This window comes from Taudactylus pleione, unplaced genomic scaffold, assembly GCF_031769625.1.
Source record: "Taudactylus pleione unplaced genomic scaffold, aTauple2 ptg000201l, whole genome shotgun sequence".
Classification (NCBI taxonomy): domain Eukaryota; kingdom Metazoa; phylum Chordata; class Amphibia; order Anura; family Myobatrachidae; genus Taudactylus; species Taudactylus pleione.
In genome coordinates this window covers 61,993,713-62,255,906 of record NW_028284603.1, presented here as the reverse complement: position 1 = coordinate 62,255,906, position 262,194 = coordinate 61,993,713, and the positions used below count along the sequence as shown (strand labels likewise).

The window sequence follows — 262,194 nt, the reverse complement described above, 5'->3', positions numbered from 1 at the left end:
GATTTTCATTCAGATATGAACGACTGAACGATTTTTAAATCGTTATCGTTCATATCTGAAGGAAAAATCTGATCGTGTGTATGCACCATAAGACTGAGCAAAACTAATTATGATATCAGTTTCTAGTTCTTAACTATCAGCCTACAGTGTATCAATAACAAAAAGCATCTAAAATCCATATATTAAAAGAAAAAAAATCAGTGGAACTCAATGCTAGAGACATTTATTCATAATGATACCTGGGTTATGTTTAATATGTTACATTGGTTCAAATATATCCTTTCATACCATAATAATCTCTTTCAAAGATGATAAGTACTATGTGGAAAGCTAAAGGTACGTATGCATGGGCTGTAGAAAAGCAACCTTCAGAACATTGCTTTGTACTGTATTCACCTCCTGGTATATGTGCTATTCCTCAAAATAACAATTACAATAAGCATCATAGTACTGACTGCAACCACCAAATGGGATGTAGTTAATAGACCGGCGGACGCAATGCCGCCAGTCTAAATCCCGACACTACCTGCCCGACACGGGACTTAAGATAGGCGTTGAAATACCGACGCCTATCTTAGTCCCGACGCCGGACCACAGACCCTCGCTATCCCGATCGTCGTGTGTCGGGTAAGTATAACATTTAGCCCGGGGATGGAGGGGTTAGGTGTAGGCACCACCGGGGGGGAGGTTAGGGTTAGGCACCCCCCTGGGAGGGTTATGTTTAGGGTGCGGGGAGGGGGGGTTAGGTTTATGCACTCCCTGGTGGAGGTTAGGGTTAGGCACCCTTAAGGGACAGTTAGGGGGGGAGAAGGGAGGGTTAGGATACTTACCACTGGGTGTCAGGATCTCCTCCTGTCGGCCTTCCACTGTTGGAATTTGAAGCAGCAGCTGTTGAGCCGTCGGTATTTCAATCCCATTCCCACCAAATGTACCCTAGATGCAGCCAAATGGGGCAATGTACCACAGGCAGCTCTACAACAGCCCATGAATAGAAGACCTTAGACTGCACTGTTCCTCTATGACAGCATCTGATTATGGGTGGGTGTGGCAGAGTGGGTCTCTCCCACATTCTGAGGAAAGGGTTAACCTGTAGCCAGGGAGGAACCACACCCTTACCTCAATTAAGACCAGCTAAGGTATAAAAACCTGGTTGAGTTAAGGTGAGTACACATCTGACAGATATATCTGCAGATGATGGTCGTTCATACACACTAAACGGCCACCATCTGCTTGTGCCCTCAGGTCTCGGTGGGTGGGTCGGTGAGTGTGTATGAGCGGTCTGCCGACATATCTGTCCATCGGCTGTGCAGCACAGCCAATGCGATATGTCAGTGAACGACGACATTCACTGATATATCACAGGTACACACTGGCCGACGTGCAACAGATATATTGGCCGATCAATTGATCGGCCAATGTATCTGTCAGTGTGTACCCAGCATTAGTCAGGGGGAATGTGAGGGAGAGATTGCACCGTCAGCAGCTCTCTCTATGTTGGACAATCTGAACCCTGACTGTGCTGTGAATACTCTGTTTGTTTGAAGTGCTGTCTCATGTAAGCTGAATTATTGTTCCTGAACTGTTTTCCTTATGTAAAAAGTCATTACACTGGCTCTGCCTTTTCAAGCCTGGAATAAAAGCTTACTTGCTTGCAACATCTCAGTCTCCCATTAGTTGTCTGGAACTTACCCGCTACATTGTGGTGTTAGAAGTGGGATAAAGTGGGTTCTGTGCCAGGGATCCTAAAGAGACCACCATGGAAGCCGTTTTGCAACAAATGCTGGACTTCTTTAAACAGCGGCAAGTAGTGGTACTGCTCCAGCACTCCCCAAAATGCAGGCCTCAGATAATGTGGAGGCCTTTTGTCAGGATGTGGCCTGGGATTGGCAACTAACCGCTGCGCCGGCGTCCTTGAGCTTAGATGTTCAGTCTCCTCGGGGTGGAAGTGAGTGGTGGGCTCAGTATTCTCCCCAGGGTCTGCTAGGGCTTCCATGCGTGCGTCCTGGTTCCCGTGGTGGCGGTAATGGGCGCAGCCATGTTGATCCGGATCACCCGACTATTCTCTCCCAATGGTAGTCCTGTGGTCACTCAGCTGATCTTATCCAATGACCAACTACCTGTATTTAGTCTGACTCCAGGACCAGGAAGCTGCTGTTCAACTTCAATACTCCCAGTCAATTCTAGCTGTTGCAGCTTTCCAGCTTACATGTTCCTTCCTACCAGTGTTATATCCTAGTGTCTGGATTCACTCCTGGCTTTCTCCTATCTAGTTTTTGGTGACTCCAACCAGTGCTTATCAGCATCGGACTTCTCCGTGGATTCCTCCCGTACTTGTCAATTTGCTAACTCCAGTTAACAACTTTAGCACTAATCTTCATCAGACTTCTCCAGTGTTTAATTCAGCACCTGTGTGTGCTGAATTCTAGTTATAAATCCTGTGTCTGTGTCTGAATCACCAGCATGTGTGCTCAGTACAGCCTCTGGTCAGGTCGAGCCAACACCTGGGTTTGACCAATAAGAGTACATTATTATTAACACCCCATCAGTTGCCTCCTAGCTCCCTAACCCCCCGGCTTCCAGTCCTCCAACTGAGGAATCCCTTGTAGCGGACCTTGACGCCTTTCTTTCTACTTTTGAAAGGGTTGCTACCTTGCAAGCATGGCCCAAAGATTCTTGGGCCGTACGCATTGCCTCTCTGCATACGCCACCCTCTCCCTGGAAGATGCAAATATATATGACCGAGTGAAGGCTGCCATAGCGGATCGGTTTGGCATCTATCCAGAAGCATACCGGTGGAAATTCATGTCTGTGTCCTATAATTTTGATGGAAGGCCACGCGTCCTGGCCCATAAACTGGCCAACCTCACTGTCAGGCTAGTGGAAAATGCCTTGCTGGCGCAGGATTACGCCGGAGTCTCACCGTCTGTCTCCACAACGGCATTGTCTCGGGATAAGGTGCACCACGTATGGATTGGGATAGGCACCAGTACCCTCACAGATGATGGCTCTGGGAAATTGAGGCCCACAGGTTTGCCCTTCTCTTCATGTAAAGAAGGTTTTTGGCTCAGAAGTCATTATGGGGAGGGTGGTGGCCGCACGTTTTCCCAGAAGTTGAAGGTCCAGATTTGAGGACTTCCCCAGTAACTCCAGCTCAAGTGTGTTCTTCATATGGCCAAGAAAGGCATCAAGAATGGGCGTGTCCACAGATGGATTGCTCTTTTTTCGTTGTCTTTACAGCTGTAGAGACCTGTCCTCTTCCGCCTAGAAAACAGGTACGTGTGCAAGTCGGGAATAGACTGGTCGAGGGCTTGGTGGACTCTGGCTTTGCTACTATGCTGATACAAAAGGATGTGTTGTCCCCAGAGTTGTTGTTGCCCCATTAACTAGCCTGTATCTGTTGTGTGCATGGAGATGTTCAGGCCTTTCCTGTTGCCATGGTCCCTTTGATAATCAGAGGAAAGACTGCCAAACTATGTGTGGGTATGTGTCCTTGGTTACCAGCCCCTGTGCTAATAGGTCGTGACTGGCCTCACTTCCAGGCTCTTGTTTTGCCAGCGGAACAGGTGCTTGCAGCAACCCTTGGAGAGACATTTCCCTTCTCCCCTGATTTGTTTCTTTCTCGGGTAAAGGCTCCTAAATCTAAGAAACAAAGGAGAAGGTATTACAGAGACTGGCTTGCTCGTGATGTTTTTTTGGGACAAAAGGTATTTCCCCATAATGCTACTGCTCGCAATGCTGATGCTCCTGCTTATGTCAATGTATCTGATAATTCTGATGAACCTGTCATTACTAATGGGCCTATGCATGCTGATGTCCCTGGTATTGCTGAGAGGTTTAGGAACAGTGATATGTCTAGCAGCCCGCCTAATCCTCGTGGCATGGGGTATAATGCTGAGGTTCAATTAAGTAGTAATAATGAAGAGGTCTTAACACTTCCCCTTGCACCTCAGCCTGATTTAAGAAAGGCCCAACAGGAAGATCCTGCTTTAAAAAGGGCCTTTGAACAGGTTCTTTGATTGGATGGTGTTCTATTATCACATGTAACAGAAGTAAAATATCCCAATTTTGTGTTGCTTAGAGGGGTTTTATATCGACTAGACAAGCACAAACAACCGGGGAAGGTGATTTGACAGTTGGTGTTCCCGGGCCCTTTCAGAAAGCAGGTTCTGGTTTTAGCCCATGCAGTTCCTTGGGGTGGTCATTTGGGATGGGATAAGATGCTGAAGAGCATAACCTGCCGATTCTATTTGCCATGTGTTTATGCTGAGGTCTCACAGTTCTGTTCCGCTTGTTCAGAGTGTCTAAAGACAACAGTAAGCCGACCATCTCCTGCCCCGCTGATCCCTCTCCCAATTGTAGAGTTCCCCTTTGAAACAATAGGGGTTGATTTAGTGGGTACCGATTGAACTGCCGTCTAAAGGCTGTAAATTCATTTTAGTTATGGTTGACTATGCCACCCATTATCTGGAGGAATTTCCTTTAAGGGTCGCTACAGCCAAACAGCAACTAAAGCCGCGTATACACTTGCCTATCACACAAAGCGATTGAACGATAATTACATTGTTATCGTTGAATTGCTCATTAATCGTGCATAAATCGGGCATGAAAATGTCGAAAATTATCAGCGATGCGCGCTCCCGCTTGTCGTTTTCGCCACCAATCATCTGAACATGCCAGTCAATCTGCCGATAACAACAGATTGGGCATGTTCGGTGATGAGGGAGGGTGCCTGCATTGAGCGACATATCGTTCAGTCTAGGCAATACAGGGGAAGAGAAACAACTGTACGATTACAATGTTGTAATCGTACTGTCGTTCCAAGATCTTCAAGTGGATACGCAGCTTAAGTTTTTACAGCTGTTTTCCAGGGTTGGATTACCTTAAAGAAATTCTTACCGACCAAGGGACAAACTTTATGTCCAAATTAATGCAGGAGGTGTTAAAGTTGTTAAAAAAGTGCCCCTGGCTTTGCCCCTTTTAAGCTTCTTAATGAGAGGACCTTCTCATTAAGACTTTCTGCGGGAAGCATGGGAAGAACAACCAAAGAGGGCGAAAGCTTCCTTCAATATGTGGTCCAGATGTTTAATCACATAGACCTACTAGGTCAATTGGCTCGGGGAAATTTAGCAACTTAGACAGGAGGCTCAAAAATTTCTCTATAACCGTAATGCCCGAACTCGACTTCATTCACCTGGGGATAAAGTCCTTTTGTTTTTACCAACTCATGGAAGCAAATTACTAGCAAACTGGCAAGGACCATTTGAAGTCATTAGAAAGGTTGGCAAAGTAAATTATGAAGTCTCTCAACCTGACTCCCGTAGAGTTAGGCAGATCTACCATGTTAATCTGTAGAAAGCATGGAAGGATCAAGAGGTGTTTTTTGTAGACCCTGCTACCGGCCATAGTGACCTTGGTCCACAGATTCCCCAGTTCGATGGGGCCTCTCTACTCTTTGAATTAAGACCAGCTGAAGTCTCCCTTGGGGAACCTTGTTAAAGAATTCTCAGAAGTTTTTTCTGATAAACCAGAGAGGACCAATTTAGTCTTACATGACATTGTAACCGCACCTGGGGCAGTAGTTCGACACAGACCCTATAGGCTTCCAAGGGAAAAACAAGCGCAGGTAAGTACAAGAAATGTTGAAATTAGGGGTAATTGAGGAGTTGTCTGGCGACTGGTTTAGCCCCATTGTCTTGTCCCGAAACCAGATGGTTCTACAAGATTCTGCATAGATTTACGTAAAGTTATGGGGAACAAAATGAATAGGGTTCCACCGTAATTTAATAACCAGCACCAGGCAGGGCCAGACCTGGTATTAAATATACGTAGAAAAAAAAAGGCGTGAAGTCCCCCGTATATTTAAAACCAGCTCCAGACTCTTTCTAGCTGGGGACCGATGCCACAGCCAGGGGAGCCCTTTCCCCCTGCCCCCCAGGCGCAGCATTAGCCCTGACCGCTATTCAGCCCAGGCCAGGGATCACTGGGGAGTTGGGGACCCCTCCAATAAAGGGGTCCCCCTCTCTAGGGCACCCCTGGCCTAGGCTGATAGCCCAGGGCTATCCCCGGCACCCTAGGGCGGTGGGTGCCGGGTTGATAGCGTTAGTGTGTAGTATAAAATCAATGGTTAAATATTGTCTTTAGTTGTGGAACTACACATACCAGCAAGCCTCCCCCGCATGCTGGTATTTGGAGAACCACAAATACCAGTATGCGGGGTATTACAAGCCTGCTGGCACTTGTAGTTCCACAACCAAAGCAATACGTAAATGAACACAACATACACCGTGAAAGTAAAATTTTATTATAACATACATTCACACTCACTATTACACTCACTATCACTCATACTCACCTAGTATCTGAGGTAATCCATAGGGGTACCTATAAAAAAAAAAACATACTCCCCTCTCCTAAACGTAGGTCACGTCCTCTTCTCCAAGTAGGCATCCAAAGGGTTAAAATAAAAACACGAGTATACCGTAATCCAAGCAGACTGAGTAAAGGTATGTGTGTGTACACATACCTTTACTCCGCGCAAATGGCCGGGGCACACGTGTCCCGTCATTGAAGGAGCCGCCAGCCAATCAGCGGGCATCTCCGTCGGAGCAGCTCACTGATTGGCTGTATGCGGTCAGCGTGTCTCCCCATAGACTTCAATGGTGAGAAATCTTCATTGAAGTCTATGCTGGGACCCGCTACATTGTATTATTGATGTAACCACAAGTTAAAACACGATTAACACACACATACCTTTACTCTGTCCGCTTTGATTCGAGCACACTCGTGTTGAGGGGGGGGACCCTATGTCATTTTTCTTTTAGATTATTTAACCTGTTTTTTACAGGTCTTAACACACAAGCAGCTTACACATATGTCACTGATATGTGCAGGCTGCTTACTCGGGTGAGTTTGGAAGAGAAACACTGCAATCTCGGATGAGTAATCTCATCTAAACTCTCCTCTAAACTCGCAATTTGGAGGAAAAAACTCGATCTGCTTCACCATCAAAAAACTCACTTTCACCTAAACTCACTTCTTAGTAAATTTGCGAGTTGTTAAAGGGAAAACTCACCCGAGTTTTGGTGAAGCAAAGTGAGTTTAAAAACTAAAAAACTCGACCAAACTCGATTCTTAGTAAATTTACCCCCAGGACTCTTATTTAGAGATTTTTATTTTCATCCACTGCAGGAGGTGAGGGACGCCCACCTCTCATTCCCCCTCGTTTGGGAAACACACGCATTTAGAACTGTATTTGTTCTTACCCATCCACAGCAGCTGGACTTTATACCATTATAACATTATTCATTCCCCCTTTATCCTTTTTCTTTAGTTTTGATTATATACGCATTTTGCATTTTAACTATGTGGAGCATTGTCTCTAATAAACATAGTCATTTCATCATACACTGCACCACCTCTTTATTGTCTCCTATTCTTTATTTTATTGTAACAAGCATGTTCAGTATTTTTCTTTGCAGTCATCACACCCCTTTACCAACTATTAGTATTTAATCTGTCTACATCCATCTGCTCTCCTATGTTACAGAATCGCTGCATTGTTACAGTGCCATAATCCTACAGAATTTAACCCTACCAGCACTATGATTCTCCTCAAATCCCTTGGTTTTCTCTATTTATCAGTGCCATCTCCACATTACTTCATATTCAGGCGCAGATTTAACCCTCCTATTATTTATTTACGTAGTGAGAGACTGGGACCTCTCTGATCAAATCTGCTGCCAACCCCCGCAGTGAGCGTTAGGTACAATTTCCAGCTTGTTTCATCAGAGTACAAATTGTATTGTAGTAATATAAAAGGTATTTATCCTAAATGAAACTAGTCAATTGCTAGTGCAGAGGTTCCCAAATGCAGTCCTCAAGGCTCCCCAACAGTTCAGGTTTTAGAGATAGAGAAGCACAGGTGGTTAAATCAAAGTGACTGAGGTACTAATTAAGGGCCTGATTCAGAGCCGCTCGTTAGCAGCAGTACGCTCGTAGCGTTCCGATGTTGTGCAACCACGCATGCGCTGGTGTTACACAGCGCATGTGCATACGGCTGATTGCGATCTTTTTTTAAGTCGTTCGTCGAATAGCGAACAGGAAGTGACATGTCAAATGTGATTGACAGAACAGGCCGTTTTTGTGCGGTGATGGGGGTGGAGATGGGAAAACGCAGGCGTGTCGAGGCATTTTGTGGGCGTCCCTAAATTATCTCATGCGAACGGCAAATGTGATCGGAACGAGTCATACGTCACTGTCTGATCCACTTTCCGTTCAAACTGCTCGCACAGCTTGTGGTCTGGTATACTCTACCACAATGTCGATGGTCTCGTCCTCCTCCCCGTGCCTCTTCGATGTTTCATCGATTTATCAATTTTAGCCAGAAAAGCAATCAACTTTGATTAGAAAACTTGCTTGTAATGTGTTTAGCAACTAGTTTTTTTTTTGTAGCACAAAACCGTACGCAGGTGAAATACTCAGCTGCTAATTTCAGGATTAGACAATCAATTAGCGTACCATTTTTTTTTTTTAATTTTAATTTAGATTTTTTATTTTGGTTTTCTGTTATTGCAACAATATTGTCATCATGTTTGTGTTTTTGCCACATTTTTAATGTTCCCGGAAATTTCACATCCATTTTGTTATGGAAAAGTGTTCCTTTAAACTCCTAAATGGTTTTTAACCCTTTGGAATCTGAATTAAAAATTATTATTTATTTTTTTTGTTTTTTTGGGGCCGGGATTACCTAAAAACCATTTTTAGAATAATGTCACAATACAATGGAGAAGATTTTGAATTGTTTTTATTTTTACACACATTTTTAGATTTTCATGTGCATTTGCCAGTTTGCAGGTCTGGCTAACGTAAAAAAAAATGACATAATTAACTAAAAAAGAAGAGTGGCATTTGGCCAAAATAAAATAACACACATTAAAAACAATTCACAAGAAAGGAGAGGGAAGTTTTGGCCCTTAAGGAATATGGGGCAAGCACAGAAGGATTGTGGGAAAATTAGCCAGTGCTGTCATCGCTTTTTGCCCCGTTTGGCTGGGGTAGGGTGGGAGCCTGACCGGGGCCGGGATGTCCTTTGGCTGGCCTCTCCAGAGGAAGATGTTGTGGCCCCTGGACTAGGCAGAGGGCTAGGCACATTTAGAGGGATGGCTGTTGTTGTGCCAGAGGTGGATGATCCTGATGTTCCGGCAGGAAGGGAGGCCGGCTCCACCATGTGCTGGCGAACGAGCTGCTCCAGGGCATTGGCAATTCGGATGTTGGCCCTGGTATTTTCCGCCAGGGCCTGACCAATGGTCACGTTGGCCGCAGCATTTTGCTCCATGGCCTCCGCCACCCGTAGCAGACTGGCGTCCATCCTCAGCAGAATCTCTGTGTGGTGATCCGATTTAAAATTGAGATCCGTGAGGAGGGCCACTGCCTGCGAGGAGGATTGCCCTGGACTGGCTTCTGCAGGGTCCCCAGCCGGATCTACTGCTTCCTCCCCTGCAGAGCCAGCACAAATTCTGTGGCCAAGGCTCCCCTCTGGAGCAGACTCATCCGCCTGTGTCTCTGTGAGAAAAATTAGAAAAGAGGAACATTACAATCTACATATTGTCACAAACACATTTCTGAGTTGGTAACATAACAACATTTACCTGGGACAACATGAGGAGCCGCAAAGTCTGGCATGTCCGTATCCATGTTGGACACGCCGAACACCTCCTCATACTGCACACACCCCTGTGCCAGCTCTTCCAAGTCATTTAGCTCCAATGACACAGGGGTGGGACCCCCACCTGTCCCCCTTGCATGCCTAGCCCTCTCTGCCAGTTTTTGTTTCAGCCGATATTTATAATCGGTCCATCTGTGGGCGAAAAAAAATGCATTATTCCTGCAGTATTTGGGCCTGTAACCACTTATATTAAAAATGTAGTTTTTACGTAACGGCGTTTGACATCCCGGGCTAGACGTTCAAACTCACCCACCCTATTGACAGCACTGGCTATCTCCTCCCACATTTTCCACTTCTGGCTTGCACCCATATTCCGATCTGCCTGTGGCAGGGTGTCAACACACATTTGTACCAAAACCACCATCTCCTTTCTTGTGAATTGTGGCTCCCTTTTTTTTTTGGTTTCTTTTGTTGGCATACTCGGCCCAGCAGCCTCTTCCATGGCATCCTCCACACCTTTTTAAAAAAACATTTTTTACATTTAGATGTCCAACTTTCTCTAAATTCGGGTTCTAATTAATCCTTTAATCAGAAAGAGACAGGTACTTACCGGGCGCCTCTTGGCCATCGTTTTGCTGGTCTGTAGCCATTTTGATCCAAACAACTTGAACTACACCAGACCGTTTTTGATTTTCCGTGACGTATTTATACATGCGTCCTTATTTTTGGTACACATCATTGATTGTGCGCTCCTATGATCCGTCCTTAATTTGAGCGGGAAAATAAAGACTATTTATGGCTATGGGCGACTCGAGTCGAGGTGGCGGGTGTTGATTGTTGGACGTATCGTGTTTAGTAGTGGATTGTTGGCGAGATTAGTGGTTGTGTGGCGGATTTTTGGAGGAGGAGTTGGTGATAGTTTTTTTTTCTATTTTCCGTTGTTTTTTTTTTTTGCGGATATTTTGTTTGTTGGTTTTTTTTGGAGTAAGTATTTTTTACAAGTCCTTTTAAAAATAAGGGATCTACAAACCGAATTTCTTCATTTTTATATTTAATTTTGTTTTTTTCAGTTATTTTGGCTTGGCCCCATTGAACTTTTTGGACTGTGACTTATTGTTCGACTTTTGGTAAGTTTGTATTTTTTCATTATTTTCTGAATTTGATGTGTTGGTCTTCGCATATATTTTGAACATTAATGTCTTATTTATATTTTTATCTATCATGTATTAACACTAAATATAGCGTAAGGTTTTGGCAAATATATTTCCTTGGTTTTTCCATGTAAAAATGCGAACTATTTAGCGCACTAATGTTTCCTTATTCTCCATGTAAAAATGAGAACTATTTTGCGCAGTAATGTTTCCTTATTCTCCATGTAAAAATGCGAACTATTTAGCGCACTAATGTTTCCTTATTCTCCATGTAAAAATGCGAACTTTTTAGCGCACTAATGTTTCCTTATTCTCCATGTAAAAATGCGAACTATTTAGCGCACTAATGTTTCCTTATTCTTCATGTAAAAATGCGAACTATTTAGCGCACTAATGTTTCCTTATTCTCCATGTAAAAATGCGAACTATTTAGCGCACTAATGTTTCCTTATTCTCCATGTAAAAATGCGAACTATTTAGCGCACTAATGTTTCCTTAGTCTCCATGTAAAAATGCGAACTATTTAGCACACTAATGTTTCCTTATTCTCCATGTAAAAATGCGAACTATTTAGCGCACTAATGTTTGTTTGGGTATAAATTTGGCCATTCTTGTTTGTCCTCTCAATGTAGGGTGCATTTTCTAAATAATGTGTGCTCCCCCCTATCTTTTAACGCATTTTTGGTTTTTTAAAAGAATCAAATATGGCCCTCAAAAAATCTAACCTGAATTTCAAATTTGGAAATGTAGGTTGGTGCACTCATGACAATACCCCGGCATGTAAGCATCTTTGGATTTTTCTCCTAAGATAAGTATATTTTTGAATTTACATTTTCAACAAACATTAACTACCTGGCTTCCCATTTCAGGTTGATGTTGGTCGTATTGTTTTGGCCATGCTTCCGGAACCCGACCAACCTCAACCTCGTCCCAGGCGTAGGCATCATAGGCGTGCAAGGCCCAAGATATTTAGAACACGTGTCACCCTTTTTGGAATGCCCGATGATGAGGTTTTAAGATGATACCGTCTTCCTCCACAAATCATCATAGACACTCTCTCATTAATAGAGAGTGATCTGGAGCGGCAAATTGACAGTCCTACAGCAATACCACCACTTGCGCAATTAATGGCGGTGTTACATTTCTGTGCCTCAGGATCCTTTCAAACCACGGTGGGAATAGTGGCCGGAATCTCCCAATCCTCATTTTCAAGGTTCCTAAGGGCAGTGATGGAGGCCCTTTTCAAGCACCTCCAACATTTTATTAACATGCCATTGGATATGGGTTCCCTTAGTGTGGCGAAGGCCAATTTTTACCAAATAGCTGGCTTCCCACACATTATAGGGGTTGTGGATGGTACTCACATACCACTTCAGCCTCCAGCACGGCTGGAGGCCATTTTTAGGAACCGAAAGCACTATCACTCACTGAATGTAATGGTGGTATGTGATGCCTCCTTCCAGATCCTGTCCCTGAATGCTAAATTACCCGGGAGTGCACATGACTCATTCGTCATCCGGCAATCAGGGATTTGGCATAAATTAAACAACCTACAAGCTGGTGATGCGTGGCTTCTGGGTAAGTGGAGACCTTTAGTTGAAACCAATGCAAAGCTTGATACACAGTGGTCCTGATTGTTTTTGTTTTTTCACAGGAGACGGCTACCCTTGCACGCCCTGGCTGCTCACTCCTTATTTGGCTCCCACACAAGGGCCACAAAGTGAGTATAATTCCGCACTTACAGCCACCAGGCAGGTGGTGGAGTGCTGTATCGGCCTTTTAAAAGGCCGATTCAGATGCCTCCACCGCTCTGGTGGCGAACTCATGTATTTGCCGGCTATGGTTTCGAAAATTGTGGTCCTGTGTGGGATCTTTCACAACATCGCCATAAGGAGTGGTGTCCCAATGCAGCCAGAGGATGCCTTGCCTGAGGATGGCCCCCTCGAGGTTGGTCGGAGGTCAGTATGTGGGGGGGCCATACGCGATGATGTGGTGGCCCGTTTTTTCAGGTAATTATTGTCAAACATTAACTTAATTGACACAATGTCGACATGTACCATTGTAATGTTCCTTTTTGAAATTCATTTTTTAATTTTAACTTTTCTTGTCTTCCTTTACACACCTCGACAAAACGATGCCTACTACCTGCTCCACTACATTGTGTACATGTGGCCACATTGGATCTTACTTTGGAAACAATTATTTCATCGCCTCATTTGTGGCTTTATGTTGTCCTGCTACTTATTTCATCAGTTCTTGATTGTTTTGTTTTTTTAAGGATTTTGGTGTTGGGGTTTTTGGGGATTGTCTTTTCACTGTGTGAATTGCTTGACACAATTCACTTTCTGTATGTGTTTGGTGTGTATTAATTTTTTGTTTGCCATTAAAAAGACTGTTTTTCACTAAATTCTAGTCACGTGTAACCTGGCACAAAAAAGGCCAACTTTCGTAATGCCTTATCCTGTAATGTCTGAAATGTTTCCGTGTTTGAACCTGCTTTTTGGCTTATCCAAAACCTCAAAGGTATTATGTTGAATCAGTAGGTTTAAAAAACTAGGCCTAAGCTGTTTTTAGGAAAAAAAAACATTACCCACCCAAAGAAAAACAAGAAAATGTTTGATTTGGTAATAACCTATTGGTATGTTGAGGTGTTTAATGTGGCAGCTTACATACTTCCTAGCGCTTTGTACAATATAATTTACCTTACTTTAAAGAACATAATCAAATAGTGGACTTATGGAAGGTTAAACAATGTAATTGTTTCAGACAATGAATGAGACTCGTTAAAATACAACAAAATTTAATTTTACAAACAATAATTTGGCCCAAAAAAACAAGGAAAACAAAAAATTAGCGCCGAAGGGCCGCCGCCATGTGGTCAAGGACCACTAACATGGCAATCATGTGGCCACGCAAGGCGGCCAATCCTTCCTGGATACAATGCATCCGCCTCTTGTCCTCTGTTGGAAAAAACAAAGAGAAAAAAACAAAAACCTTACATTAGAAGTTTAAAAAACCAATTCCGCCCAAATAAAAAGTGTAAACAAAGATCCAGTTGTGATGAAAAAAACAAAGTAATGGAAAATGCAAAGATGGCAGAAATTCTAAATTACAAATGAACACACAAAAAGGCAACCACAAACAATAAGAAGTAGCCTTGTTAGGGTAAACAATAACTACCCAAGTATGAGTGTTTGGACATGTGTGATATGTATCATGGCTAAAAAAAACAATACATTGTCTATCAAAATAAAAAGGTCAACACGACAAATGGAAAAATTTATAACAGGGAAACCTACCGGTCATCGGGAATTGGGGGTTTGTAGGCCCAACATCCTTCTCTTCCTCGGAGGTGGGACAGTGACATAGGCTCCATGGAGGGGAGATCTGGGAGCAGGTTGATGGCAATGAAAAGCGCCGGGGGGGGAGGGGAAGGTGAAGAAAAGAGAAGGGGGGCGAGTGGAGTCGGGAATTTGTGGGGGGCTCCAAATTCCGAGGGAGGTGCCTCAGGAAGTGGCCGGTCAGGGGTGGAGGGGGAATTGGGAGCAAATTGAGGAGTGTCTGCTATGCTGGGCGTTGGACTGAGGGCCCGAGCCCGGCGTCTGTGCCTGCGGCGATGGCGGATTCTGCGTTCAGCCCCTAAATGAGTAGCGGAAAATGTTTGTAATTTTTTTTGGGGTGGGGGGGTTGGGCCACAAATTAACAACTACACAAATGTTAGAACATTTTAAAAATTGAAAACATGCACATGCAGTCCTTTCCAAAAAATCACAACAGGGCTAGACTGAAAACATGCACATGCAGGCCTTTCCAGAAAATAACAGGGCGAGAATGAAAACATGCACACGCAGGCCTATCAAAAAAATTACAACAGGGCTAGACTAAAAACATGCACACGCAGGCCTACTGCCTAATCCTAACTCTCCCCCCCCCCTCCCGCCCACAGCCTAATCCTGATCATCATCATAACCGTCGACATGTCATTGTCAAACTTTTGGTTACATCCCTGCTACAATATATCCTTGCTGAGAATCATTTTGGCTTTTGCAGTATGCTATGCTGCCAGTGTGGTGAATACCTAGCATCGTGTTAGTAATGGGCTGATTCAGGGTTGGACGCTATTGTTCCCGCAGCTGCAATTTTTTTTCTCTGAGAATGTGCGAAATTCTACTAATGGACCAGCTGCCGGGACTGTACTGAGGTACCCACCAGATCGTTTGTAAACTGTCTGCAACTGTGTACACAAACGCAGCATTGGACGCAGGTCATGCAATTATCGAACCCTTGAGTAAATCTATAGTCACTCAGAATGGCCGTAACTGAGACGTCGGTGCAAAGTTTTCAGCGTTCGGGATCGCAGATGCAGGATGTGACACGCCCCCGAAACAATCGCGTTACGTCTGCGTTTTTAGCTGACACTCCCCTTTGCCTCCCCCTAAACGCTCCCTGCTTGTCAATCACACTGCGAATAAAGAATTGCAGTGTGTGACTAAAGTAATGTACCTCGATAAACGCAATTCAGACGAATGCAGTGTCAAAAAAATAATAATTTGATTTGCGAAAACATCGGCATTGCGTTCAATCTGAATCAGGCCCTGTGTCGGCTTGGTGCTACAGCCATATCCAGAGCGGGGGAAACAGGCCTCGCCAGTGCGCATATGATTGGGAAGAGGCAACAGGATGTAGGGGTCGTGCACTCAAGGCTGTTCTCCCGCCCTTGTTATATGCACCAGTTTTGCTTTATATTACAAATACATACCCCACATTTCTGTACAATCCTAGAATGTTCGTTAGGATCAAACTTGCTACTTTCCCAAAACCTGTGGGAGGTTCCCGATTTTTCAGGTAATCCCCCTCCTGAACCCCCGGAAGTGGGAGCTAATTTATGCACGCCTGCGTTTCACCGACCACCCCCCCGTCACCACCCAAAACACTCACTTCCTGTCAATCACTCTGCGATAGGTCTGCATAGTGTCTACAATCGCAGTGTGATCGCATTGAGACCTTCGCGCACGGTCACTGCGATGCATGCGCAGAAAGCAATGATCGCCCATCTGCATACTGTGATAGGATCACTGGTAAAGTGGTCTGTGACAGGGATATTGATCCCAGATTCCTGTCCTATGTGTTTAAAATCCCCAGGAGAAAGTCTGCAGTGTAGCAGGCTTGAGTTTCGGCTTTTTGAAAAGCCGGTTTTGGGACCTGGGGGTTGTGGGTGAGAGGAGAGGGAGGGCTCCACCCACGGTCACTCCAGGTTTTGGTTCTCGCAGCCTGGTACAGGCTTGTTAGGTTTTCCACCTGAGAGTGGCCAATATAAGCCTAGTGTGTTGAGGGCTGATTGTCTCACCTGGGAGAGCAGACAGGGAGTTTTGCTCAGAGACACTTGGAAAACCTATCTGTAAGTACTGTGCTGTGCTTTGCTGATGGCGAGGGCATTAGGCCCTGCCAGGTTCTGGTAGTGAGGGAACTACCTGTGAAGTCAGTGCCCCGACAGGGCTAGGATTTATGTTTATGTTTTCTTTGTGTTATTTCTGACATTGTACAATAAAGACTGGCGCCGACTGGTGTGCTGCTTCCCTGCTGCTGTGTGTGTGTGTAAGGAAGGAGTCCTCTACCCAGGAGATGGACCCCCTAACCTAACTGTGTCACAATACGTAATCGTAGTTGTGATGGGTAATGAATCAAGGCCCTAGTTAGCAGAATAAACTGTCACAGTAATGAGCAAGCGGATGTGCTGGGTTCAGTAGTCCCCCAGACAGGTTCATATAACAGGCCAGAATATGTGGTAATGAATATGTGAAACAGTTGCTGGTGGTGGTTAGTCCACTCATAGTACAACTGAGCCAGTCTAGCTGTACTACGGCACGTCCTAGTGACCATCAAATCAGCCTACCACACTGATTGCATGAGATTTTCATACCTTTTGTGCAATGCAGACAATGCTGTTAGGATGGCCTACCAGCAGCATCAAATCATAAAACAAGCAGGGGGATAGAGGCACTTAACAGAGAGGAAGATATTACAATACACCGAGCTATAAGCATTAATTTGAGCCATTGGTTTACATTTCATTTTTTGGCATTCAACACATTGAGTAGCTTGTGTATAATCTCCTTCACCCCTCCAATCTTCACTACTAAATTTAATTGCCACTACTCTATTTTTATTCTCGTTGACCTCATGGCTGCCTTTGACACTGTCATCCCTCTCCTAAAAATCCTCCACTCCCTCCATTGGCCTCTGTGACACCGCACCCTCATGTTTTACCTGTTATCTGACCAATTGCTCAATCTCTGGGCCTGATTCAGACCCGCTCGCAGGCGCTGAGCGCTCGCAATCGGGTCGATGTTGCCCAAGTGTGCGCATTCGCACGACGGAGCCGCGAGACCCGAATAACGACGGCCAAGCCGTCGTTATGGGTCTCGCACCAAAGGGGGCATGCTGTCGATGGTGATTGACAGCACGCCCCCTTTGGTGGGCGTGCGGGGGGCGTGGCTGCCCAGACGGAGACGTTCCCATGGGAACGCCTACCGTCTGGGGCCGGCCCCACTGACATCACTAGTGATGTCAGTGGGAGTGCTTTTGGCTCTGATAAAGCCAAAAGCACTCCAGGGCTTGCGGCAGCGAGACCCTACCGCAAGGGTCTCTTTGCAAGCCCGATGGTCTTGACCATCACGACCATCATTTGGCCTCTCGCTATAGCTGTGGGTGGTCACCCACAGCTATGCGAGCGGCCAGGAGGCCGCTCAAAAAAGTAAGAGGGCCGGCCCTGATTCAGAGCGAGCGGTCTGTCAGAGCGTCCGGCTCTGAATCAGGGCCACTGTCTCTACATCTGCATCCATCTCTCCTTCGCTCCCCATTCCTGTCCTTGGTCCCCTTCTCTCTAAGCCTTTACCCTCTGATAGCCCGATGACTCAATTTTAGATCTTCTCCCTGGAAATTCTCACCCATTTATTCTATCCTATATCTCCAACTGCCATATCGACCCACAAATTGGTGAAGCGTAACATCTCTAAACCTGACCTCATTGCATCTGACTCCCACCTCACCCCCCCTCAAGGTCTTCATCTCTCAAGACTGTTTGGCTGTCATCCTAGTCTCCTTGCCTTTAAACATACCCAGAAAACGCACTGTTTCACTGTAGCCTACCATCCTTCCTCCTTAGAATGTAAGCTCTTGTGAGCAGGTTCCTCTCTCTAAATATTTTCACTAGATGATTATGTAATTTGTAATTATCTAATGCATCGGTCCAAACGGTTCGCCTTGTACCTTTGTAGTCCTGAATGTTCTATGTAGGGCCGGAGAGAGACATCCCTGGCCCAGGGAAAGTGGGTGTAGCCTAATCATGGGAGGCGTGGCCACTCCCCCTTAGAAAGAAAACATTTTGGATGTGCTGTGAGCCCCTCAGCTCGGTGCAAACACAGGGAGGGGGCGTGGTCAGTGTGATCGCTCCCCCTTAGAGGAGACTGTTGCTGCATTGCTCAGCAGCAGTGAGCAGTCTTTCACTTCAGCTCTGCACACAGCAGCGTGGGCTGGGCTGCTGACTGGTAGGAGGGATGGGGGGGTGGCGTCGGACCCGGGACACCGCAGGGCCAGGGTAATTAGTATGGTAGTGTATAGATCCCCTTCAGTAGATGTACCTGGAAGTGACGTGGAGTGAGGGCGGAAGTGCGGTTCCATGCCCATAAAGGCCACCAAAAGAAGAAATATGGGCCTGATTCAGAGCCGAACGCTCTGACCAGAGCGCTCGCTCTGAATCAGGGCCCTCCTCCATGAAAATGGAGCGTCCTCCTGGACGCTCGCATAGCTGTGGGTGACCACCCACAGCTTATGCGAGCGTCCATGATGATGGTCGCGATGGTCAAGACCATCGCGACCATCAGGCTTGCGACGGAGACCCTGCGGTAGGGTCTCGCTGCCGCAAGCCCTGGAGTGATTTTGGCTCTATCAGAACCAAAATCACTCCCACTGACATCACTAGTGATGTCAGTGGGGCCGGCTTCAGACGGTAGGCGTTCCCATGGGAACGCCTCCATCTGGCAGCCACACCCCCAGCACGCCCACCAAAGGGGGCGTGCTGTCAACATCGACAGCATGCCCCCTTTGGTGCGAGACCCGGAGTGACGGAGAGCCCGTCGCTATCCGGGTCTCGCGCATGCGCAGTGGGGCAACATCGACCGCTTGCGAGCGTCCTGCGCTCGCAAGCGGGTCTGAATGACCCCCTATGTCCCCTCGCATGCTTGCTTCACTTGCCATGCTTCAGTCACAGTGGCTCACTTCGCTAGCCGCAGATTTATATTCCCCACTCTATGTCCACGTTGATAGTAACTAATGGCGTTGTACAGTATCTGATGATGTCAGGGTACATCTACTGAATGAGATCTATCTACTACTTAATTAGTAGCCGCTTCCCCCCCTATCGGCGCCCTTGGTTCTATGCCCATGTACACAGCTACTGAACCCTAAGGTTACCATATACTGTAAATAAAAGATAATAATAACCTCACATGATGAACATGTTATTGTAATTTCAAGGGCTAATATATTGCAGTCTAAACTAGGTATCAGCATATATTCAAGAGATTTTCATAAAGACTTATATGTAATTTGTCAACATTCATAATGTCGACATTGTCATAATGTGGACATGCTTGGCATGTCGACACTGAACACGTTGATGGTCATCATGTCGACAATGATTAAACAACATGATTACAATGTTGCCAAAGCTTCCTGGTGGTCTAGTGGTGACTTACCTGGTATGGAGACTCCAGTGACGTCTTCTGCGTCTGGCGGTGAAGTCGAGATGACTTGCGGCGTATTCTGCGAAGTTTCTGGCGGTAAGTATGACTAACCCTATGCCCTAACACTCTCCCTAGTGCCTAACCCTCCGCTCCCGTAGCCTAAGCCTAACCCTCCGCTGCCCGCCTATGCAGAATGTTGGCATTTCACATGTCGACATTGTGAAAACGACAACATTCTCCAGATGCTGACATGTTAACAATTGACACACCTTGAGAAAGGCCAGTAAATGGTTGAAACGCGTTGGTGTATGATCTTGAAGTGCTGCTATCCAGAATCCATTCCTAGGATGGTACTGCTCAATAGGTGGAGCATCAATACCCCTACCTGTGTTTTATTGTACCTTTCAAAAAAAGAGACTGATGGTACGCGGCCATTTTGTTGTGTTTTTATTACATTAATAAATGTTTTTGATTTTTACACTATATTGTGTCCCCATACCTTGTCTTTCATTTGCCAAATCGGCTACGTTGAAACTGTAGTGTTGGGACTGTAGTGTTGAACTGCATTCATTTGAATGGAGGAACCAGGTTATTGGACACTTCAACTTAAGAAACCAGATATCTTAACAGAAGCAACTGGGATTTCAAATTAAAGACGTAAAGTTTTCAGAAAAGTGACTATATCTTACAACTTGATTTTGTTACATCTTCAAGAGCCTAATTTGCATCATTTCGGGACTAATTAACCTGTGTACTGTACCTAGAAAGAGCTCTTGAACTGTTTTTATTCTTTGGTCTATGAGTTTACTGTGATTGGTGATAGTCACTTTCTGTTTAAGATGCCTTGTGGAGCGCAAACGTGTATTATTTTTGTATTGTCTGAAATTTTAACAATGTCTACATCATAACTGCTGACATTATGTTGTCAACATTTTGAGTACATCCTAATTAAATAGCATTGCCATTTTGCCTGCAGTTTCACAATATATAAATGCATCTCATAATAACATTTAATCTCATAATTTGCTGTCATTTTTGAAGAGGAAGGTAAACGATATAGGGCCTGATTCAGAGCCGGACGCTATTTACGCTCGCTCGTCCAGAAAATAGGGGTGGCTATTCAAATGAACCGTTCGCTGTTTGCGGTCTGTTCACACCTCTAGGTCTGAACGAGCGAACAAAACTTGCAGTCGTTTTTTGGGAAACTACGCCCCCTGGCCGCTCGCATCCTACGTCATGTCCGCTATTTATTAGATTAATCGAGTACATCGAACAGGGTATGAGCTGCTCGCTATTCTTGTGGTTGGTTTTTGCTACCACAATTTTGCGAGCAGTTCTGGCTAAAAAATAACCCAGTGACGTGGTCAATGACGCTGCTGTTTTAAATATGCACACCCATAAAACGCCCGTTTTGACCTTTAAGCACGCCTGCGATCGGATCTCCACTCCCCGTTTTCAAGCACCTTCCCCTGTTACCACCCACATACGCCTCATCCTGTCACTCAAATTAGCAGGCATTCGCTATTTTGCGAGCACATGAATTTCGGCCGCACTGACTGGTTCGCGCATGCGTATAACGATCCGTACGCATGCGCAGTTGGGCAAACATCGCTCCGAGCGAACGAGCTGCCGCTTACGAGTGGCTCTGAATCAGGCCCATAGAGGCTTGATCCATCGTATTTCTTTTTATTACACATTTACCTAGACACCAGCTTTCATATATGTCCCCCAATATGTTGCCTGATGCCTGTTACATTAGTTATAATAGGTGTCATTAGTGACCTTTCATATTGCTTATAGGGCAGAATAATATTGTCAGGCAGTCAATCCTTACAGAGGTTTCTTAGGAATTCTGCTAATGTGTGCATAGAATACGATATACGTGTTAGAAGGAATAGAATATTAGTGTACTTCTTATAGATAAACATGTACTTGAAAAACTAATCAAGCCTTAGATACAATCAAATCAGTGACAGATGTCAATAGATTCCTGTACATTACCTTCCTTGCTAATGAAGTAAAGAGTCTCTTGATACCTTAATTAAAAGCAGTTTCCATTATTGTGGTTCCAGCAAATAGCTGCTTATTTCATACATTTGGCAGAATTTATGGATCTGAAATAGATTTTTTTCCCTTTTTTCTTTAATGAAGGAAAAAGTTTGCGGTACCTCTTGTCACAGCAAATGGTGTCAGTGACTACATAGGCACAGCAAGCATCACTGGTTTCTTTTCAATCTAGTCAAGCAGAATTTAATAAGCTATGTGAGAGATGTCACCGCTGATCAAAGTTTGGAGCAATGGGAGCTCTAACAGTGGTGAAATAGCATCAACAATGTGTAATAAAAGACCTTTGTAACGTTCTTTATATTTCAGCTAGAACCTGTGAAGGCCTCACAAGTAATCTTTAGAAGATGGTACCTGTAATAATCAATGATTATTTTATTTTTGTATTTTATATCTTTACTTATTTGATGCTTTGTATTAAACCGTGGTTCATTATTCCTCTGTCAACAGGCTAATTTAGGGGATGCAGTCAGGAAGCCGACGGTCGAAATGCAGACCACCGGCTTCCCGACTGTCAAATCCCGGCAAGGTACTAATGACAGGCGACAAAATCCCGATGCCTGTCATTAAACCTATGCCGGGAGCCTGACGCCTGGCATACCGAACAAAGGTAAACCGGGCACCAGGCGCAGACAGCCGCGGGGCTCGATGGGTTAGGTTTTAGGGCTCCCGGGGGGATTTAGGGTTAGGCCCCCCCGGGAGGGTTAGGTTTAAGATAGGGGAAGGGGGGGTTAGGCTTAGGCACCCCCGAGGGGAGGTTAGGGTTAGGCACCCCGCCGGGAAACTTAGGTTTAGGCTGGGTGGAAGGCGGGGTTAGTTTTAAGCACTTAGAGGGGAGTTAGAGTTAGGCACTACGGATCAAGGTTAGGGTTAGGCACCCTTAAAGGAGGGTTATGGTAGGGGGTAGGGTTAGGGGTATTTACCTAATTTAGTGATTGGGATCTTCACCCCTGCCGGGCTTCCACTGTCGGATTTTAGAACCGCCGACCGCATGCTGATTTCTAATTTAGAGCTGCATATAAGTCCATTTGTATCACATAACAATGTGATTTGAGAACATATTTGCCAACCTTTTGGTCAGGTCGGCACTGCGGGGAGCAGGGGTTGACAGAGTTGGGCGAGCCTGAAGGTGGTAGGGGTGGGTCTCAGCTGAGGTGGGCAGGTCTGAAAGTGTGAAGACGCGATTGCTGCAACGTAGCCTCACCACCACTATACAATGCCAAGATTCCTGGCTTTGTGGAGTGCGGGGGGGGGGGGGGGGGCAGAGTCATGATGATGCAATTCAATGCGTATTGCCTCATCAGCCACATGTGTCCCCACCACCGGGAGACTTGTCCACCTTTCTGTATGGCCGGGAGCGCCACCCCATTTTTGGGAGCCTCCCAGCCGTTCTCGGGATGGTAGTCAAGTATGCTTCAGAAGAATTAGTGGAAAGCTTACAGCCTTTGAGTTAAGTGTATTTCATACTAGCAATTGCTTGGAGAAAAATGAAAAAAAAAAAAAATGAAAAATGAACAAAATGCTTATTGTGCTGATTTTTGGGGGCAGAAAAACAAAGTTTTTTTATGTAAAGCTGCAGATAATAGTTGGTCATACACACTGAACAACCATCATCTGTCATCTGGCACTGGTCCCGCTGGCCGGCGGGGCATTTTGCACCCCCCTCCTCACAGCCTCTGCAGCAAGTGTATGGGCAGTCGGCTGACCGCCCATACACACAGCACGATGTCTCCATATATCTGCAGATGTATCTGCCATCGGCTGTGCAGCACAGCTGACGCGATATGTCTGTGAACGACATCGTACACAAACACAGGAGACATATTAGTCGATCAACTGATCGGCCAATATATCTGCCAGTGTGTACCAAGCATTAGTCACCATTATTTGTTTACTAGTAAAAGACCTTTCTTACAAATATTTAGCTTTCTTATAAAAATAGAAATAATTATCACCACCTGTGGATCTTTTAAAATGTTTCAGAGCCAGTAATGGATACACTTATGCTCCAACTAGGAGATATGGAAAACATGCACTGTTAGGGAACCCTGAGGGTTGAGTTTGGAAATCACAGCTATAGTGCTTATTATTAATACTGTATTACATACACTATCCCAGTGCTTAAAGTGGTCCTAGAGAAGTGGTAGCTCCCCCCCCCCTCCCCTTTCCCCGGCGCTTTTTAATACAGGGACAGTGTGTGGCGGGAAAAGGTAGTGTGGTCTCAAAAGAAAGGGGCGCGGTCACACAATAGTATTTCCAAGTCAAATTATGCCACACAGTAGCACATTCTTATTCACATTACACTGCACATAGTGCCCCTGATTCACATTACACCACATAGTAGTGTCCCTTATTCATGTTATGACACATCGCAGTAGCCCTTTTACACAATGCGCACATTTGTGCCCCTTATACACAATGCCCACAGTAGTCGTGCCTCTAATACACATACTGCCCACAGTAGTAATGCCTTCTATACAATGCCCACAGCAGTAGTGCTCCTTACACATTATGCCCACAGCAGTAGTACCCCTTATGCATTGCCCCCAGTAGTGGTGCCCCTTATGCAGTGCCCACAGTGGTAGTGCCCCTTATGCAGCGCCCCCAGTAGTAGTGCCCCTTATGCAGAGCCCACAGTAGTGGTGTCCTTTACGCAGTGCCCAAGGAGTGGTGCCCCTTATGTAGTGCCCCCTGTAGTAATGCCCCCAGTGGTAATGCCTCTGTAGTAGTGCCCCCTGTAGTAATAATGCCCCCTGCAGTCATTTCCTCAATAGTAATGCCCCCTGTAGAAGTAATGCCACCTGTAGTAATGCCCCCTCTATTAATGCCCCTACAGTAAAGCCCGCAGTGGTAATGCCCCCAATAGTAATGCCTTCTGTAATAGTGCCCCCTGCAGTAATGCCCGCTGTAATAATGCCCCTGCCGTAATGTCCCTTGTAATAGTGTCACACTCACACACACAAAAAAAACAACACAATACTTACCTTAAGCCCCGCTCCTGCGTCCGTAGCTGTCCGGTCTGACAGGCTGCTCCTCGGAACTATGGGAGAGACGTCATGACGTCTCTCCCATAGTGCCCACTGCGGAAGCCGGAGCTCAGGAGTCAACTCCAGTCTTTGTGTGCCGCTAGCTCTGCAGGGAAGTAGACGGGCGCCCGCTGCTAACAAAATTTTAACAGGTGCCCGGCAAATGGAGCCTCCCTGCGGTACCAGGCTGAGGTGGGCCGGAGGTGGCGGAACTGGTTCCGTCTCCAAATAGAAGTGACGGAACGCAGTTCTGCCCCGTTCGAGCCCACTTTAACCCCTGCACTATCCATTGTATAAGGAGACCAAAATGTACATAACATATATCTTCAGGGCCAGTGCTAGCTTCTCCTGCTGCACCCCCGGATACTCCAATGCTCCACAGAGCAGAGGACTTGGATTGTTGAATGATGCCTACATCTGGAAAAAATGTATTCAGCTCAGACAGGCTGGGTATACTGTCGCATCTAGTGCTTTACATATGTATTCATATTATATTGTTTATATATGTAGAAGTATTACATACAATGCAATTTGTATGAGGTAGACTATAGCTTGTTACCATAGCCTTAACTGGGCACACCAGTATCCTGTGCCAGCCCCGCCCACTTAGCGCATGACGTCATGGCGTTGCACAAAAAGAGGAGTACCCGGCAGCTTCGGTAAGTGCAGCACTGACTGGCTGCATATAGTGTGCAGGGTTCCAGTCTGGAGAGTCCACAGGATGTTCTGCGGGTGCTACAGCAGTAATCCTGGCTGCCGGCAGGGATGTAGAGAGGCCAGTCAGGCCCAGGTGAAAGTGGGCGTGGCCTAGTCGTGGGAGAAGTGGTCACACCCCCTTAGGATTTTTTAAACGAAGATTTTTGCAGCGTCGAATAACGGTGCTGCGCGCTGTGGAGCAGCCCGGGTAATTAATACCCTTTCCCCCCCCTCACGGCGTCCCTGGCTGCAGGTTGCCGTTCTGGGTACCTTGCTAGCCAGGGGCAACGGCATTGGTTGGCAGTGGTCCTGCCCACAGATCCTCTGCGGTCTGTGTGACAACACTGGTCGCCCATAGCTAGTTACGGCCCTGCTTGTTGCATGCTAATTATGCCCTCCTCATTGGCTGGCCACACTCGCTCTAAAATCAAGCATTTGGAGACACCCCCTCTCCTCCAAAAAAAAGCTGCTTTTGCCCCTGGGGTCAGTGTCCTGCCCTTTTCCCTGGGTTCAGTTTACAATTTCTTCATCTTTGACATTATTAGCTCCTATATGACTTCTCATATATTCCTGACCAATATATATTACTTCATCTTTGAGAAGGACACAGACCCAGACTATGTGAAAGCGGGGATACAGGCATCAGAGCCCAGTAACTTTACATCAGCATTTTAGGAGTACACAACTTATTTTAGAGGCCTCTCAAGACTTGTAGCTTTAATTACATGTAGGCTTACTAACATAGATATGTCGTGCCTAGAACAAATCATTCACTATTAAGCCTTCACTGCAGACATACAGTATATGTACAGTATACATTATTTTAACTATTTTGTGTTTGTATATAATGTTGTAATTTTTTATGTATTTAGTCATTTATTTATTATTCTTTTTTTTTTTATACAGACCTACTAAAATAATAACCATGGTAAGGTACAGGTCATTGTTTAAGTCAGTTATGCATCAGTTATGGAGCATGTATATGTAGTGATGCTGGCAGGTCAGAGCACTGAGTGGTGACTGCTGAGGGCAAAGGTGTGGTGCAGTGCAGCAACAATGAGGGAGGAGGTGGGAGAGGGGTGGGGGGGGGACATCTTCATCTGTATAAATCTCCTACTTAGCATCTTAACCAGCCTTAGCTTATAGGAATTACCACACTACTTACTATGATTTGTATCATAATGTGGACAGATGTCTAAATATAGTATTTATAATATGTACATAGATTCATAATGATCTATCTATCTATCTATCTATCTATCTATCTATCTATCTATCTATGTCTGCCTATCTTTGTGTGTGTGTTTGGGTATCTATTTATCTATATAGATATATACATATACACAGACACATAGTCCTACATATATTATATGTGCGTGTGTATGTGTATAGCAGTGGCTATCACATCATCAATTATGTGTTATGTAGCATTGCCTGGCATGCTGGCATAATAGTGTTAATACATTGCCATTAACTTTCCCAGGACTCCTTACTTTGGGGAGTGAAAGAAAGAGCAGTCTCCCTCAATGCCTGTATTCTGCTGCCTCCTGAAGTGAGCACATCGCTTTGATTGCTGAGTCTGAAGGTTATGTAACAAGAAGAGGAGTGCATTATTTCCTCTCGCCTCTAAAACCAATGACTAGCTAGTGACAGTTCTAGCCCAGGAGCACTGAGCTGAAGGAGGGCTGCAGTCCTGCCATTCTCCTTACATGCACCTCCAACTGAGACAGAGCTGTCCTCACAGACGCTCTATAAACCGCACAGAAGAGACCTATGGTGAGTTCACCTTTTGGCAATATTTTATTTCAATTCAAACCAGACTTGGCACCCATTATCATTTTGGAGTATTCTTGTTTTAGACTATTGTACTTTGTGGTATTTCCTAAGCAAACTATTTACATTGAAGAGCGTGCATGTACACATGCTGCAGATAAAAATAACACATAATATAATAAAAATGTTGAGTGTGTATATATGTATAAAAAATATATATATATATATATATATATATATATATATTGTATTATTGACATGTGATAAGGTGTCATCAGGTAAAATATCATGTAGACAAATGATTGTTACAGAATGCTCTCTGGACACAGCTGAGTTAGTTTTGAACTCCTGCCAAACTACAGAGGGTCTTCCCTGGTCTGCATGTGTTGTCTCCTGGCCTCCCTGCTTTCTTGCTATTGGGAAGGAGGGGGGTCAATAATTTTTTTCCTGTATTGTGAAAAGTAGATGTCAAGTTAGCACCCAGTGCTGTTTGGTAAGTGCATAGTCATAAGAAGAAATTATGTCTAGCTTTACATTGTCATTGAATAAACTTATTTTAAATTTGTTCATTTATTCAATTTCAATGTCACTATCAGTATCCAAATAAAGCATTCACACTTTGAGATTATATGATGGGTTTATGGATGCACAGTGGAGAATGAACGACCGAAATATCCAATTATCTGCCTTGTGGATACAAAATGGTAAAAGTCAAGACAGTACTTTAAATACGTTTTAGAACCTGACCTCTATAACTAGTTAAAACTCCTGATATGTGATGTAATATTATAGTGGTGGGTCATTCCTGTTCCTATATTAAGGCAGAGACTAATAAACTAAATTTCTACCACAACCATTTTGTCAGGGGGTAAAACATGTCCTTTGGCGGGATAGCTCAAAAAAGTAGAATAGTTACTGAGCTGAAATTAGACATACCAGCAAGAACTATCTGTTTCAAGATTTTTGAGAAAGTACGAATTAATTATATTAATTTCGAGACCATTTAAGATCAGTGGTTTTTTTTCATTAGTCTATTTGTTTGTATTTTTTCCGTTACTATGCATTTATTTGTATTTTGTGCCTTCTAGTGGTGTGCTTTTTTTTATTCTGTAAAAAATTTCTAAATTTAAAAGATTGTAAAAGTCATACAATGTCGTACATGTCTACTAGCTTTGGTGAGTGTATTGTAGCTGGCTGCAAAAGTGAGTTATAATGTATTACTTTGCTCTACTTTATCCTGCCTTGAATGAAGGTGAATAAGCCATATGTGTGGGCTAAAGAGGGGCTCGGTGTATAGGAACTAATTAAAAAGTTTAACTCATGCATCAGTAGCGGCTGCTAAACCGCTTGCGAAAATGTACAAGTATCCTCTCTGTATGATAAAAAAGATACCGTGCTATAGGCATAAAGTGGAGAAATTGGGTATTTTAGGTAACAATCCACCACAGGATACCCAGTGAACAAGTAACTTTGTAGGAAATGCAAAAGGCTCTTTTTACTGTAATACATGAGCCCATCACATAGAGCAGTGCTAAGTGCATGAACAGGGAACGTTGTAGAAGTGTAGATAAAGCTACTTTTTACTAATTTATCAAGCAGTGATAAGCTATATTGCCAGTAAAATTGGTAGCATCTGGAATATGGCTTGCTCTTGCTACTCTGTATTAAATTGTTGGCACATTTAACACATCTGTGAACTGTGCTAATTAATCAAGTGGGGAAAAGGTTCACTTTTGGCAGCTTGCATTTAAAACATAATCCCATCTCATTGTCACAATTTACCGTCTTCTCTTCCTTGTCCAGGCAGGCTGTAGACGACTCTCTGTCCATGCTGCTGTATAGTAGGCCAATTAGAGTCAGAGAATTAGGTGCCGATTAATAATTGAATATTTGTGGTATATTCCTCATAAATACATATTTTTTGGGGTACCTACAAATGCTAAGTATCCCCCGAATGTATCTACGGGGAACCACAGCAGATATCTCTGACCCTCCATTATTTATCACAAGAGCTCTTGTAGAAACCTATGGGGGCTGCTTATTTAACAAATTTACCAAGCTTGGCCCTGATAGCTATTACCATCCAGATGGTGTTATCCGTTGTAGCCTATGGACTACAGATAGCAAAAGATACCTGAGAGTGCGATAAGAAATGAACATTATTGTGTCTATAACCCGATAGTTCATAAATATGCCCCATATTAAGCAAATGCAGACTTAATGGCTTGTGCAAGACCAAAACTCAAAGGCTGGAGGAGGAAAATATTGTATTAGCATTAAGCTGATGCAGAAAGGTGAAAATACATAGCCGGAGAGGTGGGTTTGTACAAGACCTCTCAGGCCAGTAAGAATTTAATAAATTGCGATACAGAATATGTATATGTAGTGTACAGAAAAGTTAAAGGTTGACCAATATTATCCTATAAGTGTGTGAACAAATTTGGGGTCCCAGAATAGTGGACAGGGATCCCTAAAGACAATGTCTATTATATCAAATAACTAAAAATGAAGATAACACACATGATTTAAAACACTCCCTTGCCAAAGTACAGATGCAAAATGGTAAAGAGGCCACAGTGAGAAAAAAAATAGTGTTTGGTGGCTAATGGGTGTGTTGGAGAGTCCAGACTTTTACTGAAGAGCGTGCCTATAATGATAAAGGGGCTGATGAAGAGTTAAAAGTCAGTTTTGTGGATGGATCTTGCGATTGTTAATGCTACATTTGAGCTGAGTATATGCAACTACGGGCGAAGAGTCATAAGCAATCCGGTTGCATCTCCACTTGCGGCTACATTGATATATACAGTGGTCGAAGTAAGAATTTTGAAGTGGGGGCATGGAAAATCTAAGGTTGCACGTACCCGAAAGGGGGCGTAGCCACTCAAAATGGGATGTGCCCTTAAGACAAGCTCCTTATTCACCAGTGTAGTGTACCACACCGTAGTATCCCTTATACACTTTGTCGCACAATCATAGTGCCCCTTATACAGTGCCCACACTAGTGGTGCCCCTTATACAATGCCAACAGTAGTAGTGCCCTCTATACAATGCCCACAGTAGTAGTGCTCCTTATACAATGCCCACAGTAGTTTTGCCATATGCAATACCCACAGTAGTAGTGCCCCTTATATAATGCCCACAGTAGTAATGCCCCCTATATAATGCCCACAGTAGTATTGCCCCTTGTAGTGTCCCCTATACATTGCTCACAGTAGTAATGCCCCTATATAATGCCCACAGTAGTGCCCCTTATACATGCCCACAGTAGTAGTGTCCCTTATATAATGCCCACAGTAGTAGTGCCACCAATGCAATGCCCACAGTAGTATTGCCCCTTGTAGTAGTGTCCCCTATACATTGCTCACAGTAGCAATGCCCCTATACAATGCCCACAGTAGTGCCCCCTATACATTGCCCACAGTAGTTGTATCCCTTGTAGTACCCCCTATACATTGCCCACAGTAGTTGTATCCCTTGTAGTACCCCCTATACATTGCCCACAGTAGTAATGCCCCCTACACAATGCTCACACTAGTAGGGCCCCTAACACAAAATTACATACACACACAGAACACAGAATTTACCTGAAGCCCCCCTAACCCCGCTACTAACCTTTGAGATTTTGGCGGCTGGAATGCCAGCGCTGGTATGCTGACAAGTGTCGGGATTCCGGCGCCGGCATTCTGAGAACCGGAATCCCCATGGTCGGGATATTGACCGCATCCCTACACAATGAAATGTACCATCCATCGGGCATCTACTGTCATGCCGCATTCGAACTCTGATAATTCACATCGCTTTACCATGAGCAGCCTACCAGTGTTCCTACTGACTCGAGATGTCAGACTACAACTGATGTAGGCCTGGGCATTTACAAGATGTCACACTACGATGGCACCACCTACCATTACATACTGCTATCCCATGACTTTTAGGCACTTCAGTGTATATATATTTATTAAACAGAATATATATATATATATATATATATATATATATATATATAAAATCAGTGGTTAAAGTGGGCAGGAATGGGTGGAACTGAGGGCCTGATTCAGAGCCGGACACTATTTGCGGACGCTCGTTCTAAAAAAGGGTCCGGATATTTAAATTGAGCGCTCACTCTTTGCGATGTGTTGACGCCTCTATGTCTGAGCGAGCGCCCGAAAAATGCGCTTGCCGTTCGCATCACACGTCATCGGTATTTATTGGATTAATCAGGAACATTGAAAGGCGTCTTAACTGCTCGCAGTGCTTGTGGTAGGATTTTTTTCCCGCTATCACTGCGAGCAGTTCAGGCTAAAAGACAACCAAGTGACGTGGTCGATGACACTTCGTTACTAATTATGCACTCCCATTAAACGCCCTTTTGACAGTTAGGCACGCCTGCGTTCGGATCTCCACTCCCCCGTTTTCAAGCACCTTCCCGTGTTACCACCCACAAACGGTACATTCTGTCAATCAAATTAGCAGCCCCTCACTGTTTTACGAGTGCACGATTTATGACCGCAATGACTGTTTTGCGCATGCGCATTACAACCCATATGCATGCGCAGTTGTGCGAACATCGCTCAGAGCGAACGAGCGGCCGCTTACGAGCGGCTCTGAATCAGGCCCTGAGTTCCATCACATATAATGGTAGGCGGAACTAGTTCCGCATCCCCCATGTCCCTGCATTTCCAACTACTCGGTTTCCAGCTCCATATTCCTCCTCCTCTGCCCCTCCTGTCACTCACATTGTAGGACTGCGTCCTGGCGCCTCTTTTTGCGGCACAGCGTATGTAACGTCATACCGTTGCCGCTGCTGCATAGTGCACTGAGCAACCGTGAAGAGGAGCAAGGGCCAGGGCAGGCATGAAGGTGAGCTGCTGCTAGAGGGACATGTGGGGGGATAAGTGCTGGTGGGAGAGGAGACACAGGGGCAGGGAGCTGCTGGTGAGGGACACAGGGGCAGGGAGCTGCTGGAAGGACACAAGGGGATAAGCTGGAGAGACACGGGGCTGGTGTTGGAGTGAAGACATGGGAATGGCGCTGGTGAAATGCAGGGGTGGCTGATGCTTATGAAACACAGGAAGATGGTGCTGAAGAGACTGTGAGGGGATGGCATTGGAGAGATGCAGAGGGGATGAAGCTGATGAGATGCAGGGGGGTGAAGCTGGTTAGACGCAAGGGGGATGAAGCTGGTGAGATACAGGGGGGATGGTGCTGATGAGTAGCAAGGGGGCTGGAACTGTAGAGATGCAGGGGGATGACGCTGGAGAGATGTAGGAGGATGCTGTCTCTCCAGTGTAAGTGTTACACTGATGACATAGAACATTTTTTTCCTTTTTACCTAACATTGTAGACTCAGTTGATGTCAAGAGTGCTAAAAAGCATCCAAATTGTATTTCTCACTGTCATACGCCCAAACCTTAAGGGGGCCAAGGCTACCGTTTCCTATACACAACAGTGTGTGTGTATGTTTGTGCGTGCGTGTGTGTGTAAAGAACAGTTTTCACAGTTCTGGCCTCTCAGAGTAGCTCCGTCTATCGTGGGAGGGGGAGTAGACGGAGGGGGAGATGAGTTCCACCTCCTCTCCAGGACCACTTTAAGCCCTGTATATAATATGTTTGATTAATATATAACATGCACACTAACACATACATACACATATACAGTACACACTAACACAGACATATACACACTAACACATACATACACACTACAGGGCCGCAACTAGGGGGGGGGGGGCTGGAGGTGCACGTGCACCATGTGCGCACGTGCACCAGTGTCCTCCAGCCCAGTGTCGCAGGGAGGCTCCAAGCTGGACGCCCGCTGAGATTTTATTACCAATGGGCGCCCGGCTCCTTCCCTGCAGCGCCGCGGTAGCCGGAGGCTGGAGCTCTCTCCTAACCTCCAACTTCCGGCTCTCCCCATGGGCACTATGGTAGAGACGTCATGACGTCTCTCCCATAGTTCCGAGGAGCAGCCGGGCGGAACTATGGGTAAGGTGAGTATTGTTTTTTTTGTGTGTGTGTGTAAAAAGCAGCACTAAAGGTGCATTACTATAAGGGCACTACAGGGGCATTACTATAAGGGTACTAAAGGGGCATTACTATAAGGGCACTGCATGGGCATTACTATAAGGGCACTACAGGGGCATTACTATAAGGGCATTAAAGGGGCATTACTATAAGGGCACTATAGGGGCATTACTATAAGGGCACTACATGGGCTTTACTATAAAGGGACTACAGGGGCATTACTATAAGAGCACTACAGGGGCATTACTATAAGGGCACTACAGGGGCATTACTATAAGGGCACTACAGGGGCATTACTATAAGAGCACTATAAGGACACTACAGGGGCATTACTATAAGGGCACTACAGGGGCTTTACTATAAGGGCACTAAAGGTGCATTACTATAAGGTCACTACAGGGGCATTACCATATAGGCAGTACAGGGCATTACCATATGGGCACTACAGGGGCATTACTATGGGAGCATTGCCATATGGGCACTAAAGGGGCAGTACTATGGGGGCATTACTATATGGGCACTAGGGGCATTACCTCAGGGGGAATTACTATAGGTGCACTGCTGAAGGGAACATTACTATAGGGGCACTGCTGCAGGGGGCATTACTATGGGGGAATCACCAGGGGGGCGTCAAATTACTGTCTTGCCCCGGGTGACAAAAATCCTAGTTTTGGCCTTGCACAGTATAACAGTACACATACATACTTACACTTTTGTTACAGCAGCTGCTGTAGGTTGCTTATAGGAGCGGACACCTCATATCATTAGGTCCCTCGACATTGGGGTGTTTGCACATAAGTTAAGTGTACTGAAGGTGTGTCAGTGTAGACAGACATCTTGGGCTATGCTGAATTGTGCATACGGTCTGATTTCAGATAAATCTCACACATCAAGGATAGGGCTGGTGCAAAGTGCAATAATAGTGATGACGGCTACTTGAATTAGTGTATTTGATAGGAGCGGTGCGGCTGCATGGTGATTACATATGAGGGAATATCCCTTTTACATCTGAGAATGCATTGCGCCCATACGTGCGTGCATCTCTACATCAGCACTATAGTGCCTTATTTAAAGTTAAAAATTAAATTGCGATTTACCGTTTTGCAGTTGTATTTTGAAGTGCACATATCTTAATTAAAAATATGGGCACACATGTTCGCTGAAAGAAGTTTTCTGCAATTTACATTTTTATGTTGCACAAGAGGAATTATGTCATTCACTAAATTAGACTCATGTGTCTCTAGCACTGAAACAATTTGCCTGCTCATTACAGTGAAGGGAGCATTGTAATTTGTTTTCTTGTAATTGTAGAGCATAGATTGCAAGCTCTTCGGTTAAATCCAGTAGTTGGGTGAGTAGTTATAAATCACTCACTATTTAACCCTTAGGTGTAAATTTACTAAAGTGAGAGCTTTTAGAAGTGAGTTTTAATAGAAATGTTGCCCATAGCAACCAATCAGATTCTACTTAACATTTAACTAGCACCTTCTAGAAGATAATAGCTAGAATCTGATTGGTTGCTATGGGCATCATCTCTTCTAAAACTCACTTCTAAAAACTCCCACTTTAGTAAATTTACCCCTTAATGTTATTTTCACTGCCCCCATGGACTAAGGTATCAATTTACTAACGGTCGATTTAGTGTTTTTGCCTAATTTCCAGTTGGTTTTGCAATTTGGAAACTTACATAAGATCAAAACCAATGGAATTCAGAGCAGCAAAAAAACAACAGACATAGACGACGGGTTTCAATAGAAGATAAAGCCCTTCGGATGATAAATTTCCATTTTTTAGACAGCAACACGCCGTCATTAGCAGCCAGTTTCCTGAAACCGACGGCAAACCAACCTTTAGTAAATTTACCTCTAAGTGTGGTCACTAGACACTAATGTTGCTGACAGGCTACTTTAAACTCCTTATCCATCTATTATATTTAACCCAAGAGTTTGTAACCTTTAAACATAAATTATAATACACAGTTTACCATTCATTAAAACATTTTTTTTTATTATTTATTGATACTGGATAAAATTGAATGTTGGCTTTGTCTTCAAATGCGTAATTGCCTATTTCATCCCTACCATACCCAGATAAATGGATGTGAGCAGGTGCTAAACTGTTAAATATCAGCGTATGATGAAAAAAAAGTGTAATAATAAAATTTGATAATAATCTAAAGGGTCATGAAATCTGTTATATAATTTTATTTAAAAATAAATAAATCTATATTTAAGTTTAATGATGTTCCCACCAATTATTAAACAATGAGTTAGAAGTATGTGAATAGATTAATGCTTAAGTATTCTATAATGTCAAAATATCATATTTCTAGTATAAATTCTAATTAAGTCATACGTAACAATAATGAATACAAAAAATAAACTATTTGGTCTATAAGAGTCACATACTACTGTATATTTAACCACTTAACTGACAATTTTTTTTTTCCAAAATTGTCGGGGGTTTTTTATGAGTGGATTAGGTGATGAACATCCATTTTATCTTATCCAAAATGGTTTCATAAAAAAAAAAGTTTTTTTTTTTTTCAAGATTTGTGAAAAGAAAAATTATTATTTTTTTAAAAATAACTGAACATCGGAAACATCGCAACCATCACGACGTTCAATTAGAGATCGGATACAGTACCCAGGTATGTCAGGGGCATTAGGGGGGCGGTTAAACTTACTTTTCCCCAGAGACTACTCAGTTCTGCAGGCGCTGGGTAGGGGGTCCTGCTTTGCTGACCGATCAGCAGTGATCGGCAGCACAGCAGACAGAGGGGGAGAGGGTGCTGGCAAGCAGAGGGACCGGAAGGTCCCTCTGAGAGCAGCAGCTGCGGGAAGATTCTCTTCCTGCAGCCGCCCTCATGTTTATCTGTCTGGACGAAATTTTACGTCCAGTACAGATAAAGAACTGCCTGGTGTGGACAGAAAATTAGGTCCATGCCAGGCAAGTGGTTAAAGCATCATCATATACAAAGGTATGGCTTAAGCTGGCCACACATCTAAAGATTATCTGTCCAACCAGCCAACTTGATTGGTTGGAATGAAAATGTGGTAAGGATGAAAGCAAATGACAATCAGCAATTTGCTCCCAAACGCCAGAAAATGGACAAAAACTTGTGTTTGAACAAATTGTTTAGATCAAACATTTAACAAACTTGTCTGACAACCATTTTCATCTGTTTTCTGGCATTTAGAAGCAAATTGCTAATCAACAGTTACTCCCATCCGTTACCATAGTTTCATTCCAACCAATTAACAAGTTGGCTGCTTGGATGTAAGTTGGTCTAGTGTGTGGCCAGCTTTATACGTTTATTAAGAAAAATAACATTCTCTCTATCTCTCTTTAAAGCTTTGCTGCAATGATTGTTTATAATTATGATCTTATGAGAGCATTCTGCACAGTACTGTTTGTTTGTGGCTGCAGAACAAGCGTCACTACATTCAGCTTGATAGTGATTGCTCCTATACTGACTCATTTTACGCATACTAGACTCCCAGTGACACAGAAGAGTATAAATAAAACACCATGTGGCATGTCCTTAATCGCTCTCCAAGATCCGTAACAGACATCTATGCACATTCACATTAGCAGAGTGAGCTTATTTTGCAGGTCCTGAATTTTATTTAATCTTTAGTTAAAGCCAAAACTCTAAATCCTATTTCACAAATATAAATACATATATTCTAGGAAGAAGATGAAAGGAGCACACATTGTAGAATCAAATCAATCTTTATATAAATAAATGCATAAAATCACGTACATCTCAGTTAAAACAACAGCATGTAACATCACCGTATAACCACCGAATCTCGTCACCGCTGGAACTGTTATGTGTCAATACCGAGTCCTTAGATTGAGAATCATCTGCTTATAGCTGACTCTCTCATGGACATCCAGACCCACCATAAACCAAAGCTCCTGCCTTGGTGATAGCTCACTTGGAGTGAGTGATGAATATAGCAAGTATTGAATATATCACAAGGATGTATCAAAAATCGCATGCAGGCACAGAGGTGGCCAGGGGCGGATTAGGTCAAAAAACCAGCCCGGGAAATTTCTGGAAGCAGCCCTAATGGGGGTGGGGTCTATTGAGGGGTGGGGACTGTCGAGGGGCGGAGTCTGGTGACGGGGAAGGATGCTGTCCTCAGAATCAAGAGCTTTGCCAGAAAAGTAACTGCCATTGTTTGTTATATTATATAACATGTTTCAAACAAAAAAAGTTTCAGGGCACAAACCCTTTGATCAAGGTCTTGATAAAAGGTTTGCATCCCGAAACATTGACTGACTCCCTGAGACCTGAAGATTCTTTATTTTTTGCATGACGGACCCAGAGTGCCATCCATGTTTACACCAATATATATATATATATATATATATATATATATATATATATATATATATATTAGGGATGTGCAGGCTCGGATAGGTTCGAGTTTGCACGTGGAGTTCAGATTTTTCCCTCCAAAAAAACGGAACTCAGAAAGAGGCAAAACGTCATCTTGCACGGACAAACATCATCATTCCTCAAGTGCAGGAGAAAGATCTTTTGATCTCTCCCTCACAGACCCCGGCCGGCTGCAGAAGCTGACGAAAGAGTGTGAAAGATTTCTCCTAATGCCGGGGATATAAGTCGCAGGGCAGCGAGTTCCTGGTAGCACATAGCCGGGATATTTTTTATTAAAAATTAAAATATTCCTGGCGCGTTAGACCGTTATTATTAATACATAGACCCATAAATGTGCACCTTATTTGAGCATCGCTGAAAGGGAATGGGTATGATATTCTGGCTGTTGGGATGCCGCTGGTCAGAATACCGACAGCGGCATCCCGAGAGTCAGAATCCTGACACCCATAGCAACTAATAATAAGTATTTTCCTACCCCCTACCCTAACCCTCCAGTGCCTAACCCTTAGCTTAACCCACTATTGCCTAACCCTAACCTACACCATTAGTGCCTAAACCTAACCTTCCCCTCCTCGCACCCTAATCCTCCCTCCCCGGTGCCTAACCTCCCCCTAACACCCCGATATCTACCTTCGGGATGCCGGCGTTCGGGATACTGGTGCCGGAATTTCCACACTGGTATTCAGAACATCGGCATCCCGCACGCCGGGATGCCGACTGGATACCGTCGAAGGCACCAGGCAAAGCAAATCTGTGGAACTTGAGTGCATACACCACTATGCATTATATATATATATATATATACATACACACACCTGATAAGTTTTCATAATGCCTCCTATTCTTCAGGATCCAGGACATGCAGCTTTCACATTGAGTCTCAAAATAACTGAGGCTCTCAGTCAGGGGGGTGCACCGCGCGACATCCTCCTGCTTCCGTTCTGTGCTAACGCGCTGCTCCTCCTTGGCTGCATCGTGACGTCATCACGTCACATTCCATAATTATCCAGTCACAGGTCAGTTGTATAGAGCCAAGGGAGGAGGCGGAGCTTTAAGGTGTCCTTGACTACTTACAAGTTACTAGGCACGGCACGGCAGACAGGCCGCGGGCACCACTTCGTTTCACCCGCACAGCGGCAGCTGGCAGCAACAAGAATTTTCTCAGCAGCAGCTGCAGGGAGAGCGCCTCTCCAGCCTGGCGCCTCCCTGCAGTGCAGGAACTGCTGAGCGGGTTGCACCGGCCTTGGCTGCCTGATCGGAGCTATGCTCCGATCGCGGCAGCCCGGCCAGCTGTAGTGGAGTAGGGGTGAATGAAGGGCGGTAGCCCCTAAAGGTAACAATGTGGCCGGCCCAGCGGGAAATGGCCCGGTGTCCCGGCGGCCCAATCAGCCCCTGGAGGTGGCGATAAAGCTCTACCCCTGTGAATCCACTCCACACACTTTTCACTCTATTCTTTACAAAAAATATAGTGAGAAACTGTCTGCGCATGCGCCGTGGGCTCACCAAAGACCCCCATGACCATGATCCCACCTCCCTCTTCAGCTTACAGTTACCTGCCCGTGATTGGTGATCCGGTGAGGTCCTCTATCTGAGGCTCTGGTCTCCGTCTCCTGCACTGTGACCAAGTCAGCTACTGTATGCAGGGTCACATTGCAGGAGCCCGGAGACCATTTCCCAATTTTTTAGCAAAAATAATATTGATAAATAGGCCCCTTAGAACCATTTGATTACAGTGAATATTAATGTGTATTTGGGCACCTGTTTGTGCCTAACCCCCCTCCCCACACCCTAGACCTAACCCTCCCAGGGGGTGCCTAACCCTAACCACCCCCGGGTGGTGCCTGATCCTCCCCCCTAGAGGTGCCTAACCCTAATCTCCCCCCAAACCTAACGCTAACCCTGCTAGAGCCCCTATTCCTAACCCGCCCCCTCCGCGGCTAATGCTAAGGGCGCCCCGGACTTCCCTTAGTTCGGGTTGGTGTCCTCGACGTTCTGGCGTCGGGATTAACATAGTAGTAGTGCCACTTATACAATGCCCCCAGCAGTGGTGTCCCTTACACAATGGCCCTTGTAGTGGTGCCCCCTATGCAGTCCCCTTAGTAGTAGGGCCCCCTATGCAGTGCCCCCAGTAGTAGTATGCCCCCCATTAGCATGCCCCCAGTAGTATGCCCCCCAGTAGCAGTGCCCCCATTAGCAGGCCCCCAGCAGTAGTGCCCCCATTAGCAGGCCCCAAGTATATGCCCCCCCTTAGCAGGCCCACAGTAGTAGTATGCCCCCCATGAGCAGGCCCCCAGTAGTAATATGCCCCCCCTTAGCAGGACCCCAGTAGTAGTATGCACCCCCGGTAGCAGGCCCCCAGTAGTAGTATGCCCCCCCGGTCTGCCCTACACTAGAGGAGCCCTGACGTCGGATTCTCTCGTGAGAATCCGACATCAGGAGGCTGCTGCTCGGCCTCGAACGGGGATCCGAGTCAGGCAGGGAACATCCGTACCGCTCACCTCTAATATATATGGAGTAAAATCCAACATGCGCAGCAGTCCCTTTCAAATATATTCAGATTTTGCAGTTCTTTCGTGCGCCTGTGTCCCATAAGTAAAGGGCCGGATGGCTCATCTCTTAAAGGGTGGTGTAAGCCCCCAAAGTGCACTCCAACAAAAATAAAAAATGATTTTCTGTGTTTGTGATTTGTGTGCGCTGTAGCCGCACGTCCATCAACAAAGGAGCAGTGCCAAGCGTGCGCCTGTGTCCTATAAGTAAAGGGCCAGCTGGCTCATCTCTTAAAGGGTGGTGTAACCCCCAAAGTGCACTCCAACAAAAATAAAAAAATCTTCTTTTCTGTTTTGTGAATTGTGTGCACTGTACGTGCATCCTCAAAGCAGCAGCGCCAAGCGTGCGTCTGTCCGTTAAAGGGTGGTGTAACCCCCAAAGTGCACTCCAACAAAAATAAAAAATTCTTCTTTTCTGTGTTTGTGAATTGTGTGCACTGTACGTGCATCCTCAAAACAGCAGTGCCAAGCGTGCGTCTGTCTGTTAAAGGGTGGTGTAACCCCCAAAGTGCATTCCAACAAAAATAAAACATTTTCTTCTGTTTGTGAATTGTGTGCACTGTACGTGCATCCTCAAAGCAGCAGCGCCAAGCGTGCGTCTGTCTGTTAAAGGGTGGTGTAACCTCCAAAGTGCGCTCCACAAAAAATAAAAAAATTATTTTTTTTCTGTCATTGTGAATTGTGTGCACTGTAGCTGCATGTGCATCAACAAAGGAGCAACGCCAAGCGTGCGCCTGTGTCCCATAAGTCTGGTAAAGGGTGGTGTAACCCCCAAAGTGTGCTCCACAAAAAATAAAAAATTCTTTTTTTTCTCTCTTTGTGAATTGTGTGCACTGTAGCTGCACGTGCATCAACAAAGGAGCAGTGCAAAGCGTGCGCCTGTGTCCCTTAAGTCTGTTAATGGTGGTGTAACGCCCAAAGTGCTCCAAAAAATAAAAAACAATTTTTGTACTGTTTGTGACTTGTGTGCGCTGTTGCTGCACTTGCGTCAACACAGCAGCAGCGCCAAGCGTGCACCTGTGTCATAAGTCAAGGGCCGGTTTGGACATCTGGTCCGGACTGAAGGACGTGCCAACAATTTCTGACATGTTTGCTGTCACTGCATATGATACTGTCACCACTGACAGAATGATGGAGGATTACATTGGTTACAGCATCCAAGTAGGGATGTCAAACAGTCCGTACCTGTACTGGCAGGAAAAAGAGGCAATTTGGTGGCCCCTGTACAAACAGGCTCTATTTTACCTGAGTTGCCCCCCCTCCAGTGTGTACTCCGAAAGAGTGTTTAGTGCAGCCGGGAACCTTGTCAGCGAAAGGTGTAGGAGGTTGCTTCCACAAAATGTGGAGAAGATGATGTTCATAAAAATTAATTATCAACTCTTCCAGGCTGTTGGGATGCCGCTGGTCAGAATACCGACAGCGGCATCCCGACAGTCAGAATCCTGACACCCATAGGAACTAATAATAAGTATTTTCCTACCCCCTACCCTAACCCTCCAGTGCCTAACCCTTAGCTTAACCCACTATTGCCTAACCCTAACCTTCCCCCTTAGTGCCTAAACCTAACCTTCCCCTCCTCGCACCCTAAGCCTCCCTCCCCGGTGCCTAACCTCCCCCTAACACCCCGATACTTACCTTCAGGATGCCGGCGTTCGGGATACTGGTGCCGGAATTTCCACACTGGTATTCAGAACATCGGCATCCCGCACGCCGGGATGCCGACTGCATACCGTTGAAGGCACCAGGCAAAGCAAATCTGTGGAACTTGAGTGCATACACCACTATGCATTATATATATATATATTATATATATGTGTATATATAAAACTATATATATATATATATACATACACACACACCTGATAGGTTTTCATAATGCCTCCTATTCTTCAGGATCCAGGACATGCAGCTTTCACATTGAGTCTCAAAGTAACTGAGGCTCTCAGTCAGGGGGGTGCACCGTGCGACATCCTCCTGCTTCCGTTCTGTGCTAGCGCGCTGCCCCTCCTCGGCTGCTCGGCACTTACAAGTTCTTCTTCACCACAGGAGGCAGGCAGGCACACACACTGAACACACGCCGCGTGCATCGTGACGTCATAACGTCACATTCCATAATTATCCAGTCACAGGTCAGTTGTATAGAGCCAAGGGAGGAGGCGGAGCTTTAAGGTGTCCTTGACTACTTACAAGTTACTAGGCACGGCACGGCAGACAGGCTGCGGGCACCACTTAGTTTCACCCGCACAGCGGCAGCTGGCAGCAACAAGAATTTTCTCAGCAGCAGCTGCAGGGAGAGCGCCTCTCCAGCCTGGCGCCTCCCTGCAGTGCAGGAACTGCTGAGCGGGTTGCACCGGCCTTGGCTGCCTGATCGGAGCTATGCTCCGATCGCGGCAGCCCGGCCAGCTGTAGTGGAGTAGGGGTGAATGAAGGGCGGCAGCCCCTAAAGGTAACAATGTGGCCGGCCCAGCGGGAAATGGCCCGGTGTCCCGGCGGCCCAATCAGCCCCTGGAGGTGGCGATAAAGCTCTACCCCTGTGAATCCACTCCACACACTTTTCACTCTATTCTTTACAAAAAATATAGTGAGAAACTGTCTGTGCATGCGCCGTGGGCTCACCAAAGACCCCCATGACCATGATCCCACCTCCCTCTTCAGCTTACAGTTACCTGCCCGTGATTGGTGCTCCGGTGACGTCCTCTATCTGAGGCTCTGGTCTCCGTCTCCTGCACTGTGACCAAGTCAGCTACTGTATGCAGGGTCACATTGCAGGAGCCCGGAGACCATTTCACAATTTTTTAGCAAAAATAATATTGATAAATAGGTCCCTTAGAACCATTTGATTACAGTGAATATTAATGTGTATTTGGGCACCTGTTTGTGCCTAACCCCCCTCCCCACACCCTAGACCTAACCCTCCCAGGGGGTGCCTAACCCTAACCACCCCCGGGTGGTGCCTGATACTCCCCCCTAGAGGTGCCTAACCCTAATCTCCCCCCAAACCTAATGCTAACCCTGCTAGAGCCCCTATTCCTAACCCTCCCCCTCCGCGGCTAATGCTAAGGGCGCCCCGGACTTCCCTTAGTTCGGGTTGGTGTCCTCGACGTTCTGGCATCGGGATTAACATAGTAGTAGTGCCACTTATACAATGCCCCCAGCAGTGGTGTCCCTTACACAATGGCCCTTGTAGTGGTGCCCCCTATGCAGTCCCCTTAGTAGTAGGGCCCCCTATGCAGTGCCCCCAGTAGTAGTATGCCCCCCATTAGCATGCCCCCAGTAGTATGCCCCCCAGTAGCAGTGCCCCCATTAGCAGGCCCCCAGCAGTAGTGCCCCCATTAGCAGGTCCCAAGTATATGCCCCCCCTTAGCAGGCCCACAGTAGTAGTATGCCCCCCATGAGCAGGCCCCCAGTAGTAATATGCCCCCCCTTAGCAGGACCCCAGTAGTAGTATGCACCCCCGGTAGCAGGCCCCCAGTAGTAGTATGCCCCCCCGGTCTGCCCTACACTAGAGGAGCCCTGACGTCGGATTCTCTCGTGAGAATCCGACATCAGGAGGCTGCGGCTCGGCCTCGAACGGGGATCCGAGTCAGGCAGGGAACATCCGTACCGCTCACCTCTAATATATATGGAGTAAAATCCAACATGCGCAGCAGTCCCTTTCAAATATATTCAGATTTTGCAGTTCTTTCGTGCGCCTGTGTCCCATAAGTAAAGGGCCGGATGGCTCATCTCTTAAAGGGTGGTGAAAGCCCCCAAAGTGCACTCCAACAAAAATAAAAAATGATTTTCTGTGTTTGTGATTTGTGTGCGCTGTAGCCGCACGTCCATCAACAAAGGAGCAGTGCCAAGCGTGCGCCTGTGTCCTATAAGTAAAGGGCCAGCTGGCTCATCTCTTAAAGGGTGGTGTAACCCCCAAAGTGCACTCCAACAAAAATAAAAAAATCTTCTTTTCTGTGTTGTGAATTGTGTGCACTGTACGTGCATCCTCAAAGCAGCAGCGCCAAGCGTGCATCTGTCCATTAAAGGGTGGAGTAACCCCCAAAGTGCACTCCAACAAAAATAAAAAATTCTTCTTTTCTGTGTTTGTGAATTGTGTGCACTGTACGTGCATCCTCAAAACAGCAGTGCCAAGCGTGCGTCTGTCTGTTAAAGGGTGGTGTAACCCCCAAAGTGCACTCCAACAAAAATAAAAAAATTTCTTCTGTTTGTGAATTGTGTGCACTGTACATGCATCCTCAAAGCAGCAGCGCCAAGCGTGCATCTGTCTGTTAAAGGGTGGTGTAACCCCCAAAGTGCATTCCAACAAAAATAAAACATTTTCTTCTGTGTTTGTGAATTGTGTGCACTGTACGTGCATCCTCAAAGCAGCAGCGCCAAGCGTGCGTCTGTCTGTTAAAGGGTGGTGTAACCTCCAAAGTGCGCTCCACAAAAAATAAAAAAATTCTTTTTTTTCTGTCATTGTGAATTGTGTGCACTGTAGCTGCATGTGCATCAACAAAGGAGCAGCGCCAAGCGTGCGCCTGTGTCCCATAAGTCTGGTAAAGGGTGGTGTAACCCCCAAAGTGTGCTCCACAAAAAATAAAAAATTCTTCTTTTTTTTCTGTCTTTGTGAATTGTGTGCACTGTAGCTGCACGTGCATCAACAAAGGAGCAGCGCAAAGCGTGCGCCTGTGTCCCATAAGTCTGTTAATGGTGGTGTAACGGCCAAAGTGCTCCAAAAAATAAAAAACAATTTTTGTACTGTTTGTGACTTGTGTGCGCTGTTGCTGCACGTGCATCAACACAGCAGCAGCGCCAAGCGTGCACCTGTGTCATAAGTCAAGGGCCGGTTTGGACATCTGGTCCGGACTGAAGGACATGCCAACAATTTCTGACTTGTTTGCTGTCACTGCATATGATACTGTCACCACTGACAGAATGATGGAGGATTACATTGGTGACAGCATCCAAGTAGGGATGTCAAACAGTCCGTACCTGTACTGGCAGGAAAAAGAGGCAATTTGGAGGCCCCTGTACAAACAGGCTCTATTTTACCTGAGTTGCCCCCCCTCCAGTGTGTACTCCGAAAGAGTGTTTAGTGCAGCCGGGAACCTTGTCAGCGAAAGGTGTAGGAGGTTGCTTCCACAAAATGTGGAGAAGATGATGTTCTTAAAAATGAATTATCAACTCTTCCAGGCTGTTGGGATGCCGCTGGTCAGAATACCGACAGCGGCATCCCGACAGTCAGAATCCTGACACCCATAGGAACTAATAATAAGTATTTTCCTACCCCCTACCCTAACCCTCCAGTGCCTAACCCTTAGCTTAACCCACTATTGCCTAACCCTAACCTACCCCCTTAGTGCCTAAACCTAACCTTCCCCTCCTCGCACCCTAATCCTCCCTCCCCGGTGCCTAACCTCCCCCTAACACCCCGATACTTACCTTCGGGATGCCGGCGTTCGGGATACTGGTGCCGGAATTTCCACACTGGTATTCAGAACATCGGCATCCCGCACGCCGGGATGCCGACTGCATACCGTTGAAGGCACCAGGCAAAGCAAATCTGTGGAACTTGAGTGCATACACCACTATGCATTATATATATATATTATATATATGTGTATATATAAAACTATATATATATATATATACATATATATATATACACACACACCTGATAGGTTTTCATAATGCCTCCTATTCTTCAGGATCCAGGACATGCAGCTTTCACATTGAGTCTCAAAGTAACTGAGGCTCTCAGTCAGGGGGGTGCACCGTGCGACATCCTCCTGCTTCCGGTCTGTGCTAGCGCGCTGCTCCTCCTCGGCTGCTCTGCACTTACAAGTTCTTCTTCACCACAGGAGGCAGGCACACACACACTGAACACACGCCGCGTGCATCGTGACGTCATAACGTAACATTCCATAATTATCCAGTCACAGGTCAGTTGTATAGAGCCAAGGGAGGAGGCGGAGCTTTAAGATGTCCTTGACTACTTACAAGTTACTAGGCACGGCACGGCAGACAGGCCGCGGGCACCACTTAGTTTCACCCGCACAGCAGCAGCTGGCAGCAACAAGAATTTTCTCAGCAGCAGCTGCAGGGAGAGCGTCTCTCCAGCCTGGCGCCTCCCTGCAGTGCAGGAACTGCTGAGCGGGTTGCACCGGCCTTGGCTGCCCGATCGGAACTATGCTCCGATCGCGGCAGCCCGGCCAGCTGTAGTGGAGTAGGGGTGAATGAAGGGCGGTAGCCCCTAAAGGTAACAATGTGGCCGGCCCAGCGGGAAAAAGCCCGATGTCCCGGCGGCCCAATCAGCCCCTGGAGGTGGCGATAAAGCTCTGCCCCTGCGAATCCACTCCACACACTTTTCACTGTATTCTTTGCAAAAAATACAGTGAGAAACTGTCTGCGCATGCGCCGTGGGCTCACCAAAGACCCCCATGACCATGATCCCACCTCCCTCTACAGCTTACAGTTACCTGCCCATGATTGGTGCTCCGGTGAGGTCCTCTCTCTGAGGCTCTGGTCTCCAGGCTCCTGCACTGTGACCCAAGTCAGCTACTCTATGCAGGGTCACATTGCAGGAGCCCGGAGACCATTTCACAATTTTTTAGCAAAAATAATATTGATAAATAGGCCCCTTAGAACCATTTGATTACAGTGAATATTAATGTATATTTGGGCACCTGTTTGTGCCTAACCCCCCTCCCCACACCCTAGACCTAACCCTCCCAGGGGGGCCTAACCCTAACCACCCCCTGGTGTTGCCTGATCCTCCCCCCTAGAGGTGCCTAACCCTAATCTCCCCCCAAACCTAACGCTAATCCTGCTAGAGCCCCTATTCCTAACCCTCCCCTTCCGCGGCTAATGCTAAGGGCGCCCCGGACTTCCCTTAGTTCGGGTTGGTGTCCTCGGCGTTCTGGCGTCGGGATTAACATTGGTATTTCAATGCCTGTGTTAAATCCCTTGCCAGGATTCCGCTGTCAGGATAGAGACTGGCTGCCATGCGGCTGCCGATCTCATAACTACATCCCCATGCATATACAGTCAGGTCCATAAATATTGGGACATTGTCAGAATTTTCATATTTTGGCCTCTATTCACCACCACAATGGCTTTGAAATGAAACAAACAAAATGTGCTTTAACTGCAGACTTTCAGATTTAGTTTGAGGGTAATTGCATCCAAATCAGGTGAACGGTGTAGGAATTACAACGGTTTCTATATGTGCCTCCCACTTTTTAAGGGGCCAAAAGTAATGGGACTATCAACTCAAAAGCTATTTCATGGACAGGTGTGGGCTATTCCCTCGTTATTTCATTGTCAATTATGCAGGTAAAAGGTCTGGAGTTGATTCTAGGTGTGACATTTGCATTTGGAATCAGTTGCTATCGACTCTCAATATGAGATCCAAAGAGCTGTCACTATCAGTAAAGCAAGCCATCATTAGGCTGAAAAATCAAAACAAACCCATCAGAGAGATAGCAAAAACATTAGGTGTGGCCAAATCAACTGTTTGGAACATTCTTAAAAAGAAAGAACGCACCGGAGAGCTCAGCAACACCAAAAGACCCGGAAGACCACGGAAAACAACTGTGGTGGATGACAGAAGAATTATTTCCCTGGTGAAGAAAAACCCTTCACAACAATTGGCCAAATCAAGAACACTCTCCAGGAGGTAGGTTATATGTGTCAAAGTCAACAATCAAGAGAAGATTTCACAAGAGTGAATATAGAGGGTTCACCACAAGATGTAAACCATTAGTGAGCCTCAAAAACAGGAAGACCAGATTAGAGTTTGCCAAACAACATCTAAAAAAGCCATTACAGTTCTGGAACAACATCCTATGGACAGATGAGACAAAGATCAACTTGTACCAGAGTGATGGGAAGAGAAGAGTATGGAGAAGGAAAGGAACTGCTCATGATCCAAAACATACCACCTCATCAGTGAAGCATGGTGGTGGTAGTGTCATGGTGTGGGCATGTATGGCTGCCAATGGAACTGGTTCCCTTGTATTTATTGATGATGTGACTGCTGACAAAAGCAGCAGAATGAATTCTGAAGTATTTCGGGCAATATTATATGCTCATATTCAGTCAAATGCTTCAGAACTCATTGGATGGCGCTTCACAGTGCAGATGGACAATGACCCGAAGCATACTGCAAAAGCAACCAAAGAGGTTTTTTAAGGCTAAAAAGTGGAATGTTATGCAATGGCCAAGTCAATCCCCTGACCTGAATCCAATTGAGCATGCATTTCACTTGATGAAGACAAAACTGAAGGGAAAATGCCCCAAGAACAAGCAGGAACTGAAGACATTTGCAGTAGAGGCCTGGCAGAGCATCACCAGGAATGAAACCCAGCGTCTGGTGATGTCTATGCATTCCAGACTTCAGGCTGTAATTGCCTGCAAAGGATTTGCAGCAAAGCATTAAAAAGTGAAAGTTAGATTTAGGATTGTTTAGTTTGTCCCATTACTTTTGGCCCCTTAAAAAGTGGCAGGCACATATAGAAACCGTTGTAATTCCTATACCGTTCACCTGATTTGGATGTAATTACCCTCAAATTAAATTTGAAGGTCTGCAGTTAAAGCACATCTTGTTTGTTTCATTTCAAAGCCATTGTGGTGGTGAATAGAGGCCAAAATATGAAAATTCTGTCAATGTCCCAATATTTATGGACCTGACTGTACGTAACAATTCATATTAAGCATAAACATAAACTTTATATAGAAAAAGAAGGAAAGACTAAAGGAACAATGATGGCAGGGGAATGAGAGGGGGCAGAAGCTGTGAAGTTAGGGTAGGCCACCAGGAGAGGTCACGCATTTACACTCAATACATCATGTTATTAAAAATTAATAATAATAATAACTATAATAATAACTATATATCTACATACTCACCTTTTGGAAAATATATTTTGGCCTAGGACCTTACTCTAAGGGGAGCTGTATTTGGTTGTCACTATGCAAGTGAAGGCTTGATTGCTTGAAAAAGGTCCGTTTGGGGACCGAAACGTTGCCACCTGTATGTAAGCCTATGATTGATTTATTGGAATAAATAAGCTGCATTTATGCTGGTGAGTGCCATCTTCTTTAACTATATATATAAATATATATATATAGATATATATGTATATATATATATATATTGTGATAGGATCACTGGTAAAGTGGTCTGTGGCAGGGACATTTATCCCAGATTCCTGTCCTATGTGTTTAAAATCCCCAGGAGAAAGTCTGCAGTGTAGCAGGCTTGAGTTTCGGTTTTTTGAAAAGCCGGTTTGGGACCTGGGGGTTGTGCGTGAGAGGAGAGGGAGGGCTCCACCCATGGCCACTCCAGGTTTTGGTTCTCTTAGCCTGGTAACAGGCTTGTTAGGGTTTTCCACCTGAGAGTGGCCAATATAAGCCTAGTGTGTTGAGGGCTGATTGTCTCACCTGGGAGAGCAGACAGGGAGTTTGCTCAGAGACACTGGAAAAACCTAACTGTAAGTGTTGTGCTGTGCTTTTGTTGCTGGTGAGGGCATTAGGCCTTGCCAGGTTCTGGTAGTGAGGGAACTACCTGTGAAGTTAGTGACCCGACAGGGCTAGGATTTATGTTTATGTTTTCTTTATGTTATTTCTGACATTGTACAATAAAGACTGGTGCCGACCAGCTTGTACTTGCATCCAGACTGGTGTGCTGCTTCCCTGCTGCTGTGTGTGTGTGTAAGTAAGGAGTCCTCTACCCAGGAGAGGGACCCCCTAACCTAACTGTCACAATATGGTGTAGAATGCGGGCAACCACACACACTCAAGTTGCAGCGAGAGGAAAACTTTCAGTTTAAAAATTAAAGGGACAGACACCCAATTGGTGAGTGTGGAAATAACACTGTGTCCTTGGAGTCCCATAGAGGAGGCGTCAGCCAATGCTCAGAGAGGCAAGGTTCAGCTTCCAACCTACACCCCAGGACAAAATGGAGGACATTATTAAGGCCTTGCTCCAAGCTACAGCAGCTCAGCAGGAGACAAACAAACTTCAGCAGGAATCTACCAGAGCTCAGCAGGAGACAAACAAACTTCAGCAGGAATCTACCTGGGCTCAGCAGGAATCTACCAGGGCTCAGGAGGAATCCACCAGGGTGCAACTGTTGGCCTTGGAGACAGCCCAGAGGCAACAACAGGTCGCCATTGAGGAAACCCGCCAGGCCTTAGCGGAAAACAGCCAGGCCATAAGAGAGGTGGTACAGCACCTGGTCGCCCGGCCCAGAGATGTTAATACTGGTCCTCCCACCACCACTCACTCCGTACGAGCCAGTCACTTCCTCCAAAAGATGACTTCGGGCGATGATGTGGAGGCCTATCTCGCCGCATTTGAAAGAATGGCCGAAAGGGAGAGTTTGCCCCAGGAGCAGTGGGCAAGTCTGGTGGCACCTTTTTTGTCTGGGGAGCCACAAAAAGCATATTTCGACTTATGCCTGGCTGATGCCAAGGACTATAAAAAACTAAAACAGGAGATCCTAACTCGCTTGGGAGTCACCACCTTTGTTCGTGCCCAACGGGTCCACCGCTGGGAGTTCCATAGGGACAAGCCTCCACGTTCACAGATGCATGACCTCGTCCATCTGTCCTCAAAATGGCTACAGCCCGAGACACTGACGGGACCACAGATCGTGGAAAGGGTCGTGATGGACCGGTACCTGTGATCATTACCCGCGACTCTGCGCAAGTGGGTGAGCCATGCAGACCCTAAGACCGCGGACCAGTTGGTCGAGCTAGTGGAGAGGTACATGGCGGCTGAGGAGCTGAGGAGTATGCCCCACCAAGCCCCGATGGCGCACCGGCGAACTCCCACAGACACTGGTAAGACTGTTCCAGGGAAGAAGGGTGCTGGGCGGTGGGATGTACCTAAGACTGAGGGTGTAGAACCTGGAGACAGGCCTGCCAGGCCAGGAAGGTTCTTGCCCCGTAAACGACTAGACATTAATATGATTCAGTGTTTTCCGGTGTGGTGACTTCGGCCATATTTCCGCTAATTGTTCACTTACAACTGAACCTATGCAATGTGATACTGCTCATGTCTACCGCAGGGGGTCTTTCTTTGCACAGACAGCCTGTACGGCTGACCGGCAGACTGAGTCTGATAAGCACATGTGTGTACTCACTGTAGATGGTAACCGAGTAGAGGCACTGTTAGACTCTGGTAGCTTGGTGACACTTATAAAAGCTGAGCTGGTGAACCCCTTGAGGCATACAGGGAAAACTGTTGGTGTGACCTGCATACATGGGGATACTCGATATTATGTTACTGCCGAGGTGAACATCGAGATACCATGTGGTTCGGCTATAGTTTCTGTGGGTTTGGTGCATGGTCTGATGTGCGATGCAATATTGGGGAGAGACTTTGCTCACTTCTGGAAGTTGTGGGAAAGCCGTTTTGTTCCAGAAGTGAACAACCCCGATCCATTTGAGAAGGTTGTCGATGTAGTGGAGGAGGGAGTTTCTTCTGAGTCAGAGGTACTCCCTTTTTCTACTATGATTGGCGAACTAGAGAATACGGAGCGTGACGGTGGCCCGCCAACTGATGTGCCTCCCATTGAGGTGGGAAGTGTTGTTGGGCCAGTTGATCGTCTGCCTGATTTAGAGGTCAGAAGAGAGGTCTTTGCCATGGAGCAGTTGAAAGACCCTTCTTTGGTAAAAGCCAGGAAGAATGTAAAGGTAGTTGATGGTAAACCCGTAGACCCTGATAGTCCTTTGTCCTATCCCCACATGGCAATGTGTCAGGATTTATCCTGCCCTGAGTGTCAGTATCATGCTCCCAGACCACATTTTAAGGGTCCACTAGTTCCATTGCCTATTGTAGAGGTGCCAATAGTGAGAGAGCACCTGAAACAGGCTCAACAAGCACAGCAGAGGGTATACAACCGCAATGCTCGGTTACGCAACTTTGCTCCTGGGGACAGAGTGTTAGTGTTGGTTCCCACTGTGGAAAATAAACTTTTGGCTAAATGGCAAGGGCCCTTTGAAATCTTAGACAGAGTGGGACATGTCAATTACAAAGTTTACCAGCCGGGGAAAAGAAAGCCGGAACAGATATACCATATAAATCTGTAAAGCCCTGGAAAGATAGAACGGTACTGTCGGCCGTCCGAGCCCCTCCAGTAAGTCCAGGGCCCTTAGTTCCCGAAGTGACAGTGGCAAAAACCCTGTCAGCAATTCAACAACAAGAGGTCAAGGAGTTTCTGGTTAGAAATAGGGTGCTGTTCTCTGACGTACCTGGGAAAACCTCGGTCGTTAAACATGACATCATCACTGGTTAAAGTTAATCTAAAGCCCTATAGGTTACCAGAAGCACCAAGAGCATCGGTGTCGAAAGAAATTAAAAATATGCTAGAGTTAGGGGTTATTGAAGTATCACATAGTGAATGGTCAAATCCCATTGTGTTGATTCCAAAGCCCGACGGGAGTGTGCGTTTCTGCAATGATTTCCGAAAGTTGAACAGTGTTTCAAAATTCGATGCCTACCCGGTGCCACAGTGGAGAAGGAGGCATTGGCCATAAAGTGGGCGTTACAAACTTTTAAATTTTCGGTGGAACACAGGCCAGGGGGCCTGTTGTTTAAAGCAGACGCGTTGTCACGCGTTCATTGTTTGGGGGCTTCAGTTGTTCCGCCCCATAGGTCGAAACAAAGGGGGGGGATATGTGATAGGATCACTGGTAAAGTGGTCTGTGGCAGGGACATTTATCCCAGATTCCTGTCCTATGTGTTTAAAATCCCCAGGAGAAAGTCTGCAGTGTAGCAGGCTTGAGTTTCGGTTTTTTGAAAAGCCGGTTTGGGACCTGGGGGTTGTGGGTGAGAGGAGAGGGAGGGCTCCACCCACGGCCACTCCAGGTTTTGGTTCTCTTAGCCTGGTAACAGGCTTGTTAGGGTTTTCCACCTGAGAGTGGCCAATATAAGCCTAGTGTGTTGAGGGCTGATTGTCTCACCTGGGAGAGCAGACAGGGAGTTTGCTCAGAGACACTGGAAAAACCTAACTGTAAGTGTTGTGCTGTGCTTTTGTTGCTGGTGAGGGCATTAGGCCTTGCCAGGTTCTGGTAGGGAGGGAACTACCTGTGAAGTTAGTGCCCCGACAGGGCTAGGATTTATGTTTATGTTTTCTTTATGTTATTTCTGACATTGTACAATAAAGACTGGCGCCGACCAGCTTGTACTTGCATCCAGACTGGTGTGCTGCTTCCCTGCTGCTGTGTGTGTGTGTAAGGAAGGAGTCCTCTACCCAGGAGAGGGTCCCCCTAACCTAACTGTGTCAAAATATATATATATATATATATATATAGTAGGGATGTGCGCAGGACCATTTTTGCCGGATTTGGATTTGGTTCTAATTCGCCGTCCGGCTTTGGATTTGGATTTGCCAAACTGTGGTGACTGGCTTTGGATTTGAATTTGGATTTTTTTACAAAAATTGACAAAAAAAGCTAAAATTACATAAATTGGTCCTTTTTTTCTCCTTAGAATATCATTAACCTCAATAACATTAATTTCCAGTCATTTATAGTCAATTTAGATCACCTCACAGCTTATAATATTGTTTTCAACATTATTGGCCAAAGGTTTCAGTGAGCTGACTGGTTACTAAGCGACAAAGCAGCGGCGCAGCGGCACAGACACTACAATTTAAAGCACATCTCTGACACATTGCCACACAGCAGTGGCAGAAATGAAAAGTAGTGCACCCACCCAGTGGGGTACGGCCAGCAGAATCACAGTACTTGTTTACATAGTGGGCTACGGTCCTAGGAGTCACAGTGCACAATCTTATTCACATTCCATCACATAGTGCCCCTGATTCACATTACACCATAAAGTAGTGTCTCTTATTTATGTTACGACACACAGTAGTGCCCCTTTTACACAATGCCCACAGTAGTGCCCCTTTTACACAATGCCAACAGTAGTGACCCTTTTACACAATACCCACAGTAGTAACCCTTTTACACAATACCCACAGTAGTGACCGTTATACACAAAGCCCACAGTAGTAATGCCCCTTATACCATGCCCACAGTAGTAATGCCCCTTATACAATGCCCACAGTAGTAGAGCCACTTATACAATGTCCCCAGCAGTGGTGTCCCTTACACAATGGCCCCAGTAGTGGTGCCCCCTATGCAGTCCCCTTAGTAGTAGGGCCCCCTATGCAGTGCCCCCAGTAGTAGTATGCCCCCCATTAGCATGCCCCCCAGTAGCAGTGCCCCCATTAGCAGGCCCCCAGTAGTAGTGCCCCCATTAGCAGGCCCCCAGTAGTAGTATGCCCCCCCTTAGCAGGCCCACAGTAGTAGTATGCCCCCCATTAGCAGGCCCCCAGTAGTAGTATGCCCCCCCTTAGCAGGACCCCAGTAGTAGTATGCCCCCCCTTAGCAGGCCCCCAGTGGTAGTATGCCCCCCTTAGCAGGCCCCCAGTAGTAGTATGCCCCCCTTTGCAGGCCCTCAGTAGTAGTAGTACCCCCCCTTAGCAGGCTCCCAGTAGTAGTAGTAGTGCCCCTATTAGCAGGCCCCCAGTAGTAGTATGCCCCCCCTTAGCAGGCCCCCAGTAGTAGTATGCCCCCCACTAGCAGGCCTCCAGTAGTAGTATGCCCCCCATTAGCAGGCCCCCAGTAGTAGTATGCCCCCCCTTAGCAGGACCCCAGTAGTAGTATGCCCCCCCGGTAGCAGGCCCCCAGTAGTAGTATGCCCCCTCGTCTGCCCTACACTAGAGGAGCCCTGACGTTGGATTCTCTCGCGAGAATCCGACATCAGGAGGCTGCGGTTCGGCCTCGAACGGGGATCCGAGTCAGGCAGGGAACATCCGTACCGCTCACCTCTAATATATATGGAGTAAAATCCAACATGCGCAGCAGTCCCTTTCAAATATATTCAGATTTTGCACTTCTTTCGTGCGCCTGTGTCCCATAAGTAAAGGGCCGGATGGCTCATCTCTTAAAGGGTGGTGTAAGCCCCCAAAGTGCACTCCAACAAAAATAAAAAATTCTTCTTTTCTGTGTTTGTGAATTGTGTGCACTGTGCGTGCATCCTCAAAGCAGCAGTGCCAAGCGTGCCTCTGTCTGTTAAAGGGTGGTGTAACCCCCAAAGTGCACTCCAACAAAAATAAAAAATTTTCTTCTGTTCGTGAATTGTGTGCACTGTACGTGCATCCTCAAAGCAGCAGCGCCAAGCGTGCGTCTGTCTGTTAAAGGGTGGTGTAACCCCCAAAGTGCACTCCAACAAAAATAAAACATTTTCTTCTGTTTGTGAATTGTGGGGGTCATTCAGACCCTCTCGCGAGCGTAGGACGCTCTCAAGCGGGTCGATGGTGCCGAATTGTGCATGCGCACGACGGAGGGAGCTCCGTCGTGCGCATGCGCGAGACCCGAATAACGACGGCCAAGCCGTCTTTATTGGTCTCGCACCAAAGGGGGCGTGCTGTCGATGTTGATTGACAGCACGCCCCCTTTGGTGGGCGTGCCGGGGGGCGTGGCTGCCAGACGGAGGCGTTCCCATGGGAACGCCTACCGTCTGAGTCCGGCCCCACTGACATCAGTAGTGATGTCAGTGGGAGTGATTTTGGCTCTGATAGAGCCAAAGTCACTCCAGGGCTTGCGGTCACCGAGATCCTACCACAGGGTCTCGTCGCAAGCCCGATGGTCGCGATGTTCTTGACCATCGTGACCATCATCATGGACACTCGCTATAGCTGTGGGTGGTAACCCACAGGTATGCGAGCGTCCATGAGGCCGCTCCAAGTTGAGCGAGGAGGGCCCTGATTCAGAGCGAGCGCTCTGGTCAGAGCGTCCGGGTCTGAATCTGGCCCTGTGTGCACTCAAAGCAGCAGCGCCAAGCGTGCGTCTGTCCGTTAAAGGGTGGTGTACCCCCAAAGTGCATTCCAACAAAAATAAAACATTTTCTTCTGTGTTTGTGAATTGTGTGCAGTGTACGTGCATCCTCAAAGCAGCAGCGCCAAGCGTGCGTCTGTCTGTTAAAGGGTGGTGTAACCTCCAAAGTGCGCTCCACAAAAAATAAAAAATTCTTCTTTTTTTTTCTGTCTTTGTGAATTGTGTGCACTGTAGCTGCACGTGCATCAACAAAGGAGCAGCGCAAAGCGTGCGCCTGTGTCCCATAAGTCTGTTAATGGTGGTGTAACCCCCAAAGTGCTCCAAAAAATAAAAAACAATTTTTGTACTGTTTGTGACTTGTGTGCGCTGTAGCTGCACGTGCGTCAACACAGCAGCAGCGCCAAGCGTGCATCTGTGTCATAAGTCAAGGGCCGGTTTGGACATCTGGTCTGGACTGAAGGACGTGCCAACAATTTCTGACATGTCTGCTGTCACTGCATATGATACTGTCACCACTGACAGAATGATGGAGGATTACATTGGTGACAGCATCCAAGTAGGGATGTCAAACAGTCCGTACCTGTACTGGCAGGAAAAAGAGGCAATTTGTAGGCCCCTGTACAAACAGGCTCTATTTTACCTGAGTTGCCCCCCCTCCAGTGTGTACTCCGAAAGAGTGTTTAGTGCAGCCAGGAACCTTGTCAGCGAAAGGTGTAGGAGGTTGCTTCCACAAAATGTGGAGAAGATGATGTTCATAAAAATGAATTATCAACTCTTCCAGGCTGTTGGGATGCCGCTGGTCAGAATACCGACAGCGGCATCCAGACAGTCAGAATCCTGACACCCATAGGAACTAATAATAAGTATTTTCCTACCCCCTACCCTAACCCTCCAGTGCCTAACCCTTAGCTTAACCCACTATTGCCTAACCCTAACCTACACCATTAGTGCCTAAACCTAACCTTCCCCTCCTCGCACCCTAATCCTCCCTCCCCGGTGCCTAACCTCCCCCTAACACCCCGATACTTACCTTCGGGATGCCGGCGTTCGGGATACTGGTGCCGGAATTTCCACACTGGTATTCAGAACATCGGCATCCCGCACGCCGGGATGCCGACTGCATACCGTTGAAGGCACCAGGCAAAGCAAATCTGTGGAACTTGAGTGCATACACCACTATGCATTATATATATATATATATTTATTATATATATGTGTATATATAAAACTATATGTGTATGTATGTATATATATATATATATATATATACACATACACACACACCTGATATAAGGTGAGTAGTGTTTATTGTTTGTTCATATCCCTGAGTAAAATGCAGTAAAACATTGAAACATCGGAAACATTCACCTGGTGTTGATTGTCTATTTATCTGGATCCTGAATGCCGCTTCTGTGGATTATGGGGCATATGTATCAAGCCGATTTTTACATACAATTATGCAGAAACCGCAGTTTCTGCATAATTTTATGTATCGATCCTATGTACTAAAGCACAATGCAGGAGATTTCACAGAAATCTCTGGCAAAGTACTAATTAGCACTGCAGATCGCAGTCCCCATTACTATCAATAGGGACTACGATCTGACTCCTATGTACTAAACTCCAAAAAGCGAAGTTATTCAGATTTTAGCACCAGTAGTTTACACTATCTTCAGAAGTTGTAAACTACTGTAAGCCTATGGAGGCTCCAAGTGCAGGAGAAAGATCTTTTGATCTCTCCCTCACAGCCCCCGGCCGGCTGCAGAAGCTGACGAAAGAGTGTGAAAGACTTCTCCTAATGCCGGGGATATAACTCGCAGGGCAGCTATTGCAGCAACCGCTGTCCCTGCGAGTTCCTGGTAGCACATAGCCGGGATATTTTTTATAAAAAATTAAAATATTCCTGGCGCGTTAGACCGTTATTATTAATACATAGACCCATAAATGTGCACCTTATTTGAGCATCGCTGAAAGGGAATGGGTATGATATTCTGGCTGTTGGGATGCCGCTGGTCAGAATACCGACAGCGGCATCCCGACAGTCAGAATCCTGACACCCTTAGGAGCTAATAATAAGTATTTTCCTACCCCCTACCCTAACCCTCCAGTGCCTAACCCTTAGCTTAACCCACTATTGCCTAACCCTAACCTACCCCCTTAGTGCCTAAACCTAACCTTCCCCTCCTTGCACCCTAATCCTCCCTCCCCGGTGCCTAACCTCCCCCTAACACCCCGATATCTACCTTCGGGATGCCGGCGTTCGGGATACTGGTGCCGGAATTTCCGCACTGGTATTCAGAACATCGGCATCCCGCACGCCGGGATGCCGACTGGATACCGTCGAAGGCACCAGGCAAAGCAAATCTGTGGAACTTGAGTGCATACACCACTATGCATTATATATATATTATATATATGTGTATATATAAAACTATATATATATATATATATACATATACATACACACACACCTGATAGGTTTTCATAATGCCTCCTATTCTTCAGGATCCAGGACATGCAGCTTTCACATTGAGTCTCAAAGTAACTGAGGCTCTCAGTCAGGGGGGTGCACAGCGCGACATCCTCCTGCTTCCGTTCTGTGCTAGCGCGCTGCTCCTACTCGGCACCTACAAGTTCTTCTTCACCACAGGAGGCAGGCAGGCACACACACTGAACACACGCCGCGTGCTTCGTGACGTCATCATGTCACATTCCATAATTAACTAGTCACAGGTCAGGTGTATAGAGCCAAGGGAGGAGGCGGAGCTTTAAGGCGTCCTTGACTACTCACAAGTTACTAGGCACGGCACAGCAGACAGGCCGCGGGCACCACTTAGTTTCACCCGCACAGCGGCAGCTGGCAGCAACAAGAATTTTCTCAGCAGCAGCTGCAGGGAGAGCGCCTCTCCAGCCTGACGCCTCCCTGCAGTGCAGGAACTACTGAGCGGGTTGCACCAGCCTTGGCTGCCCGATCGGAGCTATGCTCCGATCGCGGCAGCCCGGCCAGCTGTAGTGGAGTAGGGGTGAATGAAGGGCGGCAGCCCCTAAAGGTAACAATGTGGCCGGCCCAGCGGGAAACGGCCCGGTGTCCCGGCGGCCCAATCAGCCCCTGGAGGTGGCGATAAAGCTCTGCCGCTGCAAATCCACTCCACACACTTTTCACTGTATTCTTTGCAAAAAATACAGTGAGAAACAGTCTGCGCATGCGCCGTGGGCTCACCAAAGACCCCCATGACCATGATCCCACCTCCCTCTTCAGCTTACAGTTACCTGCCCGTGATTGGTGCTCCGGTGAGGTCCTTTCTCTGAGGCTCTGGTCACCTGGTCTCCAGGCTCCTGCACTGTGACCCAAGTCAGCTACTCTATGCAGGGTCACATTGCAGGAGCCCGGAGACCATTTCACAATTTTTTAGCAAAAATAATATTGATAAATAGGCCCCTTAGAACCATTTGATTACAGTGAATATAAATGTATATTTGGGCACCTGTTTGTGCCAAGCCCTCCTCCCCACGCCCTAGACCTAACCCTCCCAGGGGGTGCCTAACCCTAACCACCCCCCGGTGGTGCCTGATACTCCCCCCTAGAGGTGCCTAACCCTAATCTCCCCCCAAACCTAACGCTAACCCTGCTAGAGCCCCTATTCCTAACCCTCCCCCTCCGCAGCTAATGCTAAGGGCGCCCCGGACTTCCCTTAGTTCGGGTTGGTGTCCTCGGCGTTCTGGTGTCGGGATTAACATAGGCGTCGGTATTTCAATGCCTGTGTTAAATCCCTTGCCGGGATTCCGCTGTCAGGATAGAGACTGGCTGCCATGCGGCCGCCGATCTCATAAGTACATCCCCATGCATATACGTAACAATTCACATTAAGCAGAAACATAAACTTTATATAGAAAAAAGAAGGAAAGACAAAAGGGAACAATGATGACAGGGGAATGAGAGGGGGCAGAAGCTGTGAAGTTAGGGTAGGCCACCAGGAGAGGTCACGCATTTACACTCAATACATCATGTTATTAAAAATTAATAATAATAATAACTATATATCTACATACTCACCTTATGGAAAATATATTTTGGCCTAGGACCGTACTCTAAGGGGAGCTGTATTTGGTTGTCACTATGCAAGTGAAGGCTTGATTGCTTGAAAAAGGTCCGTTTGGGGGCCGAAACGTCGCCGCCTGTATGTAAGCCTATGATTGATTTATTGGAATAAATAAGCTGCATTTATGCTGGTGAGTGCCATCTTCTTTAACTATATATATATATATATATATATATGTATAAATATATATGTGTATATATATATATATATGTATATATATATATATATAGTAGGGATGTGCGTCGGACCATTTTTGCCGGATTTTGATTTGGTTCTAATTCGCCGTCCGGCTTTGGATTTGGATTTGACAAACTGTGGTGACTGGCTTTGGATTTGAATTTGGATTTTTTTTACAAAAATTGACAAAAAAAGCTAAAATTACATAAATTGGTCCTTTTTTTCTCCTTAGAGTATCATTAACCTCAATAACATTAATTTCCAGTCATTTATAGTCAATTTAGACCACCTCACAGCTTATAATATTGTTTTCAACATTATTGGCCAAAGGTTTCAGTGAGCTCACTGGTTACTAAGCGACAAAGCAGCGGCGTAGCGGCACAGACACTACAATTTAAAGCACATCTCTGACACATTGCCACACAGCAGTGGCAGAAATGAAAAGTAGTGCACCCACCCAGTGGGGTACGGCCAGCAGAATCACAGTACTTGTTTACATAGTGGGCTACGGCCCTAGGAGTCACAGTGCACAATCTTATTCACATTCCATCACATAGTGCCCCTGATTCACATTACACCATAAAGTAGTGTCTCTTATTTATGTTACGACACACAGTAGTGCCCCTTTTACACAATGCAAACAGTAGTGCCCCTTTTACACAATGCCCACAGTGCCCCTTTTACACAATGCCAACAGTAGTGACCCTTTTACACAATACCCACAGTAGTAACCCTTTTACACAATACCCACAGTAGTGACCGTTATACACAAAGCCCACAGTAGTAATGCCCCTTATACTATGCCCACAGTAGTAATGCCCCTTATACAATGCCCACAGTAGTAGTGCCACTTATACAATGCCCCCAGCAGTGGTGTCCCTTACACAATGGCCCCAGTAGTGGTGCCCCCTATGCAGTCCCCTTAGTAGTAGGGCCCCCTATGCAGTGCCCCCAGTAGTAGTATGCCCCCCATTAGCATGCCCCCAGTAGTATTCCCCCCAGTAGCAGTGCCCCCATTAGCAGGCCCCCAGTAGTAGTGCCCCCATTAGCAGGCCCCCAGTAGTAGTATGCCCCCCCTTAGCAGGCCCACAGTAGTAGTATGCCCCCCATTAGCAGGCCCCCAGTAGTAGTATGCCCCCCTTAGCAGGACCCCAGTAGTAGTATGCCCCCCCTTAGCAGGCCCCCAGTAGTAGTATGCCCCCCCTTAGCAGGCCCCAGTAGTAGTATGCCCCCCTTAGCAGGCCCCCAGTAGTAGTAGTACCCCCCTTAGCAGGCCCCCAGTAGTAGTAGTGCCCATATTAGCAGGCCCCCAGTAGTAGTATGCCCCCACTTAGCAGGCCCCCAGTAGTAGTATGCCCCCCACTAGCAGGCCCCCAGTAGTAGTATGCCCCCCATTAGCAGGCCCCACTTAGCAGTGCCTCCAGTAGTAGTATGCCCCCCAGTAATGCCGCTTTACACACACACATTATAAAAAATAAAAACTTACCTGAATCCCCGCTCCCGCCGCCGTCCGTTCTGCTCTGCTGTATAAAGCGCGGAGGGAGCCGGAAGACGGAGGTCATGAGTGAGCTCCAACCGGCTCCCTCCGTGCAGCAGCCAATGAGAGTCTGTGTGACTCTCATTGGCTGCTATTACAAACACACAGCTGCCGCTGGCGGCTGTGTGTTTGATCTGTGTAGGGCAGACCGCTATCACAGCGGTCTGCTCTACACTAGAGGAGCCCTTACGTCGGATTCTCTTGCGAGAATCCGACATCAGGAGGCTGCGGCTCGGCCTCGAACGGGGATCCGAGTCAGGCAGGGAACATCCGTACCGCTCACCTCTAATATATATGGAGTAACTTCCAACATGCGCAGCAGTCCCTTTCAAATATATTCAGATTTTGCAGTTCTTTCGTGCGCCTGTGTCCCATAAGTAAAGGGCCGGATGGCTCATCTCTTAAAGGGTGGTGAAAGCCCCCAAAGTGCACTCCAACAAAAATAAAAAATGATTTTCTGTGTTTGTGATTTGTGTGCGCTGTAGCCGCACGTCCATCAACAAAGGAGCAGTGCCAAGCGTGCGCCTGTGTCCCATAAGTAAAGGGCCGGATGGCTCATCTCTTAAAGGGTGGTGAAAGCCCCCAAAGTGCACTCCAACAAAAATAAAAAATGATTTTCTGTGTTTGTGATTTGTGTGCGCTGTAGCCGCACGTCCATCAACAAAGGAGCAGTGCCAAGCGTGCGCCTGTGTCCTATAAGTAAAGGGCCGGATGGCTCATCTCTTAAAGGGTGTTGTAAGCCCCCAAAGTGCACTCCAACAAAAATAAAACATTTTCTTCTGTTTGTGAATTGTGTGCACTGTACGTGCATCCTCAAAGCAGCAGCGCCAAGCGTGCATCTGTCCGTTAAAGGGTGGTGTAACTACCAAAGTGCACTCCAACAAAAAAAAACATTTTCTTCTGTTTGTGAATTGTGTGCACTGTACGTGCATCGTCAAAGCAGCAGCGCCAAGCGTGCGTCTGTCTGTTAAAGGGTGGTGTAACCCCCCAAGTGCACTCCAACAAAAATAAAACATTTTATTCTGTGTTTGTGAATTGTGTGCACTGTACGTGCATCCTCAAAGCAGCAGCGCCAAGCATGCGTCTGTCTGTTAAAGGGTGGTGTAATCTCCAAAGTGCGCTCCACAAAAAATTAAAAATTCTTCTTTTTTCTGTCATTGTGAATTGTGTGCACTGTAGCTGCATGTGCATCAACAAAGGAGCAGCGCCAAGCATGCACCTGTGTCCCATAAGTCTGGTAAAGGGTGGTGTAACCCCCAAAGTGTGCTCCACAAAAAAAAAAAAATTATTCTTTTTTTTCTGTCTTTGTGAATTGTGTGCACTGTAGCTGCACGTGCATCAACAAAGGAGCAGCGCAAAGCGTGCGCCTGTGTCCCATAAGTCTGTTAATGGTGGTGTAACCCCAAAGTGCTCAAAAAAATAAAAAACAATTTTTTTACTGTTTGTGACTTGTGTGCGCTGTAGCTGCACGTGCGTCAACACAGCAGCAGCGCCAAGTGTGCGTCTGTGTCATAAGTCAAGGGCCGGTTTGGACATCTGGTCTGGACTGAAGGACGTGCCAACAATTTCTGACATGTCTACTGTCACTGCATATGATACTGTCACCACTGACAGAATGATGGAGGATTACATTGGTGACAGCATCCAAGTAGGGATGTCAAACAGTCCGTACCTGTACTGGCAGGAAAAAGAGGCAATTTGGAGGCCCCTGTACAAACTGGCTATATTTTACCTGAGTTGCCCCCCCTCCAGTGTGTACTCCGAAAGAGTGTTTAGTGCAGCCGGGAACCTTGTCAGCGAAAGGTGTAGGAGGTTGCTTCCACAAAATGTGGAGAAGATGATGTTCTTAAAAATGAATTATCAACTCTTCCAGGAGACCAGCCTCCAGAACGTACAGAGGGTCCTGTGGTGGTGGATTCCAGCAGGGATGAATTAATACTCTGTGAGGATGAGGATATACACAACACTGAAGAGGGTGAAGAATCAGTGGATGAGGAGGATGAGGACGACATCTTGCCTCGGTAGAGCCAGTTTGTGCAGGGACAGATTAATTGCCAGCTTGTTTTGTGGGGGCCCAAACGAACCAATCATTTCAGCCACAGTCGTGTGGCAGACCCTGGTACTGAAATGATTGGTTTGTTAAAGTGTGCATGTCCTGTTTATACAACATAAGGGTGGGTGGGAGGGCCCAAGGACAATTCCATCTTGCACCTCTTTTTTTTTCTTTGCATTATGTACTCTTTGGGGCCTAATTTTTCAAACTAGGGGCCTAGTTTTTCATCCTGTCTGCCACTGCAGTGTCACTCCTAGATGGGCCACGTGTTTGTGCCGCCCACTCGTGTTGCTTAGCATAGTCATCCAGCTACCTCGGTGCAACGTTTTGGACTAAAAACAATATTGTGAGGTGTTCAGAATAGACTGGAAATGAGTGGAAATTAATGTTATTGAGGTAAATAATAGCATAAGAGCAGAAAAACCCACAAATTCTGTGATTTTAGCTGTTTTTATGCTTTTTAAAAAAAAAAAGCAGATCCAAAACACAAAACCCAGATCCAAAACACGAAGAAAGATCCAGATCCAAAACACGAAAAGTGACCGGTGCACACCCCTAATTTAAGTTAGAAGTAACGATCTTAGCCGTAGACAATCTCCTGTTGCCCGACAGTCATTGTCCACCATGTGCAGAAGCCGACCACTTATAGATCACTGCCTGCTCCGGATACCAGCACACGTCACACGCGTCCACGTCACTAGCCACGCCCCAACGCGTTTCGTCATTAATTGACTTTGTCAGGAGGTGTGGCTAACTCTTATCAGTGCTCAATTTTATACATAAAAGCGACTATTAAATTAATTAAATTAAAATACAATTAAAGTAAAATACTAACAGCGCTATATTTACACATAATATATATCTCATATGGGAAACATCTATTTATAAAACATATATAACTCCTAAAAATCTATCAATTAACAATTATAAAAAGCCATAATGCATTCACTACTTAATAGTGTGATAATCGGAAAATGTTAAAATCAATTAATATCAATTCATACTAATTAACCAAAAATTATATGTGTCAATAGAAAATAGTAAACATACGTAGATTAATTAGCTAAAAACATACATATAAAGAATATAATTTATTTATCATCCGATGTTCACCTCTATCATACAAAATTTATATGAAACCGAAAGGATCAAAATTACATTACACATAAAAGAAGATCTTAATAACACATTATACAACAAATTAAATAAGGTGCTCTCCCTCTAAAATACCTAATAAAATTGACGGTGTACAAATGTATGAATTGGGATGACACAGCAGTTATTGCACGCCTAATAGCGTGAGCGGGCACCATATAAACATAGATATATATATATATATATATATATACAGTCAGGTGCATAAATATTGGGACATTGACAGAATTCTCATGTTTTGTCCTCTATTCACCACCACAATGGCTTTGAAATGAAACAAACAAGATGTGCTTTAACTGCAGACTTTCAGATTTAATTTGAGGGTAATTACCGTACATCCAAATCAGGTGAACAGTGTAGGAATTACAATGGTTTCTTTATGTGCCTCCCACTTTTTAAGGGGCCAAAAGTAATGGGACAAACTAAACAATCCTAAATCTAACTTTCACTTTTTAACACTTTGTTGCAAATCCTTTGCAGGCAATTACAGCCTGAAGTCTGGAACGCATAGACAGAGTTTTTTTTAAGGCTAAAAAGTGGAATGTTAGGCAAAGGCCAAGTCAATCCCCTGACCTGAATCCGATTGAGCATGCATTTCACTTGATGAAGACAAAACTGAAGGGAAAATGCCCCAAGAACAAGCATGAACTGAAGACATTTGCAGTAGAGGCCTGGCAGAGCATCACCAGGGATGAAACCCAGCGTCTGGTGATGTCTATGCGTTCCAGACTTCAGGCTGTAATTGCCTGCAAAGGATTTGCAACAAAGTATTAAAAAGTGAAAGTTAGATTTAGGATTGTTTAGTTTGTCCCATTACTTTTGGCCCCTTAAAAAGTGGGAGGCACATATAGAAACCGTTGTAATTCCTACACCATTCACCTGATTTGGATGTAATTACCCTCAAATTAAATCTGAAAGTCTGCAGTTAAAGCACATCTTGTTTGTTTCATTTCAAAGCCATTGTGGTGGTGAATATAGGCCAAAATATGGAAATTCTGTTAATGTCCCAATATTTATGCACCTGACTGTGTATATATATATATATATATATATATATATATACACACACACTATATATTTATACAGTATGTGTCAATATAAATGGAAAGAGGGCGCTCCATAGTGCAAATAAACACTTATTTATTTTGAAATAACATCACTTAAAAAACCAATGCATATGGTACAGTGCCGCTCGTACCTATTCAAAAAAGGTGTGGGCTGTTTACCACATGAATTGTTTAAAATACTCCACCAGGCTATCTCCAAACAACATCCCAGGATCCTCTCGGGCTCACACACCCTGTCATTGGACACCAATACAGCCGCTGATCGGACCGCGTCAGTCCCGCACACTCTGTGGAGGTAGCCGGGAGTGTGTAGTGTCCACGTCACGAGGCCCCGTGTAACGTTTTTCATCAGAGACTTCGCCAGAGGGCTGTGCTTCTTGACGTGGCTTGCTCCTTATAAAGGTCACAGATATCCAATGAGTATAGTAAGTTCACTCACACCTCCTCGCCTACCAATCAGCTTCAACTCATGTATATATAAAAGACGATGCACCAATAAGAAACTGGGAGGAAGATCTTGTAGGTAATCGAACATCTGGTCTTAAATTAAAATCTACCTATTATCCAGAAGAGTCCAAAGACCCATACATCATGGAGATGTTTTCCCAAATGGTGAAGCAGGAAATAGATAACATCAAGGAAAATAGTACAATAAAAAATAAAAATCTGAGTAAGGCAGAATTTCAGGCATTGAAAGATCTTTCTGAAAATAAAAACATTGTTATAAAAAGTGCGGACAAAGGATCAGGGGTGGTCATATTGGACCGCGATTATTATGTTGATGAAGCACTCAGGTTATTAGGTGACGCTATTTCATATAAGAAATTGGAGGGAGACACAACAACAATGTATTTAGATGAACTAAGGGCCTTATTAAAAAAGGGTATGGATGACAAATATATTTCTTTAAAGGAATATAAATATCTACTAAATGAGACACCGAGAATCATTTAGTTCCACCATATCCTCAAAATCCATAAAGATAGTGTCAGACCCCCAGGGTGCCCGATCATTTTCGGGATTGGGTCCCTTACCTCCAGGATTTTCAGAGTATGTGGACATATATATCAAGAAATATGTTCCCAACTTAAATTCTTATGTACAGAACTCCACTCACATATTACAGATAATTAACAACCTAGAATGGAAACCAGAATACAAGTGGTGTACGGTAGCTGTACAATCCCTGTACACTGCAATCCCTCATGAAAAGGGGGTTGAAAGTGTAAGGGATTGTTTAAAAAGTGATCCAGAAATAGAAACAGAGTTAATGGATTTTATATGTGGGTGTTTGGAGTTTGTGTTGAAACACAACTATTTTACCTTCCTAGAGGAGTGGTTCATGCACACGTGCGGGACGGTGATGGGCACGATTTGCGCATCGAGTCTAGCGAATTTATACATTGGTGCATGGGAAAGGGCTACCATCGAAAAGGAAGGTTTTAATTCATTTGTTGTCTATAAGAGATTTATAGACGATATTCTGATTGTTTGGAGCAGGGACAAAAAAAAATGTGAAAAGTTTAAGAAAGAGATTTATGTGAATTCATTTAATCTAAGATTCACTCATACTTACAATGAAAAACAAATAGAATTCTTAGACCTTGTGTTGTATACTACTGTAATGTGTCCATGCGGATATAGATACATAGGGAAAAAAAAAAAACGTCTTAAAGATCCGGATCCTTGAACACACACGAAATATAAGAAATAGAATAACAAACAGTAGCCTCCCGATACACTTCCAAGAGTGTCAGAATAGTAATCCTGAGAGTGTGTGGTTAAAGGTATAGAAAAATGAAACACTATGGACAGGGGTGAAGATAGGGACAAAGAACTAAAGAAAAAGGGAAACATACTGGATCTTCGCATTAGATACACTGATACCGAAAGGGTTAAATGAGGGTATAGAGATTACTCCATATATAAGAGACTGTTAAGCAGTCACATATACCAGTTATGCACGTGAAGCTGTCTATGCAAGATCTATTGTAGGATACATATGACAACAAAAGCTTTGAATGGAAATTCGTTATTGTTGTATATTTGGTACCTCCTATTGGTACCTCCTATTGTCTAATTGTGAACAGTGGCAGGCTGGGCCGGGGGGCAGGGTGCCATGTGCCCCCCGGGCCGCAGCGACATGCGGGACGTGGGCCGGTGCAGTCTGTGTCACTGTGACACAGACTGCACCGCGTGTGTAGCGCTGACCGGACGGAGTCCGGTTAGCGCTACACAGCACAAACACACAGCCGCCGGAGCCGGCAACTGTGTGTTTGCTGTAATCAGCAGCCGCTGAGAGTCTGTCAGACTCTCAGCGGCTGCCGCTGCTCCCACTGCGGGAGCCATCTTCCGGCTCCCGCAGTGGGTAATGGGAGAGACGTCGTCATGACGACGTCTCTCCCATAATGCAAAGCGGCCAGAGGAGCCGGTGGAAGCGTCGGGACCAGGAGCGGGGTTTCAGGTAAGTGTTTTTTTTTTATTTTTTTATTAAGTCTCTCTCTACTATGGGGGCACTACCAAGTGGGGGGATTACTATGGGGGCACTACCAAGTGGGGGGATTACTATGGGGGCACTACCAAGGGGGGGATTACTATGGGGGCACTACCAAGGGGGGGGTTACTATGGGGGCACTACCAAGGGGGGGGATTACTATGGGGGCACTACCAAGGGGGGGGTTACTATGGGGGCACTACCAAGGGGGGGACTACTACTACTGGGGGAACTACAAGGGGGGAACTACTACTACTACTGGGGGCACTACAAAGGGAGGGGACTACTACTAGGGGCACTGCATAAGGGGACGGGGACTACTACCAGGGGCAGTACATAGGGGGAGGGGATTACCACTGGGGGCACTGCGAGGGACCACTGCTGGGGGTACTGCATAGGGGGGAGACTACACCTGGGGCCACTATTTAAGGGACATTGCATAAGGGTTACCACTATTGGGGGCACTGCATGGGGGGGTGGACTGCTACTGGGGGCACTGCATAGGGGGTACCACTATTGGGGGCACTATATAAGGGGCCTACTACTGGGGGCACAAGGGGCACTGAACAGGGGGGACCACTACTGGGGGCACAAGGGGCACTGCATAGTGGGGGATCACTACTGGGGGCACTACTGGAGGCCTGCATAAGGGTGTTATCTCCTGTGGCACACGGGGGCACTGCATATGGGCACTACGACAGGGGGCTGCCCCTAATCTTTATTTTTACCTTACATTAATCCCATATGGACCCGCCTCCTCCCTGAAACACTTGAGGGGGGGCGGCGCCGTAGCACGCACGTTCTTCGGGCACCGTAGCTACACGCTACTCCTCTGCCAGGGCCGCCTGCATGCATTTGCCCCCCAGGCTAAAAGTTGCCAGCCAGCCCCTGATTGTGAATAATATGTATGAGATGTAATCGGTCTCCCTGATTGTCACTTTCTGGTGGGACAGTGATGTATTGAATAATTTCTACAATCATTTTTGGGGTTGAATTCTATGTGCATTGTGTGTATTTTCCCTGCTCGCATCATGCTATAAAGCTGGGTACACACCTATAGAATCATCGGGCCGTTCATCCAATATCGAGAGAATGTCTGTTGGATTGTATAGGTGTGTACGGTGTCCCAATGCAGGAGCATTAGCCGATGAACGGCTTTTAAAGCTCCTGCAGCGGTCGGGATCGGAAGGTCGCATCTTATGTACTGTTTAATATATATCGGTTCGATCTCCCGATCCCATAGAGGCCTGTACACACTGTGCTATGTCTGCACAGTGTGTACGCGGCTGACAGGGGGTCACACTGGGGACAGACTGCACGGCTGATCGGGACAGTTTTACCCGATCAGCCTGCAATCGAGAAAGTGCATACCCAGCTTAAGGCTTTGCTCTACTAGAGATCCCTAGGCAGCATTCCCTTATGTTCGTGGGAATATATACACCGGGATTTCTGGTATGTGATATACATGAGTTGTAGCTGATTACTAGGCGGGGAGGTGTGAGTGAACTCGCTATACTCTTTGTATATCTGTGCCATTATAAGGAGCAAGCCACATCATGAAGGGCACCCCTCTGACGAAGTCTCTAATGAAATGTGTTAGGATGGGGTCTCGTGACGTGGACACTACACATTCCCGGCTACCTCCACAGCGTGTGAGAGTGTGGGACTGACGCAGTCCGACCCGTAGAGGCCTGTATTGGTGTTCAGCGGCAGGGTGTGTGGGACGTTGTTTGGAAAATGCATGGCGGAGTATTTTAAACAATTCATGGGTTAACCAGCTCACACCGTTTTTTAATAGGTAGGAGAGGCACTGTACCAATTGAATTGGTTTTTTAAGTGATGTTATGTCAAAATAAATTAGTGTTTATTTACACTATGGAGCGCCTTCTTTCTATTTTATATTAACGGATTTATGGACCTGGACTTTGGTCTTTTACAAAAGGGGAGTTGTGGTCCTTAGAAAAAGGAGCAGGACCTGATGCTAAAAGGAGATTTCTATGTCTGCTGAAATTATCTCAGGTTTTGCTGGACTCAAGTGAGATTAATTTGTGGTACACAGCCCAGGTGTTAATAAGCGATATATACTGTATATATATATATATATATATATATCTGTGTAATGGTTAGTGTTACTGCCTCACAGCACTGAGGTTGTGGGTTCGATTCTCACTACGGCCCTAACTGCGGAGTTGTGTATTCTCCCTGTGCTTGCGTGTGATAGGGAACATAGGGCCTGATTCAGACCCACTTGCGAGCGGCTGTCCGCTCGCAAGTGGGTCGATGGTCTGCACTGAGCATGCGCACGACGGAGGGAGCTCCGTCGTGCGCATGCGCCAGACACGACGAGCGAAGGACTTTCCTTCGCTCGTTGTGTCCGATCAAAGGGGGTGTGCTGTCAATGTTGATTGACAGCACGCCCCCTTTGGTGGGCGTGCCGGGGGCGTGCCTCCCTGACGGGGGCGTTCCCACGGGAACGCCTCCCGTCAGAAGCCGGCCCACTGACATCATTAGTGATGTCAGTGGGAGTGATTTTGGCTCTGATAGAGCCAAAATCACTCCGGAGCTTGCGGTTGAAAACCACAACCGCAGGCTCCGGCTCGCAATTTCGATGGTCGCGATGGTCACGACCATCGCGGCCATCAAAATGCACGCTCGTATAGCCTGTGGGTGGTGACCCACAGCTATACGAGCGTCCAGGAGGACGCTCCATGAAAATGGAGCCCGGCCCTCATGCAGAGCGTGCGCTCTGCTCAGAGCGTACGGCTCTGAATGAGGGCCATAGATTGTAAGCTCCACTGGGGCAGGGCCGAACATTCTCTGTAAAGCGCTGCAGAATATGTGTGTGCTATGTAAATGACTGGTGATAATTATATATATATATATATGGTCCCCATCTACAGATAGTGTTGCCTAATGGAAGCCTTTGGGCTTAGTTTCAGAGTTTTCCCCGAGACGGATCCAATAGGTTCGCTCCCATGGTCCCCCGCGGCTCGTGCATGTGCAGTAGGACACCAGAGGGACTTCTGTGTAATAAACTCGGAAATCCCTACACCGCAAAGGAAGAGTTGTCCTTTGCTTAAATGTTCATGCATGCCGCGTTACTAAACACCGATATGCATGCGATCAGTAGCGGAATGCATCGCATCCAAAATGCGATGCTTAATACATCCCGCCCTATTTATTTTATTTTCTACACAAAAACTATAAATCGCTTTTTATGTGATGACTGGATAAAGGAAAGATTTTGGATAAAGGCACTCCAGTGAATTTTCATACAGCTAATCGCAGATGACCATTTTTATTATAGAATTCCAGTACACATATTACCTGATGGTCACAGGTTTGTTTGTTTTTTTGCGGGCAACATTTTAATTCTCTACAATACTACACTAGATTTGTTCTCTCCTTTTCCTAGCATATATGTAATAGATATACAGCCAAGTGCGTTCAACCACCCGAGGCGTGCTTATATCAGAGTGCAACCGCACACCCAGGTGTGGTATATCTATACCATACATGCCGATGTTTCACTCCCTCCTTCCGGGAGGGAGCTGTCGGGCTTTCTCGGCGGGGGGCGGGTCGCGGCGAAAAGGGGGCATGGCCCGGCGGTGACGTGCATTTTGGGGTGGAGCATGGGGGTGTGTCATCGCGATCGCGTCATCGCGGCTCCACCCCCTCTTTACAATGCCGGTTTTAAAGGCATTGTGAGGCAGGGGGTGGGGCCATGATGACGCGATTCAGCGCGAATCGCGTCACTGGCCCCTCCGCTACCGGGATTTTTATAGTAAGTGCAGGGGGGCGGATGTGTCGCTGATCGCGGGAGGCTTGTCTGCTTTCCCGGGAGGTCGGGAGCGGCACCCGATTTTCGGGAGGCTCCCGACCAAATCGGGAGGGTACTCAAGTATGATCTATACAGTATCTTATAAAATGGTCCCTGTTGTGATAAAATATGTCTGTGCAGATAATGTGGGAAAAAATCTAGAATAGGAGATAAAAAAAATTGTTCAGAATAGGATGTTTAATTTGAATTATTTTTATTGAATAAACGTTTAACAGGATAACAGTGTATGTAAATAAAACACTAGATTATTCAGACTAGCCTGTTTAAACAGTTGAACATTAATGACTACTGTCACTTTAAGAGTGGTTCATTTTGAAATAAAGCCTGTGTTGAACAGTAAATTGTACTGGCAGGAAGTGCTTAATGCTTCTGCAGGTCCAAGGCTGGCATGTCTACTCACTGTTTGCTGTGCTGGATTCTAAAGTGGCTGCTCAGGTAAGTCCTGTTCAAGTTCTTTGGTGATGACTAATGTCAGGTCCTTTGAGTTATGAAGTAATTTGGAATTTTTTTTCTGTCAGAAATATGGATTTTAGTGAGGCAGTGATGTGCTGCTTTTCTGTGAGCAGTATCTCAGTGAGAGATGTTATTGTTTACGCTTGTGGAGTGATAAAGTTGTGGCTTCGTGATGAGGTTTTGAAAACAATGGGAAGTTCAGGTGTTAGGAGTGCGATCATTTGGAAATAATGCACAATCATGTGATCTAGTGTGTCCAATCATGTCAATGGGATCTGTCTCAATAACACCACTATATCAAATGGAACGCAGCCGCGAAAATATGCTAATGCGCCACCACTACTGCTTTCTTACAGCCGTCCACTGTCCCTCTTCTACGTAAACATTGGTACCATTGACACACATCGACCACTCATGCAGCATTTATACCAGGTCTGACCTGCCGTAGACACTAAATGTCTCTTTACACGCAGTGGGCTCTCAAGCTGCGTATACAGTTGCAGTGACTAATTTATGCATGCCCAAGCACCGACGTTCAAATGGACAGGCAAATCTGCGTTTTTCCAACCACTCCCCCGTTACCACCCCTAAATGCTCACAGCCTGTCACTCACTCTGCAATGGATTCCTCTGTGTGTGCGTAATCGCAGTACGATCGCAGTGCACACGCAGTGTGACTCATATGCATGCGCAATGTCTAACAATCGCTCGATCTGCGTGTGTAGTTGCATTTGCGATCGTTGCTGAATCAGACCCTATGTATGCAAATATATGAGCGACAGATTTCCACCTTGTACAGATTATGAAGAAGAAGGTTCGACTCCTGTCCCAAGGTGATGTAGATGAAATTAGTGAATAGAGAGATGAGTGAACCCCACTCACAATATTACTCTGTGCAGTACTCATAAAGGTATATTTATATCCTCTACATGTGCTTCAGCTCCCTGTAAGGTTTTTCTGATAAATCTTGAAGGAATTTATCTATTTACCTCATGTTTGATGGGAACTATTAAAAGAAACCCCAGACCAGAACACATTGAAGGGAAGAATGGATGAACGATTCTGCTGTTATTGTTTGTCTGTATTGCCCCATTTTGTTTGTATGTCATATTAATTTTGGAATATGGTGAAATTCCTTTTCGGGGGTTTGAGATTGTAAAGAGGCTGCTTTGCACAACCAGTAAGGACCCTACACACGTTTTATTTTTATTAATTTGCAGTAAGAATATTATATTTTATTTGTTTAGTTGGTTAACTAAGTTTTATATTATTTTATATTAGGGAAGTGCGCCGACCCATGGTTTTGGGTCTGTATCGTCTTGGTGTTTTGGATCTGGATTTGGTTTTGCCAAAACCGCGTGTTTTGGGTTGTGATTTTGGATCTGTATTTTCTTTAAAAAATTGATGAATACTGCTAAAATCACATAATTTGGCTTTTTTTTGTTCCTACAGTATTATTATCCTCAATAACATTAATTTCCATTTGTTTCCAGTCAATTTTGACCACCTCACAGCTCACAATATTGTTTTCATCCAGTTTAGGCCCACAATTTGCACCAAGCTAGCTGGCTGACTAAGCTAAGCATCAGCAGCTGGTGGCACAAACACGTGGCAGTTCAACTTCCAACAAGGCACATATGTTTTCATTAATCAAGAGGCCTGAGGGAGATGGAGTATGTATGTAGTTGAAGGCAGGGAAAGGAAGGGTTGATTCATAGTAAATTTAATTTAAGTTTTTTCTATTCCAAAGAAAATGCATAAGGGAGGGAGGTGGGGAGTCATTTTCAAAGAAAATTCATTCACATCTGTCCTTGCCCCAGTTGAGCTCTTGTGGTGGTCCAGTATTTTTTTTTTTAAATGAACGAGGCATGCACGAGGTGTTGTCTGTAGCAGCACACAACGGAAGCTCTGAACAGGAAGGGGGCAGAGGGATTTTTAAAATCTGGTACTAAACATCTCTTATCACTGTGCTTCTGGGATTATGGATAGGAGGCTGGAAGAGGAGAAGAGAGAAAATCTCCAGATACCATCACAAAATAGCCTTTCCATTTGGTGTTTGAGTTGCATCTGACCAAACATGGCTGTTATGATCAAGGAAAACCAAGCCTACCAGGTTGAAATCTACAAATCAAGGTTGAAAAATGGCATAAGAGTATTTTGCAAGTATACCTGTTAGTGATTTTAGTTGAAATAAATACAGTATGAAACTATAAAAAAAACTTCCACCCACACTTATGTTTTATATAGAACATGCACAGTTTAACAAACCAATCACTTCAGCAACATAGACTGTAAATTGTGGCTGAAGCGATTGGTTTGTTTGGGCCACCATAAAACAAGCTACTAATGGGCAGCTGACATTGCTGGCAATGATCTCTCTGTGCACAAACTGGCTTTACAGAGGCAAGATGTTGTCGCTATCATCATCCGATTCCTCACCTTCATCAGTGTGTACATCATCTTCACACAATATTAATTTGTCCCTGTTGAATCCACCATTACAGCCTCAGGTGCTTTTGTAAGCTTTGGACATAATTGGCGGTAAAGGTCTTCCTCGTGGAATTTGTAGTTCATATTGATGAACATCATCTTTTCCACATTTTGGGGAAGCAGCCTCCTACGCCAATCGCTGACAAGATTCCCGGCTGTGCAAAAAATGCTTTCTGAGTACACACTGGAGGGTGGGCAGCTCAAGTAAAGCAAAGCCAGTTTGTGCAAGGGCATCCGAATTGCCATTTTTTCCTGCCAGTAGTCAAACGGACTGTCTAACATGCCTATTTGGACGCTTATATAAAAAATAGTCCTCAACCATTCTTTGGTGACCGTATCAGATGGAGTCACGGTAGAGGTCTCATTAATTGTAGGCAAGTCTTTTAGACCTGACCAGATGTCAAAACTTGACTCATCTGCATCACCAGTGGGTCTTTTGGGAAAGTTTAGTTTTTTCTGGCAGCCGCACTTGCTGGAGAAACTGAAGGAGAAGCCATCGCCACTTGTGATTACAATTTGCTTACCAACAGCTCTTTGCATCTCTTCAGATCTGTATCCGTTGGGAAGGTAGACACGATGTATGACTTTAAACCTTTGATCGGACACGGTCACCAAAATGTTTTGCTCTGATTGGAAGATCCTGACAACTCTTGGATCCTGGTGAAGCGAATAAAGGACTTGATCTACAAGTCCGACATATTTAGCGGAATTGCTTCATTTCAGCTCCTACTTCAGTTTCTTAAGCTGCTTTTCAAACAGTTTAATGAGGGGAATTACCTGACTCAAGCTGACCGTGTCTGAACTCACTTTACAAGTGACTACTTTGAAGGGATTAAGCACTCTGCACAACATGAAAAGTATTTTCCACTAAGTTTGAGTAAGGTACAGTTCCCCTCCTCTTCCTATGTCATACTTTGTTGTGTGGCTATGGATGGCTTTTTGCTGTTTCTCCATCCACTCAGGCATATAAAGGGTGGAGTTCCATCTCGTAACTACCTCTTGTTTCAGCTGATGACAGGGCAAATTCAACATTTCATGCAGGTGCTGCAATCTTCTGCATGCACCTGCTGAATAGCGAAAATGCCCAGAAATTGTGCGGGCGACAGAGAGCATCCTCTGCATGGCCCTGTCATTTTTAAAAAAAAGATTTGCACCACAAAGTTAATAGTGTGAGCAAAACATGGGACATGTTGGAATTCACCCAGCTGTAATGCTCTCACAATATTGGTGGCTTTGTCATAAATCACAAATCCTGAGGAGAGTCTAAGCGGGGTAAGCCATTTTGCAATGACTTTCCTGAGTTTTTCTAAGAGGTTGTCAGCAGTATGCCTCATAGTGAAACCGGTTATACACAGTAGCCTGCCTCTGAATAAGCTGCTTTTTCTTAGATGCTGCTACTGCTGTGGGTGCCGCTGAAGGCAATACACACACCCAGTGAGCTGTTACAGTCAAGTAATCTTGCATAGCTGTGGTTAAGTGGACAGTGGGTACAACGGCATTTTGGAGTACACTAATTAAGTTTTTTTTAATGTCCCTGTAAAGGCTGGGAATTGCTTTTCTAGTGAAGTGAAACCTAGATTGGATTTGGTAGCAGGGACAGAGGACCTCAATTAACTGTTTAAACCCACTGCACCAATGGCGGATATCGGATGCACATCTAATACCAGCATAGATGTTATGGCATCAGTGATCTGCTGTGCAACTGGGTGACTGCTGTCATACTTGCTCCCCCTTGCAAAGGATTGTTTAACAGCCAAATGTTTTTTTAGAACTACTACTAGTAGTCTTCCTGGTCCCTTTCTGGGATGAAGATCCACTCTCAGCAGGGAGGTCTGAGTTAGCCTTATCAGATTGGATGTAGGACTACTTCCGATCGTGATTGAGGATATTGTTGATGAAGGTGTTGGTGGTGAAGATGCCAGGTGCTTGCATCTAGCAGAGAGAAGGGAGCTAGCTGATGCTGGACTGCTTGTAGTTACTTTTTTAGCTAAAGTTTCTGAATTTTGCCAACACTTTTCATGGATGCGCTGTAGATGACATAACAGGGAGGAGTTTCCTAGATTGTTAGGGTCCCTTCCTCTACTTACTCTGGCATCTCAACGGGTACAGATGGCTTGACACTTGTCCGGATTTGGGGAGAAATTATTCCACATATAAGAAGTGGATTTTCTTTTTTTATGCCCAGACATGACAATAGGCTATTCCTTATCATGGGCAACAACATTCTGCTGGGGCCTGATTTACACAAACAACATCCTCATCATCAGCATCCTCATCATCAGCATACTCATTAGCGTCAGCTACACATATATCCTCCTCATTGGTGCACTTCCACAGAAGCATCCTAGATTTCTATGTCAGCATGTTGACTTGCGCTGCTCATCCCCACATTTGCAGAGGATGCACAACTGGTGGAAGGAGGCTCCTCTTTGAGTACAGTATTGGAAAGGTCAGGCTCACACATGGCACCCGCTAACACACTTAGGGGGTCATTCAGACCCGGTCGTTAGCGCTGATGTGCTCGGACCGGGTCGATGGCCCCCCACAGAGCATGAGCACGACGGCGCCGGTGCCGCCGTGCGCATGCGTGAGACCCGCTACGACCGACAGCGCCAATGTTGATTGACAGCACGCCCCATTTGGAAGGCGGGCCAGGGGGGTGGCAGCCCAAACGGAGGCGTTCCCATGGGAACGCCCACCATTTGGGGGCGGCCCCACTGACATCACTAGTGATGTCAGTGGAGAGCTTCCGGCTCAGACAGAAGCTCTCCGGGGCTTACGACAAGGGAGACCCTACCCTAGGGTCTCGTCGTAAGCCCCGATGGTCGCGATGGTCTCTGACCATCGAGACCATCACCGGAGCGGTCGTTAGAGCAGTGGGTGTTAACCCACAGCCTAACAACCGCAACAGAGGCGGCCGGTCAGGATGCAAGTGGCCGCCCAGTTTCTGAGCGACCGCTTGCATCCTCCGACCGCCTCTGAATGAGGCCCTTAGACTCTCAGGGATTTGTGACATTTCTGAGCGCACAGTTGGTTTCTGTGCCTTAATGATTTTACTGTTTTTGAAAGTCTACAGGGAGAAGGGTTTACATCATCATAAGAGTCAAGGCCTTAGCCTTTCCTTGCCACTTAGTGTGGTGAAAGGCATATTGACAATTTTATGTCTTTCTGCAGCTAACTTTCCCTTTGATGTTTTTCTCTTTACCAAAGTAAAAGATTGGTTCTTTGATTTTAGATGCCCTGATTTAAGCCTTGTATGCCCTTAGGCATCGGCTTTAGTAGATGATAAAGACGGACTAGTATCAGTATGACTGGTGGCACTTGCAGCAGCTCCAGCACTTGTATGTGGTTCCAGCTCTCCTCTCAACTGATCATTCTCCATATCAACAAAAACGAATGAAGTTGGGGTAAAGCACACACGTCTATTTGTACCAATTTTAAACATTACACAGCGGTATCAATGACATACAGTGTCACAATATTTTTATGAATAAGAATAAGACACTGCGCTATCACTTACAGTGTCACAAGATTTTTTATGAGTAAAAGACTGTATTATCACTTACAGTGTCACAAGATTTTTTAGAAGTAATAAAAGAACACACTGCGCTACCACTTACAGTGTCACAACATTTTTATGAGTAAAACACTGCACTACCACTTAGTGTCACAAGATGTTTTATGAATAAGAAAAGAATAACACACTGTGCTACCAATTACAGTGTCACTTATGAGTAAAACACTGCGCTACCACTTAGTGTGACAAGATGTTTTATGAATAAGAAAAGAATAATACACTGCGCTACCACTTACAGTGTCACAACATTCTTTATGAGTAATGAACGAACACACTGCGCTACCACTTACAGTGTCACAAAATTTTTATGAGTAAAACACTGCGCTACCACTTAGTGTCACAAGATTTTTTATGAATAAGTAAAGAATAACACACTGCGCTACCACTTACAGTGTCACAAGATTTTTTATTAGTAAAACACTGGGCTACCGCTTGCAGTGTCACAAGATTTTTTATGAATAAGAAAAGAATAACATAGGTCTTGATTCAGAGCCGGACGCTCTGACAGAGTGCTCGCTCTGAATCAGGGCCTACCCTCTTACTATTTGGAGCGGCCTCCTGGCCGCTCGCATAGCTGTGGGCGACCACCCACAGCTATAGCGAGCGGCCAAAATGATGGTCGTGATGGTCAAGACCATTGTGACCATCGGGCTTGCGACGAGACCCTTGCGGTAGGGTCTCACTGCCGCAAGCCCTGGAGTGTTTTTGGCTCTATCAGAGCCAAAAGCACTCCCACTGACATCACTAGTGATGTCAGTAGGGCCGGCCCCAGACGGTAGGCATTCCCATAGGAACGCCTCCGTCTGGGCAGCCACGCCTCCGGCGCGCCCACCAAAGGGGGCGTGCTGTCAATCACCATCGACAGCACGCCCCCTTTGGTGCGAGACCCATAACGACGGCTTGGCCGTCGTTATTCGGGTCTCGCGCATGCGCATGACAGAGCCGTTTTTCCGTTGTGCGCACTAGAGCAACATCGACCCGCTTGCGAGCGCTCAGCGCTCGCGAGTGGGTCTGAATCAGGCCCATAGTGCGTTACCACTTACAGTGTCACAAGATTTTTTATGATTAATACACTAGCACTAGTGCACTAGCACTTAGTGTCACAAGATTTTTTATGAATAAGAATAACACACTGCGCTACAACTTATATTGTCACAATACGTGGATGATAAACTGCAGTCTGGCTAGCAGTGTTTTATTTTATTTAACTTTTACTTTTTTTACACTGGGTAAGAGCACTCCCGGACAAGGCAGCAGACCCTTGATGAACAACACAGTACCCCTTTATGCACAACAATGCACCCCTGCGGAGTACGGACGGACCACCTGCAGAGTGACAAATACGTGGATGATAAACTGCGGTCTGGCCGGCAGTGTCACTGAACAATATTTTTTTTTTTACACTGGGGAAGAGCACCCCTGGACGGGGCAGCAGCCCCTTGATGAACAACACAGCACCCCTTTATGGACAACAAAGCATCCCTGTGGAGTGCGGATGGACCACCTGCAAAGTCACAAATACGTGGATGATGAACTGCGGTCTAACCGGCAGTGTCACCAAACAATAATGTTTTTTACACTGGGGAAGAGCACCCCTAGACGGGGCAGCAACCCCTTGATGAACAACACAGCACCCCTTTATGGACAACAAAGCACTCCTGTGGAGTGCGGATGGACCACCTGCAGAGTTACAAATACGTGGATGATAAAATGCGGACTGGCTGGCAGTGTCACCGAACAAAAATAACGTAGCTAGCACACACGCAAAAAAATCAATACACTGGGGAAGAGCAATCCTGGATTGACAGAGCACCTGTGGACGACACAGCACCCCTTTATGAACTGCAGCCCTAGCCCCTTGATTGACAGGACAACAATGACACAGCAACACCCCCCACTTTATGCACTGCAGCCCCAGCCCGACAACACTGCACCTTTACAACAAAGAATAACAGAGCCCCTTGATTGACAGGACAACAGTGACAGCAGCACCCCCCACTTTATGTACTGCAGCCCCAGCACAACAACACTGCACCCTTGAACAACAGAGCACGTCTGTTCTGTACACTCTCCACAGCCAGAGTGAAAATAGCGCTGATCACCTTTATAGAATCCAAAACCCGTGAGAATCTGACAGCGGAATGATGACGTTTTGCCTCATTTTGGATTCCGAGTTACGCGGGAAAACACGAGCCAGACCCGGATCCTACTCGGATCCCCTATGTTCGGGTGGGTCCGGTTCTCCGAGAACCGGACCCGCTCATCTCTATTTTATATACAAAGTGCAGTAAGACTGTTGCTTAGATTTTATGAGTTCCTTATAACATGCAGCTAATCCTAGTGTCCCGGTTAGATGCAAAGTAAATTTTTGTGCAGCTGATGCGAGTAATGGCAAGCCAGCAGAAACCAAGCCTTCAAAAACTGTGACAGAGTGAGGACTAGATAAAAATGCCAAAGGTCTGGACAGATGGTCAGGTGTTGGATATCTGACAAGTTATACAGACTACAGCACAAGTATCAAAGACTCAGGCACATTGCTGCATGCTGATCACACTTTTGAACCTGGCACCATATACATAAAAGCACAGAATACCTGCTGCACACCTGAGCAGGAGAGGAACACAGCCAGCAGCACGACTGGAAGATCATCAGGGGAAGTCGCAGAGGATGGCAGTATAGGGTAATAACAATGGACAGGTTCAGATCACAGGAGTTTAGCTCAAAACACAATTAGGCTTTTGCACAGTTGGACCCATTTGCAATCTGAAGGTAAAGAGGAAGAGACACTCACATGAAAAAGTTAATTTAAGTTTATGTTTTCAGTTGGATTAATCTCATGGTATATCCAGCATGTAAGGTACAGCTATAGTGTAGAGAAAGTGTAGAGATGTGGCTGACATTTAGGAGCTGATTCAGCATTGCACGTATATGTGCAATGCTGAACGCAGATTCATGATTATGGGGAATCTGCTGTCGAAGCTGGATAATTGGCTGAGACAAGATCAGTTTAAAATTGAATCGCGGCGATGCCATCTTGCGACTGGCCGCAAGACGCCATCCTGGAAATGAGATCGCAAGACGCCATTTTGCGAATGGCCGCCCAAGCGCCATTTTAGATAAACTCACAATTAAGTACATATGGCGATATTACTATTAGCACCATGCGATTGTATCTTCCATCATTTCTCATATACACATTAATACGCACAATTGTGCTGTTAACTAGTCACATATTAGCGAATGCATAAGATCCTATATGAATTAGTAGCTAAATGCGCACGCATCTGTCCCCAGTTAACTAGCGTCTTTATATCAAACCCCGTATACTCACACATTACATATCCACATACAAGGTTCCATAAGCTTTAAGGGATAACATTTAAGGCCCTGATTCAGAGCCGGACGCTCTGACCAGAGCGCTCGCTCTGAATCAGGGCCCACCTCCATTAATATGGAGCGTCCTCCTGGACGCTCGTATAGCTGTGGGTCACCACCCACAGCATATACCAGCGTGCAAAATGAAGGTCGCGATGGTCTTGACCATCGCGACCATCGGAACTGCGAGTAAAAGCCTGCGGTTGGGTTTTTCAACCGCAAGGCCAGGAGTGATTTTGGCTCTATCAGAGCCAAAATCACTCCCACTGACATCACTAGTGATGTCAGTGGGGCTGGCTTCAGATGGTAGGCGTTCCCTTGGGAACGCCTCAGTCTGGCAGGCACGCCCCCGGCACGCCCACCAAAGGGGGCGTGCTGTCAGTCACCATCGACAGCACGCCCCCTTTGATGAGACACTCCGAGCGAAGGAAAGTCCTTCGCTCGTCGGGTCTCGCGCATGCGCACGACGGAGCTCCCTCCGTCGTGCGCATGCGCAGTGGGGACCATCGACCCACTTGCGAGCGGACAGCCGCTCGCGAGTGGGTCTGAATGACCCCCTAAGTTCGTTCATTTAGTATAAATGCTGTGAAATAAAGATTATTTGGTAACTAAGGTTTTATACATGATAAGTAAGCCGTGTTTGGTTTTGTACTGATGCGTACTCTTTCCACAGTTTTCCGGTATCGTCAGTGTGGAGATCGCATAATGCATTCACAACTTATGGACCGCAGAGCCTTCAAGCAACAAAATGTATATAATATGAACAACTGGATGTTGCATGAGGCGGGAATCCAGAGACCCCTAGTTGTTAGAGGCTAGGTTGGGTCTATTTGAATCAGCCTGTTAAACGCTCTGTAACAGATGTATTCCCCTTGGGAACCAATGGCATCAGCGCTGGGTTTTTAGTCATCTATTGTTCTGTCTATTCCTGGGGGGAATAAATATGTGTGCTCCAGCGCTGGGTTTCTAGTCTTCGTGCTGAATGCTGATTGACGAGGGGTTTCTTGCTGATGCCTAACATCTGGTCCGGAAGCGCTGCGTATGTATACTGTACTTGGGTCTGTATAATTCCTTTGCGCCAAATTGTGTCTGGATCAATAGCGTGTAACTGACTGTACTTTTACTTGAATAATACTTTGTGCTTTGGAACCACATGTTCTAAGTCTGGAGTCTCTATTTACTGTATGACTGCGTACTCAAAGTAGCTTCATCCTTAGAGGTTTATAGGTAGGATATTAGAAGGTATAGGCAGGGGTATATAGAGGTTCTAATTCAGTATCGTTACTGCGCATGCACAGGACTCGTTCTGCAAATGTGCAGAACGGGTCCTGCATGATTGCACGCAGCCCCTGCTATGCTTCTGCAGAGGCATTTAAGAAGCGGTGCGGGGGCAGGGACCGCCCCATTTTCCCGGGAGTGACAAGTCCAGGGGCTACATCCTCGGTTGCAGTTTCCTTGCATCGCAAGCCGGCCAACCTGAGTAGGCTGAGGCTTACTTAGCTGCCCGAGGTCTCCCATAGATCCTAGTCTGCAACCTAGGTCGCAGTTCTGGGATCGCAGATGCAGCAGGGGGTGTCATACTCCTCTGCTGTATTTGCATATTAGCAAGGACAGAATTGCAAAGCTGCACACAGAGGTGCCGAGAGGGGGGGGCGGGTACAAATTACCCGGGCCTGTCTTGCTGGGGGCGCCCGGCGGGTGCCCGGGTCCGGCACCGCTCTCCCCCCTCTTACATCACAGCGGCCCAGCAGATGCTGCATGTGCTGGGCTGCACTGGGAGACTGCTCGCTGCTGCTAAGTAGCAGCCAGAGCAGACTCCAATACCTGTGGGGGAGCGATCAAGCTAAAGGGGGCTCACAGCGCCTCCCCCCCCCACACACACGCAGACCTTTTTTATTTCTACCTAAGGGGGCTTGGCCATGCCGGGACGATTAGGCCATGCCCCAGCGTGGCTCTTGGCGGGCATGGCTGCACACAGGCAACTTTGGAATTCCGTCCTAAGCTGAGTCACCCCCTCAATCAATTAGCCGCAAGCTGCCACAGGCATGCGCATTGACCTTAGACCCAGAGGGGATTTTCCAAGGTCTCTCCAGCTTCACAAGTCTCCCAGAGATGTGTATAGTGTTATTACCCAATGACAAAAAGCAAAGCTTTTTGTTGCTTGCTAAATTGCGGTCAGAGATCTATTTGAGACGGTGGTAGGCAGCGAAACATCACAGAAATCTCTGATCTCTCCAAAGTTAACCTGATGGTAAATTGAGAAAAGTTTAGAAAAGCTCTTACTCCAATGAAAACTATTAGCAGAGTGACCTGGGGATCAGGGGCACCGAGAGGGGGAGGGGAGCGGGTACAGATTGCCCGGGCTTCCTGAGGGGCCCGGCGGGGGCTCGGGTCCGGCGCCACTCCCCCCTCACAGCAGCTCAGCACACAGCGTGTTCTAAGCTGCAATTGGAGACTGCTCGTGGCTGCTGAGCAGCAGCCACAGCAGTCTCCTATGCCTGTGCGGGGGAGTGATCACACTGATCGTGTCCCCCCCTGGCTTTGCGCCGTGCTGAGGGGGCTCAGAGCGCCCCCCATCCCCAGCGTGCAGCGCGCTCCAAATCTTTTTTTTTTCTCGGCGAGGGGGTGTGGCCACGCCTCCCGCGATTAGGCCACGCCCCCTATTACCAGGGGGCCCTCCCCTCTTGGCGGGCCTGCTGGGGCATTTCTGGGCTGGATGTGCAGTGGATGTGCGAGTGGTGGTTAGTCCACATAACAAGTAACTTAACCAGGTGGAACCCCTTTCAGACATACGACCCAGGAAATTTCCTGCTCAGACATGGGAATTTCTCCTGTGCAAAATCCCGGGTATTTGGTCGAGACCCCCCTTTCACACTACAGCTTCTACCCGGGAAATTCCCAGGTAGACCCCTTTCAGACATAAGCCAGGTTTTTCTGATTTCCTGCCTCTCCTCTGCCGTTTTCCCCTCCTAGCCTATCCCCTCTCCAGCTGCCGCTGATGATGTAATTAAAATGCAGCAGACAGCCGTCCAATCACAATCCAGCCATTTTTTATTAATAAATTATTTGTTTTATTCCCTTATTGGCCCCCCCATCCCCCCCGGGGAAGAGATAGATCCCCTTCCGTAGATGTACTGCCCTAGTGGTCCAGCGGGAGTGCGGGCGGCCCACTGTGGCAGAGACCTGTCGGCGGTCTCCAGGTCCGACGGGTGTCCCCGAAGTCCGGCTGGGGTCCTCTGTGTCGCTGACTCGATCTACAGTGACACAGCCAGCGGCGCAGGGGGTGGTGAGCGGCAGCGCTGAGCGTCCTATAGGACGCTCTGCGCTGCCCACTCAATGTAAAAGCTGCTTGGTGCAGCCTGTGAGTAAATTCCTGGGTAGCACCATTCTGATATGAGCAGGGTAATTTCCCAGGGGGTGTGAGCTGAAATGGGTGAAAATTGACCTGTGCGCCCAAACGGCACTTTTCGTGAAAAGCAATAACTATTGAATAGCGCCCCGCGATCTCCCGCCACTTTACATGGGAGATCCGGATTGTAAAAACAATTGAATAATAATTGAATAATCAACTTTTTTTGCCATAAAATTATGTAGAAACTGCAGTTTCTGCATAATCTTTTGTATACCCACTATGGGGCATATTCAATTAGATGCAAAAAGTACCGGACTTATCGCCGACATCACTGGTTTTCCATGCGGAAAAGTTTTGTTCTCGTCCCCGCTTATCCCCTTATTCAATTCCAAATCAGCGAAAACAGAACCTGGCGAATTCGAAACCAGCGAAAAGTCCTTTGGGGAAATCAGCTTGACACCCCCCAAAAGATGCACTGACATTGGGGATCACTATAGATACCTCCGAATAGCCCTGCTGAAGGTATTTGGGGTACTTAAACCATCTCAATAGCTGCTATTTAGCATCTTTTCATAAGTGGTGAAGAATAGCATTTAGCATTTTCTTTTGCAGAAAATAAGTAGTCCCAGCAAATTTGGGGTACATGAAAATGGGTGCTAGCATATTTTGAAGTTGCTAAAGTGAAGTTTTGAGAAACTTAAAAAATCCACCTGCCGCAAACATCTGCAATCTTAAAAACACCTGGGGCATACTTGGGGACCCCCCTAGAGTCTAGTTCGCTACTTTTTAAGTTTGTCCCCCAACTTTTTGTTTTTTTTCGCCCCCCAAAATGAAAGTACTATTTTGGGGTATTCTTTAGTTTTCTTTTTACTTTTTTTGACACAGTTTACCTTTGGGGGGCTGTCCCAAGGGTGCAGGGTGGTTTCCGCAAGTTTGCACCCCAAAACCCCAATTCTGCACTTTTTTTCGACAGCTTTCATAGGCGAATCTTTTTTGCCTATTCCAATGCATTGACTTTTCGCACCGGCGAATAGTCTTTGGAATTGAATACGGGGATAAGTTTTCGTCTGGCGAAATGAGGTCACCGGCAAAAACTTTTCACCGAAAACGGCTTATCGCGGCTAATTGCATATGTCCCTATGTGCCATACTTACTGACATATTTATTTACCTATACGCGGCATGTACTAAGCTCTGGGAAGTGATAAAATGGAGAGTGATCAACTACCGACTAATCAGCTCCTAACTGGCATTTTTCGAGCAGCTTGTAACATGACAATTAGGAGCTGAGTGGCAGGTAGTTTATCACTCTCCAATTTATCACGTTCCAGAGCTTAGTACATCTCCCCCTGGTCGCGGGCTGGAGAGGACTTCCAGGTGGGCAGTGATGGGGGTGGGGCCGGAATGTTCACGTCATTAGGCCCCACGGGGTAATGTCTGACCGTTTGAATGCCATTTCATGGCCGCGTATAAATTAGCCATTGCGATCTCCTTCGCAGCATGAGAGCTCTCTGTGTGTCAGGAGAGACGCTGTGTTTGAGACAGGTCAGACTTGCCGTATGTGCTGCATGGCTGCCCGATCTGCGTCGATGTTATTGATGTTTATGCTGGTGCACAATGTCAGACGGATATGAGAAGGCAGCAGTGGGTGTCCCTATGCACAGGCAAGCTTTGGAAACATTAGCATGTTTTCGCAACTGGGAACCGTGTGAAATCACAGTTGTGATTGCATTAGCTTACATCTCTGAATCAGGCCCACAGTACACACAAGCACAAAGCCCTGAGTCAGCTGCCTAACAGAAGTGACTAAAAATCGATCTCATGCTGTGTATGGAGTTACTACTCCGGCAGGTTCAGCCCGGTGCTGGTTAATTGAAAATAACCCACGTTGGTTTTCCCCCTGATTTTCCATGACCACAACAATATAGGCTGGTTATGGAATTAGGGGGTGACCCTACAACAGTCCAGGGCTGGTTATGGAATTAGGGGGTGACCCCGGGCCCACACCATTTTTTTTATTTTTAACTATTTCAGTTCTTTTATCCCTAAGACTGCATACATGCCTATAGATATATCTGTCCAATTTGTCTGGTGGGAAGGAAAATATGATACGTTTCCAGTGTTTGAGAGCAAAATAATTTTGTTATTTGCTCCCATAAACTCTCATATATTACCAGATTTTCCCTCCCACCAGACAGATTGGACAGATGTGTCTGTAGGAGTGTATGCAGCCTCAGAGTAGAGTGGTATACCATCGTTTTTTAGGTTGCATTTACACCTGTAAAATTAAACTGATGTTGATTTTCAAATCAAATTCCAAACCGACTGTTAGTAAATCTGCAATTTAGACACTAAAACACAACGTTGATATGTGTCTATTTCAGCCGATATTAAATCGATAACAAAATCGACCTATAGTCGACCTAAATTGTGGAAGTATACTTTAATTCAAGTACAGCTGAAATTTTTTCCAAGGGAGGGCAGTAAAAAGTAGCTTTAATGTTTAATCCATGAGTCTGCAATCGCAGAGTTCTTTGCATATACTTTTTCGCACACGAGGCATGTCTTCTTGGGAGAACTGGAAAGGCTGTTCTAGAGCGAGGCACTTGCAGTACTGGAGCATGAACACACCACAGTCACTGTCATTCTTCTGTTGTGGAATGCACTTGTTAACAGCAGTCTGCCACCCCTGAAGAAACTCTTCTTGATTTTTCTCCTTAGCTTCTGTAAGTAAGTACTGTATACTCCTAACTATATACTGTATATCTGTATATAGAAATGAGCAGTTCGGTTTTAGCGTTCCAGAATGAGGCAAAGCATAATTTTTCTGAAGTTGGATCTCGTGTGTTTTGGATTGCATATAAAAGTCCCTCTTTCGTGATCAAGTGCCATTTCACACAGGAGAGTGGAGGGAGAGGTTGTGGAACTGTGGACTGTGTACTGTAAATGCCATCAGCACACAATCTAGGCAGAAAGAGTTGTAGTTATAGAATATGTTGATTCAGTAGGTGTGTGAAGGGTGACTGCTGGCATCGTTGTCAGTGTATGTGTGTTTGCCACACATACTCCATACTCACACACTGCAAACAAACAGGCTACTGTGTGTGGTCGTGCAAAAAAGTAAAATAGGCTCTTGATTGTTAAAGTGAACTTTTACTATTTTTTTCTCAAGAAATTCTTTCACTGCAGTATATTGTTTGCCACTTGTGTATGAAGGCAGAAACAGTGTTGTTTTCAAGATTATCTGTCCAAAAAATATTCTGCTGTGTCTGTGCTGCACCCCTAGAAGACCTCTTTTGAGTTTTTCCTGTTAGAAAAAAAAAATATTGTAAAAGAAAAACCTAATTTTGTACCTTAGGCACAGTGGAGAATACTCTCAATTTTATGGAAGCTACTGAAATCATTTGAAATTGTAACCAATGAAGTGAAATCAGACATTGCCAGTCTGTCAGGTGATACCCTTAATTAAACTACTGGAAAAACAGATAGAGAAGCTTAAGAAGTAGATGAAATTAAGCGATTCCGCTAAGTATATTGCACTGGTAGATCAATTTATTTATTCGCTTCACCAGGACCAAAGGGGTTGCAACATCTTGTAATTGGATCAGTGCATTTTGGCAACCATGTTTGATCCCAGGTTTAAGTTGTACGTAATGTTTCTTTCCAACTGACACAGAGCTTAAGAGATGCAAAAAGCTCCTTGCAAGCAAGTTGTCAGCTCAAGTGGCACATGACACAACAATGTCTCCTGCTTCAGTGCTCCTGCAATTGCTGCTGCCAGGAAAAAAAATGACCTTTTTCAATAGATACACTGATGATGTAATGATGATGATGATGATGATTTAAATCAGTGCTCCAGAGGGAAACATTATGACATATGGCCAGGCTTAAGAGAATTGCCTACAATTATTGAAGCCTCTACCATGACTCAATCTTATACAGTAAGCATCAATAGAATGGTGGAGTATTATATTAATTACTATGTACAAATTAGCATCTTACAAAGTCCCTTTGAATACTGGGGGGAAAAAAAGGCAATTTGGAGCCCCTTGTACAAACTAGGTTTGCTTTACTTAAGCTGCCCACCCTCCAGTGTGTACTCAGAGAGAATGTTTAGCACAGCTGGAAACCTTGTGAGCGATCGGCATAGGAGACTACTTTCAAAAAACTTGGAAAAACTGATGTTCATAAAAATGAACTACAAATTCTATGAGTAAGACCTTTTGGCGCCAATTACAACAAAGTACAGATATTAGCAACCTTAAACCTATCGGTAGCTTGGTTTTGTGGTGGCCCAAACAAACCAAGCACCTCATCCACAAACGTGGCAGTCTCTGTCGCTGAAGTGCTTGGTTTGTTAATCTTAGCATATCGATTTTTTTTAAACAAGTCATAGAAGCTTACAACATAGTGAACAATATATACAGTATATGTGTATATATATATATATATATATATATATATAAACATATACTATACAAATAAGCAGTATAGAGACTGAAAATACGATATACATAGAAACATCCCTTTGTTGTGCCAAATGATGTATATTAGCAACAGCTCACCAGGACTGTACGTAAATTAGGCTGTTAGAGTGGTCCATGCTAATTTATTGGCTGGTGCTTAGGAATAAATAATCACAGATGCTCCTTTAAAAAGTTGTCTGGAAGATCTCAATTCTTTGCCAGTATAAAAGGCACAATCAGTGCGGCCACCAGTGTGTTATGTGGCATTTGCCTTCCTTGGTCTCTTTGTAGGTGTTCGAGGGGCCTCTTGCCCATATGCATTGTCAGTGGGCCTTGGTTTTCTTGTTCCTATATTACACAAGTATCAATTATAAACACAGCAAGTGTATTGTGCGAGGTGATCCTCCTATGTTTACTGACAGTTATCTGGTACATCACAGGACTTTATTACTGCTCAACACATATAAGGTAATATTCTACAGGATATTTTACATATAATAATGTATTAACTCCAGTAGTGTCTGACTGTTAGGGTTACACACACCAAGGATTTTCTATTTATAAAGTTATAATGTGATGTTATGCTGTGACAAATGGGTGTATGCTGCCTACCGCCCAAACCGTCACTCACCCAAAGTTAGTGATGTGATTTGTACAATGTGGCTCCTGTCCTGATTGGGGCCTATGTACAATTTGGATCTCTTTCCCCCCAGCAATGTATTAGAATATTGCAGCATACAGTCACACTTAGGAATATAGAGAATTAGGTCCAGAGAACTTAGTGGTTGCCTGAGCTTCGGAAGAGTCATTATGTTTCTTACCTTAGCAAGGGGGCTCCTCACTTTGTGGATTTCTCCTCCGCACACCTCTTCATGTACTGACCACCATCTCGCCCTGGAATATGGAGGCCGGTTGATCGTACTCTTTAAATAGAGGTGACTCCGGTTACATTGTGAGCAGTGTGTTTTTAGTGGTTTTCTCTTCCTCATAGAAGTCATGGTAGATCTGATGAAATAGTAGAAATAAAATAAAGCAAAGATACCAATCTCCAGTTTATATATACAAATGGTGACACGGAAGCATTTTAGTGATTGATTGCATGAAAAATCTCTGTAAAGTCTCACGTCCTGTACATAATTACATACATTATAGGGATACGCAGAATAATACAGGATAATGTTATGCTGTGTAACATAGGAACAGGCAAATGGACTCCTAATGGGGTACAGACAGTAATACCCTCTCAGTCCATGCTGCACCCATTGCTTAACCCACTCAACACTTCACCCACTCAATGCATCACCTGCTGGTGCTTCCTGGCATGTCACCAGCTTGGTGGGTAACAGTGCCTGGACCCCAACCATGATACATCCTTATGTCACCAGGTTACAGAGTACATCATAGAAGCCTGGTGTGATTAGTAACTGTGATGCTGAGCAGCTACACCTGAGCCATTTCTCCCCTGCTCCCCAGCACTTCAGCATATATCCTCCTCACCCACCCACATACTGTGACACATAAGAGGGCATTTCCTGCACTTGTATACAGACTCCTCTAGGATGAACTTCACATACTGATGTGGCCCATTGCTGAACAGTAGGTGGATTGCGGCCATCCCTCTATGTGCTTGCCACGTACTGGCACGATAGCTCCTGTACAGCAATGACTGTATGTTTACGCCCAGACCATTTGTCAGCCCGGCTGAGAATACTGATTTTGGGATGGGGATCCACACTAATGATGTATGGCTCTAATGTTACTCAGAATAGTCATGTAACTGGCTGCAGTAGTGGAATAAATGCTGTGTGGTATGTAACCTTATGGTAACATGTGTGCCAGGCCTAAGGGAACGTTATGTAAGGGACTATATAAGCCCACTAGTCACCAAAATTGTAAATGTCACATCAAAGTTCAGTCTCCTCATTTTTGTGCCTCGCTTTTAAGTTAATAAAGTTTAGCAATATAGTGTTTGGGTTTTTTTGTCTAAATTGCTCAAAATGCACTTTCGTGTTTTAACTTCTCTTTGTGCATTTAAAAGTTAGACATTGCGTGCTTGAGAATTGCTGCCTGTATTCAGAGTCTACACCTTGGGTGCATTTGGACATGTACGCACAGGACCAAGACCTTTCTGTTTTCCTGAAACAGTGCCCAAAACATTTATATTTATTTTATATGCATTTATACTGTATATACATGTATTTCAATTTCTTATACATTAATACATTTAAATTCAGCAGAGGGCTCCTATATTTAGGTCTAGCGGTGGTTCTTTCATGTTCCAGTCACTGGTCACTTGACAATGATGCAATGTTTGCTTATAATATACACAAATGACATCAGGGCACTCACATGCACGTATAATGTGCTGGAAGCATTGATTTGTGTGAAAGTGCCCACAAGCAGGTACAAAGACACCAGTAACATGCATTTGTAACTACGGTATTGTACACAACACATGGAAATATGGAAAGTGTAGTATACATTTTCATGGTGGATCCACTCTGGTTTTTCTCATAACCTATAACATTGACTGCCCCTGATGTAGAATACAACTTTAAATCCATTCATCAGCATGTCACTGCATGTGAGTTCAACATCTTCATCTTCTACATACAGACTCTCAATCAATGCTTTATACTCTTTCTGAAAACAGGCATTGGCCGTCATGAAGCATCATTGAACTCACATGATAGTTACTGCTGTCCCATGAGATGCACTCAGAGAACAGAATAGCACTGTGATGTGAAGGGTGATCTGTACTTCTTCAGGACAGGGCAAACAAGCTATGGACTCAAACAAGCAAGAAGGTAACCTCTTTCTGACTACCGCTGGGTGCGTCCTAGCGTGGTGGAAACAATAGGGGGGAGATTTAAGTTGTTTAACTCAGTGTTGTTATTTTTTTTCTTCAAAACATAAAAGTGGTTGTGTTATTTGCATGTGTTGTTGCATGCTCGCATAAGACTATGCTTAAATGGCAATTCAGTGTTTAACTTTATATTTATAACACTTTATATAACATAAAACTCAGGGCTCTATTTATTAAAATTATTTTTATTAAAATAAAGAGAAAAAGGACGTTTTCACACCCTTTTCACATTATTTTAGTTTCACCTACAGTTACTATAGGGCAATTGGAGTAGAATTCGTAAAATTCTACTCCAACCCCTAAGCATCACTTATTTTTAGTAATCAGATCGTATTTCCCATAATTGTAATGGGAAATGTGATCCGACTAAAGTTACTAAAAATAAATTGTAAAACAATATCGGGGAAAGCCCTGTGATAATAACGCCACCTGGCAGAGCAGAGCCCGGAGCCGGCCCCAGTGATCAGCTGTGTGGTCTAAACAGACCGCAAGCTGGTCATTGCAAAAAAAAATAAAAATAGTAAAAAAAAAATAATTAACTTACCTGACTCCATGGACCGGTGGTCAGGGCTCCGGTGATGACTCCCCTCCGGTCAGCTGGTCTCCCATGCTGCACTGCGGCCCAGTCATCAGCTGACCGGGTCATGGTGCAGGATGGGAGATCAGCTGACCAGAGGACATGGAAGACATCACCGGAGGCCGGATCATGCAGGTAAGTGTAATTAAGGGAGAGGGGGGGTCACGGGGGCTCCGCGGGGCTTAACGACGAGGGGGGCGGGTTTAGCGTTGGGGGGGTAGCAGCGGCGGCTGGTCGGCGCATGCGCGGGGCACTAGTCATGGTATATTTTTGCAAAAATACCGTGACTAGTGTGCAGAGGGGATTCTCAGGGACAGAGCTTTCTCGCAAGTTCTGTCCTTGCAAGAGATTCGTAGTAAATCCCTGTGATATTGCCTGAATTCGCAATGTGAATTCACTCGGTAATATCACACTACAATCCGCATTACTAATTCGGTTTGTAGTAAACGGAGCCCTCAGAGAGTTCAAGTCAAACTAACTTTATATCTTGGGTCACTGATATTTACATTTAAGCCAACAGACATAGGAAAATTGTGTAGGAATGGGTAAACAGAATTATAATGTATAAGGATAGAAAAATGTTTGGCTTTTGTAGTTTACACTTTAGTGTTTGCAAAAGGTAAAATAATTAGTAAATAACAAAGGTGAGTAATTGACTAAAAATGTTCTGATATTTACACACATGGTTATGTAATACATAGATAGAATTAATACTAGTACTGTTATATGAGGCTGACTTTCAAGTAACATACCCTCTTATGTATAATTTGTGATAACCATGCAAGTTAAACTCTATGAGGCATATTTATACTACAATATTTGCAGGATATCCCCCGAAAACGGACGTTTTCTGTGGGGTACCCACAAATATTAAGAATACCCCATATGTACAGGCCCGCCAAGAGCTGTGGCGGGCCCCGGTAATAGGGGGCGTGGCCTAATCACGGGAGGCGTGGCCACGCCCCCTTGGTAACAGAAAAAGATTTGCAGCACCGCTGGGGAGGGGGGGGCGCTCTGAGCCCCCTCAGCCCGGCGCAAAGCCAGGGGGGGCGCGATCAGTGTGATCGCTCCCCCCACAGGCATAGGAGACTGCTGTGGCTGCTGCTCAGCAGCCACGAGCAGTCTCCAACTGCAGCTCAGCACACGCTGTGTGCTGAGCTGCTGTAAGGGGGGGGAGCACCGGACCCGGGCCCCCGCCAGGCCCCTCAGGAAGCCCGGGCCCAGGTAATCTGTACCCGCTCCCCCCCCCTCTCGGCGCCCCTGCATATGTACCATATATCGCTGCAGATATTGCCGATATTAGCTGCAGTCCCCACATTTCTGACCGCAAATACAGCCCCCATATGCTGCCAGATTTACCAATGCAAATCATTCTGGAGCTTGGCCTGATAGCGCTAGCCTATAGTAAACTATGGCTACTCCGGATCCCTCTCCGACGCCCCCAGTGATGCATGTGCCGGTCAATGGCTGCGCATGCGCATTGGCTGCCAGGGACCCCAACCAGGAAGCAATGTGATGTCGTATGCTATCCCTCTGCTTCCAGCTCTTCACCAGGACAGGCTCTTATCGGAGCCCACCTCCCGGCAAAAGCTTAATTACAATTCTTTGTGAAAATATTAATTTTCACATTGTGAATGTATATAATGCATTTATCACATCCACATTAAAATGCAGATATTGATATATACAGTGTATGTATATATATATATATATATATATATATATATACACCATGCAATCCTTTGACACATTACGATAACAAAAAGGCGTATAGCCTAACTGACTCTGGTGCCCTCCTGATGGGGTCAGCGCCCCTAATCAATATCCTCCATAATGACAGGCGGCACTCAGAGACTTATAAATCCAAACACCCTCTCCAGAGGGGTTTATTAATAACAGTCAACGTTGTCCTGAGGAAGGGGTGAGGGTATTTGGATTTATAAGTCTCTGAGTGCCGCCTCTCATTATGGAGGATATATATATAAAGTAAATCGTCCGGCACTCCACAAATGTGCATCAAATACCTGCCCTGGTGCCCTCCTAGGTGTTCCTTAGAACAACCATACATGCAACACAATGGGGTAGAGAGGCTGCACTTCTAGGGTCTTGTAAGAAAAGAATCAATACAGCACCTTTGTCTGCTTGTTCAACGTTTCAGTCCACAATGACTTTTATCAAGAACACCTGTTCTTGATAAAAGTCATTGTGAACTGAAACATTGAACAAGCAGACAAAGGTGCTGTATTGATTCTCTTCTTACAAGACCCTAGAAGTGCCGCCTATATATATACTGTATATATATACTGTATAATATATATACACAGTCAGGTGCGTAAATATTGGGACATTGACAGAATTTTCATATTTTGGCCTCTATTCACCACCACAATGGCTTTGAAATGAAACAAACAAGATGTGCTTTAACTGCAGACTTTCAGATTTAATTTGAGGGTAATTACATCCAAATCAGGTGAACGGTGTAGGAATTACAACGGTTTCTATATGTGCCTCCAACTTTTTAATATTATATATATATATATAATATTAAATATTAATATTATATATATTTATATATATATATAATGACGTCAGAAGTTGCACATTAACATAAGAGTAATCAGACTGATGTCATGAAGAAGTTAAAAACAGAGCCAAACATTAACTCTTTACTGGCTGAGGTACTTAATGAGCAGAAAGATTATAGCATGTTACTAAGTGTTGACTAAATAAGTCTTTGGGCCTGATTCAGACCCACTCGCGAGCGGCTGTCCGCTCGCAAGTGGGTCGATGTTATGGACTGAGCATGCGCACGACGGAGGGAGCTCCGTCGTGCGCATGCGCCAGACGCGACGAGCGAAGGAAAGTCCTTCGCTCGTTGTGTCCGATCAAAGGGGGCGTGCTGTCAATGTTGATTGACAGCACGCCCCCTTTGGTGGGCGTGCCGGGGGCGTGCCTCCCTGACGGGGGCGTTCCCACGGGAACGCCTCCCGTCAGAAGCCGGCCCACTGACATCACTAGTGATGTCAGTGGGAGTGATTTTGGCTCTGATAGAGCCAAAATCACTCCGGAGCTTGCGGTTGAAAACCTCAACCGCAGGCTCCGGCTCGCAAATTCGATGGTCGCGATGGTCTCGACCATTGCGACCATCACAATGCACGCTCGTATAGCCTGTGGGTGGTGACCCACAGCTATACGAGCGTCCAGGAGGACGCTCCATGAAAATGGAGGCCGGCCCTCATTCAGAGCGTGCGCTCTGCTCAGAGCGTACGGCTCTGAATGAGGGCCTTTATTTGTTAAATATCTTGGGTACGCAATTTCAAGCGCAGCCGCATGTCACGATTTTTAGCAAACTGTGCATTTGTCGCAGTGACTAAAGCAATTTGCAGCAGCTACAAGCAATTGTAAGGTGGATGCAGGGCCGTAGCTAGGGGAGTACGGCCGCAGAGCGCAGATATATATATTTGTATATATAATATATATATATTTATATACTATATACATAAAATTGGTTTTTTATAGATCCACCCCTAGTTGCTCCACCCACAGTTCCTGAACATATTTTTCCTGACAAATTAGACCTGCTTACCACAATTACTCTCAAGATTATTTTCAAGCAATTAGTGTGAAAATTTTATTTATTGTGCTCCTCTATATGTAACGTTATTTTAATACCTAATGTATAATTGTCTTTAATTTAGGGAAAGTTAAAGGGGCTAGAATTGTTTTTGTTTAAACATAAAAATGTTCTTTCGTTTTTAAATTTCCAACTTTTTATTTTTAATAATTTTTATTAGAGAATTCCAAAAGATACAACTGGGGGCACCAAATATAATTTGTTTTTTGTTATAATTCTTAGATTCCATGGGGTATATTTACTAACCGACGGTTTTGTAAATTTGGTCGGTTTTCCATTTTTTTTTGCAAACCTGACGAGATTCTAAAAAATTTCGTCTTGTAAAACACTTTAGAACATTGGACGCACAATCAATAGTTTTATATAGACTACTATAGAACATACTTGCCGACTGACACTTCCTCCCCGAAAGGAGAAAGCCGGGGAGGAGAAGCAGGTGGGCTGTTTTGAGGTGCGGGGCTTGACAATCCGTGTCATTAAGCCCCACCCACTCACTTTAAAATGCTGCAATTCCCGCATATTTGAATAGGGGGCGGGCTAAATGACGCGATTATCAAAGAATTGCGTCATTAGGCTCCGTCCCCTACTCGCGGACCCGCCGATACGCGAGAAAATGTTCCCCATTCTGCCCACTTTACTAGGAAGTGGATAGAATGCAGGAGAAGTGTCAACTTTCCCCGGGGGTTACCCGAAAAATCGTGAGCCTCCCGCAACTTCCAGGAGAGTAGGCATGTATGCTACGGAAGCACCCAGATTTACTAATGGTCGGTTTGTAAAACACCCCAAAAACTGACCAAAAAACATGCCCAAATAATAGACCAGTCTGATGCAGCCGATTTTGGGAGAAGCACGTTTGATCTGTGCAGGCTTCTTAGGGTTACAAGTAAAGACAAAGTTTTCAGGGAGGGTCGAAGCCAGGGCATGCGCCAGTGGATGCAGATTCCTGGCCTCGCAAGTGACCAAGACCCAATGGTAAGCTTCAGCCTTCGCGTCTTGGCCAAAAGGGGCAAGCATTGCATCTGTAACGAATTATATAAATGATGGTTGGCTGCAATAACTGAAATGTGTGCTTCAACTGTATTCAATGTATTGACCAAATACTTATTAGACGATTAAATTTCATTTTTTTTTTACATTTGTATTCCTTTCTGGTTTATTATTATCGGCCATGTTGAGGGACTGTGAATATAAATATTTCTCATTGTAAAAAAAAATAAACGTTTTGCCCTGCGAAATGCTTTATGCTGCCCATCCACTAGGCGATTAAACCTAGCGATGGAGCGATAACGACGGTCGTTATCGCTCCATCGCTTGGTAATAGCTTGCAAATTGGGCAGTAAAAGGTTAAAAACGACCAGAGATGCGCGCGCCCGCTGGTCGTTTTTAATATCTATCATTGCCCGAACATGACAGTCAACCTGACGACCGCCGTCAGGTTGCCATGTTTGGGGATGAACCCGCCACCATATAGCAGAGTGCCAAGAGCGCCGTCACTCACCTGTCTAGACACTGCTGTCATGGAATGTCTGCTGCTGGGAGCCGCTGAGGAGGGGGTCCTGCAGCCTGCCGGAGACCAGTGCCCTGCTGACTCTGCCCGTCACCGCTGAGGACTGCTGTCGGTCACCGCCGAGGACTGCTGTCGGTCACCACCGAGGACTGCTGCCCGTCACTGCCGAGAACTGCTGCCCGTCACCGCTTAGGACCCGGGAGGAAGACCTCTCCAGACTTCACCCCGCGGGAGACGATGGCGTCGTAATCGTGCCGTCGTCCCCGCATCGCCTAGTGGATGGGCACCTTAAGTATGAAAATAGGAATGGAGTCTGAATATTTTTTGCAGTCACTCAAGCACCTACTGTTTGTGCAGTCACTTCTGACCCTATTCGGCATTGTGCCTCTAGTCCCCAGGCTCTTTTGACCCATGTTGACACCAGTGCTTCCCTCTAGGGCTGGGTGTGTGGCACTGATTGTGTTGCTGTCATATGACTACTGGAGATAAATTCAAATCTATTGCTGTCTATATAAATCCATTCTGTATGCCATTTGGTGCCAGAGTATTAAGTTTCTTTCAGTACTGCAGCATTCTGGTTTCTGTGCCTTGTATTTCATATCTGATCCTGATCATTTGCTATTAAACATCTGTGCCTGTGACCCTGGCCTCCACCTTTACTATTGTTTATGAATCTGTGGCTGTCAGTCTTTGCTACAACTGACCATTCTCTAGTATTGTGATCCTGTATCACGCCACCTACCTTTTCAGCTAGTCATGCCAATGTTAGAGGGACGCATACTAAGGAGGTATGTATCTGTAGAAGCAAAGACATCTAGCCGCCATGGTGAAGACAGGCATCTCTGTTAGACTCCTGCCCTTGACACAAGTTCCAACACTAAACTGACAAATAAATCCTTGTAGGCAGTCTGCTGGGGACCCTATGTTTACATAAAAAGACATGCATATGGAGGTTATTTACTAAACTTGCACAAAGGGGCAAATCTTTGATAAAACAATTACAAACATTCCAACATTTTTGCACTTTCTGATTGGTCTCTATAGTTCCAGTGTAGGGTTTCATCAAACTAGAATATGAAAGTTATGTCAGATAGAGATATGCAATGGCAGAAGTATTGTCTTAAGGGGCCTATCCATTACACGACTTTTAGAACGATCCGACCAAAACCAGAGGTTCAGAAAGTCGTGTAATGGATAGCCGGCAAGGACCAGTGATGACCCCAACTATCTACGGAACATGCCCATCAACCTGACGACGATCGTCAGGTTTGACATGTTCAGAGATAGGAAGTTGGACTCCTGCACTGAATGACGTTCAGTGAATGCCGTTCAGTGCAGGCACCGCACCTCGGCGACCTGAAGGTCTGAACGCTAGCTGGATAGACCCCTTTAGGGTAGAACAGTAGGCAGACAGCAACAATGTGATACAGTATAAAGAAGAAAATTTTGCAACTTGCTACATTTTACTGAAGGTAACTGCCTGCTTTGTAACAGATAGATAGATAGATATGAGATAGATTGATATTTGATAGATAGATATTAGATAGATAGATCAATTGATAGATATGAGTTAGATATGAGATTGATAGATAGATAGATAGATAGATAGATAGATATGACATAGATCGATCGATCGATATTTGATAGATAGATATTAGATAGATAGATATGAGATAGATAGATAGATAGATATGAGATAGATAGAAAGATATGAGATAGTGTAAGAGGGGTGCGGTGCAGTGCCTGCTGCCAAGCAGGTGTACTTCTGTTTCTTACCTTGCGTCGCACCCTCTCACCTTCAGGCTGTGTGTTGAATAGACGGTCCTGGAACTCCCAAACAGAACACGGACACGACGACCTAGGAGGAAGGAGATTATGTGAGTACCGTCCCTCCTCACGTCGACTGACACGCCCTACCGAACCGAGGAATAGAATCAGGTTTTAAGTGAAGATCATCACTGGCACTTTTGGCCTCAGATCCCGAGTTCTCACCTATAGGTACTCGTGCACCAGGTGAAGACTCGCCCTTGCACCGGGTTGCAAGGTTCACTGTCTGCCCAGAAGGAAGGAAGGGAGACAAACAAAAAGTGAGAGACCGTACACACAGATCGCCCTTAACCTACAGTGTGTGTAGTGCGACATGTATAACAATAACTAAACTTTTTCCCTGCACGGAACAGCAATCACAGACGGAAATCACGCAAGAGTAAAACACAGTGCTGTCCTTTTAAATGCTTGCTACCTGCCTATCCAGAGCTGGCCAGCTCCTCTTCTTAGTGACTGGGTGGCATCCTGACAGCTGTCCATGGGGGTTCCACTGAGGGTGAGAGTCGCACAACTGCTCACACCTCTAATCAATTACACAGGGGGCTACCTACTTGCTGTATCAGTGGTCTGAGCCTACTGCCCAGAACCACTCTCAATAGGCTCAGGGCCTAGCGCCCAGGGTCTTACCAGCGGCTCAGGCTTTTAAGCCTGCCTAATGCAGGGCATAGGAGGGACTTGGGCCTACTGCCCAGAGTCCCCTTTATGTTACCTCAGGCCTACAGGCCTGCCTAATGTAGGGGGCTCAGGTAGTGACCTGGGCCTAATGCCCAGGGCCACTTTATATGTGTCTCAGGCCTGTGGGCCTGAATAAATGGTGGGCTCGCTTAGTGGCCTGGGCCTAATACCCTGGCCACCTTATGGTTTGTGCGGCTCGGGCAGGCTGCCCGCCTACTTTATCTATTAGTGACCTGGGCCTAGTACCCAGGTCACTTGTACTTAACTGGGGCAATTGAATCCCCATAGGGCCTAGTGCCCGCTACTGCCCCCAGGTCTTGTGCCTGCCTATATGGCCACAGGCCTAATGCCTGGATGTGCCCCCGGGCCTAGTGCCCGACAACTCTGGTGGTCTAGGGAGGGGATAATATAATACCTGCTCCACAGGAAGAGGCTGCGGGGGGGGGAGCTTTCGTTAGCTCTTTTTCTTTCCACCCCTGCAGTCCTCTCCGGTCCTCAACCGCATTCTGCTGGCCTGTGCTGGCCAGCAGCGCCGCCTCTTCTTCTTTCAGCCGGCTCTGCCTGTCTTCTTTCTTGACAGCGGTGTGTTCTGGCCTCTTTTCTTCACTCCTCCCACTCCGGTGCTGAAATGAGCTTTCCCGCTAAGTGGCGTTTGATACAAGATGCCGTGAGTGAGCAGGGCTATGACGCGGTGAGCCACGATTGGCTCGTCGCATCAACCTCCTATTAGCTGCTGGCCCCCGAGCCGTGTTTGGCTCACGGCCAGAGCCAAACACCCGCCGCTGTAACCAGGCTGCCAGGCGGCGGGCTACAGCAAGCCTGCACGCGGAGACAAGTTTGCTCTGCCGCACCCTGCGCTTGATCGGTGCTGGGAACAGATACTCTGTCCCAGTGCTGGCTACCCGCCACCTGCGCTTCCCCGGCGCTGGGAGCAGAAACAGCATCCCAGCACTGGACGCTGATGTGTCCCGCAGGGGACACATCTCCTCTTGCTGTGCCGATGTTTGGATCAGCCACTTGATCCCAGCACGGCTTTCCACATTAGATAGAAAGATATGAGATAGATATGAGATAGATTGATATGAGATAGATAGATTACAGTTTATGAAGTAAAACAATGGCGATAATTTTGAAAATGCAAACAAAAGGCAGTTCAAACAAAATGGGTGACACCTAGGCAAGGGATAATATATTGTATGTCATTTAGTATTCAGCACGGGGAAAGTAATGACCCTTACATTATTAGTATTGACCCTTACACCTATAGTACTCAGTGCTGCAGGGCCGGCCCTAGGCATAGGCAAACTAAGCAAATGCCTATGGCATTTGGAATGCCTAGGGACATCCAAGCCCACCTAGAGCCGGTGGAGGTTTGGGGCAGGGACAGCTGCTGGCTGGTTGGAGACTCTGGCAGCTACTAATGCTGCTGTGCAGCGTCAACGATTGGAGCTCAGCTGACAGCAACAAACAGTGAGCGGGTAGCAACAGAACAACAAACTGCGGTTTGCGGAGACGGGGCTCTTGGAGGCAACTGGCCGTTAGCTCGGGGCCGGCATACACCGTGATGCAGCCTGCCAGACTGAGCCAAGAAAAGCAAGTCCGCTGCCCACGGCTTGCTGTACCTTGACTCGGGCGGCTTTGCAGCCTGCACTCAAGTAAAGTAAGTTTGGAACTGGGAGAGGGCCGGGGTGCTGTGGTGCTTACAGCTGGACGCGGGGTGCTTTGCTGGGAAAGGGGTGCTGGGTGAGGGTGGGTGCTGATACGCTGCTGTGCTGGAAGAGGGGGGTGCTGTGCTGGGTGAGGGCCAGGGTGCTGGGTGAGGGGTGTTGTGCTGGGTGGGGGGGGGAGTGCTGTACTGGGTGAGTGCCGGGGTGATGAGTGTTGTACTGGGAGAGGGGTGATGGGTGCTGTGATCTGTACTGGGAGAGGGGGGCTGGGAAAGGAGTGATAGGTGGTCTGCTGTGTTGGGAGATGAGTGCTGTGATTTGTGCTGTGCTAGGAGAGGGGTAATGGGTGCTGTGCTGGGTCATGGGTGCTGTGATCTTTGATGTGCTGGGAGAGAGGTTCTGGGTCAGGGGTGCTGGGTGCTGTGATTTATACTGGAAAACGGGTGCTGTGATGGTTGCTTGGAGCACAGCACAATGGGGGAAGGGGCCACAGCACAGAAAGATCACACTCCTTCCATGAGGCCACACCCCTTTTTTCAGGATCCCATGGGGGGCACCACCCAAAATCTTGCCTAGAGCACTGATCTGCTGTGCTGGGTGCAAAAGATCCATCAGAAAACCTCTTCTCCATATGCATGCCTCAGACTAACATGGAAGTCTAGTTACAGACCCACAACACTACCATAAAGAGACTCATCTTTTCCGTGCTCCACAAGGTAGCTGCCTAGTTGCCACCCAGAACTACCCATTTTGTAGATGGAATGGTCTGGCCACGCACAGGGCAAACCTCCTGCTCCCCGTATCCTCTGTCATGGCGCTTATGGATGATGCAGGGCATGCGCAGTCTACAAATGCAGTCTGTGGTGCATGCACCGTCTGCTGCTAATAGCGAGAAGCATCCTCATCCGGATGACTCAGAATTAGGCCCTAGACAGACATTAAAGCGACTTTCCTCAACTTCCCAAAATTCCCTTCTCTGTCTGCAGAGAAAGCATCCATATACACAACACCACTCAGACACTCTCCTTCTACTCTATCACTATCTCTCTGTTCCGCTTTAGATCCCTTTCAACTCTTTTCTACTAAACCCAATGCCGGCATCCCATACCCGACCGGTGGCTGACAATAGGGTCTGTGCAATGGAGCTGGTAATCTGATTCTCTATGACAGTGTCTTATTACAAATGTGTCCTCATACAAGTAGCCTCAATACGCCATGTGGCCGCCGCCATTTGCTCTCTGGAGCAGTGGCGTCACTATGGGGGTGCGGGCCGCACCTGGGTGTCACCATTGGAGGGAGTGACACCAAAATGCTGGCTCCTCCTCAGTGACAGAAGCTGGGTGCTGCAGTGTGACATTCTCCCGCAACACATGGCTCCTGTCACAGATGAGACGACAGTGCAGTCACAAGTGCCCGGGGACAGCCCGGCATCTCCAGGGATGCGGGGCACGACCCCTGACTGATGCAATCAGGTTTTCCCACTAGGCCAAGCCCCCTTTTTGGATGGGGGGATACGGGTGTGTCACCAGACCTGCTCTGTAGACTGCGGAGCGGTTAGTATATGGGTGCATGGTGTGCGGTGTGGGCCCACCTGGACCCAGGGGCCTGTGTGCACTGCACGTCCTGCACCCATTATAGAGACACCATTGGCTGAGATCTTGACATAGTTAAAATGCTAATTACACCCTAAAGCAGCATGTTTACAGTTATAATCTAATGTCTGCATAGTAAAAATGTTGTGTATAGCTATTTAAACATGTTGGGATCCCGGGGCCGGCGTTCTCGTGTCACAGTCCTCATAGTGACTGTTCACAATGTGGTTTAAGTGAGGAGAGAGCCCATGTGTAGGCCCCATGAGTGACATCCACACTGCATCCCATAAAGACAGCCCTGATGTCTGTTTACTCTTTCATCATTAATTTTAGTACTTGAACCTAACCTAAGTATATTTGGAGAAAAGAGGGAAAGTTTGAATAAATGAAGGCGGTGATCCTGAAGTGTTAGTAGGTTAGATAATAATGCGATTTTCAAGGTGGGTCCCAAACATGCAAAGCTCAGCGCTGAGTTTTTCCATAGGAAGATACGGGGATCATAGATGGGTTTGCACCTTGTAATGCGCTAGGCGATGAAGTGGCCGCACTTGTAGTAATAAAGAATCAGTGCAGGGCTGTGTGGTTCACAGGACCTGATACAGCAGCGATCACTACTGTGATCGCAGCTGCAAATTCGCATGGAACGCAGCTGCGAAAATATGCTAATGCCTGCCAAAGCTCAACTGGTATAAAGACGCCCACTGCTGCTTTCTCATATCCGTCCAATGTCGCTCTTCTGCATAAATATCGATACCATCGACGCACATCGGGCAGTCACGCAGTATCTACAACAGGTCTGACCAGCCGCAGACACTGAAAGTCTCCTCGCACGCAGTGAGCTCTCATGCTGCGTATGCAAACGGCGTACAAACGTACAGACACGCCTGCATTTTTCTGACCGCTCCCTGTCACCACCCCAAATGCTGACAGTCTGTCACTCATTTTGCGATGGTTTGCTCTGTGTGCCTGTAATCACAAAACAATCACTACGCACGCACAGTGCGGCTTATAGACATGCGCAATGCCAAACAATCGCTCTATGTGCGTCCATAATCGCACTGAATCAGGCCCACAGTTTGTAAAATAGTCTGTCAGTTATGACATATTTAATGTCAGAAATATTTTATTTTGATGGCGTGCTACAGTGCAGGAAAGCCCAGAGGTATTCAAGTGATGTCTTTATCATCTACCATATGTTCCAAATATGTGTTATGGGCAATGTGTGTTTTATAGGTCACTGTCTCTGTTTCTCATACAGGAGAGACTGAAAATGTTTCAGTAAGCAGTCTGCCAGCACAGATATATCAGGTAATACTGAATGTAACTAAACTATAGTGTAAACATATTGGGGTAAATTTAATAGGGTTCAAGTTTTAGTGAAAATCCAACTCACACCTTCTCGCATCTTTTGAAGGTGCGAGTTGGTCCCGGGACTCGCAAATTTAATAGCCTGCAAACTTTTGAGTTTGAGGCTACTACACTATGTGAATGTGTGTGAGTATTTCCCTATGTAAACCCACACCTTTTAATGCAACTAGCATTAAAATGTGCGAGTGATACAGAAGACTTCACAGACCAGTGAGATCCATGAAGGCTTCTGTCTGTGTGTTAAAAAAAAAAGAAGTGCACCCCATCCCCCCAGAAGCATAACCAGCCCTCTGTACTGCCTGTGCTGGTTTACAGAGGAAAAAATGTGTGGGGGCGCTGTATTTTAAAAACCAGTTCCGGGCTATTTAAAGCCTGTCCTGGTTCTAAAACTTGTGGATCTACAAGTACCAGCATGCGGGGGAGGCTTGCTGGGACATATAGTTCCACAGCAAAAGACAATATTTACAGTTTTATTTTTCACAACACATTTACACTATCAACCCGGCACCCATCAGCCCAGGTCAGGGGTAATGCTTTGGCTGGGGAACCCGGTGAAAGGGTTTCCCTGGCTGTGGCATTACTCTCCTGTTACAAAGAGTCTGGTGCTGGTTATGGAAACTACAGGGGACCCCTACATGTTTTGTCCCCTGTTTTTCCACAACCAGGACCTGATCAGAAAAGCCCTGTGCTGGTACTTAAAATATAGGGGCCCCCTACGTATTTTGACCCCTGTAGTTTAAAAAACAGCACAGGCTGTACAGAGCATGCGGGGGAGGCTTGCTGGGACATATAGTTCCACAGCAAAAGACAATATTTACAGTTCTATTTTTCACAACACATTTACACTATCAACCCTGCACCCATCAGCCCAGGTCAGGGGTAATGCTTTTGACTGGGGATCCCGGTGAAAGGGTTTCTCTGGCTGTGGCATTACTCTCCCGTTGGAAAGAGTCTGGTGCTGGTTATGGAAACTACAGGGGACCCCTACATGTTTTGTCCCCTGTTTTTCCACAACCAGGACCTGATCAGAAAAGCTCTGTGCTTTTACTTAAAATATAGGGGCTCCCTACGTATTTTGGCTCCTGTAGTTTAAAAACCAGCACAGGCTGTACAGAGCCCGGGGCTGGTTATGTTTCTGGGGAGGGGGTGCACGTCATTTTCTTTTATAATAAAAAGTATTATCATATGTACATGGATATGTGCATGTTTCTGTGTTACTCTGACCTACTCAGGATAAACTCGCTATCCTGAAGCTGATCTATTGTTTTTGTGAGTTCTCAGGCAGTAATTTGTGCTAGTGAAGCACTCGCACTCTATTATATTGCCCAAGTTCTATGAGAATGGGAAAACATCTGGATGTGAGATGTTTTTTTTGCGAGCTATAGTAAAGCCCTAAAAATGCAAATTTCACTATAGTTGCACCTTATTACATTTGCGAATGAGTAAAAAAATGGGAGTTTAGCGCTAAACTCGCATTTGTAACAAATTTGCAACCTTATATATTTACCCCATTGTGTTTGCAATATTCAAATATACAGGTTGAGTCTTCCATATCCAAAATGCTTGGGACCAGGGGTATTTTGGATATCGGAATATTCCGTATTTTGGAGTATTTGCATAATATAATGATATATCTTAGGAATGGGACCTAAATCTAAACACATAATGCATTTATGTTTTACAGTATATACTGTGCACCTTATACACACAGCCTGCAGGTAATTTTATACAATATATTCAATAATTTTGTAACCCAAACAAAGTTTGTGCACATACATGAAATTAATTTATGTTTCATATACACCTTATACACAAAGCCTGCAGGTAATTTATACTATATTTTTAATCATTTTGTGCCTTAAACAAAGTTTGTGTACATTGAACCATCAAAAAGCAAAGTCATGCTAAAAAAAAATCTGTATTTTGGATGTTCCATATTTCGGAATATTTGGATATGGGAGACTCAACCTGTATAATGAAACAATTAATAGTAGTTTTGCTTTCTGAACTGATTTATTTGCATTAATTATTAGCATTGTTGCATGCTGTGTTTCTTAATAACGATTTGCTTCTTTTCTTACCACATTTATGTTTGTTTGTTTTTTAAATTATATTTCTCAACATTGCAAAGCTGGGTACAAACCTGGGTACCATAGTTGCCTAGCTTTTGCTTCTCCTCCCCAGGAGAAGCCTGGGGAGGAGAAACAGGTAGATTGTGATGGGGGCGGGGGCTGACACTTCGTGTCATTAAGCCCCGCCCCTTCACAGCAAATAGCCACGATTGCCTTAAATTTAAATAGAGGCATGGCTAAATGACGCAATTCATGGAGAATCACGTCATTAAGCCCCACCCCCTACACTGGGACCCGCGATCGCTGCGGAGATTCTCCCCATTCTGCCCACTTCAGTAGGAAGTGGGCAGAATGCGGGAGAAGTGCCTACCCTTCCAGGGGTGCGGTGGGTTACCCGAAAAATCGGGAGCCTCTCGCGAAAACCGGGAGGGCAGGCATGTATGCTGGGTACTCACCTATACAATCATCGTTCCGTTCACCTGATATCAAGTAATTGCACTGATGATTGCATTGATTGTATGCAGGACCGTTGTAGAAGCGTTAGCTGTTAACCACTTGCTGGCATGGTCGTATCAGATACGATCAGTCAGAAAAGCTCTGTGGGCGGCTACTGGAAAATCATTTTCTAGCAACCACCAATCACAGAAGGACCTCCTGGTCACTCTGCACAATTTGTCCCTCCCCGTGGGCCGATCACTGCAATGATCGGCCAGTCCAGCGCCGGCGCACCCACCCCCCAGCGGCTGCCGAGAGGACAGGGTAGAGAAGGCAGCACTGACAGCGCTGTCCTTCTCTCCCTCCTCCGGCTAGCAGCAGCGGCTGCTGACAGGGCAGAGAAGGCAGTGCTGACAGCGCTGTCCTTATCTCCCTCCGGAGGATAGCAGCAGCCCGGCGGCTGCTGACAGGGCAGAGAAGGCAGCGCTGACAGCACTGTCCTTCTCTCCCTCCTCCGGCTAGCAGCAGCGGCTGCTGACAGGGCAGAGAAGGCAGTGCTGACAGCGCTGTCCTTATCTCCCTCCTCCGGATAGCAGCAGCCCGACAGCACACTGTCCTTCTCTCCCTCAAACTCTGGCTAGCAGGAGCCGCCGGGCAGAGAAGGTAGCGCTGTCAGCGCTGTCCTTCCTTCACTCCACCCCCGCTATCAGCAGCCCCCATTTTTGAAAGCCCCACCCCCATGAATAAAGCAGAGCCCTGGCCATAATATATATGTGTGTGCATATATATATATATATATATATATATATATATATGCATATGTATGTATATATATATGTATGTGTGTGTATATATGTATATGTGTATATATATATATATATATATATATATATATGCACACGTATATAGATGGCAGCCCCCAACCGATGTTAAGGAAACATCGGCAGCTGTGGGCACAATCGATGTTTCTATTGATGGCCATCTCTACTATATACCATAAAAATTGCCATTTTTATGGTATACAGCGTTGAAAGAAATATATTTTTTTTACAAAATCGTGTTGGATAAGTTTTAAAAAGCTGTTCCTGCCCTAATTCAATCATAAAAAAAAACGACAATTTCAGAGCAGTTTTTGCAAAAAGAATTAGTTAAGTGGTTAAAAAGCTTATATCGCTCCTCCAACGGTCGGGAACAGGAGGTTCCATCTTATGGGCTATTTAATATTTGCCCAAATACATAGAAACCCGTACACACAGAGTTATACCAGCACAGTGTGTACAGGCCTCGCATGCAGCTAGCAGGGGGTCAAGCTGGGGACATAGCACTCGGTTGACTGAGAGCGTTTACCCTATCAGCAGAGGGATCAAATAGGTGTGTAGCCAGTATGTCTTATTCACAGTTGGACGCAAATGGACTTTCAAAATACATCTGAAAACAGTTGCATCTCAGTGCTGCAAATCCTGAGCTGCGCCTCCCTCCCCTTGGCTGCGGCTCTCGTTCATGCTGTACCTGGCTGAGATGAGACTGGATTGAGATTGGAGGTGTGGCTTCACTGTCATTACAGAAAATGCTGAAAATTGCACATTACAGCTAATAGCCAGATAGAGCAGATAATAAGTTCCCAAGTGGATTGGTGCATCAGCAAAGCTTAGCGAAGCACACGCAAATATATAAAATTAATTTTTTTTTTAATGACAACAATTTGAAATATATGTGCAGGATCCCCATCCCCACTGGAGTTTGATGGATTATTTATTTGTTTAAAACGAGTGTGTATTGCATTGTAAAATCACTTTTAAACACGGCTACATCAGTTTTAGAGGTTGTGCATAAATGGGCATGTTTTCACCATTTGCGACCAATTGCATGCAGTCGTCAATATCAACTTAACACTTACAGCAGGGTCAGCTGACGCAGGGTCAGACTTTTTGGCGGCCATGTTGGTCCTAGACTTCGCACCGAGAACACGTCCTTGCTGTATATGTTCGTTGCGACTGCGCGTCCATTGCAGTCACATTCACGCCCACTTCACCCGATTCCACACCCATTCCAGGCCCGGTCTTAGGCCCCTAGCCACAGAGCGTTAGATTTCAGTTGAGAACAGTATTTGTCAGGGAGGATAACCTTTTACTACACTATTATTTTTTTCCGTCTAGATTCAGACAACACGTGCTTCCACTGTTAGCTGACAGTAGATTTATATCATCCATCTTTTTCTCTTCTGCAGAAACTGTCCGAACACAATTATAGGGGCTGATTCATTAACGGTCACAACTGCGATTACGCACACAGACGGGCGATTGTTGCGGTCTGCGCATACATCGCAATGTGCGTGCGCGAAGGTCTCACTGCGATCACACTGCCATTGCAGACACTATGCAGAGTGATTGACAGGAAGTAAGCATTTGGGGGTGGTGGTCGGCGAAACGCAGCCATGTCAGTGTGTTTGAACGTCGTTACAGGGGCATGCATAAATTAGCCACAGCGATGGTATACGCAGCTTGAGCCCCCACAACATGCGATGAGGTTAGCAATTTGTAAGTAAAGTCAGTGCAATTGTGCGTGAGGCTGCAATGGTACTCGATGTTACCGATGGTTTCGCTATTTTATAAGTATTACGGATGTGAATAAGGGGATGAGGGCGTTCTTATGTTAGCCTGCGACGGCATTGCCATTGCAAACATTACCGTATTTTTGCAGTGGGTCTGCGTGCGTAATCGCAGCTGCGATTGCAATAGCATTCCGTAATGAATCCGGCCCATAGTTAGAATCAATTTTAGCTCTGAAGATCTAGTCAAGTGCAGTAACTTTAATACACTGTGTGGTCAGCTTATTAGGTGCACTGGCATGTCCTATGGCATTTGCTGCTCAATTAGTAACAGCTATTTGCAGGAAATCAGTTTGTATCTGCATAAAGCTTTTAGTCAGCTACCAGGGGATTTTGCATGTGTCTTTGTAAGTGGTATGACAATGAGCTCCAGCAGCTTCGGCCTCAGTATATCTGGAACAGCAGACAGTGTCATGTGTGTATGGACAATAGCACACAATTAAAATAATATCCAGCTAATGGAGGGCCAGTGGTCAGCAGTTGATGGAAGCAGACAACACAAATTCTTCAGATTCATAAATTGGTTTATGTATAACTGTATTCCCTTCACAAGAATTTCATTAACATACAATGATTACCACTATTGCGGCTCTAATTCCATTTGTAAGCGGCTGCTACTCTCATGTTCTCCTCTACATTCACGTGATTATATTTTCAAGTACAATACTTATTACACTAATAATGATGTCTACACTCACAGCTCTCTGCAGCTCGGAGATCAACACATTGTAAAGAATCCAAAATAAATATTACATTTGTGCCAAGAACAAGAAAGGCCTATGCTCCACTCCTGTCCTGGACAATAAGCTATGACTGCCAAACTGACACCTCTCAATCGTTTTAGATCAACATAATGCGGAGACTCTGTTTGATATATTACGTTTTTGTAGTTGCAGATTTTGGCTTCTGAACTTAAGACAGGTTTCACGGAGGCCATGCAAGAGTTGTCCCGTATACAGCATGGAGAGTATGCCCTGGAGGAGAAGGTGAAGAGCTGTCGCTGTACTATGGAAGAGAAGGTGACGGAGATGAAAAATTCACTCAACAATCTAAAGGTGATATACCTTACACTACTTTGGGCAATAAACTTGTGTTATATTTTCAGTCAGTCGCTACCAGTGGTGGCTCCAGAGGTGGGGCTGCAGCGCATCCAAAATTCAGTTAGGGGAGCCACGCCAACTGGCGGTGATTCCCGGCCGGCGATGTTTGGCAGCGTTTGGAAGGGCAGTTGGTATGGCTCCCCTATTTGAATTTTGGCCTGCGCTGCAGCCCCACCTCTGGAGCCGCCACTGGTCGCTACATATGTACACTAAAGTACAGGTCAGGTTACCCAGGGAGATCACATAAAAAATTAGAAGCAGGGTCAAAAAATGTAAACTTTTCTTCATTGAGACAAACTACACCTGTATCTTGATTGTGCATCATAATTGTTCGGTCGTCAGAGACAGACGACATAAAGTGTTCAGGAGCCGGAATATTTGGAACATTTGCCCTCGATGTGGCTCCCACCAAAGGGTCTGTGTGCACCGTAAAACCTGCACCCATCGTAGATACACTAATGATACGATTTTGTATTTTGGGGGTAACCATTCACAGATGTGGCACCACCAGTGCTGCAGAAGGGAGTTCATCACGTTGGGTGTGTAGCTGTGTCTTGGCAGCTGTGAGTGTTTAGGCCCTGGTACTGTATACAGTGGGTATTCTTGTGCACAATACATTTCAACTATTGTAGAAAATAGCCACTATGTATGACATCTGTACCAAACAGCAACGGGTATTTATTTTTTGTCTAGTTTTCATAACCTTTTGGATTCTGGGTTTCCAGCAGGGTCGTAACTAGGCATTTGTGGGTCCCATAACAAGATTTTATAAGTGTCCCTTAAGGGTTAAAAAAACATATAAACACAAAGGGCATTGATATATTGTATATGGCTTTGGATATGGTCCCCCGAGTAGTGGGTCCTGCACCCTCTACTGCTATCGTATTTACATCTCTGGTTTCCAGATAACAGATCTAGGGCTCCGTTTACTAACGAGTCTGTGTCTTAGGCCGGGATGTACTAAAGGTAAAATGCATTTTTTCATATGTACTAAGCCCCGGCCGCCCGATTTTCGATACGGAGGGTAACGCCAGATTTTTCTATAGAACGTAAGCACAAAACAAATGGCTTCGGCGCTAATCTAGCTTTTAGAAATCTTTACAGTTGTTTTACTGTGTAGCCGAACCTAAAGAAAAAAACTTTAATTACCATATCAGCTGCAAGTGCAAGAGCTGTCATTTGCGATACTAATTGCATATGTTAGTACATATGCAATTAGTTTCTGTGCGATGACTGGTGAGATGTACACCGCAAGGTTAGTACATCCCAGCCTTAGTGATATTAATCTTCTTCGTTCTCTGTGTTTTTTTATTTTACTATTAATATTTTTTAAAACTCATGTCTGGTTTGAGCGCTAATGAAGAAAGCTCCTGTCAACGCTAGTTTTCATATGTAGATAGCGCTGCCGAATTATTATTTTTTTACCCTTCATTCTTGCACATGTGCACAGAGGTTCTAATCTGGTACATGCGCAGTGTCACTGTTTGGAACAGTTTACTGTCAAATAATGACTGTTTTGTAATTCAGTCATATGGATAATAAAAGCCCAGTTGTAACCATTAGAATAATTACCCAATCCCCCCCCTCCCCTCAAAAAAATGTTTACTTTTAAGGGCAGCCACTACAAATAGCATTTATTCAGTACATATATTAAAATACAACCAGCAAAGGAAAAAGATAATAGGATTCCGGTCAGACGGTCTCTGCTTTCACACAGCCTCTCAGAACACTTCGGGCTGTTAACAGAAACACAGTGGCCACAAAGAATTATGGGTAAAGCCCCAGATGCCGGAGCTGCCAGCCGGGACCTCAGCACCCGTAAGCGCTGTTAACAGATGCCAGCACCTGGGGAATTCATTTTAGAAAAACGAACAGTAAGTTATCATTACCGTTCATTGATAAATAAAGGTTGCCATCTGATTTCATGGGGAAACGCTAACAAATCGCGTTATTATAACCCAAACCATGCAGTTATAAATATCAGGAACAGTTGTTTATTATCCCTAACGCAGCTGAAACTCGTTAGTAAATGGAGCCCCCAATACCTGTATTGATATTGAAAAATCTGAAACAAGTAGAGTGCTACATTATACAACAGTGTGTAACCGGTGTTTACCCTCTGCCCCTAATTTTGTGTTTCCCATAGGAAGAGGTCAACACAGCCATGGCAATGATTCATGCCATAATCGCTAAGCAGGAGGAGATGCAGCAGAAGATTGAACAGCTCCAACAAGAGAAGAGGAGAGAATCCCGTAAAGTAAAAAACAAGTGAGTTTCTCTTGTCTAAATTTTAATCAAGTGCATTTAACAATTAAGTTTAGCTGACAAATAGTTCAGTTTATTGTTTGATATTTATCAACACATATAGAACAACTCAGTACTTGGCAACCCTATGTAACAAACAACTGAACAACAGGGACATCTTAGTTGAATCAGTTTTTGCCTTTAGGAGTGATGGAAGGGTTAAACCTCTGGCCTGGGGTGCACTGTAGGATTAATTAAGTTTTTGTCCTACAGTTGATTCAGGGCAAGTATATCTATAATGTCGACTAGTACAATATTTAGATAACCCAAATGTCGACATAGATTATATGTCGACAATCAATATGTACACAGTCAAAATGTCGACAGGGACATTATGTCCTCAGGACCCCAGACAATGCATGTTTTCCAGGTCTCCTCACAGAATCATAAGTGAGTTAATTAACTCCACCTGTGGATCTTTTAAAATCTGTCAGTGAGTAATAAATACACCTGTGCACCTGCTGGGTGACCTGGAAAACATGAACTGTTTGGGGTCTTGAGGACCGAGTTTCAAAACCACTGATGAAGACAATTAATATATAGACAGGTTGAAATGTAGACAGTCAAAATGTGGACATTTAAAATATAGACAAATAATAAGGTCGAAAAACAACTTGTCGACACAGTCAGGATTGGCGGCATCCTAATTGCTTCCTCTTACCTTTTATATGTTTTACAGTAAAAAAAATAAATATGTATACATATATATATTACAAGTAGATAAATGTTGATGGGAAAAAGCACAATTAATATGGTACAGTGTTTTGGAAGGTATAAAGTAGCTGAGGATGAAGTCAGGATTTAGACAGTCAAAACTTAGAAAATCTTGGGGTAATATTTACTAAGCAGCGGGTTCTAAACCCCAGCAGATTGGTGGCGGTTTTGCTATCCGCAGATTTACTAATGCCAAAACCGCTGCAAAACCACTGAAAAACCGCCGTCAAAACACATTTTAGAATAGAATAGAATAGGGCTGTCATTTAGAAACCGCCACCAAATCTCCGAGGTTTAGAACCTGCCTTCAAACAGCCACCAAACCTCCGGGGTTTAGAACCCATCCGCTTAGTCAATTTTTCCCAAAATGACAAAATGTTGACATGGTAAAAATGTTGACAACCATGATATGGACAAAAGGTTGACAGGGCCATAAGGTCGACAGTCAACATGTAGGCATTGTCAAAATGTTTGAATTTGTGGAAGGCTGTGCTGGGATCACGAGTTTGATCCCAGCATCAGCCGACGTGCAGGGGCAGGCAGGAGGGATGTGTCCTCTGCGGGACACATCCGTTGCCGGCGCTGGGACAGTAATGTCCCTAGCGTCGGTGCAGATACCGCGGGCACCTGGTGAAGGGACCGCCTGGTCCCTTTCACCAGTGCCGGCGGTACTGTGGCGCCGGGAGAAGCTTGGCTCCGGGCGCAAGCTCAGCGGAGCTTGGCGCCCGGCAGCCAAGAGGCGGCGGGTAGCCGGCGCTGGGAGAGAGTACTTGCTCCCAGCGCCGGTCAGGCGTTGGGCGCGGCGGGCGTTTGGCAAATCTGGCTCGCGGGCCAGCAGCCAATCAGAGGCGGACGCGACGAGCCAATCGCGGCTCGCCGCGTCATAGCCCCGCCCACTCGCGCCGTCTTGTATTAGACGGCGCAGAGCGGGAAAAGTTAGTTCGGCGGCGGAGAGGGAGGAGAGAAGACCTCCCGAAGAGTGGAAGATCGGCGCGGCAACAGGGGCGGCGGCCGCGGAAGAGGCCAGAAGACGCCGCTGTCAAGAGAGAAGACAGGCGGCGCCGGCTGGAGGAAGAGAAGAAGAGGCGGCGCCGCTGGCCAGGACGGGCCAGCGGCAGAAGAATGCGGCTGAGGACCGGAGAGGACTGCGGGGGTGGGAAGTGAAAGAGCGTCACGAAGCTCCCCCCCGCAGCCTCTTCCAACGTAGCAGGTAGGCCCTCCGTGAGGCCCACCATATACCCCCTCCCTAGACCGCCAGGATTGTCGGGCGTTAGGTCCGTGGAGCGTTGTCGGGCACTAGGCCCGTGGGTAATTAGGCGGGCACAAGGCCCGGGGCACTATAGTGGGCATTAGGCCCTATAAAAGGATTGGCCCGTAATAAGGTGTGAGTGGCCTGGGTATTAGGCCCAGGCCACTAAATGATCAAGTAGGCGGGCACTAGGCCCGTGGCCATAAATCAGGCGTAGGCCTGTACCCATACAGGAGGGCACTAGGCCCTATATTTGAGCCCCAATAAAAGTGGTCTGGACATTAGGCCCAGGCCACTACCAGAGCCCACCGTTAGGCAGGCCACTAGGCCTGAGCTGCAAAATAGAGCGGGACTCTGGGCAGTAGCCCCAAGTCCCTTGAGTACCCCACAGTAGGCAGGCATAAGCCCTGAGCCGCTGGTAAGACCCTGGGCGTTAGGTCCAGGGCCCTGAGCCCATTAGGTAGCCCCCGCATAGATGATTAGAGGTGTGAGCAGTGGTGGAGAGCTGTACGGCTTCCACCCATGAGGTAGTGGTTTCCCCAGTCACCGAGAAGAGGAGCTGGCCAGCTCTGGATAGGTAGCAGACATTTAAAGGGACAGCACTGTGTTTTGCTCTTGTGTATTTAGTCTGTGTTTGGTGTTCCGTGCAGGGCAAATGTTTAGTTTTGTTATATCTGTCGCACTACACACACTGTAGGTTGAGGGTGATGCCGTTTTAGTATGTGTAGTTGCTTGACATAGGTTTAGGCCCTGCACGGCTGTGTTGTGTATCTCCTTACAGGGACCTGTAGGTGAGTGAGCGGACGAAGAGCAAGAGTGGACACGGTGAGAAATATCTGTGTGTACTGTCTCTCCCTGTTTGTTTGTCACTACCTATCTCCTTTCTTCTGGGCGGACGGTGAACCTTGCAACCCGGTGCAAGGACGGATCTTCACCTGGTGCGTGAGTACCGATAGGTGAAAATTCGGGATCTGAGGCCAAAAGTGCCAATGATGATCTTCACTTAAAACCTGAATTTATCCCCCGGTTCAGTAGGGCGCGTCGGTCGACGTGAGGAAGGACGGTACTCACCTCGTCTCCTTCCCCCTAGGTCATCGTGTCCGTGTTCTATTCGGAGGTTCCAGGACCGTCTGCTCAACACACGGCCTGAAGGTGAGAGGGTGCGACGCAAGGTAAGTAACAGACGTACACCTGCACGGCAGCAGGCATTGCACCGCACCCGCCCCTCACATTTGGCGTAGTCGGCAGGATCACGGACACGATGTGGACCACCGGCAAGAGGACCCCCCTACGGACAGCTCCGGAGTGGAACCATCCCCGGGCGTATGAGGACAAGAGTGACTGGATTACGGTGTCGGGAGAAGACATCATGAAGATGGTGCAGCGGTCGGTACAGCGCGGCAAGGAAGAGCGCCGGGAGAAGGGGCGCAAGAAATCAGCTGTGACCCCCTGCAAGACGTGTCAGCGGCTGGGACATGATGCCAGCGAATGTCCCTGGCGTGAATTTAGGGCGACAGAAGAGGAAGAAATGTCCCCGTTGGAGATCACACAGATGGCCCAGCAAGCGGTCCAGAAATGTGGTCAGAAGAACTCTGTGAAGAAGAGACTCTGGTGTATGCTCTGCGGAACCTACAGGCATGAGCATAATAGCTGTCCACGTGATGAAGAGTGGCACCAGGAGGATGAAGAATTCCGGTGTGAAGGATGTGGAGATCCAGAGCATGAGCTTCGAGATTGTCCGTGGGACGAAGACCGGATGATCTTGAATGCCAGAGCCCAGAAGTGGATAGAAGAAGCCAGGGAAGTGGAGCAGAAGAGCCTGCTGGAAGTACGTTCGCAGGTGCCCATTGTCCCTGAGCAGGAGCCGAAGGGTAGAGACCCCTTTGTGATGAAGATGGCAACAGCACCCCCGTGCTGGAAGTGTCGGCGGCAGGGACACTTGGCCCATGAGTGTCCCTGGGAAGATGCAGTGGCACTGTTATGCCCCGAAGAGGTCCCAGTGAAGAAGGATCCTTGCCCGCAGAGGACAGATGTGGATGACTGGGAGGTGAAGATGCCACGCTATAAGGAAGAGCGTGAAGACCCAGTGGCAAAGAAGTCTAGGATCTCCCCATGCTGGAAGAGTCCGAGACCTGGATACCCGGAGATGTCAGCGGAAGAGATGGAGTACGCTGAAGAAGGAAAGTGTCGCTTGCTGCAGGAGTCTGTGGAGAAGAGTCCAGACTCATGGAAAATGTCGGCGGAGACCCGGGAGGAAGAGGATGCCCCGGAGGAATCGACTATTGGGTGGTGGTTAGTGCCACAAGCCTGAATTCAGTGAAGATGCCCCAGACAAGTTGGAAGAAGAGTGGGTGGCTGCGGCACCCTTAGAAGAAAATTCCCCATGGTGGCCCATCGTGAGTGGCACTTCCGAGTTGCCACTCCCACAGAGGATCCGCAGAGTGAAGTCAGGAGGTACGAAGATGGAGAGCCCGGAGCCAGTGGAGAAGGAATGTGGGGTCATAGTCGGTCACGGCTGGGCCCTTGAACAGATCCTCGCTGGAGGGACCATAGAATACCCTGACCCGCGGACGTTGGAGATGGAGGCTTTGTAGGGACTACAAAGGAAAAAGGGGGCGGAAATGTGGAAGGCTGTGCTGGGATCACGAGTTGACAACCATGATATGGACAAAAGGTTGACAGGGCCATAAGGTCGACAGTCAACATGTAGGCATTGTCAAAATGTTTGAATTTGTGGAAGGCTGTGCTGGGATCACGAGTTTGATCCCAGCATCAGCCGACGTGCAGGGGCAGGCAGGAGGGATGTGTCCTCTGCGGGACACATCCGTTGCCGGCGCTGGGACAGTAATGTCCCTAGCGTCGGTGCAGATACCGCGGGCACCTGGTGAAGGGACCGCCTGGTCCCTTTCACCAGTGCCGGCGGTACTGTGGCGCCGGGAGAAGCTTGGCTCCGGGCGCAAGCTCAGCGGAGCTTGGCGCCCGGCAGCCAAGAGGCGGCGGGTAGCCGGCGCTGGGAGAGAGTACTTGCTCCCAGCGCCGGTCAGGCGTTGGGCGCGGCGGGCGTTTGGCTCTGGCCGCGAGACAAATCTGGCTCGCGGGCCAGCAGCCAATCAGAGGCGGACGCAACGAGCCAATCGCGGCTCGCCGCGTCATAGCCCCGCCCACTCGCGCCGTCTTGTATTAGACGGCGCAGAGCGGGAAAAGTTAGTTCGGCGGCGGAGAGGGAGGAGAGAAGACCTCCCGAAGAGTGGAAGATCGGCGCGGCAACAGGGGCGGCGGCCGCGGAAGAGGCCAGAAGACGCCGCTGTCAAGAGAGAAGACAGGCGGCGCCGGCTGGAGGAAGAGAAGAAGAGGCGGCGCCGCTGGCCAGGACGGGCCAGCGGCAGAAGAATGCGGCTGAGGACCGGAGAGGACTGCGGGGGTGGGAAGTGAAAGAGCGTCACGAAGCTCCCCCCCGCAGCCTCTTCCAACGTAGCAGGTAGGCCCTCCGTGAGGCCCACCATATACCCCCTCCCGCCAGGATTGTCGGGCGTTAGGCCCGTGGAGCGTTGTCGGGCACTAGGCCCGTGGGTAATTAGGCGGGCACAAGGCCCGGGGCACTATAGTGGGCATTAGGCCCTATAAAAGGATTGGCCCGTAATAAGGTGTGAGTGGCCTGGGTATTAGGCCCAGGCCACTAAATGATCAAGTAGGCGGGCACTAGGCCCGTGGCCATAAATCAGGCGTAGGCCTGTACCCATACAGGAGGGCACTAGGCCCTATATTTGAGCCCCAATAAAAGTGGTCTGGACATTAGGCCCAGGCCACTACCAGAGCCCACCGTTAGGCAGGCCACTAGGCCTGAGCTGCAAAATAGAGCGGGACTCTGGGCAGTAGGCCCAAGTCCCTTGAGTACCCCACAGTAGGCAGGCATAAGCCCTGAGCCGCTGGTAAGACCCTGGGCGTTAGGTCCAGGGCCCTGAGCCCATTAGGTAGCCCCCGCATAGATGATTAGAGGTGTGAGCAGTGGTGGAGAGCTGTACGGCTTCCACCCATGAGGTAGTGGTTTCCCCAGTCACCGAGAAGAGGAGCTGGCCAGCTCTGGATAGGTAGCAGACATTTAAAGGGACAGCACTGTGTTTTGCTCTTGTGTATTTAGTCTGTGTTTGGTGTTCCGTGCAGGGCAAATGTTTAGTTTTGTTATATCTGTCGCACTACACACACTGTAGGTTGAGGGTGATGCCGTTTTAGTATGTGTAGTTGCTTGACATAGGTTTAGGCCCTGCACGGCTGTGTTGTGTATCTCCTTACAGGGACCTGTAGGCGAGTGAGCGGACGAAGAGCAAGAGTGGACACGGTGAGAAATATCTGTGTGTACTGTCTCTCCCTGTTTGTTTGTCACTACCTATCTCCTTCCTTCTGGGCGGACGGTGAACCTTGCAACCCGGTGCAAGGACGGATCTTCACCTGGTGCGTGAGTACCGATAGGTGAAAATTCGGGATCTGAGGCCAAAAGTGCCAATGATGATCTTCACTTAAAACCTGAATTTATCCCCCGGTTCAGTAGGGCGCGTCGGTCGACGTGAGGAAGGACGGTACTCACCTCGTCTCCTTCCCCCTAGGTCATCGTGTCCGTGTTCTATTCAGAGGTTCCAGGACCGTCTGCTCAACACACGGCCTGAAGGTGAGAGGGTGCGACGCAAGGTAAGTAACAGACGTACACCTGCACGGCAGCAGGCATTGCACCGCACCCGCCCCTCACAAATTGAATAAATAATCGTCAACTGTAATAGTGTTGATAGAGTCAACATGTCGATAGTCATAATAAAATAACCACCAGTGAGAGCCGCCAGTTTAGATGCTGCTAGGAGCAACAAAATAGTTATATTTTAAAAAAAAATATGTGTGGTCCCGTTTCCAGCTCCATAACCAGCCCTAGACTTCTGAATCTGGGCTGGTATTGGAAAATCAGAGAAAAAAACAGTGATAGGTTCCCCCTATTTTCCAATAACTAGCACCAGGTTGAGCCAGCTGGGAAGGGGGGGTAACGCTATAGCAGGGAGAAAACCAACGTGGGGACCCCCTTGCCGTAAAGTTAACCAGCCTCCAAACTTAACTATCCAGGGCTGGAATCCCTCGGATAGTCAAGACTCTCCAAAAAATGAGGTCCCCGCTCCCAAGGGGCAACCAGCCCTTGGCTTCCCCGCACCCCTGGGCGGTGGGTGCGGGGGTAATGGTATTCAAATAGTTATTATTGTTCTTTGCAGGCAGCAAGCCAGACCCAGCATAATGGGTGCCAGCATGTCAGGACATTAAGGGACTGCTGGCACTAGTAAAGAAAATATTAAAATAAAGACAAGACACAGACATTGCATGTTTTTTACCTTTATTAAGAAAACACTCTTGCACACAGCCCTCGTTCACCACACTAATGGTGCATACACACGTAGCGATCAGCCAGCGATACGATATCGCTGGCTGATCGTTATGCACCCTCCCTGGTGTGCTGGATGATCAATATCGATAATCCAGCTCACCACCTACTTAACGACGACTGTAGCGAGTGGGTCCCTATAGTAACCTACTTGATATTGAGCAAGTTGACCGGAATGGACGGCCGATGGACGATATCACTATCGTCCATATGTGGCCGCGCATTGCTGGTCGATGGTAAGTTAGTAGGGACCGTTTAAATGAGCAATTTGAATGATAACGGTAACGATATCATTATCGTTCAAATTGTTCTTTTAAATCGGTACGTGTGTACGCACCATAATACTCACAAAATCCACAAATCCAGGTTCTCTTCATTCCATGTAGGCATCTTTGCAAAATACAACAATGGACTGTTTCTATGGACAGTCCCATAGCGAATGACAGGGTCATTCGGGGACACTCCATAGAAATGAATGGGGAAGCGTCCCATGCCAATCAGCAGTTCCCCATTCATTTCTATGGAGTGACTGTGAGTGACCTGGTTACACTGCTGTGCAGTCCTTTACAAGGGCTAGTACGTTGGCTTGTTATTTTTCCCTGGATGCCTACATAGAATGAAGAGGATGAGATCCAAGGGCTTTGGGGCCTATTCATCAACACTAAAATAACGTTTTTAAGGACATTTTCCTTAAATAACGTTATTTTGGTATTCATGTAGCCACTTAGCACAGGAGATATCACAGATATATCCTTGCTAAGTTCCCCTGCATTAATTTCCACACTCCCCATACATTAATATGGGGATGTGGAAATTGTGGTATTCATTAAATTCCGAAAATTTAGAGCACAAGAAAGTTTAGACAAAAAAAAAAAAAGTTTTTTTTTTTTTTTCTAATATGTCATGTGGTCTGCTGGGAAACCACATGACAGACCAGCAGGACTGAGCCGGAGGCTGCTGCGCGGACAGGTAAGTCTGGGGGGTGGGAAGGTGAGCGGGGGGGGGAGGGGGGTGGTCGGGGGGGGGTACGAAACAACGCATCTGTAGGCAGTGCTGCGCATGCGCTGGTTTTACAGATGTAACAGCGCATGCGCAGCACTGTTTCCAGATGCGATAAGGTAGTGTAGAGAGGGAAAAGTATCTATTTCCCGAAAAGCTGTCATCGCAAAAATGACAGCTTTTCGGAATAGATACTTATGGAGAGGTGGAATGATGAATTCCACCTATAATTAGCTAGAACTCCATGAGAGTTCTAAAGCTAATTATCTCCAGAGAATTTTTATGTTTAATGAATAGACCGTATTGAGTTGGAGAACGAGGGATGTGTGGGGAAGTGTTATTTTCAATAAAGATGTCTGTGTCTTGTCTTTATTTTAATATTGTCTTTACAGGTGGACTACAGGTTCAAGGGGGCCCTTATTGTCTGGGCATACTTGCACTTGTGGTTCCACAAGTGCCATCATGCCGGGCCAGGCTTGCTGGGGTTTGTAGGCAGCCTAAAAATAACAATATTATTAACTATTTCATTACTATTAACCCCTGCACCCACTGCCACCAGAGGTGTGGGGAAAGGGCTGGTTGTCCCTCGGTAGCGTGGATCCCATTTTTTGGGGGGTCCATGACTTTCCGAGGGATGATCAGTTTGGTTAACATTATGGCATGTAGACTCCCACACTGTGTGTCTCACTGCTGTAGCGTAACCCCCTGACATTTGGAACATGCAACATTTTGTCTGTCGACATTTATTAATGCAATGCCGACATGTCTACATTTTATCTGTCAACCTTATGACCCTTATATAATTTGCCTTAATTGCGCTAATAAAAATGAGCCACAGGAGGTCTATTTTGGGAAATCACAATGTTTAATATGTAATACTCTAAATTCTCATATAACATATGTTATTGTGCCAGACATATATAATGCACAGAAAAACAACAATACACATAATAATATATGATACAGTATATGATGTGAAGACAAGGAACCTTTTAAAATCAGAGTCATAACTCTTTTTGCATGGAGTTATTACTCTGATTTTAAATGGTTCCTTGTCTCCATATCATATATTATTATGTGTATTGTTGTTTCTTCTGTGCATTATATATGTTATAGTATTACATATTACATATTAAACATTGTGATTTCCTATAATAGATCTCATGTGGCTCATTTTTATTAGCGCAATTACGGCAAATTATATTGGTATTTTTTTTCTCTTCACTTATATAGTGTGGTGTTTGGGTGCTATCACAAGGCACTCAGCTTAATTGCAGCTATTATATTATAGTTATATCTTAAAGGCTTTTTTAATCCATTTATATGAGCGTCTAAATTTCTTTTGTATAACCTTATGATGACCCTATGGACCTTATGTCCTTATTATGGTTGTCAACATTTTAATTGTCTAAGTTTTGACTATGAATATTTTGACTACAGCCCCAGCTACTTTATAACTTCCAAAACACTGTACCACATTTATTGTTCTCCTTCCCATTAGCCTTCATCTACTTATAATATTTTTTAAAAAATGATAGTGTAAAAAAAGATATCTAAAAGGTAAGAGGAAGTAATTGGGATGTCGCTAATCCTGAGAGTATTTTTAGACTAATTATGAAAAATGGGCATTATTCCTCATAATCAGGTCACCCTGTCTCCAATTAGAAGGAATTCACACTGTAGGCATAAGAGCATTTGATTTAGGGAAATGGGAATTATAAGCTAATTATAAACTCAAACTTTTACATTTCTAAAGTGTCTTACATATTTTTTTCAATAAGTTCTATAGACAGCTATTAAACACTTTTTTCACTAGAACCATAGGACTCGTTAACACTGAGGGCCTGATTCAGCAAGGAACGCAGTAGCATATATGCACGCAATCGGTTGGTTAATACGCACTGCGGCATCTGTATGCATCGCAGTGTGTCTGAGCAAGCCAGACGCTGCATTCAGAACTACGTACGCAGAGGCTACACAGACCCATGACATAGTGAATGACAGGAAGTGCCGTTTGTGGGCGGTGACGGGAGGGTGGTCGGGCGCATGCAGTCGTGCCAGTGCATTTAAATGCCGTTGCATGGGTGTGTATAAATCAGCCACAGTGATACCAGGCGCCTCCTGACGTCTCATAGCGTGCGCTTTAGTTAGCAATACCTGAGTGAGGTCTGACCTGCTTTAACTGTGTGTATGGGTCCAATGTTTCTCGATGTTACCGACTGTTTCGCTATGTTGCCCTAGTATACGGATGTGAGTAAGGGGAAGTGGGCGTCCTTATGTCAGGCTGCGATCGCAATGAGAATGCAAACATTTACATATTACCGCTGATATTAGAAATGCAGTTGCGTGCGTATAGGCAGAATAGCAATCTGTAGTGAATCAGGCCCTGAGATACTGTACAAGCAGTCTCATTGCTTTATGGTCAGTCACATTGGGATTTGTGCTCCTCTTATGGATCCCTTTTCTGTCTCTCTCTTACATGCCTCCTGCTCAGTTCATATATACAGACACTGGGCATGAATCAGAGATGTATGCTAATGCCACTCCAAGGTGCGAATATGTACGCTGTGGCTGGGCGAAAATATGCAAATGCAAAAGGAAACATTTTTTTCTACTTCAGGGTCCATAGGGTATCCACAGGATACCTTGGGGTATAGGTGTGACGTCAGTCGCAGGGCACCAAAGAGTTAAGCTTTCAGCCTCCCAGGATGCACTAGGTCCCCCTCCTATACCCCGCCCCCGGGCCAAGGCACCCCAGTTTAGTTTGGTGCTCAGCCGGCGTCGGGTGCACCTGTCGGAGTGGAGGCTAGAAGAGCCCCTGAAGCTTTCTTCAGTGCAGCTGTGGCTGCACATCTGGATGTACAGCATGGACAGTCAGTCCTGACGTCCATGCTGTCTTCCCTACACCCCCGCCGGTACCAGAACGCCGGTACCGATCCGGGGATGCTGGTGAGCATCTGGGGTCACAGCTAGCGGTGACCCCAGATGTTCCGGACCATGGCCGGATCCAAGGGGGACAAAGGTAAGCAGCGGGGTCCCGCGGTGGGTCCCCGCTGGTCACATGGTCCTAAGTCCCCAGGCAGGGGGCTCCCTGGGGACTGGCTGCAGCGTGGAGCCAGGTACTGAACCTGCGCTTTCCACTACCCCCTGGGACAGCGGACCGCAGCAGAGCGGTAGCGCTGCGGCGTCCCAGGGGTTAAATGCATGCCAGGGGAGCGCGCCTTCCCTGTCTCACAGCCGGCGCCTCCCCCGCTGCACACAGCCCTCTCTGCACTGCGCTGACTGGTCCTGTGTCAGCGCTCCTCCCCCAGGCCAGCTTCTCTCTGCTCCTCGGCGGCCATCTTCTCTGCAACGCATGGTGAACGCTGCTGGAAGTCTGGAAGGAAGCATCGTGGTCTGGGTCCCCCCGCATACCTCTCCTCCGCTGTGGCTCAGGTCTGTGTATGCAGCGCTGTGTCCTACCAGGCCCTGTGTCTGTGTAGTTGAGTGATCAGCGCTGTTAGTGCAGGAATTGTTATTTCTCTGCATTGTATGTGACTGTGCTAGCGCTGCCTGTAACTTTTCTTCTCTAAAAACTGTCAGCTTTATTACTGTCCCTGTTTTTTCTGCTAAGCCCTTGCGGTGCGGTGCTGCAGGGTGGTCTCTCGCCTATTTAATACTTAATTGGTGAGAGAGGTCACATACGTGGTGCCATCATGTCTGAAAGTGATTTTCCCCTCCGGCTACAGTGTACCACGTGCAAAGTACCGTTAGCGGAGGGGGAGGGTAGCGCGGAGGGCCTTTGCCCGCAGTGTTTGTCCATGGCGCGGCCTATTACGGTTACAGCACCGGTACAGGAGCCGCCCTGGGCTTGTTTCGCTCAGGCGTTAACAGCTTTAGTGGGCCAGTTAGCTCCGCAGCCCGCGTTTACTCCAATGGGTTTGTCCCAGCAGTCTGTGGTGTCGTCACCCATGCAGGGGTTCCCACGACAATTGGTGGTACCCCACAGTCTCCCTATTTCCCCGCTCCCGGGTTCTCTGGAGCCAGCGTGGGTTAACTCCCTGACGAGTTCTGTACAGCACTTGTCGGATGTGTTGCAAGGGGAGTCTGTGACGCTTCCTCATAAAAGGCCGGTGGCGTCTCTGTCCGCTCCTTATGAGGATGACGAAGGGACGTCTGATGATGGGGAGATTCTGGATCCTTACGATCAGGAACCTCTCCATACTAAGGACGCTGATACTAAGTCCAAAGTATATATTCCTGGACTTATGCGGGCGGTCCGCACAGCCTTGGTGATTGAGGACGAAGTTCCCCCAGCGGCTAAATCTAAGTATGCCTTTTTCAAAGATGTGAAGGGCGATGCCACAGTCTTTCCTCTTTCGGGTCAGTTGGTGGACCATTTAGAGGAGGCGTGGAAACAACCTGGCAAAAGATACCAGCCGCAGAGACACCTGGCGGTGGCTTATCCGTTCGCGGATAATTATTTTGCTAAGTGGGAATCCCCTCCACAGGTGGATTCTCACGTGACCCGTCTTGTCCGTAGTGCCACATTGCCGATGCCATCCATGTCCTCCCTTAAGGATGCTACGGACCGCAAGGTAGAAATCTGCCTGAAGTCCGCTTATTCCCTTGCAGGGGGGGCAGCACGGCCGGCTATGGCCATTTGCTGGGTTGCCAGAGCGATGGAGCGCTGGGCGGATTCATTAGAGGCTTCTTTTGAATCCGACTGTCCGGCCGAACAGGCGGAGTTGATTGGCAATCTCCGTGATTCGGCCACCTACATCAACGAGGCGGCTCTAGACATTAGTACTCTGGTGTCTAGAATTTCTTCAGCAGCGGTAGCTGCTCGTCGCACCTTGTGGCTGCGATCCTGGAAGGCGGACGCAGATTCCAAGAAAGGTCTGGAAGCGTTGCCGTTTACCGGAGAAGTTCTCTTCGGTCCGGATCTGGATAAGACTGTGGCCACGCTGGCGGCAGCCAAATCTGCTTGTCTCCCGTCGGCCGCTGCTCCTTCTGGTTCTGGACCATCGTCCTTTCGGTCATCTAGGGCCCAGGGCAGGCCCAAACCACAGTCGTTTCCTCGACAGGCTGGCCCTAAGAAATCGGTCAAGCCCCGGAAACAGGCATGGAGTACCAGACGTCCGGCCCCCAAGCCAGATGACAAGCCTGCGGCCTGACGGTCCGGGTCTCCCCTTGGGGGATCCCAGGGTGGGAGGCCGCCTGCTGCAGTTCTCCCGGTGTTGGTCGTTCACTACGACAGACACTTGGGTTCTGGAGGTGGTCTCCCACGGGTACGCCCTCTCCTTCCGGCACAGACCCCCGGCTCGATTCTTCACCACGGGTCTACCATCAGACCGGAACAAGGCTACGGAGCTGCGGAAGGTATTGCACACTATGCTCCAGGCTGGAGTTATAGTGCCTGTTCCATTCTCCCAGAGGGGCCAGGGTTTCTATTCAAATCTTTTTTTGGTACAGAAACCCAATGGGTCATATCGTCCGATTCTCAACCTCAAAGCACTCAACAAGTCTTTGCAGGTCCCGAAGTTTCGGATGGAGACCCTACGGTCCATCATTCTGGCACTGGAACCTGGGGACTACATGGTGTCCTTGGACATACAGGACGCTTACCTGCATGTCCCTATTCTTTTGCGCCATCAAGAGTTCCTTCGGTTTGCAATCCGCAGCGACCACTTCCAGTTTCGGGCGTTACCTTTTGGCCTGGCGACAGCACCACGTGTTTTCACCAAGGTGATGGCGGTCATGGCGGCTTCTCTGCGGCTGCAAGGAGTCCGCATGTTGCCGTACTTGGACGACCTGTTATTGGTGGCAGGATCTCCAGAGCTCCTGTTACACCACTTGGACCTGACCATTGCACTGCTGCAACGGCACGGCTGGCTAATCAACTGGCAGAAGTCCACTCTAATCCTGTCTCGGAGGATTCTGCACCTTGGAGCCTTATTGGACTCGGGACAGCAAAGGATCTTCGTGACGGAGGACAAGATCTCTGCTTTACAGTCAAGGGTGCGCAGTTGTCTGCACAGCCGCCGGGTGTCCTTACACTCGGCGATGAGGCTACTGGGCTCCATGGTGTCGGTGTTCGACATGGTGGAATACGCCCAGTTTCACTCCAGACCTCTGCAGCACCTGATCCTGTCCAAGTGGAACGGGCTGCCTCAGTCTCTGAAGTTCCAGACGATTGTGCTCACCCCGGAGGTTCGCCTGTCCCTTGCGTGGTGGTTAAAGACGACCCACCTCAACAAGGGACGTCCGTTCTGGGTTCCAAATTGGGTCCTGTTGACAACGGACGCCAGTCTTCGGGGCTGGGGAGCAGTTTCGGGTCCACACTTGTTCCAGGGCAGGTGGACGCCGACAGAAGCGGAGCTTCCAATAAATATCTTGGAACTCCGTGCGGTCTTCAATGCTCTCCTGCAGGCACAGCGGTTTCTCCAGGGTCACCCGGTGCAGGTCCAGTCGGACAATGCTACCACCGTGGCCTACATAAACAGGCAAGGAGGAACTTGCAGTCGGGCGGCTCTCGTAGAGGTCTCTCGGATCCTGGTTTGGGCGGAGCGCAATCTTCCGGCCATATCAGCGGTCTTCATCCCGGGAGTGCTAAATTGGGAGGCGGACTTTCTAAGTCGCCAGGACGTTCATCCAGGGGAATGGTCCCTGCACCCGGACGTTTTTCAACTACTGGTGGACAGGTGGGGTCTTCCAGAAATCGACCTCATGGAGTCCCGGCACAACAACAAGTTGCCGGTGTACGGGTCTCGCACAAGAGACGAAGGGGCGTCTCTGGTGGATGCTCTGTCCGTCCGGTGGACGTTCAGGTTCGCATACCTGTTCCCTCCGGTCTCCCTTCTTCCACGGGTAATCCGGAAATTCAAACAGGAAGGAGGGACGCTCCTGTTGATAGCTCCCGCGTGGCCCAGACGGCACTGGTTCTCAGACCTTCAGGGTCTGTCCGTGGACAGTCCTCTGCGGTTGCCGCTATGACCGGACCTTCTGTCTCAGGGTCCTTGTCTTCACCCGGACCTGACTCGGCTGTCTTTGACGGCGTGGCTGTTGAGACGGCCATGCTGAGGTCCCGGGGGTTTTCCAGCTCTGTGGTGCGTACCATGTTACGAGCTCGGAAACCGTCTTCCGCGAGGATATACCATCGCGTGTGGCATACGTTCTTCCAGTGGTGTCGACCGAGAGGTTATGCTCCGCGGGAGTTTCGTCTGTCTCGGATTCTCGCCTTCCTGCAAGCGGGACTAGATCATGGGCTTCGCCTTGCTTCTTTGAAGGTACAGGTTTCGGCCCTATCTGTCTGGTTTCACCGTAGGATTGCTACAATCCCGGATGTGCGCACCTTTATGCAAGGTGTTCTCCGTATTCAGCCGCCCTTTGTTCCACCTGTGGCGCCTTGGGATTTGGCTGTGGTCCTGAGGGCTCTCCAAGGACCGCCGTTTGAACCACTGGGCTCAGTGGATATTAAATGGCTAACAGCTAAGACTGTTTTCCTTCTGGCCATTGCTTCGGCCAGACGTGTTTCTGAGTTAGGGGCTCTTTCTTGTAGACCCCCTTTCTTGGTTTTTCATGGGAACAGGGCAGTGCTCCGCACTCGGCCCGAGTTTCTTCCCAAAGTTGTTTCCCAGTTTCATGTTAACGAGGAAATAGTTGTTCCGGCCTTTAACTCACCCGGTCTTTCCGTGGGTGAGGCCTCTTTGGATGTTGTGCGGGCCTTAAGGACTTATGTTGACCGCACTTCTTCGTTTAGGAAGTCGGACGCTTTGTTTGTCCTCTATGGCTTCCGTAAAAAGGGTTGGCCTGCTTCAAAGCAAACTTTGGCAGCCTGGATCCGTATGGCTATTTCTGAAGCTTATCTTCATGAAGGCCTACCGGTCCCTCCTTCTCTGAAGGCTCATTCCACTAGGTCTGTGGGTCCTTCGTGGGCAGCTCGACGTGGTACCTCGGCAGTTCAGATCTGCAAGGCTGCTACGTGGTCTTCTGTCCATACCTTCGTGAGGTATTACAGGTTTGACACCTTCGCCTCTCAGGATGCTTCCTTCGGGCGGCGGATTCTCCTTTCTGCACAGGAGCGTCCCCACCCTTAAAGGATACTGCTTTGGGACATCCCCAAGGTATCCTGTGGATACCCTATGGACCCTGAAGTAGAAAATATGAGATATGGTAAGAACTTACCCTTGTTATCTCTATTTCTACGAAGTCCATAGGGTTCCACAGGACTCCCGCCCTGTCGCACCTGTGCTGCAGATAGGCTTTGCTCTGGTCACCGGTTTTCCGTCTCCCTCTGGTGAGAATGTGATTCTTGTATGTGTCCAGATCTTTGTTCTCTCTCTTCCTTCTCCTCCTCCGGCGTATGGCTCAGTTACTAACTGAGGTGCCTTGGCCCGGGGGCGGGGTATAGGAGGGGGACCTAGTGCATCCTGGGAGGCTGAAAGCTTAACTCTTTGGTGCCCTGCGACTGACGTCACACCTATACCCCAAGGTATCCTGTGGAACCCTATGGACTTCGTAGAAATAGAGATAACAAGGGTAAGTTCTTACCATATCTCATATTATTATTTCCTCTAGATGTTTCCCCTGCATGATTATTCTCTGTGTGGAATAAGTATTAAAAATATTAGTTTTACTGGTATGCTAGATGACAGACTGTTCTTAGCAGGGTATTGATTTATATGAGACTACAGAGAGTGTTAAGCTGCCCATCTACTAGGCGACTTTGACAGGCGATTGCACGATAACAGCAATCGCTTGCAAATTGTCCGCAAATCGGGCACTTTAAAGTCGGAAACGACCAGCGATTCGCACGCTCGCTGGTTGTTTCAGACATCAATCATCGGGCAAACATGCTGGTCAACCTGATGATAACGTCAGGTTCAGCATGGTGCCAGATGATTGATGAGCCTGCACTGAACGACTGCTCGTTCAGTGTAGGCTTATCACAGACATAGAAATGACAGCACTATTACAATGTCGTAATCGTGCTGTAGTTTTTATGGTCTGCTAGTGGATGGGCAGCATTAGGTTTCCCATTTGGATTTTCTAATATAAAATGTGTTCTGAGCTTTTTTGATGTTCCCAGAAGGATCCAGAAAGAAGAGCAGACAAACCAAACACAAGCTCCACAGAATGGCACCTTCCAGACAGCCAATCACTCTGAATCACTGATGGTCAATCATCATTATAACAACCCAGTACAATCATCACCATATGAGAAAGGTACTGTGAGGTTTACAGTGTACTTGTATCTAAGTATATGGCATGTGTTCTGGCTATTAGTGTTTCCTATAATGAGCAATGTTTTCTGTATGGGTATGTGCAAGACTGGATTTCCAAAGCGATACAGGGCTGAATTATCCATAAAGCAGCCTGTGGTCCCTGCCTAGGGCACAATATGCACAGAGGGACCTGGATTACTCCAACCAGTGGCGGATCTTACCTAGGGGCTGCAGCCCCCCAGTAAAGGTGCCCATACACGGGACAATTTTTTACACGATATGGCCAATTACGACAGGTTGGACAGACCAATCATGTGAAGATAGGTGTATTTTGTGTGTTCTGCGACCCCGATGCGCATCCCCGCTGTCCTCTAGTTGGAGTACAATCTTTGGAGTACAATGTGATACACTTATATGCATGTACACTCCTATGATCGTAACGATCAATCGTACACCATTTGACCACATCTTATGAAAAATTTCAAGGGAAGAATTTCAAGGGCAATCGTACAAATTGTCTTGCCAACTTTGAATCGCACCGTGTATGGGGGCCTTAAAATCCTCCACTGTTCAGTGAGCCAGTGCAGTCCGTGACTGTGCTGGCTACACTCTGTGACTGGAGGTGGCTTCCTATTGGAAGCGCCACCTGCCAGTCACGCTGAAGACAGGCAGCCAGGGGATGGTGTCTCCTCCCCCTGGGACTGCCAGTCCAGGCTGCCATAAGTAGAGAGCGGCTTCCAGCTGCTCTGCCTTTCGGGCAGCTCTACAGGACTTCTCGTGGCTGCAAACAATGCAGCCCCAACAAACTGGTGTTAGGCGTATGTATGTGCAGCGCCACCGCCGCTCATGTGCATGCGCAGGTCCCGACGCCTTCTACATTCATTGAGCAGGCACCGGGAGCCAGGCAAGCAGCAGCAGCGGCAGCCCCCCTTCATGTAAGAGGGCAGGAGACACTGCTGACTCCAACCCATTTTCATGTGACTTGTTTATTAAACAAGGAGGGGGAAAAGGGCCCCATGTAGGGAAGCCAACCCGGGATTTAGAGCGAGATTTCAATTCCGGCATTGGTGCCTCCAATCTCGGGATTTTGCGCCGCTTGCCTTAGCCTGGGGGAAGCACTGAGTACTAAGTCCATCGGCTATGACGCTGCCCCCAGGCCTCCTATGGCCGTGCGGCTGCGTGTGACATCATAGAGGTCACGATTCGCAGCCGTACGACAGCCTGCCCCCTTGCGAACCTGGACTAGAAGGCTCTGTAGAAGAGGTGACGACAATGCAGCTGCAGTGTCCCAGCCCTTTAAAGTTGTCCATACTGCACCAGTCAATAGCAGAAGTCCGAAGTCTTAATGCACAACTACAGCAGATACAGGTGGCCATGCAGTGGCGTAAGTTCATCCCAGACGCACGGAGGCAAGTTACAATTTTGTGCCCCGCCCGTCACAACTGCTAACACTGTAATGTAACAATTCACATGCAGACAGGCTATAGATAGACAAAGGCAGCAGCTGATGGTCTGACATGGAGCTCTCCGCTAGTGTATGGTGGCTTCTCAGGTGCCTGGAAGGGGTGCCATGTATTGGGCGGCCGTGACGGTACACTCAGGGTACATAGTTACAGCCCTAAGTGGAGTGAATATGTTGTGCACAATGGAGGAGGTGCCCCTTCAGAGCTGGAGCCCAGCAGCAGGCACCTCCATTGTATTTTATAGTTCTGCTCCTGTGGCCATGGGAGATAAGCTGAAGAGCGGATCAAAGGGCAGTAAATATCTGCAAAAACTTAATAGCCGTTTCAATGAGTTTAATGCCTGTGTGCTGTGGGCGGCTGCATTGATCAACTCAATCCCAGGATTTTTTCAATCCAGAATCCCGGGATTCAAAAATGAGGCAGGATTGGCCTTCCTCGCCCCATGGGATGTTTAGGTTCTGTAGAAATAATACTGTCAAATCACATATTTACATTATGTTTTATGTTAGTAGATTTATTTGTACTCCTTCTGTGGTTTCTGTTATTGGGTCCATACATCAGAAATCACACAAAATTATTCACAGATTCTGCATTTTTTTCCTCAATTCTCCAATCCACCAATATGTGCCCATACATTCCCGATATGCTGTGACTTGCAACATTTTTTCATCCAAAGATCAGAAATGCCAATCACGTGCCAATTTTACTAGTAAAACACTAGTACCATGCTGCAAATTAGCTGATTGTTACCATACAATAGCAATCTACAGCCAAGTGATCCAAGAGGAGGAGGAGCAGGTACTCTTTACCTGGGCCCTGGACAGTTGTAGGGGCCAGCGGGTCCTGCAGCCCCCTTAACAGGATGCAGCACTTCAGTCAGGGAGAGAGAGGAGAGCAGAAGCTGCTGTGTCCTGGGCTAGGGAGAGAGGCTGCTGCAGTAGCACTGCAGTCAGACCTCTCTCTCCCTGCCTGATGTGAGGGGGGGAGGTATCGCACTTGCCCTCCCCCCCCCACTGGATCTGCCACCTTGCTGAGTTGGCAACCCTGTCTACAGTCCCAACTTCTTCGGCAAAATCCAACATGTTGGATTTCTTGATTCATCGATTCTGATCCCTTTTTGGAATTGTTAATCTGTGAACCCCATACAGTGATGATTGTTTTTACTCCTGCTTACCTTCCTTTTGCGGAATGGCCCGCTGTCCCCATACACTAGTATGGGGACAGAATTCATCAAGCTCCGAAAATATAATATTTTCGTAGCTTGTGTGCGGTAGCATTCGCCATCTTTAGATGGCGAATGTTTCTGCTCCGTGCTCGCAACCCGTTCCTTCCTTATGGGAAGGAGGTCCTGGTTGTGAAGAGGGATCCTTTCAGATCCCTTCGCCTCTGTCCGGACGTCGGGGCTCTTTTGCGCCTGTGTGACCTGTAGGTCGCACATGCGCACTCCCGTCACTGCTCCAAAAAGGAGCAGTGAAGCCACTGGCGGGGACAGCTGATTTTGTATCAGCTGTCACCGCGCCGGAGCAAAGATGAATTGCTCCAGATTCCGCATCGAGGTAGTATGTTAATTATAGTGGTCTGTTCGGACCATGATAATTAACATAATGAATAGGCCCCTATGTCTTATATTTTATTATTGGTGTAATGGGAGAGCTTTCCGTCAGATCCAATTTTATGTTAGTGTATTGTATGCGGATATTTGGTGCTTGTTAAGTGACCTTTCCCCCAAATCGAGGCGTTTGACTGATTTTGTGAAATCTCTCCCAATGTTGATCATCACACATAGATTTTAATGCTGGAACCGGTAACCACTATTGGGGTGTAAAACTAAATTGAGGAGCTGGGTAGGTTGGAGCAGTCCTTCCTTGACCTAGTTAAGTACCCACATGCCAAAGCGGGATTTCAGTTGTGGCATTTGATTATTATTATCATCCTTTATTTTTTATGGTGTCACAAGGCTTCCACAGCACCTTACATATTTTATTTATATACAATGGATGGAGCAGTAGCATTTAGGAGGACATTCCTTGTTTAGCAGGGTGCAGAGCCTCAGAATATTTTCCTACGTGTGTGTAAGATATATTTTTATGATGCTTTTGAAATCCAGGCCTCAGCTTATATTTTTAATGGAATCTCTTTTATAGTTTCCAGGAACATTTACTATGAGAAACTGCAGTTATAGCCATATTGTTGTAAATCAGCACAGTAAAGTGCTAAAAAAAAATTAGAGGACATTCAAGAAGCATAATAATGAACATCACACGTAATAGGCCTAAAAATGTATCACAGCTGCATGAGGTGGGAGCAGATAAGGTAGACAGCAGGAAGCTGGGGCCTGATCATGAAAGCTGACAATCTAAGGGATTTCGGCCTATGTAATATAATCATTAAACAGATAAAAGTGACAGTCCCATTAGTCATTCTCATAATTAATTTGAGTCTGAGACATGAAATGAGGCTAAGCCCAGCAATATTATACAGTAGGGGAATGGTGGTTCTGTAGTGACAGTAGGAAACAAGTGTCCTTTCTACTTTTTTGTATCATAATAATATCCAGTCTGACCTGCAAAATGTGATGCTGAGAACCTTTACAGAAGCAGTTTTAGAAAGAAGACGTGCTGCTGTCATGCTTTATGTTATGTATGAGGCAGACAAGTAGGCATGTGGTTACAGATAAGAATGTATCTCTGTACATTTTATGGTTCATTATACACCATTTGTAAATGGGATTACTAGGAGACAGATTACAACTAACTATTCTATCTGACCCATGTTGTTCATTCCATTCTTTCTGTGTAATGTATCTTCTAATATTTGCAGTCTGGACATTGGGCCTGATTCAGACCTGCTCGCGAGCACATAGCGCTCGCAAGCGGGTTGATGGCTGGGCAGTGCGCACACGCGAGCCCCGGAGCGAGTGAGAACTTCACTCGCTTGCACAGCAAAACGGGGTGGCTGTCGATGTTGATAGACAGCTCGCCCTGTTTTGTAGGCAGGTCGGGGGGGGTGGCTGGCCAAACGGAACGTTCCCAAAGGAACATCTGCCGTTTGGGGGCGGCCCTACTGACATCACACGTGATGTCAGTAGTGAACTTCCTGCTCTATTAGAGCAGGAAGTCCACTGGGGCTTGCGGTGGACCAGCCCCTACCACAAGGGTCTCGTCGCAAGCCCGATGGTTGCAACCATCGCCAGGCCGCCCAAGTAGCCGTGGGTGGTCAACCACAGCTTAGCGAGTGGCCTGGAGGCCGGTAACAATAAAAAAAACGGCCCGTCCTGATTCAGAGCGAGCGCTCACAAAGAGCGTCCAGCTCTGAATCGGGGCCATGGTCCTTGCCCGCCAAACCAATTGGAGAGCAGTGAGATCATATGGTGGCATAAATGTGTTTTTTGCTGGTATTAAAATTGATTTATAAAGGCAAGTTGTTACTTTTGGTGATCAGTGACATTGATGCTATTGCAGTGAGCTGCGTTTCCTCTCTCATACTGTACTTTACTTCAATGCAGCACCGGTGTCCAGGTCAGTAAGCGCTGGGAATGAAATCAATATGGCGGTTACCAACACAAGTGAGTAAAAAGTCTCTTTGTAGTCTTGGGATAACAAGAACATTTTCCTCACTCATTCCACCATAACAGGTCGTCTCTTATTACATCTTATTGAGCACTATGTTATAGTGACTGACCTGCTGGTATGTGGAAGGCTCAGAATAGATGACCGTCTGATCACATAAGAACTGTGGCACACAGGCTGATAACGCACTGTCAGGATTAGAGATTAATGAATCCACAGATTTTGTTTTCTTATTTCCATTGTTGCCATTTTTCTTGAACCAACAATGAAAAACAAGAAGCTTAGTAAAAAGCAGCATATCAGACAGAAGGGTGCAGTACGTACGCTAATTCATCACTTCCTGTTCCATGCTATAGCAGCAAAATATCGCATTACCCAGCATTCCAATGGGCTAATTTTTTTTAAATCACATGTCATCCAGTAACATTGGTTTGAGCTTACAGTATTCATCCAAAACCTGAAATAGTTCTTGCTAGTTTTCTTCATTCTAAACAGGAGCATATCACACATACTTCTCATGTAATAGCTATATCCATATTTCCACAGGTTCACAGACAGCCTAAAAAACATATTGGGCCAATTGACATTTAGAAATATTTACAGAATGAATAGAACATAGTCTTACACATAGCTGAGACACACTTGTGACTGAAAACCATTAACCAGAGTCCTGATTATGGGACCAATTTACTGTTTTACTATGGCTCCCTGAACCTGGCTCAGAGCATACATGCCTACTCTCCCAGAAGTCGTGGGAGCCTCCTGATTTTTCGGGTAACTCCCCGCACCCCCCGGAAGAGTAGGCATATCTCCCGCATCACGGCCACTTCCTAGTGAAGTGGGCAGGATGGGGAGGTTTTAAGGGGAATTTTCGGGTCCGCGAGTAGGGGGCGGGGCTACAATGATGCAAATCTTGTCATTAGCCCTGACCATTGCTCGCGGACCCGCAAATCGCTGCCTTTTTCCGGCGGTGGGCAGGTCTAATGACATATACAGTCCGGCCCCACCCCCCGAATCTCCTCTCCGAGGCTTCTCCCAGGGAGGGAATTTAGAATGTCAGCAAGTATGGTTCAGAGATTATTGGCAATAGTGGTGCGGGAATATGCAAATGCTAATTTCAGCTTCCCTTTTGTGCGATGGAGTGTACGAGCAGTGAGAGACACCCTTTTTCAGGCTTTGTGGTCTGTGCATTTGCGATGTAGATTGTAAACACTCCAAAATCACAGCAACATCTGTCTTACCATCTCCATTTCCAGTAACCTAGGGTCTACTCTAGCTATTCTTTTCAAAGCCAACTAACCATGGCCTCTGAAGCTGTGGATTTCCGATTGAGAATGCAGTAGCGTTCTCAGACATGCCCGTAAAACTCCCATAACACGCCCATGAAACAGACCCTTTTTGTGATCACTTTAGGTCACCTCCAAGTCTCCACTCTGAAACGCACAGTGACCGCAAACCCCTTCTCAAATTTTAGCGCTTCCATATGCAATTGTGAACGCCATTGTACACTGTAGCAAAAAATCGATCAACTGCGGAAACATCAAAACTGTGTCTCCATCTCTGAATCAGGTCCACTGTCTGGTAGCAATAAATGAGTATCTAGGCAATGGGAAAAGTTTTAGTCATTTCATCGATTAGTTGCTTACCTTACGAGTGTGATTGGGGAAAGGTAGATTGGAAACTCCTATGAAGAAGAGTGGAACATTCCACTTAAGCCTTTGTTATGTTAGCTTACACATATAGCAATGCTGAAAACAAAACGAATAAGTATGCAACAGTACATAATGCCACCCCATGCTTACAAGCTCTGCGGATTGAAGTCTGTCCTGCATCATGACGCTATGAGCCCCATTTATTAACAAATCTAAATACCAGTAGTATATTTTGTTTAGTATCACAGGTATACAAATGAATATGCCACTGGTATTCAACATTACTTACATCGCTGGCGAGGTCCAGCGACGTCCTCCTCGTTGGCGGGGTCCTCCGCTCAGCTCCTGGCAGCCTATTGCTGCCAGCAACGGGCACCTATGTCATGCGTATGTGCATGACTGTTTAACCCGAAGGAGACCCGGCAGTGCCAGGAAGGCTTTGCTGAAACCGAAAAGGCTGCTGCTGTTCTCCTTTGCCTCCAATGGGGACTGCATTGCTTTTGCCATCTATAGATGATGAGAAAGATGCAGTGACAAACAATGGTTTTCTTAGATTACTGCTGTTTGTTGAATATTAAAAGGATGACATAACCCCTTTAGCAAGTGCTAAAGGGGTTATACATCATTGCTAAATGGGGCCCTATGTACTTACATTAGACAGTCTACATAGATTTTCTCTTCCTATATAATGCTGATTTGTTCTTCTAAGCAGCCCGGGCAACTCACGAAGAAACAGATGAGAGTTTCAAGTCTTCAGTGTCAATTGAAGCACAGTCCAGAGTGTACATGCCTTCTCTTATCTGGAGACAGCCCAAAGAAGGGAGGGAATGGGATGAGGAGAGTTCTTCAAAGGAACAAACAGACAGGCTAAGAGAGCCATTGCAGAGCAGCAGAAGTGCCCCTTTGGAGAACATCCTAAGCGAGCCCAATATCTTTGGTAAAACAATAATAATAGTTAATAATAGCAACAGTAATTGATGTTACGTATAATGCAATTTATTTTCTTTTGAGTGTGGGAAAAACCAGATAGTCTCACACAAGACAGGGTGCATCCCGCCACCCTTCGCAAGCATAACGGCGTTTATTAACGCTGTATGCCTGAAAACAATGTAAAGATGCCATTGCCCACCGCATCCAATACCCGGAATGTATTGCATTCATGAGTTTGGTGCATATGCGGTGAGTGTCCAAACCTCCGGTGGTTTGACTGCAATATCTGCAATAATGGTGCATACCGCCATCAGTGTCAATGCTTGGGATAAAGTGAAGTACCTTGTGTTTGGCTGCACTTTGCAGAGGCAGCAAAATAACATTCTTATAACAGCTTGCTCCCCCCTCTCATTACAGCTGATGTATCCCCATGTGCTGGATTGTAGTAAGTGAGTGTGCTTTATTGCCTACCTCTCTGCACTTACCTGTGAGCTTCCAGATCGCCTCTGAGGGACTGTTCTCAGGAAGCAGCCTGCCACAGTATAATTGATGCATATCCTATCCCCCATTCACCAATGCAGACATGTGTGATTCTGCCACTTATGCCTGCTTGTACTTGGGAGCTCATTCAGATCCGCTCGCTAGATGCGTTCGCTTGCACCCTGCGTATGCAAATCCAGCGCACACCCAGCAAGGCAGGCGATCGCATGGCAAGGCATTAGCACACCCACTATGTATTGGCGTGTGATCACTTAGTGTATGCAGACGCCCACCAGCCATTCTTAAGACGCCCACTTGTGCACATCATCTCCTGGAAGTGCATGAAAACATTGGTACACCGTACACCATCGGATGTGATCGCAGCGCTTGAGGTTGACTATACCCTGCTGCAAGCACTGTGATCACTTCAGAGTGAAATCCCACCAAGTGACATATACTATGATGCTGCCTTTTAATTATGCACGCCTTTGAAACAGCGTTGAAACACTCAGGCACGCCTGCGTTTGCGCCTCCACTCCCCCGTTTCCAGTGCCCAGCCCCTGTCACCACCCATTCACTCTGCTGGGCAGTCTATGTGCAGCGAGTGAATGCTTCCCGATCTCTCGCATTGGTTTGCGCAGGCGCATTGAGATGCGTACGCATGCGCAGAAAGCGACTGTCGGCCAGCTATGAGCATTCGCATCATAACGAGCGGGTCTGAATCAGCTCCTTGGTTCGGCAGGATGGGGACATTCTAACAAGCGAGCACTCACTCTGAATCAGGGCGGCCGCTTTTGTTTTTAAAACCGGCCTCCTAGCCGCTCGCTAAGCTGTGGGTTAGGAAAACGGGTGCAGAGGAAATAGTGCTGTAACCCATAGCAGACAGTCCTACTATAATTGTATTTTTCTAGTCCAGTTTACAGAATGAAAGTAAACGTCTGAGTGATTTATATGAGCTAAAACATCTTAATTCTGTGCATCGCTTTAAGTAATGTCCATTTCTGTCTCCTATGTTATTTCAAATACACATTCTCAAGGACATAAAGAAAGTTAGATCTAACGAACCACTGTTAACTGCCACAACACAGCTTTGCAAAGTGCCTTGGTCTCCTCAGAGGTGACACACAGACACAGCCCAGCCATTATCAAGTGTCAGACTTGGTCCTCAGGGTATTCTGGTGAGAGGAAGATAACCTCTGTCTCTGTTCTGTGACATGTTAGACTATGTTAGAAGAAGTAATGGAGCATACACACGGTCAGATTTCTCAGATCTGTCAGATGAACGATTGAATGATTTGAACGATTTTACCAAAGATTTGAACAATTTGACCGATTGAACGATTTTTGACTGCTCTAAAATGAATGGAATCGTCCAAGTCTGACTGCAAACACATCAGATGTCAGATATCGTTATCTGACCATCGGGAACGCGCATCGTTCAAATCGTTTATCTGACAGATATGTCAGATTTTCTTTCCGATATGAACGATTGAACGATTTTTTAAATTGTTATCGTTCAGATCTGAAGCAAAATCTGACCGTGTGTATGCTCCATTAGAGACGCATTATAGTTTCCCCCTCAGTTTTGGGGTTGCCTTAATAAACATTAAAACTTCTGGGCCTTCTGGTGGTAACTAGCATATCTGTGTGATTATTCTTAATATAATAATATTTTTTAAATGTCAAACATTGTGGTTTCTCATAGCAGAACAAACACCTGAAGTGATGTACAAATTCATTTTTTGTGTTTATAGTGTAACATGTAACTTATTTTACGTGTTTGTAATATAAAGCGAGAAGGCAAAGTGCTGCCAAAGACCTGCTGGAGTCTGAGAGGAAATATGTCCTGAATTTATCTCATATCCTAAAGATCAGGGCCACCTTACAGGGCTCAGATATCAAGAGAACCACTAAGGAGAGAAGGTATGTACTTTCCCTACTCACATTTTCTTTTGCAACGTAAAAAAATAACATTAGTTATAACTGAACCCTAAAAACCAAAACAAAGTGAGACAATTTTACTACATTAGCATAAGGTAGGAATGGCCGCAAAGTTTATCCAGCCGGACAGCAACTACTCTGCAAATAAGTAACTTCCTGTCTGGTAAGTAACTGCTCCTTTCCTGTGACACACTGAGTATGAATGGACATTGCAGAGGGCCATCGGACAGTGTTAGCATTGCCGCCATCGCAACATGCTTTCACATGGTAACCATTCGATGGTGTAACCATTGATGCTCAGCGCACCACTGGAAGTTTGCACTTGCACAAAGGAGATAGGTCAGACACTCCTTCCCGGTGCTCATAGCAAAATGGACATCAACAGCCATTGGATGAGGCTTCGTAATCAAGCATGAGATGGTTGTACCCATCACAAAGAAAGAGCATTTTCATCGCCCGGGAAATAAAATTGATGGTTGCCAACTGTCAGTTTCAGAAGGCCATCCCTAATGTAGAGATTTGCTTAATTCCCTATACTCAAGTCTAAAACACACGCATTTACAATGCACAAAACACACTAATCCATGTACTCTCCACTTAATACCCTACTCCTCTATACTTCTGCTTTCCGTGTGTATGCTTTCTCTCCACAACCTACCCACTATGTCCTACCCCCTCACCTATGCTTCATCACTCTTCGCTCCTTATTCACATTCAAAATCTAACGTGTGGCACAGATAGGATTAGGGCAAGGGAATGACTGACAGTACACATATTAATAAGCGCTATGGGAATGATTCTCAGTTGCTACATTATGATCAGTGTGCAAATGCAGTGTACAGCAGTATACTGAGCTGTGTGCTTTTTGTGTGTGCAACACCCCAGCAGTTCTGTCCGCAAATTCAGCCGCCATCACTATCATCATGTATCCCAGGTGCAGGAGAAACGGCTTACACACTGCATACACATGAGGTCCTCCTTCTCCAAGGTAACGGTTTTCTTCATATGCCCAGTTACAATCCAGAAACACCCACTTCCCGTACAGCAAGAAATGGCTGAGGTCCGTCCCGCTCAGAATCCCCTGCGCATGCACATCTGCAGTAAGAAAAACAATCGCTTGATCCGTCCGTATTCAGAGCTTTACGCAACTCTCCAACAGGCCCTATGTCTCTAGGTTGCATATTACATAATTGACTTTGTTACCAATTTTCTGCACTAATATCACTACACACAACTGTATCTCATGCATAGAACCCCGCTCCTATTTATTAAACTCCACAAACGCGGATTTCCACCCACAAGCCTTCATACTATAACTTATATTTGTACCCACTCATATACTATACCAGTTCTAGAATAAAGAAATGTACCTATATATACACCTGCATACTGTATATATGTATAATTGCTGTCAGTACATACAGAAGACAATACTGCAGGATGAGAAGAGGAGGGGATCCAGAGTTAGCGGTATATATAAACTTATTGTATCATCACAAGCTCTAGACTCCCGTCCTTGACAGGACCATAACACATGAATTCAGGTTTACTGGCCAGCACCCTCAGAGGGAATAATACTACAATAAAACACAGGAGGTGTAGGTAGGTTATGTAGTGGTGTTAAGTAACGCCTAATTTCTATGTTCATGGCCTTGTGTGTGTTGGTAGGGTTTTATATGTCCTTTTTAAATTAAAAACTCTGTTTATTCATTATTTATCTTTTTTTCAACAGAATTTAATCCTTTGATTCATTTTTACTTCATTTATCAAGCTGACTGCATCTTCAAGGGTCACTTTTTGTTCATTTCTCAGTTTCTTCCCCAGTTCCTTGCGGTATTTAATCCAGCATCACCTGGACCTACTCCACATATTACAGGAGAGAGTTATGAAATGGTCCAGACAAGGAATCCTAGGAGACATCTTCCTGAAGTTAACCAATGACGAGGTACCAATGCTGTTTGTCAGTTCTTTAGATGTCTGAGGGCCTTATTCAGCAAGGATCGCCATTGCATGCATATGCATGCTCGAAGGCTCTACTGCGATCACACTGCGATCGCAGTAAGCATGCAGACCCATTGCAGAGTGATTCACAGGAAGTGACCATTTGGGGGTGTTGACGGGGGGGTCGGGGAAACGCAGGCGTGTCAGTGCGTTTGAACGCCGTTACAGGGGCGTGCATAAATTAGCCACTGCGATGGCATACGCAGCTTAAGTACTCACTGTGTGCAATGCAGTTAGTAGTTCTAAGTATGGTCAGGGTTGCTGTAATTCTGCGTGAGGGATCGATGGTACCCAATGTTACCGATGTTTATGTAGGTTTGCAAAGTATTATGGATGTGAGATAGCAATAGTGGGAGGTAGTGGGCATCTCTATGCTGGCAGTGCGACGGCATTGCGATTGCATTCATTAGCATGTTTTCGCAGCAGACCTGCGTGTGATTACGGAGCTAAGATCGCAATAGTGATTCTTGCTATATCAGGTCCTTGGTCACTGCTCATCTCTGTTCTATGTAGAGAGGGAAATTGATTTCTTCGATTCATCATTAAATTATTGTATCAAACATACATTGCAGTAACAGAAAGGGAGATGTATCAAACATTTAGAGAGAGATAAAGCAACCAATAAGCTTCTAACTGTCATTTTTTAAACACTGCCTGTAAAAAGGCAGTTAGATGCTGATTGGTTTGTACTTTATCTCTTTCCACTTTATGGCGCCTATTCATGATAATAAAAATATTACCATGTGATGGTGAACTCGCAAGTTCAATTAAGAATTCTGAGTCCTTCTTCATTCCTCTTTAACAAAAATATCACTTACGAAAAGCTGCGCTTTCTGCAGAGTGTGATAAATTTGGCAGCATCACATCCCCCATAGAAACCTACGGGGGATGCGGCTGCCTGTGGAATTGAGGGATCACAGCAGGTATCTGTCCCTCCTTCATACTGTACATCCGGGGGAAACTTAGGGCCTGATTCAGAGCCGCTCGTAAGCGGCCGCTCGTTCGTTCCGAGCGATGTTAGCCCAACTGCGCATGCGTACGGATCGTTATACGCATGCGCTAACCAGTCAGTGCGGCCGAAATTCATGTGCTCGCAAAATAGCGAATGCCTGCTATTTTGAGTGACAGAAAGAGGCGTATGTGGGTGGTAACAGGGGAAGGTGCTTGAAAATGGGGAGTGGAAATCAGAACGCAGGCGTGCTTAAAGGTCAAAATGGGCGTTTTATGGGTGTGCATATTTAAAACAGCAGCGTCATTGACCACGTCACTGGGTTATTTTATAGTCAGAACTGCTTGCAAAATTGTGGTAGCAAACACCAACCCCAAGAATAGCGAGCAGTTCATACCCTTGTCGATGTACTCGATTAATCTAATAAATAGCGGACATGACGTAGGATGCGAGCGGCCAGGGGGCGTATTTTCCAAAAAACGACCGCAAGTTTTGTTCGCTCGTTCAGACATAGAGGCGTGAACAGACCGCAAACAGCGAACGGTTCATTTGAATAGCCACCCCTTGTTTTAGAACGAACGACCGCAAATAGCGAGTGGCTCTGAATGAGGGCCTTAATTTTTCCTTCATCCACTAGGGGACACTGGAGTATAGACAATGGGGTATAGACGGTGGTAGAGTAGAGCCTGACACTTTAAATAATCTAGAAGTGTTTCTGGCTCCTCCCCCTCTATGCCCCATCAGTTCCAGTTTTAGAAATGTGCCCGAGAGAGCCGGTAGCACATTAGGCTGTCTCCAGCCTTTTCCTTTAATTTAATTTTTTTTTTAATGAAGTTACAAGCATTGAGGCAGGTAGACTGTTTACTGTGGCAGTCTGCCTGTTACGTGGGAAACACCGGGAAGGGAACCGCCATGGCTACTGCAGCCGTTGTCCCTGGAGGGGGGCTTTAGTTTACATTGAGTCAGCGGGCCCGCCACAGTTTTCTGAGGCTAGTGTCCGGGGTCCCCGCTTGCCCACCCGCCCAGCTTCCCTTCCACTGTAAAACCACCACTCCTGACTAGCAGGGGTGGTGGGACAAATCGCTGGGCAGTGTGACACACTGGCCATCACACACAGGGCGCTAACCTCTCAGCTATTCCCTCCTCTATTAACCGTAACTGTACGAAGGTATATATACATGGGTGTTCTGTGACTATCTATTTCTGTTAATTACATGTGACTCCAGGGGCACTAGGTGTCCAGGTACAGCTTGGGCTGTTCTAATAGTGGGCACTCTGCCCCATAACTCTTAGGCCTTGGGCTATCGCTTTGCGGCCTTTGACTAAAATTTTGCGTACTATTGATCTTATCAGTTAATATCTGATACACCTTATCTGGGGATCTGTTATTGAAAATTGCAGTATTTCAGATCTCACTTGGAGGTATGTCCTCTCTAAGAACATGTATTCCAAGTGCCATATATATTAAGCAGATTGGGAGTTTGGACTCACTGGGTGTGGGAGTCTGGCAGTAAACTAACTCCGCTTAGCACTGTTAGTCAATCTCTCCTCTGACCCAGCTCTTTCTACTGGTCTTCTAGCGACCGCCTCTGAATGAGGGCCATAGAGTATTCAGGCAGACTGTTGTGGGGTATATGTAATTATGTATAATATATATATATATATATATATATATATATATATATATACACAGTATATATATATATATATATATATATATATATATGACTAGAAGTGTGGCACTCCCAGTGGCAAACACAGGATTTCTAGAGGGTTTTTTTCAAATGCTTGATTTTAGAGCGAGTGTGGCCAATCCATGAAGAGGGTATAATTAGCACTTAGCCAGCTTTAATATGCATCATACAAAGTATATTGTGTTGCATAATTCCAGCATATACAGGACCAGTGATCACAGTAAGCCATTAGATGCGGCAGAAGGTCCATCCTGTGTGAGCAGAATGGTTTTTTTTCAGATGTGGGCATCATTCCAGAGCATTGGAGGAAGTCTGGGAGTCTGGGGTAGCAGCAGAAGAACCTAGCACTGTCCTGGACATATTGGTCTTCTTATGTACTGGATAGTGTATTATTATACTATGAATACCCCTAAATCGCTAGAGAGAAATAATTGCTTTCCAGACTTTGATTGTGGTTCCAAAGCACAAAAAATTCTTATTGCAATAAAAAGTAAGTTACACGCTTTGATCTATCACAATTAGCGCAAAGACAGTTAAATACAAAAGGTACAGCTTGATACATACGCATGCGCACCGGTCCCGGTATACAGTCGTCAATCCTGAGGTCTGTGGTCATCCAAGAGAATGCCTACTGTCTGGGACCGGTGCACAGGTTATATACCCTACAGATCATGATAACAACAATGTAGACAGACAAACATAATTCCATTGGTTCTTGCTCTTGGTCTTTGTAGTACGCTGTAGTCCATAGTACAGTTCATATGTTGTCACTAGGGGTATGTCCCAATTCTCCAACAATGTCTTGAGATTACATTGTCTTTCTTTAACTGGTATAAGACACTACATACAGAGTATACATTCTAACCAATTCCCTATAATCCAAAACTATTGAACGCAAGATGCGACTTCGTCACTGATAGATTTGAATATCTAGAAATAAACAGGGTGTCAGTATAGTACCAAACATGCCATGTCTGCCATGTTGTATACCTTAAATATCATATATGAACACTTTATACCATAATAATTGTCTGATAAAACCTTTTCTATATGTGCTTGCACAAGTAATAGTGAGATATTTACAGAAATACATAAGTAAGCGTTGTGCGTCTTCATATTAAAATAGTTACAGGGAATGTTCGTGGGTATGTGTGTAAGCATAAGAGCGTCTATGTGTTCACATTGTGTATACACATGCGATTCTCTATGTGTATGCATGTGTGTGCAACTGCATTAGTGATTGTGTCATGGATTAAAATTATATATATATATATATATATATATATATATATATATATATATATATATATATATAGCTTTATCCAGTAACTGGTATTTTTGATATTATATCCGTCTGAATCTAATTACACATGGTCATATAAAATGAAGTTTGTCCTGCTCACAGGTGGGGCAAGCCTATGCCATAGTTAAGAAGTAACTTTAACAAAGGCTTTCTTATGCTTATTTAGAATACAATTGTCAGTACTTCTTAACCACATCAGCATTGGACACAAGGCATACAATTGCTAATGATAGTAACATTTCTGACAATTGTTTCTAAGTCTACATTCAGAACACTTTCTCTGAGCATATCAGTGTCTGTGTTACACTTCAATTGCCACAGACATACTGTATCTGTATGCGGAGGTTCTCAATATATATGCAAACACTCACGGTATCTTTGTGTATTTTTAATTACTTGTCACAGACATATTCCTGCTTCTCACACACTTGACTAAACCTTGAATGACATATATATACGAATTTGTGCACATCGGCTTGCTTCAGCCCATAAACGACTAGATCGTCAGGTAATAATTATAAACGATCATAACCAATTATTTGACTTCGACAATACAGTAATAATAATTAACCCTATTGATGGTCTATAGCAGTGCACCCCTAACAGTGCATGTTTTCCACATCCTCTAGTTGGTGCACAGGTATATTTATTACTGACTGACCCATTTTAAAAGATCCACAGGTGTTGCTATTGCTAATCATTTCATTTGTGATACTGAGAAGAACAGGGGCAGCACTAGTAACATTGTATTATATTAATACTTCTATTGTGGTCATGATGTGTTCTGGAGTGCTAGTGCTGGACCCTGGGACATTATATATATATATATATATATATACATATACATATATATATATATATATATATTAGGGGTGAGCGGGTTCGGATTTCTGAAATCCGAACCCCCCCGAACCCCCCCGATCCGAGTCTGATCCGAGTCAGGCTCGACTTTTCCCGCCTGACTCGGATCTGAAATCGAGGCAAAACGTCATCATCCCGCCTTCCGAGTCTCGCGGGTTTTGGATCCTATATAAGGTACCCGCGTCGGCGCCATTTTCTCACTCGGCTGTGGACAGTGAAGAGGGAGGGTGGGAGTTAGGGCTGTGTAGTGTAGTGTAGTGTAGTGCTGCTGTTGTCCACTACTTCAAAGTCCATAGGGGCTGGCTGTGTTGTGCTGTGCTGCTGTTGTTAATAGGGGCTGTGTCCACTACTTCAAAGTCCATAGGGGCTGGCTGGACTGTGTTGTGCAGTCAGTTCTCCATAGGGGCTGTGTCCACTCCAAAGTCCTGTGCAGTGTCCCAGTCCTAAAGGAGTGCTCTAGTGTTGTCCAGGGGGTGCTCTGTCCATCAGGGGTGCTCCCCCCAAGTGCTAAAAAAATAATATATTTTCTGTGTTTGTGAATTGTGTGCGCAGTAGCCGCACGTGCATCAACAAAGTAGTGCCAAGCGTGCGCCTGTGTCATAAGTAAAGGGCCGGCTGGCTTGACCGTTAAAGGGTGCTGTAACCCCCGAAAGTACACTCCAGTCCAAACCAAAAAAAAATTATTTTCTGTGTTTGTGAATTGTGTGCGCAGTAGCCGCACGTGCATCAACAAAGTAGTGCCAAGCGTGCGCCTGTGTCATAAGTAAAGGGCCGGCTGGCTTGACCGTTAAGGGTGCTGTAACCCCCGAAAGTACACTCCAGTCCAAACCAAAAAAAAAATTATTTTCTGTGTTTGTGAATTGTGTGCGCAGTAGCCGCACGTGCATCAACAAAGTAGTGCCAAGCGTGCGCCTGTGTCATAAGTAAAGGGCCGGCTGGCTTGACCGTTAAGGGTGCTGTAACCCCCGAAAGTACACTCCAGTCCAAACAAAAAAAAAAATTATTTTCTGTGTTTGTGAATTGTGTGCGCAGTAGCCGCACGTGCATCAACAAAGTAGTGCCAAGCGTGCGCCTGTGTCATAAGTAAAGGGCCGGCTGGCTTGACCGTTAAGGGTGCTGTAACCCCCGAAAGTACACTCCAGTCCAAACCAAAAAAAAAATTATTTTCTGTGTTTGTGAATTGTGTGCGCAGTAGCCGCACGTGCATCAACAAAGTAGTGCCAAGCGTGCGCCTGTGTCATAAGTAAAGGGCCGGCTGGCTTGACCGTTAAAGGGTGCTGTAACCCCCAAAGTACACTCCAGTCCAAACCAAAAAAAAAATTATTTTCTGTGTTTGTGAATTGTGTGCGCAGTAGCCGCACGTGCATCAACAAAGTAGTGCCAAGCGTGCGCCTGTGTCATAAGTAAAGGGCCGGCTGGCTTGACCGTTAAGGGTGCTGTAACCCCCGAAAGTACACTCCAGTCCAAACAAAAAAAAAAATTATTTTCTGTGTTTGTGAATTGTGTGCGCAGTAGCCGCACGTGCATCAACAAAGTAGTGCCAAGCGTGCGCCTGTGTCATAAGTAAAGGGCCGGCTGGCTTGACCGTTAAGGGTGCTGTAACCCCCGAAAGTACACTCCAGTCCAAACCAAAAAAAAAATTATTTTCTGTGTTTGTGAATTGTGTGCGCAGTAGCCGCACGTGCATCAACAAAGTAGTGCCAAGCGTGCGCCTGTGTCATAAGTAAAGGGCCGGCTGGCTTGACCGTTAAAGGGTGCTGTAACCCCCAAAGTACACTCCAGTCCAAACCAAAAAAAAAATTATTTTCTGTGTTTGTGAATTGTGTGCGCAGTAGCCGCACGTGCATCAACAAAGTAGTGCCAAGCGTGCGCCTGTGTCATAAGTAAAGGGCCGGCTGGCTTGACCGTTAAGGGTGCTGTAACCCCCGAAAGTACACTCCAGTCCAAACCAAAAAAAAAATTATTTTCTGTGTTTGTGAATTGTGTGCGCAGTAGCCGCACGTGCATCAACAAAGTAGTGCCAAGCGTGCGCCTGTGTCATAAGTAAAGGGCCGGCTGGCTTGACCATTAAAGGGTGCTGTAACCCCCGAAAGTACACTCCAGTCCAAACCAAAAAAAAAATTATTTTCTGTGTTTGTGAATTGTGTGCGCAGTAGCCGCACGTGCATCAACAAAGTAGTGCCAAGCGTGCGCCTGTGTCATAAGTAAAGGGCCGGCTGGCTTGACCATTAAGGGTGCTGTAACCCCCGAAAGTACACTCCAGTCCAAACCAAAAAAAAAATTATTTTCTGTGTTTGTGAATTGTGTGCGCAGTAGCCGCACGTGCATCAACAAAGTAGTGCCAAGCGTGCGCCTGTGTCATAAGTAAAGGGCCGGCTGGCTTGACCATTAAAGGGTGCTGTAACCCCCGAAAGTACACTCCAGTCCAAACCAAAAAAAAAATTATTTTCTGTGTTTGTGAATTGTGTGCGCAGTAGCCGCACGTGCATCAACAAAGTAGTGCCAAGCGTGCGCCTGTGTCATAAGTAAAGGGCCGGCTGGCTTGACCGTTAAGGGTGCTGTAACCCCCGAAAGTACACTCCAGTCCAAACCAAAAAAAAAATATTTTCTGTGTTTGTGAATTGTGTGCGCAGTAGCCGCACGTGCATCAACAAAGTAGTGCCAAGCGTGCGCCTGTGTCATAAGTAAAGGGCCGGCTGGCTTGACCGTTAAGGGTGCTGTAACCCCCGAAAGTACACTCCAGTCCAAACCAAAAAAAAAATTATTTTCTGTGTTTGTGAATTGTGTGCGCAGTAGCCGCACGTGCATCAACAAAGTAGTGCCAAGCGTGCGCCTGTGTCATAAGTAAAGGGCCGGCTGGCTTGACCGTTAAAGGGTGCTGTAACCCCCGAAAGTACACTCCAGTCCAAACCAAAAAAAAAATTATTTTCTGTGTTTGTGAATTGTGTGCGCAGTAGCCGCACGTGCATCAACAAAGTAGTGCCAAGAGTGCGCCTGTGTCATAAGTAAAGGGCCGGCTGGCTTGACCGTTAAAGGGTGCTGTAACCCCCAAAGTACACTCCAGTCCAAACCAAAAAAAAATTATTTTCTGTGTTTGTGAATTGTGTGCGCAGTAGCCGCACGTGCATCAACAAAGTAGTGCCAAGCGTGCGCCTGTGTCATAAGTAAAGGGCCGGCTGGCTTGACCGTTAAAGGGTGCTGTAACCCCCGAAAGTACACTCCAGTCCAAACCAAAAAAAAATTATTTTTTGTGTTTGTGAATTGTGTGCGCAGTAGCCGCACGTGCATCAACAAAGTAGTGCCAAGAGTGCGCCTGTGTCATAAGTAAAGGGCCGGCTGGCTTGACCGTTAAAGGGTGCTGTAACCCCCAAAGTACACTCCAGTCCAAACCAAAAAAAAAATTATTTTCTGTGTTTGTGAATTGTGTGCGCAGTAGCCGCACGTGCATCAACAAAGTAGTGCCAAGCGTGCGCCTGTGTCATAAGTAAAGGGCCGGCTGGCTTGACCGTTAAAGGGTGCTGTAACCCCTGAAAGTACACTCCAGTCCAAACCAAAAAAAAAAATATTTTCTGTGTTTAGCCGCACGTATATATCAAATCGATATAACATAAATGGAGGACCAAACTTTCTCCGATAAAAATAAAATAGAGAAAGATCAAGAACCACTTCCTCCTAGTGCTGAAGCTGCTGCCACTAGTCATGACATAGACGATAACATGCCATCAACGTCGTCTGCCAAGGCCGATGCCCAATGTCATAGTAGAGGGCACATACAATCCCAAATGGCAAAGTTCAGGAAAATGACCTTGAAAAAGACATTTAAATCAGCTGAAGAGAAACGTAAACTTGCCAATATGCCATTTACGACACGGAGTGGCAAGGAACGGTTAAGGTCGATCCCTAGTATGTTCATGACTAGTGGTTCAGCTTCACATGACGATGGAAGCCCTCCTCCCACTAAAAAAATCAAAAGAGTTAAGCTGGCAAAAGCACAGCGAAGAACTGTGCTTTCTAAGAAGATATCACAAATCCCCAAGGAGAGTCCAAGTGTGGTGGTGGTTGCGATGCCTGACCTTCCCAGCACTGGACGGGAAGAGGTGGCTCTTTCCACCATTTGCACGCCCCCTGCAAGTGCTGAAAGGAGCACCCACAGTCCACTTGCTGATATGCAAATTGAAGATGTCACTGTTGAAGTACAACAGGATGAGGATACTGGTGTAGCTGGCGCTGAGGAGGAAGTTGGCGAGGAGGATTCTGATGGTGATGTGGTTTGTTTAAATCAGGCTCCGGGGGAGACAGTTGTTGTCCGTGGGATGAAAAAGCCCATCACGGTCATGCCTGGGCAGAAGACCAAACATTCCACCTCTTTGGTCTGGCAATATTTCTATCCAAATCCGGACAACAACTGTCTTGCCATATGTACCATATGTAAAGGTGAAATAAGTAGGGGTAGGGACGTCAACCACCTAGGAACATCCTCCCTTATACGGCACCTGCAGCGCGTTCATAAAAAGTTACTGTCAAGTTCAGAAACTTTGGCTAAGACCGTAAGCAGTCCAGGGACACCTAAATCCCGTTGTCCTGTTGTATCCAAGCGCCTGCAAACCACACCGTCAACTCCCTCCTCGTCAATTTCCTCCTTAGTCAGGATCGGAAGTAGTCCTGCAGGCCATGTCACTGGCATGACTGACTCTCCTATCCGGGATTCCTCTGGAGGATCCTGCATTGCTACGCCTACTGCTGCCGCTGCTGCTGTTGCTGCTGCTGGGAGTCGTTCATCATCCCAGAGAGGAAGTAGGAACACCACTACTTTTACTAAACAATTGACCCTCCAACAGTCCTTAGCGAGGAGGATGAAGTACGACAGCAGTCATCCTGAAGCAAAACGTATAACTGAGGCCTTGACTGCTATGTTGGTGTTAGACGTGCGTCCGGTATCCGCCATTAGTGCAGTGGGATTTAGACAATTGATGGAGGTAGTGTGTCCCCGGTTCCAAATCCCGTCTAGATTCCACTTCACTAGGCAGGCGATACCGAGACTGTACAGAAACGTCAGAAAAAGTGTCCTCAGTGTCCTGAAAAATGCCGTTGTACACAATGTCCACTTAACCACGGACATGTGGACAAGTGGAACAGGGCAGACTAAGGACTATATGACTGTGACAGCCCACTGGGTAGATGTATCACCTTACGCAGCAACAGCAGCAGCGTCACCAGTAGCAGCATCTCAGAAACGCCAGCTCGTTACAAGGCAGGCTACGCTGTGTATCACCGGTTTCAGTAAGAGGCACACCGCCGACAACCTCTTAGAGAAACTGAGGGAAATCATCGCCCAGTGGCTTACCCCACTTAGACTCTCCTGGGGATTTGTGATATCTGACAACGCCACCAATATTGTGCGGGCATTACATCTGGGCAAATTCCAGCACGTCCCATGTTTTGCTCACACAATAAACTTGGTGGTGCAGAATTTTCTGAAAAGCGACAGGGGCGTGCAGGAGACGCTTTGGGTGGCCCGAAAAATTTCTGGCCACTTTCGCCATTCAGCGACTGCGTGCCGAAGACTGGAGCGCCAGCAAACACTCTTGAACCTACCCCGCCATCACCTGAAGCAAGAGGTTGTGACGCGGTGGAACTCAACCCTCTATATGCTTCAGAGGATGGAGGAGCAGCAAAAGGCCATACAAGCCTATACATCCACCTATGACATAGGCAAAGGAGGGGGTATGCACCTGACTCAAGCACAGTGGAGAATGATTTCCGTGTTGTGCAAGGTTCTCCAGCCCTTCGAACTTGCCACACGTGAAGTCAGTTCAGACACAGCCAGCTTGAGTCAGGTCATTCCCCTCATCAGGCTTTTGCAGAAGCAGCTGGAGAAAGTGAAGGAGGAGCTAAGACGGAGCGATTCCGCTCGGCATGTGGGACTTGTGGATGAAGCCCTTCATTCGCTTTGCCAGGATTCCAGGGTGGTCAATCTGTTGAAATCAGACCACTACATTTTGGCCACCGTGCTTGATCCTAGGTTTAAAGCCTATGTGGTGTCTCTCTTTCCGGCTGACACAAGCCTGCAGAGGTGCAAAGACCTGCTGGTGAACACACTGTCAGCTGAAGCGGAACGTGACACGTCAACGGCTCCTTCTTCATTTTCTCCCGCAACTGGGGCTGCCAGGAAAAAACTTAGGTATCCTAAGCAACCCGCTGGCGGTGATGCAGGGCAGGCAGGACCAAGTTTGGACATCTGGTCCGGACTGAAGGACCTGGCAACAATTTCTGACATGTCTACTGTCACTGCATATGATACTGTCACCATTGACAGAATGGTGGAGGATTACATCGGTGACAGCATCCAAGTAGGCATGTCAGACAGTCCATACCTGTACTGGCAGGAAAAAGAGGCAATTTGGAGGCCCCTGTACAAGCTGGCTCTATTTTACCTGAGTTGCCCCCCCTCCAGTGTGTATTCCGAAAGAGTGTTTAGTGCAGCCGGGAACCTTGTCAGCGAAAGGCGTAGGAGGTTGCTTCCACAGAATGTGGAGAAGATGATGTTCATCAAAATGAATTATCAGCTCTTCCAGGGAGACCAGCCTCCAGAAGGTACAGAGGGACCTGTGGTGGTGGATTCAAGTGGGGACGAGTTAATACTTTGTGAGGATGAGGATGTACACACTGAAGAGGGTGAGGAATCGGTGGATGAGGAGGATGAGGATGACATCTTGCCTCCGTAGAGCCAGTTTGTGCAGGGACACATTAATTGCCAGCTTGTTTTGTGGGGGCCCAAACGAACCAATCATTTCAGCCACAGTTGTGTGGCAGACCCTGGCGCTGAAATGATTGATTTGTTAAAGTGTGCATGTCCTGTTTATACAACATAAGGGTGGGTGGGAGGGCCCAAGGACAATTCCATCTTGCACTTCTTTTTTTTCTTTGCATTATGTACAGTTTGGGGCCTAGTTTTTCTAACTGCCATCCTGTCTGCCACTGCAGTGTCACTCCTAGATGGGTCACGTGTTTGTGCCGCCCACTCGTGTCGCTTAGCATAGTCATCCAGCTACCTCGGTGCAACCTTTTGGACATGAAAACACTATTGTGAGGTGTGAGGTGTTCAGAATAGACTGGAAATGAGTGGAAATTAAGGTTATTGAGGTTAATAATAGCATAGGAGCAGAGAAACCAACAAATTCTGTGATTTTAGCTGTTTTTATGCTTTTTTTAAAAAAAATACAGATCCAAAACACAAAACCCAGAACCCAAAACACGGAAGGGTGGTTTTGGCAAAACCAATCCAGATCCAAAACACGAAGAAAGATCCAGATCCAAAACCAAAACACAAAACACGAAAAGTGGCCGGTGCACACCCCTAATATATATACACATATATATATATATATATATATATATTACAATAAATGACAAAGGCGCCTCCTTTTGCAAACAAGTGCAAATGCCACCAATGTGAATGAATGCAACATAGAAGTTGATTGAGCTTATCTCAAAGTATTATAGATCTACACAAAGTCATCCACATAACGAATATTTTTCATGGATTTAATAGAACTCCAAAAAATACATACAAGAAAAAACAAACTAACGTAATGCAGATGGTTTTTGCAAAAAATAACAGCACATAAAGGTATAAAATTGCCCGCACAATAATTTAGAGAAAATTATAGCTTTTCTGAAGATACGGGTGCCCTCCGCAGAAATGTAATAATGAGCACTAGGGGAACGGCAGCACTCCACGAAAACAAACACGTATTAAAGCTGGGTCCGAAGACTACTGATATTTACTTCAACGTTTCAGTCTGAGATAGACTTTTGTCAGGAAGAATACAGAACAGTAAACATAACTTACCTATATGTTATACATACACCAATAATGCAGTGTCCGGAATCCATTGGAGTCAGCGCCTGACGTCACGGCGTCGCACGGCACAGCGGGCGCGGCATCTGGCGCACAAGACTCACTATGGTAACGAAGATAACGACTGAGTGATACCTACACCAAACAAAATAAACAATGTTAACAAACTAATCGACAGATCATACAAGGCTATAATGTAAGGGATCACCACATGGGGCAACAAATGTAAATAGCAAAGTGTATACAGTACAAACACTGATGCTATATATAAAAAAGATGTATATAGAAAAATGTACAGAACAATACTGTGGAGAATCAAAACAGTAAGACGGGGACCGTGGAATAATTAGCCAAAGCACGACAATGAGATGGTCTCATTTAACCCTAAACTGTGTTCAAGTTGTGAATCCAGCGTGCCTCTGCCTGTAATAATTTTTTTGATTGATCACCTCAAATTATCAGTGATGTGGTTGATCATTTTGTAACGTAGGGTAGAAACGTTGTGTCTATACTCCTTAAAGTGACGGGCCACAGGCTGCTCATTATTCTTACCCAAAAGGGCTTGTCTAATGGCAGACCTGTGGAGCGCCATCCGTTCACGAAATTGCCTCATTGTTTTCTCTACATACGGAAGTCCGCAAGGACATCTGATGCAGTAAACCACAAATTGACTTGTACAAAACTATCCCCCAGTTCAAGAAAACTACATGTGGTGCAGCCCAGGCACTTGTAGTTTTGTAATAGTCAAAAAATGGGTCTGGGGTTTAGATATACACTTCTCTAACGGAACACTCTCTGGTAACGGGTTGTTGCTTGTTTTGGGGGATTCTCCTGATTCATCTCTTAAGCTGGCCACACATCTAAAGATTATCTGTCCAACCAGCCAACTAGTTGATTGGTTGGATTGAAAATCTGGTAAGGAATACAATCAGCAATTTGCTCCCAAACGCCGGAAAATGGACAAAAACTGCTGTTTGAACAAATAGTTTAGATCAAACATTTAACAAACTTGTCTGAACGATCATTTTCATCTTTTTTTCTGGCATTTAGGAGCAAATTGCTGATCAGCAGTTACTCCCATACGTTACCAGATTTTCATTCCAACCAATCAACTAGTTGGCTGGTTGGATGTAAGTTGGTCTAGTGTGTGGCCAGCTTTAGGCTGGACTAGAAGATAGCGATGCTATTATGCTAAAATCTGTTAAGGTTCTGCTACAGTCGGGACTGAAACGCAGGAGGCCTTATGCTTTACTGTTCAGTGCTATTTTTCATGACAATGATGCCACTCCTTGGTTCCCTCTTGAGACAGGTGCCGTTTATACCCTTCTTAACTTTGGATATCCAAGCTAATGTTTTCCTGTCAGTCCACAGCCTTCTAGAAATGGACTTCCGTCTTATTAAGGCACCTTCATGAAAGCCCACCTAGTGTTATAGCTTCTCTGAGTTGGGTGCATCCCTATATGGGGGATGGCCCAGGTCTCTTGCCTGTATGCTAGCTCTTCTTCTGATGAGATCCTTAGGTTCTTGCACTCTTGGTATGGCTGTGGCTGCCGTGTTTTTCAGGCGCTAGGTTATCCAGGTGGTTTTTCCTACTATGTTTCATACCAGGAAGCTGGTACCAACTGCATGCTTCCATCACTTTTGGAAGTAGTCTGTCGTTAGCGAATCCCGGGGGTTTGGTCGTTTCTTCCAGACGAGGTGGACGCTGGTTTCGCCTGGGCTTGCTGAAGGGTTCAGGTTTCCGTTTTATCTATCTGTTTCCAGAATGGGTTATCCTGCTATCTGAGCCATCTGCAGGATGTTGTAGTCTCTGATCTCTCTTGGTTCAGCCTCCGCTTCTGCCCTGGAGAATCTCTACTCGTTTTGGACTTCCTATGATTCAGCCCTTCCGCTGGTTGGAACCTCTTCCTTATATGGGCTGCAAGAATTATCCTGGCTGACTGTTTGTAGTTGGCTCTGGCCTTCATGTATACTCTGTTGCTAGAGTATTCTGGGACCGGTACAGGTCTAAATATATATAGATGTGTATATATATTTATCTATATACTTTTACTGCCCGGCAGTGTTGGGATTCTGTTGTCAGAGTAGGTTTCTCGAGTTGTTTCCCTTCTCCTACTGACTCTTGTTGGTGCTCTCTGTTTCCAAGGATCAGGGATTGTCTGATCCTATTAAAATTACAGTGTTCTGAGGAAGCTCCTCCACGGTTCGCGACTACAGTCGCCGTTTCTCCTGTTTCCTTCAGCTTAGGCTGGGAGTTTGTGAAATTATCTGCGGCTGTCCTGCGCTGAGTTCTGATTCTCTCCAATGCTCTGTGGCATTGCTCCTCAGCTCTTGTTTTTCAAATATTTGTTGTCCTACTGTCAATGTGCGGTGGTCCCTGATTTGGTTGGCCGCTAGGTAGGCAAGTTTCTCAGCGCTTCCCACATGGGAGGTTAGCTTTGGGACGTTCCCATTGTCTATGCTCCAATGTCCCCTAGTGGATGAAGAAGAAAATAGCTACTTACCAATAAATTCCTTTCTCCAATTCCACAGGGGACACTGAACGCCCATCCAGCGCTGCTTACATGCATTATTTTCTAGTTGGACTGCGGTTCCTCTGCTTTATATTGTTGTGTGACTGCATGTGTTCCCTGCAGTGGGTCACTCTGTTTTCCTTCAGTTGGTCTTTTTCCATTCTGTGGACTTCTCCTTTTCCTCGTCTTCCTGTTGTCCTCCGTCTCCTCTCAGGCTCAGGGCCTGATTCAGACCCGCTCGCGAGCACTGAGCGCTTGCAAGTGGGTCGATGGTGGCCCAGTGCGCATGCGCACGATAGAGCCGGCTCCGTCATGCGCATGCGCGAGACCCGGATAGCAACGGGCAAGCCATCGCTCCAGGTCTCGTACCAAAGGGGGCGTGCTGTCGATGTTGAGTGACAGCACGCCCTTTGGTGGGTCATGCCCCCTGGCCCGCCCCCTTTGGTGGGCGGGCCAGGGGGCATGGCTGGTAAGACGGAGGCGTTCCCATGGGAACGCCTACCGTCTGGGGCCGGCCCCACTGACATCACAGGTGATGTCAGTGGGAGTGCTTTCGGCTCTGGTAGAGCCGAAAGCACTCTAGGGCTTGCAGCAACGAGACCCTACCACAAGGGTCTCGTCACAAGCCCGACCATCTTCCTGGCTGCTCGCTATAGCTGTGGGTATTCACCCACAACTATGCGAGCGGCCAGGAGGCCTCTCTAAAAAAACAGCAGGCCGGCCCTGATTCAGAGTGAGCGCTCTGTCAGAGCGTCCGGCTCTGAATCAGGCCCTCAGTTTCTTAACTGGGGCTGGTGGTCATAGAGGGGGAGGAGCCAGTCACACTTCTAGATTATTTAAAGTGCCAAACTCTACCCTACCACCATCTATACCCCATTGTCTATGCTCCAGTGTCCCCTGTTGAGAAAGGGATTTATCTGTAAGTACCAAAATCCTATTATTTGTTGTTAACCGCCGAAACCGGGTGTTTTCGGGGATTATACCTCAAATATAGAATGATAATTGGGCCCCATAATCTTAATTTGTGTGTAGACCGTGACATGTAACACTAGATACATTATCTAATTGCAGCAGTTTGGATAGTAAAATGAACACTTCTTTCTGCCTCCAGGTGTTGTGACACAGCTATTCCGGTTCCACAGTTTTTCCATTAAGTTGTAGTCAGACAACCTCACACAGCAGTGTGTATCTCCCGAAGCACAGAGGGCCTGATTCATTACCGTTCGCAACTGCGATTACGCATGCAATCGGCCGATTGTTGCATACTGCGCATGCGTAATCGCTGTGACTACGCATACCTATTGCAAGGTGATTGACAGGAAGTGCTGTTTCTGGGAGGTGACAGGTGGTGGTCAGGGAAACGCAGGCGTTCCAGTACGTTTGAATGCCATTGCATGGGCAGCCTGAGCTCTCATAGCGTGCGTGGAAGGTCAGAGCTTGTGCAAGTGTGCGTGAGGCTGCGGTAGTACTCAATTGTACCTATGGTTTCGCAGTCTTGCTAAACATTATGGATGTGTGTAAGGTAAAGTAGTTGCCCTTATGTTGTGCTGCGGCGACATAGCGATCGCAATGGATTAGCATACTATCGCAGTTGAACTGCATGCGTAATCGCTATTGCAATCGCAGTTGCGATCGGTAGTGAATCAGGCTTAGGTCCTCTGCTATTATACTAATTTGGGGAGGTTGAGGGTTAAAACAATACATTGTCTGGCTCTCCGATTGATCTCACCTACGCAGGTAGGTTCAGAGACCCTGCCTCTGACATAACTGCTTATGTTTTCATGAAGACAAACTAGAAATGATACTGGAGTTTTTATATAACAGGCATGTTAATGGAAACGCTTTATGTTATACATATATATTCCTTTTTCTTTCAAGAATAACTTTTTGGACTACTATGTTGCATACATGAAAGACTTACCAGAGAGTATATCCGTGATCCATATTGTGGTTCTAAAAGAGGTAAGTCTGTTGTGCATAGCAACACATTGTCATATTTCCCAAGCATTAACTATACTAAAAGAAACTATTGTAATGTAAAATACTACATTTTGTTCATAAGTCTTTCGTGTGTATTTCTGTGTGGAGTGAGCGCCATACATGCTATTAATTGGATTATGTAAATTAAAGTGTTTGCATTTAAGGGTATTGTGAGTATTTTATTGGATTGGTTGGTTACACATGATGGAGCTGATTCAGAGGCAAGAGGTAATGCAGACGGTTCCCGTGGATATCAGCTTTCTGCTCATGTCCAAATCAGACTTAGGCACATGGGCGGAGTTCGCTAGTATTTATAGACTGATCCATCTGTTGCGGGACCACACTATTCTTCATTTGGGTTTTTCTGGGCAGTAACCATGCGATTGCACAGAACGGATCCGTCTCATGGAAGTTTGTCGGCTGACTTTGGTGCTATTTCATAGTCTGCGGACGAAGATAGGATGTCTGTATACCTGAATTATTTGCCACTGGAATGGGTCTGGTGTAAGTAACCAAACTAATGATGATGGCTGCGGCCGTAAGAACAGTGGCGGAGATGTATGAAGGGGCTTTACGGGATTTAGGGGTGTCAGCACACGTTATGTGCACTGATACCACTAATCCCCAATGTATTTATGTGGGATTGAGTGTTAAATGACAGGAGCGCTATGCGCCCCCGTCATTACCGGCACTGATATCTACAAAATAGTGCGCCGATGTGCCAGCCAATGTATGAACGGTCAGTGGTACCCCACCATAGCAGTGCGGTGGATGCTGGGTTCCGGGCTGTGTGCACAGGAGATCTCGCGATGCTTGCAAGATCTCGTGCATAACTGCATACCCACTGGAGATGGTCGTTAGGTGAGACACAGTGCATCAGCACTAGGCTTAAGCGCTGTGGGTTCTGGCAGAGATCACTGGAGGTGGAGTTTTCACTCTCCCACTCCAGCAGACGAGATGTTAATACATCTCGTCGACACTGCTTCCTGCTTCGCCACAGTAAAGCAGGGAGAGCTATAGCGGCATGATCCATGCCACTATAATACACCTTCCCCAGTGGGTGGGATAGGCTTCCACATGCAGCCACACAGTATTCTTAGTATACACAGTTGGATTCTCACATTACCACAATGTAGTAAGCAGGCAGCCACAGTCAGATGAAAAAGCAGCTGCAGATGCATCTGACTTAGGATCAACCTGATATATCAACATGGCAATTTTCAGATGGATAATATGCTGGTTATTTCCAGTTGTGTAATATGCTGGGCATTTTCCAGCTCTGTCATATGCTGGTCATTTCCAGCTGTGTAATATGCTGGTCATTTTCCAGCTGTGTAATATGCTGGTCATTTTCCAGCTGTATAATATACTGGTAATTTCCAGCTGTGTAATATGCTGGTCATTTTCTAGCTGTGTAAGGAATCGGTGTGATATCCCAGCGGCCACATTGCCGGGATTTCCAATCCCGTCAGTGGCAGCCCGACAAAACAGCAGAGCCCGGCAGCGGAAGCCCGACAGCACTGGAAATCCCGATCGTCCTAGGTAAGTATCTACTAACCTAACCCCCCTAACCCTAACCCTCCTTAGGGGTGCCTAACCCTAACCTCCCCCCTGTGCCTAACCCTAATCCCCCCTCTAAGTACCTAACCCTAACCCCCCCTTCCCCGCTGCCTCAATCTAAGTCCCCCGGAGGGGTGCCTAACCCTATCCCCTCCCCGGGGGTGCCTAACCCTCCCTCCCCCTAGCCTCACCCTAAGTCCCCCCTGAGAGCCCTAAACCTAACCCTTCTCCCCCGCGAGGCTGTCCGTTGGCGGCGCCCGGCATCCCTTCGATCGGAATGCCGGACGCCGGTCTCCCGGCGTCGGAAAAATTACAGGCATCTAGATTTAGACGCCTGTCATTTAACCCTCACCGGGATAATGCAGTCGGGAAGCCGGCTGTAGCGCTTACGTCAGCCGGCTTCCCGATTGCATCCCCTGTGTAATATGCTGTCATTTTTCAGCTGTGTAATATGCTGGTCATTTCCAGCTGTGTAATATACAGTACTGGTCATTGCCAGCTGTGGAATACGCTGGTCATTTCCAGCTGTGTAATATGCTGCTCCATGGGTAGGTGTGATAGAGAAGGAACGTAGCGTCAGATTTACACTAAGGTCTAGGGACATTTAGCTATACCAGTGTAGGTGTAACATGAGCCTACATAACGGTTAGGCCGGGTACAGATTAGGCAATATATTGGACAATATGTCATTTTGAAGCAAATTGGAACAACATATCGTCCACATCACATAGTGTGTACACTCAATCGGGCATTCACGTGCATTGTCCAACGCATCTTCACATCTGATGTGCTGCACGTCAGATGGGAAGATGTCATGAAGGATCGAGCAGTGTGTACGCCCAACTGGAAGACCACAAGCTATATTGGTCCAATCTTTCCTCTGGTGTCAAACATTGGAACGCCACCATCAAAGATAAAGACACTACCATTGGAACAAAAACATTGATGGTTAGTAACCATCGGATTCCAATGTCTGTCCCTGAGCTGAACCTGCACCGGACTTCGGCCACCTCCCCTGAGCTGAACCTGCACCGGACTTTGGCCACCTCTCCTCCACTGTGAAGTTCTCCCTCTCCAGCATGTTCCCACTCAGCCACGCACCCTTGTTGAACAGAAGGCACCTCCCATGGAAGTCCCGGTGAAGACGCTCAACAGGAAGCCCAGAAAATACAGGGCACATTGTGCAAAGAGGACATTGCTTATCATCATGTTCAGCAGCTGGTCAGGGGTGCACGTGGAGGTTGCAGAAATATCCACAGGTGCCCCAGCCCAGGGGACATGTTGCTGAGAATGATTATGATAGCTGCAATACAAATCTCTCATCCATTATCCTCCTGCCCTTCCCAGCACATCCCAGGGGCCGGGCCCCAGCCAGCTGCAGTGCAGCAGTAGAGGGGGTTGTGGTGACTCAGGTGATATGCAGGGGACAGGAGTGAGAAGCAGGGAACTGTGGTGAGACACGGGACTGTGGTGATATGGCGTAGTTTGCTATGAGATGCAGGGGGCTATGGTGAGATGAAATTGCTCCCTTGTATAGCCAGGGTGGGTCACTAGTTGAGTATAAAAGTATGTGTTACAGATGAAGCAATGTCTCTTGAAATTGCATTCCATTGCCTACCCCTCCTCACACCATAATGGCCCTGATGCCGCTCGCAATGATGATGTTCAGAGTTGAGCAAATTTTTTGTTATTGAGTGAGCGTGAAAATCTTTATAAACTCCTATGGAGCATGCGTTACACTGTGTGTATGCACAAAGGCGCTGTTGCAGTTGAGATGCACAGTTGTCTTGGAAAAGAGCTGGGCGGTGACTGGGAGATGATTAAACAGATGCATGGAGATTGTCTGTCTTATGGGAGTGTCACAGTGTGTCTCTGAAGTACATAAACGCTCAATTGTTTACTCGGAGGCTCTACACCTGCTATTATAGGGATGGTGCAATCAGGGGCGCCGCGTGAGAGGGGAAAGGGAGCTGGGCTGCAGAGGGTCCAAGGAGGCTGCAGCAGTCTCCTCTCTCTCCTTGCAAGGTTTACAGAGGGGGGCGATCGCCACCTTGGATCTGCCCCTGGCTGAGGGGAACAAATCTGCCCCTTCCTAGTGCATGTTACAAATTTGGGAGAGGACGTCACGCCTCCCTGGATAATTCATGACCCCCATACCCAGGCCTGTCACTACTCTGGATGGCCCTGGTTGCAAGTTTCGATGGTGCCACAGATGGTGGCATCTAAAGATGCACTAGGCGGTATTACAGTGCCAACAGGCGGTCTTAGTGGACATCTCAGTCCTAACACATTCATACGCATGGATGTACACCAGGGAAGGGCTTGTAGCATAAAGTCACAGATGAGTGACCGCCAAATGACATAACCGCTGCCCCATCTGCTTCCACCTCTGAATCAGGCCCAATATGTGCAGATGCCTAACTTATATGGGCCAAGTCACATCCCAATCTACTGTAATTTACAGTGACTATACATACAGTATATACACTGGGTTTTTAATTGGGTATATTCTTTATTTTCCTATATAAAAATGAAAAAAAATACTTGCTGTGCCAAAAAGAACTGTGAATAAAACTATATTACATCTTGACATTCATGTTTTATGATTAGGCTGAAGAAGATATTAAGTCGGATCTGTACATTCTACTTTTTCATGTAGTTCAGCGTATCCCAGAATATCTTATCCTCTTGCAGGTGAGACCTATGAACCACTGCTTTCTGTACATGTCATCTGTAACATTTACAAAATATTATCAATAGCACAGGTGGGAAGAGAATAGCTTAGATGGTCACAACCCAATAGTCAGTCTGTATTTACTGCTCAATAGTGAAAAAGGTGATGTGATGTCTAACAATATTATCCATCATCCTTATAGTCAATGCTAAACTATCGGACATTAACCTTGTTTAGTAGACGCTGAAGAATCTTTCTCAATCAAAACATGCAACAGTCTTTTAAATGACAGTAGTAAGAAATAAAACTTTTCTGGCTTCCTTTAGAGGTTTACACCTTTACCTCTCACTTTCAATATAAATTTTTACCAGCATCAGAGCTGTCCCCATCAGGGCCAGATTAACAGTGGGGGGACTACATCTCCAAGCCTCCACATAAAAATAGATGGCAAGATGATGACCAGCCACGCAGCTGCCACATGCTCACCCATAAAACACAATTATTAAAATTGTATTTATATTTTCATAACCAAATGATGCAATTTTTCTACATTCATATATTTAGTGAGACATTGGGGCTGATAGTATAGAGGGTGTACACGCCCACATGGCACAGCCCACACCTCCTCCTCTACTCTCAATAGACCCTTGATCATTTTCAGCCCCAGACACATGTGGCTCTTAACCTTAATCCAATCCTGGTCCCCATACCTGTATATACCCATCTTACTTATTTTAATATTATATATGTGTTACTAATTTTTATTTTATTATTTTGGTATATTGGGCTGAAGGAGCCCAGTCCACTATCAGGCCAGATTAGGGTTACATGGGCCTGGGGCTAAAAAAAAAAGTTCAAGGGTCTATACTGAGTAGGGGGAGGACCGGTGCAGTGGGTGTGGTCATAGCTACATGGGTGTGTACACGCCCTACACTATCAGCCTCATTGTCTCCTTAAATACATAAAAAATTGAAACATATGAAGAATTCTGTGGAAAAGAAATAGAATTTTTATACTTAGAATTTACAGCTGACTGTGTGGCCAGCTAGGCAGCTGATCGTCAACATGCTGCCATGATGATGGGCCTAATTTTATGTGGAGGCCTGGAGTAGTAGCTCCATATGCCCCATTGTTAATCTGGCCCTATCCATTAAGTATACAGGGATCAATTGGGTGGCTCTGGGGCCTCATTTCAACACTCTGGGGCAGTTTTCACACCACTCTGATCTCCCTGCCATAGCGGAAATCAGTCCAAAGTATCTGTTGCTTGGGGTACCTGAGGATTTGTTACGGTTGGGGCACAGAGTGCAAGTGGGCGGAAATGTTGCTAAGCTTTTTATCTATTTAATTCTTTATTATCAGAATTTGTCCCCTCTACATGTAGTGCATGTTGGAAAACCCATTGAAATAAATGGTTCAATGTAATGAATGCTCCTGTGAGAAAAGCTGCTGATTAGTAAATATACCCCTCAGCCTTGTCTGCCCTGTGTATCCTGATATCTTTGATTACCCTGTGTCTGTATTGTTCAGTTATTATTGTTACCTCTCAATCGCTGCGATTCAATTCAAAGCGATGCTGAATAGCAGGGGAGGGAGCTCCCGGAGCTATTCAATTCAGCGCGTTGTTTAGTCTGACTAAAGGATTTCTTCTCGCACCCTCCTGAGGGTGCGAGGAGAAATCCGACTAATGTGCTGGCTGCGAGTCTGTTTTCCGGCTTAGCGGGGCGATAAAAGCCTCGTGGCCAGCACATTAGTCGGAAAATGCCGGTTCTCACAACTACACGCCCAGGTTAAATCACGAGAACCAGTATTCTCGGACTTAAAATAACGCTGAATTGAATAGCTACAGGAGCTCTCTTCCGGGGCTATTCACCATGGCTTTGAATTGAATCACGGCCATTGTCTTTCTGTCCAGGTCCTGATGTAGATCTCACATACTTTATGCAATCCATGTATTGAGGGCATCTGAGTACCTGAGGCAGTCCCGAGTAGAACAGTGGCTGAACATTTGCCCAAGAACGTGCTGAGAATTTTGTTGTTAGTGATTTGGATGTGTGGATTATTTTTCATCCCTATCCTTCTATTGTAGTAAACAGCAGCCACACAGGCTCTCCTAATCCTAAAAGGGATATCTCAACATCTATACACAATCACATAAATCAAAAACCACAAAATTTGGAACAGGAGATACACCAATAGGCGCTCTATGACAGAAAAAATACTTATGTAAGTGGTACAGATAGGTCCCTTGAATCAGGAAAGAAAATCTTTGTATACTTCTTTCTTAGGGATTCTTTAGATTTCATAGTTCATAGTAGTTCATAGTAGTGTCCCTCGTTGTGTGTTGAAAATAGAAAAACAAAAAGAACATATGTTGTGACATTTATTTTTCAAAACATCCCTTGATGACACTTACAGAATTAAAGAAACCTTGATATGACTGCAATATTCTCTGCTTTAGTGAGTGAATGGTACGCTGTACCCCATACTATCTAGAACACTTACAGTGTGGGATGGTTTACGCTAAAGATACCTTTACACGATTATAACAGTGTTTCTCTCTGTGAGTAGGGTACGCACTCCTGTACCCCTATAGTTCCTATCCTTGCATTGTTGGTCTCTCAGTTTTGTCCAATATCCTTGTGTCTATGTCCTTTTTATGAATGCACTGACTCTTAGTATTGATCCTTATATAGCTGATTACCTATTTAATATCAAAAAGGTATTGTGTGAACTATGCGCATAGCAGCCTGGATGCTTCAAATGTGCAAAAAAAAGGTTGTCACTTAACCCACAATATAGAAAATAAAAATATTTCCACACAGATGCGCCCTGGCGCTAATATTACCAACATAAGAATGTGATGACGAATACAATAATCGCACGTCTCTTCTAAAAAATCTGCAGTTAATCCAAGGGTTTCAGTATGTATGAATCCTCTCTTTAATCCTTCCCTTGTTCTTTATGCAAAAGTAGGCAAACAAAGCGAGTGTAAATCATGAAACCAGGTGTCCCTAGGAACAGGATTCCCTCATACAGGTAGACCCCTTAGAATGGCTCCCTCCCTACCAACACGTTTTGATACCAACGTGATACCTTGACAAAGATGCGTTGGTATCGCCAGGGCGCATCTGTGTGTAACTTTATTTTAATTACCTATTTAAGTTTGTGCCCTGTGCAGTTTGACTTATCGGGACGGACTCCTGATCCTAGTTTGTCCATTCTTTTTACATATTTGTTATATCTATCTTATGTTTATGAATCCCAGACACAGGCTGTCTGTATAATCTTTCCATTCACCTGTGATGTCCATTTATGTGAATTACTGCCCTGTAATTCCGTTCTCAGTGAGAGATCTACTTATTGTTACAGAATCTTAGCTTGATGCAATTTTCTATTTCTGCTCATTTTTCAATAATAAAGGGTTTCCATATATTGGGATACAGATGGGGAGGGGGTGCAGTTGAATCCCAATTTCTGACTGATAAACCCATTATAAATGTTGCATTATACCCGCTTTCTTCCTTCTTTTATGCAGAATATCCTGAAGTACACAGAACAGGAGCACCCGGACTATTACTTGCTGCTTGTTTGTGTCCAGCGGCTGCGTGTTTTTATTTCACATTATAGTGTTCTTTTCCAATACAACGAGGACTTGCTCATCCAGAAACGGAAAAAACTGAAAAAGTACGTTTTCACAGGGACACATATTACATGAAATTATATAAAATTACCATTTATCATGTGTGTGTCAAACAACAGATGCTAATAAATGTTATAGTGTAGGACTGTTAGTAAGGTGTGAACACTCAAATCCTCATAAGTGTATCTCCTTCTCCCTTCTTGAGATGCCAAGCATCATGAGATCTTATGTGCGTATAGTATTTGTGTAATGGCTCATCACCATAGAGGAGGAGTTTATGTTGTGAATGATCACCTGGAAAGTGGTGGTACAGAGTCAGATCCACATTTACAAATGTGGGAATTAGTTTAGGGTTCTCTACTTCCTGCTGTTCTTTCTAAACTACAGGGACTATCTTTCCTATTAATGTTCAGAAAAGCTGTCCACGCAAGCTGCAATAATATAGTGGTTATCACAACATTTTTGTAAAACCAGAACAATTCAGGTGATTAATGTATAAAATCAACAGGCCTATTATTATGCATGGCAAAAGATTTGGTCAGAAGAAGAACACATCACACAGTATTAAGGGAACACAGCAATCTAAGCCTTGGCTATTTGTGCTTTAGGAGAGATGTTATGTCCTGTGGTCATGGATTTTCTTACTTCAGCAATGTCATTTTAGCTCTGGTCCCGGTATGCAAGCAAGTGCTGGAGACTTTGGTCTCTGACAAGAAAGTACGGCCATATGACAAATTTCATACCAGGGATTTCATGTTTCTTTCCTCCAATCAGTAACTGATACACCAATGCACTACGATTTTGTATGAAAGGGTTTGTGTATGCATTACTAATATGGTTTCCTCCATCTAGAAAACCAAGAAAAGTAAGTATGCCATTCATAGTCTTGGAGCACATCATTGAGTCACCGGTACTGGCTTCCTAAATGTATTAAGTGACAATAAATAAATTTATTCTCTCTGATTTCCCCAAGATGTTCAGTACCATTGGTGAAATGCGTGTAAAGCCAATTCTACATATTTGTATTTATTAAATTCTTATTTTATTTAGTCTATTTATATTATATTTATTTTTCTACCTGTTTCAATTAATTATCTTTACTTAGTTATATTTTATATTGCATTCAAAATGTATATATTACATTCATTGATTGTTGAAGTCCTAATTAGTTTATGCCCTATATTCTTGTTTCTCTTGCCATTACCATTTTATTTGTATTTTTACTCTACTTATATTATTATATTCTCTTATGCCTAATATTTATAATATTATTACTATTTTGATCACTACTTCCTATATATCTGATATTCCCAGTATTCTATTTGTCTCACCCTCTCCCTCACTATTTATATTTACAACTACTTAAAGTTAAATCTTCACCAAAGTATTCACTTGCATTATCCACATAAATCTATAAAACTGTGTTTTCTAATTTTTCCGCATATCCATAAACCTTGTTTGTATCTTTTTCATCCAATATCCTCAATCTCTTACATTCTTGTCTATCACATATATCCATTTTTTACCCAATACTCTCTTGCTACATCAGTCCTGACTTGTCACTGTAACGCCCACTACACACCCATTACCTACTTCTACCAATCTCCCCTCTGTACCTCATCACTGTCTCCCAGTAACTGGACTTATTTTTGACATGCATTTTCATGCCACCATCCCTCTTGCCAATTCTTCTCCTTTCTCCGGCATCCATATCCAGGACATCCAGACATTCAGGCTGTGCTCAATGGCTAAGTATTCCTTCCGCCATTATAGGACCTGCTCCTGTCAGTGTAGATCTAGACCTCCTTCTGTCTGATGGCTGTTATTGCAGAATCTGTCTATGGTCCTTTCATTAGTGACACAAAAGATGCACAGGTGCTAGATTACAAGTGACCATCAATTGCGTCGTGCATTGTATAACATCTCTGCAGGGACAGTCAGTCTGAGCACACTGACACTGCAACATCTGTGAAATACATCATTTATCATGCAACAAACATGGTCATGGCATAGGTAGCAAAGACCCCCTCCTGAATGGAAATACGTGAGGTAATGGTTATGTCCATGCACAAAACAGGTGTGAAGAAAGGGCTTTGATCTGGTGGCCCTTTTTCAGTTGTCTTGAAAGGTAGATGAGCAATGCTGTTAGACAGTCATTTACAAACAATAATATATAAGAATACTCACTTGTTAAATGCTGTGTACAGTGAGTAGTTACTTCTGAATAAATGAAGATCTGATCTTTTCCAGGTCCTCTCTGATTAAGCTGTACAAAGGTCTTGCTTCCCAGTGCACTGTGACTGGCCAGGACATTCCTCCCAGTCTGACTAATTCTGCAAACATTAAGGAAAATACTGGCCAGTCTGAAGAGACGCTGCAGTCTTACACTATGGCACCAGGCTCCAATTCATCCGTCACGTAAGAAACCGAGATCCCTGGGAGCATGATGGGAGGTTATGATCAGCCGCCTTGTGTTTAGTATACTACACAAATATTATTTTACATGTAATACTAAAACTGTGAATATCTTATTCTGCAAAATTATTGCTGCTTATTGCAAAAAAAATTCAACTTACATACATACATGTAAAACATGTTTGACCTGAAATGAAACATTAGATCATTATTCAATATAATGGAATAAAATGGTAAAACTAACAGCCTCTTTTGATCTTTTAGATCATGTTTTACTGTCAGATGATGCTCGTTTGAGTTGTGTTTGGCCAAATGCAGATTCTATTTCTGCATATACAATAAATCGTCCCCTCTCTCTTATCATATCATTCAATATGAAAGCAATTTATGTACATTAAAATCAGTCAGCTAAAGCAAAGCATAGTTACTTTATGGGGGTTATATAGGAATAACATTTTCTTTTACTTAGTTATTACCTCCTAACAGCTAAGCAGTAATCATCAGGAATTCCCAGTGATGCTCTGGCCCAGTCACCCATGTCTACCCTGTATTTTATTTTTAAGGCATTTAGTTCCTCATGTTAAAAAGAGCAGACAAACTCCAGTGGAAACCATACAACCATTAAAATCGCCATTGGACTGGGAAGTTAATGGAAAAAAGCACGACAGGTCAGAGAACATCACAGCACCTTCTTTATTCGCTGGTGCTGACCAAGAACCCAATTCCCTGGTGACCCCACTGCAGTCCATTCCAGAGATGGAATATGAAAGTAATTCTGTAGATGCAATGCTTGATATGGAAAGATCCATGAGGACCTCATCCAATATCCTACCTGATAGTACATTTGCCCGCAATTATGAGGAATTTGAGTATGGTGGTGAAATAATAGGAGTGTCCACTCCATATGAAGAAGAAACATTTCCAAACAGGGCTCTTTTTGAGTCATGTTCTGCAGGTTCTTCAGAGTCCAGCCTGGATATTTGCTTCTTGAGGCCTATCAATTTCACACTTGAATCTAACAGGACAGAACGTTCCCAGCAGCCCTTAGCCAGAAGCTGCATTTCCCCCATAAGCAACAGCAGCTACAGGCATGAAGGAATCCATGTGAAACACAAACCCCTGAGCCGCTCTCTTAAGGAATTCCCTCGTAATCAAGAAACAATGTCGACCCGGTTATACAGCACCAGAAGCACAAATGCCAGCAGGATGCAGTTCAAGCAAGATCGAAGCTCCCAACCCCATGGCCTATCAGCTTCAGCCCGCAGCTCACATCGGCACTTCTATATTCCACAGAGACCACACGTAGAAAGTAGATCTTTACTAGAGGTAAGCATTCACCAACAGATGACTTATCGCTCAGTTCACCAATAGACTATCAATATGCATTCAAGGTTGAATTAGTTTGAGTATGTTGTATAAAATAGGGATCCTAGGGTTAGTGTGTGATTTTGCAATATTATTAACATGTTATGCTGCATACTCACGGTCAGATTTTGTTTCAGATATGAACGATAACAATTGTAAAAATCACTCAATCGTTCATCGACGAACGATGCGTGTTCCCGCATGTCAGATAACGATCTCTGAAATCTGATGTGTTTGTCAGATTTTAACGATTTCATTCATTTTAATACTGTCAGAAATCGTTCAATCGTTCATCGTTGATGAAATCGTTCAAATGGTTGTAAAAATCATTCATCTAACATATCTGACAGTATGTATGCAGCATTACTTTTATTACTAATACTAATTGTTACATTTGCATAGCTCCCACGTCTCACATGGTTGTGTACAGAGGAAAATAGCATACCAATTTCAGCTAAAATCACAACAAAAATATAAAACAGTAGAGAATGCAAGAACTGGAATTCCAAAGGAACAGTTAACCTAACATGGAAATTGCTTAAAAGAAAAAGGTGGTAAAAGGTCAACCAAAACATTCACAGGTATAAATGTAAAGATCTCAGGACCATACAGTGTCAGATCTAAAGAATATTGGGCCTGATTCAGAGTTGGGAATTCAGATCTAAAGAATATTGGGCCTGATTCAGAATTGGGAATAGAGTGAGATATCCCTCTCAACTGTGAACCTGTACAAACCATATTGCAAAGGGTGTAAATACATACATTTTTTTTACATGTGGGGTAAATACTGGCTGATTTTGCATGTAGCCCACAAATACTGCACAGCTTTATTATTACTCTACAATTTAGATGTCACTTTGGACACCTCCCTCCCAAATCTAAATCTCTCTGCACATTATAAATCTGCCCCACCTGCAGTGCAGCATGGTTTCACCAAGATGATCAGTTGAGAGAGATCTCTCTCTATTCCCAACTCTGAATCAGGCCCATTGTCTCATTATGAAAGACACAGCAGACAACTTTTCTCACCCTACAATGACTGATTACAATGGGTATATTTACTAAAGTGCAGGTTTTTAGAAGAGGCGATGTTGCCCATAGAAACCAATCAGATTCTACTTAACATTTACTGTATGTAACACCTTATAGAAGATAATAGCTAGAATCTGATTGGTTGCTGTGGGCAACAACTCCACTTCTAAAAACCCACACTTTAGTAAATATACCCCCAGCCAGTCGTGGCTCCAGAGGTGGGGCTGCAGCGCAGTCCAATATTCAAATAGTGGAGCCACACCAACTGTAATTTCAAACGTTGCCAAACATAGATGGCTGGGACTCACTGGCAGTTGGTGTGGCTCCCCTATTTGATATTTTGGACTTGGCTGCATCCCCACCTCTGGAGAGGATGCAGTCAGCAAGCCGACGGTCGAAATGCTGACCGCCGGCTCCCCTACTGTCAAATCACGGCAGGGTACTAATGACAGGCGTCAAATCCTGGCGCCTGTTATTATACCTACACCGGGAGCCCAACACCCGGCATACCGAACGAAGGTAAGCCAGGCGCGGGCAGCCGCGGAGGGGGGGGGGGGGGGAGGTTAGGGCCTCCCGGGGTAGACTTAGCGTGAGGCACCCCCCCCCCCCCGGGAGACTTAGGTTTAGGCTGCGGGGATGGAGGGGTTAGGTTTAGGCACTTAGGGGGGGTTAGGGTTAGGCACCCCTAAAGGAGGGTTAGGGGGGAGGAGTAGGGTTAGTTAGACTTACCTTTTTAGCTGTTGGGATCTTCACTGCTGTCGGTCTTCCGGCATCAGGATTTGAACCGCCGGTCATAGGTCTGGCGGTATTTCATAGCGATCCCCCTCTGGAGCTGCCACTGCCCCCAACAGTGGAAAAGAAGATAACATTGCTTGCACAGATAAAAAAGTAATGTTAGAGGAATTTACATATACATTTGTGAATGTCGCTTTTGTATATTAGGTCAACATATGGTTTAGATTTAATGGTCTTTTGGCTTTGTAGCATATTTAAGTCAAAACTCTACAAAAAAAATTGAGTATATAAGGGGGTATAATCTGTAAAAGTGGAGTGTTATGTTTTAGTATAAAAACAGAGGTCTTATAGCTCTCTATTCTCCATAAACATAAATTCCTGCCTTTTCTTTTCTTTTAATTTGGAGCGCCGGTTTAGTTGTTATATAAATAAATAAAATGTAAAAGTGAATATATATGTTGTGTAAAACATACATTTCATGCGTAGTAGCACACAGAGTTAACTATGGTACCAGGGGCATATCTATAATGGGTGCAGGGTGTGCGGGCACACAGGCCCCTGGGTCCAGTGGGGGTCCACACCGCACACCCTGCACCCATACTTTTTAATGCTTACCTCTCCGAAGTCCCACGTCGGCTGGAGAGGCGCTATACAAAATGCCTGGAAAATGGCTGTCGCTGCCATTTTCCCGGCGTTCTATGCATGCGCAGTAGGGAATTAGCTGGGAAAATAGCTGCTGTGCTATTTTCCCGGTAACCTGTGCATGCGTAGACTCCGGGCACAAACTAGTGCCCGGAGTCTACTGAGGCTGTCAGTGCACGGCAGCCACTGGAGAGAGAGAGAGAGGAGGCGGCCCCGGGTGGGGAGTGAACATAGCTCCGTCCTCTCTTAATACTCCCCTAACCTAAAACAAGTCTGTCTCATAGTAAGAAACACTGGTTTGTTGTTTGTTTACAGGACATCCACATGGAGGAAAACGCTAGATTCTACCATAAGGATGAAACTGAGCAGACATCCTTCAGTGAGCACCATCCCAGGTCAGACCAGAAGGGAGGATTCCGAAGCTCCTTCCGTAAGCTGTTTAAAAAGAAGTGAGTAGAATAAATAGGTGAAATAGTACAGAGTTGTACTGAAACCCAACGGTTTAGGTACAACTCTGATGTTTACCTATCGGTGCATGCGCCAGATCTGTATTGCGCATGTCGAAAGACACAGACACTGGTCTTGGCATGCCTTGAAAACGGGGTTGACCCCCTGCACCCCACCCCATTTTCGAAGCATGCCAAGGCCAGTGTCTATGTCTTTCGACGCAACTTCACTGGCCCTGGCAGCGTGAAAACATCGGCCATCTTGAGTCACCTGAAGATTACTCAGATGACCGATGTACATGCAGAGTGATCCGATACTGTGTCTTTTTTGATGCAGCAGTGGATCACAGAAGCCGGCAGGTGGTGTTTATTCAAACGAGATGCCTCCTGCGGCATTAGCATATTATCACACAGCTGCTGCATACAAAGACACATCGGCTGTGTGATGTGTGTACAAACCTGAATCAGGCCCTGTCTATGTAGACCTGAGAACTCTGACATTGCATAATGTAATTACTGCTCTGAATAAATGTAAACCCCTATATATTACAGATTTACACAGATCTCTTTGTACATTTTTAAATCAAATATCTGTTCCACTAAATGTTTAGTTGCATCTGTTAGTGCAGGCAAGCAGCCGAGATGTGATTCCGCTGATTCTCCATTGCCAAAATTCCAACTAAGGATTGTCCTAGTGACATCGCAGTTTCCATAAGCAAACACGAGGGGGGAGGGGGTTTCATGTTCTTCTCAGTATCACAAATCAAATAATTAGCACCACCTGTGGATCTTTTAACATGTCAGTCGGTAATAAATACATCTGTGCACCAACTAGAAGATCTGGAAAACGTGCACTGTTAGGGGTGCACTGCTATAGATCATCTATAGGGTTAATTATTAATACCGTATAATAATACACTATCCAGTACATGTTATCCAATATGTTCATATATGTCCAGGGCAGTACTATTTTCTTCTGCCGCACCCCAAGACTCCTGGACTTGCTCACATTCTCTGGAGTTGTGCCCATATCAATAAAAGTCTATAATAAACTGCAACAAGTAACATGGTTTTAAAAGTAAGGTTTCTTAGTACATGTTTGGCCAAAGATGTTTGCTCACCTACCATGTCATGGTGAACCTCTATGCTCAAGGGCATAGAGGCTTTCAGTCAGGGCATCTAAAATAAAAAAATATATATTTTACTACAATGCTAAAGAAAAAAAAATCATCTTTAATAAAGGGAAAGTTTCCGGCAGAAAAACATAAAATTGCCAACATGCCATACACCACCTTGTCCTTTATTTCTGAGTAGTGGTTCTGCAACTGCTTTCAGTCAAGCATCTTCTTCTGCCTCACATGACGATGCAAGTCTAACTCAGTCTAGAAGAGGTGTCAAAAAAATTTAAACCGGAATATCAGTGGTGAAAAAAACACTAAGAAAGTATAACAAACTGTGTGTTGTTCAGAAACATCACCATTTCCTGAGGAGAGTGTTATTTGTGAGCCTGACCTTTCTGATACTGTACTAGAAGAGAAGCCTCCTTTCACCATTTCTGCCCCCTCTGCCAATGTGGTGGGGATAAGCAGCACTAGTCAAGAAGATACATTTGAAAGGTTTGTAGCGCCCACCTCCCTGCAACCTATCTCGACCAGCAGCCGTCCCAAGGGTCCTCCAGTCCCCTAATCCATAAAAGAATATTGTGAAAGAAAATAGAGACGGCGCATATAGGTCTGACCGGACCCAGAAGACACACCAATTGTAAAAGAAATAAATAGTTTAATTAAACATACAAATGTATAATAGTAAATAATATTGATGGATTAAAGGTTAATAACCACAATGGATATGCTGTATAAAATTGAATATGATAGTGAAAAAGAGAGAATCTCACATATATAACAATAAGGATTAGAGCCCCAGCTGTAAGCTCCAATCACATAGATAATTAGACTGGTAATGATGTTAGTATACACCTCTATTTAATTGAATAAGAATAAAATCCTCTTCAGGAGTAAATCAATAAATAGCCTATTGTTTGCATCAAAATGACAGTTCCGTTAATAGGAATCCATGTTGACATAGATCTTGTATCCAATCATTAGCTGTGATTGCAATAATGTAACAGATGATGGAGCCAATGTTACCAACAATGTGTTACTTTCTGATGAGAGAAAGGGTGAGTGTTTATGCATATAAATCCTCCTCTAGCCCACCTAGGATTTAGGCTGGGAGATAAGATGTAGGTATGTCGCTCACCTAGTATTCTTAGATACTTGCTGCTGTGCACTGGATCTGTGCCGTGGAAAGTGGAGTAGTGATGCCGTCAATGCGCAGTGTGAAGGGGAATGATTCCCGTGTCAGCGCTAGTTCAAATCGCGCTAGCTGAATTCTAGCTGCGGCTGTAAACCGGAGGATCCTGAGCCGTGGTTGGAAGGTTGTAGCTCTACGGAGGCACCCACATGGAGTATTTAACTCCGAAGCATATCGCTGTCTATGACCACAGCAGAGGAGAATGTGCTCTGTCGGCTGGAGTGGAAGCAAGCTCTGCTATAACTTCACACGTGCTTCAGCAAGGCAGGAATGCAGGTTAGCTGGCAGGGACACCCTTAACGCGTTTCTTTCTCTGCTGAGAATTTCTTCAGAAGGATGTCTTAGGAGCAGGAAGGTGTCATACTTAAAGAGGAAGCCTACCAATCGATTTCATTCATTAGTCCAGACAACACCTGCAATCAATTTTGTCCCTGTGTAATCAGCATTCCTAAACCCACTTTATTTAAATAGTTCTTTTTCATGTGTGCAATCCACATAGATCTACTCTACATTCACAGATTTAATAGATGTCAACAGAATCTCATATCATATCTGTCAAAATAAGATGCAATCAATGTATAATTAATAAATGGTGCAAACATTATCAGTAAATATTAAAACACATGCAGATAGTAAATCTATCTATATTGTTTGTATGCAGATTACATGTCACAAACAGAACATTATGCATATTAATTAGGGGTGAGCGGGTTCGGATTTCTGAAATCCGAACCCCCCCGAGCCCCCCCGATCCGAGTCCGATCCGAGTCAGGCTCGACTTTTCCCGCCTGACTCGGATCTGACATCGAGGCAAAACGTCATCATCCCGCCTTCCGAGTCTCGCGGGTTTTGGATCCTATATAAGGTACCCGCGTCGGCGCCATTTTCTCACTCGGCTGTGGACAGTGAAGAGGGAGGGTGGGAGTTAGTGCTGTGTAGTGTAGTGTAGTGTAGTGCTGCTGTTGTCCACTACTTCAAAGTCCATAGGGGCTGGCTGTGTTGTGCTGTGCTGCTGTTGTTAATAGGGGCTGTGTCCACTACTTCAAAGTCCATAGGGGCTGGCTGGACTGTGTTGTGCAGTCAGTTCCAAAGTCCTGTGCAGTGTCCCAGTCCTAAAGGGGTGCTGTAGTGTTGTCCAGGGGGTGCTCTGTCCATCAGGGGTGCTCCCCCCAAGTGCTAAAAAAATAATATATTTTCTGTGTTTGTGAATTGTGTGCGCAGTAGCCGCACGTGCATCAACAAAGTAGTGCCAAGCGTGCGCCTGTGTCATAAGTAAAGGGCCGGCTGGCTTGACCGTTAAGGGTGCTGTAACCCCCGAAAGTACACTCCAGTCCAAACCAAAAAAAAAATTATTTTCTGTGTTTGTGAATTGTGTGCGCAGTAGCCGCACGTGCATCAACAAAGTAGTGCCAAGCGTGCGCCTGTGTCATAAGTAAAGGGCCGGCTGGCTTGACCGTTAAGGGTGCTGTAACCCCCGAAAGTACACTCCAGTCCAAACCTAAAAAAAAATTATTTTCTGTGTTTGTGAATTGTGTGCGCAGTAGCCGCACGTGCATCAACAAAGTAGTGCCAAGCGTGCGCCTGTGTCATAAGTAAAGGGCCGGCTGGCTTGACCGTTAAAGGGTGCTGTAACCCCCGAAAGTACACTCCAGTCCAAACCAAAAAAAAATTATTTTCTGTGTTTGTGAATTGTGTGCGCAGTAGCCGCACGTGCATCAACAAAGTAGTGCCAAGCGTGCGCCTGTGTCATAAGTAAAGGGCCGGCTGGCTTGACCGTTAAGGGTGCTGTAACCCCCGAAAGTACACTCCAGTCCAAACCTAAAAAAAAATTATTTTCTGTGTTTGTGAATTGTGTGCGCAGTAGCCGCACGTGCATCAACAAAGTAGTGCCAAGAGTGCCCCTGTGTCATAAGTAAAGGGCCGGCTGGCTTGACCGTTAAAGGGTGCTGTAACCCCCGAAAGTACACTCCAGTCCAAACCAAAAAAAAATTATTTTCTGTGTTTGTGAATTGTGTGCGCAGTAGCCGCACGTGCATCAACAAAGTAGTGCCAAGCGTGCGCCTGTGTCATAAGTAAAGGGCCGGCTGGCTTGACCGTTAAAGGGTGCTGTAACCCCTGAAAGTACACTCCAGTCCAAACCAAAAAAAAATTATTTTCTGTGTTTGTGAATTGTGTGCGCAGTAGCCGCACGTGCATCAACAAAGTAGTGTCAAGCGTTCGCCTGTGTCATAAGTAAAGGGCCGGCTGGCTTGACCGTTAAGGGTGCTGTAACCCCCGAAAGTACACTCCAGTCCAAACCAAAAAAAAAATTATTTTCTGTGTTTGTGAATTGTGTGCGCAGTAGCCGCACGTGCATCAACAAAGTAGTGCCAAGCGTGCGCCTGTGTCATAAGTAAAGGGCCGGCTGGCTTGACCGTTAAGGGTGCTGTAACCCCCGAAAGTACACTCCAGTCCAAACCAAAAAAAAAATTATTTTCTGTGTTTGTGAATTGTGTGCGCAGTAGCCGCACGTGCATCAACAAAGTAGTGCCAAGCGTGCGCCTGTGTCATAAGTAAAGGGCCGGCTGGCTTGACCGTTAAGGGTGCTGTAACCCCCGAAAGTACACTCCAGTCCAAACCTAAAAAAAAATTATTTTCTGTGTTTGTGAATTGTGTGCGCAGTAGCCGCACGTGCATCAACAAAGTAGTGCCAAGCGTGCGCCTGTGTCATAAGTAAAGGGCCGGCTGGCTTGACCGTTAAAGGGTGCTGTAACCCCCGAAAGTACACTCCAGTCCAAACCAAAAAAAAATTATTTTCTGTGGTTGTGAATTGTGTGCGCAGTAGCCGCACGTGCATCAACAAAGTAGTGCCAAGCGTGCGCCTGTGTCATAAGTAAAGGGCCGGCTGGCTTGACCGTTAAGGGTGCTGTAACCCCCGAAAGTACACTCCAGTCCAAACCTAAAAAAAAATTATTTTCTGTGTTTGTGAATTGTGTGCGCAGTAGCCGCACGTGCATCAACAAAGTAGTGCCAAGAGTGCGCCTGTGTCATAAGTAAAGGGCCGGCTGGCTTGACCGTTAAAGGGTGCTGTAACCCCCGAAAGTACACTCCAGTCCAAACCAAAAAAAAATTATTTTCTGTGTTTGTGAATTGTGTGCGCAGTAGCCGCACGTGCATCAACAAAGTAGTGCCAAGCGTGCGCCTGTGTCATAAGTAAAGGGCCGGCTGGCTTGACCGTTAAAGGGTGCTGTAACCCCTGAAAGTACACTCCAGTCCAAACCAAAAAAAAATTATTTTCTGTGTTTGTGAATTGTGTGCGCAGTAGCCGCACGTGCATCAACAAAGTAGTGCCAAGCGTGCGCCTGTGTCATAAGTAAAGGGCCGGCTGGCTTGACCGTTAAGGGTGCTGTAACTCCCGAAAGTACACTCCAGTCCAAACCAAAAAAAAAATTATTTTCTGTGTTTGTGAATTGTGTGCGCAGTAGCCGCACGTGCATCAACAAAGTAGTGCCAAGCGTGCGCCTGTGTCATAAGTAAAGGGCCGGCTGGCTTGACCGTTAAGGGTGCTGTAACCCCCGAAAGTACACTCCAGTCCAAACCAAAAAAAAAATTATTTTCTGTGTTTGTGAATTGTGTGCGCAGTAGCCGCACGTGCATCAACAAAGTAGTGCCAAGCGTGCGCCTGTGTCATAAGTAAAGGGCCGGCTGGCTTGACCGTTAAGGGTGCTGTAACCCCCGAAAGTACACTCCAGTCCAAACCTAAAAAAAAATTATTTTCTGTGTTTGTGAATTGTGTGCGCAGTAGCCGCACGTGCATCAACAAAGTAGTGCCAAGAGTGCGCCTGTGTCATAAGTAAAGGGCCGGCTGGCTTGACCGTTAAAGGGTGCTGTAACCCACAAAGTACACTCCAGTCCGAACCAAAAAAAAATTTATTTTCTGTGTTTAGCCGCACGTATATATCAAATCGATATAACATAAATGGAGGACCAAACTTTCTCCGATAAAAATAAAATAGAGAAAGATCAAGAACCACTTCCTCCTAGTGCTGAAGCTGCTGCCACTAGTCATGACATAGACGATAACATGCCATCAACGTCGTCTGCCAAGGCCGATGCCCAATGTCATAGTAGAGGGCACATACAATCCCGAATGGCAAAGTTCAGGAAAATGACCTTGAAAAAGACATTTAAATCAGCTGAAGAGAAACGTAAACTTGCCAATATGCCATTTACGACACGGAGTGGCAAGGAACGGCTAAGGTCGATCCCTAGTATGTTCATGACTAGTGGTTCAGCTTCACATGACGATGGAAGCACTCCTCCCACTAAAAAAATCAAAAGAGTTAAGCTGGCAAAAGCACAGCGAAGAACTGTGCTTTCTAAGAAGATATCACAAATCCCCAAAGAGAGTCCAAGTGTGGTGGTGGTTGCGATGCCTGACCTTCCCAGCACTGGACGGGAAGAGGTGGCTCTTTCCACCATTTGCACGCCCCCTGCAAGTGCTGAAAGGAGCACCCACAGTCCACTTGCTGATATGCAAATTGAAGATGTCACTGTTGAAGTACAACAGGATGAGGATACTGGTGTAGCTGGCGCTGAGGAGGAAGTTGGCGAGGAGGATTCTGATGGTGATGTGGTTTGTTTAAATCAGGCTCCGGGGGAGACAGTTGTTGTCCGTGGGATGAAAAAGCCCATCACGGTCATGCCTGGGCAGAAGACCAAACATTCCACCTCTTTGGTCTGGCAATATTTCTATCCAAATCCGGACAACAACTGTCTTGCCATATGTACCATATGTAAAGGTGAAATAAGTAGGGGTAGGGACGTCAACCACCTAGGAACATCCTCCCTTATACGGCACCTGCAGCGCGTTCATAAAAAGTTACTGTCAAGTTCAGAAACTTTGGCTAAGACCGTAAGCAGTCCAGGGACACCTAAATCCCGTTGTCCTGTTGTATCCAAGCGCCTGCAAACCACACCGTCAACTCCCTCCTCGTCAATTTCCTCCTTAGTCAGGATCGGAAGTAGTCCTGCAGGCCATGTCACTGGCATGACTGACTCTCCTATCCGGGATTCCTCTGGAGGATCCTGCATTGCTACGCCTACTGCTGCCGCTGCTGCTGTTGCTGCTGCTGGGAGTCGTTCATCATCCCAGAGAGGAAGTAGGAACACCACTACTTTTACTAAACAATTGACCCTCCAACAGTCCTTAGCGAGGAGGATGAAGTACGACAGCAGTCATCCTGAAGCAAAACATATAACTGAGGCCTTGACTGCTATGTTGGTGTTAGACGTGCGTCCGGTATCCGCCATTAGTGCAGTGGGATTTAGACAATTGATGGAGGTAGTGTGTCCCCGGTTCCAAATCCCGTCTAGATTCCACTTCACTAGGCAGGCGATACCGAGACTGTACAGAAACGTCAGAAAAAGTGTCCTCAGTGTCCTGAAAAATGCCGTTGTACACAATGTCCACTTAACCACGGACATGTGGACAAGTGGAACAGGGCAGACTAAGGACTATATGACTGTGACAGCCCACTGGGTAGATGTATCACCTTACGCAGCAACAGCAGCAGCGTCACCAGTAGCAGCATCTCAGAAACGCCAGCTCGTTACAAGGCAGGCTACGCTGTGTATCACCGGTTTCAGTAAGAGGCACACCGCCGACAACCTCTTAGAGAAACTGAGGGAAATCATCGCCCAGTGGCTTACCCCACTTAGACTCTCCTGGGGATTTGTGATATCTGACAACGCCACCAATATTGTGCGGGCATTACATCTGGGCAAATTCCAGCACGTCCCATGTTTTGCTCACACAATAAACTTGGTGGTGCAGAATTTTCTGAAAAGCGACAGGGGCGTGCAGGAGACGCTTTGGGTGGCCCGAAAAATTTCTGGCCACTTTCGCCATTCAGCGACTGCGTGCCGAAGACTGGAGCGCCAGCAAACACTCTTGAACCTGCCCCGCCATCACCTGAAGCAAGAGGTTGTGACGCGGTGGAACTCAACCCTCTATATGCTTCAGAGGATGGAGGAGCAGCAAAAGGCCATACAAGCCTATACATCCACCTATGACATAGGCAAAGGAGGGGGTATGCACCTGACTCAAGCGCAGTGGAGAATGATTTCCGTGTTGTGCAAGGTTCTCCAGCCCTTCGAACTTGCCACACGTGAAGTCAGTTCAGACACTGCCAGCTTGAGTCAGGTCATTCCCCTCATCAGGCTTTTGCAGAAGCAGCTGGAGAAAGTGAAGGAGGAGCTAAGACGGAGCGATTCCGCTCGGCATGTGGGACTTGTGGATGAAGCCCTTCATTCGCTTTGCCAGGATTCCAGGGTGGTCAATCTGTTGAAATCAGACCACTACGTTTTGCCCACCGTGCTCGATCCTAGGTTTAAAGCCTATGTGGTGTCTCTCTTTCCGGCCGACACAAGCCTGCAGAGGTGCAAAGACCTGCTGGTGAACACACTGTCAGCTGAAGCGGAACGTGACACGTCAACGGCTCCTTCTTCATTTTCTCCTGCAACTGGGGCTGCCAGGAAAAAACTTAGGTATCCTAAGCAACCCGCTGGCGGTGATGCAGGGCAGGCAGGACCAAGTTTGGGTATCTGGTCCGGACTGAAGGACCTGGCAACAATTTCTGACATGTCTACTGTCACTGCATATGATACTGTCACCATTGACAGAATGGTGGAGGATTACATCGGTGACAGCATCCAAGTAGGCATGGCAGACAGTCCATACCTGTACTGGCAGGAAAAAGAGGCAATTTGGAGGCCCCTGTACAAACTGGCTCTATTTTACCTGAGTTGCCCCCCCTCCAGTGTGTACTCCGAAAGAGTGTTTAGTGCAGCCGGGAACCTTGTCAGCGAAAGGCGTAGGAGGTTGCTTCCACAGAATGTGGAGAAGATGATGTTCATCAAAATGAATTATCAGCTCTTCCAGGGAGACCAGCCTCCAGAAGGTACAGAGGGACCTGTGGTGGTGGATTCAAGTGGGGACGAGTTAATACTTTGTGAGGATGAGGATGTACACACTGAAGAGGGTGAGGAATCGGTGGATGAGGAGGATGAGGATGACATCTTGCCTCCATAGAGCCAGTTTGTGCAGGGACACATTAATTGCCAGCTTGTTTTGTGGGGGCCCAAACGAACCAATCATTTCAGCCACAGTTGTGTGGCAGACCCTGGCGCTGAAATGATTGGTTTGTTAAAGTGTGCATGTCCTGTTTATACAACATAAGGGTGGGTGGGAGGGCCCAAGGACAATTCCATCTTGCACCTCTTTTTTTTCTTTGCATTATGTACAGTTTGGGGCCTAGTTTTTCAAACTGCCATCCTGTCTGCCACTGCAGTTTCACGCCTAGATGGGTCACGTGTTTGTGCCGCCCACTCGTGTCGCTTAGCATAGTCATCCAGCTACCTCGGTGCAACGTTTTGGACATAAAAACACTATTGTGAGGTGTGAGGTGTTCAGAATAGACTGGAAATGAGTGGAAATTAAGGTTATTGAGGTTAATAATAGCATAGGAGCAGAAAAACCTACAAATTCTGTGATTTTAGCTGTTTTTATGCTTTTTTTAAAAAAAATACAGATCCAAAACACAAAACCCAGAACCCAAAACACGGAAGGGTGGTTTTGGCAAAACCAATCCAGATCCAAAACACGAAGAAAGATCCAGATCCAAAACCAAAACACAAAACACGAAAAGTGGCCGGTGCACACCCCTAATATTAATCAACATTTTGTAGAGAGTAAAGGAGTACTCCTTAGTAGAAGAAACTCTAAAAGTCACAAAATAGTAACTATAGGAATTGATAAATTAAAAGCTCATATGTAAACGGAGGAGTGTATACATAACAAAATATAATATATAATATATAGTTCTGGCAGAAGTAAAAAAGTATAGCTCCTGAGGCCTAGCTCATGATCATCATATCTAATAGTTATGAGAGAAGAGTGTAACACCATCCTAATAGAGGTGATTAATCACACTCTCTCCGGCAACCAAAAGACAACGCATATTGTCCACACAACGGGATATGATCATAGTATAGAATAATGCTAGGAAAAAGAGCAACAAATTACTAATGGGGGGTCCCAATGAGAAAGGAGAGCAAGGAAGGGCAAATATGGGGGAATATCAAGGGACTAAGTGAATATATTCTATTCTAAGGACGCTAAGAAGTACATGGGTTACAAGAACTCCAGATCCACTATTTCATTGAGCCCATCCGGACGGAGGGTGCTCAATAAGTGGATCCAATAGGCCTCTCTCATGCATAGTCTCAAGGTTCCAGGTATGTGTTCTAGTCCCCATAGTTTCCAGTCCATGATTTCTCCACAGTGTTTCTCCGCATGATGTCGAGTAACACTGTGAGTCAATACTTGATTCATTAGATTCCTACGATGTTCTAAGAATCGTTTCTTCAAAGGGCGAGTGGTACGTCCCACGTATTGGAGTCCACACTTACATTGTAACAGATACACTACATAAGATGTTTCACAATTTATAAAGGTTGTAGACTGATGTATGTTATTGGTAACTGTAGAGCTTACTGAGAGGCTTCTATTCTGGATAAATCCACAAGTTATACACTTGGTATGTCCACAACGGAAACTCCCCACTAGTTTAGATTGTAACCATGTTGTTTTAGAGTTTCTTGTTGACCTAAATGTACTAGGTGCTAAATAACTTGGTAGATTTCTGGCTTTTCTAAATATAATTGTGGGATATTTCTCCAGTCCCTCTTTAAGTAATGGATCTAGTAATAATAAGGAATAATTATCTTTAATGATCCTCTTAATTTGATTAGCAGATTGGTTGTATTTTGATATAAATACTACCGATGGATCTATATCTTTATGTTTCTTCTTATTAGTGGTTTGAGTGACAGTGTTGTCCATATCTTCTACATGTACATAATTAGATTGTGTAAGCACATCTATAGAGTCTGTGGGCATATTTACCAATGTGGTCCTATCCAAATTGTCAACCTTAAATTTAGCCTTAACCAATATGTCGTGGGGGTACCCCTTTTCCTCCAATACTGTACATAGTTCAGAGGCTTGTTCTTCATATTTGTATACAGAGGAGCAGTTCCGTTTAATCCTGCGCAACTGTCCCTGAGGTATACTTGAGAGCCATTTCTTATGATGATTACTTGAGTAATCAATATAAGTATTTGTATCTACCTCTTTCTTATATGTGTAAGATGTAATAATACCATCAATAACTTCTAGTGTGATATCCAGAAAGTTAATAGTGGATCTATGAAAGGTGCTCGTGAAATTCAAATTAAAAGATTCTCATTTAACCTTGTGACAAAATCTAAGATGGATTGATCATCCCCATCCCAAATAAAAAATAGGTCATCAATATAACGGCCATAGAGTACCAGGTGCGCCCCGAGGTCCGCCCCCCAAATGAGCTCCTCCTCGACTCTGCCCATATAGAGGTTGGCGAAGCTCGGGGCGAACCTCGTACCCATGTCAAGAAGATGCTGACCTAGAAATAGAGGATGCTATGGCAGAAGTGCAACAGGATATTTGTATAGCTGATGCCGGCGCTAATGAGGATGTTGATGATGAGGATGTTGTTTGTGTAAGTGAGGCACCAGTGGAAGCAGTTCTTGCCCGTGATAAGAAGGCAATTGTCATGCCTTGGCATAAGATGAATTATTTTTACCCAAATCCTGACAACAATTGTTTTGCCATCTGTAGCATTTGTAAAGCCACAGTAAGTAAACTTTACACATCTAGGAACCTCCCTGTTTCATCATATGCAGCACATTAAATGTTTTTGGAAAAATCAGAAACTTATGCTAAAAAAGTTACAACAAGCAGTTCAGTGTCAGCTAGCTCAATAAGGATCAGAAGTAGTCCTGCATCCAATTTGATAAGGCTGAGTCCTCCCCTACCAGGATTCCTCAGAAGAATCCTTGAGTGCTAGGCCTGCTGCTGCTGGGGGTGGATCTTTATCCCAGAAGGGGACCGAGAAGACTACTACTAGTAGTAGTTTAAAATAACAATTAAATGTTAAACAACCCTTTGATAGAGGAAGCAAGAATGACCAGGGACGGATTAAGGGCAGGGCGATAGGGGCGGTCGTCCCGGGGCCCCCACACATAGGGGGCCCCACACACTGCCCCTGGTCACATCCCCATAATAAACAATTTTTAAAAATCTTTTAATGGTGCCGAGGCCCACAATTAGGCCCCGCCCCTCCCGCGATTTGGCTCCGCCCCCTTTTCAAATTGACCGAGCTACCTCCTTTATCGGCTCCACCGCTCCTGTCCTTTCTTCTCCGCCCACACACAAGGCAGCTGGTGCCCGGGATCTGCTTCCTCTGCTCTGTCAGTGGACGCAGTGAGCACCATGGAGGGAGCACAAGCAGTACATTGCAGCTGGAAGGTAGGGGGTTGCCTGGGTGCTGGTAGTGTAGGAGGGGTGTCTGTGTGTTTTTAGTGTAGTTGGGGGGTGTCTGTGTGTTTTTAGTGTAGGAGGGGGTGTCTGTTTTTAGTGTAGTAGGGGGGTGTCTGTGCTTTTAGTGTAGGAGGGGGTGTCTGGGTGCTGGTAGTGTAGTAGGGGGTGTCTGGGTGCTGGTAGTGTAGTAGGGGGTGTGTGGGTGCTGGCAGTGTAGTAGGGGGGTGTCTGGTTGCTGGCAGTGTAGTAGGGGGGTGTCTGTGTTTTTAGTGTAGGAGGGGGTGTCTGGGTGCTGGTAGTGTAGTAGGGTGTGTCTGGGTGCTGGTAGTGTAGTAGGGGGTGTCTGGGTGCTGGCAGTGTAGTAGGGGGTGTCTGTTTTTAGTGTAGGAGGGGGTGTCTGGGTGTTGGTAGTGTAGTAGGGGGTGTCTGTGTTTTTTTAGTGTAGGAGGGGGTGTCTGGGTGCTGGTAGTGTAGTAGGGGGTGTCTGTGTGCTGTTAGTGTAGTAGGAGGTTGTCTGTTTTTTTAGTGTAGGAGGGGGTTGCCTGGGTGCTGGTAGTGTAGGAGGGGTGTCTGTGTGTTTTTAGTGTAGTTGGGGGGAGTCTGTGTGTTTTTAGTGTAGGAGGGGGTGTCTGTTTTTAGTGTAGTAGGGGGGTGTCTGTGCTTTTAGTGTAGGAGGGGGTGTCTGGGTGCTGGTAGTGTAGTAGGGGGTGTCTGGGTGCTGGTAGTGTAGTAGGGGGTGTGTGGGTGCTGGCAGTGTAGTAGGGGGGTGTCTGGGTGCTGGCAGTGTAGTAGGGGGGTGTCTGTGTTTTTAGTGTAGGAGGGGGTGTCTGGGTGCTGGTAGTGTAGTAGGGGGTGTCTGGGTGCTGGTAGTGTAGTAGGGGGTGTCTGGGTGCTGGCAGTGTAGTAGGGGGGTGTCTGTTTTTAGTGTAGGAGGGGGTGTCTGGGTGTTGGTAGTGTAGTAGGGGGTGTCTGTGTTTTTTTAGTGTAGGAGGGGGGTGTCTGGGTGCTGGTAGTGTAGTAGGGGGTGTCTGTGTGCTGTTAGTGTAGTAGGAGGTTGTCTGTTTTTTTAGTGTAGGAGGGGGGTGTCTGGGTGCTGGTAGTGTAGTAGGGGGTGTCTGTGTGCTGTTAGTGTAGTAGGAGGTTGTCTGTGTTTTTAGTGTAGGAGGGGGGTGTCTGGGTGCTGGTAGTGTAGTAGGGGGTGTCTGTGTGCTGTTAGTGTAGTAGGGGGGTGTCTGTGTTTTTAGTGTAGGAGGGGGTGTCTGGGTGCTGGTAGTGTAGTAGGGGGGTGTCTGGGTATGGGTAGTATAGTAGGGGGGTGTCTGTTTTTAGTGCAGTAGGGGGGTATCTGGGTGTTGGTAGTGTAGTAGGGGAGTGCCTGGGTGATGGTAGTGTAGGAGGGGGTGCCTGGGTTATGGTAATGTAGGAGGGGTGCCTAGGTGCTGGTAGTATAGGAAGGGGCGCCTGGGTGATGGTAGTGTATGAGAAGAGTGTCTAGGGTGTTGGTAGTATAGTAGGGGGGTGCCTGGGTGTTGGTAGTGTAGTAGGGGGGTGTCTGTTTTTAGTGTAGGAGGGGGTTATCTGGGTGTTGGTAGTGTAGTAGGGGGGTGTCTGGGTGTGGGTAATATAGTAGGGGGGTGTCTGTATTTTTAGTGTAGTAGGGGGTGTCTGGGTGTTGGTAGTGTAGTAGGGGGGTGTTTGTAGTGTTGTAGGGGGGCGCCTGGGTGTTGGTAGTGTAGGAGAAGAGTGTCTGGGTGTTGGTAGTGTATGGGGGAATATCTGAGTGCTGTGAATATAAGAGGGTGATTGGGTTCTGCTGGGGTGTCGTTAGTGCATGACAGAGGAGGGAAGTAATTGGTGAATGAGGGTAGTATTTGGGTATATACGGTATGTGTGTTAAAAATATATATATATATATATACACAGGGCCGTAGCTAGGGTAGTGCGGCCGGTGCCATCGCACAGGGCACCACAGGTCAGGGGGCGCTGTTTGGGCCTGTCAAGTTTCTGTTTATATATCATTCTCACTTGTAGTTTCCTCTTATTCCATCCCCAGCATCTCCTGGCCTCCCCTATCTCTTCCCTGGCCCTTCCCCATGAGGCCATTCCCCTTTTTTGGGTGCATTATGTCCCTTTGAAAAATGAGGGGGGGCGCCAATGCTCTTTCTGGCACAGGGCACCAAAAAGTCTAGTTACGGCTCTGTATATACACATATATACACATATGTGTATTAAAAAAAAATATATATATATATATGCAAATGGATATGTATTGATTGGAATTTGAGTTGCTGGCACCACGGTCTTTTTAACTCTTATCTAAGGGAGTGCCGACCTATTGGTTCTTGTTTTATATATATATATATATATATATTATAATTTTCAACTTTTAAGGCCCCCACAGACCTTAATCCGGCCCTGAGTATGGCAGCTGTCACCCAGTTGCACAGAGGATCATTGACGCCATAACAGCTATGTTAGTATTAGAGCTGTGTCTAATATCCGCCATTAATGCATTGGGTTTTAGACAGTTAATTGAAGTCCTTTGTCCCCACTACCAAATTACATCTTGATTCCATTTCACTAGAAAATCAATTCCCTACCTGTACATGGACGTTAAAAAAAATAATTAATTAGTTGCCTACAAAATGCCGTTGTACCCACTATCCACTTAACCACAGATATGTGGACAAGCTGAACTGGGCAAACTAAAGATTAAATGACTGTGACAGCCCACTGATGGGTGTATTGCCTTCAACAGTGCCAACAGCAGCAGCATCTAACAAACGCCAGCTCATTCAGAGGCAGGCTTCTCTCTGTATCACCGTCTTCACTAAGAGGCATACCAGTGTCAACCTCTTAGAAAAACTCAGGGATGTCATTGCAAAATGGCTTACCCCGCTTGGACTCTACTCGGGAGTCGTGATTTCTGAAAATGCAACAAATATTGTGAGAGCATTACAGCTGGGTAATTTCTAACATGTCCCATAATTTACTCACACAATCAATTTGGTGGTGCAGATTTTTTTTTTAAAAATGACAGGGGCGTGCAGGAGATGCTGTCTGTGGACCAAACAATGATGGGACATTTTTGGCATTTAGCAGCTGCATGTAGAAGATTGCAGCTCCTGCAAGAACAGTTTGATTTGCCCTGCCACAAGCTGTAGCAAGAGGTGAGGTAGTAACAAGGTGGAATTCCACACTTTATATGCTTCAGCAGATGGAAGAATGGCAAAAAACCATCCAAAGCTATACAACGAGCCATGACATAGGGACAATGTGCCTTACTCCAGTGCAGTGGAGAATACTTTCTGTGTTGGGCAAGGTGCTGAAACCCTTCAAGTAATCACCTGTGAAGTGAGTTCAGACACAGCCAGCTTGTGTCAGGTGATTCCCCTAATTAGACTTTTGGAAAAGTAGCTCAAGAAACTTAAGGAGGAAATGAAACAAAGTGATTCCGCTAAGTATGTTGGACTTATAGATCAAGGATCTGGATCACTACAGATCACTATTGCAATCGCGGCTGGCATTATACACGCAGGTCTGCTGCACAAATATGCTAATGAATGCAATTGCAAAGCCATCGCACAGCCAGCATAAAGACGCCCACTGTTGCCCACTACCACTATCTCACATCCATTATACCTTGCAGTCCTATGTATACATCAGTAACATCAAGTAACATCGGCCCTTCATGCACAATTACAACAGGTCCGACCTTACTCAGAAATTGCTTACCTCGTTGCACGAGTACTCAAGTTGCGTATGCCGCCACAGTGGATAATTTATGCACTCCCAAGTAATGGTGTTCAAATGGATAGGCACACCTGCGTTTCTCCAACCACTCACCCATCAACACCCCCAAATACTGACGTCCCATCCCTTGGTCTGCAATGGCTTAGCACTGCTATCACCTACGCAGATACAAACACACGCACTGTGATGCATACACATGCACAGTATGCACCATCATCCAATCTGCATATGCTGTTGAAATTGCGATTTCCAATGGACAAAGATCTTAAGAGATGCAAAGAGCTCTTGGCGAACAAGTTGTCAGCGCAAGTGGCATGTGACACTCAATCCTTCCTTCCCTCATATATATATATATATATATATATATATATACACGTACGTACGTACATACACATACATACTCCACCTCCCTCAGGCCTCTGATCTAGTTTTTGATTAATGAAAAGTGAAAACATTCTTGCTTTCTAATACGGTGTTGTCTAGTTTCTTAAACTGTCATGCTGTCTGCCACTGCAGTGCTCCTCTGTATCCTAGATGTGCCATGTTGGAAGTTAAACTGCTATGTGTTTGTGCTGCCCCCTACTGTCGCTTAGTTTAGTCAGCCAGCCAACTCTGTGCAACCTTTTGGACTAGACTAGACAAAAACAATATTGTGAGCTGTGAGGTGGTCAAAATTAACTGGAAATTACTGAAAATTAATGTTATTGAGGTTAATAACAATTTAAGAACAAAAACATACCTAAATTATATGAATTTAGCTGTTTATCTTTTAAAAAAAAAAAAACAGATCCAAAACCCGCTGACATATTAGAACCAAAACACGGGGGTCGGTGCATATCTCTAAAAGGAAGTTCTCTGAATTGGATAGCCAGCTCCCATCATGGCTTTCAGTGTATGGACAGCTTACAGTGTACTTGATTTCGCTGCTAGAGTGATTACCTTTTATGCTATGAGTAGATGTATACAAAACTGCTAACTCCATGTTTCACAAATGAGAAGTCACAGGAACATTAATTTGGGTTCTTATTTTCTTACAGTTAAAAACTACATTTGATAGGCAAACACAATGCTAGCTTTCAGGAGTTCACATTTACAAAAAACAAATTTCACACACTGGGAGAAGAGTCTGCCCGCCTGGGATCACTGGATTCATCTTTTTTATTGATTTATTTATTTAGTTTATTCTTCAACTATATAATTTTAGTATTTCTAAAGTAATGAAACTAAAGTTCTTTGAAAAATACGGATGAAAGTAGAAATAAACCAAACTGTATGTTTGCTGTGTTCTGAGATTTTAGGTCCTGCGGATTAGATGCCAAGGAGAAGATGAGTGAGAAGTCGTCCATAGACCAGTCGCCCACCAGGCAGGAGATCTTCAGAACACACTCTGCTCTGATCAGTGAACTTGACCGGGGTACAGCGGTGTAGCGAGAAGCTGACTATATACAGAACCAGTGCAACTGTGATCCGCAGTCTGGAATCGTCACCGTCTAACACCAGGAACAATATTATTTTATTTTATTGCCTATTTTATCCCGCTCAATTATTTGATCTTGCTTCTGTTTAATAGAAAACAAATGCCTCTATATTATTAGTGCTTTATAAGGGTAACTGCTAGGTCAGCTTGTTCCTTAATATACTGAGTGTAATATCTGAATTATTTATTGGACTTTCCATTATCCAACATACATGTGACAAATAATAGTCATTTTATTAGGGTGAAGTCCCAGGACTTGCATTCTAAAGTTATCTGCTCCAGATAAAGCTATAACTATGGCTCGCGCCGCCCGATGCAGGCCACACCCCCTCCATGTGACATCACGTGGAGGGGCAGGCTACGAACACGGAGCATTACAGGAATGCCCGGAGCATCCTCAAGATGCTCCAGGACAGCTGTTAGGGCAGCAATGTGCACGTCTGAAGCGTCTTAGAGACGCTCCAGGTGGCATTGCTGCATAGATTCTGGCTGAAGGGTGCCATTGCAGGCTAGCCAGATACGGGAGCCGTGGGTGAGCGGTGGTGTCACACACAGGGCTCTGTGCTCTGTGCAGTCGCACCGCTGGCACACCCCTAGCTCCAGATATCAATCATACTCTACTTTTTGTTACTGACAAATTGGGTGAGGCTAAAAAAAAGATGTTTTTTCAGCATAATTAACAGATGTAGATAGATGGGTGAAGCTGGTGAGGTGGCTGGTTCTAGGATGACCCTACATCGAAAGTTTGTAAGGTCCCCTATGTACCACAGTGGCGTAAGTTCATCCCAGACGCCCGGAGACAAGTAATAATTTGGTGCCCACCTCGTCACAGCCGCTGACATTGAAAGGTAGCATTTCACAAGCAGATACACCCGCAGTTGCACACAGAATATAGGCATGATCGCCGCTACAGAGTCACTCTGCACTCACGCGTTATGTGTCGCATGGAGGATAGATGTATGTGGACAGTTGTGGGTGAGGGGTGCACCGGACGTGTCACCCTGACATAAGAAGCTGTGGCACCAATGAGTGGGGACAGGAGATAGATGGAGGCGGCAACTGATGGTCTGACAAGGAGCTCCCCATTAGTATATAGTGGCTTTTCAGGTGCCGGGAAGAGGTGCCATGTATTGGGTGGCCGTGACAGTATACTCTGGGTACATAGTTACATCCCTAAGTGGGATGAATATATTGTGGACAATGGAGGAGGTGTCCCTTCAGTGCTGGAGCCCGGTGGCAGGCGCCTCCATTGTCTCCCATAGTTCTGCCCCTGAGTGAAAAATGTATATAACACATGTAACTTTGACAAGGAAGATGGGCCCCCCTAAACTCTGGGCTCCATAGCAGCTGCACCCCTTGCCCCTATGGTAGTTATGCCAATGAACAGAGATCAGGTTGGATGAGTGTTTGACACCATTGCCAAATTCTGGACAGGTGTATGAAAATGACCTTAATGTGCAGGAGCAACATCTTCAAAGTATAAAGTGCTCTTATGTGATATTGCAGGTAATATGTGTCACCCACTACATTTATTACATTATTTAACTATTTGTTCTACAACCTAATGACTTTATCTTTAACAACACATCCACATTTATATCAAGCTAAACAATTTCCATCCACATAAAAGGCTGCAGTAAGTTCCCTTACCCCACAGCTGAAAACACAGTACAGTATATACAAACTAGCTCACTATATGTTTAATATGCTGTATATGAATATAATATATGTACATGTGTCAAAACAGGAAGGCCCAACTGCAGTAGGCCTGCGAGTTGTGTATAGCAACGAGAATTTGGTGATTTAGCAATTTTTTAAAAGGCAAAATCCAACCTTCTAATGAGATGAATATAAGAGTAGAACTGAAACCACTCATCTCTATTAAGAACACCAGTTCATGTTAATACAAGTCTGTACATACACTTTAGGAGATAGAAATGCTCATTTGTGTTTTACAGAAAGGGAGTGGCAGACGGAGACACAGGGGACCTGATTCAAACCCGGTCGCACGGCTGCGTTCACTCGCAGCCTGTCGATGTTTGCATTCTGTGCATGCATCTTAGTGCGCGAACCGGCCGCAGCGATTGGGAATCAACCACAGCGAGCACGCAGAGGCTTCATACAGTGGTTGACAGGAAGTGACCATCTGAGAGTGGTGACGGGGGGGGAGGGGTGGTCAGAAACGCAGGTGCGCCTGGGCGTCTAGATGCCGATTCAGGGGCGTGCAATATTAGGCCCCAGTGACGGCATACGCATCCTAACGTCTAGCTGCACACACAAACATTAGCATTGTCTGCGGTAAGGTCAGGTCAACCACAACTTGTGCATGTGGGTCCAATGGTTCCCGATGTTACCGATATTTTCGCTGTCTTGCGAGAACGTAAGTGAAGGGAAGTAGGCGGCATTATTTAGTGTTGGATGTCTACTTATTGTGCTGCGGTTACATTGCGTATGCGGTCATTAGCATATTTTCGCCTCGACAGGCTGTGTGCAAACGCAGCTTTGTGACCGGTCCTGATTCAGGCCCAGGGTGCAGCCACACTGCTGCAGCACTTCTCTGTTGGATGTGGAATCACAGGGGAAAAGTTGCAGTCACAGAAATCAGTGTTTCTTCACAACTATAAAACAAACTAGGAAAGATAACAATGGAAATGTTCATGCTCTTGTCATTACTATAACAGTCATTTGTGTTCATAAGCATTCTAATATATATCTATACACAAAGTAAATATCTCAAAACTGGAAAATAAACCTTAAGCACAATAAGTGGGAAATATATTTTTTTATATAAAAAAACTTTTGTCTATGTCTAAGTAGCAATATTTAATCTGAGTTATTAATATTTAATCTGCGTTACACTGATTAAATGCTAATAAGGTTACAATGGCCAAATAGGAAATCATACAACTATCTTTGTATTGTGATCATAACTACAGCATAGGATCTTTGTAATCTGCCAACTGCTACACTGCAATTACCAAACCTATCAATCTTTGTGATGAGTGTAATTATAACTTAATGTATATGTAATCTGAAAGCTGTACAATACTTTTCATAGATTGGTCAGAATATGCAGCAGTACTGACCACCGTCCGATGTCTCTGCGGAAGGTCCATAGTAATACGTTTTCTGTTTGCTTGCCCTGGAGTTCAGGGATCGAGACCCTTGATGCGCTTTACTGTAGCAGTTACTGGCTCTGGATGTTTTAAGGTGCATACACACACAACGATTTTTTGAACGATTATCAATAACAATATTGTTCAATCATTGAAAAAATCGTTCACTTTCTGAGTTAAAACGATGAACGATTATCGTTCATGCGCGTTCACGTTTGTAGTTCAGTCAGACTGACTAACTGAACGATTTTCATTAAGGGAATATGCAAAAATCTTTTGTAGTTCAAAAAAATCGTTCATTACACTTTAAAAAATCTGACAGATAATCTGACAAAATCGTTCATAAAATCGTTGGTAACAAAATCGTTGTGTGTGTATGCAGCTTTAGAGGCCCGTTTATTAATGATCGCATTTGTAATGTGATCTGACTTGATATTAGCACCCATGATCGCATTGCAGGATGCAATATATAGCTCATAGGCTGCAGCGGCCTAAGTCATCTTCAGATGGCGTAAGATGCAGGGACCAAGTTCCGGGGTGCTTCGCATTGTGGAACTTGGTAGATCTGACAGCATCGCATCCCTCATAGAAACCTATAGGGGTTGAGGTTCTGGCGGAAATGTAGGGACAGCAGCAGATATCAGAGATTTCTGTTGCGATTCCTCCATAATACATCTGGGGGATACTTAATATTTGTGAGTATCTCCCAAAAATGGGTGTTTTTGGGGAATACACCGCAAATATTAAATGATAAATGGGCCCCTTAGTATTTCAATTGAGTCCCAGCAAAATAAATAGAATAAAATAGTGCAATCCTTCCCCCATTTGTGAGACCAAACCGTACTAAAATTCCTAAACATACCACAAAAAGCACACAAATAATGTTATATCACCCATTCCTCTACATGAACCTAAAACTCTTCATTTGCATTGAAAGACCAGAGATTATTTTCAGGTTTTGTATATACTTTTAAACAAATTTTTACATTTTATTAGTGTTCAGTCTGTACCCAATGATTGGAAATGTACAGTTTTTGCTACATTTGCATTTATGGTCATCTGTTTATAAAGCACAGTTACCAAATGTTAGCCTGAGAGAACAAACACAAAAAGAGTCCCCGTCTTTTCAACCAGTGAGCTGCAATGGGTGTGACAGAAATCATGCTGTTTTAGAACATCCTATGCCGAACTGCTTAAGCATAGCAGTCTAATAGTCTTAGGGGACATTCAAAGGTGGTCTTATTTCCACATTAAGGGAGTCAAAGTATATGGTGGGAGATTTACTAGAATTTGTATATCAACTTAAATACTTAGATGTAATTAAACAATTTAGAGTTCTTCAGTGTAGAATTATCAACACTGTATGGTCATACTTACCTACTCTTCTGGTTGTTGCAGGAGGCCCGCAAAATTTCGGGTAGCCCCCGCGCCCCTGAAAGAGTATCCGGATTTCCCGCATCCTCACACTTCCTAGTAAAGTGGGCAGAATTGCGAGATAATTTCCATGGAATCATGGCTCCGTAAGGAGGGAGGGGGGGGTCTAAATGATGGAAAACTGTGGCAGTTTGGCATGATAGGGGCAAGGCCTACTTACATAGGGACTACCCCTGCAAGTGTCCAGCTGTATCTCCTCTCTGGGCATTTCCTGGAGTGGTGATATTAAAAGTCAGTAAGTATGTGTATGGTAGATAGCAGGCTCGGCGACTGGGGGGGACTACGGGTACACCCGTACTGGGCCCCGAGGTCCAGAGGGGCCCCGAGGACCGGACGGGTACAACACAAGGCCGCCTTGTTCCTGCTGGGCCGTGGCTGCCGGGACCCATAGTCACCGCCCAGCCTCAGCTCCGTTTCCCTTGTAGTCTGGCCCAGGCAGCGCTGGGCTCTTCCAGGTGGCTCAGCTGCGGCCCAGGCCTGACCTTTAAGTGCGCATCGCAGCGGTGTGACGTCATAGGTCACATCACCGCACATCTTCCATGCTGGGCCATCAGGTGAGGTAAGCTGCGCGATGCGCGTTTTATACTATTCCTAAGCTGCGCTGTAGAGGGGATGTTTGCTAGTAGTACTGGGGATAGGTGATTATAGAGGAATAGGGGCTGCACGCTGAGGGCGGAAAAAGCTGATACGGGCTGGGGCAGGAAGCCGATGAGGGCTGGGGCAGAGGAAGCCGATGGGGGCTGGGGCAGAGGAAGCCGATGGGGGCTGGGGCAGAGGAAGCCGATGGGGGCTGGGGCAGAGGAAGCCGATGGGGGCTGGGGCAGAGGAAGCTGATGGGGGCTGAGGCAGAGGAAGCTGATGGGGGCTGAGGCAGAGGAAGCTGATGGGGGCTGAGGCAGAGGAAGCTGATGGGGCTGAGGCAGAGGAAGCTGATGGGGGCTGGGGCAGAGGAAGCTGATGGGGGCTGGGGACAGAAGAAGGTGATAAGGGCTGGGGACAGAGGAAGGTGACGGGGGCTGGGGACAGAGGAAGGTGACGGGGGCTGGGGGCAGAGGAAGATGATGTGGGCTGGGGAATCGAGGAAGATGAAGGGGCAGGGGAAGGTAATGGGGCTGGGGGAGTTAACAATATCGTACTTCACATATCACACATGCAGGGATGGAATGTGCGTGATCGGGGGTGGTGGTGAGATTGTGGGACTCCCAGAGACATCAGTGTACCGAGCCCCGAGATTTCTGTTGCCAGCCCTGGATAGTAGCTATACCATTTATCCCTTCAATTAATGTAAGTCAGAAGCCAACCACACTTTTCCTGCTCTTTTTTTTTAATCAATCCTCGATAGCTTAACTGCTGGCACCAGCCAGGGTCACACAGTGTGCAGCATTGTTTACAGGTGATCAGGTGATCGGCAGTACAGAAATTCTTCTCTATAATATATTATCAGCTACTGCACAGTAACACTATGGCAGCTTTTATGCATATTTTACATAGTGTAGGGGATCATGTACAGATCATCCTATAATAAGGGTGTATCACCATCACTGGCTTTTCTGGCAATCAGAATACAGGGTGTCTTTTATTATGAAGCTTGATAACACTAAGCACAGTTATTATTTCTTTTTTTATTTTTTGAAGGATACTTATCTTTGGTGGCTGTAGCAAACATTATTGTTATACTAAGGTTAAACCTCTTAACAGCAACTAAATACATTGTGAAATCATAATCTGAAACTTTAAACGTGGCTGGTTCCCTATAATGAGCCTCTGCAATTGCCACTAGAAACCATGGCCCTGATTCAGAGCCGCTCGTAAGCGGCCGCTCGTTCGTTCTGACCGATGCTCGCACATCTGCGCATGCGTACGGATTGTATTACGCATGCGCGAACCAGTCAGTGCGGCCAAAAATCGTTTGTTCGCTATATAGCGAATGTCTGCTATTTTGAGTGACAGAAGGAGGCGTATGTGGGTGGTAACAGGGGAAGGTGCTTGAAAACGAGGAGTGGAATTCGAACGCAGGCGTGCTTAAAGGTCAAAACGGGCGTTTTAAGGGAGTACATTATTAATACAGCAGCGTCATTGACCACGTCACTTGGGTTTTTTTAACTCAGAACTGCTCGCAAAATAGCGGTTGAAAAAACCAACCACAAGAATAGCGAGCAGTTCATCATACGCTGTTCAATGTACTCAATTAATCTAATAAATAGCGGACATGACGTATGGTGCGAGCGGCAAGGGGGCGTATTTTTCAAAATTACAACCGCAAGTTTTGCTAGCTCGTTCAGACTTAGAGGCGTGAACAGAACGCAATTAGCGAACGGTTCATTTGAATAGCCACCCCTTGTTTTAGAACGAACGATCGCAAATAGCGAGCGGCTCTGAATGAGGGCCCATGTTTGTAAGAAAGAGGACAGCTAGTCAAAGCAACTGTTCAACCTACCCATAAATTCGTGTATTGTACTATGGGCCTGATTCAGAGCCGTTCGTTATTTGCAGTCGTTTGTTCAAAAACAAGGGGTGGCTATTCAAATGATCCGTTCGCAAATTGCAGTCTGTTCACACCTCTAAGTCTGAACGAGCGAGCAAAACATACGCTCGTTTATTTGTTAAAAACGCCCCCTGGCCGCTCGCACCATACGTCATGTCCGCTATTTATTAGATTAATCGAGTACATCGAACAACGTATGAACTGCTCGCTATTCTTGTGGTTGGTTTTTTCAACCGCTATTTTGCGAGCAGTTCTGAGTTAAAAAAACCCAAGTGACGTGGTCAATGACGCTGCTGTACTAATTATGCACTCCCTTAAAACGCCCGTTTTGACCTTTAAGCACGCCTGCATTCGAATTCCACTCCCCCGTTTACAAGCACCTTCCCCTGTTACCACCCACATACGCCTCATTCTGTCACTCAAAATAGCAGGCACTCGCTATATAGCGTACAAACGATTTTCGGCCGCACTGACTGGTTCGCGCATGCGTACTAAAAACCATACGCATGCGCAGATGTGCGAACATCGCTCAGAACGAGCGTACGGCCGCTAGCGAGCGGCTCTGAATGAGGGCCTATATGCAAAGGTGGGACTATGTAGTAACTCAACAGCCATTCAGAAATGTGCTTTCTAGTTGTCTAACTTGCAATAGACCAATTAAAGTTGCTTTTGTTTATATACCATTTACGTTTATTAGTACAAGCAGTCCAATAGGTGTACTTTCTACACAGGGATGTCAGCCAATTACATTAAGACATACTACAAACACTATACTGCAGGGTGTTTATTTTTACTAATAGTTAACATACTTTCAACTGTAACAATTTGTTTAAAGAAGTTCACAAAACGCATTCCTCAAGGCTCCCCAAAAGTTCAGGTTTTAGCGATCTCCATGCTTGAGCACAGGTGGTTAAGTCAGATTGACTGAGGTACTAATTAAGGGCCTGATTCAGCAAGGATCGCAACTGCAATTGCGCGCACAATCGGCCGATTGTTGCGTACTGTGCATGCATCACAGTGCACGTGTGCGAACAAGCCACTGCATTCAAGACTGCGAACGCAGTGTCTACACAGACCAATCGCAGAGTGATTGACTGGAAGTATTGTTTGGGGGTGGTGACGGGGGTGGTCAGCGAAACAAAGGTGTGCCAGTGCATTTGAACGCCGTTGCATGGGCGTGAATAGATTATCCACTGCGATGCCATACACAGCTTGTGTACTCACTGCATACGACAAGGTTAACAATTCCTGAGTAAGGTCAGAGCTTGTGCAAGTGTGCGTGAGGCTGCAATGGTACTTGATGTTACCGATGGTTTTGCAGTCTTGCTAAGGATTACCAATGTGTGTAAGGTAAGGTGGGCATCCTTATGTTGTGTTGCGACGGCATAGTGATCGCAGTGGATTAGCATACTATCGCAGTGAGACTACGTGCATAATCGCTATTGCAATCTCAATCCGTACTGAATCAGGCCGTAGGTCACTTGTGCTCAACCATGGATCTCTCTAAAACCTAAACTGTTGGGAAGCCATGAGGACCGCGCTTGAGAACCTCTGCGTTCTGCACATATATGCACATTATATCCTTTTCTGTGTATAAATACATGTTTATTTGGAATAAACAATATGGTGCTGACATTGTAACATAAAGCAATAAAAATATTTATAAGTAAAATATATCTACTGTTTCTGCTGTGCTGTGTTATGTGAGATGGTCTTTGTTCCATTAACCATTATATTGGGCGCTAACTCTAAGTCTGTCTCTGCATCTAAGATGGGAAAGAAAGTAGACATCACTTTAGGCAGTGGCACAGGGTTGCCGACATTCTGGCTGCCCCTTCCGGGAGAGAACAACCAGAACGGCATAGGAGGGTGCGTGGCCGGCATTGAGGGGCGAAGTGTGGCCATGAGATAGCATTTTGTAGCAGGGGCAGGGCCAAAATGATGCAGAGATTACCGGCATTGTGAAGCAGGGGGTGGGGCCAAAATTACACAATTCAGCGTGAATTGCATCACCACTGCGGGGGATTCTTTTGTAACCTCAGGAGGGAAGGGGGCAGAGGGGTCAGTGTCCGCTGGGAGGCTTGCCTGCCTTTCCGGGGGGTCAGGAGCGGCACCCGATTTTCAGGAGGCTCCAGGCTGAATCGAGAGGTTAGGCAGGGGCGTCAAAATGATTTTATGTTGGGGGGGGCAACATAAACTCGTTCCGGTGCCCACCCCCCTTCTACCTCTCTCCCCTCCCTTCCTCCGCCTCTCTTATCTGACTGAGCGGTGGGCGGACGGCATGGTCGGTCAGGGTCTGTGCTCTATAGCAATAGGCTGCACAGCACCTGCACTGCACAAAGGAGGAGATGTAATGTGCTGTGTTTTAACTTAAAGACCACACATTACACCTCTTCCATGCGGTGCAGGGGCTCTGCATCCTATCGCTATAAAGCACAGCCCCTGACCGTCTCCAGCCGCCCGCCGCTCCTCCTCACATGTTTGGGGGACGAGTACCCCCCTCACCCCCCCTTCCCCTATTCTGACGGATGATCAGTCATTTTTATAATACTGTTTGAGAAGATGATTTGTAAGCATTATTTATCTGCTACCTTGTGGTCTTAGGGCCTGATTCAGACCCAGATGATAAGTTGCGCTCACTCTGAGCGATGGTCGACCGTCTGCGCCTGCGTATAAGTCGCAGTGCGCGTGAGCAAACTAGTACGAGCGATCGGATTTTGCCCGCTCGCCCTGAAAAGACTGCCCAGTGGAATGAGTGACAGATAGTGCCGTTTGTGAGTGGTAACAGTGGAAGGTGCTTGTGAACGGGGGAGTGGTGGTGCGAACGCTGGCGTGTCTGACAGTCAGAACGGAGTTTAATGGGTGTGCATAATTAGCAAAGTAGCGTCATTGAACATGTCACTTGGTTGTTCTTTACCCTGAACTGCTCGCAGTGCTTGCGGGAGGGTAAGGTCTACCTCAAGCGCTGCGAGCAGCTCTGATGGCTCTCGATGTTACCGATTAATCCTTCAAATACCGGAGATGACGTGTGTTGCGAGTGGCAAGCGGGCGTCTTTATACACTAGCGAGCGCTTATTGCCGGGGCTCGCTAAGACATAGACAGTGTCTTTACGAGATGCAGTGCGAGCGCCTAATTTAAATATCTGGCCCCTTTTGCCAGCGAGCGGCCGCAATTTGCGAGTGGGTCTGAATCAGGCCCTTAATTTAATATAATATGCATATTGCTTATTTATTTGCTGCTCTAGGAATTAGATGCAAAGACCTGTAACTCTGTCATAACACATTAAACACCTACAGTAACTATTACCAATTTTTAGGTTTAGTGAACAGTATTTATATATATATATATATATATATATATATATATATACATACATATATATACACAGTCAGGTGCATAAATATTGGGACATTGACAGAATTTTCATATTTTGGCCTCTATTCACCACCACAATGGCTTTGAAATGAAACAAACAAGATGTGCTTTAACTGCAGACTTTCAGATTTAATTTGAGGGTAATTACATCCAAATCAGGTGAACGGTGTAGGAATTACAACGGTTTCTATATGTGCCTCCCACTTTTTAAGGGGCCAAAAGTAATGGGACAAACTAAACAATCCTAAATCTAACTTTCACTTTTTAATACTTTGTTGCAAATCCTTTGCAGGCAATTACAGCCTGAAGTCTGGAACGCATAGACATCACCAGATGCTGGGTTTCATCCCTGGTGATGCTCTGCCAGGCCTCTACTGCAAATGTCTTCAGTTCCTGCTTGTTCTTGGGGCATTTTCCCTTCAGTTTTGTCTTCATCAAGTGAAATGCATGCTCAATTGGATTCAGGGCCTGATTCAGAGCCGAACGCTCTGACCAGAGCGCTCGCTCTGAATCAGGGCCCTCCTCCATGAAAATGGAGTGACCACCCACAGCTTATGCGAGCGTCCATGATGATGGTCGCGGTGGTCAAGACCATCGCGACCATCATACTTGCGATGGAGACCCTGCGGTAGGGTCTCCCTGCCGCAAGCCCTGGAGTGATTTTGGCTCTATCAGAGCCAAAATCACTCCCACTGACATCACTAGTGATGTCAGTGGGGCCGGCTTCAGACAGCACGCCCCCTTTGGTGCGAGACCCAGAGCGACGGAGAGCCCATCGCTATCCGGGTCTCGCGCATGCGCACGACGGAGCTCCCTCCGTTGTGCGCATGCGCAGTGGGGCAACATCGACCCGCTTGCGAGCGTCCTGCACTCGCGAGCGGGTCTGAATGACCCCCTCAGGTCAGGGGATTGACTTGGCCATTGCATAACATTCCACTTTTTAGCCTTAAAAACTCTTTGGTTGCTTTTGCAGTATGCTTCAGGTCATTGTCCATCTGCACTGTGAAGCGCCGTCCAATGAGTTCTGAAGCATTTGACTGAATATGAGCATATAATATTGCCCGAAACACTTCAGAATTCATTCTGCTGCTTTTGTCAGCAGTCACATCATCAATAAATACAAGGGAACCAGTTCCATTGACAGCCATACATGCCCATGCCATGACACTACCACCACCATGCTTCACTGAAGAGGTGATATGTTTTGGATCATGAGCAGTTCCTTTCCTTCTCCATACTCTTCTCTTCCCATCACTCTGGTACAAGTTGATCTTTGTCTCATCTGTCCATAGGATGTTGTTCCAGAACTTTATTGGCTTTTTTAGATGTTGTTTGGCAAACTCTAATCTGGTCTTCCTGTTTTTGTGGCTCACCAATGGTTTACATCTTGTGGTGAACCCTCTATATTCACTCTTGTGAAGTCTTCTCTTGATTGTTAACTTTGACACATATACACCTACCTCCTGGAGAGTGTTCTTGATTTGACCAACTGTTGTGAAGGGGTTTTTCTTCACCAGGGAAATAATTTGTCATCCACCACAGTTGTTTTCCGTGGTCCTCCAGGTCTTTTGGTGTTGCTGAGCTCTCCGGTGCATTCTTTCTTTTTTAAGAATGTTCCAAACAGTTGATTTGGCCACACCTAATGTTTTTGCTATCTCTCTGATGGGTTTGTTTTGATTTTTCAGCCTAGTGATGGCTTGCTTCACTGATAGTGACAGCTCTTTGGATCTCATATTGAGAGTCCAAATGCAAATGTCACACCTAGAATCAACTCCAGATCTTTTACCTGCTTAATTGATAATGAAATAACGAGGGAATAGCCCACACCTGTCCATGAAATAGCTTTTGAGTTGATAGTCCCATTACTTTTGGCCCCTTAAAAAGTGGGAGGCACATATAGAAACCGTTGTAATTCCTACACCGTTCACCTGATTTGGATGTAATTACCCTCAAATTAAATCTGAAAGTCTGCAGTTAAAGCACATCTTGTTTGTTTCATTTCAAAGCCATTGTGGTGGTGAATAGAGGCCAAAATATGAAAATTCTGTCAATGTCCCAATATTTATGCACCTGACTGTATGTATAAAGACACAAACGCACAAGAAGCCATTGCATTGCGATTGCTCTCATACACAGGAATCACTGGCAAAGTGAGTGAGTGACAGGTAGTCAGACTTTGGGGGTGGTAACGAGGGGCGGTTAGAAAAACGCAGGTGTCCCTAACTGTTTAATTGCCGTGTCCTAGGGGTGCATAAATTAGTCTTCGGTGTATGAGACCTCTCTGTGTGTCAGTAGAGCTGCAGTGTTTGTGAGTGGTCAGACTTGCCTTACATGCTGTGTGACTGCCCGATGTGCATCGATGGTACAGATGTTTACACTATTGTGCATTGTTGGCCGGAAATGAGAAGACAGCAGGGGGCATCCAGTGGCAAACGCAGGACTTTTAAGGGGGGGTTTCTAATTATATATATATATATATATATATTAGGGGTGAGCGGGTTCGGATTTCTGAAATCCGAACCCCCCCGAGCCCCCCCGATCCGAGTCCGATCCGAGTCAGGCTCGACTTTTCCCGCCTGACTCGGATCTGACATCGAGGCAAAACGTCATCATCCCGCCTTCCGAGTCTCGCGGGTTTTGGATCCTATATAAGGTACCCGCGTCGGCGCCATTTTCTCACTCGGCTGTGGACAGTGAAGAGGGAGGGTGGGAGTTAGTGCTGTGTAGTGTAGTGTAGTGTAGTGCTGCTGTTGTCCACTACTTCAAAGTCCATAGGGGCTGGCTGTGTTGTGCTGTGCTGCTGTTGTTAATAGGGGCTGTGTCCACTACTTCAAAGTCCATAGGGGCTGGCTGGACTGTGTTGTGCAGTCAGTTCCAAAGTCCTGTGCAGTGTCCCAGTCCTAAAGGGGTGCTGTAGTGTTGTCCAGGGGGTGCTCTGTCCATCAGGGGTGCTCCCCCCAAGTGCTAAAAAAATAATATATTTTCTGTGTTTGTGAATTGTGTGCGCAGTAGCCGCACGTGCATCAACAAAGTAGTGCCAAGCGTGCGCCTGTGTCATAAGTAAAGGGCCGGCTGGCTTGACCGTTAAGGGTGCTGTAACCCCCGAAAGTACACTCCAGTCCAAACCAAAAAAAAAATTATTTTCTGTGTTTGTGAATTGTGTGCGCAGTAGCCGCACGTGCATCAACAAAGTAGTGCCAAGCGTGCGCCTGTGTCATAAGTAAAGGGCCGGCTGGCTTGACCGTTAAGGGTGCTGTAACCCCCGAAAGTACACTCCAGTCCAAACCTAAAAAAAAATTATTTTCTGTGTTTGTGAATTGTGTGCGCAGTAGCCGCACGTGCATCAACAAAGTAGTGCCAAGCGTGCGCCTGTGTCATAAGTAAAGGGCCGGCTGGCTTGACCGTTAAAGGGTGCTGTAACCCCCGAAAGTACACTCCAGTCCAAACCAAAAAAAAATTATTTTCTGTGTTTGTGAATTGTGTGCGCAGTAGCCGCACGTGCATCAACAAAGTAGTGCCAAGCGTGCGCCTGTGTCATAAGTAAAGGGCCGGCTGGCTTGACCGTTAAGGGTGCTGTAACCCCCGAAAGTACACTCCAGTCCAAACCTAAAAAAAAATTATTTTCTGTGTTTGTGAATTGTGTGCGCAGTAGCCGCACGTGCATCAACAAAGTAGTGCCAAGAGTGCCCCTGTGTCATAAGTAAAGGGCCGGCTGGCTTGACCGTTAAAGGGTGCTGTAACCCCCGAAAGTACACTCCAGTCCAAACCAAAAAAAAATTATTTTCTGTGTTTGTGAATTGTGTGCGCAGTAGCCGCACGTGCATCAACAAAGTAGTGCCAAGCGTGCGCCTGTGTCATAAGTAAAGGGCCGGCTGGCTTGACCGTTAAAGGGTGCTGTAACCCCTGAAAGTACACTCCAGTCCAAACCAAAAAAAAATTATTTTCTGTGTTTGTGAATTGTGTGCGCAGTAGCCGCACGTGCATCAACAAAGTAGTGTCAAGCGTTCGCCTGTGTCATAAGTAAAGGGCCGGCTGGCTTGACCGTTAAGGGTGCTGTAACCCCCGAAAGTACACTCCAGTCCAAACCAAAAAAAAAATTATTTTCTGTGTTTGTGAATTGTGTGCGCAGTAGCCGCACGTGCATCAACAAAGTAGTGCCAAGCGTGCGCCTGTGTCATAAGTAAAGGGCCGGCTGGCTTGACCGTTAAGGGTGCTGTAACCCCCGAAAGTACACTCCAGTCCAAACCAAAAAAAAAATTATTTTCTGTGTTTGTGAATTGTGTGCGCAGTAGCCGCACGTGCATCAACAAAGTAGTGCCAAGCGTGCGCCTGTGTCATAAGTAAAGGGCCGGCTGGCTTGACCGTTAAAGGGTGCTGTAACCCCCAAAGTACACTCCAGTCCAAACCAAAAAAAAATTATTTTCTGTGTTTGTGAATTGTGTGCGCAGTAGCCGCACGTGCATCAACAAAGTAGTGCCAAGAGTGCGCCTGTGTCATAAGTAAAGGGCCGGCTGGCTTGACCGTTAAAGGGTGCTGTAACCCACAAAGTACACTCCAGTCCGAACCAAAAAAAAATTTATTTTCTGTGTTTAGCCGCACGTATATATCAAATCGATATAACATAAATGGAGGACCAAACTTTCTCCGATAAAAATAAAATAGAGAAAGATCAAGAACCACTTCCTCCTAGTGCTGAAGCTGCTGCCACTAGTCATGACATAGACGATAACATGCCATCAACGTCGTCTGCCAAGGCCGATGCCCAATGTCATAGTAGAGGGCACATACAATCCCAAATGGCAAAGTTCAGGAAAATGACCTTGAAAAAGACATTTAAATCAGCTGAAGAGAAACGTAAACTTGCCAATATGCCATTTACGACACGGAGTGGCAAGGAACGGCTAAGGTCGATCCCTAGTATGTTCATGACTAGTGGTTCAGCTTCACATGACGATGGAAGCACTCCTCCCACTAAAAAAATCAAAAGAGTTAAGCTGGCAAAAGCACAGCGAAGAACTGTGCTTTCTAAGAAGATATCACAAATCCCCAAAGAGAGTCCAAGTGTGGTGGTGGTTGCGATGCCTGACCTTCCCAGCACTGGACGGGAAGAGGTGGCTCTTTCCACCATTTGCACGCCCCCTGCAAGTGCTGAAAGGAGCACCCACAGTCCACTTGCTGATATGCAAATTGAAGATGTCACTGTTGAAGTACAACAGGATGAGGATACTGGTGTAGCTGGCGCTGAGGAGGAAGTTGGCGAGGAGGATTCTGATGGTGATGTGGTTTGTTTAAATCAGGCTCCGGGGGAGACAGTTGTTGTCCGTGGGATGAAAAAGCCCATCACGGTCATGCCTGGGCAGAAGACCAAACATTCCACCTCTTTGGTCTGGCAATATTTCTATCCAAATCCGGACAACAACTGTCTTGCCATATGTACCATATGTAAAGGTGAAATAAGTAGGGGTAGGGACGTCAACCACCTAGGAACATCCTCCCTTATACGGCACCTGCAGCGCGTTCATAAAAAGTTACTGTCAAGTTCAGAAACTTTGGCTCAGACCGTAAGCAGTCCAGGGACACCTAAATCCCGTTGTCCTGTTGTATCCAAGCGCCTGCAAACCACACCGTCAACTCCCTCCTCGTCAATTTCCTCCTTAGTCAGGATCGGAAGTAGTCCTGCAGGCCATATCACTGGCATGACTGACTCTCCTATCCGGGATTCCTCCGGAGGATCCTGCATTGCTACGCCTACTGCTGCCGCTGCTGCTGTTGCTGCTGCTGCTGGGAGTCGTTCATCATCCCAGAGAGGAAGTAGGAACACCACTACTTTTACTAAACAATTGACCCTCCAACAGTCCTTAGCGAGGAGGATGAAGTACGACAGCAGTCATCCTGAAGCAAAACGTATAACTGAGGCCTTGACTGCTATGTTGGTGTTAGACGTGCGTCCGGTATCCGCCATTAGTGCAGTGGGATTTAGACAATTGATGGAGGTAGTGTGTCCCCGGTTCCAAATCCCGTCTAGATTCCACTTCACTAGGCAGGCGATACCGAGACTGTACAGAAACGTCAGAAAAAGTGTCCTCAGTGTCCTGAAAAATGCCGTTGTACACAATGTCCACTTAACCACGGACATGTGGACAAGTGGAACAGGGCAGACTAAGGACTATATGACTGTGACAGCCCACTGGGTAGATGTATCACCTTACGCAGCAACAGCAGCAGCGTCACCAGTAGCAGCATCTCAGAAACGCCAGCTCGTTACAAGGCAGGCTACGCTGTGTATCACCGGTTTCAGTAAGAGGCACACCGCCGACAACCTCTTAGAGAAACTGAGGGAAATCATCGCCCAGTGGCTTACCCCACTTAGACTCTCCTGGGGATTTGTGATATCTGACAACGCCACCAATATTGTGCGGGCATTACATCTGGGCAAATTCCAGCACGTCCCATGTTTTGCTCACACAATAAACTTGGTGGTGCAGAATTTTCTGAAAAGCGACAGGGGCGTGCAGGAGACGCTTTGGGTGGCCCGAAAAATTTCTGGCCACTTTCGCCATTCAGCGACTGCGTGCCGAAGACTGGAGCACCAGCAAACACTCTTGAACCTGCCCCGCCATCACCTGAAGCAAGAGGTTGTGACGCGGTGGAACTCAACCCTCTATATGCTTCAGAGGATGGAGGAGCAGCAAAAGGCCATACAAGCCTATACATCCACCTATGACATAGGCAAAGGAGGGGGTATGCACCTGACTCAAGCGCAGTGGAGAATGATTTCCGTGTTGTGCAAGGTTCTTCAGCCCTTCGAACTTGCCACACGTGAAGTCAGTTCAGACACTGCCAGCTTGAGTCAGGTCATTCCCCTCATCAGGCTTTTGCAGAAGCAGCTGGAGAAAGTGAAGGAGGAGCTAAGACGGAGCGATTCCGCTCGGCATGTGGGACTTGTGGATGAAGCCCTTCATTCGCTTTGCCAGGATTCCAGGGTGGTCAATCTGTTGAAATCAGACCACTACATTTTGGCCACCGTGCTCGATCCTAGGTTTAAAGCCTATGTGGTGTCTCTCTTTCCGGCCGACACAAGCCTGCAGAGGTGCAAAGACCTGCTGGTGAACACACTGTCAGCTGAAGCGGAACGTGACACGTCAACGGCTCCTTCTTCATTTTCTCCCGCAACTGGGGCTGCCAGGAAAAAACTTAGGTATCCTAAGCAACCCGCTGGCGGTGATGCAGGGCAGGCAGGACCAAGTTTGGACATCTGGTCCGGACTGAAGGACCTGGCAACAATTTCTGACATGTCTACTGTCACTGCATATGATACTGTCACCATTGACAGAATGGTGGAGGATTACATCGGTGACAGCATCCAAGTAGGCATGTCAGACAGTCCATACCTGTACTGGCAGGAAAAAGAGGCAATTTGGAGGCCCCTGTACAAACTGGCTCTATTTTACCTGAGTTGCCCCCCCTCCAGTGTGTACTCCGAAAGAGTGTTTAGTGCAGCCGGGAACCTTGTCAGCGAAAGGCGTAGGAGGTTGCTTCCACAGAATGTGGAGAAGATGATGTTCATCAAAATGAATTATCAGCTCTTCCAGGGAGACCAGCCTCCAGAAGGTACAGAGGGACCTGTGGTGGTGGATTCAAGTGGGGACGAGTTAATACTTTGTGAGGATGAGGATGTACACACTGAAGAGGGTGAGGAATCGGTGGATGAGGAGGATGAGGATGACATCTTGCCTCCGTAGAGCCAGTTTGTGCAGGGACACATTAATTGCCAGCTTGTTTTGTGGGGGCCCAAACGAACCAATCATTTCAGCCACAGTTGTGTGGCAGACCCTGGCGCTGAAATGATTGATTTGTTAAAGTGTGCATGTCCTGTTTATACAACATAAGGGTGGGTGGGAGGGCCCAAGGACAATTCCATCTTGCACCTCTTTTTTTCTTTGCATTATGTACAGTTTGGGGCCTAGTTTTTCTAACTGCCATCCTGCCTGCCACTGCAGTGTCACTCCTAGATGGGTCACGTGTTTGTGCCGCCCACTCGTGTCGCTTAGCATAGTCATCCAGCTACCTCGGTGCAACCTTTTGGACATAAAAACACTATTGTGAGGTGTGAGGTGTTCAGAATAGACTGGAAATGAGTGGAAATTAAGGTTATTGAGGTTAATAATAGCATAGGAGCAGAAAAACCTACAAATTCTGTGATTTTAGCTGTTTTTATGCTTTTTTTCAAAAAAATACAGATCCAAAACACAAAACCCAGAACCCAAAACACGGAAGGGTGGTTTTGGCAAAACCAATCCAGATCCAAAACACGAAGAAAGATCCAGATCCAAAACCAAAACACAAAACACGAAAAGTGGCCGGTGCACACCCCTAATATATATATATATATATATATATATAATTTTTTTATTTATATTTGCTATCTATGTAAACATACACACACACATAATTTATAAGCATACTTACACATAGCATACACACAGACACACCCACACACACAAGCATACTTGCACACGGCATGCATTCTGTACATATATACATACATACACACACAAGAAAACTTACACACAGCATACTGTACATACTTTAGTTTACATACACACAGCAAGGAGACCGCTGTACATCTATACCCTTTCCATAACATGGTTTTGCTGTTAAAATGAAAAAAAAAAAGAACATTTTGTAAACCATCCATGTGCCCCAGTTTTTTTACAGAGCTTTTTTGTTGTCATATGCAGTCACAACAGCACTCTGCTGCACCTTCTTCAGCCCATTACCAAACCCCTTGCTCTCAGCTCACACTGCAGACATCAAAGTATCCTACTCAACCCCAGGCCAGTGACTAGCTTCCACAACTCTCTGATGTTCTGCCCATCCTATACTGCAGCCTCCACACTATCAATGTCCCCTGCAAAACACTTACCACAGCTCCCCACTGCTGAGGTAGTGATTCCGCGACTCCGAGCGCAAGCGTTGACGCTGCCGGCTTTCACCAATGAGTGCAGGTGGTGGGGAGGAAGGGTGTCAGCTTCGCAAACCTGGAAGCACTGCCGCTGGTGGGCCTGCAGACAGCTTGAGTCGGCCTGGCAGAGGAGACGATGGGACCGACCCAGCTGGAACTTTTCCCGGTGGCCCAACCCCCCCGTATCCTATGCAGAGAGCTTTGCCAATCAGAGCTTTCTGTCTGTGGAGCCGCGGCAGCTCCATTGCACCCGCGGCTAGTGTAGAGATGGAGACAAGACGGTCTCTATCTCTGAAAAACAAATTTGGCTATCAGTGGGGTTTCTGGGTACTCGGAAACCCCCCCTGCGTGCGCTACTGGCGTCCCTATGCTCGGCTGTGCTTTGGAAGGCATTAGCATATTTTAGAACTGCGACCCGTGAGTGTATGCATTTGCGATTGCATTAGCATAATTCTCTGAATTAGGCCCACAGACAGTAAGCTGTTTGCACTGCAGTGTGTGCAGTCAGTGTGTGAGACAAATTAAACAAATACATCGACAATGAGGATTCCTGACTCCCCTTGTCCCTTTCCACCAGGCTCCAGCTACTATTTAAAAAGCTATTTGCATTCCTACCTACTCCTCCTAGTCCTAATAGCACCATAATGGTGCCCTGATGGCATGCTAATGGCATTTTTTTTCAACACATTGCACCAGCCCACAATCCTACACCCTTTTCCTCCACTCTCTTGTGATCATGAGGGAAGGACTTTATATGCAATCCAAAACATATGAGATCCGATGCTGGGAAGATGATGTTTTGCCTCATTTTGGTATCAGAACTTGGTGGGAAGACCGAAGCCGGGACTCAGAATCAGTTGGATCCCCTAAGCTCAAGGGATCCAAACTGCTCATCTCTAGTTGGTACAGCTTAAATATATCTAATGTCTAAAGTTAGTATTGCATTGGTACTGATTGTTATGGAGTAAAAAACCCCTTCATAGGAGAGTAACTGTCATTGTTCTCAGACCTCTTTGACGGATGAAACCTTATTAACATACGATCTATAGCAGTGCTCGAAGTGGGAATTTTGAAGTGGGGGTATGGACATTTTTGGTGAAACCCCCCCCCCCAAGCCTTATGGACTACCTGCAGGTTGCTCCTCTCTTCCACCCCCGGCACCTCACACTACCCACTTCAGTCCACCCTCCTCCAGCACCTCACACTATCTACTTCGCTCCACCCACCCCCTGCACCTCACACTACCTACTTCCTCTCCCAAACCCCTGCACCTCACACTACCCACTTCAATCCACCCTCCCCCAGCACCTCACACTACCCCCTTCAGTCCACCCACCCCCAGCACCTCATACTGCCTACCTGCTACTACCTCTCTCACCCACAATACCTCTCATTTCTTGTGTGGGAGTCGGCACTGGCAGAGTCCGGCTTCTCTGAGTCCTCCTCCTGTCCCCCCGGCTGGCAGTGGGGCTCCGCAGGCAGCTCAGCAACCATCTTCCCTCCATGTTTTTGGACGACTTGGCGTTGGCTGTGAAGCAATCACAGCATGGAACAGCAGCCAATCAGATGCAGCCATGTGGCTGCTTCTGATTGGCTGCTGATCCGTAAGCCGTGACTGGCTAGCGGCTGCCAACAGATTTAAAGATTTTTTTTTTATATAGGCTGCCGGTCTGTGATTTGTTCACGACTGGCGCCAGGTTTGTGCAGCACTGTGGCCGCATCTGTCCTGACTTAGAGAGTCGGGACTCGGGACCAGTCTCCTGCTGCTTGGTCCACGGGACACATCTCCAGCAGCTGCTCTTTGCTCCCAGCGCCTACTACCAAGCAGAGTTGGAACACAGGCTGAAATGGCGGTATGGTATACCGCTGTATACCGCCTCACTTCGAGCCCTGATCTATAGTCCCAGCAAATCGCACCCAGGAAAAACAATTTAGAAGCAATTCAGATTGATTTATTTGACCGATATTTTAATTTATTTTTAACACACCTGAAACTTATGTTCTGGTAAAACTTTTTTCCTCTCAGCAGAATGAACAAAGCTGGAGTTCTAATGTGCCAAAGGCTGATACTTTTTTGATAGAGCTAGGTTTCTGCATACTGGATGACAGTACAAGTCTGGATCAGGCCCTGAGTACTGTTACTATGACAAATAAGGCCTATAGTAACAGTGATTTTTACCACCACTTATTAAAGCCATAAAAAAACTTATTGATGTCGTTTATCCAGTACAAACTCATCAAGGCAACAGAGCAAAGCTGAAGCAGTAATGGTTACTAACAATTGTATCATCCCTGTCGCTGGCAGGGACTCCGTCATGTATAGGATGAAACCCTATTGTCAGGGGAAAGATCAGATTTTACTGGTTATAGGGCTTTATGCCCTATGATAAATATGCACCTTCCTAGTTATGGCTATTGTTGTACCGTTGCTTATTAATAGCTACATCTAGACTGTTCTTTGACATGTTTGGAATCAATTCAAGAAGCCATTTTCTTAAATTGTGAGTAATTGTACCCATAACATTTAAATCTGTAGCACTTTTCATTAACCTACCACCATCACCAATATAATCTATTTTTTTTTTTTTGCCCACCCTATTAGCTTAAATAATTTAATATCCAGCTGCTGGGACAGGTATATTATTTAAAGTTATAACTGTTCCAGATCCTACAGTGGTTCACACTGCTCTTTGCCTAGGTGCTTACCATGGAAAGGTGACAATTTATGGGTTATTCCAATTATGAGTTTGTTTATTACTTTGTACAGTGGGACCGATGCTATGGGGTAAAGCTACAAAGCTAGTTTACTGCTACTATTTTTTAAACCAGCTGGTACCTATTTCCCATGGTCACAATCAACCAATTTGCACCATTGTTTTTACTGTCAGGGGCATCTGCGGCCACTTTTTTGTCTTGCCACGGCAGCCTCCTTGCTACCTTATACTAATGTGACTATCTGCCCAGCTATGCCGATTATCTGTCTGCTCATCCATTATCATTAGTATCTGCATTTACATCCACTTCCAGAAACAAGCGTCCCATCGCCGTCTGCACGCTCCAAATGAGTGCAGAAGGCAGCCTACACGCCCACTACACTCAGATGCAGGGCCGTAGCTAGGGTAGTGCGACCAGTCCCATCGCACAGGGCACCACAGGTCACGGGGCGCTGTTTGGGCCTGTAAAATTTCTGTTTATTATCATTCTTGCTTGTAGCTTCCTCTTATTTTATCCCCAGCGTCTCCTGGCCTCTCCTATCTCTTCCCTGACCCTTCCCCATGAAGCCATGGCCCTTTTTTGGGTGCATTATGTCCCTTTGAAAAATGAGGGGGGCGCCAATACTCTTTCTGGCACAGGGCACCAAAAAGTCTAGTTACGGCTCTGCTCACATGACACTCCCACTACCCAGATCTGTTCTGCGCATCCACACAGTAATCGCCCAGTTGCTACCTAGGAACAAAACCATAATAAAAATCCAAGCGCCACTGGTCACAAACTATTCAATACCAGTCTATAAAAAAGCACTGCTGCACACCTGTGAGAGAATCTGCCTTCATCTCCCAGCATAAAAAACACACAAATACACAAAAAGTTAGCGCTGCACTGAATAAATAGACTGAAATTTAAATGTAAAACCCCCAATGGTTTAATAGAAAAAATATGTATAATAAACTAACACAGAAAAATATTAAAATGCGCATCATAAAAATATTATACAGATAATTAATAAGCTCATAATGCATACAGAAAATGGATCCACTTTGTAACTATGCTCACCAGGTGGGAGAGAGAACCCAAAATTGGATACAATGTGTATGTCCAGGTCCTCTGTATCACTGAAATCAGTGATAACAAATTATCCACAGTAAATGTAGTACCCGTTTAGTGGAAGCCAGGGATAAGTTACTGTATGAATCCTAATGGATCCAGGAGCGATATATGTCCAAAGACACCAGGTGATAAATAAAGTGCAGTCTGCTCACCCGTCCTGTTGTCAGGAGACACCTGACAGTCTCCTCACTGCCAGTGGTACTATTGCCATCTGCTCATGAATGGAAAGCTCAGCAGCATTGGTGAATCATGTCCAGGGTACTGATATAGAAGAGTTAATCGCTGGTGTGTCCGCTTGATGGAGCCTTTTCTGGCTGCACACAGGCAGTACAGTGGGGCCGCTGCTCCTACTAGCATGCAGCACACTCCAGCAGAGAATTACAGGGGGTGGATACCACTCCTGTAAGTGTAGAAGCAGAAACCGTGCTGTATGGAGGGCGGCTCACCAATGTCATGCACCTGTATCACTGGGCTGAGTTAGGAGGCAGGTAAAGTCCGTGCATAAAACTAGTTCAGGAAATAGAATCGCACTAAATAGTAGGTGCTCCCGGTCCACACACTCCGTTACTTAACGCGTTTCACCGCACTTGGCGGCTTTCTCAGAAGGCGGAAGTGAGCGCACCAGAAGGGTGCACAATAAATAGGAGATCTATTCATTACTGCAGGTGTTTCAATTAAGTGAGCAATTTGCTAATTAGTTAAAAAGACAGCTATTTGTATGCAGATATATATATATATATATATATATATAAATACAGGTGAATAAATCCAGCGTCAAGCGTCTCACGAAATTTAAAGTGCAAGTGCAATGTGAAATAACCATAAGTGGATAATATATGTAAACGACAATTTATTCAAACACAATTAAGACAAATATTGAATAAATAGATGACAATATAGAATAAATACAATACAAATAGAAAGAGAGCCTTTATAATGCCAGGTTTCTCATGCTAAAACCTCTAATTAAGGTTACTGTAAGTTCTAAAGTGCAACCAGTGCTTAAATAATTCTTGTAATGCAATTAAACATTCACATATGCTTAAATATAAAGCACATTAAAACAGGAAGTACTGAGAATATATATATATATATATATATATAGATAGATAGATAGATAGATAGATAGATAGATATACCATTGTCATAGCTTAATAGACAACTATGAAATAGTTATCAGTGGTACACTTAATTGGATGCATATAATTGTATATATATATATATATATATATATATATATATGTATATATATATATATATATATTCTGTCAGGTGCATAAATATTGGGACATTGACAGAATTTTCATTGTGGTGGTGATTAGAGGCCAAAATATGAAAATTCTGTCAATGTCCCAATATGTATGCACCTAACTGTATATATATATATATATATATATATATATATATGTTGTATATAGTTGGATAGTTAGATACATCATATATATTACAATCATAGCAACCTAATCCAAAACAGTTAATCCCACAAATTTATGTGAAACGATGAAACAAATTATGCTGAGGTTGCCATTATAATTATTTAGTATCTATTACAAATTTTAGAGGATAATTATAGACCAAAATATCCATACAATATATCAATGAGACTTTTAAAATCCATGCAGCTTCCTGTCTACATAGAGATCTAAAGCGATTACCCCACTACTCATATTGGGAATCTGTTCCAGCCCTATAACACTCAGACCTGATGGGTCTCCTGCATGCATTTCCAAAAAATGCCATGGAATAGTATTATTTAAACACTTATTCACAATATTATGCCGGTGTTCCATGAACCTTTGCTTTAAAGGGCGTATAGTACGGGTGTTGTATAAGAGATAGTCAGTAATTAGATAGACAATGTCTAGGTAGACACCAGATATTAGACAGTCAATAGTTAGACAGGGACAAAAGGTTGACAGGGACAAAAGTTAGACACACTAAAGTTCGAAATATAAGAAGGTCGACATGGTCAAACGTTTGACATGAAAATGGTCAACACAATAATGGTTGCCACATTTTTTTTGTTTGTTTTTTAGCCCTAGTCTTCACCCTAACCCTCCCCTTGGTGCCTAACCCTAACCCTCCCTCCTGATGTCTAACACTAACCATCTTGGTAAGTGCCTAAACCTAACCATGGGGGTAAGTGCCTAACCCTAAAAAAACAGCAAAAAACATATGTCAACCATTTTTGAGTCAACCATTTTCATGTCTAACTTTTGTCCCTGTCGACCTCTTGTCCCTGTCTAACTATTGACTGTCTAACATCTGGTGTCTATCTAGACATTTTCTATGAAATCATTGTCTATCTACAGTCCAGAGCCCGTATAGTTTGTCCAATATAGTAAATATGGCGTGGGCAGCTCAAAAGATATATAACATATTGTGAATTGCAATTTATGAAGGATTGAAAGATAATTCTTTTTTAGAGACAGAGGAGATTACAGTCAGCGGTTTATTAATAACGAGAGCATATAGTACATTTAGTGTGGTTGCATTTAAAGAAATCTACAACTTCAGGTCCCACAATAGTGCTTTGGGTTGGTTTCTGTATTTTATTATGTCTCTCCCCAAAGAAACTAGAAGCCATAATACTTTTAAAGTTTCTCGCCTTTTTAAATATAACAAAGGGCTCTTTTTACCGCAGTGTAATATTTAAAATTGGTACAAATTGACATGTGTGCTGTACTCCACTTAATTCGTTTTTTTTTTATATGGAGAACTATCAGTTGAGACTTGAGAGGAGAGCAGGAACCACATACTAGTGCTGGATCTGCTGCCAGTGCCACCAGTCATGATGATACTAGTCCATCTACATCATCTATTAAAGCCGATACCCAAGGGCATATAGGGCTGAAGTCAGGGCAACTAAAATCAAGAACCAATCTTTTACAGTGGTATAGAAGAAAACATCAAAAGGAAAGTTAGCTGCAGAAAGACGTAAAATTTCCAATATGCCAGTTTCACCACATGAAGTGGCAAGGAAAGGCCAAGGCCTATGACTGGTGGTTCTGCCTCTTACGATGATGTAAGCACAAGTGAACATGCTGACATAGAAATCAAGGATGTTTCTGTGGAAGTGCACCAGGATGAGCAGGATATTTGTGTAGCTGACGCTAATGAGGATGTTGTTGATGAGGATGTTGTTTCTGTAAATTAGGCACCAGTGGATGAAACAGTTGTCGCCCATGATAAGGAAAAGCCCATTGTCATGTCTGGGCACAAGACAAAAAAAAACTTGGTTGTGTTGACTCATCTACATTAACAGTGGGTTTTGTTTGGGAAAGTTTCATTTTTTCTCGCCAGATGCACTTGCTGGAGAAACTGAAGGAGAAGCCACAGCTGCATCATGTGCCACTTGAGCTAATAATTTGCTTACCAACAGCTCTTTGCATCTCTTCAGATCTGTGTCACCTGGGAAGAAATACACAATGTCTTCATCCCTTCTGGGATGAAAATCCACTCCCAGCAGCAGCAGCAGCAGGCATAGCGCTGAAGGATTCTCAAGAAAGAAACAATGTAAGACTTAAACCTTAAATCTTGCATTTGCTCTGCTCAGCTTATCCACATATCTGTGGTTAAGTTGACAGTGGGTACAACGGCATTTTGGAGGGCACTAATCAAGTTTTTTTTAATGTCCCTGTACAGGTTGGGAAATGCTTTTCTAGTGAAGGGAAATCTTTAACAGTCAATTGTTTTTGAAATCACTTTAAGTAGTCTTCCTGGTCCCCTTCTGGGAAGAAAATACACTCCCAGCAACAGCAGGCATAACACTCAAGGATTCTTCTAGGGCAAGGATGGATGTGAATGAGTAAAATATTTTTTGTAAATGCCTCCCCTTCTCCTTCATAAATTTGCTTCTGAATCAAGAAATTAAATTAAGTTTACTACCAATCAACCTTTCCTGTCCCTGTCTTCAACTACATACATACTCCAACTCTCTCAAGCCTCTTGAATATTAAAAACATTTTTTTCCTGATGTGCCATGTTGGAAATTGAACTGCCACGTGTTTGTGCCAACCACTGCTGCCACTTAGTCAGCCAGCTAGCTTGGTGCAAATTTTGGGCCTAAACCAGATGAAACCAATATTGTGAACTGTGAAGTGGTCAAAATTGACTTGAAACGAGTGGAAATTAATGTTATTGAGGTTAATAATACTGCAGGAACAAAGAAAAAAAATGATGTGGTTTTAGCAGATTTATCATTTAAAAAAATAAAATAAAAAAATACAGATCCAAAAAACGCAAGGGGCGGTTTTGGCAAAACCAAATCCAGATCCAAAACACAAGGTGATACAGATCCAAAACCAAAACACGGGGTTCGGCGCACAACCCTAATATATGCTGTGTATATGTCTCTCTCTCTCTCTCTCTCTATATATATAGTACGTATGTGTATATATATATATCAATATGTATGCATATCTATATGTATTAAATAATATAAAAGATATATTTTTATAGATATATATGTGTATATATTATAAATATATAGATCATATATATATATTTACAGTTTTATATATATATATTGCACTTTGTGTGTGTGTAACACTATGTGTATATATATTGTGACACAGTCAGGTTAGGGGGTCCCTCTCCTGGGTAGAGGACTCCTTCCTTACACACACAGCAGCTGGGAAACAGTACGCCAGACTGGATTCGAGTACAAGCTGGTCGGCGCCAGTCTTTATTGTGCAATGTCAGAAATAACATAAAGAAAACATAAACATAAATCCTAGCCCTGTCGGGGCACTAACTTCACAGGTGGTTCCCTTACTACCAGAACCTGGCAAGGCCTAATGCCCTCACCAGCAACAAAGGCACAGCACAACACTCACAGGATAGGTTTTCAAGTGTCTCTGAGCAAACTCCCTGCCTGCTCTTCCAGGTGAGACACTCAGCCCTAAACACACTAGGCTTATATTGGCCACTCTCAGGTGGAAACCCTAACAAGCCTGTTACCAGGCTGCGAGAACCAAAACCTGGAGTGGCCGTGGGTGGAGCCCTACCTCTCCTCTCACCCACAACCCCCAGGTCCCAAACCGGCTTTTCAAAAAGCCGAGACTCAAGCCTGCTACACTGCAGACTTTCTCCTGGGGGTTTAAAACACATAAGACAGGAATATGGGACAAATGTACCTGTCACAGACCACTTTACCAGTGATCCTATCACATATCCCCCCCCTTTGTTTCGACCTGTGGGGCGGAACAACTGAAGCCCCCAAACAATGAATGCGTGACAACGCATCAGCATTGGCCAGCTGGCTTCCTGGCCTGTGTTCCACTGAAAATTTAAAAGTTTGTAATGCCAAGAACCATCTCGTAATTCTCGCATTACTGTCCTTATTTTCGGACATCCACTTCAAAGGGGCATGGTCAGTGATCAATTTGAACTTTCTTCCAACCAAGTAGTACCTGAGAGCCTCTAATGCCCACTTTATGGCCAACGCCTCCTTCTCCACTGTGGCATAGTTTCTCTCATGTACATTCAACTTTCTACTTAGATAGAAAATAGGGTGTTCCTCACCCTCCTTGTTCTGGGACAGGACCGCTCCTATACCTACTTCTGATGCATCGGTTTGTACTATGAATTCCCTTTCAAAATTAGGAGTCATCAGGACTGGTTGGGAACACAACGCTACTTTCAACTCCTGAAAGCTTTCTCTGCCTCAGGACTCCATTCTACCATGACTTTTTGTTTGCCTTTGGTCAGGTCAGTCAGTGGGACTGCCATGGTGGCAAAGTTGGGTATAAACCTCCTGTAGTACCCCGTAATTCCCAAGAAGGCTCTCACCTGCTTCTTATTCAGAGGCCGTGGCCAGTTTTGTATGGCATCAACCTTATTGAGCTGAGGCTTTATCAGGCCTCTGCCAATGGTGTATCCCAGATATTTTACTTCCTCCATGCCTAGACAACACATTTTTGGGTTGGCTGTCAAACCTGCCTTATAGATGGAGTCCAACACTGCTTGTACCCTGGGTAAGTGAGACTGCCAATCAGGACTATGAATGACCACGTCATCCAGATAAGCAGCCGCATAACGTCTATGGGGCCTTAGAATCCTGTCCATCATTCTTTGGAAGGTAGCAGGTGCCCCATGTAGCCCGAAGGGCAACATCTTGTACTGAAACAAGCCCTCTGGCGCTGAAAAAGCTGTCTTTTGTTTGGCGCTCTTGGTTAACGGTACTTGCCAATACCCTTTGGTTAGGTCAAGAGTGGTTAAATACCTTGCCGTCCCTAGTCTCTCAATCAGTTCATCCACTCTTGGCATTGGGTAGGCATCGAATTTTGAAACACTGTTCAACTTTCGGAAGTCATTGCAGAAACGCACACTCCCGTCGGGCTTTGCAATCAACACAATGGGACTTGACCATTCACTATGTGATTCTTCAATAACCCCTAACTCTAGCATATTTTTAATTTCTTTCGACACCGATTCTCTTTGTGGTTCTGGTAACCTATAGGGCTTTAGATTAACTTTAACCCCTGGGTCAGTGATGATGTCATGTTTAATGACCGAGGTTTTCCCAGGTACGTCAGAGAACAGCACCCTATTTCTGATCAGAAACTCCTTGACCTCTTGTTGTTGAATTGCCGACAGGGTTTTTGCCACTGTCACTTCGGGAACTAAGGGCCCTGGATTTACTGGAGGGGCTCGGACGGCCGACAGTACCGTTCTATCTTTCCAGGGCTTTAACAGATTTATATGGTATATCTGTTCCGGCTTTCTTTTCCCCGGCTGGTAAACTTTGTAATTGACCTGCCCCACTCTTTCTAAGATTTCAAAGGGCCCTTGCCATTTAGCCAAAAGTTTATTTTCCACAGTGGGAACCAATACTAACACTCTGTCCCCAGGAGCAAAGCTGCGTAACTGAGCATTGCGGTTGTATACCCTCTGCTGTGCCTGTTGAGCCTGTTCCAGGTGCTCTCTCACTATCGGCACTACCGCAGCAATTCTCTCCTGCATTTGAGAAACATACTCAATCACCGTTTTGTAAGGACTAGACTGCCCCTCCCATGTCTCTTTGGCAATGTCTAGTAACCCCCTTGGGTGTCTCCCATACAACAAGTCGAAGGGTGAAAACCCGGTGGAGGACTGGGGAACTTCTCTTATGGCCAACAATAAATACGGCAATAAGTAATCCCAATCCCTACTATCCTTGTCGACCACTTTCCTAAGCATGTGTTTTAATGTCTTGTTAAACCTCTCGACCAGCCCATCGGTTTGGGGGTGATAAACCGAAGTTCTTAACTGTTCAATTTTGAACAGGCGACATAACTCTTTCATGACTTTTGACATAAACGGTGTACCCTGGTCAGTTAGTATCTCCTTAGGTATACCCAGCCTGCTAAAGACATGAACTAGCTCTCTGGCAATGGTCTTGGTTGACGTATTGCGCAACGGGATCGCTTCTGGGTACCTGGTAGCGTAATCCATTATGACCAGAATATACTGGTGTCCCCTGGCAGACTTCATTAAGGGTCCAACCAAATCCATCGCTATTCTTTCAAACGGCACCTCTATAATAGGCAATGGAACTAGTGGACCCTTAAAATGTGGCCTGGGAGCATGATACTGACACTCAGGGCAGGATGCGCAAAAGTCAGACACCTCTTTATGAAGCCCGGGCCAGAAAAACCTCTGCATTATTCGCTCAGTGGTTTTCTCTACTCCTAGATGGCCTGCCGTTATATGACCATGGGCTAGATCCAACACTGTTCTTCTGTAGGCTTTGGGAACTATTAGTTGTTCCACAATATCTTCCCCCTTCTTAGTCACCTGATATAACAAATCCTGACACATTGCCATGTGGGGATAGGACAAAGGACTATCAGGGTCTACGGGTTTACCATCAACTACTTTTACATTCTCCCTGGCTTTTACCAAAGTAGGGTCATTCAACTGCTCCACGGCAAAGACCTCTCTTCTGACCTCTAAATCAGGCAGATGATCACCTGGCCCAACAACACGTCCCACCTCAATGGGAGGCACATCAGTTGGCGGGTCACCGTCACGCTCCGCATTCTCTAGTTCGCCAATCATAGTAGAAAAAGGGAATAACTCTGACTCAGAAGAAACTCCCTCCTCCACTACATCGACAACCTTCTCAAATGGACCGGGGTTGTTCACTTCTGGAACAAAACGGCTTTCCCACAACTTCCAGAAGTGAGCAAAGTCTCTCCCCAATATTGCATCATACATCAGACCAGGCACCAAACCCACAGAAACTATAGCAGAGCCACAGGGTGTCTCGATGTTCACCTCGGCAGTAACATAATATCGAGTATCCCCATGTATGCAGGTCACACAAACAGTTTTCCCCCAATGCCTCAAGGGGTTCACCAGCTCAGCTTTCATAAGTGTCACCAAGCTACCAGAGTCTAACAGTGCCTCTACTCGGTTGCCATCTACAGTGAGTACACACATGTGCTTATCAGTCTCAGCCTGCCGGTCAGCCGTACAGGCTGTCTGTGCAAAGAAAGATGCCCTGCGGTAGACATGAGCAGTATCACATTGCATAGGTTCAGTTGTAAGTGAACAATTAGCGGCAATATGGCCAAAGTCACCACATCGGAAACACTGAGTCATATTAATGTCTATTCGTTTATGGGGCAAGAACCTTCCTGGCCTGGCAGGCCTGTCTCCAGGTTCTACACCCTCAGTCTTAGGTACATTCTACCGCCCAGCACCCTTCTCCCCTGGAACAGTCTTACCAGTGTCTGTGGGAGTTCGCCGGTGCTACATCGGGGCTCGGTGGGGCATACTCATCAGCTCCTCAGCCGCCACGTACCTCTCCACCAGCTCGACCAACTGGTCCGCGGACTTAGGGTCTGCATGGCTCACCCACTTGCGCAGAGTCACAGGTAATGATCGCAGGTACCGGTCCATCACGACCCTTTCCACGATCTGTGGTCCCATCAGCGTCTCGGGCTGTAGCCATTTTGAGGACAGATGGACGAGGTCATGCATCTGTGAATGTGGAGGCTTGTCCCTATGGAACTCCCAGCGGTGGACCCGTTGGGCACGAACAAAGGTGGTGACTCCCAAGCGAGTTAGGATCTCCTGTTTTAGTTTTTTATAGTCCTTGGCATCAGCCAGGCATAAGTCGAAATAGGCCTTTTGTGGCTCCCCAGACAAAAAAGGTGCCACCAGACTTGCCCACTGCTCCTTGGGCCAACTCTCCCTTTCGGTCGTTCTTTCAAATGCGGCGAGATAGGCCTCCACATCATCGCCCGAAGTCATCTTTTGGAGGAAGTGACTGGCTCGTACGGAGTGAGTGGTGGTGGGAGGACCAGTAGTAACATCTCTGGGCCGGGCAACCAGGTGCTGTACCACCTCTCTTATGGCCTGGCTGTTTTCCGCTAAGGCCTGGCGGGTTTCCTCAATGGCGACCTGTTGTTGCCTCTGGGCTGTCTCCAAGGCCAACAGTTGCACCCTGGTGGATTCCTGCTGAGCCCGGGTAGATTCCTGCTGAGCTGCTGTAGCTTCCTGCTGAGCCCTGGTAGATTCCTGCTGAGCTGCTGTAGCTTGGAGCAAGGCCTTAACAATTTCCTCCATTTTGTCCTGGGGTGTAGGTTGGAAGCTGAACCTTGCCTCTCTGAGCATTGGCTGACGCCTCCTCTATTCGGGACTCCAAGGACACAGTGTTATTTCCACAGGCACCTTTTCAAGCGGCCGCTTGTTCGCTATGAGCGATATTCGCACAACTGCGCATGCGTATGGGTCATAATGCGTATGCGCAAACCAGTCATTGCGGTCGGAAATCGAGCGCTCGCAAAACAGCGAGGGGCTGCTAATTTGATTGCCAGAATGTACCGTTTGTGGGTGGTAACGGGAAGGTGCTTGAAAATGGGGGAGTGGAGATCCGAACGCAGGTGTGCCTAACGGTAAAAAGGGCGTTTAATGGGAGTGCATAATTAGTAAAGGAGCGTCATCGATCACGTCACTTGGCTGTCTTTTAGCCTGAACTGCTCACAGTGATTGCGGTAGGATAAAGCTACCACAAGCACTGCGAGCAGTTCAGATGCCTTTCGATGTACCAGATTAATCTAATAAATACTGGAGATGACGTGTGATGCGAACGGCAAAGGGGCGTCTTTACAAAATAGTGAGCGCATTTTTCGTTCGCTCGCTCGCTCAGACATAGAGGCGTCAACAAACCGCAATGAGCGAGCGCACAATTTAAATAGCCGGCCCCTTTTTTTGAACGACCGTCCGCATATAGCGTCCGGGTCTGAATCAGGCCCTCTCTTCCCTCTATTTAATGTTTTCAGATCCCATTTCTAGATTCTCTAGTCTCCTTATCCTGACTCTGTTGAATTGAATAGATACACATGTCCTTTATGTATATACTACACATGTCTTAATATTTATATTTTTCTATATTGTTCTATGTTTAATCATGTATTTTTGACATCAATCAGTCCTTTATATGATTCCAGCTATATGTGCCCCAGATTTTTAAATGTCACATTGTTTATTTTCATTATTTGTGTTCTTTCGTTATAGTCTGCCTTTCCTACTCCACTCTACAGACGTCTGGTTGCCGTGGTTACCATCTGATCAGCATGAGCATGGGGGTGTCACTGGGTTTCATGCCTGAAGTCCTGCATGCGGCACGGAGGGCGGACAGCAGTGACGGATGAACTGGAGAGTGGATGGACAGTATTTAAGGTAAGCTTTTGTATTTATATGTATGTTTGATGTAGCCTGACGAAGGATAATAAATCCCGAAACGTTGCAGCAATACTTGCGTGGATATGTTTATTTATCAAGTCCGCTGAGTGCCACACCTGGAGATATATATATATATATATATATATATATATATATATATTAGGGGTGTGCACCGGCCACTTTTCGTGTTTTGTGTTTTGGTTTTGGATCTGGATCTTTCTTCGTGTTTTGGATCTGGATTGGTTTTGCCAAAACCACCCTTCCGTGTTTTGGGTTCTGGGTTTTGTGTTTTGGATCTGGATTTTTTTAAAAAAAAGCATAAAAACAGCTAAAATCACAGAATTTGTAGGTTTTTCTGTTCCTATGCTATTATTAACCTCAATAACCTTAATTTCCACTCATTTCCAGTCTTTTCTGAACACCTCACACCTCACAATAGTGTTTTTATGTTCAAAAGGTTGCACCAAGGTAGCTGGATGACTATGCTAAGCGACATGAGTGGGGAGCACACGTGGCCCATCTAGGAGTGACACTGCAGTGGCAGACAGGATGGCAGTTTGAAAAACTAGGCCCCAAACAGTACATAATGCAAATAAAAAAAAGAGGTGCAAGATGGAATTGTCCTTGGGCCCTTCCACCCACCCTTATGTTGTATAAACAGGACATGCACACTTTAACAAACCAATCATTTCAGCGTCAGGGTCTGCCACACGACTGTGGCTGAAATGATTGGTTCGTTTGGGCTCCCACAAAACAAGCTGGCAATTAATCTGTCCCTGCACAAACTGGCTCTACGGAGGCAAGATGTCGTCCTCATCCTCCTCATCCACCGATTCCTCACCCTCTTCAGTGTTGTGTACATCCTCATCCTCACAGAGTATTAATTCATCCCCACTGGAATTCACCACCACAGGTCCCTCTGTACGTTCTGGAGGCTGGTCTCCCTGGAAGAGTTGATAATTCATTTTTATGAACATCATCTTCTCCACATTTTGTGGAAGCAACCTCCTACGCCTTTCGCTGACAAGGTTCCCGGCTGCACTAGACACTCTTTCGGAGTACACACTGGAGGGGGGGGCAACTCAGGTAAAATAGAGCCAGTTTGTACCGGGACCTCCAAATTGCCTCTTTTTCCTGCCATTAAAGGTATGGAGTGTCTGACATCCCTACTTGGATGCTTTCACCAATGTAATCCTCCACCATTCTGTCAGTGGTGACAGAATCATATGCAGTGACAGTAGACATGTCAGAAATTGTTGGCATGTCCTTCAGTTCGGACCAGATGTTCAAACCGGCCCTTGACTTATGACACAAGTGCACGCTTGGCGCTGCTGCTGTGTTGATGCATGTGCGGCTACTGCGCATACATTTTGCACACAAACACAGAAAAAAAAATTGTTACACCACCCTTTAACAGACTTATGGGACACAGGCGCACGCTTGGCGCTGCTCCTTTGTTAATGCACGTACAGTGTACACAGGGCCTGATTCTGACTCGCTTGCGAGCGCTGGACGCTCGCAAGCGGGTCGATGGTGCCGAAGTGCGCATGCGCATGACGGAGGGAGCTCCGTCGTGCGCATGCGTGAGACCCGGCGAGCGACGGAGAATCCGTCGCTCCGGGTCTCGCTACAAAGGGGGCATGCTGCTGATGGTGAGTGACAGCACGCCCCCTTTGGTGGGCGTGCCGGGGGCGTGGCTGCCAGCTGGAGGTGTTCCCATGGGAACGCCTACCGTCTGAGTCCGGCCCCACTGATATCAGTAGTGATGTCAGTGGGAGTGATTTTGGCTCTGATAGAGCCAAAATCACTCCAGGGCTTGCGGCAGCAAGACCATACCGCAGGATCTCTTCGCAAGCCCGATGGTCGCGATGGTCTTGACCATCGCGACCATCATCATGGACGCTAGCTATAACTGTGGGTGGTAACCCACAGCTATGCGAGCTTCCATGAGGCCGTTCCAAAATGAGGTAGGAGGGCCCTGATTCAGAGCGAGCGCTCTGGTCGGAGCGTCCGGCTCTGAATCAGGCCCTCAATTCACAAAGACAGAAAAAAAAGAATTTTCTATTTTTTGTGGAGCGCACTTTGGGGGTTACACCACCTTTTAACAGACAGACACACGCTTGGCGCTTCTGCTTTGAGGATGCAGGTGCGGCTACTGCGCATACATTTCACACACAAACACAGAAAAAAAGATTATTTTATTTTATTGGAGCGCACTTTGGGGGTTACACCACCCTTTAACAGACAGACGCACGCTTGGCGCTGCTGCTTTGAGGATGCAGGTGCGGCTACTGCGCATACATTTCACACACAAACACAAAAAAAAGAAGATTATTTTATTTTGTTGGAGCGCACTTTGGGGGTAACACCACCCTTTAACAGACAGACGCACGCTTGTCGCTGCTGCTTTGAGGATGCAGGTGCGGCTACAGCCCACACAATTCACAAAGACAGAATTAAAAATAATTTTTTATTTTTTGTGGAGCGCACTTTGGGGGTTATACCACGTTTAACAGACGCACGCTTGTCGCTGCTGCTTTGAGGACAGTATCATATGCAGTGACAGTAGACTTGTCAGAAATTGTTGGCACATCCTTCAGTCCGGACCAGATGTCCAAACCGGCCCTTGACTTATGACACAGGCGCACGCTTGGCGCTGCTACTGTGTTGATGCACGTGTGGCTACATCGCACACAGGTCACAAACAGAAAAAAATTGTTTTTTATATTTTGGAGCACTTTGGGGGTTACACCACCCTTTAACAGACTTATGGGACACAGGCGCACGCTTGGCGCTGCTCCTTTGTTGATGCACGTGCATCCACAGTGTACACAATTCACAAAGACAGAAAAAAAATATATATATTTTTTGTGGAGCGCACTTTGAGGGATACACCACCCTTTAACAGACAGACGCACGCTTGTCGCTGCTGCTTTGAGGATGCAGGTGCGGCTACTGCGCATACATTTCACACACAAACACAGAAAAAAAGATTATTTTATTTTTGTTGAAGCGCACTTTGGGGGTTACAGCACCCTTTAATGGACAAGCCAGCCGGCCCTTTACTTATGACACAGGCGCACGCTTGGCGCTGCTCCTTTGTTGATGCACGTGCAGCCACAGTGCACACAATTCACAAACACAGAAAATTATTTTTTATTTTGTTTGGAGTGGACTTTGGGGTTACAGCACCCTTTAATGGTCAAGCCAGCTGACCCTTTACTTATGACACAGGCACGCGCTTGGCGCTACTTTGTTGATACACGTGCGGCTACTGCGCACACAATTCACAAACACAAAAAATATGTTTTTTTATTTTTTTTGGAGTGCACTTTGGGGCTACAGCACCCTTTAACGGACAAGCCAGCCGGTCCTTTACTTATGGGACACAGGCGCACGCTTGGCGCTGCTCCTTTGTTGATGCACGTGCAGCCACAGTGCACACAATTCACAAACACAGAAAATAATTTTTTATTTTGTTTGGAGTGCACTTTGGGGGTTACAGCACCCTTTAACGGTCAAGCCAGCTGGCCCTTTACTTATGACACAGGCGCACGCTTGGCGCTACTTTGTTGATGCACGTGCGGCTACTGCGCACACAATTCACAAACACAGAAAAAAAATATATATTATTTGGAGTGCACTTTGGGGGTTAGCGCACCCTTTAACGGATGTGCCAGCCGGCCCTTTACTTATGACACAGGCGCACGCTTGGTGCTACTTTGTTGATGCACGTGTGGCTACTGCGCACACAATTCACAAACACAGAAAAAATATTTATTTTTTTTGCACTTGCGGGAGCACCCCTGATGGACAGAGCACCCCCTGGACAACACTACAGCACCCCTTTAGGACTGGGACACTGCACAGGACTTTGGAGTGGACACAGCCCCTATGGACAACTGACTGCACAACACAGTCCAGCCAGCCCCTATGGACTTTGGAGGAGTGGACACAGCCCCTATGGACAACAGCAGCACAGCACAACACAGCCAGCCCCTATGGACTTTGGAGGAGTGGATACAGCCCCTATGGACAACAGCAGCACAGCGCAGCACAGCACAACACTACACTGCACTACACTACACTACACAGCCCAGCCAGCCCTAACTCCCACCCTCCCTCTTCATTGTCCATAGCCGAGTGAGAAAATTGCGCCGACGCGGGTAACTTATATATAATCCAAAACCCGCGAGACCCGGAAGGCGGGATGATGACGTTTTGCCTCGATTTCAGATCCGAGTCAGGCGGGAAAAGTCGAGCCTGACTCGGATTGGCCTCGGATCGGGGGGGCTCGGGGGGGTTTGGATTTCAGAAATCCGAACCCGCTCACCCCTAATCTAAACGCTGATTGGTGAATGGCTGGAGCTATCCACCAATCAATGGAAACTACAGTGCAAGTGGCCAATCAGGTTCAGGTTGAGAGCCAGAGACAGAAGAACACAGAAGGGACTGCAGCAGCTGGAGCCTGGACTAGGGTATGTAGATGTATTGGGCAGTCCCCATAGAACTGAGGTCTCATTTAAAATTGATCTTTTATCAGCAGTTGGGACATGATTTTGATTGAGGGAGAAGAGGGGTTGTCAGGTATAGGTGTGGTTATTAACAGGATTGAAATAGACAGAGAAGGGGGAGGTTGTTAGGTCTGCGGGGGGTGGGGGGACAGTTCTAGAATATGATTGTAATTCTAGGGGAAGGGGTTGTTAAGATTTAGGGGCAGTTCTGGGACATGATTTTAATTGAGGTAAAAGGAGGGGTTGTCAGTTTTAGGAGAGGCAGTTTTTTTACATGGACCTAACTCGGGGCAGCTCTGAGGTATTATTTACATTGAGGTAGTTGTCAAGTTTGAGACTGACTATAAAGTAATTGAGGAAGGAGGGGTGATTGTCAGGTACAGGGTATGTTTGCAATTGAGGGAGGAGGGTTGTCAAGTTTGGGGTATGATTATAATTGGAGGAGTGGGGGATGTTGTCAGGTATGGGGTATGATCATAATTGAAGGAGTCTGTGTGATCTGGAGTCTGACTTTAAACTAGAGAGGAAGGGGAACTGTCAGATATGGGAACTAATTTTTAATGAGGAAGGATGGTGTCAGATTTGGGATCTACTTGTTGATGTATAAAAAATGGGAATGATCATTTATTTCTTTTACCAATATAAAGTAGTCACTGTTTTGCTTGTGTTGTTGTTGTATATGTAGCAAATTGTTTGTTTTTAGGGTTAAATAAATGTATGTTTTAATATCAAGTCAGTAATATTCTTATTTATTTTTACCTATAGGGGTCGATTCAATTAGCCTCGAGGTGCCCCGCGAGTAAGTGCAGCTATATAATGCAATTTTGGTGGCTCTGAACACGCAGCTTTTTGTTTGCAGCGCTGTGTACAAAAAAATTGAAGTCTGGGGCGGTATTGAGCCGGGACTGGGCAAGTTCAGCTGCCATTGCTGACGTTTCTACACCATTTCAACTGAAGCTTTCTTCACTTGCGACTAACTGAATTGATCCCATAGAGTGGCACTTTACTAACTCCATGTATTAGTTGTACTATTAATTATTTATGATTTGTCCTGGTTTGTGTCAGTGCCAGCGCTGATGTTTGTATGTTGTACATCTTGTGGTACACCTGACCACTACGCATATGTTTAGCTTTTGCTAATTATCATCATCGTACATCAGACTACACTTGTTGCAGAAGATGCACCAGGTGTATTTACACTAAGGAAGAACTCAGTGGCTGCAGTTCCATCAATACGCCCTCACTGAACATTATCTACATGAAATTGCTCATTACAGCCCAGTTACACCTCCTCAGCCATTAGTGGAGATTCACTTGAAATGCGTACTACCCTGTGTCAGTTACACTTGCATATGCCTGGTTTGTGCCTAATTTCTTTTGCCGTACGCTGGTAGAAAGCCAGGGCCACTTGCTTGTATTTTCCCCCCAGGCTAAAAGCTGCCAGACCCTGACTATTACCATTCACCAAATAATGTAACAAGCAATCCCAGAACAAACATTTTTTTGTGATTGCCATTCTGTAGGACTTCCATAATGCAGATTACTTGCAAATGTACATTAATTAGTAACACAGATATGAAACATAATACACAAGAAAAATAAAAGAATTGTCTAATATTGGTGAACACTTGAATGGAAAAAAGGAGAGAAATTCCTCTTAAAATATAACCTTTATTGGTACAGTATAAAACATTATACACATTAAAATATAAAAAATATATAAACACGTAAAAAAGTGATACAAAGTTGGAAATGTGAGGCAATAAAATGTCACATTGAATGCTGCTATTTTTGTATTAAATTATACAGTACTGTGCTAAATTGTTTGAGTAACCATGACTATAAATAGAGAATAGTGGGCCTGATTCAGAGCTGGTCGCTATTTGCGCTCGCTCGTCCAGAAAATAGGGGTGGCTATTCAAATGAACCGTTCGCTTTTTGCGGTCTGCTCACGCCTCTAGGTCTGAATGAGCGAACAAAACTTGCGGTCGTTTTTTGGGAAACTACGCCCCCTGGCTGCTCGCATCCTGCGTCATGTCAGCTATTTATTAGATTAATCGAGTACATCGAACAGGGTATGAGCTGCTCGCTATTCTTGTGGTTGGTTTTTGCTACCACAATTTTGCGAGCAGTTCTGGCTATAAAATAACCCAGTGACGTGGTCAATGACGCTGCTGTTTTAATTATGCACACCCATAAAACGCCCGTTTTGACCTTTAAGCACGCCTGCGATCGGATCTCCACTCCCCGTTTTCAAGCACCTTCCCCTGTTACCACCCACATACGCCTCATTCTGTCACTCAAATTATCAGGCATTCGCTATTTTGTGAGCACATGAATTTCGGCCGCACTGACTGGTTCGCGCATGCGTATAACATTACCGTACGCATGCGCAGTTGGGCAAACATCGCTCGGACCGAATGAAATGCCGCTTACGAGTGGCTCTGAATCAGGCCCAGTGTTAGTAAGGTAAGTCCATATAACCCATAGAGAGGGAAATCCCCAATAATGTATATAATAAAAAAAAAAGAAAACACATATATAATTATAGAGAGATAGAGATCATATATGGTTTATATACTGGAAATAACACATTTTAAACTTTTAGTTAATAATAAAATGGCCCCCATTCATGACCTATTCATCTTCCTCCTCAACATCACTAAAACCTGGCATTCTCCCACAGCTCTCTACTACAGTGACCTCTTTTCTACTAACTCAACCAGCTGATGGTGTATTCTTCAAGGATTTCATCTCCTCCAAATCCTCCAACTACCAGTGTCTCATCACCACCTTCTCTGCCCTCCCCCACTCCTATATCTCCTTCCCTATCTGCCTATATCTCCTCCCCTATCTGCCTCTGACTTTGTCATCTATTCACCTCCAACATAGAATCTATTAGATAGGAAATCTGTACCTGCCACCTTCTAACCCTGTCTCCTATCCTACTTCTTCTCCCTCTAGCTATTACTCCTTTTACTCCATCATAGGGAACAAATCCAAGTTCTTCTCTCTTCTCCCTTGGTCCCCCTAACTCATCTCTCTCCTATTCAATCTACCCTTAACATTAGGTCATATTTCTTTCATATGCTAACAATAATAATTGCAATAATAATAGTAATAACAATAATGACAGTAACAGAGATATGTACTGTCAATTTTTTTTGTAAATAACTAAAACACAAACTGTAGGTTTTATTTTTATATGGACACATCTGTACCATGTTTTAGTTAAAACCCGGCCTCCACCACCCCTAAATAGCCGGCCAGTCACACGCCTTTGAAATTTATTATTATTATAGTTATTAGTTTAAATAATCTCTCTTCTCCCCTGGACACCCTAACTTCTCTCTGCCCTATTCACTCTCCCTTTAAACCCTCCCTTCAGCAATAATAGCATTAGTGGTAATAATAATAATAATAATAATAATAATAATAATAATAATAATAATAAAACCCGGCCTCCACCTCCCCTAAATAGCCGGCCTGTCACACTCCTTTGATGTTTATTATTATTATAATTATTGTTATTAGTTTAAATAATCTCTCTTCTCCCCTGGTCTCCCCTAACTCCTCTCTCCCCTATTCACTCTACCCTTAACCCCTCCCTTCAGCAATAATAGCAGTAGTAATAGTAATAATAATAAAACCCGGCCTCCACCTCCCCTAAATAGCCGGCCAGTCACACTCCTTTGATGTTTATTATTATTATAATTATTGTTATTAGTTTAAATAATCTCTCTTCTCCACTGGTCCCCCCTAACTCCTCTCTCCACTGTTCACTCTCTCCTTAACCCGTCCCTTCAGCAATAATAGCTATAGTAGTAGTAGTAGTAGTAATAATAATAATAATAATAAAAACCGGCCTCCATCGCCCCTAAATAGCCGGCCTGTCACACTCCTTTGAAGTTTATTATTATTATTATTACAATCATTGATATTAGTTTAAATAATCTATCTTCTCCCCTGCCCCCCCCCTAACTCCTCTCTCCCCTATTCACTCTCCTCTTAAACCCTTCCTTCAGCAATAATAGCAGTAGTAGTAGTAATAATAAAAATAATAACAATAATAAAACCCGGCCTCCACCACCCCTATATAGCCGGCCAGTCACACTCCTTTAATGTTTACTATTATTATTGTTATTAGTTTAAATAATCTCTCTTCTCCCGTGGTCCCCCCTAACTCCTTTCTCCCCTATTAACTCTCCCCTTAAGCCCTCCCTTTAGCAATAATAGCCATAGTAGTAGAAGTAATGATAACAATACTAATAATAATAATAATAATAATAATAAAACCCAGCCTCCACCTCTCCTAAATAGCCGGCCTGTCACACTCCTTTGATGTTTATCATTATTATAATTATTGTTATTAGTTTAAATAATCTCTCTTCTCCCCTGGCCCTCCCTACCTCCTCTCTCCCCTATTCACTCTCCCCTTAAACCCTTCCTTCAGCAATAATAGCAGTAGTAGTAGTAATAATTAAAATAATAACAATAATAAAACTCGGCCTCCACCACCCCTATATAGCCCTCCCTTTAGCAATGATAGCCATAGTAGTAGAAGTAATGATAATAATAATAATAAAATGAATAATAATAATAATAATAATAATAATAATAATAAAACTCGGCCTCCACCTCCCCTAAATATTCGGCCTGTCAAACTCCTTTGAAGTTTATTATTATTATAATCATTGATATGTTTAAATAATCTCTCTTCTCCCCTGGCCCCCCCTAACTCCTCTCTCCACTATTCACTCTCCCCTTAAACCCTTCCTTCAGCAATAATAGCAGTAGTAGTAGTAATAATAAAAATAATAACAATAATAAAACCCGGCCTCCACCACCCCTATATAGCCGGCCAGTCACACTCCTTTGATGTTTATTATTATTATAATTATTGTTATTAGTTTAATAATCTCTCTTCTCCCCTGGTCCCCCCTAACTCCTCTCTCCCCTATTCACTCTCCCCTTAACCCCTCCCTATAGCAAAAATAGCAGTAGTAATAATAATAATAATAATAATAATAATAAAACCCGGCCTCCACCGCCCCTAAATAGCCGGCCTGTCACACTCCTTTGATGTTTATTATTATTATAATTATTGTTATTAGTTTAAATAATCTCTCTTCTCCCCTGGTCTCCCCTAACTCCTCTCTCCCCTATTAACTCTCCCCTTAAGCCCTCCCTTTAGCAATAATAGCCATAGTAGTAGAAGTAATAATAATAATAATAATAATAAAACCCGGCCTCCACCTCCCCTAAATAGCCGGCCAGTCACACACCTTTGATGTTTCTTTTTTATTATTATTATTATTATTATTAATATTAGTTCCCTCCTAACGCATCTATCCCCGATTAAATCTCCCCTTAACCCTTCCCTTAGCAATAATAGTAATAGTAGTAATAATAGTTAAAAGGATAATAAAAATAATAGGAATAACAATGAAAAATATATAAACATGTTTTAAAAATTCTAAAAACATAAACATGTTCTTCTTTTCTTCATCATGGCTCTGAAGTGCTGTATAATAACAAAAAAAAAAAGTAAGACTTTAATGTGTGTTTTCTATGGTAAAAAACACACACACTACAGTATCTTATTCTGTTTGTTGCTGTGTGAACCTGCACTATGGATGCAGAAGGCCTCCAACATGCATTGTCATCTCCTGCCAATATGTCTTATTTCTATACCCAGCACCTTCATCATTAGATCTCTCATATTGTGACTATTCATGATATTAATTATCAGGGTTCAGACCCCGATAATTAACATTCTAACTCGATGCAAGCGCCGGAGCAATTCATCATTGCTCCAGCGTGGAGACAGCTTCTCCCCGAACTGTTTCACTAGTGATGTCAGTGGGCCGGCTTCTGACGGGAGGCGTTCCCGTGGGAACGCCCCCGTCAGGGAGGCACACCCCCGGCACGCCTACCAAAGGGGGCGTGCTGTCAATCAACATCGACAGCACGCCCCCTTTGATCAGACACAACGAACGAAGGACTTTCCTTCGCTCGTCGCGTCTGGCGCATGCGCATGACGGAGCTCCCTCTGTCGTGCGCATGCTCAGTGCACACCATCGACCCACTTGCGAGCGGACAGCCGCTTGCGAGTGGGTCTGAATCAGGCCCTAAGTGATGATGAATAGGCCCCTATATGATGAAACAAGGGATGCACAGGATGTTATTGTTCATTTACTCATTTAATCAGTATATGAGGTAATATATTCCCTATCCTGCATTACCTGTTATCACATAGACAGCAGGCGCGTAACCAAATGGGATAGGCCATCCTCTTCCCCAAGTTCAGTCATACATTGTGTGGCTGCACAGTGGCTGGGTATGAGATCATCTTACACAGTAGCAAACTGATTGGTGGATGGTGCTGGTCATTCACAAGATGGAGTAGCTGGAGGTCTCCATACTTTAATTAGTGAATGTCTGAAACTATCCACTAATCAGAGTGCAGGCTGCTGTCACATGGCCTGTACAGTGCACAGACAGACAGCAAGACACCACAGGAGGGGCAAGTTATTTAATTGTTTCACCCTACAGATATGTGATCTAATTCCATAATAATTATACAAATAAACTTTTGGGAGTGAGCTCAGTCCAGGTGCGTATCTATAATGGGTGCAGGGTGTGTGGGGAACATGGGCCCCTAGGTCCAAGGGGGCCACGCACCGCACACCCTGCACCCATAATATTACGTACCTCTCCGGAGTCCCACGTCGGTGCGGGGGTCCTGCGCTGTAAAACGACTGGAAAATGGCCACGGTGGCCATCTTCCCATTGTTTGCGCATGCGCAATACAGGGAAAATGGCCGCCGCTGCAGTGCCCAGATTCTATAACTCCAGCGCTGGCCGCGCACAGCTCAGTGCGCTGCCGGCCGCCGGGCGCAGAGGAGGGGGCCCATGTCAGAGACTGCACACGGGCCCCCTCCTCTCTAAAAATGGCCCTGGCTCAGTCTCATAATTACTTCAGAGATCTGATTTTATATTATATTATATAGAAGGTAGATTTAAATTATATTATGCTGTATTATATTATGTATATTGTATTGTGCTGCTAGAGATCTACGGTCTCATTTAACATTATTGCAGAGATTGGTAAGGAGGGGAATATTCTACATTATATTGTCATCAGAGATATGGGGCCTGATTTTGAATTACAGAGAATTAAGTATGGGGTACTCTATAATAAAATGCCAACAGAGATCTCATGAACAAGCATGGCTGTGTATGAATCTAATAATTAAGACACTTTCATAGAGGATGATAAATCAAAAATAGGGGAAAAAAAATTGGCGCTGCAAAAAGATATCAGCCTATCCACACCTAATGGTCTATCCCTCAAGACCTAAACAAACTCTATACAAACAAATAAGATGTGGATAAATGGTGCTATCTAATAGAGTGAGAGCTGTATTTGAGCATGATAAGAAGTATCCTCAGTCTAAAGATAAAGAGACCTTTATACGTTTCCACTTGCACCGTGTAGATGTAAGTCAGGTGTGTTATTCTGGAAATGGAAAGACATGTCATTCTCTTGACATCACATATTTGAGAATTGAAAGAAACCTTTACTAGCTTCAAAACGCATCACATATTTGTAAGTGAGGTGCGTTGCTTCAGGAGTAAAGTCCTGTGATATATCTTGTCTCTCTAATTGTGGATTATTGTTTGGTGATCTAACACATCTGTAATAATAAGCGACTTGAATTTGCATTCACAAATTCACTATAAACATATAGGGGAGCAGCATCTATTTTCACCTACAATAACGATTGTTTATTCAAATAATAGATCAAGGTTTGGAAATATATCTTTTGTCTTTTTGTACTTCCATTTCTTATATATATGTGTACGAACTGGGTTGGACGAATGGGAAGAGGAATTTCAAGTGACATACCAACTTAATACTATCCATGCCACCAGGAGATAAGTATTTTTCCTTGAATACCTCTCTCACTCTATTAGATAGCACCATTTATCCACATCTTATTTGTTTGTATAGACTTTCATAGAGGAGCTGACTATTAAAACTCAAGGTTCAATATTATCATCAGCATTAATCAACTGATTTGCTGAGTGACAGACATGAGCCCTTAGATGTATAAGTCACCCTCTTAGAATTTACCTTCTTCATCCAGCGAGAAGTCTAAACTATTCCTGCTGGGAGGTGGTGACATAATCTGTAGAGCACATCCTCAGAGGTGACCTCAGAAGAATAGAAAAGAAAATGTGTTAAAATTATACTCTTAACTTATATAGAGAATATACACATAAAATATAAATATGAATACGAAAACCATCAGCTTAAAACCATCTCTTCGTTCCATAACCATCTTCCAGGTGTTAGGCCATCTCGCTCCATGCAGTTGCAAGGCTGGTGTTCTGGGGAAGGTCCTCCAGTTGGAGCCCACATATGAGAACCCTCTGAACAGCTCCTGGTCCATTGAGCTCAGTGGTGTTATCTGAGCCTCTGCTGCTTCCATCTCCTCGATGTTACATCCTTGGGAGCTGTGTTCAATGGTGGGCTACAGGAAGAAGAGACAAATAAACATCCATGTACTAAAATCTGATTTCAAATTCATAAAAGCTAAAAGTGTTAGAAAAAAGTAAGATGTGACATGTATCTATGGATCCGCTGATAGCACAGACTAGTGTAGTGTGGTTCTGCTCAGCCTCTCTATAAAGGGTGCGGGGTGTGCGGTGCATATATTGTAGGCTGCAAAGTCTACTGGGGCCCAAACCATACCAGGGCCAAAACTAGGATTTTTCTCACCCACGGGAAGGCAGTAATTTGGCCCCTCCCCCCAAAGAAACAACAAAGAAGAAATTTTTTTACGTCCAATGCATGTGCACTCCTGAAAAGGGTGTGTGGTTTCATGTATTACATTACGCAACTCAGTAATGCCCACAACACATTATACCACAGTAATGTCCCTTACACATTATGCCACAGAAATGCCCCTTAAACATTAAGCCACCTTAATACCCCTTACACATTATGCCACAGTAATGCCCCTTAAACATTATGCCATAATAATGCTCTCTTACACATTATGCCACAGTAATACCCTTTACACATTAACCCACCATAATGCACCTTACACATCTATGTCCCCCTTCTTTCCCCAAAGTCTCTCACCTTGTTCCCAGGATTTGAAGCCCCTCACCCTAAAATTTGGAGCTGCACGCCGCATTGGCAAGCTTGCTTTCCAACTAAGCATGTGGGGCCACATGCCTGCATTGGCAGGCAACCGTCCGCAGCCCTTGAGAGACAAACGCCACCATCATTCTACTGTGACACCGGTCACGGGCCAATCAGAACTTGCAGACCGGCAGCCGCTGCTAATTTGCAGATGGTCCACGAGCTCTGATTGGCTCTCGATTGGCACTACATGAGAATGATTGCAGCTCTGTGTCTCTGCAGGGCAGCGGGCGGCTGCCTGCCAGTCCCGGCGTGCGGCTCCAAACAAACAGCCAGGTACCTAGACCCCCGCTCAGCAGCCTGTTCTCAGTGCCCCCAAGACCAGCGTCAAGGGCACGTGCCCCCCTAGTAGCTGCCCTGACCATACACCTGCACCCTTGTTCAATACCTAGTTCTCCGGAGGTTCATGTTGGCAGTGGCTGGACTCAATATAATAATGTACATGAAATCACTTACTACATATGGGTGCAGTGTGATTGCAGTTATTTCACTAGCTAAATAAAGCAAGTAATGCCACAGTGATCACCATGTGGATAGGCTGAGCGATGTCCTCTCATCATAAAATGATCGTTGGCCTTCATCTTTTCATTATATTTGTACATGACCCTTATTATCTTTAAATTCATTAATTGTGCAAAACTGCATTTTTTCCTATACTTACTAGGTCAGGGACATGTGGTGGTGGGAGTCTAAGGGCTTCCAGCGAGACCCAATCCATACGCTGGAACAAAGGATGCTGGCGGATGTTTCCGTTGACTCCCAAACGCCTGGATGGATTTTTACACAGGAGCTGCTTAACGATGTCTTTAGCCACAGCTCCTGCCTTGTGGAACCGTCTGGGATGGAAGCGACGGGTTCCGGTAATCATTTCATTAATGATGACACCAAATGAATACCAATCCACTCCAGCGTTGTACTCCTCTCCTGCCAGCATCTACCATAAGAGAGAGATATTATAGCACATTGTTACTCTATCATTATCTACTATATGCCATGTGTCTATGTCTCATTGGCACTAGTTCTTTGCTATTATCATCCCACCTCTTTCAGTAGGTAACACTTTGGGCAGCATTCTATTAGTTGAGTCTTTGCCGCAAATTGCTTGAAGTGGCTAAAAACGTCACAACCGTGACTAGGAATGGTCATATAGGGCTCTCTATTGATGGTCACCTTCTATGGTGCCATCGATGATAACCATCGATGGTGCAAAACAAAACATCTATGGAAAACCATTGATGGTTTGCACTACTTGATGGCCACTGCTGCCTAGTAAATAGTGGGTCGCGGGCCAATATAAAATGTTGGGTGGGACTTAGCAGGCTACCAGGGGGCGCAACTAAGCTCCTTGTCTCTCTGTAGAAGTAAAAGACATTGAGCTCCATTGGCTCTCTTCAATCGATAGCAAAACCGTTGCCCATCGGTAGTAAACCTTTAATGCCTGTTAAATATCGATGGTCGATGGCCATCCTTAGCCATGACTTCCACGGACAGAACTCACAGTGAATCTACCACTCAGTGATGTCATTAGGGAAGTGTGAGCAGTGTCATTGTGCAGGGCCCTTGGTATGGCACTGTCTCTGTCCCAGGCTCCTGTATTTGGCTTGCAGGGTGCCTGGTCACTACAAACACACACCCTGCAGCCTGTAGAGCTGCCTGGAGTGTCATAACACCATGAAGTCACATATTTAGGGGCGGGGCTGGCACAGGGTGCCACAGAGTACTTCCCCAGCACTACTGTCACACATGCTTGCTCCTGGGTAGGCAGGTCAGTGATGCTCTTATTAAGAGTACAATAAAGGTGTGATGACACAGCTATGAATAGATGGAGGCCAGAATTATTATTTGGGGTAGGTCAGGGACGTGTGCACATTCACTGATGATGATGATCACCAGCACTAGCGACCCACTTGTCAATGAATGATGGCGAATGCACCACTTATGCTGGCAGGACATATAGGGCCTGATTCTGAATTGGACGCAATGCTGATGGTCACAGAGTTGGGCAATGTTTTGCTACTGCGCTTACCCAAAAATCCCTAAAACTCCTACGGTGCATGTGTTACACAGTGTGTGCGCACAAAGACACTGATGAGCCGCACACCATCAGACATGTCTAGGAGAAGTGCTTGGCATTCCTGGGTGGTGACTGGGAGGTGGCTAAACAGATGCACATAGATGGGCTGTCTTATGGGCATGTCAGTAACGTGTTTGTGTACATGGATGCTCAATCACTCACAGCGAGGCCATACTTGTATAATCTGCACCTGCCATAGGGCTGGTATAAGTTCCTATGGTGTGACCGATGGTGGTGACTACAGATGCACCAGGCAGTATTACAGTATCTACATATGCCCATAGTGACGTCTCAGTCCCTGCACACACAGATGTACACCAGGGAAGGGCTGTGTAGTGGCATTACATAATATCACATATGGGCGATCACCAAAGACACAGTCACGTCTGCTCCCACCTCTGACTTAGGCCCATAATGTTTTATTTGTGTGTGGTGTAACCATTTTTTTCTCCAAATGGAGTTTTTTCTATGTTTTAGAAAAGATTTTTCATTTTATGCCTAAAAGTGATGTATACACTGTATTTTGCAGTCAAAACACATGGCAAAAAACATTGATTAATAATGTAATAAGTGTATGTGACATCTGCCAGGCGTAAGCCGGAGCATATGCTGCTGATAGTAATAATATATTATACCCCTCACCTCTGGTGCCATATATCCAGGGGTTCCAGCGTAGGCTGTGGCTGTCTGGTCACCAAAGATGTTATCGATTGCCAGGCCGAAATCAGCAATTTTCAGATGACCAGACTCTGCCATCAGGATGTTATCTGGCTTTAGGTCTCTAAAAAGAAAGATTTATAATAAATGAGAACTGTTTTGTCTAGTGAGAAATATATACTGTACATGAATTACCAGTAGTATTACAGGAGTCACATTTTGCAGACAGCACCACCTAGTGATTACAGTGATTTCAGTTCTTACTTTAAGCGTAATAAGAAAGTGCACATCACTGTGACCTGATTATGTATGAAATTGGAATTATTAGTATAATTACCGATGGATGACACCCTTAGAGTGCAGGTGTTGTACACCACATGTGATCTCAGCTGCGTAGAACCTTAAAGAGAGGAAATGATTGTAACTTGTTGACATTAGAAAAAGGTAGAAAACCTGATATCCCCACTTACCCCCTTATGTCATAACACTGCCCCTGTCACATGACACCCTGTTATCACTGACACATTCTCACAACTATGCCCCCACATGATCAGCACATTGACATATATGCAAGACATTCCATGATCTAATAGACCATATGTTAGCAGGGCTATCAAGACAATGGTGGGACCAGGTGATATATAGGGGGTGTGGTCAAATCCCCCTGCAAAAAATTTGTGGAAAATACTATGTGCACCTGCAAAGGGGGGTGTTTATCCCCCTCAACAGCTGGCCCAGGTACCCTGCCAAGCCCCTCAAACAAGTCCAGGCCCCGGTAATTAGTATCTGCTCCCCCTTCTCTCTGTGCCCCTGCATGTTATTCTATCCATACTCACATTCCACATAAAGACCAAATTAAGGTGATCAGACCGTACCTTAATGAAAAGATTACATTGAACATTTGCCATTCCCTGGAGAGGATGGCCCAGGTGTATGGGATGGGGGCATGTACATTAAAGTCTGCATTTTATTTAAATCTAACTCCTTTCAATGCAGATGTAATGCAGCTCAAAACTGAGTATTAGTATCTTAAACAAGCTCTATTGATAAGGACAAAGTACTCCAGTAATGTTAGCTGCTGGGCCATCTAGCATCCCAGCTTTGGGTAAAGGTGTAGGGGTAGGAAATATTAAGGGGAATTTACAAAAGGTGTACAACCCTTATACTGTCCCTATCTCTGCACACCCTGTTACAGTTCATTTCAGTACATGTCTGTTGTATTTGAGGTGCTTACGTTGCGCTGGTGATGTCCAAGCAGCCTTTCCTCTGCAGGAACTGGTATAAGTCCCCGCCACTCGCATATTCCAGACCCAGAAATAGATGGTTCTGTTTGATTGGACACACACAATAGTCATATAATACATTTTATTAGGAGAACATGGCAACAACTCCAACTGAGCGTACTGGCTCATAGTAACATTATTACACAAGAAGAGATGAAACCTGTATATGTTAGATGTGTAAATATAAATAAAGAATCCTAACTCATGATCCTTGTCTAATAAGAAATACACTGTACCATGGTCTGGAAGGCAAGGTGACCATGGATGAGGAAGGCACTACCAGACGCAACCTCTAGCACCCTGCGCTCCACAAACACCAGCTTCGGGTCCTTCAATAGCAGCTTTCTCTTCTTGATGACCTTCACTGCCAGTCGCTGACCAGTCAGAGAGTCCTCAGCCAGCAGGACCTACAGGTGATAGAGGCATACACACACAATCATAATTCTACTTACATTTTATTACCTCCACACGCATCCAGGTAGCTCCATATCTTTAGAGGTTAGCGGTATATTGTATTTCCAGAGTCATTAAAGTAAAAAAAAAAATAAATTTTTAGATATTATTTGATTCTATAACAGAGTAGACTGTGGTTGATGTTTCTGTAAATGACAATAGTAATATGCAGTCAGCCAGCACAGGAGTAAGGCCTACCCGGCTACTTTCCTGGAATGAGACTCCAGAATATTCCCAGATTAATGATGTGACTGAGGGGAATAGTGCCATTAAGTCCTGCCCCCACTGCAGGGCCGGATTGAGGGGCGGGCGACAGGGGCGGTCCTCCCTGGGCCCCACAAATGGAGGGGCCCACACACAGGATCAGTGTGACCCTGCCGAGAACAGGTGTCCAGTGACAGTGCCGCTGCATACAGCTCAGAGCGGCTCCCGAGTCTTCTTCTCACCGGCGCCACATGACACATTATGTCCGTGACACCGATTGTAGGACCAGGCAGCAGCTCTGCCGGGAGGAGGTCACGCCCACACGGCGTCACTCAGGTAAGTCAGCGGCAGAGTCTTTGGGGATGGGAGGGCAGAAGGCTTAGGGGGAAGGGGGGAAGCTCCGTGTGGCTTGAAAGGGCCCCCGCAATTTATGAGGCCCCCACAAGCCTTAATCTGGCCCTGCCCCACTGCTTTATAGTGATGCTTAATGACGTACATGGAGTGACAATGATAATATATTCATGATGCCTCCTTTACTACAATGTCTGAGTCACACAGTTGTTACCTGAGTTATGTAACCACAGTCACATGACTTACCTTCCCAAAGCTGCCCTGGCCCAGTAGATGGCAGAAGGACAGCCTCTTGATGTATGTAGAGACTGTTTCTCCAGGAGCAGCTTCCTGAACAACACTTCCTCCTTATAGGGATAAAAAAGTGAACAATGTAACATTTACTATTCAGAGTTAGGGCTCTATTTATTATCATTAGTTTTACTAAAATTAAGTGAAAAAGGGTGTTTTCACACCCTTTTCACATTATTTCAGTTTCACCTAAAGTTACTACAGGGCAATTGGAGTAGAATTCGTAAAATTCTACTCCAACCCCTACGTATCACTTATTTTTAGTAATCAGATCGCATTGTAATGGGAAATGCGATCTGTGTGCAAGTTACTAAAAATAAATTGTGAAAAATATACCTGGGGAGGCCCTGTGATAATAACGCCACCTGGAGGTGGCGTTATCCAGGGTTTCCCCTGGTTACCAGACTCCTGCTCCGCTCTAACATGCAGAGCAGAGCCCGGAGTCGGCCCCAGTGATCAGCTGTGTGGTCTAAACAGAACACACGCTGATACACTGCAAAAAAAAAAAGTTTAAAAAAAAAAGTACTTACCTGAGTCCAGGGAACAGAGTTCGGGGCTCCGGTGATGTCCTCCCTCCGGTCAGCTGGTCTCCCTTACTGCACTGCGGCCCGGTCATCAGGTGACCGGGTCCCAGTGCAGTATGGGATGTCAGCTGACCGGAGTAATATCACATTCATAATGCGGATTGTAGTAAATAGAGCTCTTAGAGGCACATGTAAAATGCATGTACATTATTGTATTGTATTACACCATTATGTAACTGTAATGCAGTCAGAATACTGTTGTGTACAGAGGGCCTGATTCAGAGCCGCTCGTAAGCGGCCGCTCGTTTGTTCCGAGCGATGTTTGCACAACTGCGCATGCGTACGGATCCATGCGCAAACCAGTCAGTGCGGCCGAAAATCGTTTGTTCGCTAAATAGCGAATGCCTGCTATTTTGAGCGACAGGAGGAGGCGTATGTGAGTGGTAAACAGGGGAAGGTGCTTGAAAATGGGGAGTGGAGATCAGAACGCAGGCATGCTTAAAGGTCAAAACGGGCATTTTATGGGTGTGCATAATGAAAACAGCAGCGTCATGACCACGTCACTGGGTTATTTTATAGTCAGAACTGCTCGCATGATTGCGGTAGGAAAAAACAACCACAAGAATAGCAAGCAGTTCATACGCTGGTCGATGTACTCGATTAATCTAATAAATAGCGGACATGACGTAGGATGCGAGCGGCCAGGGGGCGTAGTTTTCAAAAAAACGACCGCAAGTTTTGTTCGCTCGTTCAGTCCTAGAGGCATGAACAGACCGCAAAGAGCGAACGGTTCATTTGAATAGCCACCCCTTTTTTCTGAACGAGCAAGCGCAAATAGCGTCCGGCTCTGAATCAGGCCCAGAGAAAGCACATAAACTCAGCCATACAGTGGAAAGTGGGTCATCAATTGCTACTGTTGGAAAAATGGTCAGGGATGGGCTGTAGAGGGGTATTTGCACCTCAGGCTGGTGTCATATTGCATCATCTTGTGCCGGTCAGTTGCTTAATATTATTTGTATAATAGCTGGATGGGCTGGCCATCAGTGTATCTGGAATATCCTCAGTGGGCCCCATTGCTTAACCATTTAACTGGCTAATATTTTCCAAAAATGACCCCAAAATTGTTGATTTTTTTAAATGATCAAATTATGTAAATAACTATTTACACCTGATTTGGTAAAACGGAATTAATAAACATGTAGATTATTAATGACATTATATTGAATAAGGGTAATAGTTCTTATTTACATAATTTGATTATTTAATAAATCAATAATTTTTGGAACAATTTAAAAGAAGAGTTTTATACAGGTAAAAAAAACTTTATAGTGATATATAGTGTGTGTATATATATATATATATATATATACCATTTTTATAACTGTATAAAACATAATTTTACTTACACTTATCAGCCCTGCAAAAAGCCAGCAGCAGCAGTGAGTTGGCAATCCTGCGGGGCTGGCCAGGTGAGCAGTGCATGTAAATGGGGAGAGATGAGAATACACAGCATCCCTGAGCCCCTTGAGGTCAGGCTGCGGGAAGACTTTTTAAATCAGGGGACTGGGCTATTAATTTTATTATTATTATTATGTGGGTTAGTAATTTAATGTTATTGGATAGAGGACTTGGCTATTTATTAGTGTGGAGTTATTATTTAATGTAATTGGGATGTGGGCTGGGCTATTAATTTATTGGTGTGGTGGGGTAATCATTTAGCAGTGGATGGGAACTGTTCATTTAATGATGAGGGATATTAATATAATAGTGGCATCTTGGCAATGTCTATTCATTTAAGGTGGGGATGAGGGATATTTATTAAATATTGATGTTATTATGGGCTTTATAGGATGGAAGGTATATTTATTTATTGGGGATGGCTACATGGGATCAACAGTGGTTATGTTTATTATGTTGATCCCAGAATGGGAGATGTGAAATGACTGAGCAGTGAGCGCTGTATACCGTGATCACTCGCACCACCGGTATTCTGTACTGACTGCCCCAAGTCCTGACAATGCGCCTGTGCTGCTGCGCAGTGTGTAACTTCCCGTATCCCCACACAACTGCATGCCTGAAACTCTCTGTAACCCTGGTTCTCTCTAGAATATGTGTTATTTATTAATGGCAATGTGAAGGCACAATTGTCCCCTGTGGGCTATATTGCACTTTATACATTATATTGTGTAGGAATAATGTACTATAACTGTGAGGGGGGAGTGCTAGTCCCTTATTTTGCCAGGGGCCTTCACCATATAAACTGTAGGTGGTGCCTGGGTTGTAACTAGGTATTTGAAGACCCCATAGCAAAAGTTTGAGAAGACCCCTATGTAGCACCGAATGGCAGTGTAGGACTGGCCCACAGGGGTACAGGGGAAACCCCTGGTGGGCCCCACTGCCCAAGGGCCTACCTTCTTCTCTAGTGCTCAGGTTCCAGACTGTACACTTGAATTATTAATTATACATATGTTAAATTATACTGCACAGGACTATGATGTATTTTCTACAATGCATTGCTGTTATTAATCTTGTACATTATCTTGCATGCATTAGCCAGTATTTACTATATAGATTATTTAAGGGACCCAGACCATGCACTCTTAATGGTTAGCCAAGCCTCTATGGAGGCTGGCCACAACCCCAAATATGGGCCCCTATCACTGCATTCCCCCGGTGGGCCCTTCATGCTCCAGTCCGAGACTGCCCAATGGAAAAAATATAACACATAACTTTGACAAGGTAGATCAGCCTCCCTCAGCACTGGGCCCTAAAGCAGGTGTACCCCTTGCACCTATTGCAGTTAGTAGGGATTAGCACAAGATGAGAAGTCAAGGCTAAAGCAACATGCAGGGCCGGCACGAGGCATGTTCAACCATTGCAGTCAAACAGGGGCGCCATCCCATTGAGGGCGCACCCCTGCCAACCTTCCTGATTTTCAGCGGGACAGTCATGTTTTTTGGGCACTGCCCTGCTGTTCCACCCGCGGGCCGAAGTGTCTCGCTGGTGGTCGGGAGGTTGGGCACTCCCACCACTGCATCTGTGTCGGCCCCATAGAAAAGTAATGGACAATTCAGTGTAGGAAGAGGGCTGGGGGCAGCCCAGCTACTGAAGGAGTGCTGGGCTTGCCCCCAGCCTGACGTTAAATGGGAGACGTGCCATACAGTCTACGATAATTAGGCCACGCCTCCTTTTTGGGCGCTCACGACTTCACCGAGCGCAGGGTGAGGGGCATCGTATTCCCTCTCCACACAGGGCGTGACTCCTCCTCGAGCCGGCCCTGGTAACATGCAATAGTATGTGGAGTTGCAGCAACTTAAGGGGGAGCATATTACAGTAAACAGACCTAAATACATAAAAAACACTATAAAGTATTCAGTTATACCCCAAGTATTTCATTAATGTAGAGGTCAGATTGTATGCTGTGCTCCATTTTGTTGTGGCTAAAGGGTATTGACATTTAAAATACTCCCTGGAACTACAATGAAACATCTTACAATGGAATTGTTTCCTCTATGAGTAACAAGTAGACATAGCTTATTAGGAGCATCTCCACATAATTGTGGGCTATGCAGGGATTGTGCATATGTGTAAATACACCTGTATATTCAGGAGGATCTCTTGCACCAGGGAAAGGGCTGACACAAGTGAGAACTGAAAATAATGACAGCTACAGTATGAATGAAGCCAAGCGTACAGATTGTAGCAGTCCCGTCACAAGGATGCATACAACTCAGCGTGTGGGTGATATCTGTATTTAGGGCCTGGTTCGTTACAGATCGCTATTGCGATCACAGGTGTGATTATGCATGCAGTTCTGCTGCGAAATATGCTAATGTTTGCAACCACTCAGCCAGCATAGAGACGCCCACTACCGCTTTCTCACATCCGTAATACCTCTCAGTCCTGTGTATAAATCGGTAACAATGAGTAACATCGGCCCCTCTAACAGAATTACAGCAGGTCGGACCTGTCTCAGGAATTGAAACAAACAGATCACAGGTGCACAACCCCAAATTACTAATTATATAGAGGTTTTTAGCATAATCATGGCCAAGGTTATGGGCCTACCCACCATATCCAGGTAACCTCTTTAGGGTAGGTCCCTAACATACTAGGGTTCAAATCCAGAGCGCAGGACCCCCCCAAACTAGCCCAGCTAAGCCGCCCTAGGGCACCGCCATAATAGGAAAAGTGAAGTGTAAAAGAAATAGTTAAGAGCAGCCACAGCTGCATATATATATATATTCAGGGTGTGCAGTCCAGGAATCTTTCCTATATACTGAATCTTTCCTGTCTCAGGAATTGCAATTTCCGTTGCATGCAGTGAGTACTCAGGCTGCATATGTCGTCACAGTAGCTAATGTATGCACACCCATGTAATGGCGTTCAAACGGACAGGCACACCTGGGTTTCTCCTACCACTCCCTCGTCACCACCCCCAAACACTGACATCCCATCACTCACTCTGCGATGGCCTTCTATCTGCGTGTGTAAATGCAATGCTATCCTTCGCATGCGCACTGCGGTGCATACGCATGCGCAGTATGCACCATTGACCGATATGCGTATGCAGTTGCAATTGCGATCCATGCTGTTTCAGGCCCTTAGTTCCATATATGCAATGCTGGAGCTATTATGGCCAACTCGCATTGCACTCTGCATTTAAAACCAGACACATGATCATTATCCAGCTGCATGCAGTCAGCTGTTATCATGCTTGTACTTAACTAGTTTATTTAAGGTGGTAAAAGATTATGGTTTTACAGATGCAGCAAAGTTTGTTGTAGCAAACAGAATGTATTATGCTATTTATTCATATAACCCGGGTTACTGACAGCTTAACTCAGACCCTCCAACGCATACTTGTCTACTCTCCCGGGACTCTCCCAATAATCGGGTGCTGCTCTCCGCACCCCGCAAGACTAGGCAAGTCCCCCGGAATGGCCTCTGGCACCTCGCAAACACGCAAAAGTGGGTGGTCCAGGGGTGCGATGATGCTGAATCTCGTCATCGTAGCCCCGCCCCCTGCCTTATAATGGCAGTAATATTGGCATTCTAAAGCGACGGGTGGGGCCACTATGATGCGATCGTGTCGGCACGTCCCCGCTCCGCCTACCTGTACCGCCGCCACCCTCCCTGCTGGACGGACCTGGCAGCCCCCTCCCAAAGCCCCTTGCAGAAAAGTCGGTAAGTATGCTCAAACGTGACCATTCCATTAGGTATAAAATGCTCTGCTCCTGGACTTCCCTCTTAATTTATGATTGCAGACACCTGTGCTGAAACACCTTTCTCATCAATTACCTAGTTCAGCACAGGTGACTGCAATCATACATTAGGTGGGACCCCAGGAGCAGAGCATTTTGTATCTAATGGAATGGGTCATGTTAACTGTGATTCAAGATATCAGAGGTTTAGTTGTGACAAACCATTTACTGCACTAAATCCTGCCCCATATGTAAATAACTGGATAAAACCACATACTCTTCACCAGTAAACATGTACCTATTGTAGGCAGCTGTAAGGTGCCCATGCAGGAGAGCACAATCTCTTTCTCATAGTAACTATGCCTGCTGCCCCTTTAAATTAAGCATCCTATTTCCATAGCCATGTAACAGCACTGGGTGTGGTTATCATTATCTAGTCCCCTATGCCCGATATCCCCTAACAATGCATGATAAAAGGGAAATGCTGCATTTTCCATCTAGGAGTAATCACCCCCTCCCCCGGACATATAGTGATTGCATTATGGCTGGTGGGGCAATTTAAGGCTAGGTGGTGCTAAGCAGCTGCAGAGGTGAGAGGACTGCAGATGAATAACATAGGGATAAATCACATACCTACAGTATAACCTAAGGCCATCAGGCTGAGGGGAGGATATACAGATTGAGGGGACATGACAGCAGAAAAGAAGCTACAGAAGGTCACTAAGGGTATATCTTCAGTTGAGCCATGGGCAGGGCTGCCAACAGAAATCTTGGGGCCTGGTACACTGATATCTCTGGGGGCCCCCTCGACCCCCCTCGCCCACACATATCTCCCTTGCATTTGCCAAAACATGTGTTACAGCTATACATTGAACAGAGATACCCCCATATATATATTAGCTATACACTGGACAGAGATACCCCCATACATATTACAGAGACAATCAGCCTTTTCACCCCTGTATTGCTACATAATGCCAACACCACTACTGCAAGTCATATGTTGCAGAAGTAACCACATTATCATCTATAACTTGCCCATGACCCCACGATAGATAGATAGATAGATAGATAGATAGATAGATAGATAGATAGATAGATATGAGATAGAGAGATAGATATGATATAGGAGATAGATAGATATGATATAGATAGATAGATAGATAGATAGATAGATAGATAGATGTGACATAGATAGAGAGATAAATATGATATCTGAGACATAGATAAATAGATGAAACAGATGTGAGATAGATAGATCGATCGATAGATGTGACATAGATAGATAGATGCATACCTCCCAACATTCTAACTTAGCTAGGTGTCTATGGAAAATGGGAAACAGCCTCGCGACTTCCCCCGTTTTCGTCACTTTGGGGGATGTGCTTGGGGAGAGCGGTTTGTGCTCTCCCCAACTTCCCCCCCCCACCGCGGGACACTGCGGCCCGCGGGTGGGACAGCTGGACAGTCCCAGAAAAACGGGATGTCCCGCATCCAGTTGGGAGGTATGTAGATGTGATATAGATAGATAGATATGAGATAGATAGATAAATATGAGATCGATAGATCGACCGATAGATACTGTAGATAGATAAATATGAGATAGATAGATAGAGTAGATACTGTAGATAGATAGCTATGAGATAGACAGATAGATATTAGATAGATAGATAGATAGATAGATAGATAGATAGATAGATAGATATGAGATAGATAGATATGAGATAGATAGATAGATAGATAGATAGATAGATAGATAGAGTAGATACTGTAGATAGATAGATTGATAGATAGATAGATAGATAGATAGATAGATAGATATGAGATAGATAGATAGATAGATAGATAGATAGATAGATAGATATGAGATAGATAGATAGATAGATAGATAGATAGATAAATATGAGATAGATAGATAGATAGATAGATAGATATGAGACAAATAGATAAATAGATATTAGATAGATAGATAGATAGATAGATAGATAGACCATTTTAAAGCCACCCTCTGCTTATACCCATTTTTTTTATATGATATATATCTGGCAGTAGCAGCACAGCGTTTTTGTTTTAAATAATATCCCATAATATTCTATATGTAAATCCAATGCAAAACTAATTAAATTAATTGATTTTGCTTACCGCATCTCACAATTAGTGCGTGTTTCAGTCAGCTGCTGCGCTGCCATTCAGTAACTATCAGATGCTATGGACTGGTTGGGACTGCCAGCCAGGGAGGGTCAGGTGTCATAGATAAGTGTCATAGATAGGATTCTGTAGTGTGGAGGGACTGGAGTGGTGGTGCTGCAGGGCTGCATATGGACAGTGCTTATGGATTAGTTTTGCATTGGACACCATTACTACTGGGGGCACCATTACTGGGGGGGCTACTACTGGGGGCACCATTACTGGGGGGGGGCTACTACTGGGGGCACCATTACTGGGGGGGAGCCACTACTACTGGGGACACCATTACTGGGGGGGAACTACTACTACTGGGGACACCATTACTGGGGGGGAACTACTACTACTGGGGATACCATTACTGGGGGGGCTACTACTACTGGGGACACCATTACTGGGGGGGAGCTACTACTACTGGGGGCACCATTACTGGGGGGGAGCTACTACTATAAATTTATATATATAAATTTTTTACAAATCTGTGTCATTATACTGCTGGGAATGGCTAGAGGGACTGACTGTACAAGGTCCCTCTATCCTGGTTGTTTTCAGGCTGAAAGAGGGATTTTTCTTCATATGACGCTATTCTGAGATGATATTATATAAAATAAGCGTCTACACCTTTATTTAATGTTTTGATGCTTGATGAGTTGCAAAAATGTTAAGAGCTATAGGGAGCAATGGCTTCCGCTCTACAGTGTGATACTGTGCGAGCTGGTATTAATGGAGAAGATAATTGCGTTATCTTCTCTGGTAACACTTTGCTGTATATTGGGAATAGTACTGAAAAATGTGGTAACACTCATATCCGCATTGTTTAGTAGAAATGTGTTTGCTGAATAGAGCCCCAACTGTGATATTTTTTATTAAAAGCAACAGAGATCATTATCTGCGTAAAAAAAAGATTAATAACAGACAGTCCCAGGTAGTCCCTTGAACAGCAAAGTACATTTTTTGTATTTATTAATGCATATGTTTATCCATATAAATTAAGGTTGTTTATTGATTAATGCACATTTCATCACTGTAGTTCGTTTTCATAGAATATATGAAACTCTTTTTCTTTATATACTACACTTTAGCATTAAGCAAGTTCTCGTTGGAATTACCACAACCCCACTAATGGCAGTATATCACCTCACTAGTGGTTGGCCTTAAACCTAAGTGGGACCCATGATTACATTCCCTTTAGGGGCAGTAGATGTAGTCTTGGACCATGCTAACTTGAGCAAACAGTTAGAGACCCAAGAGATGGAAAATAACAGATAAAGAAGACTTATAGCCAAATTAAACACATATTTCTAATTATATTCATAATTTCAGCTGCAAATCCTGATATTGTTATACTGCATGTGATGGCCATAAATGATTACCTCAGATAATATTGAATAATTACTTCATAAAGGTTATCATATTTACCATCAGTTCCACTATTTATAAGGCAAAAGGTACATCATTTGTCGGATGTGTGATTCTCATAGGAAATGGGTGTGGTAATTGTGGATAATGGGAGTCGTCTAAACTGTCCAGATTGTTTTTGTTGTTTTCTTGTAAGGTTTGTATTATTCCAAGTCTACTGGTTGTCATGTCTTATATATTGATATGGCCATACCTGCTCGTTCCTGTCTCCTTCTAGAGTCACCAAAGTGAATGACCTCCCTAGATGTTTTCCTTCTCTTCCTGTCTGCAATCATTCCACTGTCTATGCCAATTTCTTCTATCTGATCCTCTCTCTTCCTCCTCTTATCACTCTTTTGGTTGGTATAACTATAATCCATAGAAAAAAATTCCTGGCTCCCATCATCAGAGCTGTTTTCCACATGCAGGCACTTCTTCCTTCCTTTCTTGCGAGACTCGGTGGATATCCTCTTTCTGGCCTTCTTGATTGCCCAAGACTCCTCCAAACTGTCAGATATCTTTCTTTTCTTCAAAGCCATCATCTTTTTTCTTCTCTTGTAAAAAGAAAACTCCTCATCCTCTGAGCTCCTGGCTTCCTCCAGATGTGACGCCATCCTGCCGACAGTCCAACTGTCTCTGACTCCCAACTGCCACTCAGAGTTTTAAAAGTAAACAGCAGCAGGTGATCATGTGACAGCAGCATGGCAGCTGATGATGGCACAAGCTATGCTTTACCAGACAGCCCACCACCATAGATGATGCCCATCTCATGTAGCTACCTTGTAGCTGATACTGTTACTTACATCCTATTACAATCAATTGATGTTGACAAATGCTTGAAGTTACAAATCAGGGTAATTAAAAAAAAAATCTTAATTCATATACATTTTTGAGCTTTGAAGAGGGCCTCTGTGGCATCACTGACAAATCTCCTTGCTGGACTGACGCAGATGCTGTTTCATGCTGATTAACTGTAGAAGGCTAGCTTGTATAGTAAAGAATTTAACCTTTCAGATCTAGAAATTTAATAAATTATAGAGGCTTAAGTAGAAGTACGTATCAGCAACAGCATGACGCACAGTCACAGTGTCCTCTTTAGGGCCATATTCAATTTGAAGAGAAAAGTCTGAGGTCGGACTTTTCACCATCATCGCCGTTTTTTGCAGGGATAAAGTATTGGGCGTGTGCCCGCTTATCCCCATATTCAATTTGGATCCGGCGAAAACTGGACCCGGCGGAAAGGTAAGTATCGAAAAGTGCTGTTTGGGGAAATCATGCTGTCACCCCCCAAAAGATGTTCTGACATGGGGGATCACTTTGGGTACCCCCGATTTGGCCTGCTGAAGATAGTTGGGGTTTTTACATAGCCGCGGCAGATGCATAAACGCGCCTGTGAAGAACTAGTGAAGAATAGCACTTAGCTTTTTTTGGGGAGTAAAAATACAATGCCTGTCAAATTTGGGGCACATGAAAATGGGTACAAGCATATTTTTAAGTCCCTAAAGTTATTTTTTAAACTTCTTCAAAAATGGACCTGCCGCTCCCAGCCGCATATATGTGAAATCCCCCTGAATCATTTTCGGTAGTTTAAAACTTTTTCCCCAAAATTTTTTTTTTCGCCCCCAAAATGAAAGTTAATTTTTTGGGGTGTCCTGAGGATTTTTTAAAAATGTTTTTTGACACAGATTACTTTTAGGGGACATTAAAAAGGCTGCAGGCTATTTTCTTTTATTCTGCACCCCAAAACCCCAATTCTGCACTTTTTTTCAGCATGTATTACATGGAGAAAACTTATACCCATTTTTTTTACTAAGACTTTTCGCACCGGCGAAAAGTCTTTGAAATTGAATATTGGGATAATTGAAACAGGCGAAAATGACGTCATCAGCGATAAATTATCGCCAATGACAGACTTTTCGCCCCATATTGAATATGGCCCATAGTTGTTGTTGGTGGTGGAGTCTTACAACTATTCTCTTGGCTGCACCTGAAAAACTCTTGAACACAAAGGGTTACCCGGCAGTCATTTCTCATCCCAAGGGTCTTTTTCCTCTAATATCGATGACAACAGTTTATTTTGTAAATAGCCTATACAGTAGTTATTATATTACTCATAAATATTTGACCTTCAGTTACCAGTGGTGCACGCAGGGTGGTGCTTATGAGCACCCAAAACTGTAAGACGCGAGAGCAGGTATCATATTATTAAGCCCTGGACCAATATGATGTGATTCCTTTCCTGCTAGGGAGAGGAGCCTAATGACATGGTGCCTGGACCTGTCTTCATCTACAACCCACAGCTGCTGCAAGGTATGTGTGTGTGTGTTTGTAATGCATATGCATATTTGTGTTTAGATATATATGTGTGTATGTGTAATACACTGTACACGTGTGTGTATACACATATGTATGTTTGTATATATATGTATATATATATATATATATATATATTTCTAAAAAAGGAGGTGAGAAAAGGCACTCTCTGGTGTAGTATTTCTAAAATACTACACCAGAGAGCGCCTTTTCTCACCTCCTATTTTAGAACTCTACTACCATTTGAGACGATACAACAACAGTCTCTCAGGAGAAAATTGGCGGCCACCTGTCATACGGGGAGTGTATTTTTTGAAAACTTCAATATAAAGGACATATACACAGATATTTTTTGGTGTAGCACTATATACAGTACCCTTGTTTTGCATATATATATATATATATATATATATATATATGTCTGTGTATGAATATATATATATATGTATGTGTGTATATATAACTATATGTGTGTGTCTATGTGTAATATATACTGTACATGTATGTGTGTATATATGTATATATGTCTGTGTATGAATATTCATATGTATGTGTGTGTGTGTGTGTATATATATATATATATATATATATATATATGTTGTTTTTAAATATGTGTGTGTGTAGGTTCGCCATTATATGCTATAGCACATCTTTTACACAATATAGGGGGGTAGCAACTTTTCCAAAATGAGCACGTTCCATAGAAAATGCTAGAGCCAATAAGGTCTTGCTGTGTTACTCCCATCCAGTTGCAGATGAGCTGCTGTGCTTTGACACAAGCATTGGCAGGTCTGTGAGCACAGAGGATGGTGACATGCTGGCAGGGTGAACCCCTTTCTGTTCCTCACTCACTTTCCAGTTGTGAATGTTCCAGGCGCTCTGCTGGTTTCACTGTCACCGGTTTAGAGAATCAGCTGGCCCACCGCAGTATAAAAGTGGCTTCAAGGATCAGGGGGGGTGGCTCCATCCTGTCATGGACTTAAAGTATGTATGAGGAGTGTGGTACCCTCAAGGCATACATACTTGGGCAAACTTTTAAACTTGTATCCTGAACCACCCAGTTTTCCCACCTGCATTGCTGTCAGTGACTGAGATGCGTGCCACAAGCTGGCATTCCAGCTGATGCCCTGCAGAACTGTTGTGACATTCAGTTAGTTCCACAACAGCTGTGAGTTGGTGGGGTTTTTAACTTGGATTGATATAGAAAGTCTCCAGATAAAGTGGACTCTGCTTTTCATTGTGACATAATGTGTTTTGGAGATATTACAATCTGGCATGTGTTGTGGTGGGCACTACAATGTGGCATAATGTGTATCGGGGGCCCTAGGATGTAAAATAATTTGTTTTGGGGGCACTACAATGTGGCATAATATGAATTGGGGGGAACTACAATGTGACATGGTGTGTTTTCCGGGGCATTAAAATGTGGCATAAGGCCTGTTTCTGACTCGCATAGTAGCAGCGTCTATTGGTGGTCACCCACCTGCGACTTTATGCAAATGTCGCTACAAACTGTTTCCCTTCTGTAAATCCGTGCTGCCGAATGCACTTTCAAGCGCCCTGTGCACGCTGCAATACAGAGTGGTGCATCCTTAAATGCCACCATCGGTCGCACCAATCCTATGGCAGGTACTGTTTCTCCCATGGCCTCCTATGCCTGCAGCTGTGCCTCTGTGTACACTGACACTCCCATAACACAGACCATATTTGTGTGCATTTCTATCCTGCCTCCCAGTCACCACACAGGATCACTCAGCACTTTTCCACAACATTTCTGATATTGTGAGTCTGGATCACAAAAGCATCTGTTCTGTGCATACACTCTGTACCACATGCTCTGTAGGGGTGTTTAGAAATTTTGTAGCATGCGTAGTTGAAGAAAATTACTTAACTATGTGATCATCTGCATTGCGCATCGTTCTAAGACAGGTCCACAATGTGTACTGGGGTACTACTATTTGGCATAATGTGTATCGGGGGGCACTGCAATGTGGCATAATACTGTGTTCATTGGGGTCACTGGTTTTAGCATCTTCAGTGTGTTGTGAGTTGAAAGGGGAAAAGTGAGATTTGGTGGTGGCAGGATGGCTGTATGTGCATAGATTTGGTGCTTCTGCTTCACCTATGGAAAGTGATAGAAATAGAAATGAAATCGTGGATGTCTTACTTCCCATCCAGGGCCATGCACTCTTCCCCCCTAACTGTCCTCTGCCGTGCAACTGTGATGCATGCAGTGTGTGTATATGATTTACTGCTCCTCTTGTGTCCTAAACTACACTGCAAATATCTTTAGGGTAACAGCTCCACAATGTATATATAAAATTTTGTGCACTGATTAAATGAAGCCTCTGCACTGTGCTCTACAGGAACGTTTGTTACACTATTGTTTTGTTATTTTTCTCAAATGTTTTACATTATGATGGGACCGTATGGTAGGACCTCAAATTTTATACATTATGGGACCTTTGGACTGTAGTCGACAGTAGGCAGTAGCTCTGCCTTCCATGGTGCTAGACACACCCCCTGTGCAGACCACACCCTCACAGAACTGGTTACCCCCACTCCCCACATGAGTAGTCACACCCCCCCATGCTGGTCACACCTTCTGCAGTTGCACAAATAGGCCTGTCAGAAAGGTCAGCTCCAGGCCCATGTGGACCTTAATCTGGCACTGCCCTGGTCAACTGCTGCATAGAGCAGCTGACTAGGGTCACAGTGCAGGAGCCCGAAGAGGAGACCAGCTGACTGGAGTCTCAGAGGACTTTACCAGATCACCAGGCAGGTAAGTGTAAGCTGAACGTGGGGGATCGCAGAGGGGTCGCATGATCGTGGGGGGGATTTGATGAGCCAGTGGCAGATGCATGGACACCTTCGAACTGTATTTTAAAAAAAATATATATTGTGAAGTGGATTCGCAGGGACAGAGTTTTATCGCAAGCTCTATCCCTGCTTGAAAATCTTTATACATTCCTGTGATATTTCCTAAATTCACAATGTGAATTTAGGCAAATATATCACACACTGGGCTCTATTTACTACAATTCGCATATTGAATGCGGATTGTAGTGTGATATTACCGAGTGAATTCGCATTGCGAATTCAGGCAATATCACAGGGATTTACTATAAATCCCTTGCAGGGACAGAGCTTGCGATAAAGCTCTGTCCCTGCGGATCCCATCCGCACTCTAGTCGCGGTATTTTCGGAAAAAATACCGCGACTAAGAGCCCGCGCATGCGCCGACCGACCACCGCTACTACCCCCCCACCGACGCTAAGCCCCGCCCATGGCGCTAAGCCCCGCCCCCCGCGATCGCGGACCCCCCCCGTGACCCTTCCTCCCTTCATTACACTTACCTGCATCCTCCTGGCCTCCGGTGATCTTCTCCGGGCTTCCCGATCAGGTGATCTCCCATACTGCACTGGGACCCGATCACCTGATGACCGGGCCCCAGTGCACTGTGGGAGACCAGCTGACCGGAGAGGATCCATCACCGGAGGCCCGATCACCGGTCCCTGGATTCAGGTAAGGAAAAAAAAAATGTTTAATTTTTTTTTCTTTTTTTTACAGTAATCAGCTTGCGGTCTATTTAGACCACATAGCTGATTACTGGTACCGGCTCCCGCCTCTGCTCTCCCCGTTAGAGCAGAGTGGGAGCCCGGTAACCGGGGGAGACCCTGGATAACGCCACCTCCAGGTGGCGTCATTATCACAGGGCTTCCCCCGGTATTTTTTTACAATTTACTTTTAGTAACTTGCACACAGATCACATTTCCCATTACAATTATGGGAAATGCGATCTGCTTTACTAAAAATAAGTGATACTGGGGGTTGGAGTAGAATTTTACTAATTCTACTCCAATTGCCCTGTAATAACTACAGGTGAAACTAAAATAATGTGAAAAGGGTGTGAAAACACCCTTTTTCACTTTATTTTAGTAAAAATAATGTTAATAAATAGAGCCCTATAACTCAGGGGCATATTAAGAGAGGAGGGGGACTGTGTGCAGTCTCTGTTTTGGGTCCCCTCCTCTCTGTCAGTGCACTGATCGCAGTAGATTCTGGCTTTATGCCAGAATCTAAAGCGCATACACGGGTCTCCAGGAAAA

At 45.6% G+C, this 262,194-nt stretch overlaps 2 protein-coding genes across 2 annotated transcripts; one reads left to right on the top strand and one right to left on the bottom strand.

The window, feature by feature from the left end:
• Positions 1 to 27,054: 27,054 nt before the first annotated feature.
• Positions 27,055 to 193,910, top strand: ARHGEF33 (Rho guanine nucleotide exchange factor 33). Its single transcript, XM_088477650.1, has 16 exons — positions 27,055 to 27,121; positions 105,674 to 105,723; positions 111,789 to 111,953; positions 114,145 to 114,266; positions 131,748 to 131,884; positions 136,852 to 136,911; positions 139,280 to 139,504; positions 141,771 to 141,900; positions 143,731 to 143,863; positions 160,979 to 161,062; positions 165,251 to 165,334; positions 168,853 to 169,001; positions 171,208 to 171,375; positions 171,936 to 172,698; positions 175,462 to 175,595; positions 193,359 to 193,910. Exons 1-16 carry the CDS (start codon positions 27,055 to 27,057, stop codon positions 193,486 to 193,488), a joined length of 2,601 nt encoding a protein of 866 aa, XP_088333776.1. The 3' UTR covers positions 193,489 to 193,910.
• Positions 193,911 to 240,061: 46,151 nt separating this feature from the next.
• LOC148518655 (protein kinase C delta type-like) lies at positions 240,062 to 256,386 on the bottom strand. Its single transcript, XM_088477459.1, has 9 exons — positions 255,987 to 256,386; positions 246,418 to 246,518; positions 245,400 to 245,570; positions 245,115 to 245,206; positions 244,218 to 244,280; positions 243,866 to 244,004; positions 241,811 to 242,083; positions 240,239 to 240,472; positions 240,062 to 240,127 (listed from the first exon to the last, which is right to left on the bottom strand). Exons 1-9 carry the CDS (start codon positions 256,384 to 256,386, stop codon positions 240,062 to 240,064), a joined length of 1,539 nt encoding a protein of 512 aa, XP_088333585.1.
• Positions 256,387 to 262,194: the final 5,808 nt, after the last annotated feature.

What these genes read in the sequence shown, in the direction of transcription:
- ARHGEF33 (XM_088477650.1), top strand. Translation starts at nt 27,055, where the DNA reads ATGCACCTCCAACTGAGACAGAGCTGTCCTCACAGACGCTCTATAAAC. An exon ending in AGAACCACTAAGGAGAGAAG is followed by an intron (nt 141,901 to 143,730) that starts GTATGTACTTTC and finishes TTCATTTCTCAG; the next exon opens with TTTCTTCCCCAGTTCCTTGC. An exon ending in ATATTGTGGTTCTAAAAGAG is followed by an intron (nt 161,063 to 165,250) that starts GTAAGTCTGTTG and finishes TTTTATGATTAG; the next exon opens with GCTGAAGAAGATATTAAGTC.
- LOC148518655 (XM_088477459.1), bottom strand. Translation starts at nt 256,386, where the DNA reads ATGGCGTCACATCTGGAGGAAGCCAGGAGCTCAGAGGATGAGGAGTTT. An exon ending in AAGGAGACAGGAACGAGCAG is followed by an intron (nt 246,519 to 255,986) that starts GTATGGCCATAT and finishes TATCCCTATAAG; the next exon opens with GAGGAAGTGTTGTTCAGGAA. An exon ending in ACCTTGCCTTCCAGACCATG is followed by an intron (nt 245,207 to 245,399) that starts GTACAGTGTATT and finishes CCAATCAAACAG; the next exon opens with AACCATCTATTTCTGGGTCT.